This window comes from Dermacentor andersoni, chromosome 2 (assembly GCF_023375885.2).
Source record: "Dermacentor andersoni chromosome 2, qqDerAnde1_hic_scaffold, whole genome shotgun sequence".
NCBI lineage: Eukaryota > Metazoa > Arthropoda > Arachnida > Ixodida > Ixodidae > Dermacentor > Dermacentor andersoni.
Genome location: NC_092815.1, coordinates 69,112,419 through 69,340,965, shown reverse-complemented (window position 1 = coordinate 69,340,965; position 228,547 = coordinate 69,112,419). Strand labels below are relative to the sequence as shown.

Sequence of the window (228,547 nt, the reverse complement as noted above, 5' to 3'; positions counted from 1 at the left end):
TGTTTCCAGCGGAGGAACAAAAGCTCTTGCAGTGGAGGTGCACAATGTTTGAAACAAAGGAACAAGAGATTGTACTAGTAGCTGCAGATTAGTGAAGTTCACATCAGTGCAGAGGGGAAGGACAGTTTGCTGGGAATGAATGCACGAAAGCCACAGCCCCCAATGGACTGGAATGATTAAGGAATTCCATTGAAACATATTCTGAAGTCTGCACTGGAAGAAAATTTTAGATCTTTGCATTCTGTCAAGTGTCTTGCATTAAATGAGTGCTTCACTGATGCAATTTGGCATAGGGCAACTAAAGACTCCTTCATGAGCCTTCTGAAATGTAATGTTGGCGATGGCAATAGAGGCCCAGAAAGTCCAAAACCAAGGTAAGATAACTAGATATAAGTCTGGGAAATCTTAAAGCTCTCCTGAATGTCTTTTTTTTTTTTTTTTTTTGCAGTATGGTCCTTTCAAGTTTTGTTGGTTTTGTCAGAACCCTATATTTTTTATGCAATTTTTTTACATGCCAGAAAGCGTAGCTTTTTAAAAATATTTCTAAAATAACAATTTGTACACGTTTCTCAGAAAATCGTGCATCTTTTGATATGGCTCTTTTATAGCGAGGCATACCTATTTTTTTTAAAGCTTATTTCATTATTACGCTCCCAAGATTCTTCAGATTGCATAGTGCTGGTTCACTGCACATATCAAAACATGGTGATAAGGGATTGCTGGTGTGGGGCCCATATTTTAACAATTTTACACGCCCCAAAAAACTCGTTTGCCTAGAAAAATGTGCAACTTATTCGTAATCTCGAAAATTTTCTGTTCTTGAAATCGTTCTCGAATACCTTATGAATGTTTGTGTAGGCTGATAATTGCTGTGTATGTTGATAGTAGTCACTGTATACGAATAGCGATGTGGGCGAGTTCGTCGAAGTTAATGGTGATTTTCGGAGCACAAAGCACTGAAGTGTGCAAATGAAACAACGGTTAGCTCTACATCCTTCTTTTGCTGATCTTTTGTCCATTTTACTTCAGCACTACAGTGCATCGCGCTGCAAATATCACGCGAGAGAGTTACTGTGTATGCTACTAATATACAGTAGGCCAAATGTGAAATGCTGCTTTTTTTTTTTGTTTTGTTTCAGAAGAGCACGCTGGAATGGCGTTGCTTGTCCAGCAGGCTATGCTTCTCTTAATTGTAAGAGCATCTCTGATAAATTTGGATATCAAGTTCTAAGATTATGTTATATACCAGACACTAAGCAGAAACTACAAAAATGCGAGGAGGCGTCTATCACGAAAAGGAAAAGAAAATACATACGGCTACCCTCTCGGCCGGAGATTTACGATCATACCAGCTTGCCCTTGGCAGCAAAGGCACCCCGCAAGGTTCAGTTATCTCTCCTATGCTCTTTAACTTAGTCATGATTGGCCTTGCCCAGCAACTACGAGTCGACAATATCAACCATGCCATCTACGCCGACGACATCACCATCTGGTCGTACCGAGGCAGTGATGGTCAAGTGGAGTCGGCCCTCCAAACGGCGATTGACACGGTTGAAGCCTATCTCCAAGGGACCGGACTGCGCTGTTCGCCGGCTAAATCTGAGCTTCTGCTCTACAAGCCCATTCAGCGGGGTCGCACTCCCAAACACCAATCTGATCACCGACCCTGTGACGCCGTCACCTTCAAAATGGCAGACCTATCCCACACGTCCCTAGTATCCGGGTTCTCGGTCTCACCATCTCTACCAGCGGCTCCAACGCCTTGGCTTTCAACAGGATCTGTGCCCAATCTCAAGACACCCTACGACTTCTTAAACGTATCTCTAACCGACGAGGGGGACTCAAAGAAGAAAGCCTTCTCCGCCTCGTCCAATCCTTTGTCATATGTCAGATTACCTACGTTGCTGCGTACCTCAACTGGTACCGGGCTGAGCGAAACAAGCTGGACACCCTCATACGAGGGGTCTACAAACAAGCACTTGGCCTCCCGCATTGCACCAGCACTGAACTCTTCAACCAACTGGGAGTTCACAACAACCTTTCCGAACTCATTGAAGCCCAACAACGCTCTCAGCTTGAACGGCTCACCCTTACTGAAACGGGACGCTTTATTCTATCCACGCTTGGCTTCACCTACCATCAGCAACAGAGCCCCAAACAACCGATCCCGACCGACATCCGGAGCTGGATCTACATATACCCTATCCCTAGAAACATGCACCCTGAATATAACAGGGCCCGGCGCCAAGCTCGGGCCATAGCTATCATAAAGCCCTTGCTCACGTACCTGGCGTCACATTTGTTGATGCAGCCCAATATTCCCTTGGCGCACGATTTGTGGCCGTCGCCACACGCGATGGAGTCCTACACCACGCCTCCAGCGTCACTACCCCCACTGCCGAGACGGCTGAAGTGGCCATCGCCCTGACCACTCTAGATCCCACCTGTCACACCATCGTGTGTGACTCTCGCTCAGCCGTCACTAACTTCAGCAAAGGCCGTATTTCTCCCCAAGCTCTTCGTATCCTCTACCAGGCACCCCACTCTAAAGACAGCATAATCTCCCTAACATGGATCCCGGCCCATGCGGGCCCCGTCCACCCACACCTCCCCAATCTCAACGAGGTCACCCACTCCATTGCGCTAGGCCTAGTAAACCGCGCCTGAGTCACTGGAGATGAGTTGGACACCAGGGACAATCTGACAACTAATAACGATCTCGTTAAGGCCTTTTACCTCAGTCGCCGAACCTTCCCCCGCCTCACCCAAAGTTCAGCCGGGCGCAGCTCCCAGGTAGCACACAAAGTCTTGAAAACGTCGTATTAAGGGATTCAACGTCTGAAACGGATTTTTGACCAAAATCGACGCATCAAAGACGTTCCCAACAAGATAGCTTAAAAACGAGGGGTGAATACGTTTTGATAACGTTGGAAGCCAGGCAGCTTAAAAACGAGGGGTGAATACGTTCTGAAAACGACTCAAGGCGCCACAGCCACGCCACGGCGCGTCAGCCTCTTTAGCGGCTTCTACAATATTCAACAACCCATCAACGCGATCCAACCTTGCGCAAGGGGGCGATACCGTCGTCAAATCATGTGACCAAGGTGGCCACGTGATTCGTGATGCCGGGCGAGCCGGGCATAGTAAGTTTGTATAGGTGTTCTGTGGCATAGTCGCGTCGTTATGGCGTCGTCGCGTCACCGCACTCGCATTGCGCTGTGGTGTGTTTGCGGCTGTTACTGAATGTGCTGCCGCTGCCCTTTGATATGTAAGTGTTGCAGTGTTTTGCTGCCAAGAAAACGATATTCTGTGATCAGTTTGGGTGGTGCGATATGTTTGTGTGGTTTTAATTTGGAAATCAGTAGTGTTTTCAATTGTTATGTGACCAAGGCGGCCATGTTATTCGTGAAGCCGGGCATAGTTGCGTTATCGCACTCGCATGGCACTATGGTCTGTTTGCGACTGTTCTGAATGTGCTGCCGCTGCCCTTTGTCATGTAAGTGTTGCAGTGCTTTGCTGTAAAGAAAACGACATTCTGTGATTAGTTTGGGTTGTGCGATCTATTTGAGCCGGGCATAATAGCGTTATCGCACTTGCATTGCGCTGTGGTATGATAGCGGCTGTTCTGAATGTGCTGCCGCTGCCCTTTGTCATGTAAGTGTTGCAGGGTTTTGCCGTCAAGAAAACGACGTTCTGTGATTAGTTTGGGTTGTGCGATCTGTTTGTGTAGTTTAATTTGGAAATCAGTAGTGTTTTCAATGGAGGGCGCGGAGTGGAGGGCACTAATCAGCTCTTCAAGTTCATTGTCATGTTATGTGAGGCGCCTTTTCACTGACGCTGTAATTAAGGCGTTAAGGGCAGTATAAGGACGAAAGTTAGAGGGACGAAATCGTGCCTGTGTGTCCCTAGCGTCGGGATCGGCCGCTATGCGTGATCCTAACAAGAAAGCATTTTGCAGAATGCGAAGAAAGGCGGCAAAATTTCTGTCTGCGCGCACCTTGCCGATCTCCGCAATAGAGCCGTCATCGTGGTATTTTAGTCTCCCGTTTAGCAAGAGTGTTGCAGACAAGGGAACTGGTTCAAACAGGCTTTTTTTTTTTTTTAATGATTCAGTACTAGTGCGGTATCCCAAAAGGTGAGGTCAAGTGCTCGCCCTATTTTCTTCCCTCGCGCTACAGCGCACTGACAGAATTTTGCGTGCACCATACCGTGCTTTTATCGTTTGCGCTTCAGGTTCTCGATTGTGTTTTCGCCCCCTTTACCCACGTGATGGGTATTTCATGATATTACCGGGTACCACATGTGTCCATATATTGTGCCCAATATATGAAACGGCCAAATTCGATTTTATTTGACGCCTCAAATGGTAGTAATGTATTGAGTCCCTTGTAGCTTTGTGCTTGTTATCAATTTTACTATTTGGCGAAATGAATACAGCATGTACGCTGCATAACTCGCTTGGGGATACTGCATACGTGAGTCGAGTATGCCCTTGGTATAAAATAACTTGTATGCTTTAGGTAGTACGATTGTTTGCAGTTTGGGACATGTGTCGGAATGTACGCTGTGCGCCCTTCGCGCTTTACGGCGGCCTGCCGAGTTCGTGCGGGTGCCATGTGTGCGCATGGAGCTCGCGAAGCGCTCTCGCAGTTTATATATATATATATATGTGTGTGTGTGTGTTCTGTTCGCGCGCTTCGCACAACAGAGCATGTCGCAGTTCTTTGTCCTTGTGCAACACATTTTCCTAGCGTACGTCTGTGAATTATTTGATACCGGTTTCTCACGGGGCTCTTTTAGCGGCTATCCAGTCCGTTACAAATCGAATTTCTCGGTCGTGATTGGCTCCTCTGAGCAAGCTACGAGAGTGAGCCAGTCGCATCGATAATTTCGATCCGGATCGGGCGTGATCGCGATCGAGAGTGGTCGTGTGACACCGGTTTTACACATGGCTCCCACATAGGGAACACTTTAAGTTCAATGCTACTGAGTGAAGAGCAAGTGCATATATATGCCAGTGGTGGTATGTGGGCAAGTCTTTCTGGTGAAGCCAATACTTGTGCATTCAAAACATTTCAATTACCAGCGTAGTGCATCAATGTGTCTACTTCGACAAAATGGAGCACCAGTGCAGATATCTGAGCATACCTGTCCAGGGCAGCAAGTGTGTCTACATTGAAACCACTACCAGCATGTGCGGCAGTTCTATTTCCAGCAGCGGGACTGCACAATAATCAGTAGGGTGCTCTCAAGCTGTTTATCTATGAAGCTCTGCCTGGACTGTGTGCCAAATATTTTTGGACGTGAAAGTGGGGGTGAATTGGTAAACATCAGTGGAACTGTGCCTGGACTTTGTGGCAAATGTTTTTGGATGTGAAAGTGTGAGTGAACTGGCAAAGAACTTGCTCTGGGCTACATGTGTTAAACGTTTTTCTCATTCAGAGAGCTTTTTTTTTTACTTTAGGAGACTCGAGATGTGCGCAAATTGTGACATGTCAGTGTGCTAATTAATGTATTTGCTGGTTTGCAAATTATTCGTTGCAACTTTGTTTTTGCCAGAGGTACAACTTTGCCTCTTGTAAAGGGCTTTTTAGATAAAACACATACTATTTATTATGACCATTGCTTCCTTTGTTACACAAATGCAGCTTCCAGTGCATTCCAGTTTATTTCCATGTTTATGTAAGTTTCTAATATGAGGCTTGCATATTCATTTCTCACGTTCTGGAGTGGCAAGATGCAGCATTACTGTCTCATCGTTCGCTGTACTACAGTAGTGTTCACTTGTTACACTGAATCCCCCGTTTAAGTATTCTGTACTAATTTCACTTTTTGCTTTTTTGTTGTATGGTTATTTTTTCTCGCCATTACCTTCTTTGATATATCCTAAAGGCAATATTTCCAATTCTGCATTGTTCCCATTTTTTTTATTTCTGTCACAGGAATGGTATGCGGTGGTATTTCTTTTTGTGCTTATTTCAAGCTTCTAGGTGATAGGTAACATTGCTTGGAGGCAGTTACCATCCGATTCATACTCTTGCATTTTTCAGTCTACTTCTTCCATTCGCTCCGATGTCACTTCTGCATAACTCTAGTCCATCTAATAGCACGTGCACTTTACTATGATAAATTAGACACTTTAGTACACTCCAGGTTTTTCTGTTCATTTTTGTATGTGTACTTGGAATTTTGTTTATGTGCTAGTGAATGTTCACTTTCGAGTTCATTACGAATCCTTTCTGCGACTTTTGTCATTGTTGATGTACCTTTACTTCTATTTGCATTTCTCACACAGTTTGTTCGAACCTTGCATAAGCATTACATTTTAATAAAGTGTTTTTGCTTTGTCACAATGTTCTCATTTCATGCACTCTTGGCATGAAGGGCTTGGTCTGGCCACCTGCCAAGACGTGGCCATTTGTTCTTTGCAGGATGTCATTCCCATTGTGGTTGTAAGCATCGTAGCTTACTTAAGGCGGTATTAAGGATTTATTATTCCTAACAGGCTCATTTTCGTGCGGCTTGGTAGAGGATGCGCCGGCCATGCGGGGAACAGTGCTTGGCACTGCGCCGTGGCTCTTACAGTCAACACCGACGCTTCTACTCATATGGGGCGCGATTGGAGATCGTTGTTCGAAACGCCCGATCAGTTTCACCTCACGCGATTGGCCTAGGCCGTGCCGACGGGTGCGGCTGACGACGTCTGCGCGGCATAGGCCAGTCGCGTGAGGTGAAACTAAACGCGTGTTTTGAACAACGATGTCTGATCGCGCCCGTCACCCGCGAAAATTAGCTTCAGATGATCGTAAACCTTTCAAGACCGCTTCTAGACCAGCTTTTTGATAACGTCCTAAAAACGTTTAGAAATTGGTTACGAATAGCTTTGCCAAAGGGATTACTTGTGTCTTTCCCAATCCTATTTCTAGACCAGCTTTTCGAATACGTCTTGCAGACCTGTTCTAGATCGTCTCAAGAAAGTAATTAAGCCGGACATTAGCAGAGATATACGACGTTTTCCCGCCGAAGTTCTCTCATTCGTGTCTTCTTTAACCCGTTTTTATCGTCTTGGATAAACGCTACGAAAACGTTACGTATCTCTTTTGTGCTACCTGGGAGGCTACCACCCTGCGTCTGCTACAAACAAACACGTACCCTTCACCCACCCGCCTCCACCTTATATTTCCAGATGTCTACACTACCCCCAACTGCCGGTGCTGTGGCATTCACCCGGCTACGCTTCCGCATATGCTGTGGGAGTGCCCAGCACAGTACACACACATTAACACCACGACCCTCTCGTCGAGGTTGCACGAGGATCTGCGGAGCTCCGCCCTCGACGACCAAACCTGGGCGACCCAGCACGCCCGCGAGGCGGCGGCGAGGCAAGCCCTCGACGTCCCTTCGTGGGAGGCTTAGGCCCAGCCATCACAAAGCGCTGGTTGTACAATAAATGTTTATTCCTCCTCCTCCTGGGAAGAATCCGCCTGCACGCGCGCTGCTCCCAACACTCGTGCCGTGTGCCGCGTTGAAACTCCACTGGTAGCTCGATGTCACTTCGGTGCCGAAAACGTGCGTAGCGTAAGACTGCAACTCCACCTTAAAACGTAAAGCGGCCATGGCTTCGTCCCAGTTGTCCGGCCTGCACCCTGAGCCAGGGAACTGCCGCCTTTCATTGATAGCTAGTAAATTTAACGAACCCGTGCGCTACTCTTGAACGACACTTAAAAAGATCACGTTGCTGATGAAGTGTTCTTGCAGCGTCGACCCTCACTTGCTGCTGGTGGCAGCGCATGCCTGACGGCGCGGTAACACTGGGCCGATATACGAGGCCGACAAGACGCTCGCGCCAACGATTAACTGACTCTTGTGCGTCACTGAAACCATTTTACCATACCATACCAGACCGACAACGACGCAACCGACGAGCGCGAGTTGTACTGCGACGGGCTTTCTTGTCGACGGCACCGACAAAATCAGCGTGCTGACTATCGTTCGACCGAACCCCGCGCGATCGGCAGTCGAACCGACAACGCGATAGCCTCTTCGCTCGCATATATAATTAATCGCGCCCAACATGAGTCAAACATGCCTACCAAGTTGACATGCACAAACTTCAACCCTCTCAAGCCGTGCACATGAAGTTTGAGCCAATGTCAAACCTCTTCAGCGAAGCCTGGCGCCGTCCAGTTCATGGGCCCGCTACCGGCAGAACGAACGGAACTGGTTTTATAGTTAAGTTCTGGTCTTAGGGAACGGAAATCAACTACACTTCACTTCACACGCCGCGTACACAATAAGCGGCAAACGGCCACACAGCGCTGTGCCAACATCTGTACGTCACCATACCCGTAGGCTGCCGGTGACATTCACTACGTAGATGGGTGGCAGTGGTGTACCAATTATTTATCGAGTAAGGAGGCGTCATCTCTCTCTCTCTCTCTCTCTCTCTCTCTATATATATATATATATATATATATATATATATATATATATATATATATATATATATATATATATATATATATATATATATATATATGTGTGTGTGTGTGTGTGTGTGTGTGTGTGTGTGTGCGTGCGTGTGTGTGTGTGTGTGTGTTGGATCGGTCTGCCGCTGCTGTACTCTGTCCGCATAGAAGCCACGCCAACAACGGCAGCTGCACCACCCTGCATATGATTTCCCCTTTGACTTCTCTGTACGTGTTCGTTTTTCCTATGCTTCACCACAACGCCCGACACGGAGGGCTCCTTTCAAGAAGAGCGGAGCGAGCCGGCGCGCAGCGCGGGTTGGAGGGAGGTTAGGTAGATGCTGCTTTAGCGGCCGCAGGCCAATAAACGATGACACGTTCTTTTATTTAATGTGTTAATGGCATGTTGATTTGTTGGAAAATACTTATTGGAGATTATATGGAAGTTCGCGTTCTCGATTGGACGGAGAATGCATATACTCAGAGTGGGACCAGTTGGCACGTATACAGTAAAGATCGCCTCCCTTGCGGATTACCCAATTGCCATTGCAATATAGAAGGCTAAAAAATGCGTCAGTTAAGGTTATCTTTGTCATCGATAGATCTGCTCTTCAATCGTACATTATGAACCATTAGAGTCTAGTGTTGCCAACATTTTAGGAAGCGTGTCACTGAAGTGAGACAAAGAAAGTCACGAAAATTCTCGCTATAACTGTGAAGTGAATTTTAAGAATGTAGGGTGTTTTGAAACACTCTAATATAAGCTAGCGTGAAGTAAATACTTTACCTAGACGTGTCATATTGGTCTAATGTTCGTGCAGCTGAAGGAATACAGTGAATTTACCCAACAGGGTATAGAGAGCTTTAGCCTTAGTAATGTGTTTACTATAGGATAAGCGAATCTTGAAGTTTCGAATATGTATAGGTGGTGCGTAATATTTTATTCATATTCGAAAATGAACTATTCGTTATTTCCGAATATCAAAACTAACCAAATATTTCGCAACCACCGACTATACAAATCGGCTTACTGTTCACCACCTCCTGAACAAAGTATCGCAAATTATAGTTCTCAGAAGTAAAACAGCGACAAAGTTTTCGAATCAATGCAGAAACAAATCGGTAATGCAAGCTTTGTTTTCGGTTCCTCGGTGGAAATGTGGCGCTGGTTAACGCTCCTTGGGTTACATCTTGTACACATACATAAATACAAAGGAACGCATGGACGTGGGAACTACCGTCGCCTTAGCACAATTTGTAGTGCAGCGCGCGCGTAATGCAGAGGTTGTGGATTAGGCTCTCACCATCAGCAAGCTGAGTTTTCCTGCATTTCCCATTAGCTTCTCATTCTTGAACTTCAATTAGACACTACAAACAATTTATCCTATGCTTTCCGTTTCCTCATTACCTGTTGGTTTCATATGGTTCGGACTAAAAAATACGTGCGAACGTTCTTACAAAAACGGTGCCCTTACAAAACCAGGTCCCTCGGTTCCCCTCTTTTCGTCCAATACTTGACAATAGGCTATATTGTGCGTATGGCCTGCCAATTAGTCTTTCTTGCAGCGTAGTCATGTAGGAGTTTTATCTCTATACGTCACAACCAGTGACGTTTTTTTTTTCTTGTAAAAGGCTTTGTATTCTGTCTAGGGCACACAAATACCTCCTTGGCGTTTTATTTTCCTTTTCCATAATACCTCTGACATTTTTTGAACTATTTATTATGCGTTTTTGAAAAGTTAGTCATTTTCAAATGCCTGTAATTCTCGGAAAGCTTGTTTGCCACCAGGCTTAAAGGTGTCAAGCGGCTATTCATAACTGTTGCGATCTTGTGTTTAAAACGACCTTAATTTTGCGTGATAGTTGATTGTCTATTCAGTGCAAGCGTGTTCCTAACTACATTGAAACACATATTCCTGCTGTATATAGGCACGTCTGCGTTTGTCTATTCGATATTAGATGCTTACTATTCGTATATGAAAAAGTCGATATTTAATCGCCTACCTCGGTTATTTACATACTGGATTATGACAGCTTAAAATTTTCATTATCTTCAGATTGTAAGGTATATAACAAATACAGTATGGTTCAAAAGAACACAAGCAATGCAGTTTTCCTAGCATGAAAATGCATTTATTCTGCATATCATCCCTAGCTTTTGTGCTTCTTGACATTCGTGGTAGCAGAACTATATATTCTGTGGAACCCGCTTGGCCGCATGTTGTTAACATGGCATTGACAATTACCCGAGCTTTGTACAGGTACCCGAGCATGACAGGGGTAGTTGAAGAAGTATAGGAGAGGCCTTTGCCCTGCAGTGGGCGTAACCAGGCTGCTGTTGCTGCTGCTGCTGATGATGATGATGATGTACAGGTTAAATACCACATTCTCGCCCTTGATCTAGCTGAAAGCCGCCGTGAAGTACTGATTGGTCTGAAAGGCGTGAGAAACGGGAGCGATTTGTTCAGTCGCGGGTGAACGAGCTAAACCGTTTCAATATTTACACCTTTTTTACACAGTCGATATGTCTTATTCGTCTGCTGAGTTCTAAATCTGAACATAAAATTTATTCCATTTGGTTTTGGTAAATTAGTTCTCTGACACGCTTGCCAAGCGTCTACCAAACGAATGGATTTAGTGACACCGCTGAACCCGAATCGTTTAAACGCATTCAAATAGGTTTTGTAAATAATAAAAAAAGAACTTTAATTTTGGGACTACCGTGTCAAGGCTGTGATGGCCACTGTGTTGTGAAGCGCAATCACAATGTGAAGGATACCAATGTGAACGCAACCGTTGGTTCATCGTGATCACGGAGCCTATGCATCGTACAGCGAGTTTCGGCCACTTAATGTGGCTTTTGAATATTAAAGCGCTTTCTTGAAGGCCATTTTCCAAGCAATCTTTCTAACTTATAAGTCGTTAAAATGTTCGCAACTGTTCATTCAAGTCTTAAAAAAGTCGCTAATTGCTAAATAGCAAAATTTGCCGTAAACAGACAAAAAAGTCGCTAAATCTAGCGTCAAAATCGCTAAAATAACAACGCTGATAAAATACCGGTAGATTACAAAAACGAATTTGATTTTGTGTTTTCAAAGATGGTTATTTTAGACGGCCCCAACAAACACGGGATGATGCAAGTGATGGTAGATTAAACTTGTTTTGAACAGCCTACCGACAGCTTTCTCAGCAATGCAGGCTTGCAAGGCACGTCACGCGGAGGCGAGGCCCGAAAGCAGGGGATACGTAATAAATAAATCGTACCTACATGAGTCCGATTCTGAGAAAAAGCTTGGCCTCAGCTGTTGTTTTGTTGTATTTGTGCAGTGTGCAGCCGACAGTGCCCGCTTTCACAAGTGTGTGAGCATAGGGTGGGGGGGATAAATGGCCTACTTTTCCTTTTCTATTCCGACTGTGCGGGGAGGGGCATGCCCCTCCTGTCCTGAAAGTGGGGGACAAGTACTCTCACTGCCCCCCCCCCCCCCCCCCCCCCGGTAGATACGCCTATGATGGGTGGGTTTGTACGTGTTATACCGACACATTTCCCAATTCCAGAGATGCATTGTTTACCTCTGCGTCCAACGGGAAACAAGAGGCACTGTATTTGGTATACAGCAGCATAAACAACCGCCTCGCTCAGTTACCAATGGTGTCAGTGATGGCATCCGCGTTTTCGTGAGAGAACTGCACGGCCTATAAATGATTATTTATGCGAGCGCAGTTTTCTCTTATAATACCTTATAGCACGCGCAAACTGTAAGTATGATGGAGTTAAAGAAAAGCGACAATCAGCAATAATTTACCAGCCCATAATATTTGTATGAAGTGGATCACAGTTGCCGTTGTTTAAGTGATTCGGCCGCTCATATTGACTCGTCTCAGGGTGAAAGAACACGGAACAAATGCGCAGATATGCATGTTTTGCTAGGTTTTGGCATTATTTCATATCAGCGATGCACCTTTTCCACAATATTTGACGCTAACAACGATGTGCGGTTGTAGGTGTCGATCCGACGCGGAAGGCTGCGCTCGAAGGCTTCTTGAATATGCGAAATGTCTAAATAATGTGTGAAAAGAACACAAAAAGCGAGCTCCAAGTGCAGAAATCAGCGACAACAAACTCCAAGGCAGCCATGTCGGCAAACGGAACTCAGCGGGCCTTTATCGGCTGCACTGTTTGCACAACAGCGCACTCAGGCCTGCTCACCCAGTAGTTGGTGAGTGCTACATGGCTCCTAGGGACGACATGCTGCCTCGAAGAAGCCATTAATAATGATTCGCGATCCGCGAAACGCACAACCGACGCGCACTCAACGTGGGCGCAGCTACGCAAATCAACCGGCGAAAGCCCCAGCACCCTTCCAAAACGTTTTCAGCGGCGTGCGGCAGAGGGCAGCACAGGAAAATGAAAAAGACGGGTAAGGCTCACTGACAATTTTTTGTGGTATTTAGATATATGCTTCGCGGCCCTTGCGCTCAAGGGCCCGGCAGGGTGAGGCATTACTGCTACTTGCACATCCTTACATTTTTCTTATTATCACTTCGCAACGTATATTTATGGTCATAGCACAGCTCACTTGTCATGACCATATTTTAAGCAAATATATATTTTACCCATTTATAGAGTGACTGATTTCAGGCCCCTTTACAGCCACATTACATCCTTGTCTCCATGTGCCATTGTTAACTCATTTCACCGTGTGTTTGCCGTTCTTTGGCCAGAACTGGCCATTGCGACATTAAGCCCCATTAATCATCAAGTTGTCGGCCCTGCTTGTTCGTAGCAATCTTACAGCATTGTATGCTAAAGCACTCCCACCGAAAATGATTAATCGATCGTGTTTGACACATGTAATAGCAGCATCTATTAAAACTCACTTGCACGCGTTGGTGCCCTCTGTGTCGGCCAAGATTTGTGTGTGAGCCGGCCGAGGGTGTCTACCAACTGGGAAAATCGGGAAGACTGGGAATTCTCAGGGACTTTGAATAGTCGGGAGATGTTCAGGGAAAACTCAGAGAATCTGTGCTTCTATCAGGGAAAATTAGTCATAATTTGATTGAAAGGAAACGGAAGTCACGCTAATGCTGACTCGAGTAACAGAGAGGAATCGTAATGAATGAATGAATGAATGAATGAATGAATGAATTAGCTTATTTAATTCTCCTGTTTATCGTCTTTAACGCCGTATCGTCGGCTGGAGGAGTTGCCAGTGCGCAGTCAATCACCGATTTTCTGTATGCCTGATAATTTTTCTCATTTTTCATTTTTTAACATGCTTACTAGAGAGTGACAGCATCGGGTGACATGGTCTCGGCCTGTCTTGACATAGAACAAAGTTCTGTGTCACTTCGAGAATTTTGCAAAGCTACTCAGGGAAGACCTGGGAAACTCAGGGAACTTGGAAATGTCAACTTGGCAGATAACCTGTGTGTGTATGCAGGCGACGTTCAACAATTGCCACAGGCAGGCCTTTGCAGGAACTAATTGGAGCTTGTGTAGATACTGCGAGGATCCTTAAAGAGTGCGACGGTTCACAAGAACCTAGAATTTGTATTTGCCAAAGTTGCAATGATTCTTCGTAGAGCAGGCGGCTGAGAGCCTTCGCAGTTTCTAACCTTCATGAAATCGAGAGTATGAATGACGGAATTCCGTTGGGTCGGGACGGAACATAATGAAAGATGGCCAGCTATTGGCAAAACGCTGGGAAAGAGTTGGCTGCCACTTTTCTCGGCCATCCGTAAGTCGGCAATAGGCGGGCCACGTTTGACAGCCAACTATGCTGGTACAGAATTCATCAACAACCTGGGTCCAAGGACGCAGTAAGACCCTGCAGCACAACGTCCTAACAGGCCCACTGGTATGCGAAGTTAGTTAAGGCTGTGTCGCGATCGCAATACGGCCGACGTACAGTGCTGCTACCGTAGCATGCACAATTAAAAAAAAAATTATGGGCGTTTACGAGTCAAAACCACGATCTAATTATGAGGCACGGCAGAGTGGCGGAGGCCGGAAATTTCGACCACCTGGGGTTCTTTAACATGCACCTAAATCTAAGTACACGGGTGTTTTCGCATTTCAACCACATCGAAATGCGGCCGCCGTGGCCGGCTGTCGATCCCGCGACCTTGTGCTTATCAGCCCAACACCATAGCCACAAAGCAACCACGGTGGGTATAGTATGTACAATAATTGGTCGAACCTTCAGCTCTCAGAAGTATGTTCTTCGTAATATTTGAATTATGATCGTACGCTAGACCCGCTCAACAGCTGTCAAGTAAATAGTTTAAACTCGCGTCGAAAACCTTGATTCGTTATATCGCACCATCGGAGAATTGCGGCGGTTCGAGAAATAGGAGACATATACTTGCTAAAATTATGAGGCGCATACATGAATGCGTGTCGTGTGTGTGGGAGTGAGATATGTGTGCTTCACACGCGACAGCCGGAGCATGGAGTTCACCGTAGAATTATGTGAACAAACATTGTCCGTGGTATAAATGTGCCGCGCTAAAAATAAGAAATCGGGCAAGCTGTATCAGGGACGCAGCCGCAGTGGAGTTCACGAAACGGCTTGTACTTGTTGCAGAGGTTATGTGGACACTATATGCTATACAAAAAATGACGTAAGTACCCAAGTTGCGATTATTCGCGCATTAGAAAGCCGACATGCCTAACTTATGTCACAGCTAGCGGTCCCCATTTGTACTGGGCCCGTTTGTTGCACAGAGGGCGTTTGGCAAAGAAATGTACACCCCCTGGTGGCGCCCGCGTGTGCACTTCGCCGCTCGAGCCTGCCGCCCTCGTTATCGACAGTATAGGCTCCCGCGCCTGGTCGGTTGAATACAGAGGTTGAATACACATCTCTATTGCTGGCCGAGTGACCTCACGCCATTTCTGGGTCCTATACGTACACAAAAGTATACGGACCATACGGTGACCGAAAAAACAGAATTTCTTCGTAATTAACACACATAACGGAAACTGGCGAGTGCAATAGTAAATTCGTAATGCCGAGTTTGGAATGCAGTTTTTAATGTCAAGTTGCATTCCCAGACGGAGGAGAAAATGAGCTTGATCGCGCTATCGTTGGTCCGTATACTCTTGCTCACGGGTGTAGATGTCGAATGCAGTTGCGTCAAAGCCGAGGAAGTTGAAATGTTTGTAACAAATAGCGCTAGTTTGATGAATTTTACTTAATAGCGCACAATGCGCCTTCTGAAATGCGACCAAACCTGCTCGGATGGACAAACGTATACTGGCGAGCTACGCCTCTGTGAACGCCGCCCGAGGGGCCAAATTTAGCTCCGATTGCGTCATGCGCGTCGCGATAACGGTGCCACCAGCGAATGAGACGCATGCATGGTCGAGTAATGGCCTCTCTAATCTGTACAACGATACCAAAGTAAATGGCATGACGTCTATTCAGCTTAAATGCTTAACTTATGATAAAGCTACATAGTAGGGCTCCTTTGGTCTAATCTTGCAATCGTGCTTTCTATTCGTAGTGGGCGCGCACTAGCATCCCTCTGTCTTGCTGCCCGAGTCTCTTCACGCCATTTCTGGGGCCTGCATGCATAACCGAGCAAGCGTGAAACTTCTGCAAATAAGTTGCACATTTGTAGGCCTTATAACTCGCGATGAGCAAAGGACTACTATGGCTGAGTGAGTTCTCTCAAATGTGACAACTTCCGCTCGGATCGACAAACATCTAACTGCCGAACTATGCCTTATGGCTCTTTGAACGCCGAGCAAAAGGATAAAACTTAGCTCTGATTGCGTCATGCGTGGCGCGATAACAATGTCATCTGCGCAAGCGACACGTGCATGATCGAGTAATGGTTCCTTTCCTCTATGATACCAAAGTAAGGCGCGTGGGCAGTATGGTTGCAAATATTCAAGCGGTAATACTAAACAGGTTTTCGTTACATGCGATTTTAGCAAGCGACACCCTCTGAGCGATTTTAAAGACGTTTCGCGTCGATATATCGTGGGACGCCTCCTCACGCCTTAATGCCGAACCAAACTGAATGTCCTTTTTTTTTTTATTTCGGATAAATCGTCAGACAGATATAGTCATCCAGGAATTTACTTCAGGCCATGCAAGGCGCTACGTTGACCATATATCAGATCATGGGACGATGTAGGCACCGCGGCAATTTCCCTATACGTGACACCGATGTCAATTCCGAAGCTTGGCCTTAGCTATACCGTATATTGCCAAGCTTGCCCAACCAATCCTTAATTGAATGGCCAGGACACACCTGGCCAAGATTACGCAACAAGATCTTTTTTTACCATTGGGTATGCTAGTATAGACTTCGCATTTAGAACGCAAATGATGGAAACAAACGTTTTTGCCTTTGTCCGGTTCACGCTTTTTTTTTTTTCGTTCTAAATACGTGTGCCAACTAGCCCAACAGCGAACTTTCTTTGATAGTCTAGACGTACTTACTGCGAGCTTGAGGCTGCTGTTCCCAGTAATCGATTTAGACAATTCAAAATAACACTCGAGTCTTCTGTTTCTTTTTTTTTCTTTGTCCCTCCTCTTGGAGACGCTTTGTATCCTATCCGAGTTACAAGGGACGAGAAGTTGCCTTCCAAGCTCTCCTCATTTTCTGCAAGATGCATTGCCGCCAGGGGCAATCTGCAGGGCCATCGATATAGTTATCGAGTGCTGGAGGTTTGGAGCGACACGCAGGGCTAGTGGAAGCAGGAACACACAGCCGGCCACTGAGGTCGGGTATCTGTATGCGGCAGCCATCCAGACATCTGAGATGGAGGCAACCTCCTCCCTTCCGACGGTACCGATTGCCGTCGAGGGCAATGCTATCGGGTGCTCGCGCGTTTCAGCGACACTGCTATGCGACCTATACTTATAGCCTGTGTGGAAATGCTAGTGTCGTCATCTGGTGTGATGCGCGAGGCACTGTTTGCTTCTGGTTACACACTTTGCGTTAGGTAGGTATGTTCCGGTCGCTCCTAGTTTCGGGCCACTTATTAAATTAAATTATGGGGTTTTACGTGCCAAAACCACTTTCTGATTATGAGGCACGCCGTAGTGGGGGACTCCGGAAATTTCGACCACCTGGGGTTCTTTAACGTGCACCTAAATGTAAGTACACGGGTGTTTTCGCATTTCGCCCCCATCGAAATGCGGCCGCCGTGGCCGGAATTCGATCCCGCGACCTCGTGCTCAGCAGCCTAACACCATAGCCACTGAGCAACCACGGCGGGTTTTCGGGCCTCTTGAACAGAGATGTGCGTGTCTGATGGCGGGAATTCAACCAGGGTCCACGAGCAGAAGAACAGCCTGATGCTCTCTATACCCATGCATTACGCCACATACACAGGCATACTTTTCTCGTGCCAGCGCCAACTAGCGCTTTAAAGACGACTGGGGCGGGCGTCACGTTGCACAGCTGCTTATAAAAGCGTCAGCGCGGCAGTTTCGCCCGTACTTCCCTCGTCGCAGCTATAGCTCGTTGAGGCGCTGTGTCGCGCTTCACCCACTTCCTGCGGGATCGGCCCACTTTCTCCAGTGACATGGTATACCGACTTCGGGATCACTCAGGGCGTAACGAAATAGCTTGTAACCTTTCTTCCGCTGCATGCCACCGCTCGTCGGCGTCATATATACTACCGTCGTCTTATTGGCCCATCTGGTAACGCTTTGCAGAACCCCAAAAAAATGCTGGATATACATCTATACCTGCAAATGAAATGATTCGCAGAGCATCGCCTCCCACAGTGCGTGGAAAGTGAATACCTTTGTGTGTGCGTGCGCATGCTTTCTTTTTCTTTTCTTTTTTGCTTCACAAGGACACAGAGGAAGTTTTTTGTCAAAGTTTGATTTAATGTCAGAAGTCACTGTAGAAAGGAGACTTAGAAAAAGCGACTAATAAAATAGACCAACATGACGTTCAAGATAAAGTACGCATTATATTGCAAATATGCCATTGGGCAAACTACGAAGACTTGCGCCGTCTTCTCGTCAGGAACGCGCGTTACGAGATCGAAATTTGTGACGTGGTGATGCGCTATAGCAAACGAAGCATGTATACGCGAGTTTAAGCCGACCGCTTGCTCGGCGGATAAGGTTGTGATGAGGTACGCACGGGCGAGCGAGCTTAGTCACAGCTCTGCTCTTCCATGGCTCTTCATTGGCTGCGGGAAAGCCAGGGTAAAGGAAATGGGATGATCGATGTCGTAGTCATTGGTTCGTGCGCCGCGACGTGCAAACTGTTGCGAGAAGTCAACGTTCGAAGCACTTCAAGTAGCTGTCGAAAAATAATACTTGTCAAGGGTGGCACGCACACTTGGCTAATGAAACGTGACTTGATCATTTATGGACTCTCGCTCCGTCTTTACGTCTTGATATGAAAGGGGATCGAGACACGGGTGGGGGAAACAAACGAGGAAAAAAAACGCACTTTAATACCTAGAGGCAACTCGATCGTATTCTATTCTTCTGTTGCCTTCCGCATATATTTCTCAATGTTGAGAGGAAGTTTGAGGTCTTAACATGAGCAATATAGCACAGTGGGTAAAGCGTATCAGAATGGCTATATACTATGGGCGGCATATAACAAGCTTTCCCATTTCGTGGCCAGGAATGGCCAGGAAAAAATCTTTTTATATCCCGAAAGCACTCAATTGTTCGGTTCTTCGCGGCAGATATGTACGGCAGTATACGGTTTATACCGCGGTCCTCTTAACTGCAGCTAATCGATCCCCTTATCAATAACATTGTTCGTTACACCTTTTTTATTAAGCTAACGCTGATGGAGCTATGTACTCGTGAAGTTTGTGTCAAAAGTGCGCAGGCCACAGCGCTCAAGATAGGAGTCTTTGCTGGTTCTCGCGGACAGGTCCTCACTGCACTTCCGACACTTCAAACTTTGAGGGATCGGAAAAGAAGAAAGTTCCTCACATTTTCACAGCGCTTCTCGCTTCTGGAGATGAAGCGGGAAGGCCATTGCACCACACGCGCCCGCCTTTATATTCCAGCTGTTGCCTCTTTTACTAACCCTCTTTGCTAAAGCATTGGAGTCATCCTGCAGCGAAAATAAAAAAAGAAAGCTTGTAGAGTGATATTTCATAAAGCAATTTCGTCGCAGCCAGTGTTTACTGCGGCACTAATGCACAATTTCTGGTTCGTATGTCGTACCGAAACGAAGGCGTGAGACTGAAACGCTAACGGCAGCCAGCAGCTCGTCATGCCTGCGACCTCTTCAATAATCGCGATTTCCTCAACACGCGTGGTAGCGCGCTGTTCGATTGACGCAGAAGCGAATTTATAGCTGGTGGGCTAGAACGCATGCTCTCTGTAGCTGGACATAGCGTGGTGCGTCGGAGAGCGGTCGGGCGAAAGAAGCTGCCTCACGAATACCCGGGAACGTTCGGCGGCAGACTCATGCTTTCCTGCGTGTGGCACGTTTTCGTCGCACTATGTCACGTGGTGACGCGGTCTGTGCTTCGTGGAAGGCTCCTCGTCAAGGTGTAGCCGCCACGAGGCCCACCACTGGCTGCTCCACGGAGACCGCGCTCGCGATGGCCCTCTGCAGCGGGAAGGGTCCGTCGCCGCAGGCACCGGCCCAGTCGTCAGAGTTGAGGCTGAACGTCATGGTGCCCCCGTAGCCGCTGCGCGCGGTCCACGACGCCTGAGATGCAGTAGGTTGAGAGGACACATATTAATTGCCGCGGAGTGTGCTTGTAGCCATTGGTGTAAATATTGATAGAACCCTTAGTTCTCAGTTGGTCACCGTATTGTGCAAACTGGCGACGAAGGCACAGGGAACTAAGCGAGAAATTAGTGAACAGCATGGCGACATTCCGATGTCGTTGTGTTCCGCGCAAACCTCTGAGCGCGCGGCTAGCGCGTACATCGAGAGCCTTCAGCGCAACGCGGACGATGTCTTTTTACGAAAGTGGCGCTGAAAAAATCTCCCACAAGAACTTTCGGCGACGGTACAGCGCGTTGAAAATGCCGGGCAAGCTCATTATACTCATTTTACTTCACCATAAGGCGCTTGTGGAATTCGAAAAGAGGAAACTAAGGGAAATGTCATCGTTTGCGTTACTGTAATTGCTCTGTTAGCTTTTTAGAGCTTAAATTGATATTCCACTTTTAAGCACGAGCTTCCATGTTTAATTGCCGGCCACGTAGCACGAATTCCGATTGGCACGGTAGGGGCGGAACGAAAAAGAAAAGTTCACGTATTTGTATTTAGGTGCGTATTAAAGAACACGAGATGATCAAAAAAGGAAAAAAAAATGGGAGAGGACCAGATCCCGAGCCTTCGTCTATACACGGTGTCTCTGGTACCGTTGGTGTCACTTTAGGGCGTTAAACATTCAGTAAGTCCAGTCGGCCATTCAGTCAATCGCGTGTGTAACGTGTGTTTGGTAAAACCAACCTTGAGCGCGACACTCTGTTGGTCGTCGTAGCTGACCCACAGTTTTCCTTTGTGCAGGAAAGGCACCATGGCTTCTGCGTCGTACTCCCGCTGAGCGCCGTTTTCAAGCAACGTGCACACCTGTCGGGTGTATTAGGCATGACGTGAGATAGCGAATGCCAGGGGCCGCTTGCACAAAATTTACCGTAGCTTTACGCAATTGAAAGCAAGTTGCCGCACAGCAAGTTACGGAATCACAAAGAGCGACTACTGCGTGATGCTGTTGCGCTTATCACCCGCATCATCATCATGATCATCATCATTAGTGGTTACTCAAGGAACGAGTCTTCTATCGGCGACCTCTATTACCGTTACTTTTATGTACAGTGCGGCAACTCACTACTGTTGCTTTTGCCAAACTCTCTTTTATGAAGACATGCGCAAACGGTTTCGGGAGTATTGATACATAATATACTAAACGAACTAATAGGCCTACCACATTCTCAGAAGGACTTAGAGAGGCAGGGGCGATGAGACACGAAGAAGGCGATATGCAACACAAGCGCTTGTTTTGAGCGCCTGTGTTGTGTGTCACCTTCTTCGTGTCGCGTTGTGCCTGCGCTCTCTTCGTTTTTCCGAGAATGCAATGCGAAGTAGCCCACTTATCCCATTCTAGGGCTTCTTACCACAAGCATATTTGGTGTGCCAAGTAGAAAACAAGTCCTGATTGGTGGAGGAAGGCGAGGTGGTCAGTCAGAAAGAGCGCCTTTCAGGATGCGCCGAGGTGAGAGAAGGAAGTGGACATGGAAGAAGAAAGAAGAAGAAAAAAATTAAAGAGATGCGGCCGTAAGGGCGCACTCTGAAGTTGTGGACGCATGCAGTGCCATAATTTCAGAAGTGCGAACACGTGAGAAGGAGACTAGCTGGGGGCGCCTGCCTCGTTCTCGCCTGCACCCCCCCCCCCCCCCACACACACACACACGCACGCACGCACGCACGCACGCACGCACGCACGCACGCACTGCTCTATCGATATTGTCTCCTCTATCGATACTTCATTTCCCCGGCAGAGTTGATGTTATGCTTGAGCTGATGGCTCGCGCGCGTTTCGTTAATAACCAAGTGTTAGTAGACGATGCCGCGCCTTGGTATTGGGCTGCAAAACCTTCAGTGCGCGCAAGGTGACGCAAGCATGGGCTTCAACGCAAGCATGGACTTCAACGCAAGCCTGCATATATTGCATTGCCACGTATCCCATGGTACTAAGGGTATTATTATTATTTGATTTGAAAACATATACAGACTTCGAAGAGAGAAAGTGAAAGCAAGGAGCAGGCTGGCAACGGTCACCGGAAGGGGCACTTCTGCAAGGATGTGAAAAAGCCATAAAAAAAAGAATAAAGATAGAAAAAGGAAAACGGAAAAGAAATAAGAAAGAAAGGTTGCTCAATTTCAAGAAGGCAACAATGCTAGACAATAAGCCAAATAAGGCATAGCGAAAATTATGCACTTTCTTTAAGCTTTCAAATTATTTAATGATGAGGGCGAAATTCGCGATAATAATCGGATTCTTAATAAATGAAAAGAGAAATGAAATTGGCATAAAAGAACTCTCCTCTGACAAGGGCCGAATCCACTGCAATAAAGGTGTATTTCGAATGACGCACTCAGAGACATGTACCTGAGGGTAACTGACAAATCCGCCGCCGTATTCGTAACGACCGGCGGCTAGCGAGCCGACCTGCCAGCGGTCAGGATCGCGCAGCACCCACGACAGTCCATAGGTCGGAATGCCCACCATGATCTTGGACTTTGGCATGCCCAAGGTTGCCCACAGCTTGGCGCTTGACTCCTGCGCAGATTAGCCGCATACCACAGCAGGGTGGGACAAGACTCTCGCGCTGTACTATGACGCAGCAAGGCGTCATAACGTAAAACGCACTGTGGATTCAACTCAGTTCAACATCTATTTACAGAATGCACAGGTTGTGCAATGTTGATGACCTTCGTCCTTCTTACACAGCCTGATCGGTTTAGGGGGACTGCATGGTGTGTCAGGCAGGCAACAACGCACAATTCAAGAGTGCAACAAATTAACACATTAAAAATGGCCTGTTCCTCTAACTACACTGTGCGCATACAAGTATACATCGACAGACATCATTATGTATACCATGCGCATATGCGTGCATGCGCAGCGGACCAGTAAAGCTTCTCAGTAAATATCTTACCTACCGACATACTATATGCAGACTGTATACATGTAAGAGAGACTGAGCTGAAAACAAAGAAATATAAGGGAATTGGCTCTACCACCGGTGCCCGAATGTTAATTCACCGTTGAAGTAGACGTGAGATCACTAAGCGTACACCGCGCACAGGACATATGATGCGAAGGAAATTATAGTTCAGGGTCCCCAATTCGCGCATATATTGCATTATTGCCGCAACGCCAGATGTTTCTCCTGCGACCACAACGCTGATGGACGTGATTAAATTCATATACAGAAAAATTACGCATGCTGCGTAGGCGCTGCTCTACTACTGCGCACGTTCTTGCCCGTCTACGGCTGCCGTCCTGAGTGAAGAGTGGCCTTCGCCACACTAATACTGTTTGTGTGGCGAAGCGCGCCTTCTCAAGTCCGTGACCGTGAGCAGCGCCGAGCGCCGTAACGCCACGCATTTATACGCCAAGTTTCCTTTGCCGTATTCCAGGAACTTTGCTCTAGGCACTCATCGGCACACACTTATCTTCGTACTCACGCCCACTGAACTCTCACCAACATTCGCACGCGTTCATAGTCACTTCCATTAACACTAACCGGCACACAGGTTCACGCTCATTCTCACGTCCACTCACATTCGCCGACGCGAAGTCTTGCAAAGTTACAAATATCATAACAGGGCCTATTACGGGCCCTATTGAAGCCCGACACCAGCCCGAAGTTCCTAGGCCCAAGTCAGACGAAGGCGCGCGCGCACGCACGCACGCACGCACGCACGCACGCACGCACGCACGCACGCACGCACGCACGCACGCACGCACACACACACACACACACGCACACACACGCGCGCGCGCGCGCTTAAATCTTACGAAAGCACACTAAACAATATGTGTGTCCGTACGAGATTATCGAATGTGTAAGTTGAAGTTATACGTGAACCAGCTTTTTCCTTCTTTTTTTTTTTTTGTAGGGCGTTCCTGCTTCTCTTGTTTAGGGCCGCTGCGCAGAGAACGGGCGACTCGCAAAAGAATGTAATCATTGCAAGAAAGAATGAAGACAGGTACCGACCACATTGAGCGTATTGAAGTATGGCGGGTCGGTGGCGCTGGACCGCAGGGGACTGTTGTGACGCAACCATGGTGTATACCAGTTGTAGACGTTCAAGTCATATGTCATCAGGTTCACAAAGTCCACGGACCTGCGGGTGTGCGCGGTGAAAGAAGGGTTTTGAAGGGACGATGCGTTGGCGGGTTCGTCACCATACCCTACTTCACGGGAGCGAGATGAAAACGCGTTTATCCTCCGCAATGCCCGAACACAGTTCCACATGAAGAAAAACGAGAAAAACACGTTCAGCTTTATTTCTAGTCGTGGGAAGTACATTAGTACAGAAACAAACAAACAATGAACTGTTCTTTTCAGTTAAGACCTAATTAATATAGTGGTTATTTAGTAATTGGTGTGCTAAAGTATCGTCGGCTGAAAAGTGGTCCCAATGTATCAGAAACACTACTATAGGCTATCCATATGTAGTTCCCGATTATTAAGCTGTAATTGTGATGTATCAAACTCGGAGACGTTAGGTATTACAGCAGGGTTTATTAGGCATATATATTGTGGCCTGTATAAGGTGAGGTGAAATGAAGAAGCCGCACGCTCTGAATATATATATATATATAATATTGCTGAATGATTGATTCATTCCACGCCGCGTGGGGTTCATTGAAGCTGCCAAGACCGGATCTGAACACGCGGCTACGTCTTCGTCTTCTTCCTTTCTCGCACTTTTACTCAGGTGTTCGAACCTGGCCATCCGGGGCGGCTGCCTTCCGAAAGGGGAGACAATGCGACAACGCAGCTATACTTGGAATTAAATGAACTTCAATGAGCCCCAAACGGCGTGTGTCACTTAGGGACCTTACATGGAGCAAATAAGTCATTCAAAAATGAAACGCTTTATTGAATGATTTGAGGACCTCGTTGGTTACGCGCATACCAGCATGGCTGTACCGCAGTGCTACTGCTGCTCTCACGAAGTATGTAAATATTTAAGGATTTTGCGTGCTCTGTACCTTGCTGTAGATATATATTAATTTATCAATCAAAACTTTAGAGCCACCATGTAGGGCGCTTGTGGCCTGGTAAACATTGCTAAGAAGAAACCGCTATCCCCCTTTACCGCTTCTATCTTTCATGCCAACTGGATTGTCATTGTAGTCACGTGACGGGTTCTCATGGCATAATTTGCGTATGAACTTATTTTGCAGTGTGCGTAATCAGCAGGTTAATGTATTTGCTTCTACAATATATCCTTTAGTGTGGGATTCCTTCAGCCTCTCGTGGTCTAGAAAAAAGAAACCTGTCGCCACCGCATTGGACGCATGCATAGACTGCACCGCCTGCCCGCAATGGCCTCGATATATATAGAATCGCCGTGGAAATTTACTCGCAAGCTAATCTTGATTGAAAGTTAATCTTTAATGCGAAAGCTATATCTGCCCCACTACGCGAAAATTCGTTGGCGTACTCGGCGTGACAGAAAGATGGTACAAAAATGGCCGACGGCGCAAAGAGTAAAAACATTTCACAAATTTCTTGGATTGGCGTCAAATTTCTCAGGGAGGTTCCTGTAAACGAAGTAAATTAATGGCTTTGAAACGAAAATTTGGTAAATTTCGATCTGGGTAAGGGAGCATATTTTAATGAAGAGACAGGAGGAGAGGTCGGCCTGGAGGGCGTGTCTCTAGCCTGCTACTTCTCACTAGGGTAAGGGCAAGTGGGAGAAACAGGGCAAGGTAGGTGGCAGGTGATTATGATATGGTACAATGAGCTACTATATACATGTTGTCCAATACGCGGATGCGCGGATGCGTCGTGCATGTAGACACACTGCACGCACGAGTAACCTTGTCCACACTAAACGTCATCGCGGAAACACTGTCTTCAGGTCTCACAGGTCCTAAAGATGACCGTCTAAGCCAGTCTCACATAGAAAGTTTAAGAGTGACTTTATGTTGCGTTGGGCATGGTCCACTCTTCTCCACGCGCCTAAATGTTTTGCCCCTGCGGGACTCGAACGTTTTCACCATGAGTCGCTTGCGTTCGTTGTCTCCGAACATACGGATGCACGTCCCGCCTGGGTTACCACGACGTAAAGAGACCATGCTGTACCGTCTGTGGCTAGGCGTTGCCTTTACGAACTCACATGCTTTCCTTATTGGAATCGCCAACAGCCCCACGTTGCGACACATGCAACATAGATGATACGCTCGCACACATTATCTGTGTCTGCCCGCGATATAGTGCCCAGCGACAAGTGATGTGCAGAGTACTGGACCAGTTGGAACTCAAAGCTTTAGGTCAGTGCCCCGAAAGAGCATCCTCGTTGAAGGCCTTACTCGCGTTATTAAGGTTCCTGCGGTCTACGGGGCTTCACGATAGACTTTAAGAATGCCGCCCCATACCGCTCTATAGTGTACGCGCTTTGTTCGTGCTCGTCTCTCTTTCTTTCTATCTCGCCCTTCCACTTTCTTTCTCTTTTTATCACCCTTAACCCTTCGCCCCGTGCAGGGTAGCCAACCGGAACTACCTCTGGTTAACCTCCCTGCATTTCTCTGTACACTCTCTCTCTCTCTCTCCGCAACCGAAGTTGAATCGGGAATTGCAAACCAGCGTCAAGTATTGGAGGCGCTCTTTCTGATGTTAGTGGTTGTCCCATTGTTGCGCCATAGATGTTTTCCTGGAGTTATGGAGCAAGGCGTTGATGTCATACCGGGACAAATTAATTGTACAATCTTCCTGTCAATGTGTTTTGCCTCCGCGTCAGCCTGTTCATTTCCAGCTATTCTACAATGGCTAGGAATTCACTGCAGCACGATGGCATGCCCGGCTTGAGACGCCTCAGCCATCAGAGCCATGATGTCATAATCCGAAGGACCATACGCGGTTCTGTGATTCATGTAATTGCTTGTGAGTTGCAGCGCCGGTTTTAAGTCACAAAACACTGTCCATTTCTCGAGGCTTTGTTGAAGTATGCAGTGGACTGCTTCTCGAACGCCGGTCAACTCAGCTGCTGTTGACAATGTTCTGTGTCCGAGCTTGAACCATTGCGTGATCTCCATTCCAGGTACCGTGTAAGCTGCCGCGGAAGAGGTCTGTGTCACAGAACTATCTGCCAAAACATGTTGGGTATATCTATACATGTAAGCAATGTAGGATAGCGCGAAATGCTTGAGCCCAGCAAGCGGCATTTCCGACTTCTTCGTTATTCCGGGGACTGAGAGTCTCACCGTTGGCTTTGCCATTGTCCAGAGTAGAGCTTTCGGTACGTTATCCGGTGAGAAGTCCAACGGCAGTAGATCTTGTTGCAACAACAGAGTTTCTGAGTAGGCGGCGTCAGGCAGTACGCTCGTGACGTTCGTCAGTAAATGATTCCTGTGCCCAGTCAGTAGCCTTAGATGCACCTGCAATGGCTCATGTTGCAGAAGAACTCGAGTTGGGCACGTGCGTGCCTCTGCAATAGTGCTCCAAGTAGAAACAAATCATGGTAGCCCTAGGCGAATTCTCAGTGCGCGAGCCTGAGCACTTTCAAGTGTGCGTGCACCAGATGTACTAATGCGAGAAAGTACAGGCGCACTGTAGCGGAGGTATTCAACAAAAAGTGCCTGGTAGGGCTGCAGATGAGGTGATTTGGATGGCCCCTACGATTTCCCAGACATATGCCGACTGGCTTGAGCAAAGCTGTCAAGCTTTTTTCTTAATGCAGAGATGTGCTTCAACCAAGACAAATCACGGTCGTCGGTGACTACGAGAAACTTGTAGTGGGTTACTGAAGGTATAATCTACCCATCAATCATAACGGGGTAGCAGGCCATTGACTTTCATGTAAACGCCATGGCTACACTCTTTGTCGGTTAGAGCTGTAGTCCACGAATGTTAAGGTATGCCGACGTTATTGACACTGCACGCTGTAGCTTCGTTTGTACTTGCAAGCGCGTTAAGCTCGTGGTCCACATGCAGGTGTCATCTGCGTACGCAGAGACCTAGACTGCACCTATGAGTTCTTTTACGAGTCCAATGAGAACAATATTAAACCAGGTTGGGCTCAGTTCGCCTCCTTGAAGTACCCTACTGTAGACGGAATGGTTCCTTGGTTTTGGTGAGAATCAAACAAGGGCTTCCGGGCTGCGAGGCGAGAACGCTTCTCCGACGCCACGGCGGCTGCACGGTTCTCGGTGACTAAAGGAGTGCCTAGTGCGTGCGTCATTGCACACGTGACGGCGCAGTCAATGGGGAGAAGGTGGCGCCGCATCATGAGCGTATAAAAGAAAAGTTCACGCAAAGCCTCCTCTGGGAGTTGTCTAAGTATGCGTGAGCATTGTGTAACTAGCTCATCTCCACGCAGCCCGGTGTCATTATCAGTGGTATGAAACCGTATCCGACCAGTATTTGTATACAAAAGAGAGCGCTGCGGCGACACGGACTGCTGTGGACGGTGGCGCAAAGGGAATTAATGAAGCAAGCAAACTACTGCAGCTGGCGGCGCCAGGTGGGGTGACGACCCTTCCATCATAATAGGTCGTTATCGCTCTTTAGCGCCCTATTCACCCCCCGTCAAACCATTAAGGACCGTCATAAAGCGTACTCCGGTGGCGGCTGCGCATGGCGCAGCCGCGTGGTCCGTATCTTGAAAGCGACCTGCGATGGGAAGAGTCGACTGCTGATAGCTTCGTGCGCTCGTGCTTCGTGTTCTCGCCGCGTAGTTCGCGTTGAAGCGAGAGGCAGCACGAAGGTGAATTCGCTCGCTGCTACGGGCCCTATGTTGAAAGCGATCACCTTACGTGAAGGACGGACGGATGGTTTTCCTCGTTGTGTAGGCATAGAAATGCTTACGAAATTAAAAAGCATTAATGTCCAATTGAACGGTGCTGAGCGGTACGTATACCTTCGAGTTATGAGCTCCTCGCAGGCAAGCGAGCGCGTTGAGATGCTTCGCGCGTTTTGATTTGGCGTTACCGAGGCGCAATTATATAACGCAGGCGAGAGGGCGCGCGGACAAACGCACAGAAAAAGCAATTTCACCGACGATTACGATACTCCCCTAATGCGAATTTGGAGCACAGCTGGGGAGGTATTCTGTAAGAGTCTACCTATTGGAAATGTCCATTTCGTCTGCTGTTTAAGTTATGATCGGCTGGGCTGCGCTACGCGTCCGCAGCAGCCAGGCGCCACAGCCAATCAGCACTTCAGCAGCAGACGAAATGGGCATGTCCACTAGGTGGACCCTTACAGAATACCTCCGCTGTTCAGGTCTTTTGAATTCGCGACATATTATGGCAAATAATATTATCCTGAAGGACAAGGTGCTCTCAGAGGCGGCGCTCAACCTCCGCTTGGGCAGCATTCTTTAGCAGCAACCGCAGACGAAGCCCTTTCACCGGTTGCGTCGCTCATGGTTCAGAAAGAAAGCGTGAAACGCGTGGCTCACGCGGGGCGCATTCTCTGGCGTCAGCGGCGCCGCAGGCGAAGTAGCGCATGCGCAGTGAGCCCGAAGCCTACGCCAGCGTTTTGTTTCCACGCTGACCGCATGCCTGGTCGTGCCGGCACTCCGCTTTCCTCCTGACTCTTTTTTATCAAATCCTCCTCCGCTTTCCGCCTCCTGGTTGCGCTGCATCCTCCTCTCCGCTTTCGTCCTCGCGTCTTTCGTCCTCCTCCTCCCCCCCCCCCCCCCCCCTCCGTTCCGTGTTCGCTTTCATGTTTCGCTGTGCTCGCTCTCTCGGTTACGCTGACGCTTGCCGCAGGAACGGGCGCCAAAGAGCTGCGCTCTAAAACATTCTACCAAAGCGACTATAATGCTTTCGCATTCCCACACGTAAGCAGTCGTAAGTGTCTCTGTCGACTTTTTTTTTTTTCGTGCTCTTGATGATCATCCACTAAACCCCCCACTCTGCAATTTTATAACTAAAATGAAAAAAGAAATGAAAAGTAAGACGTTAATTAATAAATTGGGAAATTCCTGTCTTATTGAATGGTGAGACCAATTTATCTGGCATTTTCGTTGAACAACGCTCATCTCTTTCTATATATATATATATATATATATATATATATATATATATATATATAAAGAGGCGAAATTGTACTCTTTACATAAGTAGCGATCCTTGATTGTTTCATATTTTGTTTCTTTTGGGCGCATTGCCGAATCTTGATATTCCATGCACTGCATACTTTTTTACCCTATTTTTGTTGTACGTTTTCTTTATTGTCAAATATTCTTCCAACTGAAATTGTGCTTATATGTAACACTATATTTGTAATCACTTTCGTGCGAGTTGTATGTCTGCTGTGCTCGTGGCGCCATAGGAGCTTGCATGCAGTCACGCGTTTATGATATTTGGCCTTGAGCTCTGGCGCCATGGCAATCGCGATGTCTCGTGTACCGTAAAGAAACTGTAAATGAAGCAGGAACTTAAAAACCAGTCGCATCACGCTTACCTGGCCATCGCCTTGACGTCGTAGGCGCCGATGATGAGCAAGCTTTGAGCAGGCACCGCAACGGACAGGAGTAGCGGCCACTGGGCGTCCTTCTTGAACTCCACGGACGCCGCCTGTGCATGAGCACGACACCGCGTACGGTATGCACTTTGGGCGTCCGAGATGAAGCTCCAAAACACTCGGGCGGACGCTGAAGCGGCTGGTCATTCGTGCCAGAAAATTTGTTCAATCTTAAATCGTGGAGCATTTAAGGGATAAGAAAAGAGTAGATTGGGTGAGGGAACAAACGCGAGTTAATGACATCTTAGTTGAAATCAAGAAAAAGAAATGTACATGGGCAGGACATGTAATGAGTAGGGAAGATAACCGATGGTCATTAGGGTTACGGACTGGATTCCAAAGGAAGGGAAGCGTAGCAGGGGGCGGCAGAAAGTTAGGTGGGCGGATGAGATTAAGAAGTTTGCAGGGACGACATGGCCACAATTAGTACATGACCGGAGTTGTTGGAGAAGTATGGGAGAGGCCTTTGCCCTGCCGTAGGCGTAACCAGGTTGATGATGATGATGATGATGATGATGATGATGAAATCGCGGAGCATCCTGCCGTAATGTGCGTGTGTATTTTTTTTTATTTGGTTACATTATAAAGGTTCGGTGGGGACATAATATAGACGGGGCGATATAATAAAAGGAAATACCACAGTAGCTTGTTGCAAATGACTAAGGAACGGCAAAGCGTAAAATAAAGGATCGCAATACAAGGCAATCTAGTAATAAATCAATTAAGCACTGCAGTTCACAGCAAGGTTTGTAGAGATTACACAAGCTGAATTGTGGCAGGCTTCGGCTGCAACGACTGTTGAGGCCGCACCGCCGCGAACATTCTTGCAAGTCGAATAAAACTGATTCTGTCAGGCGGTGAAACACGGCCTCTCAGTAGGAAAATTATGCGAACAGCTAGCAGGCCATTTCCAGTCGTTCGCTCCTGCAGCCCGTCGTCTCAGAATAACGTCGGCATTTTGCTGCCACAGCTGTGAGCTAGGTAGCCGTCTATGATACTATATATATGAGCCTGTGATACGACGATGCTTGGTTCGAGTGAAGGCAGCCAAGACTGCCGCGCGATGCAGCTGGTTATGCGACCTTGGCTGCCGAGCTGACTCTGTACGAGGCGCACCTTGAGCAGGCGCGCGAAGCGACTTCCATCCATCAGCTTGGGGAACTCCCAGTCGATGTCGAGTCCGTCCAAGCGGGCCGCCCGCAACGCTGATATCGCTGAGGCGATGAACCTGAGGAGTGCGTAGAACAGCAGTTGCCATAAGTTACGTAAGGGTTGCCATAAATTACAGCTATCAAGAGGTAGCTTACAGCTCCACTCCCTCATTCGCTCGTCGCTCGCTCGCTCGCTCGCTCACTCACTCACTCACTCACTCACTCACTCACTCACTCACTCACTCACTCACTCACTCACTCACTCACTCACTCACTCACTCACTCACTCACTCACTCACTCACTCACTCACTCACTCACTCACTCACTCACTCAATCAATCAATCAATCAATCAATCAATCAATCAATCAATCAATCAATCAATCAATCAATCAATCAATCAATCAATCAATCAATCAATCAATTGCTCGAAGCTCTATCTTTATCTTCAGTCCTTTTCACCTCCGTGTTCTAAAGAAAGTTACAATTGCATGCAGTGTCAGTAATGCAGTATTATTACACGAAGTTCAGTGGTTCTGCAGGCTAGACTGGGGATCTTGAACTTCCTTGCTTCTGCTTTTCTAAATCTGTGTGGAAACGCAATTGTATAGGCTCAAAATTTCGAACACAAAGCTCCCTTTCGTTTCTTCCGTTAAATTCAGGGGCTTGTCACAGTGAGCTCGGAGAAGTACGTCGCCCATATTATGTCTATACGTCACCTCCATCTGCTGTCGGCGCCGGACACCATAGTCTTGAAGTTGCTGTCGCCCCCTCCCCCTCCTATGGAGATCATGAGCTTGAGGTCCGGTCGACGCTTTCGCAGCGTGGCCAGAGATGCCAATGCCTGGGGTCCACCAAGCGCGTCCAGGTCGACGCTGCCATCTTCCGCGACGGTGCCGAAGCCCATGATCACATGGCTGCACAGGCGCACGTTTACCGAGGCGATGGGCAGCGCGTCAGACGAGTTGACCGGCGCTACCAGGTAGCAGACCTGTTGGAACGATCCTGCAAGACATCGACGTAGCCGATGCATCTTTAGTGCTTGGAGATATAGTTGAAACACTCGTAAGTTGGGACATTTTGCGATGACTCTTGCAGTTCTACAAGGACGATGATAAGGTTGACACTATCCTTAAGTTCGCACCTGACATAGCTTTAGGAACAATTGCGCTTGATTGCACTTTACCAAAAAGATTTTCATTGATGTACAGTTCACCACCAAATTTTACGGACTACGAGACCACGAGCCCCTACTAGGATATGAGAACATTATGATGCGCAGTTTGACTGGATACTTTTGCAGGCTGCTCGGAAATTCGACCTTTTCTGAGATTCCGTGGTCAGCGAACTTTCATGGTCGACTGCACAAGGAGAGAGTGAAAATAAGTGTGCTGCGTGGTGCCACCCTCACCGGAGGTTGTTCTGAAGCCACACTACACTGACACATCTTGCCTTCACTGACATATCAAGCCTGCACTGACATATCTTTGGACAGTACTCGCTGTACCTTTCTCGGAACTTCTGGTCGTGGGCCAAGATAGGCCCACACCGGCAGCGTGCAGATACCATACGGACAACAGGATCGTGTATGTAGGACATAGGGTAGCGAAAGGAGAAGCCCGAAAGCTTTTCGGAAGCGTTGAAGTCACTTTTAAAATTTTGATTTCTTTCTCTTGGCTTTTCATCCAGCACATCTAGTTCCACTTGAATCTTAATGCAAAATATATGGTGTCATCTGGATTCCTGTTGACGCGTACAGCCTTCGTAAAAAGGTCACTGCACGCGTGCCCGAACCTGTCGTGTTTAGAGTGCATACTGTACCACCACAGAAGTTTCGCGGCTTCCAAATCCCAGAGGGTGAGAGGGGCAGTGTTCTTTGCTATCTTGAGCTTAGAAGCATCAGTCGTGCTGCAGGAGCCCTGCCACAGTGCACGGCGGCGACAAGTATCGTTACTAGCGGAATGGCTTTGAAGCTCTTTGACAAAGACCGTACATGTGGCTGTTAATACGGGAGCATTCACAGCTCTTGTTGGTGCCGCACGAAAGCGGTTTAAAGCTTGGGACCACAAGAGCCAGCGACGAGGTAGTCTTTAAGAATCAAAGCGTCAAGACGGCAGTTCTCCCATGCCATCGGAAAACGCGTGGTCAGGATAAAGACGTTGCCGGGCGGACTCACGTGCTGAATGCCAGAGGCAGCAGGTCCACACGGCGGCCAGAGCCCATTGCAGGGCCGTCTGTGGTGCCGGCAGCAGCTCCATGACGGCGGTCGCCAGCCCGGCTGCCGCCTCTCACGGTCTCGGTGGCGGGCGAAGCGAGGCTGCGCAGATGGAAATAAAAGGCGGGGCGGCCCTCTGTTTGCCCGCTGCACCACTTATGCGGTGAGCGTCCGGTGCCAACGACAGAAGATACGGAGAGAGCTACAGGTTGCTGGACGGCGAAAAGAAAACGCCAAGACGCGGAACCACCAGCCAGCCATCGTCCCGGCAAGAATGCGACAAAAACGCGAGAGAAGGCAGTGCAGGCAACACGTGTGCGCGGCAGCAGCAGTTGCAGGTGGGAAGCCCTTGTCGAAGGAACGGGAGTAATAGGTCTCCCAGCATCGGAGGCGGAGATGGCGGCGCACAAGTGGTTACGCAGACACAAAAAGCAGAGAGAAAAGAACTGCAGACGAGAAACGACGGCTGGCTGTCAACGAGCGATCGACGCTTTCTTCGTTCCTTTTCGTAAAAGGACTCGGTTATTCGGGGTCGCGCCGCCCCGTCTGTGGCTGCGGAGGAATGACGCATTCGCCGAGAGAGATCGGGCGAAATTACGCGCCGATGCATTGCGGGGTCGGAAAGCAAATAGTGGAGCGGCTGCGCGAAGACAAACTGACCGTCAAACGATATATAGCGGCGTCTCGCGAGATTTGCACTGCGCTCGGTAAACGTGCATCCCTGTGTGCGCAGTGGGCGCGCGCGCGTAAGAGCGTGTCTGTGTGTTCGTGACCGCCACCGCACAGGTGCGCCGCCGTGATTAGGGGGTAGCGTGCACTTGAAATGTATTGCCGCAGCAGCGTGACTGCTCTTGCTTGCCGTGATGTGAAGCGCGATATTAGCTAATGTTCAGATCGCTCACCGAAACAATTTCGCCACTGAAATTTGTGTAAAGCCACGACACATTTACTGCGCAAGAGCGATGCAACAGAATTATTGAAGTGTGTTGCCAAATTTTCACCGGATGAACGTATTTAAAATGAGACAGACTTTCTGTGTTGTTTTCATGCCGAAATTCCGCACTCGCATATATTGAACCAAGTGTCGGAAAAAAAAAAAAAAAAAGAAATCGGCGGATCCCACACACTGTGGGAATCGATGCATACGCGAAGCTTTCTGTGCTGTTTGCTTTGACTGGCGATAACTAGCTGTGATATTGGTAGCGAATATGTAATTTCTTCAGCGTTTAGTCCAGCACGAGAGGGGTGAGTTAACGTGAAACGTTACCTTGCGTGCACCACTACTGTTTGTCTGCGTAGTCCACAGAACACACAGGGAGACAGACGTGTTTGCTTGAGGCGTTATTATGCGTCATTGTTCGTAATGTCGGGGAGGGCTGATCATTATCATCGCCTCACATGTCACATCGCATCGTGACAGAAGTGTTAAACTTTAGTTGAATGATGGGTCTGTACGTAATTCAATTAATATAATTGCATGTGTGCATTCTACACATACATTCGCGGTCTGCACCACGTTTCACTGCGTATCGAAGACGCTCCTGTTCCGCGCGACGCTTCTTTCAGGCTTTGGTGTCTTCGACGCTGATTGCACGCTTTGTAGCCATTTTGCTGGAGCATGTTTACGTGCTCCTTCTGCATACGTGGCCAGCACGCTGTTGAGACGCCAACTGCAAGCGCTCTCTCCAGGCTATGGACGATTTTAATGTTTACGCTATCACAGCTCAACATGCGACCTCCGCAGCCCATTTTACAGCGAAGCTGTTTATGGCTAGGGTTCCGTGCATTTTTCTTTTGCATATGCAAAAACTGTGGGCCGATCCCGAAGATAGTGCAATACCGGGTCGACATACGACGGAGGTGAAGTAGGCTTCAAGCACTCAGCCAACTTGCAAAAATAAGTTATGTTGGACCCAAATGCAACCCGTATCAGATATAAGAACTCATACTGCACTTTGACCCGCTTCGGCCGTTTCTACGTTCGCACCGCCCTCTCTTTGTCGGCGTTCCAAGCGCTCGCGTCTCTCCCTTCCTTTCCTTCCACTCTCCCGTCGTGGCGGTTCCGCTGTCCTCGCGAATGCATATAAAAATCACGGTAAATGAGTCCGTACCTATGTGCCAAATTCTGTGTCACCTCTGTGTCGTATACTAAACAGCTTCGCTGGCCATCCACCTTCACAGAGTGAAATGGCTCATGATTTTTTGTCGCATAGTAAAACAGGGCCAGTACGTGTCATACGCACAAATCGTGCAACGCTGCCACGGCGGGGCCAGCCGGGATGCGCGGAGGCGAGCGCCATCTCGTGGTGTTGCAAGAAACCCAGCAGTACGCGCGGCAAAATCATCACAGCAGCAGTGCCCGAATAGTCGGGAGAAGAGGCAAAGAATGCTTCGCTTTAAAAGAAAAAGAATGAAGAAATGATAACATAACATTTTGAACACTAATCAAAGGAGCTTTAACGTGCGGCAGGTGTATTACGATAAAATGTGCATTCACCAGTGACGATGGATTTTTCAGAGTCAATGGTCGCAGATTTTGCAAGCATTGCAATGAGCTGGAGTGCGAATACAGGTTGTTTTCGTTTCATGGACGTTTTCGTTGAACAACGCTCTTTGATTTCGAATAAAAGCCTTGTCCAGTTATTTGCACCCTTGGCAGGCTTTATGCCAATCAGTTGAATTTGATTTGATTAGCTTCGGCCGCAAAATAAAAGCGCCTCACAGGTCCTGAGTGACTGTAATCAAGGCCGGATTAAGGGGGATGGGCGCCCTGGGCCCATGTAGCCCCGCTCCCTCTCCCTTCCTCCTCTTGACAGTTCCCCCACCCCACTGGTACATTACTGAAATATACCCCAGGCTTCATTTCAGGTGCGGTAAATTAAGAAAGAACAAAGCGTAATCAATGTGATTGGTGCGACAGTAATGCGTTAACATTAGTTTTACAGCACACAGAACGCAAACGTAGCCAGTAGCGCGGCTATCGGAATACGCGACACGTGTCCGTCCCATGGCTGAACACCGAGCGTCAGGGAACGTCCACGTCGGCCGAGCGCACGTGGCCGAGCACCAACTGTGCCGGGCAGCTGTGCTGGGCATTCCAGCGCACTGCGCTCGCCGCCTCCTTTCCTCTTTAATTGGCACCGTATCGCGAACACGAAAACGGGTTTTCGTTCGCATGACCGTTCTAATGATAGAAAAGCAGGCTGATCTATAGATTCATATATATCATAGATTCATAACCTTACTGTTACATTCAGTGCTCCGGCGGCGACTATTCAAAGTAAACACTCGTTAATGAGTTCATCGTCTAATAATGTCAGTTTCATTAACTTTTCTATGCTGCACTATTGGGGCACCTTGGGATAGCATAATTTAAGGTCTGGCTATACATAATCAATACCAAGAAAGCAACCGAGCAAAGCAAATCAAATCACAGAGTATCTGAAGGCTGAACAAATCTGCGCTTTTTTTCTACTTGCCCCGCTCTTCGCTCTCGAACTGTGAAAAACGTGGCTTTCACGAGCCTCTAGTGTGCGCGCGATTTTTTCGCCCATTTTTCTTTTTTTTTATCGCAAGCGATTATGTCGTGGCGGGTCTTCAATTCTGCTATACCATTATGCCCCAAAAGTTCATGATGAGAAGGTTGTTAAATTTAACCTAATCACTGATTGACTAGTTAACAAGTGTTTCCAATCCCTAGCGGGCACCGGTACAACCAATGAGCCCGTTTTTGTTAAAAAACTTGGTACAAGAAAAAAGATGGCATTATTATTATTATTATTATTATTATTATTATTATTATTATTATTATTATTATTACTATTATTATTACGAAAATTGCATCGATTACTGCTCGGATGTTCGGACCACTCGTGGCGCCGAGGGCATTATGGGAACTTTATGGGGATCAGCTTGGGTGAGTTTCGGTTTTGAAGGTCACGTGCTGCACGTAGCCACCGATATCTGCGCACTCCACTGCTGCCCCAGCTAGAAAGCAGTATTTTTCTGTTCTGAGCGACATGAAATGAAGAAAAAATAACATTACAACCTGAATTAAATGAGAATAACCACGTTGAAAAAAAGCGAGAAAGAGTAGCTGTATTAATCATCTCAAGTTAGGTTATGTAACTTCCTTTAATAATAATAATAATAATAATAATAATAATAATAATAATAATAATAATAATAATAATAATAATAATAATATCACGTGAAATGTTAAACTAGACTACGCGGGCAATGACACACTAAAAGTAGCACTCACGCAACAGCTGATGCAGGCCGTTGCCGCGGCGTCCACTCGTTTGGCGTGATAGGTGACGCACACTGACTCGAAACGCTAACCTGCAATATACAACCATTCATATATTTTAAAGGAGACTCCGAGCATTTAGAACTACTGCGCATGCGTACACATGTTGCCTAGGCCAATGAACGCGCTCGCTACGTGCAGTTGCTTTCAGTTTTGCCCAGCTTCGTCTCGCGGGGAACAGATGCATCGCTGCGTTTATGAGGGTTTCCGTTGCAGCGGTAATACCGCATAGACGCACACAATGGGTGCACTCGATCGCGCAAGAAGATGCATTTCTTTTCACCACTAGCAAGGATTGTCGTTGCAGCTTAAAAGAACAAGGAAAAAGAATTCTACACATATAGGTGGAAATTGTAAGTTCGACAGTTACGTACGTGGCATTTTCACACATCTGAAAAAAAAAATCGTGATTGTTCTTACACACTAAATTGCACAAAAGTATGCCCGGGTTTTCAGTGGCATACTTGTGGTACGGTAACAACAGGTTAATAGCTGGAAATATCGCTCATTCTGAAGCGCATTGCAAGCGGCGTCGGCAAAATGCGGCTAGAACAAACATAAAACCAGCAACAGCAACAAAAACCAACAGCTGAATGAAGGTCCCAGTGGCGTGCAAGCGGCAGTCACTTGAAAGAAATTTTCTTGCAGGATTGTAAGGATTCGGGAAAAGAAAAAATGTTCACGTGTTTGCACCGTGTACAGGCGGGTAAGGCTGTTGGCAAGGCGGGTAAAGGAGAGCGCGACCACTATGCACGGGCTTTTACGGTGGTCTGGGGAAGAGGTGACCAAACTACGTCAGAGACCTGCGGTCAGAGACCTGCCACAAGTGCCGCGAAAATTGGTCATCCGCATAAATTGATGTCTCCCTTCCCCCCCGTAGTCCCCCTCGTCCGGGGCTAAACACTCGCCGAAACGACAGAAATAAGCGCCGCGTGGTCGGCAGCTAGTTCTTCCATCGGATGGGCACTTTCGCTGCCTTCAGAACGAACGCACACGAATGGCGTATTGCCCTTTCCCCCTTGCGAGTGCGGGGTCAAGGTTTGGAGATTAGACCGGAATTCCAGTCTTTCCAACAGCATCGCTTTGTTGTCGTTAAAATTTGGAACAGAAAGAGCGAAGAAATGCGAAAAAGGGAGAAGAAAGCCGCAGCGGAAACGAGGCAACAGAGACTGCAGTGCTTGACCCAAGGCACCCGCGATAGCAAGAATTTTCTGCATAGTTCTGTTTGGCCTTTATCAGTGGCACGCGCACGTGCTCTGTCGAGGTAAACACGGGATACCATGGCTTTAGCCCCGCCGGCTTGTCGTTCGCATGAGTTGCATCTTTTGGATGCCGAAAATAACCTGTCTTATTCTTTTTTTTCTTTTCCTTCTCTTTCGACGGGGCGAAGGCGGAGGTTTGTGGGTCTGGTAAGAGAGCTAGTCGATTAGGCAGCATTTCGGGCTTTTCGCCTTGGAAATAAAATCCACCATTTGGTCGCTTTCTTCAATGCCGAAATGAGCGCTTGACAAGTGCTTGGGATATTTGTGCGTCGTGTATTATTACCCACTATAAATTAAAGTTGTAAATATTCCTGTATTATGACGCGAATATATGTCACGAGCATGGAAATCCTTTCCTCCTGAGAACGAGCGTCCCGTGGAACTTTCGTTGTTGTTTTTGTTTTCGTAAGCGCTCTGCTGTATTCGTAGTTGTATATTTTATTTATTAGGTACTACCACCTGCCTTCTGTAAATCATGGCAAGTGTGCGTACAGCAGATAAAAACAGGATGAATACACAATATTGATGCCGATGGCATGAAAAAAAAAAGTGAGCGACCTCAAATTCATTATAGGCACACAGGTGTCAAATGCTGTGGTATAAAGCGCAAGGAAAAAAAAAATACAATAGAAAATCTAAAAGAATCTGCTCGAAAGGTATGTTTCACTGAACAATTCCGCAAGTACAAAATAATGGGAAAAGCACACGTGGCAGAACAATGCCCCAGAAAGAAGAAGAAAAAGATAAAGGGGCTACAAAATATTCACAGTCGCTTAGGTATCCAGCATTCAAATTCACCTTAATCCACTTTAATTCACCTCTGTTCTCTTCGCCTAATTCACTTTACTCCACCTTAAGTAACCTTACTCTAACTTGTTCTAACTTTAATTCACTTTACTTCGCTGTAGTTGACCGTAATTCACATTATTACCCATAATTACAAACTAATTAACGTTGTTATACCTGTTACTATCTTCTGTATTACTACTGAGGTCATACAAGATACTGACGACGCCACCACCTCCCCATTGGTTGTGCCGTCACGCCCACAACGACGCCCACACTAGGCCACACGTCTTCTCAGCCAGATGGCTGCGACGTGACGTGTGCAGTGACACATACCCTAGCTCAACTTTAGTCAACCAGAACCGTGGAGCCGCCATCGCGTCGGGAAAGCGCGCTATATCTCGCAACCGCGGGGAACAGGTTCGATTCCCTACCGAGACTGAAATGAACCAAATTTTCTTTTCAAAGGAATTAATTTTCTTTCTTTACAGGAACCCCTCTGAGAAATGTGGCGTCAATCCGAACATTTTTCGACGTGTCTTTTTACTCATAGCGCCGTCGCCCATTTTTGTATCATCGCTTGGTCACGCCAGATTTTCTGCCTCATGGGACGTATAACGCTTTCGCATTACACGTCGCACTCTCAGTTAAAGTTTTTGTGCAGATGCTATAGAACACACTCCGTGTTGAATGGACATCACAGACAAAACTGTAGGGCAGAAATGAATACATTGACTGAGTCAAGCTCAGCGACTTCACGTGGAAGCGCGTTCTATTCATCTATGACTTGGGCTGGGATAGAAAATTAAAAAGATCGCCGCCCAAGCACTGCGTACAGATGGTTAACCAGCGAAGCTGAAATGTGCGGCCCCGGTGTTTGATAGGCTACCGGATTCTCGGTACACGGTTGCTGCTTGCGCTCGGCTGGACGAGCCTGTTCTTGTGCCCGGGCTGCAACGTCAACACGACGTAGACGAGCTCGTTCCCGGTTCCGCTCGCGGCGTTGCTGATCGAAAGCTGCCTGCTCCTCAGGAGCACGTATGACGCCTGGCCTTATCCATTTCGGAGCAGGAGAGAAACTGCTACGCGCGCGCTTGGCTGCGACGGAGCGCCATGACGTGTGGCGCAGCCAATCGCGCGCCTGTCTTTCTCTCTTTCTTTCTGCACGCGCATGGCGTTGTGCCGGAGGAGATTTCGGAGTACAGGCGGTACAGGCGGCAGATGGACGAACGGACGGACGAATCGGCTAGCCATATACAGCTTCGCTGTAAAATAGTATGGCTTTAGTTTTCGTCTTGCCCCGTTTCAACCTCGTCTGTTAAGATACATAGAGCTGCGCCATTTAATTTGCTGTTTGCTATATTGTGCGCTTCTTTTCCGAATTGACAGCCCATGCTCCCCTGCGTGTTCATCCGCGCAGCGCTCTGTGTGGCCCACACGTACTCGTTCGCGCTTAGCGGGATTTGACATACGACGCCCGTGGCACATTTCACGAAAGTTTCGGCATGCTTTATTCCGCAACCGCTTCGCTGGACTCCTTCTTCGCTGATCATGTGGTATAACTTGCTCGTTCATTGCGTTGCATGTAAAGGATGTAAGCCACTGTTCAAGAACATTAAGATTCTAGGAACGAGCAACAACAAAATAGCCCGTGAGCTTTTAGAAGCTTTTTTACACCAAGGAAAAGGGCGATGGTGACACTTCTGTTACCTAGTGTTATGCGGAAAACAATTTTCTGCGCAGCTCTTGTTGACATGAGGCAGGCTTGATTTGCCATCTCCCCTTCCTCTGCCCGTAATTTTTTTTTTTTTTTTGGCACGTGTGAACACTGCGTTATATGCAGCTTCGAAACGAGTAAAACCAGTTGATAGTTTGCTCTGTTTCCGTCTACCTTCTTTCTTTTCTTGTGTTCGTCCTTTTGTGCGCTAAACTCTTCCCAAACATACCCATGCACCAACTCGCCCAGCAAGAAGTTTTACCGTGCATTAAGTGAACGTTAAAGAACACTAGGTGGTCAAAATTAATCCGCAGTCCCCCATTATCGCAGGCCTCATAACTAGGTCGTGATTTTGCACGTAAACCCACAGAATTTACATTTATTGCCAGTGCTCCTTTCTCAGTAGTCGGGAAACATTGCTGCGCCTTCGAGATTGTGTATGAATAATAACCAATCACATTTAACTGCCACCCTTGTTGCTCGCATTATCGGTGCCATGATAACCGAGAGCAGAGCGTTATTTCATTGACAGTCAATCTTGATAAAGTTTCTGACGATGGTTTTAGACTTCTTTTCACGCATTTTTGTTCCCCAAACGACATGAAATAAAGGATAATTTTCCTTTACCCAACGAGGCAAATGCAGTATAAATCTACGAATTTTCTGGTCGATTTAGTGCCGGTCAAGTTTACTCATTATGAGTATTGTGGAGTTGAGTCTTGTAGTGGGGGTATATTGGCGCGTGCTGTATGGAGCACTTGCAGCAAATTGTCTGGTACTTCGACGGCACAAAAATAGTTCTAGAAGAGTAAACAGGTTTCCTGTGGAGTAAGTGTTGCACTTACCCCACCAAGATCCCTTTATTTTTTGGATTGCTAAGTCCCGTTGGTAGAAGACAGGTCACTTACACTGCGTAAACATCCGTGTATATTTCAAGTTTGCTGAAGTCGGCAGCACGAGGACTGAGAGCAAAGGTATAGCTCGGACTAAGTGCTGGTAGGTTTCCTCACACTTACTGCTCCAGACAAAAGGTACGTCATTATGAGTAAGTATGCTGAAAGATCGGCTCTTCGCAGCGTAATCTATAATAATTAACATGTGAAAGTCACGGGCGAGCCCGTCGAAGATTCTTAGAGAATGAAAATCGTAAAGTTTCACGAGATTATTAGTTCTCTGCAAGAGTTATTTCGTAGTTTTGGTCTCACCATCAAATACTATCGCTAGAAGGACGCCATTCTTCCGGGGAAAAAAGAAAAATACTTACTTTTTCTGCTGTTGATTTTCAATTTGGTCAGCTCAAGGCTTCCAAGACACATGAGGTGCTTCGGGTGGTTCTCTCTTGTGCGAGAATAAACTATAATAGGGTGAATCTGGACATTTCGAAACTTTCCAAGGAAATCACTGAGCACACTATTCATCACGTTCTGGAACAATGATCCAGAGTTTTTCAAACGGATTGGCAAACAGCTCTACTGGTGCACGTCAAATGGTGCCACAAATACAGTGCACTGTTCTTGCTGTTCTTGTAGTAGCACTTGTCAATAACCTTTACAAAGGTTTAGTCTTAAGAGAAAGTGACATCCTCCAGTTTCACTTATTATGTCCCAATCTTCTGGCATTAAAAAGGGCAGCAAGTCAGTTTATGTATTTATCCGCCTAATAGTCTCTTCACTGGCGAAAAGAACCATCTCCTTCTGAAACGATAGTGATAGGGAAGACAAGCGTCGACGTAGATCAACTAGCTGATATCGTACTAGCATCTAACATCTGTAATTCACATTTCAGCCACAGCTTGTTATCGTGGGGAAGACTGTACAGCTTCTTTCGGACAACTGCCGTGTCACAAAGCTTGAACGGCATCTCAAACGCAGCCGCTACCGGTTGGTACGTTCCGATGCAGGTTAGTTGCGGGAATTTCATTGTTACGTCCTTCGCACTAAGGACATCCCGAAGGGGCGTGGTGTTACCTCGAGTATGGGGAAGCATTGAGTCCGTAGTCACTTCATCCTGCCAAGAGACAATCGTTTTAGAACGCTTCATGTCGGGAGCTGAGAGGACGAAGATCAAATCAACGTCGTTCGTGACACAAGAACTTCCACTTCAAAATTATGTCCGTCAAACGTCCGCCTTTTAGCGTCATCGAATTTTGCAGAATCCTGAATTTTACGTCGTAACTGCGGTCAATTAGTGCCTGTAATTCCCAAACGTAACTCGCACGACAATGGTCTTGGTGCTCAATACTCACCGAGGCTTCAGTGTCGACTAGTATCTCCACCTTCTTCCCATCCGCAACCACCCGAGTTGATATATAATATTGGACTTGACAAGATGCACTATTTCAAATTATTCGGAAGAAGTAAAGTCACAGTAAATACCTTCTGGTTCTGTTTGACAGGTTTCCCTGCGATGCATAGTCACTTCAGTCGCAGACGGTTGAAAGTCGTCCGCGGTATGTTGTGGTTGTCTCCGTGGTTCTTGACTCAAGCCATGATTTATCAGCGGCACGAGCGTATAGATTCTGGAATATCTGGATCAGAGATATACTGTAATCTGGTCTTAAGAAAAGCCTTGTCTTAAAAAGAAAAAAAGTCAAGCAGTCTTTTTTGTGGGAAAGTCAGAGCTGCAGCTTATCACTGAGCTAGATTTTCGCTTAAAGTGGCTGAGAAGGCCTCTCTGCTCGCTCCGTGGATAATTCGCTCGACTGAGGAATCGCAAGTCGAACCATCTTTTGGCAATTCCTGACAAAAAAACTCTTCAAGTTCACTGATGACGTCCACTGATTTCTCGTGCCATACTGGACGCTGACAAATTCCACCATATTGTCGAATTCGTCATCTCAGCTCTGCTTAACCCGGAGCAGGCCCAGATGGCTGCTGCGGCCTCTCTGATTGGCTCGAAATGCCGCCATTATTAAGTTTGACAATATAGCACCAAGGGTGTTTCATCCAAGTTTTATACGAGGAATGAAAAAAATAAGAAAAATAATAAAGAACAAAAGAAATAAAGAAGGAGAGAAAGAAAGCTGCTGTGCCTTTTGCGGATGTAACCGACGCAATAGTGCTATCTTCACGAGAAAATCGGCTTATTGTTCGCAATGGGTCCAATTAAGTAATCAGCATGGTTAACTAATTAGATACATACGTTGGAGTGCATTGAGAAATACCCCGGTGGTTTACTTCCACGAACGCTGTGGTTTTGTTTTCCCGACCTACAAAAGAGCGTGCGAGATTTTCAAGAAAGCACCGCCTGACTAGCTAGGAAAGAAACCAGACGTTATGGTTACACTTAAATCTAACCGTGAGCCCAGGGAGGCCAACTTGGGTGACACAACTACAGCTGTGCCAGACGCGTGCCAGGCCTGTGAAGTGGCGCGCAACGGAAAAAAAAAAAAACGATCACTGTGGCACGTGGACAGAATGCATGAAAAGGCCACAGCCACCTCGACCGATTCACGATAACTGTGTTGATTTGGAATAACGTAACAATTATATGAAATTTAATAAATAAGTAAATATACTGGAATATTACGTGCCAAAACAAAGATTCGATTATGAGGCACACCGTATAGCAGAGAACTCCTGATAAATTTTGACCGCCAGTGGTTCCTTAACGTGCACTTATATCTCAGCACACGGGCGTCTTTTTTTGCATTTCACCCTCACCTGAATGCAGCCACCTTGGGCGAAGCTCAATACGTGGCCATGTGACTTCGAGCTACCGGGCAAACGCGGCAGGTCAATTCTATTTCGATCCTTTTGCGTTATTGTGCTTCGCCAGTGGTCTGCGCGGCGCTACGCCTGCGTTACCGCTAAGATTGGCTGGTTGGGAGTGGCGGATCGTAGGCGAATCTCGACAACAATGCCGGCCTTGATCTACATTTTTTTCAGATAACTTGTCTGGAGAAATGATGCGGCTGCGGCGATAGAGTGATAAAGAACATCTGGCGAAGCTTGAGGCTGTATCAGCTGGTATTACTATTTTTGCTATGGACACGCTGCGGAAAGGTCGAGATGAATGCGTGACCAACGTGGCTGTGTATGGCGATGCATACGATGATGTGACTGTCATGGTTATGACGTTACAGCCATCGTTTTGTCGGCCTAATCATACGTTTGGTCTGTGCGCGGAGCAGAGATTGTTAACTACAACTTTTTTTTTTAGGACTCTGAATGTCTCTGCAACCAAGCGCGTAGTCACGTAGCGTCTTTTTGTAATTTCGCGCGTTTTTTTTTTATTTGGCAAGAAAAGTAGATGTGACTTTATGAAAGAACATCGAGGCGGCGCTTCCTAAAGTGCTGTGCAGTTTTTTCCATTAAAGACGTCACGTTGAAATCTTGGGCTATCTAATTTGTTTATCTCGAAGTTTACAAATCTATGAGGAAGAGAGCGTTTCACATTCACGCTTTAATACGCAATAAAATAAAATGGAAGTGGGCAGAAAAAAAAAGAAAAAGTATTGCGTCTAGTCAAACCGCCATTTTTTATCCTGATCCAACGGAATTTACACGCCAATTTCTGTTTCTGAAGAGCGTCATCAATTACCAAACGCTGCTCTTAAATTACAACGTTTATCATATCGTTACTTGACCCTCCGTATAAAGTATACACATCACCAAGCAGAACATCTAGACTGGTTGACTTCTACGACTTTAGCTGTACCACCGTGCACATTCTTTCCTTTTTTTTTCATTTTATTTTAACAGACAGGTGTGCCACAATACCAAGCACCATGAACTCAGTTGTATACTTTCATTCATTTGAAGGGACACCTCGCTTGCATTTGAATTGCAATAGCGTAGAGAATCAAATAGCCTGTTTTTCCCCGGCCGCGTAACTTGTACCAGCTTACCACTCCTAATTTTTGTTGAGTTGATTATTTCCTCGATGCAGCGATCTTTTGATGTATTCAGATTAATAGCTTACGAAGCCGAGCTTGCACAACTCCAAGCAAAGTTATTGAGTCCTGAAAGGCGTGCTGTACAATATTGCAGACAATCAATCAATCAATCAATCAATCAATCAATCAATCAATCAATCAATCAATCAATCAATCAATCAATCAATCAATCAATCAATCAATCAATCAATCAATCGACAGACAGACAGGCAGACATAGATAGATAGATAGATAGATAGATAGATAGATAGATAGATAGATAGATAGATAGATAGATAGATAGATAGATAGATAGATAGATAGATAGATAGATAGATAGATAGATAGATCCCTTTGCTTGCCTGTGCCTTTCTTTTTCTGTTAGTAGAGTCTGCACGGTGATGATTGCCAACTAATAGAATGTCAGAATTCGATATTTTTTTAGATTTTAGGCATACTGAAACAATAAACAAAAGGAGATCAGAACTCGATGTTTTGCTTTGGTACGTTTTAACTATCTATTTGCGCAGCACGTTAAAATAAAAGCTCATTCAAGTCATTTCAGCGCGGTTTAAAAGTTGTCTAATCAGAAGGTTTCTGCTTATCACCATTTATCCGATTAGAGGAGTCGAGGTCGGGCCCGAGATAACCTTTTCTTTTAAGGATGACTGCAAATTGTTGATTCACGTGCCATTGTCCGTTCCACTGTTTGGATGATCATTATTTAAGTCCCGAAGCTACGCATGGTCTGTAAGCGACGCCGCAGCTCGAAATCATTTTATGATTTACACCGACAAAACAATATATATATTATGAGAAGGGTCGCATATCCTCGATCAATCACTTTCGAGGATGTCGACTTCAGTGCACGTTGACAGGCTAAGCTAGTTGAAGAGGATGCAATTAAAGGAGTCGCACATCCATTAGTGTTATTTTAACGCCGCATAGTTTTCGCATACAATGGTAGGATGCCATATAGCTCCACAAAGGCGTAGATATTATATACGTGGATGAAAGTTACGCCCGCAAAGGCGAAAGTATCCCCGAAAGTTAGACCTCCGTTAATGCTTGTCTGGCCATACATCTATACCGTGCTGCTTTCGATGGCTAAAAGTAACCACTGAAACGGCACAAGACGCGCAAAACACACACATGCGCGCACAACTCTTGGTTGGAAACAGCCACACTGCGTTCTAACAGGTACTTCGACTCTCCTTCCGTTTTATCTAAAGAAATTGACTTGCATGGGTATACCCGCCTAATGACGAAAAAATTGGCCCGCACGCTTTCACGCCCGATTTAAACTGTTATCGGCATGCCGGAGCAACAACGAGGCGCTTCCCCCGTATAGATGGTAATGCACGCAGTGCACATGCTTATTTCCAGTACGCCTCGTAGATACATACATGCCTGGCAGGCGGTGCTGGCCGTCGTCGACTTCGTCTCACCGACGCTCCACAGGTTTAACGGCGAGGCCACCACCTCGTGCGGCGAACGCGCGCGGCGCGCATTGCACTTTCATCCCCGTGCGCACCGAACGCGCCAGCGGCGACGACGACGACAGCTACGGCGCGAGCTTGGCGCGTGCTCGTTCCACTGTACGCGTGCGCCGAGCGGCTGATCCAGATGACCCGCCAGCCGTGACACGGTGCCGCCGCCGCGCGCTCCGAAACCGCGAGCCACCACCAAGCCGATCGCGGCCCAAGCGGCTATATAGGAGCCGAAAAGTGCACTCTTCCTTGTGCGTGCCTGCTTTTTCCGTTGTCTCTATAATCAGTCCGCTCCCCTGGTTGCGCGGTTCCAGTTTGGCTGCTTTCGCCGTTTCGCGCGACGGTGTACCCCTTTGCCGACACACGCCGGCATCGTGCGCGCTCGGGTACCGCATTTCCTTTCGCTTTTTGGGATGAGCGAAAGTAGAGCGGGGTACGGATCAGAGAGCAAATTAATTAGTAGCGGCGCGCATTTCCCAGAGACGCATATACATTTTGCTTAATCCTTCGTTCACTGTCTATATTTGACTAAGTTGACTCCGTAGATTCTTCCCGATTCCATTAGTCGTTGTAGTGTAGCAACGCGGCACCATAGTTCACTCCTACTTCCTCCGAGCCTCGTCCTCCTACTCTCCCGAGAATTTCATGCTTCCCCTCTCCTACAAAAATATGGATTTACGCAGCGATGGGGCGTAATACAGCGTTCAGGCGTAAAATTATTTTTTTTTTTCTCTACACCGAATCACTTGAGATGGAGAAGTTCCGTGGTCGGGAATCTCCATCTCCAGTTTTGTAAGCTGATTCTTTTGCCGTCAGTGCTCAGTGTGTAGGAAGTATTTGTGCGGACGATTAAACGACTTTTCGTTTTACAGCGATACCTGATATGGGCTCACTCCCCTGGTTGTTTTAATGTATGTCGATGACTTCGCTGGAATCGCAAATTTCCTTGTGAGAAAATCACAAAGAAGCATTCTCACTGTGCTGCGAGGATTAGAACTTACCACCAGCATATAGGCAGCCGAGTATTCTACATTTTAGTCACTCTGCCAGTACTACAGCAGTATATAATACTGATACTGGAGAGCGCGATTGCTTCAGTATAGCTGCCACGATTGGTGAATGCCCGCTCAACATCTGCGTACGAGAAAGAACTGGCGTCCGTGACTTATGTTCGAGCACGTCTCCTTCCCAGTTGCGGAGGCTGTCCTAAATTGTCTTTTTCTAAATGCAATCCCAATTATTGAGCCCATTTGCGTCGTCTTCATTATTATTAGTTGTAACAACTTTATATATCCTTTTTAAAAGGAAAGGGCCAGCTGGGTAGAGAGTCGGAGGAGTCTACTCAAGGTAGTCCTCATTAGTCTTCTTCTTGCTATCGTGATATTTTCTCATGGCAAGGAAAGTCTCCGCAAAACAAATCTTTGGACCAATCCACGATTCGATCCCTGCTTCGTGACATATGAGAACTCGTTGTACTTAATTATCGTCGTTGTCGCGCCGTCGTCGTGTCTCGTCACTGTCGTCGTGTCTCGTCACTGTCGTCGTTATGTCGACTTCCTCGATGACGTCATTTTGTTTTCGGTGACACCCGAGAGTCTCATTTGAGTGGACGCCTACATATATGTTTTTACAGCGAAGCTGTTAAGGGCTGCTTTCCCCACTATCGTGTCCGCGTGTAGAGAGAGAGAGAGAGAGAGAGAGAGAGAGAGAGAGAGAGAACATTTATTTGGACCATCGAGGTCGTTGCTTTTGAGGTCGAGTGGATGGTGTCCTCATTCCAGGACTCCACTGGCCATGGCTGCCGTGTAGAAAAATATCCCGAAGATAGTGCAATGCCCGGCCGAGCCACGGTGGAGGTGCAGTCCGTCATTAATGGGTCCAGATAAACAACTTCGCTGGTCATCCTTCTTCATAGAGTGGAAGGGCTCCGAGTTTTTTTTTTTTTAAATACTTCTACCAATCCTTGTGCCTTTCACTGTAGCGGGAGTATATACTCGGCCTGTCCTGGCTTATAGATATCACGCCGGCCACAGATCCTCCGCTCTGCGGTGCACGTTTTCGCTCCACGGACTTGGACCGACAGTTCTTTCACAACTACACAGTATACCGTTAAGTAATCTTTCATACATACAGATATCTCTTCAGTCACTGGTTTCTTCACGTCGTCGCGGCGATCTCCTTTCTCGAATCTTTCTACAAGCTCGCGTATGGCTGACCGCCGAGCTCCCTGACGTCTTCTTATGTTTGTTTTCTTATGCTCGTTTTCATTTGCGTGCTTTGCTTCTCCTGTTCCTGTGGCCCTTTGTGTTCTTCCATCTCTCTCGCTCTCTCGGTCGTGTTGTTCGTAACGCGACTTTATGTCGGTTTGCCGTACACCTCTCTGCCACCTCGTTGATGTCTCTCTCTTTTTTTTTCTTCTCTGTCACCACTTCTTTTCTCCCCGCTCCTTCGTCCGTGCCCTAGCTCGTTTCCCCAGTTCTCCTCGTCGCGTACGCGTTCTCCCGAGTATTCCGGCCTAATCATTTCTCCACTCCTGCAGAGGTGTTTCTCTTCGTTTATACGTTCTCCCAGTAGGTGAACCGTGAAACTTCAACGAGGCGAAAGAAAGCCCGGTGTTCTCTCGATATTACGCGTTCAGAAAAACAAGCCATATGGAAACGCACAGCTGTTTATAGCTCCGGGCTAAGTGGTGTCTTGACTTCGTAGGGCAAGCAACGCAATGACAGGATGACACAGACATTGTATCTCTCTTCCTATACTTTATACTGTTTATTGCATCGTGACCACAGCGAACGGCATGCAGTGGTTTATCACAGCGTGTTTGTGATAGCACGTAAGACGTAAGCTAGTTAGGAAATTGGGTAACGGTAGCTACCAGGTTTGACGTAGTAATATATACAGCTGAAAAGAGAGGGAAGGAACTCCTTCCGCTTGTGCGAAGAGCCGCAAGTGTGTGTGATTCACGTTCAGCAAAAGAAACCACGGGTCTCGTAATGGAGCAGGCGTTTTCTTGCAGATTTATTGCAGAGATGACGCGCACCGCTATATAGGCGCTCTAGCCGACAAGATCCTCGCCGTCATACCCGCGCTACGCAGCTGGTGTTCTAGATCGCAAGCGCGTGAACCACCGAGAGCGCTGCCCTCAAAACGAACCGAACAAACATTGGTGACCTGTGTGAAATATGCAAAGAGAAAAACATAGAAATGACGCGACCTTACGAGAAAAAAAAAAAAAAAAAGAGTCCTACGCTAAAGTCACCGTAACAGGTGGTGCGTGTTCTATACTGAGCTCTGAGTTTTGTTTTTAACTCACGTTTCAGGAGGAAAGTGGGAGTACGTGCCCGATTGTGCAGCTCTAAGTCGCTGCTGCCCTCCTGACATCTTTGGTGGTCTCTTGTCGCAAGACGCTGCATATTGAAGAAGCAGTGCATTTTGCCATCGCGTGAGTGTTTACAGAAATACGCAAAAGTTTAAGGGACATGGTTTCTATAACAAATGTTGCTATAGTTAGGTCGTTGCGCTAATAATTTATCACAGGTGTCACATGGTGTACTTTCGATCGCGATCGAGCTCAATTGGGATCGAATTTCTCTACCATGATTGGCTCGCTTCTACAGATTGCGAAGGAACAAATCGCGATCAAGGAATTCGATTCCATTCATGCTCTCTCGCGATCGAAAGTGTATCGTGTGACCCCCGTATAATAGGTCGTAAAAACTACTACAGATCAAAACTTTGAATTTGAAACTATGTGCACAGGCGTCGTCGGAATTCATCTTTTTCGCAAATCTCGTTTTTGCAGCCGACTGCCTGCCTTGTGGCTGCGAGGGTGCATTCATAATTAAGCGAATGCATATTTATAGCCATTTATTACTGCCTATATAGTTTCTTAGCATAATATTATTTGCACATGTGTACACGCAATTTCGCTGTTTAGAGCTTCGGTTCGAATCTTTTGCCACCGTCACATCTCTGCCGTCCCATTGCCGTGGGTTTAAATGGTGTGTATGCAACATCGGCATCGTGAGAAATTTTTTTCTACCGCATTTCGGGGAACGTCGCACATACGGCGACGAAGTCCCTCGAGTTTCGCATTACGTCCGTTCTGGCTGCAGCATTCACGTGAAGCGCGTAAAAACCGCGCTCTTCCGCGCGAGAAAGTCTGGCGGGCCCACGCGGGCTCATGTGTAGTTGTACTTGTGGTTGATCATTCGCTGCAGCCCCCGGTCCGAGGAGGCGTCCGTGCAGTAGATGGCCATCAGGACGCCCACCGTGGTGAGCGCCGAGCCGACGGCCGAGCTGAGGAGCATGACTGAGCCCGTGCGCAGCACGATGATGCCCACCGCGCCGAACATGATGGTCGCCGTGCCGCTCAGCACCAGCACCCAGATGACCACGTTGCGCGCCACTTCCACCACGTCCGTGGAACGACAGCGCCGGCCTCCTGCGTGCGGCCCGCGTGTGCAAGAAAAAGACAGAAGGCTATGAGCGTTAAGTGTGAACAGCGCAGCGGCAATGGCTACCGCCGATACAGTATATACTTGAGAATAAGATCTTCAAGGGCTAGTTAGCTTATGATTTTAGTAGGGATTCACCGCGTTAAAGAAAAAAATAAGAAATAGAAAAGAAAAGAATAAAGAAAGATGAAGAAAAGAGAGACGCAACACAAGAAGCCACGTCGAAACTACCTTTTCAGTAAGATGAACTGGTAGCCCGCGCTTGCCCAGTGTCTATCCGTCTTTGTGTAGTGTAGCTTTCTTTGCGTTAGTGCAGAAATGCCCTGCTATAACCGATCCTATACGTGCGCACATCGTACAGCAACTACAAACCTTGTCACCGACAGCACAACGGCGGAAGTTTTGGTGCCCACCTTGTTCACAACGCAGGAATGTCACCGCTGAAACAGCTTAAGTACTCTTGAATATGCGACGAAATGGCTTCGCATACATACAGATTGGATGGATTGTCGTCCATTTTGTTAACGCTCTATCTTCAAGATGCTCATTCTGTTAAGGGTCTGTCTGCAAGACGCTCGCACCGTCCCGGTCTATGTATGGTGTGTCCATAGATTGGCATGATGCAAGCTTCATTGTCCTGTGTACCGTATACCATGCACAGATTACAAACACGTCTACATCGGTGAAACCGGAAATCTAAATAGACGTTAAAACGGCATCAGAATGACGTCGAGAAGAAATGCATATCAAAAAAGCGCCTTAGCGGAGCACGTGGAGGAATCTGGACCATTATAGACACACCATAGATTGAGACGGCGCAAGATTCCCAGTGACCGACCAAACTCGGTGATCACGACTTCATCTCGAATCAATCATCATTCGAACTACACTGAAAACACCATTAACCGATTGGAAGACGATCTTTACTCCATCTATGGCAACAAGGTGCTCGTACGGGTACCAAAACGTCAATTGCGTCGTTGTGTGATCAGTGTTAAGACCTGAAATCCATATTATGAATTTACTTGGCCAGATAAGCGTGTCAGACCTTTCACTGCATCCATACACGGACAAAGCTTGGGAAATATCCAGGAACACTGCGATGTTGTGGGGCTTGCTGCATTGCTGTATGAATCGTATGCATTGATGTTGACACGAAAATGAAGGAGGAGGTGACTGACCGGTCTGAGGAATAACCATTTACCATGACCTTCGACGCGCCTAGTCTTTTTTTTTTTTTTCTGAAAGGCTAAAAATGTAATACAGATGCTCAGCCGATATCAATTTAAGCAAATTCTTTTCAATGGCATGCTTAATGTCGCGGGAGCTCTCTTATCGTGTAACATTGTCCATTTTCAGAACTGAGGTTAAACAGCGCGAAAAAAGACGAGGATACAAGGAAACAAATACCTCGTCTTTTCTCGCGATGTTTAACCTCAGTTCTAAGTATGAACCAACTAACCCTCATCAAGATCTTACTAACATTGTCCAAAGCAGGCTGCAAGTCTGTGCACGTAAATAACCGCGATTTAACTCTTCCAAACAACTTACCGACCACAGACACTCAGAAAGCTTTCCTAGTCTAACGACGACTTCTAATTTCACAGCACGTGCAGGCCAGTTCATCGCGATAATAAAGGGGGCTATATATTGCCAAGCCACTGGCAGTTCGCGAATTGCGCTTTCCTCAGAAAATCTTTACGAATCTGCAGTGCTCTATGGGACTACGGTCGGATCTCTCCGCCAGCTCCACGTTACTCCTCTGCGCGAACGAAAAGAAACGCAGTGCTAGTCGATGCGCGCGCGCGAGTGAGACGCACCGCCGACAAACATGTCGCTGGTCCGCAGCTTTCCCGCGGGACACCTGAGCTCGGAGAGGGACAACTTGGCGCACGCGGCGTGATCCTCGAGCCTGGCGAGAAGCAGGTCGTCCTCGTAGTCGTCGGTGCGCGACGACGAGCTGACTCGCACGCGGCGCCGCTTCTGCTGGCGACATGCGCTGGGCCGCAGGCGGTCCAGCTGACACCGGACGCGGCTCTCCGACGACGCGGGCGGCCCCTCTAGGCGCCGAAGCGAGGCGGTGCCTCCGGGCAGGCAGCTGCTTGAAGCGCGATCCCTGCGGTGCGGTTGTTGTGGTTAGGATGGATAGTTGGGCGTGTTGGTTAAGCGTGATCTGAAGTGAAGGCGCGACAACGACGGTGGACGAAGAGGGAACACACACATACACACACAGGGCGTCCTGTGTGTGTGCGTTTCCCTCTTCGTCCACCGTCGTTGTCGCGCCTTCACTTATGATCAAGGTTGTCATCGCTTCTATCGATCCACGAAACACCCTCCCATACTCGCGGACAAACTTCTGTCGCAATGAAGGCACGGCTACGGGGGCAAAACGCATGCAAGTAAGAGCGCTTCTGAAAGAATTTCCGCATTTTCATAAGCGTTGGCTTAAGCTTGGGAAGAGAAGACTTAAACAACTTATTCACAACAGCTAAATAAGACGAAATAGATCATTGAGTGTTACATTAGACTTATTTCTACTGCTTTTCTCTTCCGCGTTTTGGTAGTGCGAAACGATCGCGCGTGGAATCTATGCTGATTCAGTATCTGTTCCACGAAACCATAAGCGCTCTGCCGGAATACTTGGCGCGATGGCACACGTGTAGAAGCTCCGCCCCTCTAGCTTTCCCTTTATTGCCACAGAAAGTTGCCCTCCAGTATTGGCGGCGAGGAGTTACGGAGTCGCTACCTGACGGAAGCGCCTCGCTGGCGTAGTATGAGTGATCACGCGGCCCGCTTCTCATAGGTTTTGCTGTCAGTGCTCACTGAAAACACCACGCGCGAGCTCTCCCGGACATTTTTGTAAGTACTTATGAAACGAGAGAAGTTTTTTACTGTCTAAATAATAATCTTGGGCAAACTGAAATCACAGACTCGTTTACGGACGCTATTTCTTTACCGAATACCTACAGTGAACGCCACTGCGCGCGGTCGCCGCGATGGAGTCTCCCGAACCGGCTTCTTGCGTGAAGGATAGGTAAACGCTGAGAGCAAACTATGTGAAATATGTTCTTATAGTGTTTCTATAACTAAATGGAGCGTAATAGAATGAAGCCTCAATGCAGCGATCGCACAGATTCGCAGTGACCGACTGCGCGTCTGCATGCTTGTCCGCGCACTGTTTCGCTTTCGCCACGTGCGCGTTTTCGCACCGTGCCATGAGCTTTAGGCCGCAGAATATGAGCATTTGACAGTATACAAGCAACCATTGTTGCGTGGGCGCTATCAGAGCTGTTCAAAAATAATTTCATTGTAGAGACTTCGACGCCTGTGATGTGCCGTCGCAACGATTCAATCTTTCTTTTTCTTCTAAATTCTTGAACGTTTCAATATTATTTATCGAGTTGCGTCGCACTGTATGTTTATCGGTGTTCTCAGGGTGCGATTTCCCGCTGTTTCTTTTTTGTAATACAGTGTATTAATTCATAACACAAGCGCTAGCATGACCATATGTCATGCTTTTTTTTAATGTGCTTCTTACCGCTCCCTTTCCACTCCAGTGAAATTGCCAGTATCTATAGCATCGACAAGTTCATAGACCAAACCGTCATGAGATTAGTCGGGCGAGCGTCTCAGTGCGCGTTTTCCGAACATCGCAGACCCGGCGCCGTAGCAGAAATCTTCATCGCGTTTGTGCTTGCTGTATACCCGAGTTGTAGCCGATGACTGTTTGCCGGTTTTATGTTTCGCGAGCCAAGCTTCACGCAGCTTCTTGTCCTGCGGCTACGTGTGAATAAGGCTGACACCGGGCTCCGTTGCGTACGTCCGGCACTGCGGCACTGAGCAGTAGCCTACCATGTTGCGCGCGTTCAAAGGCAGCCACTACCTATTGTAATGCTTTCAAGCGTTGTAAAGGAGACACTCGAAGCGGGAAAATCTCGCCACTAAATGAGGACCGCAGCGTACGAGGGAATTTAAACTCTCGTTTTCAGCTCGCTTCGGCGCTCCCGAAGCAGCCGACATGGCCGCTAGGGCCACGTGATCCCTAATAGCACGTCACGCCGACGGTGGCGCCAGCTTTTCCAGTGGTGGAGCTCGAGGCCAATAGCGATAGCAGAAACCACGTACCCTTTCAACCGTGACGTCTTAACAACCTAACAATGCGGCGGCAAATATACACCGCTGTTCAATGCAAAGAAAATTTATGTACTATATGCGTCAGCTAATTACATTCGCCTGTTTTCGTGACGTCTAGAGAAGGTGGACTGCATTAATATCGTCGTCTCTCGGGAACTATATTTTTGAGCGTGGAGGCACGGAGGGCAGGCGCAACGCGGTTTTGTGGGCGGAGTTTTACTGGTTTCTCAGGCTGCTAACAGAGACTATGTTTCAATGGGTGGACGCTATCAGACTATCATCTGATTGTTAAAGACCCCGTTTTCGATGGGAACGTCCGCGTTCCCGGATGACGTTGTTAGATGACGTCACATCCAGGGCGAGAAGGGAGAGATGAATATAGAAAAGGTAGGGAAGTTAACCAGATCTCAATATTCGGCTTGGTACCCTGCGCTGGAGAAGGGTGGAAAAAAGAAACAAAATGTAAAGGGAAGGAGATAACATAAGGCTTTCGGTTCTCAGGAGGCAGAGTTCGACGTTTTCCCGGACAGGAGCGGAGAGTTTCGTACAAAGCCTATACGTCGATACGTGAACATCAACAATACTATTGCGCTCTGTATGCCGCGAGAGGCGCCAGTGTCAGCCTTCGTTTATCTCTTTCAATAGGCCCTCAATCCCCTTTTATTTTTATCAAGGCTACGCATTGGGGCGACGCAAAAGTAGTACGAGCGGCCAAACAATGCTAGACATTAAGATATATGCACATGGCTGCTGAAACGGCCCTCTTCTATTATGCAACGAGATATTAAGGCGCGAAAAACAAGACGGGTTTTCTGTTCGCATTATTCGCGCCGTTTCACCAGTATTCAGGTAGTATACCAACATCCAAAAGTTCCAAAATGGACGCACGAACCGCACCTCAGGGAAAGTGTTCTTGTTGATCAAACTTCAGGTTCTGTAGTCGTGTTTTCTTCATCTTTATTTTATTGCATAACTACGTGTGGAAATATGAGTTAACCAATTGACTTGCATTCGACTACAACGAACAGGCAACTGCATAAATTGTAAGCGCTAACAGACAAACAAGGTCGCCTCGGAATAAACTTCTCTCGTAAAACATTCCCCGTATACTTTTGCCTGGGGATTAAGAACCGCTGGAGATAACATACAAGGCACAACCGCAGTTATGGTCAGCAGAGTGTGGCGCCTACTGAAGTGCGCGAAGATAGTGCCGCTAACGTTGCCTTTCCTTTGTACCATTAAAGGTGAAAATGATCTATTTGTTCATAATGTAACGTCCCAACACAATATCACATAGTCGTCATATTGTGGTATAGTTGCACGGCTTGCACTGTGATGAGTTCAGAAATAATTCCGACCGGATTATACGTAAAAAAAAAAAAAAAAAAAACGAGCATTTCTTGCATTCCGTCTCCGTCGGGGTCGCTACCGCTGCGGATCGAACCCACGACCTCGTGCTGAGCAGGAGAACGACAGAATGACTATATCGCCGCGGCCGGTGGTCAGTGACAGTGTGACTAAATCGCCGAGGGCAGAAAGTAAGGGTGATATCTTAAGCACAGCTTCCTAGAAACTTTCACAAGCTATGGTTAGTTAGTCAATTAGTTAGTTAATTATTTGATTGGTTTACAGGATGGGTTAGTAGTCTAGTAGGAGGTGTCGTCAAACAGTTCGTTAAGTAATCGCCGCGGTTGTTCCCTGACTATGGCATTCTGATGCGCAGTACGACGTCAGTGTTCGATTCACCACAGCAGCCGCCGGATTCCAACTGGAGCTAACTTAAACAGCGCTCATGTACCATACCAAGATTTGGTTGAGCAATAAAGAACCCTCAGCCGTCAAAATTGATTGGGAGTCATCCACGCGATGTTTCTCGCAGCCGTGTGTTGGTTTGGTACGTTAAAATCAATCAATCAATCAATCAATCAATCAATCAATCAATCAATCAATCAATCAATCAATCAATCAATCAATCAATCAATCAATCAATCAATCAATCAATATCGTAGATAATAAAGAAAATTACAGTAATATTGCCAGTACCGTCCGTGAACTTCATGAACAAATATGACACCTCCTTTCCTAAATATTAACTCGCAGTGAAAAATAACGCACTCGGCACTGTCGCACTTAAACCTTGGCTGTATGTAGTATGTTGTGCAGAAGTACAACTGTCGTAAAGTTGAGCAAAAACGCCAGTCGGCGAACTATTATGCGTAGTCTAATGCTCGTAATAATTGTTTCGAAGTGAAGCACTTTTCTGCACGCCTCGCAGTCTTTCACCAGAAGTTGAGACTTGCGGAGAAACCACACAGGTTCTCAGAAAAAGAGTGTTTCGCATTGCTCGCTTTCAGCATAATTAATTTCTCCCAACTGTTCTCGCCGTGTTCGTTTACCGACTGACAGTGACGTTTTATCATGATATAAGGTCTGCCACGAGCAGTACCGCGTTTGTATATCGTGAATTTATTTTCAGAGTTGGAGAAGCTGTGATGTTCCGAATAAATTCGTTAATGGAACTCTCGCGTATCAGGAGCGCGTGCACGCAGTATGCTTCTTCTTTCTCGTTTTTTTTTTTTTATTGGTGACTGCGCAGTGTCCGTTTTGACGGACTGATGAATCCTTTCGTGAGAGTGGGCCCACAGCCTATGGCAGTTCCCGAAGTTGTTCTGCAGTCAATGGTGGACGTAATTAAAAAAGAAAGAGCGCGCGCGCGAGAGAGAGAAAATATACAATAATATTCCTCTACTTAGTGCACTACTGGGACACTGAAGATTAACAGATAATCAGTTTAGACTGATAAAGTATTATTTCAAAAGGCTATTTTCGTTATTTTCGCGTTAGAACGCTGACCGTATTAGAAGAGCAAGTGAAAGTCAAAGTTGCATTTACTTAATTTTGTGCGTAAATCGCAGCACCAGTAGGCCAGTGTGACGTCATAGATTTCACTGTACTTTCTCGTAGTTGGGATGCAGTGGCCAATAAAAGTTTCTGAAACTTACTAAGTTACAAGAAACACGCGAGTCAGCACGCTTGTTTGTTAATTTTTCTGTTTCCTTCGTCCTTCGTGCGAGCGGCAGTTTTATGCGAATGACTAAGTTCAGTCTGTAGTTCCTTTAGAAAACAATGCCGTCCATCTCTTTACCGATAAGAAAATGAACCAGACCTGAGCAGACTACGTGAAAACCCATGACGTCACGGCCAGATAGTGCGGGAACTTCAAGGCGGCGTCGCCACCAGCGTTTCGTGCTTGCGTCTTTTCTGGCTTACCAAACCTGTTCTCACAGTAAGAGTATCTTTCGTTCTCTTTTTCTTTAGGTATTGTAAAAGAACGAGAATTTACTAATATAGCTGAACTTTCTTCTGTTTAGCGTACCTTTACAGCATTTACCCTGCAGTTGCGCTTCCACCCAAGCTGAGCGACCGCTCCGGTTATGGAAGCTGTGCTGGTATAGTTACTGCGGCGCTTGCTTACGAAGTGCTCCCATTGCTCCAAGAGCGGACGACTGCGCCAGTGTTACGTCAGCCGAAGAAACACGTGCTTCGAAGCAAGGAGTAAGCAGAAACTGTAGCAGCAGTGCTCGGCAGTGAAGTACACACTACGGGCATTGAGACAAGCCGCTGCGTGGCTCCTTCAAGCGACGATGCGCCAAGTCTTCCAGCCAGCGGCCCCGCGTTTACTCGTTTTAACTTCCGCGGCGAGATGGCGCGCGCTATTCCGTGCGGTTATACGTACAGCTGCAAACGATGTTCTAGTGTATAGGGTGTAGAGCTGTAGGGCTCATAGGCGGAGAGTTTTCATTTTTTCCGCGGGAGGGGCTGGGGCCCGACCAGCTTTTCGAACTCCATATATATACATTTGTTGCACTTGAATAAGCTTCGTGTGACCTGGAGGAATTGAGCGCTGAAGTGACGGCGCTATATCAGTATATAGAGACCTCATAGTAGGGGACAGTTAAATTTCACAGCCTGAGTCCTCTCGGTGGTGTAATCTTCCTTTGTGTAATTGTCGCATACTTGGCTATCCCTAATACCGCTTCGCCTTTCCGGCGGAACTGCAGCTTATGTGTCTTTTCTTTTTCTTTTTCTGTGAGTCCAAGTGTAAGCGCTCCTGCACATGACTGCTGTTGATTCTGATTTCGAGTGAATCCGGCATGGCCTCATTTCGGTTACTGAGTGAACTATACAGTGTTCCCCAACTATCACGCGCCAAGACTTGAAAAAAGAGCAGTTGTGTCACTCGAAGAAAACTTAGTTTCCAGTACAGTGGAATATCCGCCAGTAATTATTTCGTTATTGAGATTTAATTCGGTAATTACAATTAATTATCTAACTCGAGAAGTACTGTCCTAATTTTCAAAGTGTCAATGAGGCATCTGTAGGCACCCCAAAATAACATCGAACAGCGGTGTTTTAAGCGACGTACCTATTGCGCACAATATTTTTCCGACTGGCAAAAAGAAAAAGAAAAGCTTCACGAAGCATGAAATATACACGTGAGTGCGCTCTCACCCGCATCATAAAGCAGCACCCTCAAATAAGCTGACTGAAAGCAACTGCATTGTCGCAAACCCGAAGAGAAAGCTCATCAACTTGATAAGGGTATGGAAGCAGCACCAACAGCATGCAGGTTTCGGGGCTTCGCAGCTGTTCCTTCCTCTAATTTATACGTCACACTTATCCGTTTCTCAAGGCAGACTGATCACATTGATAACAAAAGTCCTTGATACCGCGGCCGAAGCGCCGCTCTGACCACGCACGAAATGCGAAAAGCAATGTAATAGGCATATATAGACTAGTTCAATATCCCGGCTTTGCGCTCACCGCATCGAAAGAGTGCGCGCGAAGCTATATTTCGCGCCAGAAACTTGCTTCGGAGCAAAGCCAAATTAAAATGAGCGTCTTATTTTTCATGAAAGTGCATACGCGCTGCAAAAACAGGTTCGTGTCAGAATATAAAAGCGACATAAACAAACCAGAAAGCGACCAACGTGTAAAGAAAAGGCAAAACCGATGCGTTCAAGAAAGTAAATATACGATTTCTAAATTAGCCGAATTGGCAATCGGGACGCCTGCACAAGAAACAGACAAGCAAAAATACATCAGATTTCGGTGTGCCCTTATTATCTAAGAATTCGTAAGCGCCATTGACCACCAGCTCCTGCCTAGAGGACATGCTCGAATAGGTCTCCTTCTGCAGTATTGAGTCCGCTTTATCACATTTTCAGTGGCTTTCTTGATGAACGACGCTGGAATTCGACGGCACACATCCGTTATCCTTGCTTTGAACTATCTGACGTCCGTCTGGATCACGTAAGCAGGATATTTCACATAACCCTAAAGAAAGAAATCGAGTGGGGAGAGGTCAGGTGAACTAGCCGCCCTATTTACAGGCCCGTGCCTTCCAATCTATTGCGTATGAAAAGTCGCATCCAGCCACTTTCGTGCTCGGCTGCTGCTGTGTGCGGGTGCCGTATCTTGCTGATACCACAGAAGTATAAGACGTGACAGTGGGACTTCGCAGAGAACCATATCCACCACTCCTTCAAGGATTTCGTTCACGTAACACTGTCCAGTCAGTGTGTGATCGAAGAAGATGGGACTGATGATAGCGCCGGCGTAAATTCCGAACAACACATTGAGCGACCACTGGTACTGGTGCCGACTGCGCTTTACCCAGTGTAGATTGGAGCTCCTCCAGTAGTGTGCATTATGCAAATTTACCTGGGTGTTTCTGCGAAAATTGGCTTCATCTGTGCACATGATCTTGCTCAAAAAGTCCGGAGACTCATCGGCTTTTGTGAGGACTCAATTCAAGAAATGTAGACGATTCTACAGGTCTATATCTTCTAAGCATTCGTGCTGGTTAAGGTGGTACGGGTGAAAGGCCGTCAGTTAGGATCCTCCAAACTGATGAGGGGGGGCTTAGCCCGGGCGGGCTAAGCCCCCCCTCGGAAAACTCTGGAGGAAGCTCGCGCCCCCCCCCGGAGTCGGCGCCTTTCGTAGGGCTACTACAGGAATGACTTTGTGGATAACAAGTCCAAAGGAAGCAAAAGCGCGAAAGGGGGAGGAAACTTTTTTTGTGAACTACCACCGAACCAAATGTGTGACTTTTCACTCTCAAATTATGTTACTTTTATTTACCGCAATTAGAAAACCTTAAAGGCAAGGATGCCTTTATATAGGTTTTATTATTATTGCATCGTCCGTACCTGGCAATACGTCTGCATCGAGTGGAAGGATATGAACAAAATAATTGTGTTTCAAGCAACGACTGTTCATGAAAAGAAGAACGATTACGATGAGTTCAAGAGAACTATTTAAAGAAGTGCGCAGATGTATTGGTACACAGATGAAGGAGACAGGGAGAACTAGATGTACTCCAACTATGCACAGGTGAACGGTACTCAAGGTTAAAAAAAAAAAGAAATCTGAACGTATAGGTGACTGAAATGCCACAGTGCATGCTTAAAGAGGCAATGCAAATAGACGAAAAGAAAAAAGAAAAACGTATTACTTAACGCAAATGAAAAAAGAAATTTCCTGTGCCAGTGAAAGTGTCTGGTACAATGGGGTAAAGGGCAACCTGCTGCCCCCCCCCCTCTGTTAACCTGTCCCTGAGCTATATATGATTAGTTAGTTTAGGTTTCACAATTAAAGAATGCAAGACACACGAACGATAGTTAGAGAACTCAATCAAACTACAATTTATTATTTCAATGGTCAGACATACGAAGCGCAATAAAAGACAAAGGACAAGAAGACGAAGACAAACAAAAGAAGAAAAGAAGAAGGAAGGCAGACTTCGTGCAGCGGTGTGATCAGTAAAAGTAGCCCTCTGCTCTGTCTTTTAAAGTGAACCTTTCTTTGCCTACTTTCCGAGGTTTGGCTTGACTTCCTGATTGTTGGGTCGGTCGCTTTCTCACCGGATATATTTGTGGATATGTATACAAAGGTTACGTGAAAGTACAGGTTAAGTGGCCTATATAACCCTTGTATGCCGACCAAGTATGCTCACCCGTGTTCTATGCAGCAATACCAACACCACCACCACCACAACCAACAACAACAACAACAACGACGACGACGACGACAACGACAACAACGACAACAACGACAACAACAACAACAAATATAAGTTTCTGCTTAAAACCTTAAGATATGATGCCGGCTCAGGGACATTTCTAAAGCGCACTGACCTGTTACTAGAATGGAGAATTTTTCTCAACAGATTCTTTCATTTCTTTGATTTAGCCATTCAGTATGTGCTACTGGGGGTGTGCCCGTTCTTGTTCAATCCTCCAGGATGTCCATGTCCCACTGTGACACATGAGGTACAGAATCCCTAAATTTTGCTTAATACGTGACGTGCACTTTTCTGTGCATAGTACGCCTGTCATCACCATTCTTCTCCAACCCAGACGGCGCACCGACAGAACCACTGAACTACACTGAAACTGTACAATATTACAGAGATACCAGGAGACACTTCCCTCCACCACACGATTCCCTTAACCGAGAAGATGTCGCGTGGCGACATCTTCAAACTAATTAATTTCCCTGCCTCTTTCATCACCGCCTCTTCCACCTCACACAATATACCTCATATTGTCCCTATTGTGGAGCAAAGCCCACAGTATATCATTGCACCTGGGAGTGCACACACCCTCCAAATTACTCCCATATTCATTCACCTGCCTCCTGGCAGACGGCGCTGACCAGCTCAGACCCGCAAGAGCAGCGACGGCTGATCCGGCGGGCACGCGGAGTAGCGCGAGCCAATGGGGCCCTGAACTAAGGGCTCCACCCTACGAGCAAGTCACCCAATCTCATTACAAATAAATGTTCTCTCTCTCCTTCTCTCTCTCAACAAGCATCATACATTGCCTCCGTCCTTGTGACATCGGTGCGAAACGTCTCACACTGTGCATCCAACCGATTTGGAGTTTGCATTTCGGCATAATTTGAGAACTATGCAGTGCTATGCAGTGCAACCAGAGCGTGGTTTTGGTACGTAAAACCCCATAGTTTTTTTTAGAACTATGCAGCGCATAAACGTCAAATTTGCATGGCACTACAGTTGTAACCTTTGTGGTGGACAAATATAAACATTCCATGAGATTACACATTTCATCGGATGAAAGTAAACATAATTGTACGGATCGCCGTTAGTTGCAAAGCATTTATTTATGCGCTTTTCTTAAGTTTATTTTCACGTGGATACCAACATCTAAGTTCGATCTGCATTTTTTTTTTTGTCGTCTCCTTTGCACGGCACAAACGTTGTGCACTGTCTTCTTGCTTGTCAATGTCCATTGTGCTGTCTTTAGTACAGTGCCGTGCCGTTTCGAGACCGCTGCCCTTCCTCGTCCCATTATCAGCGAATTAAATGAGTCGTCCTTGCCAGCCCCCTCTATATGCGAACCTAATAATTAGTACGCTCTCTGAAATTCCAATTTTATGCACATTTGACACGCAGGTGGCGCTTCTGTAGCGCACGCGCAATGCAGTTGTCAGCAGTGCGCCAGCGTGACAGTTCAATCGACGATATGAGTATTTATATATCTAATTAGCCCCGACATTAGTACTAGAGGTTACGGTCACGCAAAACATAAAATGGCACAAAATACAGAATGTCCTTCCTCTGCGACTATATGCGCTTGCTGCAATATGTTCATAAGAGTCTATACAGAATCGACAGCTATGCAACTAAGCAGTTTGAATTGAGGTAGCATAAAGACAGCTTGTAAATGCGCATGAAACAAGGTTTACTTTGCATACGTGAAGGCAGGTTTTCAGTCTGGATGAGGCTCTACGCCCCACCTAAATTTGCTGTGATCGTACGAGGGGAGGCGTGTACTTAGCAAGGTATACTCGGCGCATTACTACTGCTGATGGCTACATTGAAGTAGCTACCTGTGAGTTAAGGAGCTCAAGGTCTGTTCTTGCTGCTGTGACGCAAGCCCCACTGAGGGAAGAACGTGCGTGACAGTTTACTATACGTGTATACGATTATACATATTCTCGGCCAGTCCCTTTCATCCAAAATAAAATTAAGAAAATCTAGGCTCGCAAACCAGTAAATGCGTCAAAAGATAAATACACCAGTCCTGACGCGCAGTCAGCCTTCAGGTATTTTCTGCCATAGGGTTTGACGCAATGCAATTCTTGCGGCAACCGCTCGTGTCATCGTGGAAGACGCAATGACATATCGCATCCTCCGATTCTGAGGAGCCCGACGCTAGCAGGTAAGCGGGTGGTGGTTGCGAAACTCATGCAAAAGACACGTAAAGATTATTGTGCCTGGAGTAGGCACTGCGGCAGGCAGCTCCTGTACTCGCCGACTTCTTCCATCTAATTTACAACGGTGTAGCAACATCTCTGCACGACACTCGACGCGACAGATGAATTTGACACTTTACTATATTGAAATGATCAATCCCTGCTTGCATTTATTTATCTTTAATAACTCCAATGATTTCTTTTTCTCTCATGACGAGCTTAAAGCAGAAAATTCATAACCAGGAGATTCGCGACTGCTTTCCTGCGTGCACCAAACGCATGCTTGTTTCCGCAAGGTTCCTATGATCGCGTCAAGCCAAAACATTTGATGACAAGCTGAAGTGCGTGAGGACAGTGATTTCCCATCGCTTGCCGTCCCTACGTCAGGCAGCGGGAGAAGAGATGAGAGAGACGCTCAAAGTACCGCTATATATCCTGCTGAACAGTTCTCAACGCTTAGTATCATGCATAAAAGTGCAATTCCCGTGCACCATAGGGCACCGGAAAGGCGCGTAAATCACACCGCTATCCTGCGGAAACGTGCTTATTTGAAACACCATAGCCTGTGCCATTCGAAGAATTTATGTAAGTGAGCCAGGAAATTACGTTCTCCCCCTTCCGTGACCTCATAGGGCAGGCGAACCTGTTTCAATATCGGCATCTCTGGGGGACTACGTTTTGGGGCGGGGGAACGGGCAGTGCACTTTTGTGGATGGAGTTTTCGCTGAATTATTCGGTCGTCACAGAATTTAGATACTACATGCCTTGCCATTTTACCATGCACTGCACTTCGTGCCACGCACGTTTTTCAGTACACACACCTGCATAGACTCGACTTCGGTCCCGAACCGAGACAACAGTTTTTTGGCCGGCTGCAGTTTCAAGTAGATTTCACAAAATTTCTTGATTTTCACATAAGAATGTCCGGCGGTGCTGCTTGTGACGAATGCGGCAGCGATGTAACTATCGAACGTGTTCTTTGCCGCTGTCCTCGCCGCAATACAAACAGGCGGTCCGACGTTGGAACGTCTCCACGATCGGCCGCTTTCGGAGCAGGCAATCATGAATTTCTGGCCCGTGCGGTTGTCACAACAGAAGTCTATAAATGCACTGTCGAAGTTTCTACATTCGAGTAATCTATTAGTGAAACTTTGATACTTACAGGCGTTCCCCACTCTCTCTCTCTCTCTCTCTATATTTATTTTTTTCCACGCTTGCTTTGTTTCTCGGCTATCTTTTCCGTCTCTCTTTCCCTCATTTCATTTTTTAGTACATATATGGTTTGCAAATCAGAAGCCGCTCTTTCGGTTAAGCTCCCTATCTTTTGAATCTCATTTTTATCTGTCTCTCTCTTTCTTGCCACCATAATATCATATTTATCAATTTTTTTATAAACGTGATTAAAAATACACACTACGTAGTATAGACTAACCGCGCACTCTAGAAGCAGAGGGGTGCAGGCAGTTAGTTTCTTAATGTGGGAGTAATTAATTGTTCCTAACAAAACTATATTTTTTTGAAGCTCTCGTGTTCCCCGACGGAGTAAGTTCTCTCCATCGTGCCCAAGCGCACTGAACGTACTCCGTAGGGGGACAAGATTCACTCCCATAGATAATGAGTTGCAGGCATACTTTTTGACCTTACACGACTTGAACTGTAATCAGTCAGGCTTCCACCGTTTAGCACGAGCAAGGACGGGATCGAATGCATTTGCGAAAAAGCGAGTTTTTTCGTTTTGTCCTTCATTTTATTTCCTCACCGATAGTAACAGCTTTCTGCTCCTCCCCCTCCTCTTTGCTTTTATTTTTGCTCGCAAATACACTGAAATACACAGATTTCGGAATAAGATATTTCCTAGATATACCAATTAGGAAAATATACTTCCTGAGATATGAACATAAGGTTTCACCACTCCTTGGCCATGCAACGTTTTCATGAATGCTGGTATCTGTGCCCAACGAAACGATTTTTTTAAAACTTATATGAAAGCTACATAGAGAGGTTGGTTATGTTCCGCACACTTCTCATCTATCTTGCTGATGACATGGGTCAGAGATAATCGCCTTTGTCGAGTATCTCTTGCTAAAGCCAATCTGAGCTGATTGAAGTAAAATATGTGGCCCCCACTTACTTCGACATTGTCCTAGTGAAATTTTTTTGCTCAATACCAAAACCAAGCTTTTGCGTCTTTAATGCTCCATCTCTTTTGGTCGGTTTTCTTATGTTCTAATATTATGTTGCCATTCTTCCAATATCTGGCACATTTGAAATCATGTGGCGTCGCGTGGGTGGCAAGCTATTCAAGAACAGTTAACCTGACACATTTTATAACATAGATTGTTATTACATCTTCCCCGGCCGCTATTCCCCTGCACATGTCCTCCAGCCCAGTGGCGTAGCCAGAAATTTCGTTCGGGGGGAGGGGGGCGGGGGGCTAACGTTGCAGCTCGGCCTCCTCCTCATAAAGTTTATCAAGGGATCAAATACATGAATAATAACTGCACTGCCATTGCCAAAGATGCTGCAAACGAATTATTAGACGCTACGCACTGTCAAGGCAAGCAAAATGTGTATTTTTTCATAAAAGAATATACTCGTATGTCCCAAAATTATTGTGCCCGAAATAACTGATATCAATGCTTCCATGTTTTTTGCCTATTTAATAAGTAAGGAAAATATTACATGAACTTTAGAACTGTACATCAGTTCCAAACCAGCAAAGAAGGGCGTACCACTGACATGAAAAATGTAAAGACCATAAAATTAACAATTTGAGGACAAATAGTTTAACGAAACATTGTCATTCAAGAACCTTGTTTACATTATTGTACAGATGCAAGAGCCAAGGGAAAATCTCAATGACACTGTCCTTTGTTCCAATCTACTGCGCAGGAGCAGCTGTCACCGGTCGTGTATTGTGAGTAGTTGCACCAAAATTATAATCGCAACAGGGAGCACATATAAAAAGCAGGAGTTCTGCAAAATATACGAGGGCGAGTCATATGAAAGTGAGCATATGCGAATATATGACATACGAGGTACTTTATTTAAAAGTAGCCTCCATGAGCATTTAGACATTTGTCCCACTGACTCACAAGTCGCGCGATTCCAGTATCGTAAGATTCCTTGGGTTGCTGCTTCAAAAGGTCTGTAACTGACTCTTTCAGGTCACCGTCCGACAACAATATGTTCCCTTGAGCTGTTTTTTTCAATTGCCCCAAAATGTGGAAGTCGCAAGGCGACAGGTCTGGGATGTATGGCGGATGTTGCAGCGTTTCCTACTTCAACTTAGCCAGTTTTGTGTTAACCACATCAGCGATGTGGGTACTGGCATTGTCGTGGAACAAGATGACCCCGTTCGTCAATATTCCACGTCGTTTGTTCTTGATTGCGACATGCAGCCGTTACGGTGTTTCACAATATCGGAAACGATTGATAGCCTCTCTAGGTTTAGCAAATTCTAACAGTAATGGCCTCTGACGTTCGAAGAAGAAGGCAACGACACCTTTCCGGCGGAAATGACGGCCTTTGCTTTGTTTGGTAGTGGTGAATTCGAATGCTTCCTCTGTAAGCTTTGCCATCGTGTTTCAGGCTCCTACAAATGGCTCCATGATTCGTTCCCGGTCACAATTGCACACAAGTCGTCACTCTCATTGTGATACTGGATCACATCAGTCAAGCCAGCGCCGAACCCTCTCTGTCTTCTGGCGGTGGTTCAACATGTCGGGCATTCATTGCGCACACAAGATCAGATAACTGAGATGTTCATGAATTATAATGTTCACACGCTCTGCCAGTTCATCGATGCTTATCCACCGTTCTTGTCTAATCAGCTCATCAACCTTAGCAATTGTGTCGGGGGTGATTGCACGATGACTTTCGCCCGATCTTGGATCGTCTTTATAACTTTCACGCCCTTCTTTGAATCGTTTTCTCCAGTGCTCCACAGTGTCCAATGAAATGCAATTTTCAACGTACACGGCAGCCACACGGCGACTAATTTCTTTTTGGGAAACACCTTCAGCTGTCAAAAACCTGACGACACCACGCTGTTCAACTTTTGGAGCATCCATTATGACACGCAACGATGTTCGACCCAGTGTATGAGAACATTAAAGAACATTTATCCTCACACCTTGCGTGTCACTCTCGTATATGAGAGATCTCTTTGTGCTACGCGCATGCCTCGCCTATAATGAACCGAACCATTACTGCGCGGAGTGGGTTGGCTCACTTTCATTTGACTCGCCCTCGTGCATTATAAATGCGAAGATACAATGAAATATACAAATGCGAATATACAGCTTGATGAAGGGCAAAAAAAAGTGACACTGGAAACAAACTTCAATGCACGTACACACAAAACATCGCAACAAGATATTTAAATATACGTTACACATTACAGGCTAACCCGCAGAACATACGCGCCCCCACACGCCACTACCTGGACAGCAGCGATACCTCTGTGCCCTGCAACTTAATGCATTCCTCCTCCAACCACAAATCACCTCATAGCCCCTGCACAATTATTTCCGCAATGCCGCTTCTGCGCAGGATCCGGGCCCCTCAGGCACATAGTAGGGGGTTGCAGGCAGGCAACATTACATCCTACGAACCTTTACCAAACCAACGAGCTTTGGGAGATAGCCTTGGCCAGCTCCGGCCTCGGGGATTAGCAACGGCTGATTGCGAGGTCCCGGGACGCCGCCCGAGCTCAAGGCATTCTGGACGCCTCTCCAAAGCTCAGTTTATGTATTAAAGAGGCTCATTCTCTATCTCACTCTCTATCCGCTTGTTAACCACAGCGTATTAGAACTTGCTAAAAAAACCAGCGGCGTCTGATCGCTTTTCCTCCTCAACAATGACAAGCAGGGAACGAAGAAACGTAAATTAAACAAATTTACCATGGCTGAAAGTACGGCATGCTCTACTTCGGTTTCAATCTATCGGTTCACTGGAGAGCGAATCTTAAGTCTTAAGATTAACATAATTGAGCTTGGTTGCGCAACGTGCCACCCCATTACCAAGGAGACGCCCATTGCATTTATCCAGGAGGGATCTGCGCGTGTTACTGGTGTGTTCTGACGAATAGGAAAGCGTGTGAGGCGTCGCCAAATGAGAGAATGTGGAGCGGTGAACAGCGCTTTTCCTGTGTACCCCTACTTCTTCAACAGCTACGGGCATTAAACGAACATTTTCTTGGTAAGGAAACTTGTTTTGATTATGATTTTGTATCTCCAGCCCAGTTTATTGCGCTTTGGCATGTGGCTTTTTCTGAATATGTCACGCATTGCAGTGTTCGCGGCGAAATGGATTGACAAGTCTGAGGAACAAAAGCCATCCTCGAGTATTTTATATGCGCCCTAAAAATCGGAGTTCTTCGGTTAAGTCCGAATTCGGAAAAATGTCATCGCAAGTGTTTTTCGGGGTGTTTCGGATTTACTCAAGAACGCACAACTCGATCTACACCTACAACTAAGGGAATCGGCACAGCGGTCATCTGCGTTAGTGTAATCCTGCTGAGCGGCGTCCTCGAGTGAGATTTTCTCGTCGCGCTCATCCATGTATAGGCGAAGCACACTTCCAGGAGGCCCAAACCAAACTGCTCGCTATCGGCATTTCCCGAACTTGCTACAAATTGTAGCCGGATTGCGTATTGCTAAGCATATACTTCCGTATCCCGACGTTGCCATCTTGATTCACGCCCTCAGAATTTATAAAGCTAAATCGCTAAAGTTAAAAAAAAATCGACAAGGTTAGTTTCCGATCATAACACCGCAACGCCAGAACTTCGTTCTGCTCGTATTAACGTTAAGCGGTTATCAAACTATGTGGTTTTACGTCCCAAAGCCAAGATATGGCAACGAGAGAGAGAGAGAGAGAGAGAGAGCGCGAGAGAGAGAGCGATCAAGTTTACTTACAAGATGCTCTTTGTTCAAGCCGTCTATGAATTCATTTTGCCAAAAACGAAATTCTTTTAAACTTGCACTCAAAGCTCCAAAAACAAGCCATTCTTTTTTGCGTCCCACCGCCATTGAAATGAAGCTGCTGCAGCTGGTAATCGGACATGTGACCTCGGGTTCTACAGCCGAATACACCTTCACAGAGTCGCCGCGCACGGTATGCAGGTGTTCCCCTAACTAACCTTAATACTTCAGGTGGTTTTGTTAAACACTGTGCCTCTCCTCCTTGTCTCTCTTTCTCAGGTGGCTTAGTGCAAAGAAAGCACCTACATCGGCTACAACTTCGCTCTGAGCCACGTAGTCGATATATTCGAGGAAAATGACCATGCATGCGGATACGTTGGCCGCGCAGTTCCTTGCCGTGTTGCTGGCCACATAGGCCGCTCTACTTCCTTCATTAGTCGAGCATTACCGTCACCCGAAAACGGGTGGCAGGCAACGGAGAAACAGAAAGTTTACTTTTATTGTGATATCAATTAAACGGACACCCCAGGCGCATTCCTGCCGTCGGCGTCGGTGTCGGCGTCGCCGTGATATTGCGTACAAAGTCCAAGGGCGATAACACCGTCGCCGCGCGCCGATACGCTGTATGTGCGAGTGAAAGCGGGCGAGAGGGACCGACGATCGCAGCTCAATCTCGCCCGCGCGAAAGGGAGGAAAGCGCGGAAGAAGCGCGACGTCTTCCATCGCGCTCGAGGCACCCAACGTTGCGAGGCACCGGGGGGAGGGGGGGACGACGTTATACTCCGGCTGCAATTGCGTATGTGGCGGCTGCGAGCAGTCGCGCGGCCGTATCGTGAGAGCGATCTGGGTTGGGAGCAGAGTCTAGGTGCGCCGACGGTTCGTAGCTTTGTGCGTGCTGTGCGTTCTCGGCTCTCGGTTTGCGTTGAAGCGATAGACAGCACGAAGGTCACTTCGCTCACTGCTGCTGCCGCGCTTCCTAACCGTAGCGTTTTCACAGCGAGTATCCGCTGTCATCGAGTGTGATGTATTCATGTTTGCTGTGCGCGCTAACACCATGCTTGTTAATTTAGTTAGCAAGCTAACGTTTACAAGCTGATACGGCCGATAAATGTACTATCCTTACTTCGTATGGCTGTCTGCTAATTTGATACCGCAATCGATGCCTAATCTTTCGGGCGAAATTCCGACTTTCTTTTTACATCGACAGCTCTTTGAGACTCACACAACTACATTCGCGACGTAGCCAATAGTTTGCGTAGGCCGTCGTCGTAGCAGCTATCGGCTATAATTGTCATCGCGTCATGTCAACTATTAAATAATGATGGTGAGAAGCTACGTTAGGTGGTATCAAACCTGGAAAAGTCAAATTCAAGAACTGCCCATCAACAAATTGCACCACCAGGACGTCTACCAAGTCCGAGTGCTAAGAGCACCGTGACCTCTCTAGCCGTTGGTTGCAATGCGCACTACATCGCTAGATTGTGAGAAACAGAGAGAAGAAAAAGTAGGCAGTAAAAGCTGCGGTTGTCACGCCTACTAAGCTGTGACACATTGTTCACGCGCTGCTGCGAAAGCATTTAGCAACTGATACTGCGCGAAACAGTGTAAGTTCTGGGGTACTTTCAATAAAATTTTAACTTCTGTCTTTTCAAGAGAAGCTTGTATTGGCTCAAGTTTCGGTGGTGGTCTGGTCACACAAAAACCCAATTGCTCCCAAAGCAGAGCAGCTGCGGGAAAGGACGGTTTGATGAGTTGACAGCTGCGCCGGCGCCGAAGCGTGAGCCATTAGCAAGGATTCCAGCTGCATAGGCGCGCGCTCATGCCACGCGCGCAACCAATCAGAGCCGTTTCGCTTCAGCCGAGGAGGGAAAGGGCAGGAAAAGGTCTCGCGTGCGCTGCGCCGGCTTCCTTTGCGTTCAATTCAGTCTCGGAAAATGCATGGGACGGCCACGCGTTGTGGGTTCCCCGGAGAAACAGGTAGCCTTCGACGAGCGGAGGCGAGAACTCGCCCGTAAGGGCTCGCCGTCGGTTAATATAGTCCAACAAGCGTGAGTGCGCGCACACGTTACGTCACGTGGACGAGAACAGCGTCTATAGTTCGACCGATGGTTCGACCCACTCGCGCAGTCAACGTAACCGCACGCGGCCAACGTGCTCCGACACTTTCAGCGTCGAGCAACGCTCGCCCGCGCGCCGGTAACTTCGGCCTATAAACGCGCCTTTAGAGCCGCCCGAGCACTGACAATCCGACAGCAACGAGAAGATCCCGAGCTGAGGGAGCGGGAGGCCGAAGTAATCCGGCACCGTTGCCTGTGGCTTTTACTTAACCGTGACGAAGGTCAGACGCACGCAGGACAGGCTTCGCTTACCCTCCTTTTCCGGTAGGGGAAGGGTTGGTAATCTTTTTGTTTGGTTCTTTGTTTGTGAACTGCGCAATATGATAGCGTGCATTTACGCGTACCTGCAGCAGTAGTGGTCGACGGTGGACGAGGAGATGCCGACAAACGAGGTGCAAGGCTGGAAGTCCTCGCGGAGGAAGCGGCTCCGCCGAGCCCCGAACATCGCGTCGTTTGGCGACGCGAGCTCGTCGTCGCCTTCGGGCAGCAGCGTGCAGTGCGGCGGCGGCTCGGAGCGCGCGTGGGCATCCACGCCCGCGCCGCCCAGGAGGCTCCGCTGGCGCCGGGGCTTCTTCCACAGCTCGGACATGGCCGACCGCTGAGCGCGAAGCTTGGTGCGTCGCAGCACGGTTCGACCAGGACCACACGGGCTGTGCGCCGCCAGGCGCTGCGCAAGCGCGACGGGACACGAGCGGCAGGAGCTGACTACGTGAGAAACATTGCCGACGCATCTCCGGCATCGCGTCGCCCGATCTCAGAGCGTATACGGCTGCGTTATTATTGTCTAATTGCGTTCCAAGGGATACCTGTAGCTGGGGCCCTATAACGTAAAACTATTCCAATATGCTTCTATTCCAATTTCCTGACGTCAAATTTGCGTAACCACCGACGCAAGCACCGGGCGGTCACCCGCAGGGTTGTCTGAACAGAGCAGTCAAACGCTCTCCTCGTTCATAGGAGGTCACTTTGTTTGCTTGAAAAACGAATAACATTGCCTACACTGAGCGGCTTGTCGTATCTAATTGGCTAACAAGAGGCGAGGAGAACGCTCAAGTGGAGAGGGATTCACTGGGGCAGAGCCAGTGCACTGAAAATCTATAACCGGATGAAGAGGGTGGTGCCGGCGTCTGCGATTGGTCGGCTTTCCCTTACTTAGCTTGTGGTGGCTGGTCTAAAATCGCGGCGGCATGCAACGGAAGCTTAAGAATGACGCTAAAACTGACCCTTAGCAAAGAAGAGTTGGCAGAATGAGGTAGTAAACGTGCCGAAAGTGCTTGAAAACGTTACACGGTCACGCAAGAAGTTTTATTATGCGCAAATACACCCATGCTCTCCGGCAGGTGCGAGTAGCCAGCGTCTCAGCGATCGGCGGCAGCCATCTTTTATTCCTTTCAGAACGGGGCAGCCTGCGGCTATTCCGAAAAAAATTCAGTTTTGTTCGGCATATTAATGCATCTTTATCGCGTACACGTCCCTTTGACGCGGTGAGTTGGTGCGGTTTTGTGGCGTCGCGTGACAGGCAGGTGAAGTGGGTGCAGCCCGAAACCTTTTTACCAATAGCCGAGGGCTAATGGCGAAAAGGGGTCGAATCATAAATTACTGTTTTTCTTTTTCTGTCAAATCATGCATAATCAGTGTGTACACATCATATCAGATGGGGAGGTATTGCTGTTTTCGTGACGTCGCGTGACAGACAGGTGAAGTGGGGGGTGGTCGAAAAATGTTTTTGGCCAATCGCGAAGGGCTGATAGCAGAATTGGAATAGAAAAGTTTGGAATAGTTTTACGTTATAGCACCCCTGTAGTATGTAACATGCACTGCAAGCACAGGACGCAGGAACCCCTGGTGGCCAAAATTAATACGGGGTCCCCCACTACGGCGCGCGTCATAATCATATCGTCGTTTTGGCACGTAATACCTCAGAATTTAATTTTTTTTAGGCACTCGATCATGGAGTGTGTAGTTTATACCTGAAGGGAACGCTGCTCCCGAAAAGCGCTGGACTCCGTGAGGAGGCTGCCGTCGCTGGTGAACTGCATGTAGCGGGTGTGCACAGAGCTGGAACGGTCGTTGTCTTCTCGCGGGCTCCGGCGGAGCTCCGGCGAGCTGCTCCGAACCGCCGCTCGCACGCCGAGTACATCGGGCACATTGTGCTCAAAGTAACAGGCCTTCTTCACTTTGGCAAGCGAGTTCTGCGCACCGATGGGCTTCACTGATGCTCCTGGAAACGAGATATCGGGAAGTCGCTCGCGTATGAACTTTTGAGAACAGCGATGGTGCAAACCTTAATGTCTACGAGTGAGAGTACATGTTAAGGCTAGCCACCAACCTCCGATCGGCCCTACCAGGTCGTGTCATAAGTTACCATAATGTACCTTTGAAAACAGTTACATTGTGTCAACAGGTACTTCTGAGAAAGTTGGTACGTCGTGACTGCAGTTGCAGCATAGCGTGAAAGAAGAGAAACAAAGCTAAAGAGAAAGAAGAACAAAAATAGAAGCAGCCGCAGGAAGCATATGATATGTGTATGTGCCTCGTGTGTATGCGCGTTTGTGTTAGTGTGCGTGTGTGTGTCTGTGTGTGTGCGTTACAGAGGGCAACACATTCGTCCATGCACAGTGATGTGCAGCCGTCTTGTCGGCACCACTTTGATGCAAATCAATGCCAGACGAACCAATATTCGACTAGACAGATGGAACCGGCTCTGCCTATATAGAAGAACTATGGCAATCACTTCAGAATCGCGTTCTGCGATCGACGTGTCCCAAGTCTCAGATTGAGATAAAGATCAAGTATATTTCGGTCTAGTACAAAGTCACGAGGTGTCCCTACTGGCCACGGCTACTGGCGCTGCGAAGACCAGCTATACAGTCGGCTCGAGCGGGATGCGGCGTCAGTATACGCCTCACTTCAGCTGCCTATTGTGGAACTGTCACGCACAGTAACGCAGAGAGAAAGACAAAGTAGTTGAGGAGTCGAACCTGCGCTTCCTGCGAGATGCACGGGCACGAACTCTTTGACGGCGATCCCCTTGACGGGCAGCGCGCTCAATGGGGCTCCGGCCACGTCCTCAACGACACCTGCGAGGTAAGTGTCCCCTCGTGGGTCTGCGTCATGGGCCATGGCTCGCAAGACCGCCCGACCGGCGGTTATGACGATGACGATGATGATGACCTCCAAAACATATGGCATGTACTCACAATGTGGGTGGGCGAGGAATCGGAAGGTTGTGCGCACATATAATGACTGCAGGAACAAGGAACTAGACAATATAACACTGGGAGCAAAAAAAAATTGTGTAGAATTGAGAAGTCAGATCAGATGAATGTGTGATCACAGTTCAAAAACAGTAAAAATAACATTCACTGTGCAATCTAGACTGAAAGTAATTCAGAAGAATTATAGTATAGATGGTAGGGGAAAGCAGGAATCAGCATCGTAAACGCTTTGCTTAAATAAAACCACATATAGCGTAAAACGCAATTTTGTGGCTAAAGTCAGGAAAGTTTAGGACGACCCTGCTGAAACGTAGAGCCGAGGCTCCAAGAGAAAGCAATACCAAAGCACCTGTTGTTGTTGTTGTTGTTGTTGTTGTCGTCGTCGTCGTCGTCGTCGTCGTCGTCTCAAAACATGGCTCATACCCACGAGGGGGATTGGCCACACTAGAGTTAATGAAAAGTGCACACAATAAAAGACAAAGTGAAGTAAAAAGTAAACAATCAAAGGCAAATTCTTAGGCAACGGTAGACAGTGTTCGATGCTTGCCGCTTAACCGGATGAGGTGCTCTTCCCGTGAGTGGCTGATTAGCCAGGTTTTTGGTTACCTTAGCTAGCTTTTGAGATTTTTTCTGCGTTTTGGGTCGTTATGTCTGTTAACTGTTTTTGTTGGCAGTTTGGTTTACCAGCTTGCCGGTCCAAAGCTCCCTTCTGGAATGTTTCACTCGGAATGGCTTACGTAATATACCCGTGGTGTTCATGCCAATTGATGAAGGGTCCATCAAAATTTTTAAAAAATCGCCGATGATCACGATACTCACTAATGCGAAACTTGAGCGCACCTTTATACGTCTTTTCATTTCGCGATATACCGGCTGGCGCGGAATATCTGTCTCGTGCGACACGTTTCAGACGGAGTGAAGTGTAACGCGACGGCCCCTCTAATCGGGAGATCCCAAGAGGCAGCGCGTGGGTGACGCGTGGGCGCGATTCACAGCAGCCGCAGCAGACAGACCTCCGCTCATGCAACGCTTTGTTCCCATACAGACGACGCGCGCTACTCTGGCACCATCTCGTAGCCCGTCTTTCGCGGCACTATACGCTTTTCTTCTCGCGCTTTCGTCATACCTCTCTCCTCCGCTGTCTTCCTCGAGTTCTCTTCGCTATCGCCGTCTGTCATATACCACAGCGCTCCGCGTTCGCTTTCATCATCGCTGTGCTCGTTCGCTCGGTTACGAGATGCGACACCGATGCTCGCCGCAGGAGCAGGCGCCTAAGAGCTGCGCTCTAAAAATGCTAAAGTGATTCAGGAGCAGTTGCGCGCAGCTACTAGCCACTATCTTGAAATTCCGGAGGTCAGATTGTTTGGCACAAAGGTCGTTGGTCTCCAAATCCTCAGACCCGGCTTGTGTGTCTGACTTGCTCCGATGCACAACCTTCGCGTCGTTACTGGTAAAGGCCTTCATCTCGCAGAAACTGGCATGTTCAAAGGATTCGTGGTGCGGACCCACCTTGCTTTCCCAGGAAGTGCTTGAGGAATTACAGGAAGCTGACGCTGGGATTGCTCGGTGTACCGCTGACAAAGGGTGGTCGACGGCACTCGAATGCCGACAGAGTCCATAATAGCAACATTTGCTGGAACATCCTTTGTTACTTAGCTAAAGGTACGGCCTATTATCTATAGGGTAGATCATTTGCAACCACGCCCTCTCCTGTACAAGAACTGTTGGCGTTTCGGACACAGCGGCAAAGCCTGTAAATCAGCGACGCGCTGTCGAAATTGCGGCGAAAATGACGCATCAGAAGTCTGCTCCTCGGATTTGCCCAGAAACATGTTCACGTAGAGAACGGTACACAGTGTCCAAAAAGGTCCGATCAGACCAGAATACTGGAAATTATACATAACAACAGGTGTTCCAGAGCAGACGCATATGCACATTTAGAGCGCAGGAAACATATATACGTTGATGCATTAAGATCATCTGGTGATGTTCTAGAAAAAACTATAACGACATCAGTAGTCGCAGTTGTGGAGAGGGTACTATATTACTTACTGAATACATTTTCTGATGCATTAGCGCACGTTTCTTTGGCCAAAGTGCACGTCTCTGAAACTCCTGCAGTTTTGAACTCGCCTTTCCATCCTCCTTTAACCTCTTACATACCACCCGTACCCTCCGTTTCGAGTGGATCACCCGAAATGATGCCAACCATAAATGACATCCCTAGCACGTCTACAACAAATGTTGGCACTTGTGTGGAAATGGCGAATGTTGCTCAGAAGCTTTTCATTTCTCGCCAACCAAGCATAATCATTCGCACACAAAAAGCACGAAGTGTTCCCCGAGCATGAAACAGAATGACGTATAGAAAGAAAATGTTGCCTTTTCTGTCTTAGAGTAATCATGGCTGAGTTAAAAATTCTCCAATGGAATTGCGGCTCTGTTTTCTCTTCAACTGATATTCAACGCCTTACTTTTACAAGAACCAGACATACTTCTTTTACAAGAATCTTGGTTGACACCTGTGAAATAATGTTTTTAGTCATTTTCGCGTGTTCTCAGTAGATCAAATTTGTGGCCGTGGCAAAGGTTTAATTACCATGGTGTCTTCAAGAATATTTCACAGGGTTGTTATACATCAAGAAATCACGAATCCGGAATGTGAACTGTTGGATATTGATGTAGTTCTTCCCAGCTGTGCTCCCATTACCATAGTAAACGTTTACTTTCCTGCGGGCGTCCGTGGAACAAAACACTTCTTTATTGAGAAAATCCAACAGAGTTCTCATTGCAGTGGACTTTATTTCAAATCATATCACATGGGCTTATCACTCAGATACGAGTGGTGAACTCCTGTGGTAATGGATATCATTTAAAAAAATTCACTTCTGCGATAGACGGGCTGTAACTTTTATGCGCCGAGATTCAAGGTGCGTGATTGACCTAACTCTGGTAGCTGCTAGAGTCAGGGTGACATCATGGACATCTCTAGATATTGAGACTTCCAGGGATAGTGAGACTTGCTATTCTTTTTCTACCATGTGTTCCCCACAGAGAGTCAGTGAGAAGAAGTTGAAACTTGTCAACAGCGGTACATATAAAACGATTGTGAAATATGCTATTAACTCATTAACTTCACCTGATAAGGCAGAGCGCACGGAGCAGGTTCTAAAATGCCTGATTAACGCAACAGAAAAGTCCACAGTCACTACAGGAGTTTCTACTAGAAAAAAAGGTTCCCCATGGTGGATTGAAGAATGCGATAGGGCATATCGTCTTAGGAAAGCTGCGTGGAAGAGCCTTCTTCATAACTAGAGCGCCCTAAAGCGCATTAACTACAAATTTTGTGCGGCCTCCTTTAAGCGCACAACTGCGAAAGCTAAGGATGATTATAACGCCAATGCAAACACTTACTTATCTGACCCAAAAAACTGGGAAGCCCTACACATATTCACGGAGGACAACAAGAAACCTTCTGTAAGCCATACTTTGAACTCCGTGGTATTGACCCCAGTGGAAGCTAATACTAATCTTGATTGCACAGCACGTGGCCTTGCATTGGGATTCCAGGCACGGTGCTCAGATGTGTTCGGAATGCCGACACAGTGCAATGACTTTGAAGAAGTCAACTCGCGGGAACTTCTATCTATCGTAACTTGAATGAGATCAGCAGCCCCGGGTTATGATGGTATGCTTATTTATTTATTTATTTATTTATTTATTTATTTATTTATTTATTTATTTATTTATTTATTTATTTATTTATTTATTATACCCTCCAGGTACGGTTGTACGTTGCAGAGGAGAGGGGCAAGGTAAATGCAGAGGCAAATCACACAATAGTTGATTATAGAAAAAAAAATTATAAGTACAAAGAAGCAAGAACTTTCGAAAAAAGCGTCAAAGCTAAATACATGGAAGTCAATAATTAATAAAAACAACAAGAAAAAATAAGGAAGGAAGGAAGAAAACAACATGGCAAAACATTGCAAAACAGGGTATACAAATTAATAAGAATGGTAAATAGAAACTTGGAAAGCTTGGCAAAAATACATGGCCTAACAAAAAAAGAAAGGAAAAAAAAAGAACATACCATATAAAAATACAAGCCATAACTTAAAATTATGGTATAAGAGTAGTTATTACGCAGAACAAGCAAACGCAACAGTAATTTATAACCACGAACTTTGAAGTATGGTTTTAAAGTTATCGGGGTCAGTTATGCTTGTAAGTAATGCGGGTAAGTTATACCACTCTTTGCTCCTTTGGGGAAGAAATGAATATGAAAAGCCGACGGTGTTGCAGCGCGGAATGTTTACCTTTTGGCGGTGGTCAATGCGAGATAAAATGTATGGTGGCGGTTGAAAAAAGATAGAACGTAAATATGCGTTGTGGTAGCAGATTTTATGGAAGAGACATAGGCGAGATAGTCTTCTGCGGGTTGATAACAGCGGGAGGTGTAGGAGAGCTTTCATGTTAGTGACACTGGCATTTCTTTGGCAGTTGGTGAGAAATAAACGGGCTGAGCGATTCTGTATTGTCTCTAGAGATTGTATGAGGGTGTCATGACCAGGGTCCCATACTGATGATGCGTACTGAAGCTATGAACGAATGTAAGTTGTGTACAATAAGAGTTTTAGCGATGATGGTGCTAGAGAAAATTTCCGACGAAAGTATCCCAGTGTGCGAGTGGCCTTAGAGGTTATGTGATCAATATGAGTTTTCCAGGATAGATTGCTGGCAATGTGAACCCCCAGGTATCGGTATGACGTTACACATTCTAGTGGGACGTTATTTAGCGCATAGGTGGGGCAGATCACGTTAGTACGAGAAATCCTCATAGTCTTACATTTTTTAATGTTTAATTCCATGCGCCACGTACGACACCACTCATTTATCTTATTGAGATCCTCCTGAATTGCTAGAATATCTGAGGAATTAGTTATTTTACGATACAAGACGCAGTCATCCGCAAATAGAAAAATTTTCGAGGAAACGTGAGTGGGCAAGTCATTAATATAAATTAGGGATAATAAAGGACCGAGCACGGACCCTTGCGGGACACCGGAGTCAACTGGAGCTAAAGGTGAGTTAGCGTCATTAGTGGTTACAAATTGAACACGTGATGTCAGAAACGCGCGAATCCAATCAATTACGGAAGGGTCTATGTTTAGAACGTTTAATTTATGAAGAAGCAATGCATGGTTCACTTTGTCAAACGCCTTAGAAAAGTCAAGAAATATACAGTCTGTTAAAAAACCAGAATCCAAATTGGCATGTAGGCCATTAGTGAAGAGGATAAGCTGAGTGTCACAGGAGACGTTTTTACGGAATCCATGCTGCATAAATGTGAAGAAGTTGCTATTTTCAAGAAAATTAACTAGATGCGTGTATATTATACATATCTGTTAGCATGCTCAAACTCTTCACAAGTAACTTTACGGTAGAGTTGCTAAATATTGTGAACATTTCCCTTGAGAAAACATGGCTACCTGACGAGTGGAAGATAGCTATAATTATCTTGCTTCTAAAGAACACCGGAAAAGGAATTGATTTGGACAAGATTTTACAAATCGCTGTAACTTCTAATATGGTGAAATTAATTGAAAAAATTGTTTATAATCGTCTACTAGAGCACATTCCTAAAATTATTGCATTAAGCCCCGCTCAGATTGGATTTCGCAGCACTTGTTCAATTAGGTCCGCGCATATTGATTTAGAAAGCAAGACACGGTTAGCTAAAGGAAACTTAGAAGTTTAGGCCCTCGTAACTCTGGATGTTGCAAAAGCTTATGACAGCGTGGAGTATAGCATTTTACTGAATAAACTTGCTGCCTTAAACCCTCATCGTATATCATTGCTCGGACCAAGAATTCCTTGCATGGAATAACTTTTTTATGCTCAGATGCAAAGCATCATTCTGAGGGGTCTCCCAGACCATAGGTGTACCTCAGTGTTCAGTGCTTTCCCCACTATTGTTTAATACATTTCTACATGATATTCCAATTACGAAGGATGTGACGCTGTTTGTGTATCAGGATGAAGTTGCATTGTTTGCTTGCGGCAAAAATATTCACATGCTTTACCGAATGTTGCAAGCGTATTTAAATCTTTTTGTGGTCTGGCTGGATGATTTGCGCATTGTGCTTAACATCAACAAGAGTGCCCTTCTTGTATTCCCTTCGCAAGAATCGGCTTCCTTCACTCTTGTGTATCAGAATCGACTGGTTCCGCAGGTAGGCACCTACCTGGCAGTCATTGCGATTCTGACCTAGATTGGCGTCCTCATATAAAAAAACGTTGTGAGAAAAGGTGAAATTGCCCTTGACCGGTTGACGAGAAAATGGAACAAGAAATTTGGTATGCGTAGGGATACTCCACTTTATAATTGTTTCGCTTATGTTAGACCATTTCTTGAATTTGCTTCTGTTTTGATATCTAGCTCTCCATATTATAAATCGCAACAATTATTTGTTATAGGGAGACGGGCCCTACGTCAGAGTCTTAAGTATGTTTCGAACTCTGTGCTGTATATAGAAGCGAACATACCAAATTTAGCATCAAGATTTCAGCTACTAACAGTCAAAACTTTCCTTAGAACAAATGAACATGTTCTCGGGACAAGTTACCCGGTGTTTGTCGCACACCCGGCACTATTTTTTATTCTATATGGCCAAGAAGCTTCCTCAGGTAGTGTCTACGCGGAATCCTTTAGTAGAATTAAACGTTAATCTGCAATTACTTCGATGTGTCACTACAATAAAAGGATCTAATACTTGTAAGTTTGATTACGTCTTTCCGAAGAATGCTAAGTTCATAGCCAAACAGACACTAGTCGGACTCTTGAATGAGTATCTGGAAGACTCTCTCACTCAAGGTAGTGTCCATGGTCGCCTCAAAGAAAGATGAGAAATCGGTGATAGGCATTTGCTCAGAAAAACTATCATGGAGCTTTGCTATCCGTCTTCTGGAATATATTCCAATATATGTGGTCGAATTTGTGGCCATTCGCTTGACTCTACAGAAAATTCCGAACGATGTATCACACATAATATTGCTCGCATACTGCCTGTCAGTTTTTGTATCATTAGAAAGCACGAATAATTCAGTACTGCACTGGTCGCTACACTTTTTCCTTCCACCACATGTTAAAAAAATTAGGCTTTTGTGGATACCTGGACATTGTGTACTATAGCACTAAATGAGATTGCAGACAGCTTGGCAAAGGCAGCGCTTTATGGGCCAGTAGGCTTCTGTACACCCAACTTTACTCTACTGGCGGTGACAAGATTCCGAAGACAAGTCCTAGGCTGAAAAAATGAGCGCCTCCTTGCAGCACCGGATTACGGACATTTATTATTCCTCGAGAATGTCCGGTCGTGTCCATCTCGGCAATGAGAAGGTTCGATTACCCTTTTTCAATGTCGAATACCGGCAAATCTGCACATGAGTAGGTGGGGGTTCGCAGCATCGAACCTTTGTACGTCATGTGAGGATATAGACTCAGTGGGCCATTTCCTTCTATAGTGCCGAAAATATAATTCGAAAAGAAACATCTACTTAGAGCAGCCCCTATTGCGTATGGGCCTTCCTCTCTCGGTGAATATTATTTTATCTTTTGGTGCAATCACCCTTGGTCAAGCCCGAAAGGATGTCTGTCAGATGGGGCATGAATGCATAATTGCTACACGAAGACTCTCATGTTGAACACCTTTTCCTCATTATTAACATTAGATCGCATTTTTGTTTCATAATCTAGTATCTTTGTCAAAAATCGGCACGAGCACTTTTCAAGAAAAAATTTATAATTATTATTCATTAAGTATAGGGAGTACTGATGAATAAGTTTACAGGAAGCAAGGACCTAAAGTTATGTTGCTATTGCGAATTATGACCAATCCCCGCTCGCAGATACGTGCCATAAGTTGAAGGTGACAACAACAACAACAACAACTGAAGCATAACAGTATTTCCTGGAGCTAGAAAAAAGAAGAAAGTACACCACAGTTGGTTGCTACTCCAGCAGCGTAATCTTCAGGATGTCTGAATGAACTTGTGCAGAACAGTAATTATGGAGCCATGGCTTGTGCCTAATTGATAGCACCAAATTACAATATGTTTGGTGTTGCAAGTTCCAAACCCAAATTACCAGTCGGAACTATGAGAAAGATTCTGCGGAGAGAAGAGAGGCGATGACAAAAAAGGAAAGAAATATTCAGTAGCGTCTAGTTCATTGCAAATAAGACAAGAGGTTAGTCATAGATAAAGCAGATCTATGACAGGGAAAATTTGAATTCCAGCTTCGGACTCAGCACTTCTTTTTATTCAGAAGCTACGGCGCAAGGCCGCTATGCGAGACCAACTATATAAGTATCGGGTGGCAGGAGGCACCGGTGAAGGCAAGTAATATAACTTATAGTGTTCCACGTTTTCGATTTTTTTTCCGCTAGAAAATTCGGTATTTCTTCGAATATAATTTTCAGGTGAACTTTCACAGGCCTTTTTCGTTGTATATATCTTTCAACACCTGTTTTGTTGTACTAACTTTGTCGATACTGAATCGTACTGCATAACTGCAGATAAAGCTCTTCCAACACTCCAGCTGTGTCCAATACATAAAATAATAAATAAAAAAATTGACCATCCAGTGAGCAAGACCACAACGCCACACGGCGCGTGACTATAACTAGGAAATTAGACTGAGTCCACTTTAGATTCGAGCACAACCAATTGTGATACTTTTTTCCTTAACATTATATGGTTAGAGGGCTCCAACGAATCTAAGAGACAAACATTCAGCGGGTCAAGCGCACTGGTGGAGAATCGGTTACAGGCGACGGTATCGTTGATGTTTGCTTAAATGACTTCACTTTCTTTCTTCTTCACATCTATATAGCCAATCGCTCCTCGATCTACGCATGCTTTGGTCCGATTTTGTTCACTTGAAGACTGAAGCTGATTGCCTCGCTTCTTTGTCAATGCACGCTACGGTCACATTTTGTTCCTTCTACTTCTTTCTCCACCCTCGGCTGCTTTTGATTCCGACTTCGTCACACCTCTGTAGCCCACTTCTTCGTTTCCTGCCTCTTGTTCTGCTTGTATATTCGGGCACCCATCTAGTGCGAAAAATCCATTCTGGGGAGTTTGTCAAGAATGTTCACACACGCAGTGCCACATGCCCTGCTGCTCATACTCAGTGGCCAAAGGGGTCCATTCGGGCACATACCCAGCAGCACATACCCAGTGGCGCTGCTCAACTCAACTCAGTGACAGCCGGTGACCCAAGTTGGTGTCTACTCGGCAAGACAGCAGGAGTCAGCTCTCGCTCAGTGGGGAGAAGAGACTAAGGAAGTTTCACTTTAAAAATGACGAGGAAGATAACAACCCCGCGTTACCACCAGTGAACCTGCCCAGTTCATCCATCGCGGTGGCCGCAGTGCTAACACTGCAAGGATGGGCCAGAGTTGCCCTGCCGGCCCCTCTATGCACACCCCTCCCCCTACACGCACACACGCACGCACGCACGCACGCACGCACGCACGCACGCACGCACGCACGCACGCACGCACGCACGCACGCACGCACGCACGCACGCACGACACTACTCATCAGTGAAAGGAGGGCAACTATTTTAAACAAACTACGGTTGAAACCACCTCAGCACGACTGTCGACGTTAATAAGATCAGCAGCGAAGCGAGGTAGCGACATACAGTATTACCGTCGCCAAAATAAGGAGTGTACTGAACCCATGGCTCCTCTCTCGTGCTTCCCTTTGGACACGCTGCGCCATCTAGTGGCGCCACCGCGAAGTCTGCGAGTGGCACGTGTCTGAATATATATTGAGACACAATGGTCTGACTTTATATGAAGCGGGAGGCATTTTAAAATATTTGTTTTGTCCTTGAAAAGTAGCATGCATCCTGCCTCATGCCCTATGACACGAGGTGGTTCAATGATTGGTGTCGAACACGGTTATATATATATATATATACTTCTATGACCTTCGCACCATCAGCCGGTCTTCGGAGCGGCTTGCCCTTAATTCTGCCGTGGCTCAGCTGCTCTTGCAAACGTTGCGCGCGTTTTATGGTGTTACCTGGGCAGCGTTTATTAAGGCCGCACTACTCGCACCAGTCCCAACTGGGCTTGCATTCAAACTGGCCGCCGAAGTACAATCGCTTAATTTGTAGCCCTCGCCATACGCCGCAGAGCGATCTACGTAGTCACAGGTCAAACTGTAAACGTTGTAAACATATACGGCTCGCATACGCAGCAAGTTTGTATTCAACCGAGCGTTCGGCATATAAAGTCGTCTCGCGCTCTAGACAGCGACGACTTCATTATGATTACCGCGGACGTGGCGTGTGATTTGTGAGTGCATATACACACGACTATCTGCAAATTGCAGGCTTGTCTGTCTTTTACTCTCGCACTGCCCCCACAACTATTGCCAGAGTCGCCGGATTGCGTTGCCGACCGCAGGCATTTTCTTCCGACAACATGACAGGTCCGTCTTGTCTCTTGACAATGATCTCAACAAGCCCGACGATCAACGTCTGTCGGCAAGCGCGCGAACAATAGCACCTTGTTCTCCGGTGTTTGTACGTATCTTACGCTACTTCTTGGCGGCAGTTCTCGGCGCTGGCTACCGTGCGCTCCGCTCTTTGTTGCCCAACCACCTGTCCTCACGAACGGCAGCTTCGAACCGGGGGGATAACAGCACATTCGGTAAATCCTTGGCCTGGGGAAACGTCAGAGCATGCCCCGATACCCTGCAACCCGACCAAAGTGCCCGGCTGTCACGGCTATACAGCAGTACTCGCCTTTGGTGTGGCCGGACATATATATATATATATATATATATATATATATATATATATATATATATATATATATATATATATATATATATATATATATATATATATATATACATACATATATATATCTTGTCACGTGGTAGTGACGGTGAAGAAAGCAGCCAAACTGGGAATGACGAAACTCTAGCGTTTTATTGGGCGAACTTGTGCCCTCAAAAACAGGCTATATACACTCAAAGAACGGCGACAGCGGCGAACACAGTCGGTGATCGTCGAAAATCTGATCGGCGGGTAAAGCGCGTCGCCTTTTATACATCAGTCATCGAAGGTTCCAGAGTAATCGCTGGTGCCCGCGTGGCTTACAGAAAGTTCTACCCATTCGCGTCGCGCATACATGAAATCAGATTACACAAGGTTCGGTGACAACAGGCAGTGGATAGAACCATCGATAACATTCGAGAAACTTCTGATACATGCAGGCGCGTCCTGCGCTGTGCGAAAACATTTGTTAGCGGTGAAACGTAGTCACTCGATAAAGATAAACACCTGTATCAATATATATAATACACTATCACACACACGTGCTGATACAGGGACCATCATACTGCTATTCTCTTATGAATACCCTTTTATATCACGGTTCTGTTTGGTTGGGGCGGGGTTCTTTTAACGTAAAGCTTTTTAATTATATGTTATTATATGTTATCTTTTTTAATTATATGGCTCACATAATACTTTTCGATATCGTACACCCTACAGGGGCGGCGGACGCTCCTTTCCATGTGGCAGTGCGCAAAAAGAGTAACACGATCACAGTAATTAAACGACGCGGATCAAATTTGTTGAAGGACGTGTCGACTCTTCCACGGAACTGTTCATAACTATAGGGCTCACGTGAAGGAATTGAAGCACCTTTTAACACAATAGCGTCCCCAGTCGCAGATAATCTGCTGTCAGCGTCCGGCGCCGGCGTCCCCGTGACCGAAAACTGCCATATATATTTAGGTATATGTATACGTCTCACTTTGCTGTATGACATGCGGTATATGCGGGTTATATAGCCACACTATTCTATCACTAAAGTTGCTCGTGCCTTGTCTTACATCCTTGAGAAAGTTTTTCCTCTGAATTTTTAGAACTACAGGCTACGAACAAATGTGATGAAACAAAACACCTAGAGCATATGCCTTTTATCTTAAATCTTCTCAGTCTGAAATATCAAAAGTGAGAAACAATATAACATAAACCTGAAAATGATCATGTTTCTTTTTTTTTGGCGCGGCTGGGCACAATCTCCGTGATCGGCGTATACGCAAGCGGCCGGTTTCCTGTAAGAGAAAGCTCGCCTTCGTGCAAAGCGTTCGCTGCCAGCGCTTCCAGGTAAGCATTACGATTACATAAACTGCAGTTGCCGGGAAGCGTGAGAAGCAGCTAGGGATCTTCGAACGCTATCACGTTCCACTCTCAAAGCCGAAGCTTAAAGGGTAACTCCGGCGATATTTTGATCTCCACAGACCTTAATAAAATTTTGAATATACTTGCTCTTTTGAACACTGATTATCAGTGCTAAACCATACGGCTGCAAGTCATTTAGCTTTCCTGAAAATATGTTTTAAATATCGCATGGTTACGTGTTCCCGACTAATTCCCACGAACGTATGACTTTTTACTGGCCACCTTGTGTTTGTGACCTCGGGGACTACACCACCACTTCGCCCAGAAACGACGAAAGCTGGCCCCTTTTTCTACGAGGCTATGGTCGACAATCACCGTTTCGAAGGCCGTGATAATCGGTGCTTCTCTTCGTCTTGCCGCCGCCCAATGCGTTGAGCCTGGGCTCATCAACTGCCTCGCGTGGTGGCGGCTGGTCAAAAGCAAATGGCGATCCTTCAGCGCTCGTGCTGTCGCTAAAATCGCCGCTGTATAGTTAAAAAAAAATAAAGCTGAAAAAAATCCCCGTGTCGTCAGCAGACACCATCAGCTTCGCTTTCTTGGCGTTAGCGCCACGTGTACTGCGTCATTAGCACGCGTTCTGCGTGTTTATATTACGTCAGTGTAGGATCTGACGTCATTGACTCATTGTGACGTCCCATAAAGCAGCTCCGCGTTTCGGCTTCGGTACTTCGTTTATGGGCTTGTGGAATTATTGTTAAGTTTCTAAGCAAATTGAGCCACCCTACTGGAGAGAGGATTGACAATGCCATTTGAAAATGACAATCTCTTAATATGGTTAAAAGAAAGCGTCGGAGTTGCCTTCAAGCGCCCTCAAATTTTTTTGTTGTACAAATTTTACCATAATCGTCGCTGTGTCTTCTAATTATTATGCTCTTCGCAAACCAGACTGTATTCAGTCAGAAATTCCCAAATATTTGCGTCGTAAGCGCTGTATACCGTTGACTGGCCGTATTTGCTAACGACATGTCGAAGATCACGGTTGGCTTTCATCCGCTCCTACAAGCAGTTCTAGCGTTGTTGTTTTTTTCGCGAATTCATGACCTAAGTTTCAAAATATTACGTAAAACATATAGAAATTCGTGTAAAGCAGGCACACTATAACTATATGCTGCACCTGCTAAACACCTAAGTGTTTTTTGTATTATGTGATTGTGAAAGACTACATGCGCGTTTTTTATGCTGCTTTCGTGCTGTCTGTATTTCTGTTTGTTTGTTATTAGGGTAATGTGGCTTGTCGAGCTACTTCTGTAAGCAGCTTTCCCTGCTCCCATCTAATCACTGTAGTCTACTCTTACAAGTGAAGAGCACTGTACATATTTTTATGTGCCATGTGGTTCAATACCATATTTTTTCGAATGTATACATTCGAAGAAACCATATGGTATTGAACCATTTGGTTCATATCATATGATATTGAATCACATGATTTTTTTTTTCTTCAGAAATCGCGAACGCAAGTCGGAGGTCGGCGTTTAATCAAGGATACTGTTGAGCCGCTACCACAAGGCATTTAACGTCACCGCTCGGCCACAGTACGGCGGGAACTTTTCAACTGAGCTGCGCAGCGGATATCTTTCACCGTACCGCAAAAAGGTCGACACCTAGAGGTAGAAAAACGTGTTGCTGATTTTATCAGGACACAAAGGGAAACGGAAATGCTCCTAACGACGGAGGCTATACAGGCGAAGGCAAAGGAGGACGCAAACTTTCGAAGCGTTGCTCGGGACAACTTCAGAGGCCTATTCATTTCGACTTGCCGACAAACCATAATAAAATGTTGATGAAGAAATTGCGGTCACTTACCAAGTCGGTCTCATCTACACGGTACCGTGCGCAGACTGCAGCTGCAGTTACATCAGCGAAACCGGCAAATTCACGATAAGATTAAAAGAGCACCAAAGGGACATCTCCAACAAGAAAAAAAGCCTCGAACGCCCTTGCCGAACACGCTGATAATCGCAGTTACCGCATCGATTGGGAAAACGCTGCTATATTAGCTAAGGAAAAGAATCCGATGCCGCGACTCTTGTTAGAATCTTTATTCAAACTACGGACAACAGTATCAACAGGACTGATGGAAATCTGGCTGCCAACTACACCCGTTCTCTACGTCACATTTTGGCATAAAAACGACTTGCGACTCTTGCTCGCTTTTAGTGTGATCGAGGAACCCGTACGGGTCACGAAAAAAAAATGACTTGGTCAGTGACCGCAATTTCTTCATCATCATGTTACCTGACCAGACGAACTTTCGTGGAACTCATATACATAATAAAATGTATGTTCTTTAGGCAGTCGCACGCCTTTTCTTTTTTAAAGTGAATAGCTTTATTTGGCTCTTTAGGCCTTTTCGGGGTTGGTCATGCTGAACTTGGCAAAGATGTTCGTTCGTTCGCCGGTTCGTGCGTAATTATTTCGTTCGTTCGTTCCTTCGTTCGATGGGTCGGCCGGTGGGTCGCTCGCTCACTCTCTCGGACTGTTCACTTACATTGACAATAATTGTCGATGGTCTCCGCACAATTTTTTCTTGTGACTTTGTTCAGAAAGTCATTTTTTTTTACAATCTTTCCGACATTCTTAATTTCAGGGGTCGGCCTAGAATCGAGGCCGGCCTATATTTGAGTAAATACGGGAAACTCCAACTCGTAACTCAATCTCATAGATCTGAAAAGGGCGCGCGATGTCGTTATGCGGCGAGAAAACTGCCGTTCTCGTTCGTCTCGGCTGCTTTTCGGCTCCGTGCTGGTTGGTCACCAGTCGACACGTATAGCTCGACAATTTGCTTTCGACGCGTCTCGTCGCGCCCATTAGGCGCTCGTGCAGGGCGCCTACGGCACCCTCGGCCCAGGCGACGATCCACGCCGGTGGTAAACAGGTTTCCGTTACGTCTTCTTCCTCGTCCACCGCCGAGCGGGGCGACCGGGCGACGTCGTCGTCGTCCCGCCTCCTGTGCACAGCGAACGGCGTGCCGCAAATTGCCGCCGAGAATCTCGTGCGCCGCCAACATTACCGCGGCGCGAGGAATGCGCCCAGACCTTCCGGGACAAGTTGCTGGCGAACCTGCTCGGCATCAGAGTTCTTCAATCATGTCATCCCTGTGTACTCCTCCCCTCCGAAGAGGGGTAACGGCAAAGCTCTCGAGATAAGACTGAGCTCCATCGACACCTTGCGGAGCACGACGACAAAGTATCTCTCTCTCTCTCCTAATCATGCCAGTTCAAAAATTCTGTTTCGAATATTCCTGCCTAGTACTAGTCATGCGGTGGTGGTATCGACCTGCGATGACGGACGCGGCACAGTATAGCGCGGCTACAAAATGAAACCTTGCTCCGATGCGTCGTCACCCCTAGCAAAAGGGTTCAAAATGGCAAATCCGAATGAAAAAAAAAAGAAAGAAAAAAGCTAGCGATTGAAAATACATTTTGTTCCATTTTACGGATAGTGCTTTCGTAAACCTACTTTTGTTTTTCTAGTTGTGGTGCCCAGGAAAGTGCTATCTTAACGCGAGAGTGTTAAGGGCCCCGGGTCGCAGAAAATCCAACGTCGGCGTCGGCGGAGTTGTCCGTGAGCGAAAATTCCCGTATATATATATATATATATATATATATATATATATATATATATATATATATATATATATATTTATGTATATATGTCACGCCTTGCTATATGACATGCAGTATACGCAGGTTATATCGCCAAACTATTCTAACACTAAAGTTGCTCATACCTTGTCTTACATTCTTGACAAAGTTATTCCTCAAAATTTTGAGAATGCAGCCCACGAACAAATGTCATGAAACAAAACACCGACAGCGCATGCCTTTTATGTTAAATCTACTCAGACTTAAGTATTAAAAGGGCGAAACGATAACAGAAATCCAAAGATGGGGTATTTTTTTTTTTTTCGCGTGGTTGTTTACAATCTTCGGGATCGACCAGACCCACGCAAGAGGCCGCGTTCATACCAGAAAGCTCGCCTTCGTGTATAACGTTCACCGCCAGCGTTTCCGGGTAAACATTACGGTTACAAATACTGCAGCTGCTCGGAAGCGTGAGAAGCAGTCAGGAATCTTTGAATGCTATCGCGTTCCACTCTTAAAGGCGTAGCTTAAGCGTTCCCCAAATTTTTCACACTTATTTTTGTTGTGCAGCATAGGTGATGCGACATCCCTCCTTCCACTATATATTCGTCGGTTATACTGTGTCTGGATGTTGAAACATGCTACCTATTAGAAATTTTCCGACTGGTATGATTGAAGAGCTCTGACTCATCAAATTGTCATCATAATCTTAATTTACCGTGGTCCCTGCAGACAGGGCCAGGCATAGTTGGTGAGCTTGTACACTTCTGAAGTCATTTTTCAGACATCGTATTTAGTAGCGCAAATCCCGTTATTTCATATACAGTCATGTTCTTGCTCTATAACTATAGCATACATCAAGCTTCACTTTTTAATCTGTCTGCGCGGACATTAAAGTGTAATATCATATCTTCCATTTCGAGGCATCTTTCAAGTATACATTGGCTATAGCGACAGCACAAAGTGTCGGTTTATCTCGTGGCGCGGAAATTAGCTTCATATTGGCAATTTTCATGGCTGCTTTTTTTTCCCCCGTCGACTAGTTCGGCTAGTTCTGCTAATTGTTGGCCATTAGGACAGGTGCGTAGCTATTGCTTAAGCATGCCGCATGGCAACCCTAGGGCCAATAATCGTACTGAATGCATACGGTATGCACCTACTGCTATCTAAAAACAAAATTCAGCAAATAGGCTCGCCAATATACCGACAGCGCCGTGTTCCGAAGAAGACCCCCACTTTCTCTGCATCTGTAGCCGTTAGTCACGTCGCGGACAGTTTCTGCTGGCTGCAATAAAATTGCGTATATAGTTTAATAAGGAATCGTGCATGTAGCCTGTAGTGCTTCGTGCCTTGAACAGTGGGGTGTGCGTAAGCATTACGAGCAACAAAGGCACTTCTGACTTTCCGTTACACCATCCTTCAACAAGTTGTGCTCTGCATGTCAAATCTGTAGCCACAGGCTAACTTCTCCAGCTTCCATTAAAGCCATCTGCTTCATCTCGTTTGCAACCGAGTGAGCCAACGCTCATCTTCGTCCGAAAGCATGCCGTTAAGCGATGCCGCAAACCGCCGCAAATCGCCGCAAATCGCCGCAAAGTTCGGGTGCTGTGTAGAGTCGCCGTATCGAAAATGGTGCTCGGCTTGCTGCCTAACTCGATGTATGCGACCTGTACTTAACGTGCAGAATACGGCGTTTGTTTGTTTGTTTCGCTTAGCTCGCTCGATGAGGATAACAAGAGAGAGAGAGAAAATGATAAATGAAAGGTAGGGAGGTTAACCAGGACTGAGCCCGGTTGGCTACCCTATACTGGGGAGAGGGAAAGGGGGACGGAAAGATTAAAAGAAAAGAGAAAGTCCACTGGAGATATCAGTCGGTCACTCAGTCCGGATCACAGACGTTGACTCAATCCGGTCGCTTTCAAATATCGCAGCAGCGCTTTTGTGGCCTTTTGTAGCTGTGATATGCGAGGCCATGATCCCAAGATCTTGTTCAAGGTGAACGGCTTTCCATCTAGCTGATTGAGAGCTGTGCAGAGGTCTTGCCTTTCATTTTCATAAGATGGGCAGTAGCACAGTAGGTGTTCTATGGTTTCCTCGACACCGCAGGCATTGCACTCGGCGCTATCAGCCATTCCAATCAGAAATGCATAAGCATTTGTGAATGCGACGCCCAAACGTAAGCGGCACAGCACTGTTTCCTCATTTCGCGGAAGACCTGGTAACAGCCGCAGTTGCATGTAGGGTTCGAGGGAAAGCAAGCGATGGTGAGTGAATTCAGATGTGCGCCACGTCTCCAATGTCAAAGAGTGCGCTAGCTTGCCTAAGTGTTGGGCTGCGTCGGTCCGCGATAAAGGTATTGAAACAAGGGTTGCTCCCTCGTGAGCTTTTCTAGCAGCTTCGTCAGCGAGGTCGTTGCCGGAGATACCGCAATGACCAGGCAGCCACTGAAACACGACGTCGTGTCCTTTCGCGATCATGTGATGGTGCATTTCTCGTATCTCCGACACGAGTTGTTCACATGACCCGCGACGAAGAGATGCCAGAAGACATTGTAAGGCCGCCTTCGAATCGCAGAATATAGCCCACCGATTAGCCGGTTGGTTATTAATATAATCAACGGCACCTCGGAGGGCAACAAGCTCCGAACTAGTCGATGTTGTCAAGTGAGAGATCTTGTATTGGATGCTTAGTGAACGGGATGGTATAACCACAGCGCTGGTGGAGCTGGTCTGAGTGGAAGAGCCATCCGTATATATATGTACTCGATCAAAGTAGAAAGTGTGCAAACAATCCAGAGCTGCTTGCTTCAAGGCCAAGGTAGGCAGGTCGCTCTTTTTTCTTATCCCTGGAATCGTAAGACGCACTTGAGGTTGTTTTAAACACCACAAAGCTGAGGTTGAACGTGCAGAGGGTGTGAAACCCGATGGTAAGGAGGCACGATGGATGTTGACCTTGTTGGAGAAGGACGCCTGTGGTCGTCGTTCTGGCAGGCACGCAAGAAAGCTTGACTGCATCCGTGAAACATGACGAACATGGGTTCTAAGCGTTTCGGTGCTAATATAAGTTGTGATCGGATGGTCTTGAGCGATTATAATGGTTCCAGCTGTCGAGGCGCTGCGCGGAAGGCCTAGGCAAACACGTAGTGCCTGTGCCTGCACGCTCTGAAGTGCTCGAAGATTTGACTTGCAGGTTTTAGCAAGCACGGGGGAGCTATAGCGTAGGAATCCGATGAACAGTGCTCGATATAACTGTAGCATGGAGCCCACTGACGATCCCCATGTTTTGCCGGCGATGAACTTGAAGACGTGAACAATAGATGTGAGCTTCTTCTTTAAGTGGGCAACATGAGGGCTCCAAGTGAGGTCCCGGTCTACAATGACGCCCAAAAACCGGTGATTTCTCTTGTAGGAGATAGGCTGACCATTGATGCATACTGGATAAGGAGTCATCGTTTTTCGCGTAAAAGCTACTAATGCACATTTTTCTGTTGAGATGGTAAGGCCTTGTGTGTGAAGGTAGTCAGATGCCTGTGTTGCTGCTTTCTGTAGCCGTGCGCGAACCTGCAGGCGAGTGACCGCTGATGTCCAGATGCAGATGTCGTCGGCGTAGATTGAAACACTCACTGTTTCCGGTAGGGATTCGGCCAGCCCAAGAAGCGCGAGGTTGAAAAGAATAGGGCTTAGAACACCGCCCTGGGGAACGCCTCGGCATGTGTAGTGGTCGGTAGTCGGACCATCTTCCGTTCGTACGAACAAGGACCTTTGTGTCAAGTAGTTACTGACCCATCGATATACTCGCCCTCCTAGTTCAATTGTCAGAAGTGCGTCTAGAATGGTTTGATGGGAAACGTTGTCGTAAGCGCCTTTCACGTCAAGAAAGAGCGCTACTGATAATCGCTTCCGAGATTTTTGTTGTTCCACAGATGATACGAGATCGATGACACTGTCAATCGATGAACGACCGCGTCGAAATCCCGCCATAGAGTCAGGGTAAATTTTATGATGTTCAAGGTACCATTCGAGACGCATGAGGATCATACGTTCCATAAGCTTCCCGACGCAGCTGGCAAGAGCTATAGGCCGATAGGATGCCAATTCGAGCGGGGACTTTCCTGCTTTTAGAAGCGGTACCAGGCGGCTGCGTTTCCATTCCTGTGGGACGACACCATCTTGCCATGAAGTATTAAAAAGGCTGAGGAGTTCTCTTCGTGCTTCTCTGCCTAGGTGGCGCAAAGCAGTATATGTTATGCCATCGGGTCCTGGTGAAGACGAACACCTACATAGCGCCATAGCAGCTTCTAACTCTTCCATAGAGAATGGAGCATCCATACTTGCATCTCGTGGGCCGGGTATGTTGCCTAGAGCCATGTCAGGGACTAAAACTGTGCCGCCGGCGACGTTCGCACAAAATTCCTCTGCGACGTCTATCTCGCGGCGGTTTTGATAGAGAGCAAGGGCGTTGAATGGGTGTCGTTGCTGGGGACTTGAGCAAAGACCCCGTAGGGTACGCCACACACAGGACAAGGGCTTGCGGGGGTCTAGTGAGTCGCAAAAAGATTTCCATCTTTGATCCGCTAGCTTATCCATTCGGCGTTTGATCTTCTTTTGCATGCGCCGAGCTTCTCTGAGGTCAAGAATTGACTTCGTGCGCCTGTACCTCCTTTCAGCTCGGCGACGTAGTGCGCGAAGCCTTTCCAATTCAATGTCATTATCTGTACGCTTTGATGGATGTGTGAAGCAGCGTGTGCAATCTTGCATAGCGTCAGCAATTATGTCTTCTAATCTGCGTGCAATATGTGTCTTGCATGTGTCTTCTACGCGATCTTGAAAGACTGACCAGTCGATTTGGCGAGAGACAACCGGTAATGCGGCGTCTAGTCCATCGATTCTCACATAGGTCGGTATATGATCACTGCCATGGGTTTCAACATCAGTGAACCACTGCACGCTCAAAGTCAGGCAACGTGACACCAAAGTCAAGTCAAGGCAGCTACTGTATGTAGTTCCTCGCAGAAATGTCGGGCTTCCGTCATTTAGAAGACACAGGTTGTGGCCTGATGCAAAGGATACTAGTGACCTGCCCCTCGAATTTATCCTGGAGCTTCCCCATATATGGTGGTGAGCGTTGAAGTCCCCTGTTATTATCCAAGGACCGGGAGTATCAGCCATAATATCTTCCAGTCGTTTTCTATCAAACTGACTTGTTGGGGAAAGGTAGACGCCAATAAGAGTAAAAGACAGCTTCTTCTTTTTCACAGTAACACAGACGTATTGGTTACCGTCGTGTGGCGCTACGTGTTGGGAAAAATACGTAAGGTCCTTGCGAATGTAAACCAGAACCTTACTACCACGGACACACGTGTTTGAAAGAAAAGATTCATATCCCGATAGTCTTATGCAGGCTGATAAGTTCGGTTCACAGATGACCAGTATAGGAAAATGGTTTGCAAATACGAACTGTCGGAAATCCGAAATACGAGACCTCAGGCCTCTCGCATTCCATTGGAATATGGAGGCACGTCTCACATCATCCCGGAACGATCTTTGTTGTTGTCGATGAGCCATGGTTCTGCTGTAGAAGTTCTCAAGCACTGGACTTCTGAAGGCTCGCCAGAACCGGACTGATGGCATCCAGCACTTGCAATGCACTTCGAGCTGTTGGTGTCTGTAGCTTGTCCAGTAGAACACGAATAGCACTCACCAGAGAGCTGATCATAACAACAATTTGTTGATCTTGGTCCGCCAATTTATCAGGAACAGACGAAGTGTCCCCTACTGTAGAAGTATCATTTCGCTCAGTAGGGGCATGTAGCTTCGGGAGGATAACAAAAAGGATATTAAGTGAATCGGCTCGGCCGCGCTTGTTTCTGATCGAGGAGGAAAGGTTCTCTTCGGGCGGCTTTCCGGCATACAACGAGTGTCTGTCCTGTCTCCACTGCCGCCGGTAATGGCGATCACACGCGAAGAACAGAGCGAGCGACGTCTCCGCATGCTGGACGCGAGTGGCCGTGGCCCTAATGCCTTATGCGATGTGAATGGAAGAGCGCGTTCGTTGAGCGGCGAAAAGCCAGGGCTGAATGACATGTGTTCTATGACACGCGTTGCCTCACTACGAAGACTCGCAAGAGTTCTTGTTTCTTTCTGCAAGCACCGGATCGTGAGCAGGGCGAATTTCTTCATCGCGAGCAGAACGACGCGTGCGAGAGACCTGGCCTAGAATTGCGGAAGTAAAGAAAAAAAATGAACATGCGCGAAGCTATCTTCCTTACGCTTTCACTATACTCCGAACAAAAGCAGTCCTTCTTATTCATTTTCTCGCTCTTCCGTGGGTAACTCTTTCAAGCGCAACGCCACGATGACTACGAGAGCAAAGCGTTCTCCAAAGATCATTCAGCTGCAGACGATCCGGATCAACTCTTTGGCATCACTCTATGTACGAGTCAACTCAAGTCACGATTTACATTTGCCCGCGGTACCTTCGCAACGCCGCGCGTGCACAAAGGATTAGAATAACGACAGCTCAACTTGGATTGGATATTCACTGACTTCCTTTTGGATTAAGCTTGAGTTCAGTTTAACACTACTGACTTCTTTTGTATCGTGGAATCAGTCTTCAAAACGCAGACGCGAAAACGAAAAAAGAACGGTGCTACCAGGCGGGATAAAACAAGACCTAGCAGTTCTGCGGAAACCCGCAAGGTGGAGAGAGGTAATTAAAGGGAAATTCAGACATCCACCCATTCGTAGCAATTGCTATAAAGGAAACCCATACGGGTTCCTCGAAAGAAAAGCTTTAGAGTTGAAGAACAATTACTCCTGGTCCGGGACTCGAACCCGGGACCACCGCCTTTCCGGGGCAGCCGCTCTACCATCTGAGCAAACCAGGCGGCTAGCAGATGACAGGGCAAAGTCGAATTTGTCGACAACACGAAGCGAAGGCAAGTGACTGACCTAGTAGTTCTGCGGAAACCCGCAAGGTGGAGAGAAGTAATTAATAAAGGGAAAATCAGACATCCACCCATTCGTAGCAATTGCTATGTAGGAAACCCTTTATTAATGACACAACAAGAAGTATATATAGCTTGCAGACATGGTGGTTTGTTTCGTGTGGTAGCGCTGCTCTCTCTCTCTCTCTCTCTCTCTCTCTCTCTCGTTAACCAAATATCGCGTCAGCCAACCCTCGGAGGCTAGACAGATTACGTTTTAGGTTATTTTTCCAGCTATAGTTAAATAAAGCTGGGGAAAAAAGCTGCAAAATGCCGGCTGAAAACCATCCTACATGTCCCTTTCTACTAAGTGACTTGACATGTCAAAGCTGCCTGAACTCAAGCTTAAAAAAAAAAGGGGGGGGGAAACACGCAGTGCTTCCCCGTCACAGAAATTGCATGCAAGATTAGATATCCTGCCGGAAGTAAATTGATGAACTGAAATATTCTCGGAAACTGAACTTATTTCCGTAAGTAAACTGATGAAAACACCAAAATATGTTTGCTATAAAACAACATCCCTCTGTCTACTCGATCGAAGGGCCGGTATAATTTAGGATCCATTTTGATCGATTCTATATCTTTCTCATCATCCGCCGTTCACGGTCGTTCGATCGCGGTGATAACGTGCATGGGCAGAGGAGGCTCCAGCACCAATGAAAAAAGCGCGAATAGGAATTCAATAGAAACGCTGCCTTATCCCGGCCAAGAATGCCTAACATCAATAATGAAAAAAAAAAAAAAAAAATGTGTGCTTGCCACATGGCATTTGCAATTGCAATCGTCGTTGTACAACAGATTAGAAACTGAAGTCGCAGAAGTGTGGTAAAATAAGTTGTTATCGCCTATTTCTCGTTATAATTGTGTTAGTCACAAAGAGCCAGCAAATTACGCGTGGTTAGTTGAGCCGACTATCAACCTTGCAAGTTTAAACAAGCACATTTAACAGGAGGAAGGAAGAGAAAAAGGCACGGCACAGGCGGTATTCGCAACTAGAGTTTAATCGGAGCACACAACTTACAGTAAGGAAGGTTGGCGGACTGCACCGCGCCTAGATCAATGAGAAATTTTCAGGCATCCTAGCTATACCACCTAATCTTAACACTGTTTCGCGAAAATATACCGCACGGCCGATCAACCTGACAGACAGGTTGCCGATCAGTTAGGCCTTGTGTCTGTCTCTTTTCCGTCCTCGTCTAAAGAGCGCGCATGTTTAAACCAGCAATTATGACCAAAGTCGCCCATAGCAACGCGTTCTTTTAATACTATCCGCTGTTGTCAAATCTGAATCCCACGCCATCCACGTCTGATATGCTTTTTCTTACGCTCGTTAGGCCCACGCTATGCTTCGGCTGTAACTACATGTACTACAACAATCGGGCTGCTACTTATGAGAGGGCTCTCCACAATTTCTTTTTTTCCCTCCGAATCCCGGAAACAGCTCAAAATGTCATTAACACATGCAAATCTGCCCGCGCCCTTCATCTCGACCTAATCGCCTTCGAGTACGCTGATCTTCGAGCAATCGAAAGGATCGAAACCCGTTCCGAAACGCCCACAAATCAGCTAAAAAGTGAGCGCACGTTAGAGGCAGTAGCCGCTGATCGAAGGTATAATCCTGCTATGCATTATAATTCCAGCGCAGCTGGTGCGTGCAAGCTACAGCCGGACGAAGACCGATCGTCTTCCCACCGCCGAGCTGGTCTCGTGCGCCTTCATTTTACTCGACGACGTCTCCTCCGGGTTCTTTCTTTATACTATGCATCATTAAACGCGCGCCATGCGCTCCGTCTCGCTTAAAAAACCGTGCAGCATGGCGTAGGCTAGAATAGGATGACAGCGAATCGTGTAGCTGCATTTAGAAAGCTGCAAACAACTAGCAATGTTTCGGTGATTCTTCCACTGACTTAGCTGTCCTACATACAGTAGCGAAAACTTCAGTTGGCTACTGCTAGAACTTTGGCCAATCACCGTGACGGCGGTATGTAGCAGTGTTCGTGATATTGAAACTCGTTGTTGACATACTGAATACTCTCAAATGAGTTTCGGATGCGTTATGGCTGAAATTTCGTTTGAAACATTGTTAAACCGAAACAAACTTACGTAAGAGCATGTAGTTCGTACTAGCAGTGTTAATAGCACTGACCGGCGGCACAGGGCTTCTTTCGTAACCCGTCAAGGTGGCTTTCGGGCATCGCCTCATTGTCTAATGTATTGCGGCCAGGGCGGCTGTTGGAACGACGATCCCATCCGTGCTCGCCGTGCTCCAAATTACGCTGTGCGCGCCTTTACACATCAGCCCTACTTTAAAAGGGGACACGGCAGTCATGTCGCGAACGATTAAACTATATATGATACAACGTAACGCATTCAAAAGAAGAAATTAAGATTCAGCCGCTTTGTTCGAGTGCATTCTTCAGCGCATTACAAAGTCATTCAGCACAGTGTCGAATAGTCTATCAAGCAAACAGTAAGGCAAGATTCCGCACTTCTAAGTGACTATTTCACGACCCACCGCCAAAGCAACGAGCAACCAACAGCGTCGCGATTTCGGTCACCGCGGCTCGCTGATGCTCCATAATCGAGAAGACAAAAAAAAAAAATCAATAAGGCAGTGTGTAGGACGTCTTCGGATGTTCTGTAACCTCTTTATCGACAGCATATGCACCTATATGCCCAGACACCCTTTGTCGCCCATTTACTGCACAGACATTCTCAGAACGATCGCTTCGTAAGATATGGACGGCGTGTAGACTGAAAGAAATATACTTTCTAAGAACTCTTATTCGCATATATGGTCCGTGAAGTACATTGAGCCAGAAGGTACAACTCTATAAGAGGACCGCTATATTCATATTTTTGTTTGGGCAACTTGCGCCGTGCTGCACCGTTTTAGAACGACCGGCAGCGGCTGTGCAGGGTGCGGACTGCGGATTCCCCATCTCTGGGCGCACGTTCCACCTCCATTAGACGCCAGTGGGAGGATCCACACCCCGCAGAAAACAGAAGCCGCCCGCCGCCGCCGAGCCAAACCTTAAAAAGAAAACAAGAAAACGAGGGACGAGGCAATTCATGCGCCCGTGCGCGGACGTTTCCGCGACGAAAATACGTCGCAGCGGCGGCCATCTGAGATAACGTCTTCCGCGAGAAAGTCGGTCAACGCAAAATGCGCGCCCGATCAGATCAACAAGAGGAAGGTACACAAAGAGAAAGAGACGAGACGAGCCCGGCATGTATGTCCAGTAAAAGGGTTGGTAGAAGATAGGTGCTTTGATGCGCTCGAGAGTATAGCGAGCGAAAGCGGTTGCTCAAGAAGGACCTTATTGTCAGTTTCTTTTTTTCCTTTCTCTCTCTCTTTTCGCAGATTTATTTTCGATAAAACTGTTCCTCTATACGGAGCTCATGCCGACAGCGACTAAACAATGTTGAGATATATCCCAAACGAAAGCACAGAGCGCGCTTGTGTATCGACGCATAAAGAGGCACGTCTTAGACTTACGGTGGCCGACAGCGCCTGCGCTCGGCAGTGAGGATAACCTCAGGTGCAGAAGTAGACTCTGCAGACCGATTTACGGTCGGCGAGTCAGCGTTCGGCTGAGATAACGCAATCGGTTTGAACTGGGAACAGGCCTATCCACGCGTGCGCAGTGCTGCCACTACTGCATGCGAGCATGCGGCGTATATACGCATGCCCGGCTAAGAAGCTGCAGCTTCCACGCATATACACTGCGCGCAGTGTGCATGGGGAATGCGATCGCGTCGACCAACTCGGCGGCTTCTGTCCAGAAGTGGGCGACGCATACTGCAAGTACTTCGGAGAATGCGCGTTTCGCGTTGTGTGACGCAGATAACTTTCCCAAGAATCTACAGGTTCGCGCTAACTGCTTCAAGTTAGCTGATAATAGTTACGGCCGGAAGGTTACCAGTTTTCGCCTTCACTTATACTGTCGCACTATACAAATGCTCCCGACGGTACCTATAGCTGGTGGTATACGGGGCTCTTGGCAATCTGGTTACGACTGTATACTGCAATCTCTTCTGGTGAGCGAACGCAAACTGCAGAAGCCTGCTTGGGGCACACCGAAACAAACATTTGCACCCTCTTTGTACTTGCTCACAATTATTCGCTGACGTCCAAAGTTGTCAATTTCGGAACTAACCTAACGCGTATGAGCAGCCTTCGAGAGCGTTCAAAGAAGCCACGTTAGCCTTGTGCGATTCCTCGTCACCTTGCGCACGGAAGCGTGAGCATTTCATTCAACTGCATCGTTTCCTTCTAGGACGTCCAACTTGTCGAAGTCAGTCACGGAAGTGCAATGCGCACCCATTGCCCACGCCAAATACACGCACGCACATTCGACGACCACTCGCCTAAAACGCAACAGCCGTCCTCGAACACAAGAAACAAAGTATGTAGCAAAGCAAAGTCGCGAAATCAATGTCGCCGCCGATTAAAAAAAAAGGGGGGGGAAACAGAAGAGCGTGCCATTGACAGTTTCCTTAAGCTCGCCTCACACCTCAACCGCTGCAAGCACTGCGAGACTGCTGTCGCCTTGCGCGGACACAGACAGACGCACATGGTCATAATATAATGGCCGGCGCATTTGCTCACATCCGTGCAGAAGAACTGACAGACGCAAGCGCTGACTCACTGACAGACGCACGCGCAGACAAACGGAAACATTCGCCTGAACACGGGTGTACCGACTGACGGAAACACTGACTTCGTAGAGAGGGACACACACACACACACACACACACACACACACACACACACACACACACACACACACACACACACACACACACACACACACACACACACACACACACACACACACACCGGCATGCGGCGCGTTCTCAGCGCTCCCTCCATAATGCGAACGCTGAATAGCGCCGCCACCCTTTATGGCCGTCCGTCTCCTCCCGCAGCTCCTTTCATGGGCGCCAGTTGTTTACGCGCCACAAGCGGCTGCAAGCAGCAGCGCCTCGGTCCGTCCACCATGCAGCTTCCTCGAGGAGGCGTAGAAGCAGTCGCAGCCGCCGACGACGTCCTTTCAAGGTTGGCCGCGAGCCGTGGGGGGAGGTGGGGACGACGACGGCGCGCTGTTCAGCGGCAGCTTACTCGCCTTGGCCGTGCATCGCTCATACACACGCGCACTCTCTCTCGCGCGCGCGCGCGCCCGGACGCCACTGCCGCTGTGTAGCCGCGAGGCGGTCATTTCATTTTCGACGTCGTTAAGAAAAGGTGCTTCCGGGTCAAACGCTGCTCCCTGCCAAGTGGCCACCACGTTCGTGGCCTGCCAACAGTGCGGCGGACTCCCTGCGCGAAAGAAGGCCCAAGGGGTGCCAACGTTTGCAGCGCGCGCCCTCTGTTCTGCAGACGGCGTCTCCACACCGAGCCGCCTGCGTCCAGCGCGCTGGAACGCAGCTTCCTGCGATGGAGAATCGCCGCTGCGATGCCTTCTGCGTGCGGTTTCGATGCGACGAGGCCAGCGGGCACAGAAGGAACGTCGAGGAGAGTTGCGTTCTTACGAAGTCGGGACGTCAGTTCGTCAGAGAATTTTACGTATGCATACGTGGACCGTTGAAAGCGGCTCCTTTCACTGAACACGGTATCTCTATGGGCTAGTTCGGGCATGTAGACTATTTCGACCAGCATAACGTTTACGCAGGGACGAAATGAAACAAGAACACCGCTGAAAACGTCACTAAACACGTCTTTACTGACTCTTTCTTGTTCCATTTCTTTTTTTTCAGTTGCTTCTCTTAATTGTTGCTGCGAACTTTTCTGATGTTCTCGGCATGATGTACTGTGTTAGAGACGCAACTTGCGTGCTGTATGTGCCTTCATGATGTTTCTTGTTGAGATGGCTGGGACGGCAGTGACGTCAGAATGCAACTATCAAGTGACTTATATTGAGTAATAAGACGTAATTATAAGATATGCATAAACGTAACTTAATAATGAAGCCAACGCAAACGGCGAACCATGCCTTCAAAGGGCGTGTGTAGAGAACTCACGAGTTGAACAAAAGAATTTGCGTGAAGCTCACGTGACAGTATACGCGCAATGTGGCTTAGTAAAAAGTAAGAAATCTGTAGTGACTTCTTCATCGTTCACTGAGACTATGTTGCCAACGAAAAAAACGTCGCCACCGGCTCCTGACGTGACGCTTTGCGCTTGTCTTCTAGAAGCTACTCACTGTTCGTAGATCAAGCTTGTAAAGAAAGAAACTTAGAGTGCGAACTGGAATTCGAAGTACAAGTGCATGCCTGGAAACTACGTTCAATTTAAGCAAAATCTAATGAGGTTTTTTGTTTTTTCCGATATTATGGTATACGTACACATTAACTGGACCAATAGGCTATATCTGTGGACCCAAAAGAAACCGCATTTACTACTCGGATGCAGTAAAGAAAACTGAACGAAATATAACAAGCACTGCAGAGAACGTTTATAGCTCTCCGCAAGATAGGAAAAGGGATTTTAAGACCCTCTTGGGCCGCATTTCCAGTAAGGCAGATACAGCCCCACTCGTAGTGGCTGGGGACTTCAACGCTCCCAACAAAGAATGGGGCTATGGTCATAAGAGCATCAAGGGTACTAATTTAGCAACCACGGCAAGTGAATTAAAATTTGCTCTTATTACAGATGCTAACTTCCCCACGAGAACTGGTACCTCCACTACCAGAGATACAACCCCCGATCTTACATTCCTTCGGGGAATTGAAGGCTCATGGGACAATCTGCAGGAGAATTTAGGAAGTGATCACTACATAATTGAAATCATCTTACATACGCAACCACCACCACTAAGGAAATATGAATACGTGGACTGGGATCTCTTCCGTAAGCTGCGTAAGGAAACCAGCATAGATGACGAATCTTATGAGGAGCTTTTAGATCAGCTAAAGGCAACGGTTAAGAAAGCTACTAAAGTAGTCTCAACAGAAATCGAAGTCCCAAAAATGGACTCCAAGCTAGCTCACATGCTGGAAGCGAAAAATGCCCTTCTAACCAGATGGAAGAGTCACAGACTCAATAGAAGACTTAGAGCCAAGGTCGCCCAAGTTAATCGTGATATCGAAACATACGCGGCTCAACTTTCACGTCAACAATGGGACGAAACTTGCTTAGAAACAGACGGAAGATTGCGCAGAGGAGGCAAATGGAACCTATTGAAGAGCCTACTTAATGACAAGCTCTCCAGAGGTACTACAAACCTCGCCATAAACAGGCTCGTCAATAAACAGATAACTATAGGGCGGACAGCAACAGAGGTTGCAAACGACCTCGCACACATGTACCTGCCACTTAAAAATGAATATGAAAACGAAGAAGAAATAAGCGAACCTTACTCCGGAATATCGCAACCGGACTTGGACAGTGACTTCACTGCAGCTGAGATAAGGCATGTACTTTTTAATTTAAATGGGAGATCTGCCCCGGGTCCGGATGGCATCACAAATAAACTTTTGCGAAACCTGGACGATGATGCCATACACATAATCACGGTCAAAATTAATAGTCACTGGAGATCCGGCACTGTCCCACCGGAATGGAGGGAGGCCAAGGTGACGTTTATACCGAAACCCGGCAAACCACTAACAATGGAGAACCTCAGGCCCATATCACTTACATCCTGTATTGGCAAAGTAGCCGAACATGTTATTCATAATAGGATAATAGAACACATAGAAAACCAGGAGCTTTTCAGACACAATCTCATAGGCTTTCGGAAGGCATTATCCACACAGGACGCCATGCTAATGATCAAACGGGCTATTATTGACGACCCTAGCAGGGACGTAAAGGGCCTCCTGGGTCTGGATCTTAACAAAGCATTTGATACGGTTGCGCATAAACATATCCTACATGAAATCTCAACCTTGAACCTGGGAAGCAATTTTTACAATTATGTGAGGTCCTTTCTAGCTAATCGGACAGCTCGGGTCAAACTCGGGATAGTCACAGGTGGTCCATACAATTTAGGCAACAACGGCACACCACAAGGTTCAGTATTGTCCCCACTCCTCTTTAACATTGCCATGCACAGGCTCTCGGAGGAATTGTCCAAAATCCCGAGCTTGGGGCACGTCATATATGCTGACGATATCACAGTGTGGGTCCCAAGGGGGTCACTCGCAGCACTAGAGCAGACACTACAGGCAGCGGTAGACACCACAGAATCCTTCCTTAAGGGCACCGGACTCAGGCTATCACCTAGTAAATCTGAGCTGCTGCTCTTCAGACAGGGGAGACAAGGTGTTAGAAACCTTGTGCCTTTAGAAACTCTGCCAATAAAAATCATAGACAACACAGGACGGGTCATACCCAGAGTAGAGCAAATAAAAATTCTGGGTCTTCTCATTGACGCCAGGAGCTGTAACGCTACGGCGCTAAACCGTCTCACAGGTCAGGCCAACAGTACTTTAAAGCTCCTGGGCAGGGTCTCAAACCGAAATGCAGGCCTGAAGGAGGACAATCTCATCAGAGCATATCATGCATTTTTCATCAGTCATGTGACGTACATTGCATCATACCTGAACTGGGGGAAGGGAGAGAAGGCTAAGCTAAACGCACTTATACGCTCCGGACTCAAAAGGGCTCTGGGACTCCCGCACGGAACGAGTACCGAACTCCTCAACAAGTTAGGACTTCATAACACTATAGATGAGCTCATTGAGGCACATTCGATGTCACAAATTGCAAGACTCTCCAACACTAAGCCAGGTTGTAAAATTCTAGATGAAGTCGGAATACTGCCTCGAGGAGGAGACGTCTCTAAGTTCAAAATACCCAAGGAGGTGGAGACACAATTAGTTGTAGACCCCATACCTAGAAATATTCATCCTGTGTACAACAAGGGCAGAAGGGACGCCAGGGCCAAATGCATTCTGGGTAAACTGCACCAACAACACAGCTCAGCTCTTTTTGTCGATGCAACTAGTTATGGATCGGGCAACCGCTACGCTATTGCCGTGGTCGATGAGAGCGGTAAATTAATAAACGCGGCGTCACTAAGAACGACCTCCATTCATGCCGCCGAAGAAGCAAGCATAGCACTTGCAATTACAATGAGGAGAGGCTCCACGATTTTCTCTGATTCCCGTACAGCTATTAGGAATTACTCAGCCGGCTTCATCTCAGTGGAAGCACACAAGTTACTTATACACAGTATTAATACTCATAATTACGACCAACTGGATAGCTCACACCTAGTCTGGTTTCCGGCTCATCAGGGCCACTCGGTCAGCCCCAGTGGCTGCAATCCTAACGAGCAAGCTCACTCTGCTGTGCGAGATCTCACATGCCGCGCATCAGATCAGGAACTGCTCCAGGATGACTGCGGCTCCTACAAAGACCCACTTACTACTTTTCACGAGATCACCTCACACTATAGGGAAGGCAGGAGGTTTTTTCCTCCCCCCCATCAGAAGCTCAACCGAGCTCAGGCAGTCACATTAAGAATGCTTCAAACTAAATCTTATCCCACACCTTTTGTGCTTAACAAAATTGACCGGGATTTTCCCGCGGAATGTAAAAGTTGTGGACACACTTCGTGTCTATTTGATCATATGTTCTGGCTGTGCCCCAACCAAAGGGCTTCGGATCTCAACAGTGAGGAGGACTGGAGTCGGCGCATATCCAGCGAAGTCCTCCAAGATCAACTCCTGGCCGTCCGGAGAGCTCACGACATCGGGAAAGCCTTTGGCCTACCGGTGCCTAGGTGGGCGGAGCCACCGACTTAGCCTGGGGGCTTGTGCCCTCGGACCCTAGTTTCTTTGGACTAAAATAAAGTTCTTGCCATGCCATGCCATGCAGAGAACAGTGCATATTCACATTTTACATAAACGTTGAAGTGCAGACTTAAAACTATCTGACATGCCTGCCATAATGTATACAGTGAGACTTGTCGAGTACAATGGGACCAAGATATGAAATGGCGTGCCACTTAGCCTTAATAGGGCGAGAGATTTTGAACTCACCTGCAAGATCGTTTACTTAAATAATCCAAATACTGCATGAGTCGTCTCACTGGTTGGTTACACCAGCTCAAGTTTCTCGCCGTTCTATGTTTAAGTGGCAAATCATTCCAAATCATGGTCTCGCCATATTGTGGCGCGTGGCGAACAGGAAACGTGAAAAGGTTTAAAGGAAAGGAGTTGTTATTTCGTACCGTCTTGCTTACTGAAAGCGATAACTTATATATCTACAACGAGACTAAAAGGATGAAACAAGTAGTTGCTGATAAAATTCAAAACCGGCACGACTAGAAGAAGAGAAAGTGACAATAGGCACTGCTCGATCTCGCGGCCGACGTATACTTTCGTAAAATATGAAGTACACGTAGGATTCCCGACCTTGTACAGCAAGTTACAGTACTACTATGAAATGGCACAAAACACAACGTCCTCTGCAAACTATATATGTAAAGTCGAAATGCGTATTTAGTTACAGCAACGAGCGGGAAAGGACGTAAAGCTGAAATTCAGCTGAAACGTGCTTGCACCTAAGCTCACGTATTACGTAACGCCTGCTGTTAAAAGGATCATCCGCCACCTTGGTCGTGACAAGCGCTGGCTAACACTCCCGCTTCTAATCTTGTACAGATACGCAAATACACAAGAAAGCGGACGAGAATGTGGCTGCCGCAGTAGCTTGACTGGTAAAACAGCGTACACGTAATGCGAAGGATGCGGGTTTGACTCCCACCTGAGGCAAGTTATCCATTCGACCACTTCTTTTTACCTTACCATTTCTGCATTTCTACCGACAAGCAAGTCCCTATTCTGGGCAGCCAACAAAATCCGGAACATATGCGCACATATAAAGCGTAGGCGGTTCCGAAAGTGGAGTCAAGGTGAAGCAATAGATAGTAAGGTCACAGTCGTCGATTAATTGTAGTTCACGTTCTTCTGTTCGTGATAGTATTTATGTTTTTTTACTTCGCGCCTTTCTTGTTTTGTACGTTATTCATTTTCTGCGCGCAGCTCTCTGCGCATGGGCGTTCCTGTGCACGATTTCACTTCCCCTGCATTGTTACAATATAAATGAGTTGTCAGAAGCACTTCCTCGTCCACGTTCGTGTTTTGTTGCATTCTTTTTACCTTCGCAGCGCTGTAATCCAATTATGTTATTCCAACTCGCCACAACGCAAGCCTTAATCGATTAAACATGACAATAAGCTTTCCCTGTGCTTTCTCTGGCTTCACTGGTTGTTCCTTCGTATGGTTGTACCCCCCGGGATGCCCTCTACCCTCGTCGTTCTAACTATATTGAGTGTGAAGTATGTAGGTATACGGGAGGCCACGATAGACTATACGAAAGAAGCAAAAAAAAATAATAATGAAAGCAGCACGGAGTTTGACATTCTTGATGCCGCAGGCTACACGATCGAGGACAGCGTAGCACAGTTATGCGGGTAAGTCTGGACCACAAAGGGGGACCACTCAGCTTCCACCAGAGATTAGGTTACACGCAAGGGCGTTCGCATCCGCCAACACGGGCGTCATCCAAGCGGCAAGAAGCCGGATCTGCAAACTCCGAAGTTAAATACGCGCAGTCGCGGGCAACCAGGAGGCAATAAACGCGCGTTCTCGAAATGCTGTCCATGTAAGAGCTCGCTGTTTCAGAAGCCTCTGGGCGAAGTCGCGAGAAAAGATTAAAAAACAAGAATTATGCCGAATTGACGCTCATTTTGGAGTCCACGTGAAGGGAATATCTCGTGAAGCCGTTAATTAGGTGCTATAACGCCGTTTATCTTCGGTGACGTGTTTTGCAGCATAGCGATTACGTGTCTGCCTGCCTGCCTGCCAGGCAAATCGTCGATACACAGAAACCCCTCACCATGCGAACCGCGCTACCGCGGATTATACGGTCTCCGGGATCGGCCCACTTTTTGTGACGCCATCTCCTGGAGCAGCTCGGGGCCCCTCTACCGAAGCGGCCCAGCTTACTCGTCGAGAAAGAGACCGAGCAGACGTCCGAGGGAAAGAAATCATGCACTCGAAGGCGTATATTTTATTGCAGTGAGGATATTTTGGTAGCGTTTTCTTAGGTAGCGTTGGGTGTATATATATATATAGTGCCATAAAATACAAGGACAAGGAAAAAGCGCAGTCATGATTATTTTTATTAATTGATCAACTTCTCAAATATTATACTTAGATGAAATATGTCAATGAGAAAATTGTAGAGCAACACGCAAAACTCCCGATACAGCTTTCTGTCACTCAATACATGCCACCTAAAAGTGTTTTTCCAAGCGTGAAAGAAGCCCGCGAATACACGCAAGGAATACACGCCACACAATACATACTTATATATATATATATATATATATATATATATATATATATACAGGGTGTTTCAGGAACACTCAAAAATCTTTAAGAGTTGCCAGTGGCATATATCACAATTTTAGTTGTCTACTCGAAGCTGCGGACAATACTTGTACAAAAAATTGAGATGCAAAACCGCCTGATTAACAAAAATTAACCAATTATGTTTTTAACTAATTACATTGTGCCCATATTGCAATTTACAAGTTCTAGCCGTGGAGTTCGCAAGGCGGATCCACTTAGAACGAATTCTCAGGACGACACCAGTTTCGAGATATAAATTCCCGAACTTCGCGGAGAAATGCATTGGCGTTGCTGTTAATTTGTCAACGAAACGTCGTTTCATGCACCGAAGCCCACAAGTAACTGGATATATTAGCACAGCAGCAGCCACGCTCGGCAAAGTCCGGGAGGGTTCGCCTAAGAAGCTTCTCGCTCGAAAAAAAAAAAAAAAAATGCGCTTCCCTGTCATGCCTGCTCGCGGTCATCCGGCGGCGAGAGGGGACCGGCTCCACGTAAGCGGTGCCACGTTGGCGAGCAATGTTCCCCGCTTAGCGGACGTCTCGGCGCTTTCGAAGAAGTTGGAGCAGTGCCACACGAATGCGCGCCTCGGGGCGGACTTGGAAAGAGGTGTTAGCGCCCGGCAGGGTGTACCGTTCTTCGCCGGACGCATCGGTCAGCCGTTCGGCAGCTTTCGGAATGCACGCAGAACGATCGTGTTGCAACGCGTTGCTGGGCCTGGAAATTCGCGCCAACGTGACCCTTTCCTCCAGAAGAACCACGTGGCCGCTTGGTCGCCCTGTTTTAGCAATTTCATGAGTAATAGTTTATCGTGACCTTTCCGTTTTTGTGTGCTCGCATACAGTGACCCGTGCTGTTATTTTAACGACTTCAAGATATACCCCCCCCCCCCCCTCAATTACCGCTACATTGTTTTGGCTAAATTTTCGCAACAAGATCGCACTTTTTGGGGGTACGCATTGTTCGATAAATCACTACATTTTTGCTTGCCTTGGTTCGTCAAGACATTTCGTTGACGACCAACGGCGAAACTAGTACGCCTCTGCAGCAGCTCCTTCTTCCGATGATGAGGCGGGCATATCACGGTTTTCTCTTTCTTTCTTTCTTTCTTTCTTTCTTTCTGTCTTTCTTTCTTTCTTTCACGGATTTCTCTATTAGCCAAGTCATTCGTACATTCTTATTTTACTTTTCTTTTAATATGTTGCACGGAATGTGCACTTTGAGTTCTAGACACGACAGAAATGTGTGCGGAATTCTCTCCGATCCTTGGTTATAAGAAGCATCGCATCACTCATCGCCAGAGTAGCGCGCAGCAAATATGGTTTCACAGAGGACGAAACCTTAAGACTGGTACAAACCCTCGTCATCAGCCGTGTCACGTACGCACTCCCGTATCAAGTCAAGCGCAAAAGCGAGGCCGAGCGCATGGACACTCTTATAAGAACGGCGTACAAAACGGCCTTACAACTACCATCAAGCACAAGCACAATGAAATTACTAGCGCTAGGAGTGTACAACACCTTTGAGGAACTAGCAAGTGCCACGCTCATAGCGCAGAGGGTGCGCCTCAACAAAACACAACAGGGAAGGCACCTTCTTCAACGGCTAGGGTACCCGCTGACACCCCATGCAGTAGTGCAAAGAAGAAACACAACTCCTGTCTAACCAGAACATTGTAGTAGACCCTATTCGCAAGAACATGCACCCCACCCACAATCAAGAGAGGAGAGCAGTGCGTGCCCGCACGTTGCACAAACGCTGTTTCAGAGACCCAGATACATACTACACGGACGCTAGCCCGTATACCTCGTCGCCACGTCGTGGGCCCAAATACACAATCGCCGTCGTCAATCAGGGGAACCTGGCAGCCTCTGCCTACATCCGCGCCACATGCAGCGCAGCAGCAGAAGCAGCAGCGATCGCTCTCGCACTTCGCGACGCCGAGAGGAAGCGAAGGTCCGCTCGCGTCCTTACGGACTCACAAGCGACGTGTCGCTTATACATGAATGGAACACTCCCTATACAAGCCATTCGAATCCTGGGCCGCTCACTAGAATGGACCCACGGTATCGTCTGGTGTCCCGGGCACGAAGGCCTGCGGGGCAATGAAGAGGCGGACTGCGCAGCTCGAGGTCTCACTAGCCGAGCGGCAGACCACACCGTTCTTCAGCCCCCGACAGACCAACGAGCGACCCACGAGTTAACCACAAGTCAACAAATACTTCAGGACCAACGTCTCGAAAGAAGACAATACGCTTCTCCGCACAAAGCTCTCAATAAACTCCAGGCAAGGGACTGGCGCCGCCAGCAAACGAACACATACCCACACTTGTCTCGTCTACACGCAATCTCCCCAGACAGATATACGTCCCGGACATGTCCCTGGTATAGCAACCACACAGCGACACTCGCGCACATAACACACGAATGCACCGACCGTCCGGGCGAGGCAATTTCGCCACGAGTCAAAGCACACACATTCACTACGTGGTCTTGGGAGGCGAGACTCTCCGAACTGGACCTGGAAAGTTAACTGGCGACCCTCCACCAGGCCCGGCGAGCCGCGATCGCCAGTGGAGCCCTGTCAGAGTTAACCACCCGGGAATAAACCGCGCAACGACTTCTGTAATAATAAAGTTCCTCCTACTCCTTCTCCGATCCTTGGTATATACATTATAGCTATACGTCCGTCATTCTCAGAAGGAAACAAAACCAAACCAAATCACTAAAGTCAAGGCATATGTGTCACGCAAAAATAGCGGCATCTGATGTGGCAACGATGGCTGTGACAACGACCACGGCACGACACGTCGCCCATTCAGGGTTCCTGTTGCTACCACTGTCATAAACATGGATTGCACAAGGCTGGCTAAATTAAATTTTCAACCAGGAGTTGATAATAATTGCGCTAACGCAACACACCTACAAAAAGGCCCTAACAGTTAACTCTGTATAGTAGAGACAGAGAGAGAGAGAGAGAGAGAGAGAGACAAAAAGGAGGATCCCACACGTATGCGGGAATTGGTTACAAGCTAAGAAGGGGAAGAGGTGTTGCTTGCTGCATGCGGATCTATAGCGTCGCAAAAATTGCCGACAATCGCTCTGGCTGAACTCCGCCTGTCAACCACATTACGATAGCAGTCCAGCCAACAACAGCAGGTGTGAAAACGAAGTTGACGCAGGGCCCAATATGTTGCAAGCTTTCCAAATCACGGCGACACATATGTCCTCACAGTGCACTTCCCAATCCCGTATCACGGAGGAACCTTAGAAGTAGCCGAATGAGTATACCCTCCTAAATATCCGATGTCCTCGCAGGAACAAAATGTCACTTGCGTACGAGTGTGATTCCGTGTTACGCTTGAGTTTGTCCATTAATATCTTACGTTCTGCTTTAAATTCAGGACACTTAAGTATGTAATTTTCAATGTCACCAACAGCTCGACAATGCGCACACGCTGATGATGGGCCAAGTCCTGTCATGCACCGCCAATCTCAAGTTTGCGTTCAGAAAGCTGCAAACTGCAGCGCTTTGCGTTCCAACCTGTCGGCGGCCTCACTGCCTGCTATATATACATACGCAGGGATGGGACAGTGCGCACTGAAACACGATGGTAAATCCGACTTTCTGTAATTCTAACAGCATGCAATGCACGCCGAATGCGCTTGTCTGTGGGAAACTCGCGCGAGTAGTAGCTGCAGCGCAGCCTTGATGTCGAAAAAGAGATCAGCAGGCTGAGGCTGATGGAAATCAAACGTGCGGTAATTTTAATCTTCCTCCAACTAAAAATATTTACGGACAACGTTTGCTACAGTTTTCAGGGTCAAAAATTTGGAATAAACTACCAGCAGAAATAAAACAAGCAAATAATTTTTCATCGGTACTTAAGAAATACTTGCTTAGCCTCAATAATGCTTTTCAATGGTAACAATCATGATGTCCTTTCTTTTCTTTAGTAACTCGCTGACACCTGCAGTGTTTCGATTTTGTCTAGATTAATATTGTGTATTCATAATAATGCAGAAACTTGCCTGCAATCCTCCTAACTAGTGTATTGTATTTACTTAGAAATGTTTAATTGTATAAGATGCTTTTCACTGTTTCGCATTTCATTGTGTACGCTCGTGCAACTTAATGGTATGCGACAAATATGTGTATGCACGTGATGTATTTTAATTGCTTTGTACTTACAATTGTTATTCATTTTTCATTGGACCCGACACTAGCCTGTGGCTATGGGTCCAACCAGTTCTGGTATTTCTGTGTGTTCTATGTCTGCAAATAAAGAATTGAATTGAATTGAAAAAAAATTATGTTTCCGCAAGGCTGTTGCAATGGCGACATTTTGGCATGCCGTCGAAGACACGACAAGGTCACTTATTCTGGCAGCCCATATTTCTTTGATACTTACTGAAATGCCCTCGCTTCCCTTCTTCGACTTCCCCTTTGTATGGCTCAACGCTCATCCCTTTACGCACGCTCTTGCCCAATTTGTTCACTTCTTTCTCCGCACTCGGCTGCTTTTGTTGCCGACTCGTTCGCTTTTCTGTGGCCAACTTCTTCAGCTTCTTGTTGCCGACTTCATTTCTCTGTAGCTCAACACTCCTCGTTCAACGCATGCTCTGGTCTCATTTCGTTCTCCTCACTTTTTTTTTCTCCACACGCGGCTGCTTCTGTTGCTGTCTTCTTTCCTCCTCTGTTCATCAATCGAGAATACTACGCGTGCTCTCATCACTTCTTTTAAATCAACGGACCTCAAGTCGCTTGTTCATTCGCACCCTACGCCTACTACGGTGCGAATGAATGCTTTCCCTCTAGTCTCCTTTTAATACCTCATTTCCTCTCCCCCGTGCAGGGCAGCAAACCGGACATCCCTCTGGTTAAACTCCCTGTCTTATCTTGTCTCACCCACTATTTTTCTCGGGCTCCCCCCCCCCCCCCCTTTTTTTTTGTCGACTTCTTCACTTGTTGCCTCGTGTTCCTCTGTCTATCCGGGCACCGAAGTTACACATACACTTTCTGGTGGATTGACCAAGGACGCTCACGTGTCCAACGACAAACGCCCAGTGGCACATGTCCAACTGAATATACCCACTGCCCAAGTTGTCCAATCGGGCATATACCCAGCGGCACACGTTCAGAGACACATTCCCTATGGCGCAATTCGTTGCATACTCGGCAATACAGCAGCCGCTAAGCGGTTGGAAGAGGCAAACAAAGCTTCGCTTTAAAAGAAAACAAAAAAAGATTACATAAGAGGCAGATAGGTTGACCAGAGTAACTGTGCTGTCGGCTACTCCGTACTGGGTCGAAGGGAAGAGGGTAGAAAAGATACTGAGTAGAGAATAGAAGATACAAAAAAAGTATGTCTGCGCAAACACGATGAATGCGTCTGAAAATGATTATGGTGTTTCATACAGTCTCGATGCTTTTAGAAAACATGCACTAGCGCTTTTAACGCAACTCAAGCTGACATATCTGCTCGGACCAAAGTCCAAGAATTCTGCTTTCTGTAAAAGACGGTTGTCAAGTTTGTCGAGCACGGTGCGATGGGTTGTTCTTTGTGTAAGTAAACCATCGTGAATTTTTTGCTCCGCTCAATTTTATGGCAACATATCGTGACTGAATTAAAAGGCCGAATAGGCGCAGTCAAGCTGCCCTTTTCTTATCTTGTTATCACTGCGCAGGTCAGTCAGAACGGGCGCAGGGGCAAGGACGACTGCGATCGTCCGTGCGTTGGGGCTTCCATATAACGAAATAGGATAATCGCATTCGAAGGTCCTTGCTTACTTCCCGGGTGCATCGCGTGCGTTATGGTAATTGCGGGCTAATTTGCTTGACAAAGACTCTGTGAAGGCCGCACCGCGGTCGTGTGCCCGGGCTGTTGGAACGGGAACACGTGCAAGCATGCTCTGTCGCGCATAATCGCTCACCCGCGCTTGTTGGAGGGTGCACGAGCGGCGCCTTGAGCCTTTCTCGCGTCCAGGACGTCAAGGACCACGTCACAGTCATTCTGTTCTTAACGAGTAAGACGATTAACGTCACTGGCGCCGTAATCCAGTAGTTGAGATTAATTGCCGTAAGCGCAACTCCACACGCTGAAGAGAGCGTATCGAATGCAACGTGAATACGATTTTAAGAGAACACGAAGTGAACAAGGCACAGACTGCGCACGTAAACATGCAAGGTGCAGGAATGAATTGCTGCACATTGGGTGCCTAGTATACGTCTCACGAGGCCAATCGACGCACGTCTTCTCACGCAGGGAAATCAGCATAGTTGCAATAAATTGTGCTCACATCTGCCCAGAGAATCACCACTTATCTTACTTGTCCTCGTTTTGCACAGCATATAACTTAAAATGACTTCGCAAGTCACTCGCTTGTTATCCTCGCCCGTCGCGATAGCGTCGATATGAACACTGCAAGGAAGACTGTTCGTTCTACATGTCACAGTTTGTCTCGAAAATGCGCAATTTTCCGACGAGTCATTTACGAACACTCGTTTTGACCACGCTCGGGTAATTCTGTGACGTATCGAAAGTTCATTCGCAAATATTCCATTAAATCGCGTCTGAGGCCTCAGTAGGATATTGGTCGAGATTGGATCTTCGCGAATTCTCCGCAAGTACGAAGTTGATGGATACTAATCTTAGGGCTGCGCAAGAACGTTGGAAGGAGCGCGAACCTGCTTCTCCCTTATTTTTAAAACTTTCTTGCCCGTTACAGTGGCAGAAGAAAACTGAAAAGTCAAGGACGTTACGACCACTCTGGATTTTCCTCAATGCCCGTCTCAGTCTCGTTTCTCTCTGCATTTTCTTTCTTCTTGTTTAAGGCCAAGGCGGCTACGAATTTTAATGCATGCATTGAGCAGCCTGCTTGAATGAAAGGAGAGTTACCGCCGCTCTTAAGAAAATAATCTTGGCAGTATAATGATGGTGCCCTACCACATGGATAATATCTAAAATAGTATGATGCTTCTAACTCTGAGCATAACGAAAGATAAATAAGAGCGTGTCGAATAAAGGTAGCAACAAATGTTCCTCGCCGAATTCTTTCGTACGAAGGAAGAAGGGGCACAAGGTACCAATAAATGTGATACAAATCAAGAAAGAAAGGAGGAAGTCTCGTCTTGACCGTAAGATCCAGTGGACTGGGGCGTTATTGTGCGTCTTTGTATCAAACCCGTGCTCGCTGGCTGGCAAATGTAACGCTACAAAAACGGGCGTCCGCGAGAAAATTGAAACGAGCAGCGTCGGGAACGGCGGCTAGACGGCAGACAGACGAGGGAAGCCATGCCCATGGGGCTGATTTGAAGAGTAACTACACACGTCTACAAGTCCGTCGCACAGGCTTAAAGCAAAGAGGTGCTACATAGAGCAAAGCAGTCAGAAGCAGCGGCACACGAAACGCAGTTTTCTTTCTTTCTTTTTTTTTTTTTTGCTTTTCTCAGTGGTGGTAGCAGACGACACAAATCGAAGCAAAAGAGCTGTTGCTTCAGGGGAAAAGTGGAGGGTGGAAGAAAATGCAAAAAGGGGCAGCATAAAATGTCAAGGCATTCCGGCAGTGGCGGCAACCGTTGTAGTACCAGGGAGAGACGGCAAAGACCGGTTTAACCACGAACCAGAAATGGAGGAGAGGCGAGTAGCGGAGAAAGATGGCGGCGCCGAGGAGGAGTTCCATCCAAGAAGGAAAGATAGGGGGTGGAGGTACGCGCTAAGAAGACGACGCAGGCCAGCCGCGAGCGGTGTACGTGGTGGAGAAAGATTCTCTCTCGCCCGGAGGAGCGAGGGTCCCACAAGAGAGATCGGCGGTTCGGGTAGGCAGGCTGGCAGGCAGGTAGGCACAGGAAGGTAAGTGCTACAAGACGGCGGTGGTTGGGGGGGGGGGGGGGGGGGACGGCCCGCAGCCAGATTTCCTGGAATCCGACTTGGCGAGGGGCTTAGTGACTCGCAGGGGAGGGGGAAAGCGAGGTAGGTACGAACAAGTTTGCCGTTTTGTTCCTGCCTTCTTACTTGGCTCGTCGTCGTCTCTCTCGCGGCTCCATTTTTGTTTTAATATCTTTACTTGATCAGCGAGCATCTTGCTACACGGTTCGCAGATCTGTGCACCCCGCTCGCCTACCTGCCGGGGCCGGGCGCGCAGGGGAGCCCGAGGGTGTACCGGCTTCTTTCCGTCTCCCTCGTCTTTTGCGTGTACCTGCCCTCTCTCCCCCTCCTTGCGCCCGCGAGCTTTCTTTGCCGCCCCTCCCGGAGGAGATTGTTTCTCGCGCGGCAGTGTCCTCCCCACCCCCCGCCGCCGTCGGTGCAGGGGCGCCTCGGCGGAGCGTGTGTGGCGGCAGGCTACGGCAAGCAGTCGTCGGGCGGCTACGTACCCGCGTGCCTCGGCCGCACTAATCAGCGGGGGGACCCCTCCCATGCCCGCCACTCCGTGGCACGGAGACGTGGCACGGCACCCCCTGCCGCTGCCGCAACCGCCGCTACACCGAGCGACCTTGCCGACGTCGCCAGTTCGGCGGAGTCCGCCTCCCACGGACAACGTGTGCACCGGCGTTTTCTTTCACTCGGCGCTACACCTACGCCTGTTCGGACAGCCGCGTCGACGCAGGTAAGTATAACGTGCCCCTATATTTAGGTAGATAGTAGAATATCTCCAAGGAACGCCTTGCAACAGGACCTCGGAAGAAGCCACGTTTCCTCGACGAGTGCACCACGCTTGTAATATCGATTGCTTCAGTTCATCAGGTAATGCTCGCAGGCTAGTCGATTCGAGATGATCAGGCGTGGAATAACACCTCGTGCAGGCAACCGACGCGGATCCGTCCTCCGGAAACTTTCTTTGAAAGCTATGCCACGGCGTTCTTCGCGCCTCAACAGGGGAAGGTATCTCGCCTTCTGCCCGTAACAGGAGACGGAATCTGTCGGAATCCACCCGGTTTCGAACTGTCGCGAGTCATTACAGCCCTCCTCGTCCCCTGCACGCGCGCTCGTCTTAGGGGGATGTCAGTAAAGAAAGAAACGAGAAAAGCTTGGAAGGCCGTTGTACTAGTCGTCGTTACAGCTCTTCCCCGTTCCTCGCACGCCTAAGGGGCAGCGAACTTCTTGGAAGAAGAGCCCACCTGAACACAGGGGTGGCATAATCCCTCGCCGCACGCGCACGTGCAGCCGGCGTATTCCGCTCCCGTCGCCAGAAGCCGCGCGCGTGGACAACGCCCCTCCATTCGCACTTCGGCTCACTCTGGCAGTGCGTATGTGCGATGGATCACGTCCAGCTCCGGCCGGCGGTAAGATTCCCTTCAACTTCTTCTCAACCTCGAGTGCGCGCGCTCACGGATGCATTCTCGCGTTTGCACGTGCAGACGGCGCGAACGGCGGTGGTTTGAGAGAAAGGGTACGGTGAATAGTTAGATTGTAGAGACCACGTGGCCGCAGCTGGAACGTGCGTAACGATCGACGTCATGCTGAATTGAATCTAAGGAACCCCCTGCGACCGTATAACTATCGCACGGAGGTACTGGGTGTCGTCGTAAATAGTAGGAAAGAAATAAATAAAGGGGAACCGTAGGTCTAGAACTTTTCGCTGAAAAAAGGGCGCGCAAGTGAATGGAAGGTAAAGGCCTCAAGCTGTGGCTCTTGGCGCTCAGCTTGCGCTGTAAGGCCGATCATTGGTAGCTTTCTGCGAGAAAATCAAGGAGCTTTCACTTTTCCACGCGCAGCATATGCACACGACACGATTTGCTTCCCGATTACAGCTCGTCGCTGGGACGGCGCGCAGAATCAGAGTTAGGCTTAGCGGGCACTCCGCGAGATAACTTATGCAAACCTTCCTGCTTAGACCTGCTGACCGCTGTCGGAATGCCTCACCTTGCGCCAAGTTTTAGCGCTAATCAGTCGTGTGTGCTACCGTTGCCTACATAGTGAAACGCGAACAGGGCATTTAATAGACAAGAAGAAAAAAAGATAATGCAATTATTTTGTCGAACAATTTCACATGAGGATGAAATCGGTGCTTTCTTTATTTTTCTTCTTGTTTTCTACAAGCAACGATGTCTAGGACGTCATAGTATTAGCTAAGCACACGTGCATATAGCCGTCGTCTTAACAGTATCTTTCAAATTTGCAGTATTTTCCGGTTCGTGTTTCATTTGTACGCGATACGCGTGTGTATTGAGCGCGTATCAAGTGCAGTTATCCAAAGCTCACTCTTACGAATGCCAGCAAACGTTTCTCTTCTCTCTTTATATTTTTTTTAGCCGTCACGAGGAACATTTTGCGGCTCGGAAGGCGAGCTCTTCGCGGTAACGACACCGTGACAGTAGAGAGAAGAGGGAGGGAGACAGGCGGAATGAAGGAAAGGCAAATACGGAAAAAAATAAAGGAAGGCGTGTAATTCGATTCGGCTCGGCATTAGTAAAAGGACACGCGGCGAGGTCTGCGTAACGATGCACGAAAAGCGTGCGTCCGAAAGCAATATGCCGCCATGCATGGGAACAGGAGAGGAGCCCGAGGCACCGGGACTCGGCTTACCACATGGCCAAGGCAGAAGACGTGGCCGTTCTCGAAGCAGAAAAAAAAGAGAGAAGACATTTCTGCTCGAGAGGGAAGGGGATTGAGGGAAAGGGCCTGTCGAAGGCATTTAATAGCCGCGAAAACTTAGCCCGCTACTGGAAGTCACGTTCCATTGTCTCGCTCTCTTATTTATTTATTTTTATTTTCTCTTCCTTCTTTACCGTCGTGACTATTTTGCCGGAGCTTTATTCTTCGCTTCCTGCTACGCGGTCCCTTCGTATAGGAGCAGCAGCTCCTAGCGCAGCGTTGCGTGGCTAGGGAGACCTCCCAATCCTTCCGTTTAGCGGCTAGCCGGTTCTTTTTTCGTACTGCGTTTACCATTGCGTATACGCTTCGCTTTTCTTCGTTGTTTAACGCTTTCATTTTCCGCCAAAGGCCCTCGCTCTCTGTTGTCGCTTCCTTGGTGCATGACTCTTTCTTTTTTCACGGGAGGTTTCTCGGGGTAATCACGGCGACGCGCGTCTCCTCTCCGCCGCTGCTCGGACGGTAGGTCGGTCCACGCACGCGGTCACTCGTGAAGAACAATGCACCTAATTAAGAAACGTTGTCGTAGCGCTCGACTTTCGCTTTTCTTGTTTCTGTTTTTCTTTTTTGCTCGTTGTTGTCTTTTCATTCGACGAACAAGAGGAAAAAATAAAGGAAGCACAGCACGTCGTTATTTGGTGGTATACGTACGCGACCGTGGCAGTGTGTGTGTGTTCTGGTGTCTTCTGGCAAGGCATACGCACTACGACGCTATAAGCTTTGTCCAGCCCTTTTCTCGAGGTTTCATTTTCAGAGTTAAATGCTCGCTTTTTGCTGCATCTGGTAACGCAGCTGAGTGCTGTGTCTTGCCTCCTGTCATTATTCGACCACGTTATAAAACAGCAGCAATACAGCGCTAACGAAACGTCAACTGCGATTTCCAAGGTCGCTTCGAGCTAGGTAGTCCACTGTCTGCGGGTGACGCTTAATCCAGGGATGTATTGAGGCAATGCTTGTGGATGAATTGAGTTGAGGGGGATTAAAATAAAAACATGAACTGAAGCTTGTCACATTCAACGTGCGCAATCGGAAAATGATCAGTGCACTATAGTACCTTTGCAGGCGAATTTACGCTTCTGAAGTTATAGGCCACTCGTGCAGGCTGTGGACAAATGTCGCGTTTATTCGCGGCGCTCGTGTACCACAAGCTTATGAAGTTTGTGATATGTGCAGCAGCTGAAAATCACCAAAGGAAAAGTTTAGCCCAAAATATTAACGCCGCGGCATTCATTCACAAAGTACACGTCACATGTAACAGACTTCGCGTACCATCTACCTAGTTAAGGCTCCCGTACAGTGCACACATCAGCGCTGGTTTTGTCGAGGCAACGCCACGCGCTCCTGTGTCGATAGTGTATAGTTACTCAAGGGGAACCAATGCACGCGTGCGCCCTGTTGTTGAGGGCCGACCACGCCCGTTATTTCGCTACTTCAACACTCTACCCAGCATATCTATATCTTCGTTATATATATATATATATATATATATATATATATATATATATATATATATATATATATATACACCGTTCTTTCTTCCCTAGAGGGACTTTTTGTCGAGTGAGATGTGTAGTAAGTTATCGCAACCTGCCACCACACGTGTAACAATGACTTAGCCTTTCCCGTGCCGCGGGATCGAGACACACAATGCCCACCGCACAATGCGTTCACCCACTGGCGTGTTATAGGCCATTGTGGAACGCGAGTTGTACGCCGGCGCCGGTATTCATTGTTTCCCCTTCCTTTTCTATACGCCAGAAAACGTGACCGTCACAGACCCATTTTTTTTTTTTATCTAAACGCCTGCGCAATAAACGGAAAGGTAGTTCTAACGGGACACTGAAAGAGGAATGTTAAGTACCGACACATTTTTTTTTCGAAGTTGTAGAGACTGTATTGCACGCTTATCACAAATAAAAAGATCATGCTTAGTAATTATGAAGGTTGGCGAACATTTCAAATGTATTTCTTTTCGTTACCAAAGTTTTCTCGAATTGTGGGACCTAGCGTCATTGACATTGTCAGGACGGGGAGGAAGATATGCTGACAACGTATAGCAATAAGGCTAGCTATGATGGTTCTAGTCATAAAGTAATAATAATAAAAAGAAGAAGAACAATCGCAGGAACGGAGCGGACCAACATATATATAATGAAGACGTGACAAATCGTCCTACGGACTGCCGAATGCAAAGCTGGGGCCGAACTCAAAGCTTTTCGTTCTTAAGGACTCCTTACCATTGATTGGCCGCCATTGTTGTTATTCTGATTGGCAGATTTTGGCTTTTAAGAACAATTCTATAGCATAAGAGCTTTTACAGCGAAGTTGTATATGGCTAGCCGATTCGTCCGTCCGTCTGTCGCCTGTACGCCGAAAACTCCTCCGGCGCAACCCCATGTGATTGCGCGAAAAAGAAACGAGAAATAGAGGTGCGCGATTGGCTGCATCAGTAGTGACTTCGTTGCTCTCCGTCGTAATTGAGTGCGCGCGCAGCAGTTTCTCTCCGGCTCCGAAGTGGGTAGGCCACGCGTTATACGTACTCCTGAGGAGCAGGCAGCTTTCGAACAGCAATGCCGCGAGCAGAACTGGGAACGAACTCGTCTATGCCGCACCGATGCTGCAACGCGAGCACGAGAACAGGCTCGCGCAGCCGAGCGCAAGCAGCAACTGCGTACCGAGGATCCGAAGCCTACCAAGCCGTCGTTTAATGAACCGCCGGGATTAAACCAGTGATAAACACCGGAGCCGCACCTTTCAGCTTCGCTGGTTAACTATCGGCACGGAGCGTTTGGGCGGTGATTTTCTGTGAATACGGGCCTTGGTTTGCAGAAGCAACAATTGTACGAAAAGTATTTACTGCACTCTGGTGCTTGCCAGTATGTTTTTCTAGGATCTAGAAGATTTGTACCATCGTTGACCAAAATGAAAATGCATAATTTAAGTGAGTACTCTTCCATGGTGGATTGGAAGATTACATTAAACAATGTTCAAGCGGAATTGCTTGAAAGTTGCGCTTTCAAGGTTGCACGTCAAGAGAAATTGCGTGTTAGTGCAACTGCGTATCTTGAACGCACATTCCGACAACGCTCTCGCAGAACTGGCGTTTTGCGCACCCACGCGGTTAGGAAATTTAGGAGACGCTGTTCAGGGCGTTCCGAGCATGCGCGCTCCGCTCAGCATTCAGTTGAGCCTGTTCGGCGACCTTACGCTACAACTGCTGAGTAACATGCCTGTACGAAATCTTAACAAATTATGGGGTTTTACGTGCCAAAAGCACTTCCTTATTATGAGGCACGTCGTAGTGGAGGACTCCGGAAGTTTCGACCACTTGGGGTTCTTTAACGTGCACCTAAATCTAAATACACGGGTGTTTTCGCCCCCATCGAAATGCGACCACCGTGGCCGGTATTCGATGCCGCAACCTCGTGCTCAGCAGCCCAACACCATAGCCCCTGAGCAACCACGGCGGGTGCACAAAATCTGTCACACGGGCGCGTCGTACGCGGCTTTTCGCCTCAAAGAAATGTTTCGCGGGGCGTCATTCGTGAGACTCCCAAGTGTACGTGAGTTCGCTGGAGTGACATTGAGCTTCGATAGATGCACGCGTTGTAGTATTCATATATCGGGGAAATTGGAGCGCTCGGAGTCGTTTGAGGAAAGTGGGCAAACAAGAAATCTGCAATTCATAGTGAACGCCGCGAAATAACTTGGGCTTCGCGACCGCGAGAAAATTGAAAAGGTAACAATGGGCGGAGTGATCGGAAACATAGAGACTTACGCATGGAGAAACTTCGCACATGAAATACACAGGTATTCGCTCGAGCGCAGCTTGAACAGCTCAAAACTCAATACCTTAAAAAAGAAAGAAAGAAAGATCTCAAGTACGTACAGCTTCTCGACGTTGTCTCGATTATTGTCTCTGAGGACACTTTATTTTGGTGTATTTAATCTACTGTAAACCGACGCTTCATGTGCAACGAAGACGAAGTCGTACGCTGGCGGCCTAACGGCTAATATCAAAAGGCCAAGTGCAGTTTGGCGTATAGTGATCGACGGGCTTTAAGAGCCCCGCGTGTCATCGCTACACTGTATTTATTCCATGGCAACATGGTTAATCCACTAGAAAGCTTTGTCGTGGACACTCTCTGTTCAAAGACGCGCAAACAGCAAAAAAAAAAAAAAAAGAAACGTTCCATTAGAATACCGCTCAACTTGTCCGAACGAAACCTGCTACAACCAGACACGCGCGCAGACAGACATAGAAATGATAAGTTGTAGTGACAGATAGCGTCGGGCCTTTGGACCTTTCAAAATTTGCATTACTTAAAAAAATTAAGAAATCCCGCAAAGTTTCAAAAAAGGAAGATGCAGAGTCAAGTTCTGGCTTTGTAACTCCGGAACAAAATGGAAGTGCTATTAAGTGGTACTGGCAGAAGGTTTAAACCAGACTAAAGATGCATTTTGCATTACAAATGCATCGAGCGCCGTAAATGCTACACTCACAACGTCCCAGCCACGTTTATTACGCCACATCGTTCCGGATTAAATACTGCATTATGAGCTGTTCACATAACTGCGATATATATCCACTTTTACAGTGCAGTTGTTAGAATGCCGAATTAACTAACGGCTACATATTTAGAAAAGTTTGAAATTTTGTCATTGTATGTAAGATATTTGAGATCCTGAATCAAAATGTTTAATCATCAGTCAGTGTAAATTAGATTATATATTACTATAAATTTCATACAAATCGGTGCGCACTCACCAGATTACTTAAACAGGCTACACTAAAATTCCGTTACGAAGATGATGTGAAAACTACGCGAATAAAATATGGAAATATTGGGTTCATTTGTTACCGGGCAGTTGCTAGAATATCTGGCGTAGTTCGTGGGTTCGACAGATGACTACCAAGAGCATGTTGAATACTGAGATGGAATGAAAAAAAAAACGAAGGAAAAAAAGGGGTTGCAATGTATGTGCGTGTATGCCACGCAAGTCCAGATTGTGAAAAATAACCCAGAAACGTCAGGCAAGACGTTCCACATAGCCCGCTGTGTATATTTATTCCAGCATACCGTTGGCCCTCAAGCCGTTAAATGATTGTATTACGGTAAAAATAATAATACAAATCACTCGTGCAGCATTATATAAAGCCCGCAATTCAACTTCTATATACAAGTATTAAAATTAAATTATGGTGTTTTACGTGCCAAAACCACTTTCTGATTATGAGGCACGCAGTAGTGGAGGACTCTGGAAATTTCGACCACCTGGGGTTCTTTAACGTGCACCTAAATCTAAGTACACGAGTGTTTTCGCCCCCATCGAAATGTGGCCGCCATGGCCGGGATTCGATCCCGCGACCTCGTGCTCAGCAGTCCAGCACCATAGCCACTGAGCAACCACGGCTGGTTATATACACGTATAGTAGAGTAATGCAATGGTACATCAGTGCGTCAATTAGTACGTCAATTTTACACAATTCAACAGCAATTGAAGTACTGTAGTAACGCCACCGGTATATCAAATTTTAGTTAACGCAGCATGGACATGGAAAAATAATGTCAGCTTCGTAAAGCAATCAGTACATCAATTTGTACGGTACAATCAGTATATCAATGTTTAGTTAAGACAACATGAAAATAGAAAAAATTAATCAGCTTTGTAAACCAGACTGCGAATAAATTTCTTGCGGCCTTTCTCAAAATTTTCTAGAGAGCTACTTCGGAGCTCTCTAAGATCTTGTGCGTCAGACTCAGAAGGATAATTATTAGACCAGCATATGCGGACAATTAAACCAATAACATGAACATCTTGATGGTCGACAACTATAGCTTCGACTATCACACCGCTAAAGAAGAAAATGGAAAGAAGAAATAAAATGGAGAAAGAAAAAGCAACGAAAGAAAAGAAAGAAAAGTTATCAAAGTGCAGGTACAGGAGATATAACAATCGCTCAACTACGTCACGTTTCAAGTGGAATTTGCGAGAATGCGCCTGACTGACAGATTGATAATATCGTCTGTCTTGAGTGCACACCGTTGAAACTGGCGTGACTCTCTTCTTGCATACCAAAAGGTAACTCAGAGGTCGTCTTGCGTTGTTTCGAACGTTTAAAAGTGGAGGGAAAAAAGTACTACTGGCCAAGGTAAAGAAGGACGATGTATGAAGCGCGCATTCGAGGGTTGCTGCGAATCCGTCTATGCATACGTTAACTTTTCTGTTCGACTCCGCGACCGGTACACTGTCCCCCCCCCCCCCCCCCCCACACACACACACACACACACAGCGCGCGGTGCGCCAATAAACGATTTATCTGGCGCTCAGAAGAATCACGACGACCGAACAGAGGAACTGCTGATGGGTACCTGGGCAAACTGAATGCGCAGAAATCGAAAGACGCGTTTAAAAGAGAGAAAGAAAAAGAAAGAAAGAAAGTAAAGACAGAATAGCCGGATAGAACTCGAGAACCTTCCCACTTCAGTCTCTTAGCGCGGGAAACCTCGCAGATCAAGCAAAATAAATGAGAAGGAAAAATAGGAGAAAGAAGGTGCAGGAGGCATTAAAGCATTAAGAACTCCGTAGATAATCACGCGACAGACGAATGAAAACAAAAAAGAAAAAAAGAACAACCAACTGAAAGATAAGAGCGCGGAAAACACAAGCAGTCAAGGAGCGTTACAGTGTTGTATGTATTAAACGAAAGAGAAAGAGAAATGGAAGAAGGCGCTTCTACGAGGGGGGTGGTGCAGTAGAAAAATGCGACGGGTCGTATGAGAGAGAAAGAGAGCACGGGCTTGCCCTGAGCAGGACGGCTGGGGGGAGGGCGGCAGCCATCTTGGGGCACCAGCCCGTCTGACTGCATGCCGCTGAAGGTGGGCGCGCGTGATTTGAATAACTGCGAGGATAGAAGTGAGACGGCCGTCGTCTGGGATAGCTAGGGGCGTCTTTTTCTTTTTCTTCTCATTCTTCTTGTTTTAACTGCCCGCTCTTTTCGGGCACGCCGATTCTCATGGCGCGCCTTTTTGTACATATTTGCACGGTGTCTTCTGCAGTGGCTCTTGTAGCAGACGACACCGTAGAGGTCGGGGACCGTATACGAAAGGAGGGGATGCACGTTTGCTCACATGCCCGCCCGATGAACAGTTCCTTCGGCTTCATGCCCGGTACCTGGAATTGCGTCTGCTTTTCCCTTTCCCACTGCCACTGCTTTGATATCTTTGTTGTTTCATTTTTAAGAATACTATTTCTGTTTTCTTGCTATGTAGTGCATATGCCGCAAACGACAGGAACTTGGCGCTCGCGAAGATGCTAATGTAGCAGGAAACCTGAAATTTGCGCACTTAAGACAACACCTACATGGGCGGACAGAAAAGGCGGTCTTGGAAGGATCATTTACGGTCGCGAGTGACGGGTTCATAACGCCTCGTGACAGGTCGCCGCGGTATTGAGGTCAGTTTGTTGCTCGTCATTTTTAATTTCGTCAGGACTGGCTTTGCAGAGAGGATATGCTATCGTTAACTGGGTCGGATTGACGTGCTACGCTGCTGTAATCTGAATCTTTATCGGTCTGTCGCGTCCGTTGTACCTTAAGATACCGTATTTTTGCCGGCGCAGTTATCTTAGCGGCAGATTCTGGATGAAGATAAAGACTTCCCAGTTACTCCGCACTTGATGCATAGCAAGAGAGGACATTCGGCCGAAATGTTGTTTTCCCAACGCGGTAATTTTTGTGGAAGTAATTCTAACCATATTTTTTTCTTTTAAAGCCGTACACCTAGCTCTCGCTTTTAAATAAAGGTTTCGAGAAAAAGAAATGCAGAAAACTGTAGAGGTTACCTAATGTGCAGCAAGCTATGTAGAATTACATTCTGCATAACCTGTTGGCAAGAGTAGTCTACAGTGTACCAAATATTAACATAGAGCTCCGTTAAAAAAAGGTCGCTATTCCTAGCAGTTTTCTTTTAGCTGTCGTCTTATCTACGTCTCAGATAATCTATCAGTTTTTATGGCCATTGGTTTTACGTGTCACCACGAGGTAGAGACCTAGCAGGACGATGTGAGTGCAATAATCAGGCCAAAACTTTTTTCTGCCAATCATTTTGCGACTGGCTTCAATCAAAGCAAACTTATTCCTGTAATCCACAAAGACACATCACTAAGGTACTTAAAGTTATCAGCACGCGCTCATAACGCATATTCTTCATTACTTAGTAACTTTCTCTATATCGTTCTCAAGTGAAACGAGCATAATTAATTGGGGCCAGATTATAATTTCCGGCTCGTCATCTCCTGCTTCTTCATTTCTTCATCAAAGCAAGGTCGAATACGATGACCGCATTTAGCCGACGCAGACGTCGAAGCTAAGCCCCAATACACGTTGTTAAACACACTGAACGTTTGCAGGCTATCGCTGCACGTTTTCTCGTCTTGCGCAGACAATGTACAAGTGCACTGCGCAGAATGCAGCGTATAAAAATTTATGGCCCGGGAAGTAACCGAGCAGGCTGGGAGGCCCGTATTACAAAAGTCCGCCTAATTTCTTTTCCGCGAAAGCGTCGAAAGATCAGATTCGCCAGGCTGTCGATAGTCATCACCCAGAGTAAACTGGCAAAGCGCTGTGCCAGTCCTCCGAGAAAAGGGGCCATGATGTGCGAACGCGATATGCACAGCGATTTTACCTCTCGAGGAAATCACGGCGTGGCCGACAAAGGCGGCCTGAACAGAAAAAAAGAAAAAAAAAGAGCGCCCAATTCCCGTTTGCGCGAAAAAGCTTCGCTTCTTATCTGTGTGGTTCAGATATTTTCGCGTTTCACTCGTAACGCAGTTGGCGTTTATTTCTTCTTCGTTTCAGCAACACCAACAACTGTACAAGCCAGCGGGTAATGGGGCAATAGAGGTAATGTCAAGTTAAGCTCGAGTGTTAAATTATGCTCACGCATTAACAATAGTAGTCATGTTTAACCTGAGCGGGTGGCTTGGTAAGCAATAAAACGAAAAAAAGAAAAGACAAGTGGCAACCGCAACATGTTTCCGCAACAGCTCCCCGTTACGTCGTAGATATTGGAAGCGTCTGCCTAACTAGGACTAGTTAAATGCCTATAGCAACGAAGAAGGATTACTTTGCATTACGTACTCCCAACATACTCAACGTAACACGTTTTCAGGACTGACCAAACACAAGAAAATGCCTTGAGATCCGTGACGACACATTGTTGTATGCACTGGCGCAGCGCTTCGCTCGCGAAATTCGAAAGGTGGAAGTCTGGCCTTTAGTTCCTTCACAATACAATCAACGCTTTACCGCCAAGTAAATGCGTTCTGTTTCTTTAATGAATACATTACACAAGTCCGAACTAATATAGTGTCATTATTCCAGTGTTTGTTTAGAACTAGTGCCAATAAAGCAAGCAGATTTCAGCGTTTGATTCAGCTCAGTACTCATTTATTGGGACAGAGTGCAGCGACCGGTCACAGCCCCCCCCCCCCCCCCCACACCGCCACTTTCGCAAAAAAAAAAAAGAAAAAAAAACCTCCTTAGCGATACACAGGGCGCCTTAGTCTGCTTGAGTATTGATTCCTGCGGCCTCTGAAATCTGCGTATAGTCAAGACTTTGCACGAACTCCAAGCTAGAATGCTGCGCGATTTGACAGTGGTCCTGGGATCCGCCTACAAATTGTGTGGCGTGAGTTTGATGTTCAGTGGTGGTGGCAGTGTGTATAGTTTCGTTTTGCGTTCTTTTTCGCCGTATTTTGAGGATGGAACCTGAGGATGAGTAAGGTGACCTGATGTCGGCATAAGAGAAGTGACGGGACCGGCGGGACAAACCCTGCAGTTGCCGAGCTCCTTAACCTGCTGTCGCAATGAAGGCACGTCGCTTGTGCATACAAGCGTGGCCGCATTAGCCCAGTTTACTCGGCCACCACACTACTGTCCCTCGGTATGCATCGTTTGGCGACGGGTGAAAATCGAGAAGGGACAGCCAGGGCGGGCGCGTGCACATAAGAGTACAGTTGACAAACACGCACGACACAGTTCAAGGGAGGGAGAGAGGGAGAAAGGCGTTCCGTCTCGCTGGCTGCGCAGCGCTACGTGACGTAATTGCGTGACGCCACAGGTGAGCGAGCGAGCGCGGCTGCCGCGAAGTGCGAAATTTCCTCCGCCTCTTGTTGCACGCTCGGTTGGTTCGCGGTCGGTTCCGCTTTCGAATTGTCCGTGCACGCCGGCTCGCCGTTAATTAGGTGCAGTGTTGCAGCGAGCGCGAACAACGTGCGGGGAGGCACGCCGTTGTTCCCACGCGCAGTTGTTACATAGACCGGGGCAGCGGTCGCTTTAACACGACGGTTTAAAAGAGCGTAACGCACGCATCGCGTTGCGTAACGTATTGCGGTGAAACGCCCGCGCGCTGCAGGGCCGAAAGGGCGTGCTACTTGAAAAGAAGCTCTTAAAGCAATTCTTAAAAAAATGGACAGGGAGTGTAAAAAAAAAATTACATTATGTGGTTTTTACGTGCCAAAACCACTTTCTGATTATGAGGCCCGCCGTAGTGGAGGACTCCGGAAATTTCGAACACCTGGGGTTCTTTAACGTGCACCTAAATCTAAGTACACGGGTGTTTTCGCATTTCGCCCCCTTCGAAATGCGGCCGCCGTGGCCGGGATTCGATCCCGCGACCTCGTGCTCAGCAGCCCAACACCATAGCCACTGACAGGGAGTGTCGATGAGATTGATAAAAGGCTGGATGCTTGGCAGGGGTGCTTTTCGAGATGGCCAACCGTGAAACGGTATTGAAGAAGGACACATGGAACAGACTGTGCAGAAGCGAACTTTACCGTTTGTTTGTTTTTCTCTTTCTATCTCTAGTTAATAAGGATATTCAACAAGGCTGGCGTTCTCCTTCAAATGATAATTCATAGTGAAATACAGAATATAACAACTCTGCGTTCCGGCGTTTCCCATTTTCCCCCATACGAGAACGGAAATTAGGAATGCAGAGCTTCGATGTAACTGAAGAACTGATAACCGATTTCCTTGAAAGAACCAAATGAAGTTAGGATGTAGACACATAGCGTATCACCAAGGGCAGTAACAGCCCGTAATGAACAAAGACTAGTACTTCTTACTATGTCTGCGAACACGCCATCAACTACTATCAATACAGTTCTGGCTTTAACTCCGCAGGTATACGTAGTAATCATGGCGTTATAGTTATTGTCGGTAGATCACTTGGCTGGTCATGTGAAAATTGTGCTGTTGAAAACACATTTTCCTTCATTCTTTACCGTTATCGCGTTCTTATCCAAAATACAAGTCGTTTATGTTTATTTAATGTTTCAAGCGCAAAAACAACTGTTTTCTTCCTTCAACGGTAGGTTGTTGGATGAGTAGGTCGTTAACTTTCTTAATTTTTTTCGGGTAGACAAACCGAATCACTCGCTACACCGTGCTCATTTTCTCCTCATGCTTCGTGCTTGTATAGCGAAGGGAGTGAATATATAAGGAGAATTGATTTACAGTGCGCAGTTTTTGTTCCATTATCAGATGAAGTGAAATAGCTTCACTGGTTCTGCGCTAACTCAGCTCTGTGTGTGGTGACTCGCCCGTATATTTTTTTAAATAAGCTTTATTGCATACACGCTTTGGTTACCACGATTCTTCGAATATTGGCATGGTTAGCTGTGTGGAGGGCTACAACCGTTCTTCAGTTATGTGCCATCACGCTCGCCTCGGCATCAGGAAACATTGGCGGTATACCACCGTGCGCGCTCTTTCGAATGGACCATGCGTGGCTTCGCAGGTCACGCTCTGCTGCACAGAACTTTCAGCACTGACCGCAGCCTCGGGAAACGGCCAGCCGTACAATGCCGAGGAAGGTCGCTCGGCGTGTCGCTCACGCGATTTTTCGGTGTCACTCAAAGGCTGTGGCAGAGATTGCAACGTTCAAAAGCGGGGTGATTCTCGCCGGCCGTCCGCTGAGTGCAAAAATAACAAAATTTGCTGAACGCCCTACATAAGGGCCATCGAGTGTGCTGAACAGTCTCGGATAGAACTGCACTACCGTAATTTTGGAGGAAACGATATCCAGGTTTACTTTCGCTATCGAGCAGTGTGTACGTGCAAAGAAATGCACGGGCAAAGCTTCTCGAACGAACTCGGTATAACGTAGAAACGCCACTCTCGACAGGTTCGCCGTAAACGCGTTTGTCAGGCAAATTCGGCGACGCTGTTAGACGAAGGAAAGGAATTCAGAGGAACAAAAGCACGGACTGGTGGGGCTAGCTGGTGCGGCATAACTTGATGCATAACGACAGAGGAGACAGAGCGCTGTGTCTTCGTATCCTTTCATTCTACGTGCTTCTTGCACTATATTTCAAGTTGTTCAGAAGAACAGCCGACCCGTAACACTTGCGTGTGAAAGTGCTGGCAATTCCAGAGTTCAAAAAAAAAACGAAAGAAAGATACAGGAGATAAAGCGTTCGGAAAAGAGGTGAGAGAGAGCCGGGCTTCCCAAAGAGTGGAAGTTTCACCTCTGCGATAAGCAATAGATATATGCAGCAACGTCCCCGGTGCCTCGAAAGACGGCTGCTTTAACGACATCGACTGGAAAAATCTGGCGAGCGCTATCACGCTTGCGCGAAGAGAAACGTGCATAAGAGATATCGACTGGGCAAGCCCGTCGGTAGCTTAATGGGCGAGTAAAGATACCGATCTGTAGCGCGGCACCTATACATACTGGTCGCGTGACGCTTATAGGGTTATATCGCTTTACAGACTGCATTCTTAGTCTTTTTCTCGCGCCTGAAACTGTGGCGAAAAGCGGCACTTTGCGTACCTGCATGCACGCCTGTATTGCTGGTTTTTCCCCGAAGAGTGAGTCAACCGCAATCTTAACTAGGACACGCATATGCGTCTGTAACATTATCGGCGAGCTTAGAAATGGTGCCACTATATATCGGTCCCACACAAGCGAACCAGGTAAAAAAAAAAAGAAGAAGAGAGAGAGAGGGAGAGGGAGGTAATAACAGAGTTTGACGTAATTCGGTTCTTCGTTTCGAAGGCACCGTGATGTTGGACGACTATTTCACGGACAACCTGAATTATTTAGGCAGATTCAGACGCCTTGAATATTCATCATGTTACGCGTTTAGCGAATGCTCGACCAATATATTGCCCTACAGACTTGTCAGTGCACAGAAGTTCGAAAGGAAAAGCGTGTAGAAGTCGTTCGTGAAAATTATACCCGCATTTGCCTACCCATACAAGGCACGGTGTCCGAAGCATTGCGCAAGCGTGTGCAGCATCTGTAGGCAGTGGCAGCATACAACGTGCGCTAACTTTGCATCCGGTAATTCGAAAGCTATACCTGTAATGTGAGAAGCAATGGGTGTCTACCGTTAAGCGGGATGCTCCGGGGACTGTGCCGAAGGAACCCGAGCCCTTGCTTGACATTTTCGAGACGACCGTTCTGGCCGCATTTACTCGGTGAGATTAGAAGCCGGACGTCTTTACGCGAAAAAAAAAAAGTGTATATATATATATATATATATATATATATATATATATATATATAGAGAGAGAGAGAGAGAGAGAGAGAGAGAGAGGTTTGCTATAGGAAGGACAATCCATAAATGTTCAAAGTCGCTCTGAACTTCTGCCTTTACTTTTTGCCAGCAGTTCGTTTTCGCAAACGACCCAGTGAATGCAGAAAATATTGTGGTGCGCAATCAGAAATAAAAGACGGGGAATATTGAAATCAGCTCTGTATGCGTTTCGGCGTTTTCGCAAATGCCAGCAACTGTCGTGTGATTAAGGCTCGGACACGCAATTTTTGTTTGAACTGCACCACGTTTTGGCACCGAATTTTATATTTTATATCCCACTATGGAAGATAACCTTTGCTCTCGATGAAGACGTTCGAAATAGTTGGCAAATATGCGGGAATTCACGAATTCAGCCAGACGACTTCATAGACGCCCTACAACGTATAAGCGAGCCATCAGGAAATAAGGAAGGAGTGAAAGATAGATGATGCTGACCACCTACAGGAGAAGCAGAGGTGCTATAACGACTTGCACGCAGCCGCTTCCTTCTAACGCAGGTTTTGAGTGCAGCACGCTATTCGAAAATGCCTCCATTCTAGCACTAAATTTCCAACATCGGAAATACCGTTGGTTTAACGTTTGAATTCGAAACCAAAAAAAGCAACACCTAAACGCTGCAAAAAACGAGGAAAGAAGAAAACCCTGCAAAATTGCCGACATCTGCACAATTATTCTTGATAACGCTGTACGCTTAGGTGGCGCAAAGCCAGCGCCGGTCTTCTTGAATGCCGATCTAGCCATGGTGAAAAATATACAAGCAAGCACTACATACGCGAATGAGAGTGAGGGAGAGAGAATTAAAGAGGTAGTCTAGAGTAGTACGCACAGGCTGTATACTGGATGGCGTTTGGCACCGACATTAAAACAGGGGGACGCGATGCATTCAGATACCCGACGACGAGCCGGGAGACGGTGCCGGCCAATTACAGCGGAGGGTTGGACGCCATGAATCTCGAGCCTGCGGGAAGCAGTAAAGGGTGGAATGTCGAAAGGCTAAGGAAAGAAAAGAAATGATAAGAGGGTGGGGTAAAGGGGGGGGAGGTTATCATTGAGGAAGCTGCGGAACGACTCTTCAGAACGACCACGCAGGCGCTCGTACGAACGAAAAAGACTCTTAATTAGCGCCACTATAGGAGGCGGAAGAGGAACAATAAATAAAGGTTGCATACATATCCGGGGAAAGACTAATTGTCACCGACAGTATAAATCATTCGCCTGCACTGCGAAAATTTGTTGCGGTTATTCTGTGTGTTCCTCTGTGCATTCGCTTGCACGATGCATTCACCATGTTCTCAGTTTATTAAGAGAGTTCGCGTCCGCAGTGACGTCATGAGAATGAGCGAACCCAATTGGCTGGCGTAGGCTGCACAAATTCTCTTTGAATTGGCGGAGGTGTTTCGCATTTGCCACTGCATTCATAGGTTGCTATCGACTCTCTTCCGTGTACGTTACGCGTGTTCAGATTTGCGAGGCCAGCTGTAGCCCATCGATAGAAATACCTGCGTGAAGGAAAAGACAGTGGCGGAGTGCAATAAATGCAGAGTTATTTGCCTGAATTTCAATACTTTTCAGCAGGCATCAATGTTAGTGTCTTTTTTCTTATGTTTACAGAAAAACGCATTGCGAAAAATATTTGTTCTAAACTATGGACGACCATCAAGGTCATTCACTCTGTAAGAATATTTGATCCTCACGAACGCCCCCCTTTGGTATTATATAAAGTACAGTTGCGGCACTTTGGTTTCATGATGTAAGTAGCACGAAAGACATAGTGGTGAATTATAGAAAAGGTGTTACAATATAGAATGGTGTCACGCAAAATACGGAAGTATTCTTCGCAAAAAAAAAAGCGGAAAAAAAAAAACGCGCCTCGCTGAATAGCTCGCGTGTCGTCTGCAGGTCTTTTGGTTAATGCGGTATGAGTGACTTGAAAAGCACCTCGCGCTTTGTACGGCCGAGTTTTTTAACGCAGACAGTCTGAAATGGAGACAGTTACCGCAATATTTGCTTTGCAACGTGCATGCGAGGACAGCAGAGTGCGTACGTCTCGTTAGTGTCATGATACGTTGGGTTCAGCGTGGCGACACAAGAAAGCCAGCGCGCACAGTTAGACTCGTGCGACCATGACTGCGCAGTCAAATTCTATATAGCATGACGTCATGTTAGAACGGCGTACACGCGTAGCCAGACTCTTTCTATAGTATGGCCAATTATTCTGTGGCTTTTCAAGATTTCCTACTCTTTTGCGACCCACATCGGTCACAACAAATAAAGCGCGCGAATTCCACACATTCCGCGCACTCGCTGCCTTTCTCTCGCAGTGTACGGCATAGCCCGACGTTCCCCCCCCTCTCACGGTTCGTCTCATAGTGGCGCTGTTATCAAATATATTGCGCGCATCGTTTAACCTCGCTCGGAAGCGGTATCACATTCAGGTCATAAGACACCGGTTCGGTAGCCGAGTAGCCTAGACAGCCGGTTCGTTTCACAAATGGCTCATCCGTGCGCTATAGGGCGTCGGCACTACATGATCTCCTCAGACTTGCAGTCATTAGCGTTGCTAACAGACCTTCGGAAACGCCCGGTTGCAGTGGGCAGGGTTAGTGCGCGAAGTGCAGCAGCAATCCCGCGCATGCGCTGCGGGGCCGCTTCGTGGCGATTTATCGCGGACGTCATATCCCGCACGCTGAGATCTCGATCGGCGCGCGGGCTCACAGAGAAGCCGGTAGCCGGTGAGGTGTGCGCGCTGTTCTACCGATGCCACCTTTCTTTCTTTCTTTCTTTCTTTCTTTCTTTCTTTCTTTCTTTCTTTCTTTCTTTCTCGTGAGTGTCCTCGCCCTCGGAGCCGAAGGCGAGACAAGGATCGAGAGACATGGAGAGAGAACGAACCGCGGCGGCGCGTCGTCCGACCACGGATGTGTACCGAAGCCTGCTATACAGGAATGGGAGGAGAGGGACGTAAGGGGGGTCCTGCGGGCTGTGTTTCAAGAATGCAGTCGCGCCGGATTACGCGATGCCTCCCGTGTCCGGACACAGGCATGAAGTAGCATGCGCAGCAGCGGCGCCCGATTAGCCCGGGGGTGGAAGAGAGCCTGCGTGAATGCCTCTCTTCGAGTGGCGAGTCTCTCGACCGTGACAGTTGCGAAGATGTTTGTGCAGCCGACGGGTGTGTGCAAGAATGCAGCACAGCGGATACTTTGTGAATCCCTGCGCGCGGACCAAGTGCAAGGTGACTTTCCAAGTTTCTCGCCCCGTAGGACAACACGTTTTCGGGTCGAGGCATTGAACCGACGTGGGAGTGGTGCACGACGACCTAGGGCCTATACGCGAGTTTGCGTGCCCGCTTAAGAGTCTGCGCAGAACGTTCGGGGAGTGGTCCATTCGATGAACGAACGGAAGGATGAATGGACGAACGAGTGAGTGAATGAATGAGCGAATGCAAGCAAGCAAGGCGCTTACGGATATTTATGTCGTAATCACCGACGGGATTGCTCCTCCGCCGCCGCCCGCCCCCCACCTTTTATTTCTGAACATTTGTAGTCAGGAAAAATAAAGCAGGGATTCTAGATTAAGAACAATTCGCCGTTAAACGAACCTACATGAACCGCTATTGTTTAGATTTGCGCTGTTCACTAACTGAGTTACCTGAAGATCTTTCGAGTTGTTACATAGTTACCGAAATAGCGAACACACCCAAGAAATGGTGTCAGCGGCAATGCACATGCACAGATGCGTTGGAAGCTCAGCTTATGCAGAAATAAAAAGATAAAAAAATGCGAATAAGTTATCACCCTCGGTGACAGCATTTGCATACCCTCTATATGCAAAAAAAGAAACAGCTATATATCGCTCTTCCATCCATTTTTTTTTTTTTTTTTGAAAGTGCGCGATCTTATTCGCTCCTCATTACGAACGCGCACTACTAGGCGAAAGACATTCGCAACGTATCATTCTGAGAAGCGACGCAACGAATTCTCGGTTCCCGCCCTCCGGTGTATACGCTCTGCGAGAATCGAAACAAGCGCCGTCCACGCCCGTTTCTCTCGGACTTCCCGGCCTCTGGATTGTCTATCCGAGCGCTCATGCGCAGGGACTGCGCATTAATCACGATGCCGCGCGTGCCAGCTTTCAGAACGGGGAGCGGGCACGCCTGTCCCAGAACCACACAGAAGCACTGACCCTCTACATATATGAAGGGCAAGCTTAGCAAAGGCGCCGCGTGGTCGTGTCCCTGTGATGCCCAAACACAGTTCCATGTCACGAAAAAAATAAAAGAACTAGTTCACTTTAATTTGTGGTCATGAAGAGCGCACCTGCGCAACAAAAACAAAATCTGTGAAATGTGTTTTTTGTTGTTATAGCTTAATTATTGTTAATCAATTTGTAATTGGTTTGCTGAACTGTCCGCAACTGAAACATCGCTCCGAGCTATCAAGAACGCTATACTATAAGCTATGCGTTAAACTTGCCGTTTTTTAATCAAGATTGTGAGGTATCAAGCTCATCGTAGCTTATATGATAAGTTGGGCATTATAGGGTTAAAGACACTGAAGAAAATAATTAGCTGTACTAGTAATTTACTCTTCGACAGTCTCAGAAATTTCGCTTTTACCGTGAACAAAGGCCTGGTAGTCCGGATAGGAACCAAAAAGGAAAGACTGCACGGAGGCGACGCCGCCTTGAAGTTTCAGTATCGCCTTGCCGTCACTTCGTGGATTTTCACAGCGTCTATTCGGGCCTAGTCAATATCTATTCTAATTGGCTAAGATAAACTAAGCTGCACTCTAAGGGACCCAAAGAAAGAACTTATATGCGGTATCAAGAACGTTTACAGAGCCGCAACGGCATTCATACGAAAAATTAGATTGAAATCTGTGACATCACACTGACGTATCGGCGCGAAATTGAAGTGAAACGTTTACCTTCATTTCCTGTTCTTCTGATGAACGTACTACCGCAAAATTAACGAAAGTATAGTTTTGAAAGAATACTTTATTAGTTTACACTGATTTAGCGCTTATCTTTAGTTCCATTTCAAAGCGGCACCGTTAAATTGGCCACAGCTACACAAGTTGAGCATCAGATCAAATTAAGTACGGGTTAACTGCAGTCGTAAGCGTATATAAAGTGCCTATATCAGCGTGCGTTTCTTGAAACCAGTTGCCGGCGCGGCGATTCGCATAAAGAAAGAAGACGTGACGTCAGCTCATACCAAGGCCGGATATGCGAGGCCAATGGGCGTGCATTTGGAAATGCGCTTTGAATGGGGCTGCCCACACGCTTAACGTTCAGAAGGAACGGTCGAAGGAGCTCGCGGTCTCACACGCGCCTACGGCATGCACGCATACCCCACTCGCTGCTTTTGGGATAACGTGGGACTTCTGGCTTTGCCACCGAGCAGCAGTTCGACTTCACGGACACCCTCCGAAGGTAGATGTAGCTAAGATGAATATTGTTCACACCCTCTCATTCTTTTCTTCTTTTTTTGCCAAGTTTGGTACTTGGGAACGTATTTCTTTCTTTCTGTCTCTCCCTTTCGCATTCAACAGCTTTCTAGGTGCACCTGATAAGCCAAGCTTGTCGCAAACTCGTTAACCACAAAATGCCACTACGCATGCTACGTCTGATCATTTTTGTATCGGGGGAATTTTACCTGATATTTCCTACACATTTTTCTTCTTTCTTTAATCTTTTGCTTTTCTTTCGTTCTTTTTTTTCGTTCTCTTTTTTTCTGGATAAAATAGAGCCAATGTGACCCCATGGCTAACTCAATGAACTACCTATATATGATATAACTTAACGGAAATGCAGTTTGGCATCTCCTTGAAGTTTGTCGCTTCACCGCAAGCTTAAACAGCGCTCGTGATACATTTGCGTTCAATACTTCAGTTAACCGTCCAACGCTGGGCTGATAGCCTCTGCCTGCCTATTGCCACCCCGCCAGCTTCGCAATAGCCGCATCCTTTCTTGGCTGCAAGTCGAAGATGCTGGCACTGACGTCACCGTTGACGGAGCCTGCACCGCGAAGAAAGAGAGAGAGAACAAGTGCCACAGATGAAGAGGAAAACAGGCGTTGATATTTTCTTTGGTTATCTAGCTGTATGAGTGATAATTGAACATCATAAAGCTAGGTTACCAAAGTTAACAGCTTTGCCAAAACACTTCACTGAAGACATCGCTCGAAGGATCGTCGTCCAGCAGCAAGCCGCTCAACGACCCGTGGAGCTCGTTCGTCGCATCACGTCTCAAGATGTCTGGCCTGACGCGATGTGGTGGTGGAATCAAACGGCGTTTGTGAAAAAAACCGGACTAGTTTATATTTAATTGTCGAACAGTAAAATTAGGCGAGTAAATTAGATTATAAATATAGTCACTCACATTATTTTGATAAAGATAACGTTGTTTCGTTATATAGAAACATAATTATACTGGTTTCACACGCTTCCTGGACACTGTCACCGTTGAGCTCACCGAGACGCGCATTCTGAAAGTGTAAAGCATAGCCACTTACTCTGATATAATTTTCTTATGCGGAATGGTACACCTATGTATATGTACTACCGGTTGCCCGAAAAGTAAATCTGCAGTGGAAATGATAGCCTTAAATTTTGAAGTTTTACTTGCGGCATTGCAGTGATCAGTACAGCGGATGCTGCAGATGTCCACTACCAGCGGTGGAGGGTTGCTGGAGTTATCTGTGCTGTGCCGTGCAATGACATTCTTTAGCTGCAGCATTGCAGGAGGATTGTTCTCGTACACCCGTCCTTTGAACGCACCTCACAGACGTTATTAGACAAACTACAGGTCTCGAACTATCACATCGCACGTGAAACTCCAATGTCACTCACAATTACCATAATTTTGTTTATTTTCTCACTGCACAGTTCTTTTTCGGACAGCCAGTATTTGTAAATTGCAACGCAAAATCTTGCAAATGAGACATGCTGAACAACAACAACAAAAATGGCTGCAATCTTTTGCAAAGTTGTAAGCAGAGAAACTATGTACCAAAGCGTTTTAAAAAAACCGCGTGAAGTCGCAGGATATATATGTAGAAATTTCATGCAAAGTGACCAAGTTTATCCGCATATAGAAACAAAAATATGCGCAATTGAGCTTAGGGCCGATTTACGCTCAATACAAACGGCCTTCCGCATGCCTTCCACACGCGTGCGGACGGGTGGGGGTGGGGTGGGGGATACTGCACAATGTCGCACACAGATGCACATATACTGATTTACACTCATCGGCAGAAGCAGTGCAAACCGAAATTTGTGCACCTCTGTACGACAAGTGCCGTTTTCCGCACGTCCGCACGCGTGCGGGAGCCCGTGTGGATTAATCGTAAGTCGGCGCTTAGACAGCGGCAGAAAATTGCGAGTAGCGGGAAACATACCTGCAGCGTTTGCGAAGTATTTCTTCCTCCGCGCACACCTTCTTTGCCACTTCATTTTTGAGGGGATACCAAACGAGTTTATGAAAAGGAACAAATGACATTCCCCCGACCGTATACTTCGTTCTACTGTCGGGTGGAAGATAATTTTCCCTTTCATGAACCTACTTCCACCTTACGGGTGTCCGCAGAACTGATTTGCTATAAACAAATTTATATCATGCACCTCAGTTCCAAAGACAATGCAGTGGTGTAATTGCTTTTCAAGTCGGTTATTTTTGCCGACTGCTATGTTATACATGTGAGAAACCCGCCTGTTTGTTTAAATATAATTATTACAGTTGCAGAAGGGAGAATCTTCATGTGCGGGGATACAGTATTGCTGTCACCTCACGTTCCTTGCCGTAAAAAAAAAAAAAAAAAAAAAAAGATCTTTTTCTTGTTTCTTTCTTTTTCTTTTTCTTCTTGAGCACATATACGAAGGTGCAACAGCGTATTATAGGTTGGCATGTTGATGATCCATCCTGTATTTTCACGTCAACTGCCCCTATTAGAAATGCACTTAACTGCGCTTCTTTTTTCTTTTTCGTTTGCTCTAACGACACAACGCTGTAGGTCAAATTGGCGTCACTTTTCACGGCAGATTATACTGCAAGAATATGCTTAAGCCGTTTTTATACAGTTCCCCGCACATCCGGCTTTACATCCGGGGCGAATATCTTGCGTAATCGCTTCCGCACGTTAATATTCAGAAGGATTGAAGGTAACGTGCATTTAATATGGAAGGGGTAAGTACGAGGACATAAAGTTTATTGATAAATTGTGTTTCTGCGATATCAAAATGGCCACTTTACTGCGAAAGGACGCCTCGTAAGCCAGAAAAAGAAACACAATGAAAAAGAAGAAGAAATACGGACGGCGACGCCGTCCAAAAGCTTCCGCACCAGGTCGCCTTGTGGTCACGATTTATTCGTTGCATTGCACTCGAGAGGAACCAACGTCTCACCGTGGCCAGTTTTGAGAACATTCACTGCGCCAAAGGAAGCCCAAATACGAGAAAATACTTCTGAAATCCTGTACGCCACAATAACGTACCGGCACTCAGGTTTCAGCCCCCCCCCCCAAAAAAAAGGGGGGGAAAGACAAGGGTTTTTTGTATTGTATCCACTAATAATCTACTTTTGGTTCCCGTCAACGGAATAAAAAATTAAGCATTGAAAGAATTCACCACCCTAAGTTGATCTAGTGTTGCTCTTCTAGTGTCCCCTTTAATGAACGGTACCAAAAAAGGTGCAAGATTTTTTTAGCAACTTAAAATTATTACGTGCTGATGATATGCTTTCTCGTACCTCCGTGTATACTTCAACTGAAGCGCGCTTACACATGGTACATTATAGCCAGTGTCAGAAATACAACATGTTTGTGATAAATTGAAAAATAAGTTAGCATATCTCACGCTCTGTGGGAGTCAAAGTTAATGCGGAATATATGCCCGGGGGCACAACGCATGTGCATAAATATTTATTCAATGGCAAGGGCTGAGGCAGTCAACACACTTTTCTTTAAGTCACAGCATCTGAAGTACTACGCGTTTGCTGCATTGAAACAGTCGGAACATCCTTTATCAACGTGTTGTCGCGCTTACACTACGAGTTTGGCACGCTTATGTTGCAGATACCTCGACGGTTCTAGGCTGGGTGCCCCGTTGAGAGTGGTGACGGTAGGGGTCTCTGAAGACTCAAAACTGAAGTAAAGGAGGCATAGCCGTGGATCTTCGACTTGCAAAGTCCCCTTGCGATCACGTCAACAATAATATCCTGTGTGCGTACTGTTAGCATTATGTCCAAATTTACGTGGTCTAGTTCCTGTTCCTCCTTCACGAACGCAGGAAACCATTACTTTGACCGGTTCGAAATGTCGATGTTAATTAAAGTCACGGTTAACGACTATCACCGTGCTTCTTGATCTCTGGGATTGTCATAGCATCGCAGCACCGCAATGCGTGCGATTGGCGCCAATACAATGATATTTGCGCAATTCAGACTATTCCGCTGTAGAGACCATTAGAGGTGCCATTAGAGAAATTTGAATAGACACTATTTTGACGTGCCCCTCTCTAAAGCGCCATTGAATACCATTTTTTTCACGCACAATGTTAACGCCTGCAGCAGAACAGGCGCCGACACAAGAGAGTGCGCGACACGTGTTGTATTTGTAGTGAAATAAAGCGAAAATGGAGGCGCAATGCTTCGCTTTCCTTTCTATTTCATCCACCCATTCCATTCAGAAGTATGTGTGGTTTAGAGATAGCTATGAGACAACATTATACGTAAAGGGTTTACGACGAGATCAACTCAAATCGAAGAACTTTGATTGGATTTGATTTAATACGCAGAACAGCGGTGCGCTTCCCGCCACTACATTGTAGGCCAGATAAACCGTACTTCCCGGCCCACCTTACCAAGCAAGTCGCAGGTGGAAGCCAAAGCTTTTTCCTTCTTCAGCGTTATTTGCCATTGGCCGGTCGCATTCGCTATAATGATAAGCATGTCCAGCGTCAGGATTGGCTGGAATTCGCACTTACGAACAATTCTAGAGTAAGACGCTTTTGCAAATACGGGTCCGATTTCGTATTCCACTGCAGCCTAGCTCACCGCCACCGTTTAAAGGGCAGGGCACGAAACCAATATGTATATCGCTCCGTCAGCAAGGACGCTGCAGGCTCAGTCGCGGCCGTGCGTCACGAGTAGACGTTCCAATGACGTGGCTGGTTTCCAGGGGCGGCAGCCATCGCTCGCGGAGGAGAAGAAAAAAAGAAAGAGGAACAGAAAGAAGAAAGCAACGCGAATACCGCGTGAACGCGCGCTGGCAAACAAATTACGCCGTTTGAAATGCGCATGCACTCCGAAGACAGCAGCAGCAGTGAAATTACAAGGGGCGCGTATAAAGCGACCAAGCCAAAGCACGGAAAAGAAAGAAAGAAAGAATAAGCGCGGGCATACGATAATGTAGTCGCTCGTGTACGACGCCCGAAGGTGAAGCGGGAGGGGAACTCCAAGCGAGTGCGAGGCAGAAAACGCCCCGGCGCGGGGTCTAGCAGCCTCGTGAAAGCACACGAGCCAGCGCGAGCAGTCTTCCTCCCTTTATCGCATTTTCCTTCTATAGTTCTTTCTTCCTTTATTTTCTTCTTTTAATCCTACCCGAACCAATCACGCTTTCAGGGCCAGACGCGCGCCAACAGGAAAAGGGTATAAGATGGTCAGCGAGGACCCCGCCACCAAACACTAGCTCACGCTTTTTTTCTTTTCCATCCCCCCCCCCCCCCCCCCGCTTCTTTCGCCTCGCGTATTGCATGATTTTGCTTCCCTGCTATCGACGCTGTGGTGCCCAGCGTGGCCTTCCTCCTCTCTTCTCCAATGGCAGCTGGAAAGAAGCAGCAGCAGCAGCACAAGAAGAAGCAGTGTAGACGACGAGGAGGGCGGATGAGGGGAAGGACGGGAGAGAGACTTTGATTCGGCCTGGAATGTGGTTAAGCCGGAAAGCGCCGATGCCGCCGTCGCCGAAGCGGCAGCACCTATGGCGGGTGCGTGCGTGCGTCTTGCGCCAGAAGTTGCGCCACTGGCCGACCGCCGCTGCCGTCGGCTGGGCTCGGAATCCGGTTGGAGTCTTGCCCCCGCTGGCGACGGTTTGTTGAACCGCCTCTCATTTGCAGCGTCGACTGCCGCCGCACGATCTTCTTCCTCCACACCCTCCATCTTTGCTCGCTTCAACCCTCCCCACCCCAACTCTTCTTCTTCCTCCCACTATATAGCATCCGTCCAGCAGTCTTCGATGTACTTTTTTTTTTATTTTGACTGAGCGAACCAGCTAGCCAACGCCCCTCGCTTTCTTTCTACGTGCCAAGACTTTACGGAACGCCGCAGAGCGTGACTGCCTTTGCAGCCTTTCCACGCGCCGGTATACTGGGCCGAGGCTGTACGCTGGCAACGCTCGTTCGTAACTCATGTTATATGGTTTCAGCAAATGACGTCAGGCGCGCGTTTCGACGAGCGTGGCAACGCGCCCAGTTGATTCATCTTTAAAATCGGACTATCGTCGTGAGTTCTCAGTGGACGTAAGATACGTTTGCCGAGATGCAAAAGAGGGAGAGGGGGAGGGGATGAGCCTCGAGGTTAACGAAATGCTGACCCGCAAAACCTGCGCGGCGTGGGGCTTCGATGTGCGCGACCAATGCGTCATGTTGATGGGACACGACTGTCTGATTTGGCCTTTGTGATATATATGTAATTACACGCCTTATTTTTCTGAATTTCCAAGCAATTATATTCTGAACGTATAAGTTGAATAATTTTCTGTACACATGCATAATCATTGTGAACTGTTCGATTCATAAGGCAAGAGTTTGTTGAAAATGATCGATTTGCAAGGTCGCCAAGCCGAATTGAAGCCAAAAAGAAAAGATTATGCAAGTATGTCCATCATTCTCAAATGCCGACTGAAACGCCATGCATGCAGCTTTCGCGTACACTATCGCCAGAGTTTCCTCAACTAATTTGTGCAGGGAACGTGTACACATTACTGCACGCCTCGGGCCGTGCTCCGTTTGCGACGGGAAGCTGGGCGTGGGCTGCGTTTCTCTCGAGCTCGCAAAGCGCGCTCAGCGTGCGAAGCAAAATGCACCGGCTGGTGACGAAGGCGCCTTGGGTGTTGGCTGCAGCCGCCGCCGCCTTGTCGCGTGGCCTACGCCTCGCTCCAGTTAACTTGCGCCCGAGTGAAGCGAGAAGGCGCAGCGAAGACGTTTTGCTAAAAGCCCGCGTTAGCTACTTACGTGCAGTCGGAGCTGAATAAGACGGAATTGTGACGCCGACCTCTCATAAGAGGCGCACGAACTCCACATGTTAAAGTTTAGTTTCGAATGACGCAATGCTCTCGTGAGCCGTTTCACGGCTGGCTAAAAAATGTAAGTGGCACGTTAAGTGGCGTTGCAACATGTTTCTGCTACCTGGAGTTTTGGGGGCACATGGAGTTGGAAAATCGTAACATCAATAATGCATCCTGCCACGTCTCCTCTACAGCAGTCATCCTGCAAATAAGGGTTATACATTCTGCAACGATCCATTTCGTTTATCATTCGTCACGCCGAGCGGTCGATCCCGGTGATAATGGAGACGTACGTTCGAGCCAACGACAAAGTTAGAAAAGAATGAACTTCGTGAAAAACGCAACATCAAATGGATCGTCACGAAATGCGTCTCCAGTTTCGTCACTTCCTCAAGCGTTCACTACTCTTTGTACACAGTTGTAATGTACGCTATCTTGGCTAATAAACAACGCATGCTTTCCTGGGGCTCAAGAGCTTAGTATGCTGTATATGCCTCTGCGGTATAGTTAATTTCATAGACAGACTCACTATCGTAAATCGAAAGTTTCGGATGAGAAAGAACTGACCGCAGGTACTGATTTTCTATTACCCGTAAAGTGAGCTTTGACGTATATATATAACAAAACATGACATTGACAGGTCAACGCCTGAAAATTGCTTGACATTCGCGTGGTGTGACAGGGAGATACTTAATGACATTGAAGCTTTATGCAATTCGCAGCGTTGTGCATCCTCATGACTCCTTTAGCCATCGAGTGTGCGTACTCTCGCTCTCAAGTTAACGGTTAGGGTTGCACATGCTAAGCCCATTTCTGAAGTAATCTGAGGCAGCTTCACGCAAGATTTACTCATTAATGTTTCTAGTGACATTTCTTGAGCGCTTACTTGCTCATTAACTCTTTATTTTATATAACATTACGACTGACAAAGAAAGTAACTGCGTTCACTGTAGCTATCGCCATCGCGACGCTTAATGTAATTAAGAATGCGCGCGCTGCAACACGCTTAGGTGTATTGACATTCAGAAACTTAAATTCTAGACTCTTAATGGCATTAACCTCGTCGGCACAGCACGGGTATAAAACATGAAAACACACGGTGCGATTCCGAACCTGATACGTCGTGCGACCTGTCGTAACCGTACCCAGCAGGTTTCCAACAGGTTGTATCAGGTTCCAACAGGATCTCAGAGGATTCGCACGTCGTATCGAATGCCACGTCGTACCATGCACTTCCTCATTATAAGGCAATACTCAGAGAGTCTCACGATATGACATGGCGTCGGAAGCATGCGGAAAGTGTTGAGACCCGTTGCAGTCTCTTGGAAACTTGCTGGGTGCGCTTGTTGGAACGACTGGGTGTGTACGTCGGATCGCGGGACGGATTGTACTGTGTGTTGCCTGATTAAGTGCTGAGAGGGTTGAGCTACGAATGTATGCATGGTCAACGATGCGCTAGTGAATTGCTGTAAAGCACCAAAGCCGCACTTTCCCAGCCGCGATATTGCAAATAATCTGGGAACCTTCTATATACCGCTCACTTGAAATCACGTTTTTTTTTCCTTGCGTCATTCGTTTCAGAGCAGGCAGACTCGCAGATGAATTCAATAAATTTCCTTGACACAGCCAGCAATGTTATCGTTTCGTTCTTCTCTAAAAGTTTGGTGACAAAGTTATTGGACGTCAGCATCACAGTATACCGGTGATATTAACATAGGGATGAAGTGCGCTCACCACGCTTCACGCTTAGAAAAGCTGCGTCTAAATCAACGCCCCAAAAACCACCGGAATAGCAGTGATATCACAGGCCCAACTGGTCAGGCAGCAAGAAGAGAGAAAACAAGACGTGAAAGGCAGAGATGTTAAGATTAAGTATCCGGTTGACTATTCAGACAGCAAGAATGTGACAAAATTTCATAATAAAGAACCTTTTCGAACAAATCCTCCACTGCCCAGGCGTTGCTGTCGTTTTTTTATTACCTATAACTACGGCAACAATCGGACAAGAAGTTGGCGGCCGACAAAAACTGAAAGTTTGTGTACATCCACGTACAAGTTTCCACAAAAACGAGTAATTACAGAATACGCGTGAAACGCGTGTTCGAACTGTCAGCCCTTCAGGGGAAGAGATAACCCTACAAACATACGAGCCATTACAGCCTCATCGGTATTTCAGTGCCTACACCTTGCAGTGCGATATTCCCGTTCATTTTGGCGTTGCACAACTCTGTGGAGGATTGGCCAAGAATCAGGTGACGTGTACGCGAGATGCGTTCAAAACGCTCATTATAACCAAAAATGAAAACCCTAAAAGTAATGAGATGTTTATATTTAAAAAAATGTCTTAAAACAGAAATAACACAAAAGAAAAGAAAATACCGACTCTATTTTCCGCTACTCTGTATTCGTCTTCTAAGTCTACGCTGATCGGCGAGCGCAGTTTCTTTAGTTACACTCTTAATCGCGTTCTACTTAGGTTCTTGCTATAAGTGGAACATTTTTTTCATTCAAAGATATTTCACTTGCCTAAATAAAACACCCTTTCAGTTAGGTAAGAAAAGAAATATTTAACACTTTTGCGCTAGAGCGACGAAGGAGAAAACAACATACGACAGCTCTGGTGTCGTGTGTTGTTTTGTGGCTCAAGTCCTGTCCCTTCGTGGCTCTGTGCAACAGTGTTAGTATGTCCCTCAAGTATGTCCAAATAACAAGCCCACTGCGGAATTTTTCTGACGAAACCTTTGCAAAAAAATTTCATCGACACCTGGAATCTAAGTGGTGCAACATTAGAATGTATGGTGCGCACGACGCACACATTTATTGCATCTGTGACACTTTCGGTGTTGTTGACACGCTGAAAAAAAAAAATTCTACACCCCAACGCTTCGCGCGTTTCGGCAATCCTTTCATCGCCGCAGGATTTGGGGGAACACCGCGAGCTCCTGAGGTGAACCGAACTGAGTGACCATCAATGATGCAATGTCCAATGGTCCAATGTAATGGTCCAGCTTGCTCGTCACTCCTGCGCACACTGTCTTTATACACCTTTGTCTTATCCTTATTTTTATTTTCTTCGTGCTTACTTCAATGCTGAATATATATGCCTTTAATGCGCCAATTTTGTCCATTGCAGAATCACGAAAATTGTACAGCTGTAGGATGAAATCAGAATGTTCAATTGTTCAATGAGTTCTGTCAGTAACGTTTACAGAATGTGGACTAATATATATATACACACACTTCGAAAGCACCTCTCAAGCCACTTGAAAAATAAATATGCCTTATGTAAAGCACCGTGAAAAACAATGAAAGAGGGGAACTGACATATTGACACCTAGAGCGCAAACTCAGCCGTGTACCTTCCAACTCGTTTTACTAAAACACTTTAAGCACATCATTTAAACTTGTAGCAAGCGCACAGTAAGAAGTGTTTCAAGACGCATTTACATTAAAGACGAATATTTTCATCAGTCGTTTTGCAATTTTCATGTAACATCTCGGTGTGCACATTGTGCGCGACCAACACTGGTCGAAGTGGTCCAAGTAAGGAGCGAACGTTTCGTCGGCGTGACTCGTCTTCGTCGGGGCGAAGACAGGTCTCCTTGTCGAAACGTTCGCGCCTGACTGGGGACATCCCACGTTCGACCACAGCGTTGGTAAAGATACACGGTGGATTTGCAGTTCGCGCAGGGCAGAAAAAAAAAGTCTCACTTCAAAACCTGCGAAGCATGTCTGACAATGCATCTTCAAACGTGACCATATCTTCAAAGATCGGAAGAGCGTTTGCGTGGCCCTTGAGACACACACAGTCGATGTTTGTCGCGCGCTGCTTGCAAGAACCACCACGACGCGAAGAAATGCGGTCAGGACCAACGCAACACGAAGAGCTATAAGCATCCGTATAAACACATCCGTATATGGCGGTACGGGCGAATTGGTATGTGCTGCACGATTTGGTTCAGTGTAGCGCAGGATAAACAACGACAAAGGGAAGATAGAGAGGTACACGCAGCGATACGTGTATCTCCGTCTCTTCCTTTTATTCCCTCGTTTATTTTTCGTTTTTTTTTTTCTCTTCCAGCTCACGCCGGAATGCGGCCTACAAGGCCGGGATCGAACTCGGGACCTCGTGCTCAGCAGTGCAACGCCACTGAGCTTGTACAGCGGCGGGATATATTAACGAGCCGAGTTCAATATATTTACGAGCATACCTCCTGCGTCATAAAAAAAAAACACACAGAGAGGAAGAACTAAAGAAAAAAAAGAACATCGCTACTTGAACGGTGGCTGAAGAGTATGCGAGCCGAGAACGGGCCAAGTCAGCGCGCGGCTCGCCGGAAGCCCACACAACCCAGCGTACACCGTGGGAGAGCGTTGGCCTCTAAGTGAACCAGTTTGCTAAACTCTTTCATCGTTTGGCGCCACGCTGCGCGGTCCCTTTGATGAGATTGCTCCTCGGGCCGGGGCTGTGGAATTCGCTGCCGACGACCCCCCAGCGGGGCCAAGGCGGGCTGTGCGTCCATGTCCAGAGGGACCCTGTACCATTGCCAGAACTATAGGTTAAGCAAAAGGCGTAAATGTGTGACAAGCAAAGCAAAATACAGTAAATAAATGTGCTTTAATATAGTACACATACATTATATTTTTGACTCGTCATTTTTCTTTTGTGTGTGTGTGTTAACGAAGGTTCAAACCATCTCAGGGGGCCGAATTCACAAAACTTTTCTTCCGTAACCACTGTTTGCTATTGGCCGGACGCGTTCGCCAATAATACGTGCAGCATCATTATTGGCTGCAATCTTCTGCTACGAACAATTCTAGCGAAAGGCCTTTTGCTTTGGTTCGCTCCGTTCCCGAGATTCGCGGCTTCCACGTACGAACGAAAGCCACAAGAAACGTGCGCAGAACCTACGGGCAACGTCGTCACAGGTTAGTCTTACTGCAACGCGACGTCAGTGAATTTCGCTCAGCGTCATGACCTCTGGATGATGCCGACTACTTTAGGCCCGGCGTTCTAAGGCAGCTTTATATCAAGTTAAACTATCTCTTAAGTGTTTCCTAACCTTCACACTTCCCAAGTTTGATCTTACGTAGAGAAGTATTGTAATAGATTTTCCACAACCTTGAAAATATCTTTCGGGGTTCCTTTAATTCACGACAGCCTAAGTTCTGTAAAAGTCTCTCTCTGAGCGCAGGGAGTGGCTGCGAAACTTGAACAAAGGATGAAAAAAAGAACGCTTTAATTGCCTTCGACCGCCATGTAGAACACTGAAAAAGAAAAATTGTGCTCCTTCACGCTTCAGCGCGACGTATGATAGACGGAAGAACAACAAAGCAGCGATGCAGTGGCTTGTATATTATTTCTTATGCACTCTGCGCTCGTGAACGCTTCCTTGGCGCGTGTGAAAGTAAAGAGAATGACAGGCGTGACAGGCGGCGGCCGTGCGGCGTCCTCATTCTGCATGGGCTGTCCGGCCTACAGGGCCGGACGGCGGTGCCAACGGTTTGCACACCATTCGCACTTCTGCTTTTGCGAACAACAGGTTGAAGCTGCTCGGCGTTGTTCGTGGTCTTGTGACACGTAATAGGATTAACAACCAGCGATAACAGCATTTGAAACGACTGAATCAGCCACGTGAATTCTACGCTACGAAATGTCTACGCACGTTTATAGGTCAGCACATAGTTAAAGATGGCAAGGGTACTCATTCCTTTGGCTTTCTTGAATAACGGGAAACATTGCAGAGGACCTACTCGGTACTCATATAATGCGCCCAAACGAATAGACCACAGTATATATACTGTAATCCTCGGTACTGTAGTCTTTAGACCATTCACGTCTAAATGATGTCATTTTTTTTTTTTTTGCGAAAGGGGGTCACAATACGTCGCGACGGCGTAAGAGTCCTGGTGTAGGTGTCAAGAATTTTGTCTTTCACATTGGACGCATACAAGTTGCTGGCCGGCTTATGTATATTTGTTCGGACACGTGCAACTCACGTATATACCATGTCGAACTGCTATAAACAGCGAAAGTCGCAACAAGACAGTCTGCTTTCTTATTGTGTGGCGTCAACAACCATTAAAAACATGACAAAAAAAAACAAAAAACAAGGTGGAACTTTTTTATAGAATCCACGCTTAAGTATCTTTGCTTCCACAAACGAGACACGAAAATGTAGGTGTAAGCTTTAGGAAGAGTTACTACATTGGAATTTATTTCTCACACGTGGATGATAAAAAAGTGTCCGGATTATAATATGAAAAAAATATAATCGATCCACAACGGAAATACCGGTGCTGCGGTCTGACGATTCCGCGCAGCGTACCTAGATTGTTCTTGATCGCGTTATAACTAGTAGTGGAACCTAGGAGTATATTCTCATGAACGTTCACGACATTCCCTACCTTTTCTTTTCGTTTCTTTGCTTTTTCTCTTCGCCTGTTATTTCCGTCTTTCATTTTCCCTTACACTTCCCCCAGTGCAGGGTGTCAAACCAGAATCTTATCCGGTTAACCTCCCTGCCTTTCTCATCCCGTTTATCTCTCTAGGAGTATATTATTGTGTTGTAGGCTCTGCTTACTTCGACTAACTGTGAATTGCCAGTATCTGCTGTGCAAGTTCATTTTCCGTCACTTTGTAGTACTTGTCATTACTTGCTGCGCAAACTGTGTCTATTGCGATGTGCGCAATTGAACTTTCTGTAATCTATGCGTTAGCGCGTTGCACTATCTTACGCTTCATTTTAATATTCTGTTTTATTTGTTTATCTTCGCATTTTTGTGTATGATACAATGCATATAACGTATGAAAAGAAATATTTTTGTGTTACACACAGACTCTTCGTTGTACGGGAATCACTTCTGGCACCCCATGCTGATGCCCATTCCCACAGCACCGGAGGTCAAGGCTTGATCGCCCACCACGCACGGAGTGCAGCGCTTTTGGCGACCATTGTGTTCTTTCGAACAGGGCCACACGAGATGCCTTCATCCTCGCAAAGGTCGTAATTTTTGCGGAGCGTAATTGGGTACCATGCCTTTTTTTTCCTTTCCTTGGTTATAGGTTCGCCGAGGAGCGAATTATGATTGTTCCTGTTGTAACTGTTACACTGCAAGGCTGGCCAATATTTCCACACTTCCTGAGTAGTAACCTCGGTGACCTGTGTAGGGCTGTTCGTGGGAAAACAATTCGCAAGTGCTCCTCATCAGCTTCTATCCCTGAAGGACAAACCTTGCGGTGAGAATTTCTCCCTACGGAGCGAGAACCTTGCACCTCGCAGCAACAAGTGTAAGTGCAAGTAAAATAATTCGCAAGGCGTATTGTGTGTTTGTTTGTTTCTTTGTTTGTTTCCTAAGCCCCTGTGAACGTTTCTTTTTCGGTTGCAAGCGAGTTACAAAATGTCAAGTCGAAACTGTTTTTGTTTTTTCATTCCCCCCAAAAAAGCGACAAGTTCTTTCCGGTCGTACCACACGCGACGAACCTGGAAACCGCTTTGTACTGGATGCCGATGAAGCTAACAACGTTTTGATAAACTCTTACCTAGATAAACATCGACTGCACGCAACACGCAAAGTTCAGTCGCGCATATTTTGTGCAAGCAAACCCATTTGGTAAAGTTCGCTGACGCACATGCACACGTCCAAAGTATAACGAGCTGGAGTCCTGAAGATGGTGCCTATAATTGAAGAGCTTCGGAGTAGGGGTTGCGTACTCGTGGCTATGAAAGAAGCGGAGTGTTTCTTCCAGCACGCGGACGCATGTTATTCAACAAACTGTAATAAACCAACAGCTACAGAGCACAAAACGTTGGTAGCGGAGGGACCACTTATAGGAAAAAAGAAAAAAAGAAAGAAACCTTTCTTCTATAGTTGCCGTAAATGCTAAACGTAGATTTCCCTTTTCTTTCTCGCTTCAGTGACGCGGCTAAGGCCACAGATTCAACCCTGCGCACCTACACGGCCGTCTTCCACGCACACTGCGCGCATGTGGCACACACACACACGAGCCTGTGTAAAATGCAGCTGCTATTACGCCCCGACAGGAAGCTCCTCTCTGATGAAAGCAGACACGCGGCGGTGTAATAATGGGCCCTTAGAAGACCCGTATGCGTACATACACACGGGTGAAGAACCAATCGCCTCGCAACCGGAACAACGGTTGCGCGGCGGCTACTTGAGCGCCGCGCCCACCGCGACTCGGAACAAACCACGACCGCACCTCCTCTCAGAGCCACTTGGAAAAGCCACGCCATGCCACACGGCGAGGCCAAACCCGACGTCCTTATCGGGTGCTCTATGGGCGGCGTGACGGTAACGTCTCCTCGCGTATACAGCCCAGAAACCGTTCATTATTACGCAATGCTCGGTTTAAACGGGGGGGGGGGGGGGGAGGGGGGTGCAGGCGGTGGCGGCTGCATTAACATTGATGATGCGCTGCTGCCTCCACCACCGATATATTCGAGACGTGAGACGGTGGTTGCACGTGCACTTGGAGCGGAGAGGGGGCAGGTGGCGTATATACACTCGTTTATTCGAGGGACGTGGCGGTGTCGACCATCGAAACCGGAATGATTGCCGCTGTGGCGCGCCGATGCGTGCGGACACCCGCGCGCGCGAGCTCATCCGTAGATTTCCAAGGTGCGGCTACACACGCTGTATATACCGGCGGTGGAGGGCCGACCGGCAGGAAAAAAAAAAAGAAAAGCAGTCCGGCCAGCAGTTGGGCCAGCTAGACGTGCTGGTGGAACTGGTTTCCTATCGCATGCCACGGGTCCTCTCTCCTTCGTCGTCGTCGTCTTTGCCGTCGCCGTCGCCTCGTGCACCCCCTTCTCTGGCCCGAGGCCTCCGTGGCTGCGCTCCGACGTTATCCGATGCTGCCCTCGTCCGAATACGCCTCCGGGCACCGTCCGCTGCGCGGCACGTAGCCGTACACCGTGGCCTTGATTCTGGAGACAAGCGGTGGAAACTAGAATAAGGCGAAAATACGAACCCGAGCCAAGTGCTTAAAAAAGTAACGTGGCCCGCGGCAAACGTGATGTCAGGTTATTCGACCGTAAAGGGCTGAGAGCTTCTTGCCACAACGTTCGTACGACTTTTGCTAGGGACTCGCCGTTGGGAGCGCGATTGTGCAGCGTCACTAAATTATGACACCTCTATATTTAAATATTCTGTACGCGCTGGCTGGCAATGTGCTCACGCTCATCGTTCTGTATTGGCAGCATTAGACGCGCGCTGAAATCGCTTAGTCATCGCTTTCGTGTCAAGGCACCACTACTTATATGCAGTACCGCAGAAAGGTGTTCAAGGGAAAGGATGAAGGAAAGGAGTGTTACAATCTGGGGCCGAATTCACAATGCTTCTCGTTCATAAGTACTATCTGCTTTTCTATTATGGGGGGGGGGGGGGGGGGGGGCGATTTGTCTTCGCTAATATGTCCTGCATCAGGATTCATCATCATCATCATCAGCAGCAGCAGCAGCCTGGCTAGGCCCACTGCAAGGGCCCCTCCCATACTTCTCCAACTACCCCGGTCATGTGCTAATTGTGGCCATGTTGTCCCTGCAAACTTCTTAATCTCATCCGCCCGCCTAACTTTCTGCCGCCCCCTGATACGCTTCTTTTCTCTTGGAATCCAGTCCGTAACCCTTAATGACCATCGGTTATCTTCCCTTCTCATTACATGCCGTGCCCATTCCCACTTCTTTTTCTTGATTTTAACTAACATGTCATTAACTGGCGTTTGTTGCCTCACCAAATCTGCTCTCTTCTTATCCCCCCCCCCCCCTAACGTTACACCCATCATTCTTCTTTCCATAGCTCGCTGCGTCGTCCTCAGTTTAAGTAGAACCCTTTTCGTAAGCCTCCAGGTTTCTGCCCCGTAGGTGAGTACTGGTAAGACACAGCTGTTATACACTTTTCTTTTGAGGGATAATGGCAACTTGCTGTTCACGATCTGAGAATGCCTGCCAAACGCATCCCAGCCCATTCTTATTCTTCTGATTATTTCCGTCTCATGATCCGGATCCGCAGTCACTGTCTGCGCTAAGTAGATGCATTCCCTTACCATTTCCAGTGCCTCGCTACCTATAGTAAACTGCTGTTCTCTTCCGAGACTGTTAAACATTACTTTAGTTTTCCGCAGATTAATTTTTAGACCCACCCTTCTGCTTTGCCTGTCAAGTTCAGTGAGCATGTATTACAATTGGTCCCCTGAGTTACTGAGCAAGGCAATATCATCAGCGAATCACAAGTTACTAAGGTATTCTCCATCAACTTTTATCCCCAATTCTTCCCACTCTAGGTCTCTGAATACCTCCTGTAAACACGCTGTGAATAGCATTGGAGAGATCGTATCTCCCTGTCTGACACCTTTCTTTATTGGGATTGTGTTGCTTTCTTTATGGAGGACTAAGGTGGCTGTGGAGCCGCTATATATATCTTTCAGTATATTTACATACGGCTCATCTACACCCTGATTCCATAATGCCTCCATGATTGCTGAGGTTTCGACTGAATCAAACGCTTTTTCGTAATCAATGAAAGCTATATATAAGGATTGGTTATATTCCGCACATTTCTCAATCCCCTGATTGATAGTGTGAATATGGTCTATTGTTGAGTAGCATTTACGGAATCCTGCCTGGTCCTTTGGTTGAGAGAAGTCTAAGGTGTTCCTGATTCTATTTGCGATTACCTTAGTAAATACTTTGTAGGCAACGGACAGTATGCTGATCGGGCTATAATTTTTCAAGTCTTTGTCGTCCCCTTTCTTATGGATTAGGATTATGTTAGCGTTCTTCCATGACTCCGGTACGCTCGAGGTCATGAGGCGTTGTGTATATAGGGTGGCCAGTCTTTCTAGAACAATGTTCCCACCATCCTTCAACAAATCTGCTGTTACCTGATCCTCCCCAGCTGCCTTCCTCCTTTGCATAGCTCCCAATGCGTTCTTTACTTCTTCCGGCGTTACTTGTGGGATTTCAAATTCCTATAGACTATTCTCTCTCACATTATCGTCGTGGGTACTACTGTAACTGTATAAATCTATATAGAACTCCTCAGCCACTTGAACTATCTCATCCATATTAGAAATTATATTGCCGGCTTTGTCTCTTAACGCATACATCTGATTCTTGCCTATTCCTAGTTTCTTCTTCACTGCTTTTAGGCTTCCTCCGTTCCTGAGAGCATGTTCAATTCTATCCATATTATACTTCCTTATGTCAGCAGTCTTACGCTTGTTGATTAACTTGGAAAGTTCTGCTAGTTCTATTCCAGCTGTAGGATTAGAGGCTTTCATACATTGGCGTTTCTTGATCAGATCTTTCGTCTCCTGCGATAGCTTACTGGCTTCCTGTCTAACGGCGTTACCACCGACTTCTATTGCGCACTCCTTAATGATGCCCATAAGATTGTCATTCATTGCTTCAACACTATGGTCCTCTTCCTGGGTTAAAGCCGAATACCTGTTCTGTAGCTTGATCCGGAATTCCTCTAGTTTCCCTCTTACCGCTAACTCATTGATCGGCTTCTTATGTACCAGTTTCTTCCGTTCCCTCCTCAAGTCAAGGCTAATTCGAGTTCTTACCATCCTATGGTCACTGCAGCGCACCTTGCCGAGCACGTCTACATCTTGTATGATGCCAGGGTTCGCGCAGAGTATGAAGTCGATTTCATTTCTAGTCTCGCCATTCGGGCTCCTCCACGTCCACTTTCGGTTATCCTGCTTGCGGAAGAAGGTATTCATTATCCGCAAATTATTCCGTTCTGCAAACTCTACTAATAACTCTCCCCTGCTATTCCTAGAGCCTATGCCATATTCCCCCACTGACTTGTCTCCAGCCTGCTTCTTGCCTACCCTGGCATTGAACTCGCCCGTCAGTATAGTGTATTTTGTTTTGACTTTACCCATCGCCGATTCCACGTCTTCATAGAAGCTTTCGACTTCTTGGTCATAATGACTGGATGTAGGGGCGTAGACCTGCACGACCTTCAGTTTGTACCTCTTAAGTTTCACAACAAGACCTGCCTCCCTCTCGTTAATGCTATAGAATTCCTGTATGTGGCCAGCTATATCCTTATTAATCAGGAATCCGACTCCTAGTTCTCGTCTCTCCGCTAAGCACCGGTAGCACAGGACGTGCCCGCTTTTTAGCACTGTATATGCTTCTTTTGTCCTCCTAACCTCACTGAGCCCTATTATATCCCATTTACTGCCCGCGAATTCCTCCAATAGCACTGCTAGGCTCGCCTCCCTAGATAACGTTCTAGCGTTAAACGTTGCCAGGTTCAGATTCCAATGGCGGTCTGTCCGGACCCAGGGATTCTTAGCACCCACTGCTGCGTCACAAGTCTGATCGCCACCGTGGTCCGTTGCTTCGCAGCTGCTGGGGTCTGAGGGCCGGTGTTTGATTGTTGTATTCATATAGGAGGTTGTGGCCAAGTACTGCACCAGGGTGGTCAATCCTGCTCTGGTGAACGAGCGCGTTACCGGTTCTGGTCACCGGGATCAGGCCGCACTCCAGGCCTGTTTATACAATTTAGTCAACACGCGGATTTTTTTTCTTTCTTTTTTAATCCGGTGGAAAATTGCGCGGCACAGGGATTTGAACCACGGTCCTTTTGCACGCGCGGCGGATGCTCTACCTCTACGCCGTCGCTGCATCGCAGCGTTAGGATTGAATGAAGACGTCTCTTATGAATCATTTTAGCGTAAGAACTTTTTTTGTGAATATGGGGGACCCTGTTTCCCTTTTCTAAGTGTGCTGTCAGTGACACTGTTGATGTTACGGTGTGGAAGATGCAAAGGCTTTAGTTAACAGACTGAGAGTTCAAGTTGCTCCTTATAATTGAACTTCATGGTCGGTGTGTCCACGAAAAAATCCTTGCCGAGGCTTGTATAATAAAGGCATTGCGCCCTTGAAGGAATTGGCCATGACGGACGTCAACGCCGCTTCAACGAAACTGGCTTATTTGGTAAGAAAACTTCATTAGCACTCTTTGCTATGCATCAGGTCAGCGGTCAACTCACCTACAGCTTAAGAGGAAGCTTCAGCTCTGGGTTCCTGTCTAAATACACGAGAAAAGAGAAATCGTTTTTCTCGGCAACCACTGCATCGAATTTGATGAGGTTTGTTACATTTAGAAGAAGAAAGTTAAAATTTGGTGACTATTGGAAGCGACGTTTCTATTTTGGTTGATTTAAAAAAATTGCTGAAAATTGCTAAACATTAGGAAAAGAGTACTATATATGAGTTTATAACTCTGAAGCTCAGCAATAAGAAATGATTTAACAGTTCTGATAACTGCATTTGATAATACATTCCAAGTGGACAAAACTGATGTGTTATATGTTCTTGAGAGTCATACTGCTACCTTGCGAATAAGAATATTACAAAGCACTTGTAAACACTATAAACACTCTACGTAGGCTGTAAATTAATACAACAAATTTGTCCACTTTAGATGCTCGAACGGATGGAGTTTACAGAGTCGCCATATCTGTTTTTGGTGAAGAGATGCCAAACTTTAAACTTCATGCTTCATTTTTCTTTCTGCTTACCAAATATCGGCAATTCTTATTTCGATAAAATCAGCAGACAAATCGAAATTAGGCTTGCTGCACTCACTAGAATATCACTTTTTCTCTCAAATGCAACACATTTCATTAATATCGGTTCAGAGGTTATCTGGAGAAAAAAAGCATTTCTCCGTTTTACTTGTACTTAAATAGGTGTCATCGAAGTCGGTATGGAGCGAAAGCTCTAGCTGTGTTGTTTCCAAGAGATGCGAAAACGGGCTTCTCAGGCTGAAGCACGTAATTGAACGGAAACAGTAGAATTTAGGGTGCGCGTACAATGTATTTTAAGCAAGATATATCTTGAGACAGCACCAGTGTATAAGGATAATTTTATCGCGAGGTCTCGCCAAGCGTAGCTCGTCGCCATCAGCATCCCAAAATAACTGCAACAGGACAAGCCAGGTTTTGCTATAACATGTACTCGTTCCCCTTTAACAGAGACTTGGCACTTTTTGTGACTGTTTTTTTTAGCTTTTGAGCTATATTGCACTGAGGAAAACACTGGTGAGCATCATTAAACGTTTGTAATATAAGAAGCATTTAATCTTTAAGCCAGCTTTTGAATGCCTGATAAGGGATATTTGTTGCTTTCGTGTCAGCGCGTACATTTGTGACTTCTATAGATGAGCGCTTAAGAGGAAGCTTTAGCTCGGGTGCTCCTATCTAAATACATGTGAAAGGAGAATTCGTTTTTCTCGGCAACCACTGCACCAAATTTGACGGGGTTTGCTGCATTTAAAAGAAAACCTTAAAATCTAGTGACTGTTGGTTTCGAATTTTTGAGTTAGGTCGTCAATTTTTTATTAAAAATTGACAAAAATTAAAAATTTTCAGAAAACGAAACTATCAAGTTTACAACTCTGTAACTCAACCACTAAAAATGCTAATACAATTCTGTGAATTGCATCTAATAGTACATCTAAAGCGGACAAAATTGATATCTTACACATGAATATAAAAAAATTTAATCATAGGGAAATACAACTTCTGCAAAACCGTTGTAATCAACGCAACAAATTCACGTAAGATGTAAAATGACATATTGAATTTGTCCGCTTTGAATGATCTAATGGATGCCGTTCACAGAACCGCGATATCAGTTCTTGATGCAGAGCTATGAATTTGTAAACTTCGTGCTTCTATTTTTTTCGAACGGTCAAATATTTGAAAATCGTTTAAAGAAAATTCAAGCCCTAAATCGAAATTCCGCTTCCAACAGTCACTAGAATTTAACTTTCTCTTTCAAATGCAACAAATTCCATCAAAATCGGTCCAGGGGTTATCTCATAAAAACGTTTTTGCGTTTTTACATGTATTTGAATAGGCCGCGTCGGAGTTGTGCCCGAGCTAAAGCTTCCTCTTAAACCTAGTTGCACAGATTTTATATATATATATATATATATATATATATATATATATATATATATATCCTATGAGCAGAACGTTGTCTAAGCGTTGCCCGTGCATTTCTCGAAAAGACATGATTATTGTGAGCTATTGTGTTGTAAATGTACTTATTTGCGAAAAATAAGGCAAATAAAACAGGGAATTGCTGTCGTTTATTCATTATCAAAAGGTTCATATGGTTGGCACGCGCATGCAAGTAATATTGGTCTGTCCAAGTATATACATCAATAAAGCCGTGGTATAAAGAAAGAAAGAAAAAAAGAAAGAAAGAAAGAAAGAAAGAAAGAAAGAAAGAAAGAAAGAAAGAAAGACGATCTACAGGAACAAAAATACAGAATAAGTAGGATAGAGGAAATGATCAATCAGCTTCAAACTGTGTAATCTATATACGGTGCAAAGGGTTGCAGCTGACCTCGAGAAGACCAACAATATGTGTTGTTTACTGAGTCCTGAAGGTTTTGCCTTACGCTGCGGCCATAGCCGGTGAACAGGAAAACGTCATCAGTTGTTGAGTAGCTTCCACTGAGTTAACTCTCTGTACGTATACCTATGTGAATGAAATCGATTCTCAGCCGTATTAAGATGCTTGTCAAGAAATGTCAGCTTTCAGTTCAGGAACATTATTTTCAGATTACCTATAGAAATATAGACGCTAATGCCACGTTCATAAGCCAGAATTAGGATGTATTTCATGACGCGTATATGAGATGCGCCTTCACATACATAACATAGTGAGGAATTGCGAAAACGCTGCTTCCTTAAACGCGCAGTAGTAGGATGCATGACGTGGAGAAAGGAGCCATCATGAAAATAAACCGCACACACAGAAGCCGCAAGGCACTGTTACTCGTAGCTGTCACCAGAGAAAGTACGAAGCAAGGAAGAGTATCAATTTGCATGCTGCCGAACAAAGACCAAAACGAAAGCAATCATTGAACAATTGAAAGGGAAGGTAATAAAAAATGTAAGCACGGCTTTCAGGGCCGCAAATCGACGCTGGTGGAAACAAGACATGAGCTGATTCTTCTTCTTCCTCGTCTTTTTTTTTACTGTTCAAGTATAATAAAAAATATTTAAAGAAAACCGAAACATTGAGTTGTTTGTTGTCTGCTATATTTTAATGCATTCATATAGTTTTTTGCGCTACCAACATTTTACGACACTTCCACAATGCGAGCACTTTACTTTATGTTACGGTGATTGCTGGTTTGAATGTTTCATTGCATTTCAAACTTTTTTGTCACATGAATAACTTATTTCTGTTTCTGAAAGACAGAGATGGATGCATGGATGGATGGATGGATACAACTTTATTGTACGTCCGGCAAGGTTTAACGCGACCCGGGCTCAGGTCTCCCACGGGGGAACGTCAAGGCCCTGCCTCAACGCCGCCTCACGGGCTTGATGGACTGCCCGCGTCTGGATTCCGAGTTCTGAGCTGCGCAGAGCGGCGGCCCACATCGACGACAGGGTCTCCGGAGCAACTGCCATCCTTCCTATAACTACATTGCACTCCCACAGCATGTGTTTGAGTGTTGCTGGTCCTTCCTGGCACAATTTGCACGTGTCGTCCTGATGCTTATCTTGGAAAGTACGTTTCAGACGGAATGGATCAGGGAAGGTGTTCGTCTGGAGTTGTCTCCTGGCGACGGCTTGCCTCCTGTTCAATTTAGGACTCGGCAGTGGGTATATCCTTCTGGCGTTTAGATAAGTACTGGTTATGTCGTTGTATCTGATGAGCCTGTCCCGTTCTGCTCGAGAAGCGTTCGCTGTCGTGCGAGAGGCGTTGCCCTGTTCGGCGTGGCGGGTCATGTCTCGCGCCGTCCGGTGCGCCGTGTCGTTTAGGTTCGGGAGCGCGTCGCCTTCCGTGGTGACGTGTGCGGGGAACCATATTATCCTCGAGCTCGCGGTTTTGGATCTGCCCGCTTTGGCCAGAATGGACAGGGCTTCCTTGGAAATTCTATCTTTGGCGTAATTCTTTAATGCCGTTTGCGAGTCGCTTAGTACGACTTCACATTCCTGTTCTGTGAGGGCCAGCGCGATTGCTACTTCCTCCGCTATTTCCGAGTGTTTGGTGCATATACTTCATGCGACTCTGATTTGGGAGCTTGTGTCTATGACTACGGCGGTGTATTTTTGGCCGTTCGGATATTCGGCTGCGTCGACAAAGAACGAGTTTCTTTGTGTGGACATAACTTTTATTTGAAACCAATGGCTGGTGGTTTCTTCAGTTGCGGGGGGCAATGGTGGTTAGTGGGGCGAAGGAGGGAGAACAACTGTATTGAGAACGGGAGAGGTTTGCCTAATCGATCACCCAACTCTAGATTATTTGGATGAAATATGAGAAAGAAGAATAACTAGAAGAAGAACCAGGAAGGCATTAAAAAGACAAACACAAAAAATGGGATCGAAGACGACGAGCTGGGCACACACGCAAATAAAAAAAAAGAAATAAATATATTTGGAAAAGACGCAGATACCTGAAGTGGGCAAGCTCTACAGGGCTTCGTCTAACGTATCGAAAACATCAGCGGTGTATGGTATCTTGTGGACTGGACAGAAGCGTTTTATTTTTAGAGCGCACCGCTTAGGCGCCCGTTCCTAGGTCCCAGTAAAGTTGAGAGTTTGCCTCGTTATTGAAGTGCTCCAAGTGAGCTATCAGTTGACTAAACTGCGATTTCTAGGAAAGATTGAGTTCAGCATTGCGGACCAACATTAGTGTTTTCCATAAACCAATTAAGTAGTCGAAGAAGGCAACATACCAAAGGGAACATCGTTTTCCTGAGGCGAAACCAAATCTCGGACATTTGCGAATTCAAGTCAAATTCTTGTTTTCTAAGCATTTGCAGGGCAACCAGGCACGTACCCAGGATTTGTTTTTTTCGGGGGGAGGGGAGGCAACCGAAGGTAACTTTTCTGTGGAAATGAGGGGAGGGGGAGGTGCCTCTATTAGTACAAATGTGAATAATGCCCACCATTCACCATACAGACGCGTAAACCCGCAAAAGATAATTGAAATAAGGTGTATCTCACAGGTACGCCTGTGAGATGCACCTCTCCTTAACTTGGAAAAGAAGGAGCCACATCAAATGGACTTGCGCATAAATAAAAAAATTTAGTATCGTTTTTTGAATTAGCTCTGGAAAAAGTAGAGAGAAATATATTTGCGGAACAATCACAGTTCTTTTGGATCCTTCGTTCACTGCTCTACCAAGTCAAAACTGACTCGTGTTATTTGGGAAGTTGCGTAACGATGCTTGGTCACCTGTCCCGTACAACCGCGTAGAGCTCAGGACGCTGTGGTTCTAGACGTACGGCGTCCACCGCGGAAGGTTAGAAAAACACCCACATCCGCGCAGCAGAGAAGTGCCTATACGTCAGGCCGCTCGACTGATAACCGTAGAAGCATCATTCAAAACATACGGAATTATTCTCCACTTCCGGCGGTATTTCCTCTACTTCTTCTTTAAATAAAAAGATGTTGATCAATAAATATTTTCATAAAGAACCGTTAAATTTGTTAATGTTGTTACGATCGGCCTGCGGGGGCTGGCAATCCTCGGAGAACCGACCTCCAAACCCTTCCCAGACCACTGCGACGACTCGCTTTGTAAGGACCACAATGTGCCTCTTCAACAGCCTGACGGCGCCGGCATGTCTAGTGACGGTCGGCGGACACAGTATTGTTAGTTGATTCGCCGTCGCCTTCACGGTTTCTTGGAGCCAGAGAACTCCTGGAACAGAGTGTTTTGTGGTGCGATCTCACGGGCCCCAGAAGTCGCCACAGTCAATGGACAGACGCGGCGGCTACTGACTGCGTGGTCAGCTCTGGGATCAAGAGGCGCCTGCTCGGGTCAAGACCCCTGTCTTCAAGAGCCCTCTCACCTCGGTGTGTTCAGTGAAACCGAAGTGCGGAAGTGAGTGTGTGAACCCTCCCCTTCAAAGGCGGGTCGACTACGATGACTTGTGACGCTCCCATTGGTCGAAGGTTGAACGGCCGTTACCTAGGGATCTAGGGAGAACAGAGTGTTTTTAAGCAGCCGTTTTGCGGCTGCTCAGTGTGCGTTCTCTTTCAGTCATGCTAGACTGATGAAATGTAGTGTTCTCCACCCTTCCTGTAGATATTGTAAATAAATCCCGTATTCCTCGTTCTCGATGAGAACAAGTCCCTCCCTTCAACAACGTCCTTAGCGTGGATGAGTCGGATGATGGCATGGGCCAGCTACCATCTATTTCATGCCCGGCCCCAACTCTTAGAATGTTTGCTTTTCCTTCCAATTTGGTTGTTGCCTTGGCTCTCTCCCTTAGTAGAACGCTTAATTTCTCAAATCCTTGCGACTCTTGTTTCCAGTTGCCAATTTTGGACGAAAAGTGCTGTACAATTAGGAAACCCCAGACACGAGGTAATTGGTGACAGTCATATTGCTTATGGGTTTAACGGTTGTTGCAGGGTCTGATAATGGACGCTGTTTCGCATTACTTCATTTTCCACCTTACCTAACCCATATCGCGGGTATATGGTTCCGAGGATCAGCCAGCGTCGCGGCGAGCCATCACTCGAGAAAATAATGAAGCAAAAAGAAAAGTTAAACGCCACTGGCGTTTTCTCCGGTCGCCACTCGTTCCGCGAGCATACAGACCAGCTGACTACGAACTGAACCCGTTTCCTAGTCCCTGGGTCAATCTAAACAGAGAAGTTTGAACTAACGAAGCAACAGCGATGCGCGTGATTGTTGAACAGATGGTGACAGAAAGTGAGAGAGGCAGAAAGGAGAGATGCCTCGACTTGCACAATAGGTGGTGACAACTGAACTGATCTCGAGTTAATCGCGCGGGCCCCGAATCGATAAGAAAACTGGCCTTCACACCCCAAGAGATGTCGATAACTACCGCCATCCAAAATGAGTGAAAAAATGGACAACCATTCCCCTCTGTGAAGATGAAATGGCAGCTACAGCTGACGACAGTCAAAGCTCTCAAACGAGAAGCAAAGTGCTTCACCTCCGCCGCGGGTCGGCCCGAATATAGTGCAATGCCGGGACGATCCGCGGCAAAGGGGAAGCAGGCGTTTAGCACTCCCCATACGTGGGCCGATCCCGTACATAGTACAACACCAGGCCGATGCCCGGCGGAGGTGAAGCAGGCGTCAAGCACTCGATCCCATACGTAGGGCCCATCCCGAAGATGCCGAAGGGCGTGTTACAGGTTGCCGAGCCCACAGTGGTATGTGCCATTGATCTTGGACCCTTTCTGCACTATCGCCAGGATCGGCCCACATGGTGATTTTTTCTGTTGATGGACGCCAAAAACAATACAGAAGGTTAGTTGCTGACTTTTAGCAAAATTTTGACCGCCGAATAGATTGATTTGTCGGCGCTTTAGGAATGTACGAGAAGAGTGGTGGGGGGGGGCTGTGAGGGGGGGGATATGCTGCTTAATTTTGGGGAGGGGGGTCCGGGCCCTGCCCCGGCCCCCCTTTGGCTACGTGCCTGAGGACAACCCAAAACTATGTCATATCTATTGAACTAATAGAACAATATCCTTTAGCTTCTGGTGCACATCGCAAGGATGAAAGTTTGCTGAAGATAGAATTTTGCTCTACCACTCTTTATCGAAGAGACGAAGATGGAATTGGTTAATGTTAACCGGAGAAATGAACCTATTACAAGATTGGCGTGCTACTTCATATGTACTGTAAAATGAGGCCCGATGAAAGAGAAAGAGAGGGAGAAAAAAAAGACATGCAAAAATGCAGAAACACGCTAACTGAAGTTGTAGTTGACTTAGTCCGAAATATATGTCCTGCATCCCGTAAACTGCAGGCTAGAAGCACTTCTGTATGATCTTTGTTGCGGCGGCGGAATCACATCGCACGCTAACTGAAGTTGTAGTTGACCTAGTCCGAAATATACGTCCTGCATCCCGTAAACTGCAGGCTAGAAGCACTTCTGTATGATCTTTGTTGCGGCGGCGGAATCACATCGCACGCTAACTGAAGTTGTAGTTGACCTAGTCCGAAATATATGTCCTGCATCCCGTAAACTGCAGGCTAGAAGCACTTCTGTATGATCTTTGTTGCGGCGGCGGAATCACATCGCACGCTAACTGAAGTTGTAGTTGACCTAGTCCGAAATATATGCCCTGCATCCCGTAAACTGCAGGCTAGAAGCACTTCTGTATGATCTTTGTTGCGGCGGCGGAATCACATCGTCATTGTCACCACCACGCGCGGCTGAAGCCGCGTGTCGTGAAGGTGTCAGCTAACCCTCCAACAGGAATCAGAATCGGTTTAGTCATGTCAGCAACGAGGTGCGAATTCCAAGAGAAGTATATGCAGAAGGAGATCCCACAAAGCCCAAACACCATTCCCCGTCAAAGAAAAGTAACACAACTTATATATTCACATTTAGTTCTGGTCATGGAGGGTACATTTATATAATAATAACAATAATAATAATAATAATAATAAAAGACGAGGATGGGACAGGTCACTAAAATAATTACCGTGGTAATCGTTTACTTATTAATTTGCTGAACAATATACACAAGTGAAGACTCCTTCCAGCGTATCAAACACGCTACTAAGGGCACTGTGATAAAGCCATGCTGAAGAGTAAGTTCGTGTGATATGTATTAGTAAATTACCGTTCTTCAATACCATAAAATAATTCTCGCACTAAGGGGAATGGTGAGCCAGAAAAGACTAAAAAACTAAAGGCAGCCAGCGACGCCACCTTCAAGTATTCGCAACAGACCACCATGACATTAGGAATCACGCCAACGACTAATTCTTTTTCTATCTCTAACAAATCTCTTGTATTATAACGAAACCACAAACCAAACTTAGCAAGTTTCGAGAATATTTACTGCGCAATAACGGATGAAACACGGGAACAAGCTTTGAAATTCGTGACGTCCCACCGACGTATACAACGTTGTCGTTTCGACGCGAAATTCAAAAAGTGGGAGCTTGGATTTCATCAAATGAAATCGGGGGTTTCGGCACGTAAAACCTCGGCATTCATTCGTTCAAGTTTCAGCAAATGCATCTTTTTTTACGTTCTTGCGTTTAGCTTTAGTATATAAAGAAATCAACTTACGCGGACAATGACAACGAGTTGAAAAGAGAGAGAAAAAAAAAAAGCGGCCACGGAGACGAGGAAGCCGACGTCGAAGCGGTGGCGCGAGCCGACGCGTGCTGCATGGCACGAGCTCACGGCGGCGGCTCTGGCTTCGGGTCCGCGAACCCCTTTTCGGCTACGCAGCCCCTGCCGGTCTCGCGCCCGCAGAAGGACGACCCGACCGGCCGCCGCACGACCCCTCGGCGACGTCCAAGCGCCGCCTCACACCCTTGCACTCCGACGGTCGCCATGTAAGTGTCTCCGTCGCCCGCTGCTGCGGGGTTGGCTCGACGGAAGCTCTCTGTCAAGTGCGGCGACAGTCTTTGACAGGTCCCGCGCAACCGCGCTCCCGTGCGGGGTTACGAACAGGCTCAGATCATGTTGCTAAGCTCGAAATGAATGACGGAACGCCGGTTAGCATTTCCCCGCGAACAGCCCAATGTATCGCATTTGACACGCTGTTTGACGCTTCTATTTAGGAGCGTGAAACAATTCAAAAGCCGCAGTAGTGTTTCTGACACGCCGGAGCGAAGTTTCACTTTTGGATAGCTTAGAAAATCAAGTACTAATTACGGTAACCCTTAATATATAATGCAAATAACACTTTATTGTTATTTTACGAATGACAAATAAGTGTGATCCATTCCTTATAATTTACCTTGACGTGAAACGGCGTTTGGGCATTCTGGGGATACCGTTACACAAAGGACGAAAAACGAGCCATTAAAGCTCATTTTTGCGATACTGCTGTCCTTTAGCGTCTGCGACGCCGTGAGATTGCGGGCTTATTGGGTCCCAGCGGGAGTGTACGTTTGTCACCGCCCTTGGCGAGGACGCAGTGTCGAGGCGCCCTGCGTACACCCTGTTCCATTGCTGCTCAGCATGCAGAACTTTCTATAACATTGAGGCTTGCCTACCGGTAACGGCAACGTGACGCGAGTAGACCATTGTTTTCATTGGTAACACGAATCGCTCGACGAAGCCATGGACGCGATACTGAGCGCCACGACTTGCTTGTCCCCGTACCCGTTTCACTGTACGGGCTATCGGTTCATTTGCTTGACGTCACGGCGCATTAATCCAACAGACAGCTCAGCAAGGCACAGGGGAAATTGACCTGTTCTTTCAACTGAAATTAAGAAATAATTTTTTTTTGCTTAATGAAGACAATGGAATAAACGGGGTGACTGAGTAATGTCTCCTTTGCTATCGTACTGAGCAATATGCACGATATAACATGGATGAATATGAAACTTGCCGCCAACATTGAGACCACATCATTAGGCGTACGGTGTTTTACCAATTTAGCTACGACTACAGTCTCTTCATCCATGGTATACCTTCTTGAGTACTTCAGTACATGCGTACTGTATTTAGCTCTAGGTGTGTTACTCAGGGGCCATGAGGATGTTCGACATCTGCCATGGAGGCGGATGTGGAACGCCCTTTTTTATCCACAGTCGTAACATGAAGCAGAGTTGCACCTTAGTTTCCCTTATCCCTTGATGCTTGATAAGGTGCGGCTTAATCGGCGCCATCCGCTGTTTAGGACACCCTTTCTTTATGCGCCCGAATAAAAAGGAAGTGGTTGGCAAATGCAACGCGATGTGTCATTTCGGACACGCGAGTTTCTATTCGTAAAGCAAGGGAGAGAGGGAGGGCATGGGTCCAACAGTATTCTTCTCCGATTGCCCTATTTCACAATGCATCAGTGTATAGATGACGGCCACTGCCAAAACAATAGATATCTTACGGGCACAAAATGCAATATTGTGTGATAATTTACGGCACGATAATTGTTTGCACTGTGGTGCTGAAAAACTAACGTAAAAAAGCAGTAATTAGATCACACACGATATATTCCGCAATGACCAAGATAAGCGAATGAGCACTATACAAAAGTCCACGTAGTCGAATTAACGGCACTCCACGGCGCTGCCGATTTTCTCCATGAAGCGCCGCGTCAGATTTAGATATAAACACGCGCTGATCGAATGCGAATACATGTGACAGCAATGCTTTATTTATTTATTTATTTATTTATTTATTTATTTATTTATTTATTTATTTATTGCAAGAAAGAGTAGTAGCGCGTTCGCCTTGTACATGCGTGTAAGTTTCAGTTTTCATACAACCTATTTAGTAGCGCTCAGTCATTTTTTTCTCTTTTTGTTGCAGAAAAATCTTCCAAGATGTAAGTACACATCTTCGCACCCAACATCTTGTCACGTGTCGGCGTTCTTATCACGTTCCTATTACTGCTTAGAACATAGCATTTCGGCATAGCGCAAGCGTCATACAGTTACCGATACCGCCTGCCCCAGGGTCGGGGTTTATCGTGCATATGAGCAGCCGGGAGAAAGCGGTAGCGGTGACGGTAGAGCGGGCAATACGTTGTGCCAACGCACTCTCCTAACACTCCGGAGTGTCCGCGCTAATCGCCAAGCACACGGCACGTGTACATACACTTCGGCCTCGATATAACGGCGCGGTCATCGCGCCGCGCGACACCGCGACGCACCGACGCGACACGACACGTCGCAAAACATAAAAAAAAATAAAGATTAACCCGCCGGAAATGCGTTTCATCTGGTCGCTGCCTTAATCGCGCGCGATCTATGCTTTTTTTTTTTTCGTGGCCGCGTCAAGCCACTCGGTCGCCCCGAGTGTCGCCGCCCTGTCGCGCAACCGTTCGCCGAGACGCCGCAGCGTTTGTCCCGCGGCCGATTTGCGGCGGTACCGTTGAGTCGTCGGTCGCCGCCGCCGCTCGGGAACCCAAGTCACGCATTCGCTCGCTCGCACGCTCGCGACGCCGGGGCGACCTCGATTGCCCGTTCGCGAGAAGATCCCCCGCGGCGCTCGGCACATTCTCTATACGTGCTGCAGTTGCGCAACTCTCGCCCCGGGGCCGCGCAGGGCGCGCTCCCTGTTAAGAGAGGCGCGCGCCGCCACCGGTCGGGCCTCCCAACGGCACTGCGTCGGGCCAGTTCGATATACGTCGCGCGAGAGGCGGAAAACCGGCGGAGTGTCACCAGCCGGTACGACGGCGGCGACGCTGCGTTAAAGAAATAAAATTAGGAAAAAGGGCAGTAAAGGAGAGATAAAATGAAAGCTGCTGGGAAACAGCCCCAACTTTAAATTTTAATTTCCTATTCTCTTTCTTTTCTTTTTCTTTTTTTTTTGCCTTATTTCAAACGAGCTCCGAAGCAGCAAGAGCCGAGCCACTCGACTACTTGGAAGGCGCGACGCGTCCTCTGACGCGAGTTCGCCAGCATTGGGAAGTTTAGAGATTCGTCATCTCTTAAAAACAGTTTTCACAAAACTGTCGAAAGTTTATAGACGTATAGCTGCAGACTGTGTGACAATAGAGCAGCCACGGTCAATTATTAATCCTATATATATGGCTAGAAATGAATTACAATGTTAATTAACAGAACGTTATTTTCCGTAAGATGTGTTTCTCCATAAGCAGGAAAGGGAAGACATGTCCTAATAAAATTGTCCGTATATTACCATGGCATTCCTGTCCAATAACTTCATATGGTCATATGTGAGATCATCGTTTCTTTTTTGTTGTTGTTGTTTTTGTAGGATGTCGAATACGATTATCTAGAATTATTGGTTATGAATAACGGCAGCATATGGTATTTTATTTTTTCTTGATCGGGGACGCAGCGTAATCTACGCATTCTGTGTAAAGGTTATCTAAACGTATGGCAAACTAGTTCTTCGCAGGCCCGCAAGGTAGCGGTACTGTCATGAAAGGGAAAGTTGTCGTCCACCTGACTCTAGCACGAAACTACAAGCTACGCCTTTCGGGCTCCCGAAAAACTGATTCACTGTCCTTATGCTTCGAGTCGCAGATTAATTCGACCTCGCCTTTGCGACCTGCCAGCCTCCAGGTTAGCACAGGTGGTGCATCGATCACCCCGGAGATAGGCATTGGTCTCGTGTTCGATCTCTGAACCAGGACGAATTTTTCTTTAACTGCGAAGCTTTCTCTCTGAGAAACCCGCAAGGGTTTCCTTTGTAGTCTTCATCTTATGTAGTCTTCATGTTATGTAGTCTTCATGTTATGTAGTCTTCATGTTATGTAGTCTTCATCTTACGCGGACGGAAACGAAGACGACAGGACGGGCGACGACTCGCAACTGAGAATTTGTTGGCGCTGTTCTTGTATAGCGTTTTTTGGGAGTTGACGTGACGTGACCGTGTAAAAAGCGTGTGTTCATTTCAATTTAAGTTCTCAGCTGCGGGTCAACGCCCCTCCTTTCGTCTTTGTTTCCGTCGTTGTGTTCTTGCGCTGTGCATCTGGTGAAGCTTTAAAAATGACTTTCCCAAATATCAGTTCTCTTTGTAGCTTCGCACTATACAGTCACGTGGATGAGAACTTTCCCTCTCGCGATCTAAACGTATTGCTAAGAAGCGCTGCTGAGCGCGAGGGAAGTCATGTTCCAGTGACAAAACTCAATGCATGCCTCTTTTCCCAAACAGAGGTCACGTGCGCGCAATATCCGGCACTTGCATTTGCACGCCTCGCTGAGTGTGCCATGTCAGCTGAAGGGAGACCCGTTCCAGGGTTTCTCAAGAGCAACGTGCTCCGGCTTTTCTGATCATTTTTTTAGGTTCTTCTTTACTGGTTTCTGTGAGCCTTCCTCTCCTGTTCCGTGCCACTTGTTTCGGCCTGCAGTTGCGTACAAGCGCGCGGTCACGCTTTTACGAATGCTTCATTCGTGTTCGCCACCGTCCCGGACGAGAGGAACAAGGGATTTCCCTGGTCAACGAGGGAAATTCCTCGTTCGACTAGTTAAACGAGGGATCTTCGATATAAGCGATTCTGGAATCGCATTTTCTAACAATTCATAGAATTTTTTTTTTCATTCTTTTCACCCTCCTCCGTTGGCTCCGACGACACCGTGCCACCGTCATCTCCGCGAGGTCCGTCGCACGGAACGACGGAGAGTAGAAAAAATAATTATTAAATGGATCGTTACAAAATGCGGCCCCAGGACACAAAGGTCAAGGTTGAGAAACATTTTGACCATTTATTGATTGAATAAATGTTTTATATATTGGATGGCTACAACCGCTGTGGATGCGGTTGTACTGGAGCCATGGGGCACTCCAGCGCTGCGCGACGGTCCTCTAGACTCGGATCCACTCCTCGTAGCTCGGTATCTCTGCCTGGCGAAGGCGCTTTCTCCGCACAGCCTCGTGTACCGGACATTCGCCCATCAGGTGTTTGGCGCTGGGGGTTGCTCGCAGTCGGAGCAGCTGTGGCCGCTGTTGCAGGGGCCATGTGCGTCATCGCCAGCGTAGACATCTTGCCGACTTGCCTCTGCTCGACGTCTTGCACAAGTCTGCCAATTTTCTAGCATACACGCCTGGCTTGAGGGCAAAGCCAGACAGCAGCCGGAAAAGTACTTGTCCACGGTGCGGCGTGTAAATCTTGAGGCAGTGCGTTGGCAAGTTAGGAAGCACAGCGTTTTGTCCAGAAGGACTGCTTGGCACCTGCCGACTGCAATCACTGATATTACTTGTAGTGATGTACGCTATAATTATTGGCTAGAGCCTCTTCTTTGAAACCGGATTAGCGTATTCACAGCACTGCTTTCTGAATACCGGCCTTCATCATCGGCTCGCTGTCGTTACAGCAGAGTCCTATACGCAGGGTTACTTTCACAGTGAACTTCTCTTCGCGTTAACATTTTGTCATAGATACGATTCTGTATACAAAGGTAACGAATTGAATCATTTGCACTCGTTCACTCGCCACCATTCTCGATTTCCTATGCGTTAACGAGAATCCCCTTAACCTTTCTCGAGCAAAAGCATGGACAGTCCGCCCTGCTGCGAAAAGCGCACATATTTCGATAGCACTTGAATAATGAACCAAAGATGATCATCACACTGCGTGTCACCTCCAACCACTGCTCAATCCCACAATATGGGCGCGCACGTATACGTACAAGCGCTACATGAGCTATATGCTGCAAGAACCCGATAGAGTTAAGATCGAGTCAGCTTGTCTAACCGAAAGTCGTTAGTCAAGTTCGTGTAAACTCTACACTGGGTCAGGCCGAACGACCGTCGAGACGAGTTCTGTCGAACCACCAGTAAGGGGCGGTTTCACCCGCACAAGCTATCTGGCGAGACCCGCGTAAACGCAGTCGCGTCGGGCTGCGTCAGCTCGACCCATTCGCGTCGCTCTCAAGAATGGATTTGGGCACTCCGTGGCTTCGTTCAACTGAACTCGGCAGGCTCGCGTTGAATTCACGTAAACGAAGCCATGGAGTGCGTAGCGGCGTTTATGTGAATGTGACAAGTGGCGCGTCGCATGGCAGTTTTAGCGCATCGCAACGCACGTAAATTGCGCAAATGCGCCAGGAAGGGGCAAATTACATTGATGCAACGGAAGAGCGGTTCGAGACTGGGAGAGTCGTTCCAAGTGGTGAATGTAAACGCTGGCGTATCACATCCAGGAAAAGAGGGAAAGTGAGACGGCTGCCTCCCTATGCACTCTTGACCAGTCACCGGCGGAGCTACCAGAGGAATGTCTGTGATCAAGAAAAAATGAATCGCGGTAACACTGTCACGGCAATAGCTCTCATGACATGTGACCGTGTTTTTGAGCTTTATTTGCGTTCGCCAATCGGCGGGAACTGGTTCTGGCCTGTTCTGAACGGAGAAGGATGCTCCACACGTAAACACTGTCGCATGGTATAGCGGTCGCGTGGTAGCTGCCGTGATGCGCTAAGAAATTCGATACGTTACTGTCGCATTCGCTCGCGACGCTCGCAGGACGGAGATGTCGATGTCAGTGGCCGAGCCGCCGCCCGGCGCGGCGGCCCCAGGCAAGAATGACCCCGTGGTGCCGGATGCGGTGGTCTACGTATGCAGCGTCGTCATCGTCGTCATGGTGGTGGGCGGAGTCATCGGTCTGTCCATTCTCATGAAGCAGCGACTCGGTACGTACGTGCACACACAAGTGCGCGCCCGTCTATAGCCAATTGCACAAAAGTATTAAAAATTGCACCTATGCGTACGGTCTTCCACAAAGGTGCGTTGGCCACGTCCGATACGCATGAGTGAGTAAGCTGCCTCATGCACTCGTAAATCAACGAAGCGCATTTGCGGGTAAGATTGTACAGTATCGTGACGCAGGACGCCTTTTTAATGAATCGAGCTTTCTAGTCGACCTGGGTCGATAAACTTTGTCATCTGTAAGATATGGAGTTTATCAACTGGTCGTTTCTGAGTGACCGTGCACGTTGGCGCCGAGCCAAACACTCATTAGATGTCGAGCGCATTTGTACTTTCACTTTGCAGCTCGAATGCTGGCTAAAGGTTACCATTTCGAAAGACTTAAGCTGGATGCCCCATGTGAACATAATTTGTACAGCTGCGAAAAAAAAAAATGTTGTGGTTCCTTCCCCGCAAACTAAAGCTAGCATCCAAACCCAGCAAGCTACGCGCGTACTTAACATGCACTAGATCAACGTTATAATACGCCAATATCTAATGGGATTCGTTCCAGTCAGGATTAACCAAATTGAGAAAAACACAAAGGAAAGCTTCAAGGATAATTCTATAGCTTTATATATTCTCGAACTGACTATTTCTGAAATGCTTCGATAGCTTGACTCACCTGCACTAGTCAAGTGTAGTGTCCCTGTATATGCTCCCGCAGGGAGCATAGTTGGGCATAGGTATGCCAGCATGTTCCAGCTATGCAGTGAAGCTACTCCTCGCGCGTGTAGGAGGCAAATGCCGTGCGGTGTTCCATTTGCTCTTTTGTCTGCTGGTCGCGAGCTACATTCGCCAATTGTTCGCAAGCGCTGAGCAGGTGGCACTTTTTAATGTAGGCTACGCTCGAACCATTGGCCTAGCCGGAAGGGGGTAGGGTTCGAACTCTCCGAAATTTTGTATGTACGCACATGTATACACACATACACAAACACACGCACCAACGTACATGTAAGAAGTAGGACCCCCCTCGATCCCCCGAAATAAAATCCTGACTATGCCCGTGGCTCAAACAGCTCAAACGTTCGCGTGCAAACGCACTGTAGCATGCAACAAAAGGCAGTGCAATGTTTTCCAGCATGCATATGAAGTTTTCTCACCGAGACTGGAAGGCAAGAAATGTTTTAAAGGGTTTTTAAATAAGGCGTCACACACATAAGGTGGACAATTATGTGAGCGTATTTTGGTTGCCGAAACCAGCCGATGACTGATCGTTGCCAAGATAAATATTGTGCCTGTAGTAATGTCAGGAACAGTTACCACAGCGTCATTTATCACTAACCGTCGTTCACAGCAGCTACGCGTAGATTTAAAAGCATTTCAAATGTTCACATGCACGCATTTTGTGCACAGTTTATTTTTACGATTCATTCATACCGCAGACTTACCAGCTGCTTTGTAGCAGCAAACCTTCAAGGGGAAAAAGATTAAAGATGGACGAGCGTCAAGATCAAATTTATTTCGTACAAGGGAATGGATGACCAATGGCTACAGGCAGAAGGGCAAGAGTGCTGTTTCTTAGAGCCTTGTGGGGCAGAATTCAGAGCAACTGGATAGGCGAAAAGCTATTAAGAGTAACAACAGGTTATTTTTTATTGTACTAATCACATCAAGATGGCAAACTTGCAAAGTTAGCGAACTTACAAAGTAATTATTCACATATTGCAGACTGTGGTATGAGATGTATTTCTTGATCTTTTCACACTACTCGGGTCAATTTGCTATAACACAGCGCTTATTAGACATACAGGCATAATTTTACATTGCTCACCTCGACTAAGGCTGATCGAACAAGCAAGATATTGCGGGCGGTAAATGCTGAAGCTATCATGTAGCTGTCTTGTAAGCGGGAGCACGCGATGTTTTCGGTAACTACAAAACAATGAACACTAGCACATCAATCAACGTTACATGGAAAAATCAGAACGCCGACAAAAAATTAAAAACAGTAGGGAAATACCAGGGTGCAGCAGGCAAATTGCATCCTCTAGTACTTACTCTGTTTTGAAAACACTGTTCTAGAGACGCATAGTCGGAACAATCGTAAAAGCAAGACCGCGAATTGGGCTAGTTGGTAAGTTAACATTCTTGGCGTATATGTGCAGCGCGACACAGACATGTCGTTCATTCTTTGTCCCGCGTCTGTGTCGCGCCTCACATATACGCCAAAAAGCGTACAAGTGAACAACCTTTCATGCCACCCGTACGCATCTCAGCGTTAACGGGGGTGTCACTAGAGATAAATGTTGCTTTAGTGTAAACAAGGCAAACTCACCAATGTAAATAAGGAGAACGCATCTCGCATATTCTGGTCCCTTTCGGAGCCGGCCAGTCTCGGCTGATGCGCAGTAGCCATACTCGTCGCCGGCGCACGTCTGCCCGTTCGCGCGGCACCGCGTAAAAAGCTTTGCCAGCTTCCGTGAGGTTTGTGCAACTTGGTGCGTTGCATCCCGTCATACTGCAATACAAGTGTCAATATGACATGTTTCGTAACACTTCGCCGAGGTCCTTGACCTAATATCGTCGAATAACGTACCTGCAGCCCGGAGCCGACGAATGCAACGCACGCTCGACGGTCCGCTTATTGCAATGTCGATGGCACTGACGGAAACGACGATTCGGCATCGCCTCCGCAAAGTTGGCGTCGCACGACGCAGTTGAACATTTGACGTCATTTTGTAGCTCTCGGCGAATAGCGGTGCGAGCGGCGCTGGAAAAGTTATGCGCAACTCTGCTCCCTGCGGGAGCATATACAGGGGGCATATACAGGAACACTATAATCCAGTGCCGGAAACTAAGTGGACTTAAGTTTCATTTCTGGCTATCGAAAGGCTATCTCAATATTAAAAGCACGCCACGTCATTGTTTCCAGACGAACTAGAAATATCAGATCAAGCAATCATTGCACGTTAGAAATTTCACGCGCATTTCTTTGTGTACGCGTGTTCCTTTCTTTTTTTCTTTTTTTGTTGTGAACGATAAAAGAATGGAACTGTTTACCACTGTATGTTCTACGTTGCAGTAACACTGAAACTTTCGAGGAACGTGGTAACATTTTTTTTTTTGTGTGTGCGTGTGTGTGTGAAATATGCATTTTGTATCTCATGCAGGCATATAACAATATTTTAAAATGTATCCCGTAGTGTTTTTCTACGTCATATCCTATACGCGCGTTATCATTAATAGTGTGGCAAACATGTTATCCAAAATATTGTCTACCATATCTCTCTTCCACATGTTCTGTCTACTTTTGTTTGATTTTTCAATTCGATGTTTAAATTTGCTATACCCACTCTGTTACGGCCAAGGCGGCCAACAGCATCCATAAATAAAACAAATAAAATAAAGAAATAAAATACAGAGTTCAGCGCTAGAAATGCGACATGGCAGTAACCGAAATGTCAAAGTTAATATCGTCTATGTTGTATGTTGCCTAGCCTTCGCGGTATTACCGCGTAATGTGTATATAGCTTGAAGACAGAGACCTTCGTCCTTGTCTATATATTCCCGAGTTTAGTCGAAAGGCGAAAATAATGTATCGTGATATGTTTTCAAGCGTTCTTCCGATGGATATCATTCGACGCGGTGGTTGCATAAACATAAGTGTACGCACGAGCTTTTATTTAATACACACGAACCAACCACACATTTTTTCTACACTATATTCATAGCAACTTTTCTTACGAAGACGCGCTTGTCCGTAAACTCTTTCATAATTCAAGGAATGAGAGAGCCATAACGTGCGGTCGAGCAAGTAGGTCCAGTCGTGCGTGATATGGCTCACACTTCTTGCAAGACCTGCAGGGTGTCCGCTCAGGAGTTAGGGTATCAGAAGATTTGTGTGCGGAAATAAAAAAAGAAAAAGAAATGATGAGTCTGCCGAAGCCTTAAGCACACATTTCACGATTCATTTCGAACTTTGTGAAAAGAGAAGCTTGAGTATTTGCTCGAGCATAGCTGTTAATAATGAACACGTTGTTATAGGGGGCGTTGTTCTGGTTCTCTGTTAGCTTCTCAGTGGGGCTGGCTGGCACTGCTCCGAAGATAGTGCAAATCAGTCGTACCATCAGTGCATCGCAACCTGGGGCGTGTTTCGGAGTCGGAATATCCCGTGAAGTCAAGTCCCACGCTGGGCTATCTGTACATCACAATGGAAGGGATAACGTCGAAACGACATTTCTTGCTGTAACCTCACTATTCCATACATGGCACTCGTGGCGAGTCACGCACGGATTGTTGCGAAGGCCTTAACATATACAGGCATGTCAATCATGCTCCCTGTCGGTGTACTTTCGTCAAACGATTTAGAATGTGATTGCCAATCTTCTAACACGCTATTCGAAAATCGCATTTAACAAGTACCGCGGAGGGATCCCGACAGGCAAAGTTGGCAGTGCAACGCAATACGCCAAGCGATGTGCTTGACGTTTTGTAGCAATTAGCTTGTTAAACTCGCCGTGTTTATTTTCCTTTCCTTTTCAGACGTCAACCAGAATGTTACAACAGGTAAGCGATGCTGGAAAATTGCATAGTGGTCTATCGCGTTACGAGATCGTTCCAATGGTGTAGTCACGGGGCGCTTCAGGAAGATGCTGTGAGGCCGCGTGTGTGTGTTGTTAACGCTTATTATTTTGTAGCAATAAATAGTGCAATGCTTAGGCAAGTAGCATCTTGGAAGTATACTTTTCGGAATGATCTCACTGTGCTGAAGCCAACTTTTTGTATGCGGAAAATAATGTTACGCGTGCGGTGTTTTTATTGTGTAATACGGCTTTCATGCTGGGACAAAAAAAAAAAATTAAAACCGGCCTAGCAGCTTAAACTCTACATTAGTGGTACATTAAACTAACCAAATAAAGAGCAGACACCACAATATAGAGCACTGCGTTTTGATATTCTTTAACGTTTTAAATACCAGCTAAAGCCTGCATTCCTTAGTATAACCATCCCTATCCTTCTTATGCAAAAGATTAGCTAGTGCAAAATTAGAAAAAGATACCCTGGCAGCTTCCTTCTGTTTACCATATGATTTGTAGTAGCGGTTAATACAAGCTCAGCAGTTCTATAGAAAAATAATTGTGTTTCAGTTTCGCGAGTAACAAATTTTCCCCTTCTAGTCTGTATTACTACAAGCCACTTCATTTTTTCTTGCTGTGACGCGTTCTGATAAGCACGTGAAGTATTTCCCCAAGCGCAAGTTTGTAAGAATTGCCATGTCAAAACATCGTTTACATTTTTTGTTTCTCTCTCTCTCTCTCTGTCAGCGGCACCAGCCGGTCCGGGGGCGCCACCACCCAAAGCGAGATTAGTGTCGGTCGAGGACTCGGAGTCCAGTGGTGCGTATGCCACCGAAATATCTCATTATATCACACTCCTCCATATATATTCACCTTGCTATCGGAATACTTATTATTATCCGGCTCATGTGTTTTAATGAGAATGCTTCTGTCCCGTTTATGAAAGGTTGTATGTGATGCGAGAGACACCGCCACCTGTTTGCTCCTGGAAGTAAACTTCTTCAACACATCCTTACTGCAGTGAAGCTCGCTTGTTAGTATAGTGAGAAAAATTAGGACATCGCAGCCTCGCAAATTGCCTTACAATTACAAGTCATAAGGTAGTCGTCCAACTCTGAAGGAGGTTGTACATCCCCGTTGTTTGGGAAAGAAAAATGTTTTGAACAATGCCGCTTGCAATCGACACCGGTATTTGTGAGGTGTTCAACTGAATGATTCGGCCTGAGCAGTGGGTGCCGTTCTCGGTAGTGAATAGGCGCTACACAGCGCGGAGGCGAGCCGGAGTTCACGCATTTATAGGCATTGTGCGCTGAACCTTTCCACATTTAACAGCATAGCGCCAGAACACGCAGCCTACGCGAGTGGTGGAAGCAAAGTGGGGAAGAGCGCGATGAACATGCACCGTGATTCTTCCGACCACTTATTCCGAGGCAGAAGTGTCCAAGATGTCCGAATGTGGAAGTGTGAATGCTCTGCACATGGCTGGCCATGTTTGCTTGTCGACATCACAAGTCCGAGCATTTCATGAGACTGAGCTAGACAGGTCCCTGTGACTAACACTCGGGCGAGTGACGAAATGTGCGTCGTTGTTATTTGTAACGACGTCGCATTTTCTTCGCACCCCTTGCGACCAGTGTCGGCGAAGCTAGGTTGATTAACGAAAACCCTGGCCGGTGGTGCTTATAGCCAATATAAGGCGAGGTCGAACAGGGTGCGCACACGACTAGCATTCATCTTGCGACCTACGTTCCGTCTACTTTTGCGAAACCTGTGTGTAAGGATAGGGGTAATTTGTTGTCTTAGCAGCACTGTCAGAACAGTGCACAGACGCTGACTCTGCGTTCGTGTACGAGCGCTTGTGGGACGCAAAGACCGTCGTTCATTCATGCGTTCTCAAGCGCTGAAATGATCCAAGTGGTAGTATTTCAGCGTTTGAAAAAGGTTGTGCGAAGCGCAGTCATGCACAATATTTCTCACCCGGAGGGGGCCTCCTAAATATGTACCTAAATATCCCTCAATTCGACAAGGGTAAACTAAACACTTTTTAAAGCAACACTGCCGGCCACGAGCGTTCTAGCGGGAAAGAGTTTAAATACTATGCACAGATTATCGCCCCAGACAATATGGCAAGCAAATTCATTTATTTTCTTTCCTCCTTGTCAGGGGCAGTTGAGTTGTTTAAGCCGAAGGCACATGCCTGCGACTTCCAGGCTTGCACGTGGGACCCCTTCGCGTCGTTCGTCGGAGTAGTAAATTAGGCGTCTTTCGCAGGCAATGCCTACTGTAGCGCGAAAACGGTGGCTATGTTGCCGAGTCGGTTAAATGATGATAGGATCGCTATCACAGTTACTGCGTGTCCAGCTGATAAAAATACACAGAAATGGCAGAGGGCTAAGGGGCGTTGCCGCCAAGCATGCGAAGAGCACAGTTTGTAGATAAGGACCCGAGCGCAGTTTCTAAACCCGCGCAAAATGCATGCAGCGCAACCTGGTACCCAAGCGGACAACGTGACTGTCATAATGATAATGCAGCTTAGCCCTGTCCGTAGGCTGAAGCGAAATCCGGGAAAGGAAAGAATTGTGCAACACGTCAAAGTTTTCAAGATGTCTGCGCTTCTGAATAGTTATGAGGCTGTTTACGTATTCCGAAGCACCTGCAGTGGGAAACTTGATACGCAAGAAGCTAATTATATAGTAAACCAAAAGAAATAAACCCCGCCCCTACCCTCCCTTTTCTCCCCGCTTTTCCACACTATTAAAAATATTTTGCCTGTGCAATGCCGAGGCGAAGAACATCGCACTTACGACTTCACCTTGTCACTTATTTAAATTAAACCGCTATACTTTTCTGGTTTGGAGAATGAAGACTTTCCTATAGTGCAGTGCTAAGCGAAACAAACAAAGAGGTAATGACAAGTTTTTTATTTGGATTGATAACATGTTACCTTTAAAAAAACCAAGACAGAAACTGCGACTGTTTAGACGCTTCGCTGCAAGACTGTAAGATTGTGGGGCAAAGCATTTGTTTGCTGCGGCAACGCAAGAACGAGAAATAATTGCCGACCGCGCGTTCTAGTCAGCCTTGTACTCTAAATTATCGCCATATTCCTTCCTTTTGAAGTTTCGCGAGACGCGCTTTTGTATAGTTTGGCGGCAAAACTTGTAATTTGCCTGCTTTCCTCGTTACAGATTTCAAGGTGTTCAACGATGATGATCCGTTCCGTAAGTCATAAATAGGCATACCCTGTCAGCGTCATAAAAAATCGGTTCACAATAACCACAGTGTTTTTTTTTTTTTTTTTAAGCAAGAATGCATGTTTGAGTTACTGACAAGTCAGCATGCCTTTTCCACTCCTTCAACGTCTATTCAAGAAATAGATACCAAGCGACGCATAATGACGCTGCAGAGCTTCTAATACAATCTAATCTAAGACAATCTAAGACAATCTAGTATACTGCAGAGCCAACGTTCCTCCTGGGGCGGTATTCTGTAAGCGTACACCTAGTGGACTGTCCATTTCGGCCGATGATGATTGGCTAGGGCTGCTCGTCTCCTCGTCAAACGTGCAGCTGCATCCAATAAACAGCGGCCGAAACGGACAGTCCACTAGGTGGACTCACAGAATACCCCCCCCCCCCCGTACTTCTTAATGTTTCATGTGCCGTACACTTAAACCATTCATCGAACGAACTTCCTCGCATCGTTCCTGCGAGAAACCGGGGCGTTCACAACAACCGCACTCAGTTGATTGCCGGGTAAGGGGCTAAAATATTGCGGAGATGTTATCGAAAGATAACACAGCGCGAAAGAAGGGAAACAAAGCTTTATACGAGCGCACGTCAAGTGCAGCCCTCCTCTGTGCCGTGTTATCTTTCACCCGATCCCCATGCAAAAGAATAACCCTTTGTGCCTGCCTGACGCTAAATACAGGACGATCGTTTGCTTACGAACAAGTTGTGTTTACGCGAGTAGGGCACAGCATACGTAACCGCAAATGAAGATGCAACGTAAGTCATGGCAGAAATCACTTACGATGTGTTGTATTTTTCTGCAGATTACCGTGTCGCTAAGGCAAGAGGTAAGTTCCATCTATTCTATAGGAATGTGTAAGCTATCAGGAATGTATCAGATCTGTGCGTTACACCGTTGGAGTATAAGTATTCCACTCATGCCATTCAGCGTATAGCTGCGGGAAGCACGTTCCAACATCGCAATGTTAAATTGGCTGACAGTTTCTTCTTGCTTGATTTGCCGCTTTTGATACTTAATTGCGTTGTAAGCATTGACTATGATCAACTTCTTTTATATCAAGTACTAATAGGACAATCCAAACTGAGAACTGTGGACGTGGCAGGGGTACGTTTCTGCGTTTTGAAAGCATGTCCCACCAAAAAGTGATACGCTTTTACTCTGACTAGACGGGATTACACACTGTTTCAATCTGCTATATTTGTTACAGTACATTTTTTTCATCATTACTTGTCTTGCGCGTACGGAGAGCCATGGGCTCAGTTCAATCAGTACCACCACCGTTCACATGATGTAGTAAACAGCATAGATACGCTGACTGCATAGGCGTACTGAGAGATTCTTTCTTGTCTGCTTGTTCCTCTTGCTCTTGTTACGTCATTTTTTAAATGAAGAACGAAGTGTAATTGAAACACTTGTGTCAATACAATGAATTAGCCTCAACGGGGACAGAAGCAGAACAACACGCGCGAAGAGTCTCGCATGCTTTAGCACAGTTTTTTTTTTTTTTTCACGTATTCTTGCACAATATTTGTTGTCCATTCTTTATATTATTTAGAAAAGTCTTCTAGACGCAAAATTATTTCCATGCTGACATTCTGAAAGGATTAAAAAGAAGTTGCATCTTGTCTTGAAACTTATTTCAACAGATGGCTACCACCGGAAGGTTCCCTTCTATGAAGCTGCACATTCAAGTATGTGAGCCTAAGGATCTAACACAAGCCTGAGCTCTCGCGCCTCAGGCGAACGCGTGGAATAACCACGAACAGTCACGCGGAATATTTGCCTACAGGTATTTCCATCATTTTTCCTGTCTTTCATTTATGCAGAACAGAAGGCGAAACGACGTAAGTGAAAGCAGAATACTGGAACTGCACATGTTTTGGTTCGCCACTTTAGCCTCGAACAGATTACTTAGCTTGGGTAAACGCGTATAAATGGTTTGCTTTGACGTCATTGTGGCCGCCATCTTAGGGTACTAGCACGTGGACAAGCTGCGTAAATAAAGACGCAATGACATGACAGCACGACAGGGGCGTTTAGCACCGAATGACAAATAAGTGATAATCCGGTGAAAAAATGGTCGCCATAAAAAAGCGCCGTAGGCGTGATGATATGTGGTGTCCTGGGTATTAGCACATTCAGAATTAGCTACATCTGAGATGTTGCATGCACACTATTTATACAAGAATGACTTCAGGACCGGACAGACACCACACATTCGCGCGGTCTATGTAATGTATGTGCCGTCTCCGTTTTGGAAGTCGTTCTTGTATTGGTTTTGTGTAAGACGGCGTGTTTATATGAAACAATTTATAATGAACTGGCCCCAATGGCAGGTTTACTTGGCTCGAAACTCGCAATAAACGCGCTGTTATACGCAACGTAAGAAGCGCAAGGTGAACTAGCGGAAGAAGCAGAGTGAGGGCGCATCGCTGCTACCATAAAAACCGATTGGTGGCGTAGTTGTGCCTGAAGATATGGTAAATCGATATACATCAAGCGCCAAGTTGAAGTGGCTGCAGCCACTTTAGCTCTACCGGCGAGTGTACAAGTCGCCGGTGCTTCCAGCAGATAAGCTGGAGGAAAGCATCACAAAAGCATCTAATGGTTGCTTACACATGGCCCACGGTTTGGGCATTGCAAGGAAACAAGTTCGGCGCGCAGATGCCCAGTGACAGTCGTGTCTGCGATATACAAAGCAAGTGAAAATTTAAGCCGAACTCCACGCGCCTTTCTTCTCAGGACAGCCAGTCGCCTCGCGAGAGAAGAGGCGGCGACATACGTCTAGCGTGCAGCGCACAAACAGCATTAACACGAACAGCACGGGGATTGCAGTGTATATATACCGTGGAGGACACGAAACCGCCACTCGAGATGCGCCAAGCTCAAAGAAAACGGGAAAATATGTGCGCGTATCAGAAACGTGACGCAGTCTTTTGGCTATGATAGGGGATAAGGTAGAGGTGGATATGTCGCTTGCAAACATTGGTCGTTGCACTGGGAAAGAATCTCGTTCTACGGCGAGAGGTTAGCGGGACACTACCCCACTAAACGCACTCCCGTTGATAAGTGCGGGGGAAAAAATTGTACGCTGCACGCGTTCATATCGCGCCACAGATTGAAGTGACATCTGCCAAATACAACGACGACGAGATGACTATGCTCTTGCTTATACTCCTGTAACATCGCACACTACATTCTGAGGAATAACTCCTGGTCCTCACCTTGTATTACTTGTATTCACTCACTCTTCCTCTGCAGTAATAACTGCGTGGGGCAGCAGGTTTTTTTGCAACAAATAAATTTCCGTGACGGTGCAGACTGCCGTGCTTCACTCTGAAGCAACCGCACTGATCTCTTCTCGCTGAATTTACCACGCGATCGTTCGCTCGCCTGCGCAGACAAAAAAGCGCCCACCACGAGGACAACGAGAGTAAAGAAGAAGACAACGAAGAGAGCGAGAGCTACCACCAAGAAAAGGGGCCGCCGGCTACCCGCCACATTGGGTGCGTACGCGATAAAAGTTGTGCTCGAGTCCATGCTCCGTCTAATGCCTACGACGGCTTTTGGTACAAAACGTAACCCCTGGCGTCATTATTCGTGGGCCACGTAAGTGGCCGTGTGCATGTCGTAAAAATTTATAACAAGCGGCACCAGGTATGACGCTGCACGTGCAATCTGAAGGATCCCCGGACGCTATCGCCGTCAATCCTTCCACCCTGACAGTTCACCACTGCCATCAGCGCTTCGAGTCAGTCGCTTACTCTCAACTGGAACAGCTCAGCGAGCGATCTCACCTCTCAAGAGAATAGTGAGCGCTCTTGAGCTAGTCTCACGGGACGAACAGAACGGCTGATGCAGTCCGCGGACTAGCGCGACGTTGCTCAATGTAAGCGATGCTGCAGCTCAGTCACGTCGCGATTGTCTGCTGACTGAATAAGTTATTCAGCTCGTCACGTCAATTCAACTTCAATGAACTGCGACTGCAACGCTCTGTTCACAGACGGCGGTGTTTAGTGACCGTCGGGGCATCAAGTGTGGCAGTGAGATATTTAGAAACAAGTGGCATTGTTACGAAAAAAATGCGCTCACTTTCGTAATCTACAACTGAAATAGCAAATAGTACACACGGCAGCCACACATGTTTTAGCGCGTGCTAATGCGACGTGAAAGCACCCACCGCTGCTTCCACGCCCCATTTGTCCCAACAGTGCGCGAGTTTTTGACGCCGCATTAATCTCCTTTTATAACCTAAAGCAATCGGCGTTATTCATAGCATTACTTACCGCTCCCAGCTTGCACTTTTTCTTGTCGCAATTTCTAGTGCGGCGCCTCATTAAGCTGACGTGAATCCTCTTCACTAACTTTCCCTATATGTGAACACTGAAAGCGATGTCAGAGAAAGAGATCAATCAAGAATACGACGACTCCGAGTTACCCTAATATAGGAATGAGTTGGGCTTCTCCTCAAAAATAGTCGCTTTGTGAAAAAGCCAACCTCCACAAACTCTTTTATTCTTCAATTTTTTTTAATATCTTTTTTTAATGGGGCGGTGGGGCTACGTACGCACTCAGGATTTTTTGAAGCGCGTATCAAGTAGACTGTCGGCGAACGAAAATTATCAGACCAATTAACGACGTTCTGCATATGACTAGTGGCAGCCGTAGTGTTATGACGCATTCTGAACGAAGAAGTTTCATAGAAAAATCATACCATGATGTGGCGGTGGCAAATTAGACCATTTGGGTCGCACAATACGTGTACCTCCTCAGAAACAGTGAAAACGTCGGAGACCAGTCGCAGCCTTTGATGTATTTTGTCCCCTTAGTTGTTTCATTAAGTTGGGAAATTCCACCACAGCCGAAATACACACGCTCGGTTGCAACAAGAAGCCGCATGCCACACACGGGTGAAGGCAAATTGTCTTTACCACCATCAGTTGCGGTGTTAAAAAGTACTTGGCTACAAAGGGAAACTGAAGGAAATGTCCGCCCATATTGGACTCCGAGGCTTAAGTCGCCCGTGGACGTCCCGCGATCCAAAGCGTGTGCTAGCGATCGTGTTTTCCTGCGCTGGATAGCTACCCTATGCGTAGAGACGAACTCGGAAGTCGGTCCGCGCGGCTCCGACTTTCCGAAGTACCTGCACCAAACAGGGCTGCATGCATTCATTTGATGCCTTTTGTGTACTTTTAGTACATTACGCCTCGCGGTAAGTCCTGGAATAAGAAAAAAAGGAAGAAAGAAAGGGGGATAAAAATAGGCGCAATATCCTCATTTATCCAGACAGAGCGACTCAATGCCAAAGCCTAAGGAGCGGAAGGAACTCCATACCGGGCCGCAGCCTCCCGAGCTAGTTACGCCTACCGGTGGCGCTGGTATAGGAGCGCATGCATGTCGTAGTCCAGTGTGCTAGGGTGTCCCCAACTCACCTTGAGGGCATCTCTTCCACAAGCACTGGGCTTTGAGGGCCAAGACAGCGTTGCGACATCCACGGTAGTGGCGAAAACCAAAGAGACTACGCCAGTGGTGGTGGTTGACCTGCCAGCCCAGCCTCGGAAGCGCTAGAGACGAGAAGGCACCCAGTGTCATTGACTCATAGGGCGCTCAGTGATCCGCGTTGAGAGCCTGTCTCCGTCACTCCAATTCCTTCTTCCTGCAGTTTTCTTGCCCTTTTTCTCTTTTTTTTGGACATACCGGCCAGGATGCAAAACTTGCACCCACTCGATACGAAAGGGAAAGCCACATCATCATCATCATCATCGCGTCCTTTCCTGGTAGCTGCGGACCTACGACACCAATGCCCATCATCGCGTGTCTGTCACGCAAAAAATACTAAGCGTCACTATAGACGTAGGAATTGCCTGGTGAAAAATGAAGGTTACGGAAACGCCACGATGTCGAGCGCCTCCCCACGCTGTTTTAAAGAGTACGATTTAAGCTTTGGATGAGTCTGGCCAGGAGCTACTTTTTCGAGGGGGCAAACTGGCGACCCCCATCGAGCTACACATGATTGTCCGAACCACTTTGAAGTCACTCGGCAGGGACAAGCTAGACTTTTCGAAAATGAGAAAAAAATATATGTTTAACCACACGTTCGCCCCATTCTCTGCTAAATAAGCATCGGCGTGGCATAACTCATGGCGAAGAGACAAGGAACGCATTATGCAGCCGCAATAAAACTTTTGCGATACTGAGAAAATTTCGCAAGTGCACCCCATCGTAAAATATCTTAAAATGTCGTAAGTTGGCCTCGCAAAATGTCATAAAGAAACCCGTGCCGGTTTCTTTTGTAGCTAAGTGCTACATTAGGATGCCCAATTTTTCACTTCAATATGTCTTTAGGACTGGGGAAAAAAACTGGCATAACAAGATCGTCTTCGGTTTCGTTTCTATAGGCGAAAGTTGTCGTTGTGTTGGTCCCTTTCATCTCCTGAAGCTGTATTCATAAATTACATGAAAACGAAAAACTGAACGCTGCATATCTGCCTTAGACAAGCCTATAGTGTACTCTGCTAATGCGAATTTATTTAATATTTCTTTCACATGTGCATTATTTCGCAGGGGTCAAAACCACGGCTAAACATGGCAAGAGGAAAGCTAACGTCGCCCACAGTAAGAATAGTGCCCAGCATATTGTTTGGAGATAGGCGATGCGCAACAGCTATGAGGAGCGCACAGACACCTCAGTTCGTTTGTAAATACAGCCTCCTTATGTAAATTTACTATTTACTTGCGCAAATTTACTCCCTTCTTCCCATTGCAGATCGTGATCTCGGTAAGTTATTTACATTGAAGTTGGCTACCTGCGAGTCCTTCCTACTGGCGTTATTCGCATGATCTCTCTGATTACGGTGCACTTGTATAGAATTTCTAATTTGCTGCGTCTATCGAATAAAGCGGTATTGCTTCAATAAAGCGACAGCTCCAACTACCTAATCGTTCTTAGCCCTAATAAAGAGGTCGAATATTTAATAACAAAAACAAAGTTGCTGGAAGAGACGTAATCCCCGCACTGGCATAACCGTTGTTACGGGACTTGAAAACTTTTGCCACCATGGTGGCCGGTGAAAAGTTCGCTTTTGTTTAATTAATACATGACCGGATATTGTCTTCAGATATTGGGCAGCTTACATTGTATTCAAGTCCCCGCGGGCCGCACAGTGGCCTGTCCTGATCTAGGTTGAATATGGTCTAACCTAAGAATTAGAGAATGTAGAGCCGAAGAAACTGCAGGTTATAGAGGGACACATAAAAGGGCTTTGTATACTGTGTACTACATGTGGCCAGCAGGCCGTGTGTTTGGGCAATACCTCTTAGATAAGAGTATGCCCACCTACTCTGAGCAGTGTTTTGACACTTTGGAAGGCCAAGATCCCATACATTTTAATAGGAGAATATCTTTTTTTTAACCGCTTAATTTTACCACGCGCTCGAACGTCCTCCGTGACGTCACTGGTTGAATTATTTTGGATGTAAGTCAACTCCATCAGAAACTTATCTCGCCTACCCGCAAATCCCGCCGCCTTTATTCTTGCAGTGCACAGTGTTTACAAAGCCAGACTATGTTTCAAACAATCGCTTTTACCATAAGCGATTGAAATATCGAATTAGCTACCGGATCAAATTGTCAATGAACGCACACCCGGTGAAGTTCGACTAGCTACATACTGACAGTTTCAGAAATGTGATTCTCGCACTCATGCCACTTACATTCTTCTATGTTTTATGAAATGTCTTGTTGTTTACATGTTAGTGTATAGCCATGTTTTCATGTAGGTTTGTATCCCCCTTTTGTGTAATACACCGAAACTCACGTTGGAGCTCGGCCCGCTCCTTAAAGAATTTGTCGAGGGATCAAATACATGAATAATAACTGCATTGCCAAAGATGCTGCAAACGAATTCTTGGACAATACGCACTGTCAAGACAAGTAAAATATGAATTTTTTCATTAAAGAATATATTCGTATGTCTAAAAAGTTGTGCCATTCACCGATATCAATGATTCCACGTCTTTTTTTTTTCTCTCTCTCTCTTTAATAAGTAAAGAAAATATCACACGAACTTTAGAACTATATCAGTTCGAAATCAGCAAAGCAGTGCATGCCGCTGGTATGATAAATGTAAAGGCCGTGAAATGAACGATTTGAGGACAAATATTTTAATGAAGCTTTGTCATTCAAGATCCTTGCTTACATTTTTGTACATATGCAGCAGCCAGGGAAAAATCTCAATGACGCTGTCCTTCATTTCAGTGTATTGCGCAGGAGCCGCTGCCACCAGTCGTGTATTGTAATTGCACGGAAATTATAGTCGCAACAGAGATCAAATATAAAAAGCAGGAGTCCTGCAAATTAGAAATACGAGGATACAAGGAATACACAAATGTGAAGATAAAAGTTGATAAAGGCCAAACAAAGTGCCACTGAAAACAAAGTTCACTGCATTTATCAACAAAACCTCGCCACAAGATATTTAACCCTTTACTGCACCTTGTTGCATTTGCGCAACATTCCGACGAGCGGCATTAAACACAGAAGCAAAGTCCGTTTAAAGCTGCCTGTACACGTTGTTGCATTTCCGCAACATTCGTCTAAATAACGCGCCCCTTTGGGCTGCCATCTGTGCTCATCCTTCGCATCTTCTACCAAAACAAACGTGGCGGAGGCTGCGCGCGCTCGCGAGCAGTGATGCGGATAAGTTTTGCCACTTGTAAATGTATTTCTACATGAGACAAAGCCAAAAAAAAATTCTAACGCTAAGCTCCACATCCTCCTGACTCTGTAGATTAAAAAAAAACATTTTTATCTCGGAATATTTTGTTCCTGGCGACGGAACGTTGCTATGTTGCGCAAATGCAACAACGTGTACGTGATTTATTTCCTTCGGAAAAGTGAAATGGCTCCCAAATCGCTTTTATGGCCGAGCAATTCCTCCTGATAGTGAACGCAGCGACCTTTCCAGGAGTGACGACAACCACGAGTGTAAATCCGTTTCGGTTCAATATGTGTGCCAAATGTTTTCTGGTCGATTTTTTTTTTTCAATAGGATGCAGTGCATCCGCACGCTTCCATGTAGCGTCATCACGGGCACAGCCTTACGTCTGTGCTTCTATCTTCTAAATTTTGACAATAACGCGAAAACACTGCATTGCTTCCTGGCTGCACGGGAATCTGCACCACGTACTACACGAAGTGTGGGAACCACGTGTGGTGCACAAGCAAGTACAAGTGCTTCTTTTTGTTCCACACTAAATCATATATGTGCACCAATGATTGTCACATGCAAATAAACATCCGAGTATGAATCGCGCTAAGTCTATCTTTCACCTTCAGCTTCTTTATTTGCACGTTGTTGCAAATACACAACATACCCCTTTTCTGCAAATTCAAACCACAGAAATTCGCTAAATTTAGTTTCCATGGGAGTACAGCTACTGTTATCCTTACCTACAACTCCATGAAAAATATTTTGAGGGAACAAGAAATTGTGCACTAAAGGGTTAAATATACGTATAGGTCTCCAATAAATATAGTTATCTAAGCGAAAGTCACTGTATACAGGGTGCCTCAGATAAATTTAGCCAGAGTTTAAAGATATGCCGATGCACTCTAAGACGACGCGACCAAATGCATGTTGCTTGCTTTTGTATGTAGTGTGTCACGCCATTTCTTGTATTTTCGCTTAATTAGATATTATTTAGTCAAGATTAATGAACTAACTTCTGAAGTAACGAAGCTAGGAAAAGGAATACAACTAGAAAGTTGCAAAGCAGTTTGCAAAACGTCCTGATAAACAGTTTCTGCCTTTCTATCCATTAAGAATTAGTGTATATTTCAGCTTACTGATGATGCCCGCGAAATACAAAACACCACGTGACATGCCCTCTTGCACGTCGTGATTGCACTGCTTCCAAACGTTCCGCGCACAAACAGAGATGGTCGTGGTGCCGCTTGCCCATGCTGTCGCATGGGCTGTGCCAGCGCCGTAGGCGTTAGCTGTGCCATTTACGCCAGCGTTGTGCTCCCCTCGCGACAGTTCGTTATAGCGATAAGGAAACGCAGCGGTTATCGCTTGTGCTTCCGGAAGCAACAAGTCCGTCATTTTGCGATAGCTTTAAGAAAATTGAACATCCTTAAATTTAAAAAAACGCACTTTTCAGAAGGCTGAAAATTGTAGAATAAGAGATTTTAAATGACCAGATGCCGTCTTTCACTGAATTTACGTTTATTTTTCGTGCGCTTTCCCAGCAAGTGCTCGAAGAAGTCACTTTCTGCAGCGATACAACGCTGGAATCTTCTTAGAAGGCTTGCTGTCGCTGTCTTGAGCACCGTTGGTGAAATGCTGTGGCAGACTTCAATTACCTTCTTCTGCAAGGTTTCTGGAGACGTCGTTGTCGCCGTGTATACGTGATCCTTAATATAGCCCCACAAGAAAAAGTCAAGAGGGTTGAGGTCCGATGACCTTGCCGCCCACAAGACAGGCCCATTTCTCCCTATCCATTGCACTGGGAAAGTAACATCAAGCCATGCTCATGCTTGACTGCAGGTGTGGGCTGGGGCCCCGTCGCGCTGATACCACATTGCGTCAAGCCGGGCTAGTGGCATGTTGCAGCAGAAGTCTTCAACCGGCCCTTTGAGGAACTCACTTACATACCTATTGCCAGTCAGTGTTGTTAAAAAACACTGGGCCAATGACTGTGCAGTCATATATTGCGCACCAAACGTTAAAAGACCACTGATATTGGTGGTGCGATCATCCTAGCCAGTGGAGATTTTGCTTACTCCAACAGTGTGCTTTGGGCATATTTACTTGGCAATTTCGGGAAAACTTCACCTCGTCAGTCTAGAGTATCTTGGTGAGAAAGTCAGAATCCTGCTCCTCTTGGATCAAAATCCAATTCGCAAAGTCGAGTCAGATCCCTTGACTCCAGGCATCGATGCAACTGTAGGTCCAGCTGTTTTCAAACTCCTCCAATTAGCTGAGTTGGACGCACCGAGCTGTGCGCCACGCTGCGCGTGCTTGCGTGTGGGTTAGCCGCCATGAAAAACAATACGTTAGTGCGAACCTCATTTTTTATGACCGAAGCTCTCTGCCTCTTTCTTGTGAAGCTTCCGGTTTGCTTCAGCGACTCGTAAGTGTTGAATATTGCCATCGAGTTGGGTCGCGTACCCGGGTGCCACCTTCAAAATATTCTTGCAGCCTGCCGTCTCTGTCGGTTTGCAGCTCCTAGGACAAGCGTCATGTCTTTTTCCTTGTTGGAAAAAGGCATCACAAAATCGCTTGCGCTTTAACAGCCGATGCACGGTAGCCTGTTCACGGCTGTCTGGAACTGCCACAACCACGCCCGTCAGTCGCTTTACGCCGCGCAAGCGATAACGGTTGCTAGCTTACATCGAACTGCCAACGCTTGCGTCGCTGCCCTGGCGCTTTTTAAGCGGCAGCGCACGTATGGCAGCTTGTGCGCAGAACGCTTGGGAGCAGTGCAATCACGACGCGCAAGCGGGCATGTCACGTTGTGCTTCTTTGTATATTGAGGGCATCCGCAGTAAGTTGAAAAACAGTAATACTTAACAGACAGAAAGACAAACTGTTTATTCGGGCGTTTTGTAAACCGCTCTGCAACTTACTAATTTGAATTTTTTTCCTAACTTTGTTGATTCAGAAGTTGGTTAATCAATCTTGATAAATTATGTAATTAAGCAAAATACAAAAGCTAGTGTGACACAGTGCATACAAAAGGCAGCAACATGCATTTGGTCGCGTCGTCATGCAGTGCATCGGCATATTTATCAATTCTGGCTAAAGCTCGCTGAAACACCCTGTATAGTGCTTCAAACAAGGCAAATAAATATGAAGCACAATCCAAGATTCACAGATCACAATATCCTAAGGATGTACGTCCAAAGCACGGGCACTTCAACAGCATATACTTTACAGCATTCAGCACTCCGACTGCAGTTTGCTTGCCCGAATTTGCGAAATTCTCAGGTTACGTCGCGGTGCTTCACTACGCGTCTTAAATGCATGGTTACCGAGCTCTTTTCACATTATTCCGCCTTCAGAGAAAGATAAGACAGTGAAGGCCACCTCCGCTGCCACTGCCATCCGTGCGATTGGCGCCGTGGAGAACATCTCAGACATGGGCGTGGCAGCCATCGAGATCAAGGCGAAGAAGAACGCCGCCAAGAACGCCCGGAATGACGCCGTTGACGGTGACGTAGACAAGGGCGGCATTCAAGGTGAGCGCGGCCAAACGGGCCCGAGTGCAGCTCTTGGCAACTCAAAAACTTCGAGCCCCCTTATACCACGTCAAACGAATGCATGTTCATCCGAGCAAAGGGTAGATGGGTAAGGGGGCAGGAGGAAAGGGTAGATGCTGTAAAGGGTCTGTAGGAGGAATTCCCTGTTTGGATTGATTAATTCTGGGGCGTTACTTGCCGAAACCACGATCTGATTATGAGGCACGTAGTAGCGGGGCATTTTGCCGACCTGAGGGTTCTTTAGCGTGAACGTAAATCTAAGTATACACGAGAGTTTTTTGCATTTCGCATCCATCGAAATTCGACCGCCATGGCCGAAATCAAACTCTCGACTTGGCGCTCAGCAGCACAACGCCGCGCCCACCGGGCTACCATGACGGGGCATGCCCTGTTTAGGCGCCCGATAATCCCTCCCAAGGCTGACGTCTGTGCAGGTTCGTCGGTGGTTGACGTAATGTTTTTTTCTTTGTATTTTAATAGTATTTTCGTACTACACAATGCATTAGGTTTTATTTCCTTGCTTTTGTTTTGCTTCATTTATCTAATTGGACTTTAGCTGTTAGCAATATTCTAGGGCAGGACGTATATCGCTGCTTTTTTTTTTTTTTTTTTTTTCACGAGAAAGTCGCGATAAATGCGGTCTCGAGGAATGGTCGAATAGCATGTCATACAAGACGGTAAATACCACGCGACGATTCGAGCTATAGTTGAGCATGCAGAACATGGCTAAGGCACGCCGTGTTGTGAGACTGAAATCGGCGAGGTGACCGTGATCGGTTGGACAACAAGATGGAGCTATGCAGCTTCCCCAATTTTCATGCATTTGTTCTTGCCTGTGATCGGAGCATGAAGGATCACGACGATCAGATCTAGAACGGGGGGATGATTTTGGAGGTGTGGGGAGGCTGAATTGGGGCAGCCGCCTTCCGCGGTAAGTGGTCTCTTTTTGTGGTGATAAGCAACCTACGAAAAGCGCGCCTTCTGCCGCTGTGGCTCAGCAACATACTGACACTCGGCAGCTGGACACCAGTGCCCGGATTCCGCCTAATTTTTGACAAATTTGTGGCAACACTGGTTCCTGCGTCCGTAACTATTGCCCTGATATGCGGCAATTAGGCAACGAACTTTAACCAACCAGCCCGACTCCCCATTTGCTGTCTGATATATGACCGTTATTACGCATACAGTGTGAACCCCTCCGGTGGTTGTCTGGCGCGTTGGCTAAGGTTGTGCCGTAATGCCATGTGAACGGTTGTAACAGACGAAAAAAAACTATTTTGGATTTACTTTTTACGTGAGTCTTCTGTAGTTTCAGCCAAGAAGAAAGTTTCTGCTAAAGGTAAGCGTTATACTTTCTTTAACGATTTTGCTTTTGCTCTATTTTAAGATGACTTCTCAGTCCACCTTACGTTCATTAAAGCTATACTTATCTCTCTCGGTGTTTATTTCACATTTCAATCTGGGCTGGAATAACAGAACGATTCGACAACAACGCTATACTTCCTCGCTTTTCGTCAAGAGGCCCCCCAGCGGAGCTCTGCAATATACGTTATCACCACGAATGGTTGGCACTGAGCGGGATATTGAGTCGCGACGCAAGGTTTCAGGCGACCTATCAAATCTCACTCTTAACTCTTCACAGTGGGAATAACAAGCCAGGTATCGCTGTTATGACCGTTTCTAAAAGGCACTGTTTGCAGGATTATGTGTATTCACGGCCTGCTGGAGGGACATGAAGAAATGCTATGCGTGGTGAAATGAAAGCACACAATCACACTCTCCCCCTTATACGCGACAATGGATATAGCCACATTATACATTTGCAAGTGTCACTGGTTGCGTTTTATGTGAAATTCATGCGCACGATTCATTACGTAGTTTATTCATAAAGAAAAAAGAGCACTGACGCCGACTCGTGCACGGAAGAGGACAGACAGTATGGCATTACACGTATACCAGTCGTTAACGTTCTTTTGAATGCAAGATTCCCAAAACAGTTATGTGCTTTTGTGGCATGCACATTGGCGCCGCATCTTTGCAAACGTGAGCCTTCTTGATTCATTCCAAGTGTGTGAAGAACCGTTTATTATATTTGCCTTCTTCCTTTCGCAGAAAAGAAACGCCAAGCAGTCGTTGAAACTATGAAAGGTGAGCGTATACATCATTACTTGCAGGCAACACTTAACTCTGTAGGTATACTGTGAAAGAGAAGTGAAAAGAAAAAAACAAACATGTTGATTCATTTATGCGACGTTCTTGTTTCATCACAAACAAGCTACGTCCTCGTACAAGTTAAGCAGGATCATGTCAAGCACTGTAGCACTGCTCAGTGACGTCAGATGTGGCGGAGACGGGAGGGAGGAGACCAATTTCTCGACGCTTCCCCAGGGTCATGCTACAGGGTCATGCAGGGTCATGTTAGTCAAACGTACTTTAAGCGACGCGGTACTGCAGATGATTTGACAGCAATATATGAAAAAAAAGAAAACTAACGCTCAGAAATAATTACAGCATCAGCATGCAAACACTGAATGTGTAAACTTGTGCGCACGTTCGTAGAGGCAAAGCAGGAGCAGTAAAGACAAGCATTTCAATTTATACTTGTACGATGATGATGATAATAATGAAGGGCGTGTTGATGAGGTAAGTGCAGTCACTACATTTACGTGAGCTGCATTATTCCGTAAGTGTTTCCTTTTCAGTTCATTCAATAAAACGGATATTTGTGAGCTCGGCATTTGCACACTGCAGACGTCATGACAGAACTCTGCAGCTATAGCTAGCAAAAAAACAGCTCGCCTTTTTCCTTTTTCTTGACCTAACAGACCATGTTCTTAGGCTTCTGATACCGCTTTAGCCAGCTATGAACTTCGAGCTTAAAGCGTGCAATACTTTACAGCCTTGCAGTTTCATAATAGGTTATTAAAAAATAAAAAGGAATAAAAAGAACTTCATCACGGGAATAATTGTCCTACAATATTGTGAGCGTGTTTAGAATAACCTTTGTGGCTGGACGTTTTAAGCCGAATGTATAGCTAAAGCAAACGAATAACTACTTACAAACGTTCTCCAAGTACGGCTTTGTTAGATCAGTGCGAATGCTCTTCCTTGACGATTTTTTTTCTGTTCAATTCTTGCAGTTTTCTTAAAGAGCCCATCAGAAGGTTAGTGCCAGATAATAAAAGCTACTCTCCTCCTCTGCCCCAATGCTCCCCCCTCCCTTTTTCCCTGTTACTTTTCAATGCTAACAGCTTTGGTTTACTCCCAGCTCAACCACCGAACATCACTATAAACAAATCTCCGCTCGGTAAGTACCTGAATATGTATGGTTTCTTGAATTTATAACAAGTTGCACAGCGAAACAACGTTTCCTTTTCTTTTCAATTTTGTGCAGCACCAGACAGGGTCAACCTAAGCGACGTTTCAGGTACGTTTCTAACAGCGTCCCTGCTGTAAGATCGCACGAAAAATGTGACCAATCTTTTCTGCTTAGTGAGATATCCAAAATATTGTTTTCATTTTTATATGTATTAGAATCTAGCGATGAACTTGTTGCTCACACATATTTAAAAGATAGAAAGCACCAAGAAGCTCAATCTTACTAATTAAACCACGTAAAGTTTACAGGCAATAAAACAAAGGAAAGCGTTCTATTTAAGTGAAATGTAGAAATAGGTAACAGGTAAATGATAGTCACAGACAATTGCCTCTGCAATTTGCAAATTAGTGACGATAAGCGACGTTCACGAGGCGTAACACTTCGCAGAAATTCTAAGGCTGGCTCCACTTCCGCGATATAGTTTGAGTCGTCGTTGCAGACGTTCCATGGCAATGCATAGTACGCAATGTCATTGGCGAGAGTCGCAAACCTTGCCGCATAATGGAAATGTATTGCGGTAAAGCAAGCCTGTTGTAACCGCTAGCCGAGAGGATTGCAGAAACGCAAAGATTTTTCACAACAATAGTAAAAGTCTACCAGCTCCGCGCATTGTATTCGCAGACTTCATCGGCGTCGATAGCTCTGGTAAGCATGGCTTACTTACTGTTCGATGGACTTACGGAAGAAAATTATTGCCTTGTGCACAACGCGTGACGATACGCTTCAGGTTACGAGGCGTGCTCTTTTCTGAAAACTTTGAACACACCAAGCATCCCGCTAACACACGAAGCATCACATAAAAAGCGGTCATTTCTGTTCTAAAACCTTATAGCAAGAAGCGGAACGAGGACAGTATACGAAAGAGCAGGCAAAGGCAGCGCTTGCCAGTATTATGCAGAACTAGCCAGCACAATCCTTCCCTTTCCGTTCTTATACTCGCAGGCAAATTTCCATGCCTCCGAAGGGAGAGCCACGCTGGCAAAGCGTGCACAAGTGAGACCGCTTCTGAAAAGTCGTGCGTTTTCATCCACGTTAGTTTAAGCTAGAGAAGAGAAAGCATAAACCTTATTAACAACAGTTAAATAAGACAAAACACGCCATTGAATGTAGTAACAGCTTACTTATTTTGCGGCTTTTCCCTTCCGCGTCTAGGCAAACGCGAAACCATTGCACGTGGAAGCTGCGCCGACTCGGCGTACATTTCGAACAGTGCTGGCGGACTGTTTGGCGCGGTAACACATATGCAGCAGCTCCGCCCCCGTAGCTTTCCCTTCATAGCCACAGAAAGTTGTCCACGAGCATAGCTGTAAGATGCCTGCGTGTATTGCAGCGATCCATATGAGCTGTATAACACGCGAGCTGTGGCTGCAGCGACGCTCCAGAGAAGAAAAGTAGAGAGGGTGTCGCCATTTGAGCAATGCCTACACCTCCTGCCTTCCGTCGTCCGCTTCGCGGCGCGATAATAATCTGGCCCACCGAGCAGCCACCGCTCCATCGCGGATGTTAAAAAAAGAGAGAGAGAAGTTGCGAAGCTAGGGCAGCGTGCATCATGACGAGGCACGCTGCGCTAAGGGCTAAGGACTTACGGGCTTCTCTGCGGGCAGATTGTAGTATCGCTCTGCGAAGAAAGCAGACGGCGTAAATCATGGGTGTATGCGTATTTCTGGAATAGCGAAACCCTCGCCCACTTTTTTTTTCTCGAGAGCGTAGCTGCAACCACAGCTCGCGTGTTGCAGCTCATATTGAGCGCGACAGTACATGAAGACAACCTGCCGCTTAGTGCGAGTCGCACTACAGCCATATTCAACGTTTTAGACACTCGCGTTCTTCGAGCGTATACCCTAAGTCTGAGAACATAAATGTCTAGTTTGCTTTGTTTAGAACTTAAAAGTGGTGCCTCGGCAGTTACGAAATGCTGCCTGCGAGTAGCGCTGTAAAAGTGAAGACGTGTAGGAATAAATCAGTGACTCGGCACGCCATTTTCCTTGCGCCTGTTGGCAGACGTGTTTAAGATGTATCTGTATTATGGAGTTTTACGTCTTAAAGCCATGATTTGCCTACGATATACCTTGTATAGTTGAAGGCACCAGAATAATTTTGACCACCCATGGTTCTGCAATCTGAACCCCCAAAGCGGTGCACGATCCTTCTTTCTAAACGGACGTAAGTGTATTTCGAGTGTTGGGGCAGGAACAGGCCTTATTTTGCCTACACAAACTTTTGTCTCTGTGTTATCGCGAAACAAATGCTTAATTTACTATATCGGAGGGTGGTGGTTGGTCATCGAACTAGTAACTGCAGTGGAACCTATAGACGGGGACGCTCGCCCTCACTACAGCAGATACAGCACGCACAATTTTGTCCTCGTCCGTAACGCGCTTTGAGTACTGCTATCGGCAGAAATTCAAAGGCGAACGCTTTACGACTATTGCAATGCATTGTTACGTTTCCTGGGCCGGTATACAATTATGAAATGGAGAAATTGTCACCCACACGAATTGTAGGACGAAGTTACGCAACAATCCCGTACGAGTTTCTTTCTTTCTTTCTTTCTTTCTTTCTTTCTTTCTTTCTTTCAGAAAGGAAACCTCGCATTTGAAGAAACATTTGTCCTGGTCCGGGATTTACGGCATTCACGACCAGTTGATGCCGCTGATAACGCGGGCTGCGCACAGCTCTGATTCCTGAGGAAGCGCGACAAGAAACGGCATTGGTTTCGAATCGCTGCAATATTCCGGCCTGGGACAAAAATATCCCGGACCAGGACCAATTTCCTTTCAACTGCGTGACTTTTCTTTCTGACACGAAACCCGTATGGGTTTCCTCTGTAGCTTCGTGCTATAAATTGGGTGGTCGACAATTTTTTTTCCCCTTTCATGTACTTTCCTCCAATTTGCTGGCTTCCGCTGAACTGATTTGACATATACCATTATGTAGCGATTCTTTCTGCGTGATTCTGTGCCACTCTTACTATCCATCGTTCACGGCCGGCTGATCCCGTTGATAACGCGGGCCGAGCGCCGCTCAGACCACTGAAGAAGCGTAACAATAAGTAACGGCATTGGCTTCGAATCGTTCCAGTATTCCGTCCCAGGTTAACCTGCATTTGTAAGGTTAGGTTAACTCAGCCTCCGGAACGCACACTTGGTCTATAGACTCCACGTTTAGAAACCGGGTACAGAGCGACTACACCTCGCACTTCCATGTAATTACGCGCAAAAGGCTTTCTGATCAGTTATTTCATGTTCGCGTTTTAATTTATAGTGATAGCACGTCTTGTGTGATTCTGAGCTCATGACGACGCTTTTATTCATCCGCACCATGTACAGCTTCCGAGGGGGCGAGCGGTGATGCCGGCGGCGCGGAACACGGAACCGTTGCTATCAAACTGATAAAACCAGCCGAAATTAAGAAGCCGTCCGAAGTCGGCAAGGCAGCCTCTCACAACCAGTCTGCACCGGCAGCCGTCAGTGGCTCCTCTGTCAACGGCACGGCATCCAACGCATCGTCGCTGGGAAACGCTCGCGTCGGCAACGCGTCGAGTGACAAGGCAGCGCCTGTCAATTCGTTGCCAGGCAACACGTCGCACGGCAATACGTCAGTAAAAACTGAGGCGCTCACCGATTCCTCCTCACCCACGAACAAGAATTCGGCGAGTCGCGCGTCTGGAGCCAAAGAGGACTTGCCAGCGGACTCACCCACGGCCAAAAAGTCGGCCTCACCGGTCGATGAATCTCCGGCGGTTGGATCGCCTTCTGGCTCGAAGTCCCCGGCAGACGTTGCTGGCAGAAACAAGCTGCCAGAAGCAAAACAACCTACCGCCAGAGGGTCACCGGCAAAGGACGCGACTGGCGCGGTCAACCAATCCGTTCACCAAGGTTCGCAGACCAACAAAGCCCGGCCTCTCGACGCATCTGCTGCCAGCGAAAAGTCGGCGGACAAAAGGCCGCCCGTGAACGGACCACCGGCTGGAGCGCCCTCCGGTGCCGAAAAGTCGGCTGCTGCACAGTCAGCAGAAGAGTCAGGTGATACAGGTTCGGCGGCAAATAACAAAGGCAAGTGAAAAAAAGCGCAGGCCTCTTCGATGTAAATGTCCATTCAGAGAGCTCATTAGTTTTCGGGCGTAAAACAAGTGGTTACGAAGTGTGTTCTCCAGATATTTCCTAGTGTAAACCACTTCATTCACCTGTCAAACTTGCGGTGGGTAGAACAAAGAACTTGAAAAGCGTAGCTTTCTTTGCCTGCCTTCCCGGGGTTCGGCGTGTCGCCGTCCTGTATCTCGCCGGGTGAAGCGGACAAACCCCGGAGATGTGTAACCGAAGGTGGTGACTTGGTAGGGCACTCTTTACCAGGGCACGATTTTAATGAAGGATCTTAATGTGGCTTGTAAAGCAGGTCGAACCCGCAGTCCACAGGTCGGCACAATAGGCGGACGCTCATTCATACTCAACCATAATTTTTTGTATAGGCACTCACTCATGTTCATGTGCGCTCGCATCTCGCCGGCACTCCCTCACGTTCATACTCAGGCTCACCAACGCTCACTCATTGTAACTACTTCTATTCACATTTGCCAGCACCAACTTTCATACGTACTCACGTCCACTCAAATTACCGGCTAGTGACTTTCGTTCGTTCTATAACCTTAAACCGGCACTTACTCCAGTCAATACTCGAGTCAACTCACGCTCTTCGTCACTCGCTATAACGCTCTATCTCACGCTAGTGAAATGGGTGCGGAGCCGAGTATATGAGTCACCATTCTCGTGAGTGAGTGTACTCGTACCGACCTATTCCCGCGGTCAAAAGCGCGGGTATGCTGATGCTGGTAATGCTGTCACGTTACAGTCCCTGAGATGTATCCCATAGACTTAGCCTCTTTCTCCAGATTTGGCGTACGTCGGTGTCTCGCCGAGAATTACGTTGCGGGGGGAGGGGTTTCTCACACAGCTGAAGCGCGAAAAGGGAAAACGCGTAGGAAATGATGCGACAGCGGAGAGAAGTTTAGAGTATTTAGAACTATTAGAATTTAGAACAGATAGTTTAGAATCTATTACGGACCTCAGTGACTTTAAGAAATGTACTTGAATATGTTACCTAATAGTTGCTTGTTGTTTTTTTTTCTTCTATTTAGTGTTCCCACTTCCTTCTGTAATGTCCTATGGGCCCTGAAGGTATTCAAATAATAAATAAATAAATAAATAAAAAGGAGGCACCTGCGTAGACAGGAAGCAACTGTGGGCCGCTGGTTTGCACGTCGAAATGGTGCACGTCGAAATGGTGGCCGCATTTCGATGGGGGCGAAATGCGAAAACACCCGTGTACTTAGATTTAGGTGCACGTTAAAGAACCCCAGGTGGTCGAAATTTCTGGAGTCCCCCGCTACGGCGTGCCTCATAATCAGAAAGTGGTTTTGGCACGTAAAACCCCATAATTACATTATTACATTGGGGTTCTTTAACGGGCACCTAAATATAAGTAGGCGACGTTTTTTCATTCCGCCCCCACTGGAATGCGGCCGCCGGAGCAGGGCTTGAACCCGAGACCACATGTTCGGCCCTGGGATGAAGTTTAGCCGCTGAGCTAAAGGACGAAGTCGAGAGTTTGACAGTAGCCCGTGTAGTCGTAATGGTACATAGTAAATAGGAAGGGGCCAAGACACCGATCAAGAGGATTTAAAAGCGTTCTTATGTTTTGGTTCCCCCTCGGAAGCCTAGTTCTGTTTTACTTAATTGTAGTCGATGATCGTTCAGGAAGGCACTGTCATTTTATGTATATCCGGTCGTTTATTCTTCCAGTTACAGTTATACAAGTAAGGGTATGCTAAGCGCTCATTAGAGCGGCCGTTATAAGATACTTGCGCTCCTTCGAATCGTTCTGCCTCCATCCGCTCTCCCAGTTTCCCTTAGAGCTTCAAGCCCTTTTCAAGTCGTAAATTCGAGGAAAGACTCGGGGTTCAGGGAAGCCGTCGCTGGAGTGTAGCGCCGTTCCGTTCTTACGACAGAGCATCTGAAGTATCTCAGTTCACAACACAAACAAATGAACAAGACAAAACAAAAGAACACAAGTGAGTAGAAATGTATCAACCCCTTGTCTACAATAAAGGTAAAAACACTCTTAAAACTTTTTCGGCCGGTGACCTGGCCTCTTTATTAGCCACTGCGCTGACGCGGCACTTACGTTGTACTTTATGGGGATTATTTGCATATAGAATTATCGGTCCCTGCCAAGACTGTCCGCACATTGTCGTCGCACCTTTACTAACGCTCGTTTTCAATGACACCAAAGCTGCATAAAACCGCGCACTATTTTTAAAGCGAGGCTTTCTTTGCCTCTTCTGCCGACTTTCCGGGCGCTGCCCTTGTGGTCGCGCTCGCGCGCACCGCCGGGTTTCTTGCGACACCACCAGATGCCGTTAGCCTCAGTGCATCCCTAGGGCGCTTCGATGCCAGCGCGCTTAGAATTAGCGGCCATCGAGGCACCCTACACACCCCTACCGACGCCGCCGCGGTAGCGTTTCACAGAGCGTTTCACGGCAGCGTCTTTTGTTCGTGTTTGTGCGTATGGCACGTGCGGTGCTTGCTTTCCTATGCGGCAGAAATGCAGGTGCTGGGCGGTGGAGGTCGCGTGTTGGGTTGTAGTAGTGTACACATTACAATCGTCCGTAGCCTGAAGAGAGCGCTTGGAGCTGGCGTCTCAAAGCGCGCTGGCCACGTATGCAGAAGGACCACGTAAACATGCTCCAGCGAAATGGCTACAAAGCGTGCACTCAGCGTCGAGGACACCCAGGCCCGAAAGAAGCGTCGCGCGGAACAAGAGCGTCTTCGCTACGCAGCGAAATGTGGTGCAGACCGCGAATGTCTGTATACAATGTATTCATGCAATTATAATAATTAACTGAATCACGTACAGCCCCGTAATCCAAATAAAGTTTAGCACTTCTGCCACGATGCGATGTTTGCCATGTGAGGCAATAATAACGCTCAACTCTCTCAGAGATTATGAACAATGGCGCACAACAATGCCGCAAGCGAAGATGTCTCCCTGTGTGTTCAGTGTGCAGTGGTGCACGCTAGGTAATGTACAACATCAACTTACCACTCTCGTATTAGACTAAACGCTGGAAAAGAATCACACATTCGCCGCCAAAATCGCCGCTAATTGTCGTCAACCGAAGCGAACAGCATACAAAGCATCGCTTACATCGATTCGTACAAAGCGCGGGATCCGCATATTTCTTTTTTTCTTCAATTTGTCAACTTTTATGCCTCACAATGTCTAACCCCCATTTTAATTCATCTATTTTGTCCAACTGTCGTTGCGCTTCGTCACCCCCATTTCGATGCTCACTTACTCTCGGTTTACAGGCGAGGCTGCACTCCCGAACCAACCCATCGAAGAGAAGCACATCGACAAAACGAAAAACGCGGCTGAGCACGGTGCGTAAGCTGCGACTGCTGTGCTTGCCGAAGCGAAATTCGGAACATAAAGCTGGGCGCACATATCACCTGGTACCCACCAAGATAGCTGACATGACAGTTTGACAGGCATTTAGGCATTGAGGTTTAGTTAATGCAGTTTTCGTATCGGTCACAGCTATCACCACGTTCACTTGCCACAATGTCGCCATAAATTGAAACTATTTTCCCCGTCAGCAATCCGATCTTACAGAGTACGATAGCCATTGAACAAACCGGGCACAATTTAAATATTTAGTGTGTACTACATTTATTTCGTGACACCTTGTCTGGGTCAGTGTCTGAAATGCCACGCCACGCGTGGCCCCTCTGCGGTAGCCCTTTGTAGCCCTCTCCGCCGACCCGGCAGAGGAAAGATTTGGCAGTCCAGCAGAACCGACACTTGGGCGTGTTAGTGTGAACTTCATCTTAAGGGACGCAGAGCAAACACAAACGAGCACTATGAAGACAGGAGTGGCTGTACAGGCGCCTGCCCAGCGGGTCGCTTCCTCCTTAGTTGTCATCGTCTCTGTGTGCACTGTGTCTCGTCTGTTGTCATCGCCTCTGTGTGCAACTTTGCAAGTCCATAGCATGCGCCGGCTCTAGCCAGACGACAGAGATAGAAGGGAGGGGGGAGTGGTTGATAGCACCGTAGCTGTCTTTCGCGGTGCCGACACTTGAACAAATGCAGTCAGCAGTATGGAAAGGGGAGGAAATATGACAGAGAGGGGCAGGAAGGAAAAAAAAGCGCATGTATTTTGCAGCTCTGCTCGCGGAACATGACTCCTGAAACACTGAACACGCTCAGGAAGAGCGTGGAACGCGACAAATTCCGCTACCACATACATGTCTGTAGCGTCCTGATGCATGCCGCCAAGCTGTGCCAACAGCAGCCACGCAAATAGTCTCTGCTAGTAAATGAAATTACCATGCCTTCAGTGGGCTAAAATTTTGGAGGTCAAGCTGCAGGTTACTACATCTCGCAGCTTGCCACTTGGCGGAAGGCATTATGTATGCAATTTGAGCGTCGGCCACGGCAGGCATGTTGCAGGCAGCAGAAAGGTGTCATGCTTACGCAGCGTCCAAAGCAGAGCTTGTAAACTGACCAAGCGGTTTAGTAACGCTGGCTTGGAAGTTAATACGGACACAACAAATTCTTGTACATGTCTGATCTTTCGATTGTTGCCAATTCCAACATTGCGTCGCCACTATCGCATTCACGTCTATTCCGGCTAACCAAGCTTCCGCTGACGATGGGACTAACCTGATCGGTATTCCAGAAATGTTGCAACCTAACGATCTGCCTCATCTTAATGCTTCTTTTTTGCGTCCATTTGTAAAGGGACATTGCTTTAACGACTAGTGGGAGATGACGCGACCATAATACTCGGCTAGCTGAACAAACCGCTCCTGTGTCGTGTGTAGGCGCAGACTCCCTGGCACCCGGTCCGAGCGCCCAAAGACCGCTCTTCTGCGACGTGCGGAAGTCCATCTTGCGGCCGCTTGCGTCCTACTGCACGCACATCCTGTTCGGCCGGCTTTCCCTCAAGGAGAGCAATGGGGCGGTCACGGTTCGAGACTTCGACAGCGCCACGCAAGGTACGCCGTCGCCCGGTTGAAAAAAAGAATGGAGGATGCTTAAGCTTCTCCTTTATGAGTGGAAAGCGATAGATTTCAAAGATCCCTGACTGATTGTCACGCTTCCCGGCAACCATAGCTTTCTTGCGGTTGCGCGGAGGCGAGCGCGATCGTGTTGTTGCAAGGCACCGAGCGAGCCGCACTGCTCGGAGAAGAGGTTTATGTTCGAGTTTCTGCATAACCGAATTGTTTTCTGGTATATTCAAATTAAAGTCCGACGCTGTCATGTCTGTAGGTCGTGCGTAAGTCACACTTTACAATTTTTCTGATGTATTTTGCTTTGAGGAGTTCAATTAATTCAGTAACGCATTTGCGCCACGTAGAGGGCCTGCGTGGTTGTGGTTCGGAATGAATTTTCGCTAAGCGACGTCCGCCGCCGACGTCAGATTTTTTGCTATATGGGCCCTTAAGGTTAGCCAAGCTGATCAACAAAAAGAGAGAGAGAGAAGGATAGAAAAACACGGTGCAGCACACGTCTTTAACACCTACGGTATTTGATTTTCATATCTCTGGCCGACCATCGTAGGTCTTATAATCGTATCTCGCATCGTGATTTTTTAATCTTTCTTTTTCGTCGAACAGCTTGGCTAACGTTAGCTGGGACACACGGTATATGAAAGTGGTGGAGTTTCTGATATCTTGTTTGTCCGAGTATTCCGCTATCGTCGAATATATGGAATCGCTACATACAATTATCGCCACGTGCTTGCTTGAGAAAATGGTTATGCAGCTGGCGCCGGCCTTCTTGCTGCTTCAAGTGCTCTTTGTTAGGCGAGTTTATTCAGAGATATTGTGCTACTTCAGCAGCCAGGATGAATAGCTAGTGCAGGGTGTAAGCACGTAAAGAGCAAGCACATGGAGCAAACAGTTGTTTTGCACAAAAACTTGCAGTGTTAAGCAAGGACACTTCATTTTTGGCCATGAGCTGAAGTTATGTACGAAGCTATGTTTTCTTCGTTGAGATGGTAGTTTTCTGAACACTCCAACCTTTTCTCGTCCTATATTTTGTAATCGAAGTCTACCGTGAAGATTCCATTCATGTGCTTTAGAAGAGTTAACTGCTGGGCTAGTTGGTGATCTTGCATACTGAAAAGGTTTTGCGCCAAAAAACAACACACGCAAGAAAGACGACGACGCCACAAGCACCCGTGGTGTCGTCGTCTTTCTTGCGTGTGTTGTTTTCTGGCGCAAAATCTTTTCAGCATTCCATTCATAGCCTACATTCCAAATATCTTTGGTTCACGTGAAGCACTAAGAATGGGCCATCCAGAAAGTAATTCAAAGTGTAAGTGTGTTCTAATAATAGAACGATCATTTAATCTGTACTCTATTATGATCATTCGTTAATATTCGCTGAGAAGCTGTCCTGTTAAAGCCCCCCTTGTATATAGCACCTTCTTCATTTCAGTACAAACACAACAGCTACTAACAGTCCTGAATGCAGACCGGGTGTTTTCCTATCGCATTGACCTCTACCCAAGCAATGCTTCGAGCATGTCATTCTGTGGGCTCACGCAGAGCAACTGCATCTCGCCTCCGTGTTGCGTCCCGGCTGGCCGCACGTCAGCCTGATGGCCACGTTAGGTGGAGGTGGTGAGGATGACATTGCTATGGCCAAAGCCTTCGAGGCCGGTGCCGCGACGCTGGACGCGATGGCCACCGAGGCGGCGAACCTGGTGCGCAAGCGAGGCCTGGACGGTATCAATGTGCACTGGACAGTGCCGGACCTCGAAGCGGACATGGAAGCGTACGCAGCAGGGTTGGTTGACTTCATCAAGGTAGGTCCTCCACCTCGGCGCCTTCTGCTGCCCTGATCCACGCAGCCCTGTTTTTTAACATTGTTACCTATATTTCACGTCGCTCTGATCGCTTGTCACGATGCTCTCAGATTTCTTGCGAACACGCAACAAAGAGCACACGTAGGGAGACGCCTTCTAGTTGATGCGTATATTAAAGAGGAAGAAATGGAGCTCAAGGGATCGTGTCAAGCATGGAATAATTTGATGGGCAAACGGTGACAATATTTGGGAAAGGGAAATGTGCTCGAGAGTAGAGCGATATAAAGTGTCGAACAGTAAATTCGCATCTGGGAGAATCGAGGAGGCACATGTAGTTTTAAATAGCGTAGCAACTGCCGCAACAGTGATGCGTCAATGTAGTCGTGAATGCTGTTGGCAGAGGCGATTGGGGAGCTGCACCACAGTTAATTTAATTTAGTGTGGCTACAGCAGCTGCTGGTGGTGCCAAAACTTGCTTCGCGGACTTGCGCGAAGCCTCTCTCCAGCGTTTTAACTCGGGAGATCATGCAGTTATCACGTGCAGGAAACAGCGCCGAAGTTCCAATATTTGACCTTAAAATAACGCATTAGAGTGTATACTGACTGCGTCACAACAATATGCTGTAGCTACAGATGAGTGACATAAGATCGTGCAAAACTTAACGTGGCCCGGAGCTGTATTTGTTTCGAAGCCACACGGGTGCACATAGTCTGACGTGTACTCCATCGTAGCCTGCAATGATAGGTGCCTAACACGTTGCGTTGTACATTTGCGCCCTACAGAATCTGCGGAAGGAGCTCGGTCCGTCGTCCATCATCACCATGGTGTTGCCAAACGAAACAGAGGAGAGGAACGCGGCCTTCAACGTCCAGAAACTTCAGCCGTAAGCAAACTTGGGATCAGCGAGGGAATATAGTCAATACAGGGCGCAGCTTCAGTGCAATATTTTCGACACATCTCAAATGCGTCCAACGCGCGTGCGCAGCTCTGATAAAAAAAAAAAAAAATGTCAAAGCTGGCTTCACCACAGTAACAGTCCTTCGGAGAAACCAGGTTTTCTGCCTTCTTTTCTCTCCCCGTTTTACAGGTTTATGCATGTACGTAACTGTGGGTGTCGATTTGGCAAACATAAGCATAGTTAAACATAAATACACATCAACCGGTCTAGACCGGAAACGAGTCGGGGTTCTGACAACGACTTTAAAACCAGTACACTGCCAGGAGTCGCGACAAAGCGTACATTGCGCGTGCCGTATCATTCTGAATGCTAACTGCCGTGTCCAGGCACCGTGTAGTACAAGTGATAAACAGGAAAACTGTCGGTATTAGGGGTAAATGGCACACACAGCATTTAGACGCTCGCGCGTCTTTTTGTATCTTGTGTGTCATTTAGCATTGCAGAAGTTAGTAGGTAACGCACAAAAGAGGTACGAATATCTGCCATACCATCTGTCGAAATCGATTTCGGAATTTTCCCTAATAAACTGTACCACAATTTTCCTCCTTTCTACAACCAACGCCCTTATGCAAGTTCAGGGACTTTTTCTTCGGTACGTACATGCCGGAATCACACGAACTTTTTTGTCAGCCTGACTGCAATTGGTGTGGCACTTGGAAGATGCTTTTGAGCCCTGACGGAAGCAAGTCCCTTTTTCTGAAAGTTGGCTCCAGGCTAAAACTTTTCTTGTTTGCCCACTGTTGATCATTTGAAAAAGCTTCTTGGCATTTCTACCATTGCAAACTTCTGGAACCTGAACGCGAGAGTTTGTTTCTAAAGCTTCGAAACGTTGAGTACTCCAAAAAAAGAGAGACGCTCCATAAGCCTATGGAGTTACCTTTATTCATAGTGTGTGTACTGTGTACATTTAAGTGCGTTACCTTTTGCTAGATCTGACGCGCATTGCAATGTCGGCTTTGCATGTAATAACGAGCACTAAGTCTTGTGGGCTTATGTATTATAAGCGATGTTAATGTTTTTTTCTTTTTTATATTTTGAGATCTAAGCTGATAAGCACATAAATGTTCCACCTAGTGAACTTGCCATGAAACAAAGCCGCTCGATTGCAGGTTGGTCAACTTCCTCTTCGTCAGCACTCACGACGCCTTCAGCCCCAACTCTGCGCTCACGCACTTCAACGGGCCGGCGCAGGACATCGACACTGGAGGCATGGTGCGTGCGCGAACAGTACATTTGAAATAGGGCTTCAATTAAGATCCTCTTTAGCGCAGCGGAACCGTTGCCGTTACCGAACAGGCTAGATGATATAGCTTTGTGCGCGGTAGCTACATTTCCGCGCATGCACACGGCCAAGGACAGCGTGGTAAACGGTAACGCTATGTTAAACTGTACGACGGGTACCCGGATAATACCTTTTTAGTGTGCTGCTGTTACGCTACTACTCCTTTTCAAAACTGCATGCTGGTCAACGCTATGTCCAGTGCATGCGCCTTACTGGTGTTGTCTGTGGCAGCCTCGCACGAACAGCCGCTCGTTCGACACGCCCGCATAAAAAAGCGCGCGTAATACCTGCCCTGTCGAGATGTGTCGTCCTCGATCGTCCGTGCGGTGCGCAGTTCACCGCCATCGCGGACGTGATGAATCAGCTGAGCGGCAACCAGTCGCGGAAGCTGTGCTTCACGTTCGGCCTGTCCGGCGTGGCCTACAAGGTGGGTGCCGGCGCACCGCTGGCCAAGTACGTGCCCCTGGTTGGAGCAGCCGACCCGAGTGGCGCACAGAGCGCCCCCAACGCTGGCCAGCTGCCGAAGGAAGGACGGCCCATCACGTACGACGAGGTCAGTTGCGTTGTCGGAAAAGAGCTGCTGTGTTGTTGGCTGGCCGGAAAGCCGTCGTTGTGGCCAGATTGTCAAGCATTTGCTGTAAGAAATTTCACTACCGCATTCATGACAGCAGTGCAGGAGTTCACAGGCTTTCCTTCTATATATATAAGCCGATACAATACAATACAATACAATGCAATACAATACAATGCAATACAATACAATACAATACAATACAATACAATGCAATACAATACGACACAATTTTTATCAAAAAGGTGAAGGAGGCTGTGGGTAAAAGTTGCCCCTCTAAGAGCAGCTTGACAGGAGCCCACAGCCCCCTCATGCTCGCATGAAGCTTCCTTCGTTTTTTCGTGGATAAATAAGCATGAGTGGCGGGCGCACAAGAAGACGATGACACAACGACCTTTCCCTATAGAGGGAAAGATAGGTGGTGATGGTTAAGAAGGGGAGGGGCGTTACACGCCCACTGACTTGCGCTATTTACCTGACGGAATGTAACGCCGACAAAGCATTCAGAGAACTTGAGAGCCTGACGAAATGTCGTCTACTCTAGAATAATCTCGAAGAAATACAAAACAGACGCCGACCAAGAGGAACAAATTCTTTTAAAGTTTGCGATTGCGAACGAGGCTGCCGTGTGGGTCAAGAATTCGTATTTAAATAATTTCTTCATATTCATCGGCATTCAGTGTGCATGCTTTTCGACGTTCTGTATTGTATTTATCCCGTTTTTGTGTTTCTTGTCGTTCGCAGAATGTATACAGGGCGTTTCAGCGAACACTTTCAAAAATCTTTAAAAGTTGCCTGTGGCAGATATAACAATTCTACTGTAGTACATGTAGTACATGAAGCGGCGGGACAATACTTGCACAGGAAAGTGAGATGTAAAATCGTCTAATTAATAAATATTCGCTGTGTATGGAAGAAGTGCACCGTGCAGAGCTCCGCAGCCGGATCGCCAGCGCTACTGAGGTGGGGCTCGGGCTAGACGCTGTTCCTGGTGGGACTGGCTAAGCCTACGCTGTTGCGTCTTCCTGTCGGTGTTCTTCGTTTCGTCCACAGCCGTGTCGGACTTCTTTGCCATAGCTTATTAAGTTTATAACTAATTACATTATGACCCATATTGCAATTTACAAATTATAGCCGTGGAGTTCGCAAGGCGATGGATCCACTTGGAACAAATGTTCAAGTTGACACCAGTTTGGAGATATAAGTTCCCGAACTTTGCGGAGAAATGTACTGGCGTTCCAGTTAATTTGTTTACAAAACGTCATTTCATGCACTGAAGCACACAAGTAACTGGAACGCCAATGCATTTATCCGCAAAGTTCGAAAATTTCTATCTCGAAACTGGTGTCGTCCTGAGAATTCGTTCCAAGTGGATCCGCCTTGCGAAGACCACTGCTAGAATTTGTAAATTGCAATATGGGTCGTAAGATAACTAGCTAGAAAGTTAATTAGTGAATTCTTGTTAATTAATCAATTTTGAATTTCAATTTCTTGTGCAAGTAGTGTCCGCCGCTTCGTGAAGACCGGCTCATAAACTAGAATTGAGCTATCTGCCACAGGCAACCTTTAAAAGATTTTGAAAGTGTTCGCTGAAACACCCTGTATATATGTAACAGCATAGGTGACAAACAACTTTCTCTAGTGATAACTTTGTTAGCGCGAAAACAGCTGTAAGTAATGGTGCTACACTAGTGGGGAAGACGGTAAAGAATGTTCTGCCTTATGAATGCGCTTGAAAGGTTTAGCACAATGTAAGTAAGAAGGGTGATCCAGTAACGCTTAGTGGAAAGTTTGGTGTTGTCTCATGGAAGAAAGCGTGAACAAATACCGGCAGCTGAATGAGCAGCGATCGCTAGCAAAAGCAAGCTGCAAGAGTACCTTACTTCTGATGCAAGAGCGCCAAGCAGGAGTAAGAATGTGCGGCAGGAAGTACGCAAACCTCTTAATTTAGTGATTCCCTCTCATATTACTGAACGTTTTGCTAGCTGAAAAACCGAAATGACCAACCACGTATACTGTCTTTCTACAAGCCTTTTCTATTCTTCTATTCTATTCTATTCTATTCTTCTTTTCTATTCTATTCTTACCTCCTCGCCTGTTTTCTCTCTTTCTCTTTCCTCATAGGTGTGCAAGTTGAATCTGACCTGCCACCAGGCGCACGTGGAGAAAAGCTGTTACGACAAAGTGGGGGACACGTGGTACGGCTACGTGGACGAAAAAGCCGTCGCCTCCAAGGTATACACAACGGCGGTTACGCGCGGTTATCGGTGAGCTCACCGCAGTGCGGGGCAATTCGCAGCCATGCTGAGTAGGAGCTGCATAATCATCGCCTGCTTTGATCTTTGTGCTTGTACCCACCTTGGTTGCTTGGTGGCTACGGTGTTGGGCTGCTAAGCACGAGGTTGCGGGATCGAACCCCAGCCAAGACGGCCGCATTTCGATGGGAGCGATATGCGAAAGTACCCGTGTACTTCAATCTAGGTGCACGTTAATAATGATAGCTCTCGACACCTGGCGTTAGCGAAGGTATATTGAAATACCTAAACCGGCGAATAAGTGTTTGGTCAATGCTGCAGTTACTCGACGATTCCTGAAGAAATAATTGGAACAAAGCTCGCGATCAATATATACACATATATATCAACGAGAAGAAAGGGGGTTAACCGAGGGCCCCGATTTTCTTCATATCATAAGAAGCCAACAAACACTGACACCAAGGACAACATAGCGGAAATTACTTGTGCTTAATAAATGAAATAAAGAAACGATAAATTAATGGAAATTAAAGTGGATGAAAATACAACTTGTCACAGGTGGAAACCGAACCCACAACCTTCGCATTTCGCGTGCGATGCTCTACCAATTGAGATAAGTTGTATTTTCATCTGCTTTAATTTCCATCAATTTATCGTTTCCTTATTTCATTTATTAAGCACAAGTAGTTTCCCATATGTTGTCCTTGATGTCAGTGTTTGTTGGCTTCTTATGATATGACTAATAAAAATCGGGCCCCTCAGTTAACCCCCTTTCTTCTCGTTGATTACATAACGAGGGTCTCGAGTCCGGCAACATATTGATGACTTCAGGTAGCATATGTGGGTTTATTGACCAGTTGCCTTCACCCAAAAAGATCACGTTCTCGTGACGCCTGCGGCAAAAAGGACGTTCCACGTCCGCCGCCAAGGGGTGTGAGTTGTGGCGCTGGCTAACACTCCCAGGGTTCCACTAGGACACATAAATACCCAAGATAGTAGATGGGAAAACGGCGCCGCGGTAGCTCAATTGGTAGAGCATCGCACGCGAAATGCGAAGGTTGTGGGTTCGGTTCCCACCTGCGGCAAGTTGCCTTTTCATCCACTTTAATTTCCTTTAATTTATCGTTTCTTTATTTTATTTATTAAGCACAAGCAATTTCCCCTATGTTGTCCTTGGTGTCAGTGTTTGTTGGCGTCTTATGATATGACTATATATATATATAAATATATATATATATATGCGCAGACGTGCCTTGATGGCCTGTTCACCATTGTCCTCCCGCGTACCGTAATAACACTTTAGCTCCCACGGTTTAGAAACTTATAAAAAATTAAGCAGAAAAATTTGCTGGTTGGCGACACGCCAGTCTTTTCGCTGAGCTTTCCTCTGTGGCATCGGCAAGCGTGACGAGTCTACGAAGACACGCTCGCACCCGAAAGGAACAAGCGAGCCGGTACAGGCAATTGAACAAACAAATTAAAAACTGAACAGCCTGAGCTGCTGGCCGTAAAGTTTAGTAGCTTCCATATCAAACTATAATGCTAATGTCCACTCGTGGGTGCACGGCAACATTACATTATGAGATGAAACAACGAAGCAAGAACAAAAGGCGCCAGTGTAATAGTAGCTGCAGAAGTAGCTTTTCATTAGGAAAAGAAAAATCAAAGGGAGAGGCCACGGACGTCGTAGTTAGAGTCACTAGAAATTTTCCCCGTGACTCTAATCGTAACTGTCTTTCTGTACGATGAGCGCATACCACGAAGTCATGGCGCATCACATATCTACCCCAGGCGGGTGCACTGAAAAAGCGCATTTTCATTAGTTTGCGCAGACAAGGGCGTAGAAAATCTTTTTTTGTGCGTTATTCTACTCGCGAAAGTCTAGTCCCAAATAAATACCGCATACAGGCACTTGCTTCTACTGCCATGCTGCTGTCGCTGTAGCCCTATGGTGTTTCAAAATCGCAAATTTCGGCAAAATTCCTCATCGTTTAGAAACTTGCCTACTGTGTAACTAACAAACTTACTAAGCCAATGGAGAACACTACTCATTTCCGTGTTTCAAGAGGGTTTATGCGCTCTGGTTTGCTGTCCTGTGCCGTATTTCACTCTGTTCTCCAGAAAAGAGTAAAAACTCAGGACGTGTAAAAGGTCATACAGTGTTGTTGTTGTTGTTTTAATATACCGTCATTGACTGCAGTGGTGCACTGGTAGAGTATGCGGTACACGCGCTTGCGTTCAAAACACACGTCTGTGCAGGCCAAGTGGATTCTAAAGGACGGCTGGGAGAACCTGTGCGTGGTGGCGTGGAACGTGGACGCGGACGACGTGAAAGGCAGCTGCCGGGGCGACGCGTCGGCGTCCTACCCGCTGCTGCGGAGCCTCAGCCAAGCCACCGCAACCTTGGCCTACTGAGAAGCGGAGGCGCGCGAACTCCCTTGGAGACACATCATCAGCCCCATCTAATAAAGTGCCCTCATGCCATTACAGGAGTAGGCTCGTTCACTAAACTGCGTAACACTTAATTTTCTTTAAGGTATGGTATGGTATGAAAAACTTTATTAAGGTCCTTCAGGAGTGCCTTTCGTGATTCATAACGGAGGTGTTTGCGTAGCGCACGAAAGTAGGAAAAGGACAGAGACGAATAAAAAGCGCTAAAGTGGGCTCTTTAACCGCCGTTATGAACCACGATCATTACTCGCCCAAGCCTCTACCCTAATACGCTGCCTTTCATGACCAAGCACCTACGAAAATTCCGCGAGTCGACATCTCCTTTCGCACCGCGATGGCGAATTGGAACAGAGTGGTCCAACAGACAGGCCAAGGAAAGCGTAGGGGAAATTGTGAATATCCAAGAAAGTGGACAGAGGGAGCCACTGCAGTAAAACATGGCGGTTGTAGTAGTGCATGACGGGCTGAAGGTCAAATGTAAGATACAATGTTTATAGAGATCTATAAACGTTAGAAGTGTGCTGTGGTTATATCACCAGAAACCCACTTAACCTTTCGGATCAAAAGGCAGGGAAGTCAAAAAGTTAGATTCTACAATAGAAGTGGTACGCACCCCACAACACCCCCCCCCCCCCTCCCTAATGTTCACTTTAAAAACCACAATGGCATCCTCCTAGGCATTCCTCTCGCTGTACAAGCACAGTTCAATCGCAGTGTTCAATGTTCAAGCACAGTGGGAAAACAGCGAGTACTCGTGGTATCAACGCACCGACAGGGCCACTGCGCATGCGCTCTGAATGTGCTGTCCTCTGTCGCGATGCGAAGGTTGTGCGTTCCGCTTCCAGCTGTTCTTTATTCCATTTTTCTTGGCTTCAATGTATATTGGCTTCACATCGCTTTTATAGTATTGAAAAAATTTGAACACCTCGGTACCCTTGTTTTTTTTTTCTCGATCACGACGAGCAAGCGCACTCCGATTAGTCACCACCTCTTCACCCTACTTTCCCCAGCCGCAAGTGTCATTGTCTCAGCGCTCCAACCCTTACAAAATTTTTAATAGAAAGTCTATAGACGTCTACAGACTGTCTATAGACTTTCTATAAAAATTTGTAATGGCAAATAGACCTGTTGGAGTCATTGCAAGCAGTACATTACAATGCGGTGACCCATCTCGAGCGCTTAAAAAGAAAAGAAAAAGGCGGGGGCAGGGGGGGGGGGGCAATTGTACACGATTGGTCAATAAAGAAAACACAAAGAAAACACGTGATTCTTCAACGCACCAAAAAGAGAGGTGAAGTAGACTCGAACCTAAGTGTTTACAGGCGTCCAAATTAGAGCATCCACACAAATGGTGATGGCCACAGCCACACTAAATACCCTTCAAGAATTAACCGAAGCACATCTATCATCGCAATACCACAGACTCACCACCACTGAAGCTGGGCGTGAGATTCTGAAACAACTTCATCATGCTCCACCATTCAACGAGAGCAAGCGACATCATCTTCCTCCGAACATACACGGCCAATACCACATCCAGGCTCTACCCAGAAACATGCACCCTAAATTTCACGTCAAACGCCGCAAACTTCGAGCCAGTGCGCGGCAACGCAGCTATGGACAGGCTGAAGGAGTCTGCTATGTCGACGCTGCAGCGTACACCCCTAGACATCGTAATGCTCTAGCGGTCGTAGACAACCAGGGCAACACCGTTTGTTCATCCTCAGTCAAGACCACCTCGGCGGGCGACGCGGAAGAGGCCTCCATTGCACTCGCATCGGGGCTACCCGATTGTGACGTCGTCATTAGTGACTCTAACACTGCTATCCGGAAATTCAGTAACGGCTACATTAACAACCTCGTGCACTCTCTACTTGTCGCTCACCCGACCAGAAAACGACATCGCTCTCATATGAACTCCAGCACACCAAGGACTCCAAATCAACGAAATGGTTCATACCGCTGCTCGAGGATTCACGGACCGAGTGGCCGCAAATTTGGGCCTAACTTCAGAACCAAATGACTCCCAACAAGACACCAATAAAAACACAATCGTCACATTCCATGAAATTTGCACAAATTACAGACACCAACGCCTAATGTATTCACCTCTCTCTGGGCCTAGAAAGCGCCAGAGAGAAATACTGTGGCGCCAACTACAAACTCGCACTTTTCTTACCCCGCGCACTTTGCACTTATTCTTTCCCGCCACATACCCGACACCCAAGTGTCGCTTTTGCCCTGTCCCGATAGCAGATCTCTCCCATATCATGCGGCAATGCCCCAAAAAAACTACCCCCCCCCCCCCCCTCACGCACGCTCAAATCATTAATTAGTAGCGAGGAGCTGTGAGAGACTGCCCTGCGCAGTTCCGATCCCAACCTACAGGACCGAGTCCTGAGGTGGGCTGAGGAGGTAGTGCATTCCGACCACGACTAGTAAACGGACGTCTAGCCACATAATGTGGTGACGGAAGCCTGCTGGGGCTGGAGTACTTAGACCTCCCTCTCTAGCCCCGGCCCTTCCCCTCTCTTAAAAGGGGAATAAAGTTAGTTCATTCATTCATACAGGCGTCGCCCACGTTGATGCAATGCGTACATAAATGCGCGCGAATGCTTTGTAAAGTTTACTTCCCCACAGGGAGAAGCATATTGGGGAGAAGCCCTCTTTTAAAATTAAAGGGGTGCTATTTAACATATATATATATATATATATATATATATATATATATCGCAGGAAATGACGACGAATGCGCAACATTTTCCAGAGGATTGCAGTAGTACGGCCTCATGACGAATATACTCGTTATCAACTAAATATTGGTGTCAATTCCGGTGACGATTAAACTCGTGAGTGGTATAGAAAGAGTTAAGAGGAAGCTTTAGCTCGGATGCTCCTATATAAATACATGTAAATGGATGGATGGATGGGTGCAAAACTTTAATGAAGGTCCTGAGGTACGCGACTGAGCGCGCTGCGGGCCGCTCCCACGTTGGGACAGTCAGGCCATGCCCGATCACCGCATCGTGGGCCCTCTGGACAGCCCATAGTTGCGCTCCGGCATCGTGTAATACATGTAAAAAGATCATTCATTTTCTCAGCAACCACAGCACCAAATTTGGCGACGTTTGTTGCATTTAAAGGAAAAACTTAAAATGTAGTGACTGATGGTTTCGAATTTTCGATTTAGGTCGTCAATTTTTTACTAAAAAGTGGCAAAAATCTAAAATTTTTAGGAAACGAAACTATCAAGTTTACAACTCTGTAACTCAGCAATGAAAAGTGATATCATAATTATGTGAATTGCATCTAATAGTACATCTAAAGCGGAGAAAATTGATATGTTACACATGAATCTAAAGAAATAGTAATATGGAAATACAGCTTTTGCAGAACCTTTGTACACAACGTAAAAATTTCACGTAAGATATAAAGTGACATATCACATTTGTCTGCTTTCAATGATATAGTGGATGTCGTTTACAGCACCCCGATATCTGTTTTTTGATGCAGAGCTATTAATTTGTAAACTTCGTGCTTCTGTTCTTTTTTTTTTTTTCATACCTTCGAATTTTTTAATATCCTTTTAACAAAATTTATGCCATAAATCGAAATTACGCTTGCGACAGTCACTAGAATTTAACTTTCTCTCTCAAGTGCAAGAAATTTCATTAAAATCGGTCCAGGGGTTATCTCAGAAAATCGTTTTTTTTTTCTTTTACATGTGTTTGAATAGGCCGCGTCAGAGCTGGGCCCGAGCTTAAGCTTCCTCTTAAAAAACATTCTTTAAGCTGTATTAGTAAACGAGCTATCCACAACTTCAAACAAGTTACTATTACACTGAAAAGAGGTCTGGTAAGCCAGAAAAGACGCAAAAATGAAAGACGGGCGGCAACGCCACCTTGAAATTCCTGCATTAGCTTTCCGCGACGTCATGAATTTTGGCGGCGTCTGCTCGAGCCTAGCTAATTTTTTCTCGTTTTGTCGGTAAAGGTGGACTATATAGTTATCTAAAAACGTCTAAGACAGAACTTAGGCAGTTTCAGAATCTTGTACTGAGCCACGACGACACAAATACCGAAGTATACTGTGAAATTCGTGACGTCACACTGACGTACCGGCGTAGGGGCTCCGGGCGGAATAAAAAATAAATCAGAATTTGACCTTCATCTTTTTTTTCTAATAATCAACCTATGTTAACTATAAATGAACTAAGACATAATTTTAAGGAATTATGGGGTTTTACGTACCAAAACCACTTTCTGATTATGAGGCAAGCCGTAGTGGACTCCGGAAATTTTGACCACCTGGGGATCTTTAACGTGCACCTAAATCTAAGTACACGGGTGTTTTTCGCATTTCGCCCCCATCGAAATGCGGCCGCCGTGGCAGGGATTTGATCCCGTGACCTCATGCCTAGCAGCCCAACACCATAGACACTGAGCAACCACGGCGGGTCGATATAATATTGAAACAATACCTTATCGGTCTAAACTTATATGGTGTTTCAATTTCGTGTCCTTTTAACGTTGATAGGTTGCGTATGCGAGAAGCAGATGTACAACCAAAACCCTTTCGTGGCAGCGGCGAGAGTACAAGTAAATAATAAGCAAACAAAAATACACATCACGCAGGATGTCTGAAACCCCTGCGCGCCAGTTTGAAGTATGCCTTAAAAGCGGTTGAATTTCTATGGCGACTAGGGACCTCGGAAGCGCTTGGTGGGCGTGGTGGAATGTGCGAGATGGGCTACTAGTGCAATTGCGGTCCATGGAATCGATCGTGAAAGAGGTTCCTTCCTGCAAATTGTAGCCCTTTTGCGAAAATCGTGTAATATGGAAAACAATGTCCTCTAACTCAGTGAAAAGAGAGCTAGCCCAATTTTTAACATCCTTAGTTAATTTATTTATCTATTATTTGATTTCACGAAAAACGTTTAAAACAAACGGTAACTTTCAATGGCTGCCGAGCCGTGTTGGTATTGCACGGAATGAGGTAGCTGACGCAATTGGCTACCTCAGCAGACCTGTTAAGTACCCTGACCCCCATTGAATTTGCCTTATCATGCGCCAATACTGTTCTCGGGGGATGTTCTCGAGGACATCCCCAGGTTGTAGTTTCTGCGAGAGCTCTGACGCTTAAGAGGTGCGTGTACTTGAAGTGCGTCCACGACATTACTTACAGCGGGATCGCATATATACGTGGCTGTTTGGACCTCACTGACGAACGCTCTTTATCAGTGAGCGAAATGCTTGGACCGTGGTGGTTCCCTGACAAAGAGAAGCGCGTCGTCAGTGCCCTTCGCGACTTAGGCAACATTCGCGAAAGATAGGCAACCTGTCTATCATGGTGTGCAATCCTATCCTATTTTTTGCACCCCTAACAAACATTTTTTATTACACATTCTTTTTCCTGATCTTCCAAAAAGGCAACTTCATGATGGCTCAGAAGAACAGATGGTTGACTAATACAACCCTCTCCTCTCTCTTGTGTGTCTTCGCCTCCTAGTCAGTGCGCTGCTTCACCACCAACGTATGATAGTTTGCGAAACGTCATTGGTCGTTCCCGGATACCAGCACTCTACAGATGAGATCGCCAAAAAAATGTAAACACATGCATTCATGCTGCCTTCATAGATCTAGCACGTTCAATAGAGCGCCTATTTGCGCTACTACTTTTCGCTTGTCGCCAATAAAACGGTAAACTATTTTTTTTTAAAGAAATTGGCAGACTTCGCAGTAATTGTCATCTACGTAATTTGAAGCATCGCGCTAATCAATGCCGTACGAGATGCCGACGCGCGGCGAGCTGGCAGGGTCCGAACGGTCCCTGCCATTTTGGCTATTGCCGCATACAGTGTTTCGAGATCAGGCGCGATGGCACACGAAAAGCAAAGGTAAGTTGCATTCGGCGGCGATATTCTCAAGCAATGTCCAGTGGTGCATCATCTTTGAGACATTTCGCGCGTCTATACATCGGACGCGTCGGAGCAGACGAGCGAACGCCTTTCTGGCGCAGCATGCAACAGAAACGCTGTCCTCAGGAAGCGCATGCTGCGAATTTAGAAAGGGGGGTTAACCGAGGGGCCCGATTTTTATTAATCATATCACGAGAAGCCAACAAACAAAGACACCAAGGAAAACATAAGGGAAATTACATGTAAATAATAATTGAATAAAAGAAATGATAAATTTATGACCATGAAAGTGGATGAAAAAAAAAAAAAACTAGCTGCAGGTGGGGAAACTTGCCGCAGGTAGTGCAATCATGTGCGTGTAATATTTGCTAGTATCTTTCTGTGCGTGCTTCTTCTTGGTTTTAATATATGTTGCGTGCTATGGCGTTGTGCGAATAGTGATTTTGTTACGATATGCTTTTTTTTAGCTTTGTTAAATAACGCTTGTTTCACATTAACGTAACAGTACGACCCTATTACCCAATGCCTTCCTGAAGGCACGTAAGGTATTCATTATTAAATATATTAAATAAATAAAATAAGCATACCACAAGCAGATATGTGGAAAAGCAATTCGTATTTTTGTGTTCGATGAACGTAATTAAAATTTTAATCATTACTGTTTCAGTTACGGTGATGCCTGTTTGGACGGCAATACATATATACTAATAAACGAGTAAATGATTGCTAATTTATCATTTCACGCTTGGTGCACAATTTGCTGCTCCTTGTATATATAGCCTTGAAACTACAGCTTGCCGCTGGTAATTGCAGCCATATTGACGCAGCAGAACACATGGATGTTCTTTAATCCAAAAAAAAAGAAACTTAGCTGAAACGCCTGAGCGGAAACATTCTTTGCGCGTTTGCACATTTCAGTGACACTTCCGCTTAAATATGTATTTGCCTTTGGACTGACATGCCTAATCCTGCGAGTTAGGCTTGTCCGTTTGCTGACAAAGCTAACACTAGATACACTAGACGAGCATAAAATTTTGCTTTCTGTAGTCTCGAATAATAATTTTTAATGATTTCGCGTGTTATCTGATGCATGTCAATACGCGCAACACTGGTTCCTGTCAGTAAACAGGGTTCAACATTTCAGAATCAAATGGCAAAGTGATGCCCATTAATGATGGTGACCGAGCACGGTGAAGAAGGAGCCGGCCACGCCCACCACTGAACTTACGCTATCTCGTGCGAATGGGAACGCCGTAGCAAAACCTGCCAGGGCGTGCGCTCTCGGAAGCCATGTCAAGCCTCAGTTACTTCCCGTCGTTTATTTCTACAGATGGCGGTAGTCGCCTCAGCGGCAGTGATTGAACAAGTGATTAAAACGAACATAGTTCCAGTTGGATGGAGTGAAAGCAAGGTGAACCTCATCCACAAAGGAAAAGGCGATAAGGATAGGACGAGCTCGTACAGGCCGGTTACAGTAACATCGTTGTTATATAGAACGGAAATGCAAGCCATAAAATTAGAAATAGTCGAAATAGGCGGAAACTAGTGATGTATACTGGGGGAACTACAGAATGAGTTCAGACTAGGCAGACGCGTGGAAGATAAAAATTTTTGTTCTAACTCAATGCATAGAGATTTCAGGAGCTCAAAATATATGTTTATGGATAGCATTTCTAGATAATAACGGAGCTTATGACACAGGGAGTGGTGGGATATTCTCAAGCACGAAGGTATAGATGACTATTTCGTGGAGCTGTTGAGGGAAATATATAGAGCCAACCCATGGAGTAAAGATTGTGTGGGAAGGAGTGAGTGAGTGAAACAACTTTATTTGGTCCACTATAGACGTAAGCGAACTCCACGTCACCTGGCTAGGCCCACTCGGGGACCATCAGGTGAAACTTGACGGCCCTCTCGCGAGCCCTCTGGACTGCCAGGATTTGAGAGGTCTGATCCTTGGCCCTAATTAGCTTGATCATTTCCTCTTGGTTGAAAGGGGGACCGGCAGAGGCGCAGCCCCACAGGACATGCTCGAAGTCCGCATAATCACCACACAGAGGGCAGTCCGGGCTTGGGAACCGTTCGGGGTACATTGTGTGCAGCGCCGCGGGGCTCGGGTAAGTGCTTGTTTGCAGAAGTCTGAGAGTGACTGCCTGGATCCTGCACAGCGAGGAGTGCGGCGAAGGTAGGAGTCTTCTTGACAGATAATTTTATTTGCAGATTTCGTTGTACGAGCAGAGAGGCTCGGGTCGCCCAGGAGAGGACACGTTGCCCAGCGCACGGTCAGTCAAACCTCGTGCAGCCGAGTGCGCCTCCTCGTTGGGGTTGATCGAGGCACCCTCAATGGTTCCAAGGTGCGCAGGGAACCACGCCAAAGAGTGATGTTTCATGTCTTTGGCACTTTGGATG

At 46.8% G+C, this 228,547-nt stretch overlaps 4 protein-coding genes and 1 long non-coding RNA gene across 11 annotated transcripts; 2 read left to right on the top strand and 3 right to left on the bottom strand.

Annotated features, from left to right (window-relative positions):
• Positions 1 to 18,213: 18,213 nt before the first annotated feature.
• On the bottom strand, positions 18,214 to 48,574 carry LOC126541910 (chitotriosidase-1-like). Of its 3 annotated transcripts, XM_050188874.3 has the most exons (11): positions 48,374 to 48,574; positions 38,279 to 38,358; positions 33,976 to 34,116; positions 32,519 to 32,804; positions 31,766 to 31,877; positions 30,590 to 30,702; positions 24,161 to 24,290; positions 22,546 to 22,716; positions 21,551 to 21,630; positions 20,886 to 21,005; positions 20,007 to 20,129 (listed from the first exon to the last, which is right to left on the bottom strand). In XM_050188874.3, the coding sequence occupies exons 3-11, from the start codon at positions 34,055 to 34,057 to the stop codon at positions 20,090 to 20,092; spliced, it is 1,134 nt and encodes a 377-aa protein (XP_050044831.1). In that variant the 5' UTR covers positions 34,058 to 34,116; positions 38,279 to 38,358; positions 48,374 to 48,574; the 3' UTR covers positions 20,007 to 20,089. The 3 variants fall into 3 exon arrangements, with proteins under 3 accessions (XP_054932981.1, XP_050044830.1, XP_050044831.1); XM_055077006.2 differs by lacking the exon at positions 21,551 to 21,630 and having other exon boundaries at positions 18,214 to 20,129; XM_050188873.3 differs by lacking the exons at positions 21,551 to 21,630; positions 48,374 to 48,574 and having other exon boundaries at positions 18,214 to 20,129; positions 38,279 to 38,668.
• A 1,468-nt stretch (positions 48,575 to 50,042) lies between these two features.
• On the bottom strand, positions 50,043 to 212,699 carry LOC126541909 (uncharacterized). Its single transcript, XM_050188872.3, has 7 exons — positions 212,440 to 212,699; positions 205,529 to 205,626; positions 77,356 to 77,454; positions 76,345 to 76,595; positions 74,719 to 75,041; positions 54,735 to 55,030; positions 50,043 to 52,901 (listed from the first exon to the last, which is right to left on the bottom strand). Exons 1-7 carry the CDS (start codon positions 212,697 to 212,699, stop codon positions 52,639 to 52,641), a joined length of 1,590 nt encoding a protein of 529 aa, XP_050044829.3. The 3' UTR covers positions 50,043 to 52,638.
• LOC129387661 (uncharacterized) lies at positions 171,367 to 196,789 on the top strand. Its single transcript, XM_055077012.2, has 13 exons — positions 171,367 to 171,642; positions 173,570 to 173,585; positions 178,193 to 178,359; positions 182,900 to 182,923; positions 183,682 to 183,753; positions 186,123 to 186,155; positions 186,989 to 187,012; positions 187,833 to 187,877; positions 188,013 to 188,030; positions 189,588 to 189,692; positions 192,751 to 192,801; positions 192,953 to 192,964; positions 196,737 to 196,789. Coding segments are annotated over exons 2-13 (606 nt in total). The 5' UTR covers positions 171,367 to 171,642; positions 173,570 to 173,583.
• Positions 179,854 to 181,084, bottom strand: LOC129387662 (uncharacterized). 2 transcript variants are annotated; one of them, XR_008614852.2, is made up of 3 exons: positions 180,954 to 181,073; positions 180,693 to 180,875; positions 179,854 to 179,966 (listed from the first exon to the last, which is right to left on the bottom strand). It is a non-coding gene; the product is annotated as an uncharacterized lncRNA (long non-coding RNA). The 2 variants fall into 2 exon arrangements; XR_008614851.1 differs by having other exon boundaries at positions 180,693 to 181,084.
• On the top strand, positions 198,226 to 220,262 carry LOC126542018 (uncharacterized). 4 transcript variants are annotated; one of them, XM_055077008.2, is made up of 16 exons: positions 198,226 to 198,430; positions 199,761 to 199,790; positions 200,564 to 200,599; positions 201,592 to 201,615; positions 201,720 to 201,758; positions 201,846 to 201,878; positions 202,452 to 202,475; positions 205,160 to 205,885; positions 209,198 to 209,269; positions 210,713 to 210,886; positions 212,444 to 212,703; positions 213,487 to 213,587; positions 214,772 to 214,874; positions 215,279 to 215,497; positions 217,640 to 217,750; positions 220,030 to 220,262. In XM_055077008.2, exons 1-16 carry the CDS (start codon positions 198,331 to 198,333, stop codon positions 220,183 to 220,185), a joined length of 2,208 nt encoding a protein of 735 aa, XP_054932983.1. In that variant the 5' UTR covers positions 198,226 to 198,330; the 3' UTR covers positions 220,186 to 220,262. The 4 variants fall into 4 exon arrangements, with proteins under 4 accessions (XP_054932983.1, XP_054932985.1, XP_054932984.1 ...); XM_055077010.2 differs by lacking the exon at positions 201,592 to 201,615 and having other exon boundaries at positions 198,229 to 198,430; XM_055077009.2 differs by lacking the exon at positions 202,452 to 202,475 and having other exon boundaries at positions 198,229 to 198,430.
• The last annotated feature ends 8,285 nt before the right edge of the window (positions 220,263 to 228,547 follow it).

Coding starts and splice junctions, on each gene's coding strand:
- LOC126542018 (XM_055077008.2), top strand. CDS start 198,331: ATGGGCGTGGCAGCCATCGAGATCAAGGCGAAGAAGAACGCCGCCAAG. Junction 198,431..199,760: donor AGACAAGGGCGGCATTCAAG/GTGAGCGCGGCC, acceptor AGTCTTCTGTAG/TTTCAGCCAAGAAGAAAGTT. Junction 212,704..213,486: donor GGTTGGTTGACTTCATCAAG/GTAGGTCCTCCA, acceptor TGCGCCCTACAG/AATCTGCGGAAGGAGCTCGG.
- LOC129387661 (XM_055077012.2), top strand. Junction 182,924..183,681: donor CAACCAGAATGTTACAACAG/GTAAGCGATGCT, acceptor TCTCTCTGTCAG/CGGCACCAGCCGGTCCGGGG. Junction 186,156..186,988: donor CAACGATGATGATCCGTTCC/GTAAGTCATAAA, acceptor ATTTTTCTGCAG/ATTACCGTGTCGCTAAGGCA.
- LOC126541910 (XM_055077006.2), bottom strand. CDS start 34,057: ATGGAGCTGCTGCCGGCACCACAGACGGCCCTGCAATGGGCTCTGGCC. Junction 31,878..32,518: donor GGCGCCGACAGCAGATGGAG/GTGACGTATAGA, acceptor CGCACTCCTCAG/GTTCATCGCCTCAGCGATAT. Junction 22,717..24,160: donor ACTTCAATACGCTCAATGTG/GTCGGTACCTGT, acceptor TAATCTGCGCAG/GAGTCAAGCGCCAAGCTGTG.
- LOC126541909 (XM_050188872.3), bottom strand. CDS start 212,699: ATGAAGTCAACCAACCCTGCTGCGTACGCTTCCATGTCCGCTTCGAGG. Junction 76,596..77,355: donor GCATCTCGCAGGAAGCGCAG/GTTCGACTCCTC, acceptor TCTCGTTTCCAG/GAGCATCAGTGAAGCCCATC. Junction 52,902..54,734: donor CAGCGACATGTTTGTCGGCG/GTGCGTCTCACT, acceptor GGCCGCACGCAG/GAGGCCGGCGCTGTCGTTCC.